At 37.9% G+C, this 236,837-nt stretch overlaps 4 protein-coding genes across 6 annotated transcripts; 2 read left to right on the forward strand and 2 right to left on the reverse strand.

Moving 5' to 3' along the window:
- The first annotated feature begins 8,382 nt into the window (after positions 1 to 8,382).
- On the forward strand, positions 8,383 to 64,723 carry NPHP3 (nephrocystin 3). 2 transcript variants are annotated; one of them, XM_019962370.2, is made up of 27 exons: positions 8,384 to 8,825; positions 10,681 to 10,806; positions 11,515 to 11,665; positions 13,413 to 13,565; positions 14,754 to 14,887; positions 16,498 to 16,658; positions 27,730 to 27,886; positions 30,365 to 30,439; positions 32,089 to 32,262; positions 36,138 to 36,241; positions 38,187 to 38,301; positions 38,555 to 38,698; positions 39,186 to 39,283; positions 41,949 to 42,051; positions 42,488 to 42,570; positions 43,966 to 44,104; positions 46,081 to 46,245; positions 52,523 to 52,617; positions 53,241 to 53,363; positions 54,945 to 55,134; positions 55,293 to 55,534; positions 56,775 to 56,850; positions 58,090 to 58,217; positions 59,756 to 59,996; positions 60,947 to 61,072; positions 61,669 to 61,784; positions 62,772 to 64,723. In XM_019962370.2, exons 1-27 carry the CDS (start codon positions 8,430 to 8,432, stop codon positions 62,950 to 62,952), a joined length of 3,996 nt encoding a protein of 1,331 aa, XP_019817929.2. In that variant the 5' UTR covers positions 8,384 to 8,429; the 3' UTR covers positions 62,953 to 64,723. The 2 variants fall into 2 exon arrangements, with proteins under 2 accessions (XP_019817939.2, XP_019817929.2); XM_019962380.2 differs by lacking the exons at positions 61,669 to 61,784; positions 62,772 to 64,723 and having other exon boundaries at positions 8,383 to 8,825; positions 60,927 to 61,072.
- A 1,478-nt stretch (positions 64,724 to 66,201) lies between these two features.
- UBA5 (ubiquitin like modifier activating enzyme 5) lies at positions 66,202 to 99,095 on the reverse strand. 2 transcript variants are annotated; one of them, XM_019962392.2, is made up of 12 exons: positions 98,757 to 99,095; positions 92,421 to 92,466; positions 92,216 to 92,305; positions 89,154 to 89,263; positions 87,195 to 87,281; positions 86,193 to 86,277; positions 84,219 to 84,323; positions 83,912 to 84,039; positions 70,450 to 70,585; positions 69,168 to 69,243; positions 68,910 to 69,016; positions 66,202 to 68,394 (listed from the first exon to the last, which is right to left on the reverse strand). In XM_019962392.2, exons 1-12 carry the CDS (start codon positions 98,915 to 98,917, stop codon positions 68,311 to 68,313), a joined length of 1,215 nt encoding a protein of 404 aa, XP_019817951.2. In that variant the 5' UTR covers positions 98,918 to 99,095; the 3' UTR covers positions 66,202 to 68,310. The 2 variants fall into 2 exon arrangements, with proteins under 2 accessions (XP_019817951.2, XP_070627628.1); XM_070771527.1 differs by lacking the exon at positions 98,757 to 99,095 and adding an exon at positions 96,413 to 97,273.
- Positions 99,096 to 99,394: 299 nt separating this feature from the next.
- On the forward strand, positions 99,395 to 218,617 carry ACAD11 (acyl-CoA dehydrogenase family member 11). Its single transcript, XM_070771095.1, has 20 exons — positions 99,395 to 99,875; positions 118,014 to 118,113; positions 120,141 to 120,266; positions 121,290 to 121,451; positions 127,134 to 127,298; positions 151,191 to 151,332; positions 151,682 to 151,803; positions 154,241 to 154,347; positions 155,923 to 156,049; positions 166,269 to 166,346; positions 167,032 to 167,170; positions 169,471 to 169,578; positions 173,647 to 173,745; positions 193,249 to 193,315; positions 193,945 to 194,030; positions 195,783 to 195,854; positions 196,727 to 196,881; positions 212,963 to 213,079; positions 215,306 to 215,415; positions 216,540 to 218,617. Exons 1-20 carry the CDS (start codon positions 99,727 to 99,729, stop codon positions 216,652 to 216,654), a joined length of 2,346 nt encoding a protein of 781 aa, XP_070627196.1. The 5' UTR covers positions 99,395 to 99,726; the 3' UTR covers positions 216,655 to 218,617.
- ACKR4 (atypical chemokine receptor 4) lies at positions 174,492 to 178,985 on the reverse strand. The gene is made up of 2 exons (XM_019962401.2): positions 178,855 to 178,985; positions 174,492 to 176,456 (listed from the first exon to the last, which is right to left on the reverse strand). The coding sequence occupies exon 2, from the start codon at positions 176,445 to 176,447 to the stop codon at positions 175,395 to 175,397; it is 1,053 nt and encodes a 350-aa protein (XP_019817960.2). The 5' UTR covers positions 176,448 to 176,456; positions 178,855 to 178,985; the 3' UTR covers positions 174,492 to 175,394.
- Positions 218,618 to 236,837: the final 18,220 nt, after the last annotated feature.

Here is a 236,837-nt window from a genome sequence, read left to right on the forward strand (position 1 = left end):
AATTCGGAGAAGGCACTGGCAGCCCACTCCAGTACTCTTGCCTGGAAAATCCCATGGATGGAGGAGCCTAGTAGGCTGCAGTCCATGGGGTCTCTAAGAGTCGGACACGACTGTGTGACTTCGCTTTCACTTTTCACTTTCATGCATTGGAGAAGGAAATGGCAACCCACTCCGGAGTTCTTGCCTGGAGAATCCCAGGGACAGGGGAGCCTGGTGGCTGCCGTCTATGGGGTCACACAGAGTCAGACACGACTGAAGTGACTTAGCATAGCATAGCAAGGTTAAGAATTACTGTCCTATAGCAGTTTCTCAAATTTTAAGGTATATTCAAATCACCTGGGGATATTTCAGATGTGCACATTGATTCAATGGGTCTGTGATGAAACCTGAGAATGATTCCTAATAAGCTTTAGAGCAGGGGGTTCCCAACCTCCAGGCTGCAGACTGGTACCGCCTGTCAGATCAGTGCCAGCATTAGATTAGAAATATAGTGCACAATAAATGTCATTCACTTGAATCAACCCCAAACCATCCTCCCCACCTCCGGTCCATGGAAAAATTGTCTTCCACGAAATTAGTCCCTGGTACCAAAAAGGTTGGGGGTGTTGCTTTAAGGTGATGTTGCTGCTGGACCACACTCTGTGTAGGAACGAATTAGATCATCTTTAGCCATTAGACACAATTTTTATGCAAACTCAGTGGTTATGAGATCTTAAAGTATGTGTCACTTGGGAGATAACTAAACATGCAGATTTGCAAGCTCCAGTCTCAGAAATTAAACCTCAGTGGATCTCAATTCTTAATAAACATCCCAAGTGATTTTGAGATTCATAGTCTGGGGACCAAACCTATACTAACCTACACAACTGATATTTACTCTACAAATCACATTGTTTAAAAGATGGCAGCATTATTTATTAATTTTACAAGCTACCTTCACCAAATGTGGGGAAATTTTTCTCTTGCTCTAGGTATAAGAAGAAATTATCCTCAAATTCATTGGCTTAAACCAACAATTATATATATTTCATGATTTTGTAGATCAGGACTTGGGCAGAGGTTGACTGGGTGATTTTTCTACTCTCCTTGTGGTGCCAACTCAAGTCACTTAGTAGTATCCAACTACCAAATAGGTTGACCTGAAGAGTCCCAGATGGCTTCACTTCACATGCCTTGGCTGGGAGTCTGGGCAACTGTTGCCTGGAATACCTACACACAAGCTCGCCAGTCTGGTAGTTTTGGCTGAGGTGATAGATCTCCTTACATGGCAGCTCAAAGTTTCAAGAATGTTTCAGGACACAGGAAGTGGAAGCTGCCATTCTCTCAAGGTCTGGACTCAGAAACTGGCACAGTCATTTCTGCCATAGTCTATTGGTCAAAGCAGTTACAGAGCCCAACCAGATTCAAGGACAGAAGTCAATAAACAGGGTAGAGTAATGGGCACACAGCCCTCTGGAAAAACTCAAGGGCAATTGCATAGGGACATGCACAAAAAAGGACTCCATTCTTCATTTATTGCTATCTTAAAATTCTTTATAATTTTTAAATGAGGTCACTAGATTTTCATTTTGCACTGCCACCCACAAATTATGTACCCTGTCTTCATCATAAACCTCACTTTACAATGGATAGAGTATTTAACATTTTTTGGCCGTCTTTAATTGGCCATAAGCTTCCTTAATCCTTACCATCATTCTGTATTCAAAATTATCCTTTCAAAATGCAGACTGAGGTTTGTGGTGTAAATTCAGTATAAAGAAGGGAAACAAATTATGAGGTTGAAAATTGGAACAGATGCTATGATAAGTTTAGGATTAGAAAATGTTGGAAACCAACCACACTGAGTATCTGCTAACACTTTTTAACTGATCACCTCTGGGCCCACTCACTCAGTTAGGTCACTTAGGCATTAACCAACAGGTATCCAAGGTCAGTATCTGTGCTGATGCGTATTGTCCTTGATGAGAAATGTATTGTCCTTGATGAGTATATTGTCCTTGATGAGAAGGTAGCCAGTAATCACTAAATAGAAAGAAGTCTCAGCAAACATGGATTTGTTTTGGAGGCAAAACTATGTAAAAGTTATTAGAGAAGGCAGTGACAACTCCTATGCTTTTGGAGAACCCCAGCCACATTTGACATTTCTTTGGGTCATTGTGCTACATTATATTCTCAGCAGGAGTCCAGTAAGGTTGCTGGTGATGAATCTAAGCAATAAATGGCCTCAAAACAGTAACAACTACCAAAAACCAAGATAGATAGAATGGAGACACAATTAATGGAGAACAAGATCAGAAAAAGTTAAGTACAGGTCTTTGCACAAAGATGAAGATTATTGAATTGAAATTATTGATAAGATAAACTCTTGAAAGGTAAGATTGTCCAGTGAAAGTTTCTTGGGCAAAGAAGTTAGACTTTGAAAGAAATGAGGGTTGGCAGAGTACTGAAAAGAAATAGAAACTATGTTGGTATAAGGACCAGAAGAAAATCAGCCCTGTCGGACACGACTGAGCGACTTCACTTTCACTTTTCACTTTCATGTATTGGAGAAGGAAATGGCAACCCACTCCAGTGTTCTTGCCTGGAGAACCCCAGGGACGGGGGAGCCTGGTGAGCTGCCTTCTATCGGGTCGCACAGAGTCGGACACAACTGAAGCGACTTAACAGCAGCAGTGTGGAGGAACAAGACAAATTAGAGGTGAGGAGAGGAGAGCCATTGCTCCAGGGCACTGTTCCAAGGCTGCAGAATCTGAATTTACTCCACAAGCTATGGGAAGTTTGCTATTGGTTTGGAGGAAATGAGTGACGGCCTTTTACTCTATTATTCAAGCATAATAGTGGAAGTCTCCAGCTGATGCCCATTCCTTATCTAAGGAGATTATTTGAAGAAGTTAATATATATCTCTCGGAGTTTGAAGAACATAAGGGTCTGGTGTCTGCACTCCCACCTTAAGAAAATCTAAAGGGTCAAAGGAAAGATGACTAGCTACTTTGATGAAAGGAGTGAGAATTGGCTTGCATTTCCAGAGTTCTTGGGGGTGAAGGTTGTGTCTTTTGTTGTGATAGATGTGATGCCTGAAAGACTTGTTTCTCCAACCACTGGGAGTGATGCCAGCAGACAGTCCTCCACCATCAGTCTCCTGGGGATTGTTTTGGCTGAAGAAAGATGATAACTAGCTGGTATAGGGGTATAAAGTCCCAGTTTAGAAAAATTAGAAAAATTCTGCAGGGCCAGCTTCAGAACTTCCTGTAGACTGGCTAAGGCCTCTGTTGAGATTGTTGCAAAGCTCAACTTCTCCTGCTAATCAATTTAGCCTCTTTTCCTTCCTTTATTTTTCTCCACTCTTCTCCAGGAGCATATTGGACACCTACCGACCTAGGGGTTCATCTAGCAGTGTTATATTTTTTTGCCTTTTCATACTGTTAATGGGGTTCTCAAGGTAAGAATGCTGAAGTGGTTTGCCATTCCCTTCTCCAGTGGATCACGTTTTATCAGAACTCTCCACCATGACCCGTCTGTCTTGTGTGAGTCTATACAGCATGGCTCATAGTTTCATTGAGTTACACAAAGCTGTGATCCACATGATCATTTTGGTTAGTTTTCTGTGATTATGGTTTTCATTCTTCCCTCTGATGGATGAGGATTACACTGAAAGATGAAGCCCCCAGGTCAATAGGTGTCCAATATGCTACTGGAGAAGAGCAGAAAAATAGCTCCAGGAGGAATGTAGAGGCTGAGCCAAAGCAGAAGCAATGCCCAGTTGTAGATGTGTCTGGTGGTGAAGTAAAGTCCCATGCCATAAAGAACAATATTGCATAGGAACATGGAATGTGAAGTCCATGAATCAAGGTAAATTGGAAGTGGTCAAACAGGAGCAAAAGCAAGAGTGAAATCAACATTTTATGATTCACTGAGCTAAATGGATGAGAAAGAGTGAATTTAACTCAGATGACCATGATATCTTATCCCTTAGAGAAACGGAGTAGCCCTCATAGTCAAAGAAAGAATCTGAAATGCAGAACTTGGGTGCAATCTCATAAATGGCAGATTGATCTCAGGCTCATTTCCAAGGAAAACCATTCAATATCACAGTAATCCAAGTCTATGTCCCAATCACTAATACCAAAGAAGATGAATTTGAACAATTCTGTTCTAAAAAAAGATGTCCTTTTCATCATAGGAGACTGGAATGCAAAAGTAGGAAGTCAAGAGATACCTGTAACAGGCAAGTTTTGCCTTGGAGTACAAAATGAAGCAGGGCAAAGGCTAACAGAGTTTTGCCAAGAGCACACACTGGTCATAGCAAACACCCTCTTCCAACAGCACAAGAGATGACTCCCCACATGGACATCACCAGAGGGTCAATACTGAAATCACAGGGGGAGGGTATGGGGAGGGAGGAGGGAGGAGGGTTCAGGATGCGGAACACAGGTATACTTGTGTCGGATTCATTTCGATGTTTGGCAAAACTAATACAATATTGTAAAGTTTAAAAATAAAATAAAATTTTTTTAAAAAAAAGAAAAAAAATAGTCTTCTCAGAAGAATACTACCATGTTAAAATTAAAAAAAAAATACTGAAATCAGATTGATTATACGCTTTGCAGCTGAAGAGAGAAAAGTTCTATATAGTTAGCAAAAACAAGACCTGGAGCTGATTGCAGGCTCCTTATTGCAAAATTCAGGCTCAAATTTAAGAAATCAGGGAAAGCCACTAGGCCAATCAGGTATGATCTAAATCAAATTCTTTATTATTATACAGTGGAGGTGATGGATAGATTCAAGGGACTAGGATCTAGTAGAGTGACTGAAGAACTATGAATGGATGTTCATACCATTGTACAGGACGTGGTGAAAAAAAACATCCCCAAGGGGGGAAGAAATGCAAGAAGGCAAAATGTTTGTCTGAGGAGGCCTTACAAATAGCTGAGAAAAGAAGAGATGTGAAAAGCAGAGGAGTAAAGGAAAGATATACCTATCTGAATGCAGAGTACCAAAGAGTAGCAAGGAGAGATAAGAAAGGCTTCTTAAGAAAACAATGCAAAGAAATAGAGGAAGACAATAGATTGAGAAAGTCTAGAGATCTCTTCAAGAAAATTAGAGATACCCAAGGGAACATTTCAAGCAAAAATGGGCACAATAAAGGACAGAAACAGTACTGACCTAACAGAAGCAGAAGAGGTGGCAAGACTACACAGAAGAACTGTCAAAAAAAATGTCTTAATGACCCAGATAACCATGATGTTGTGGTCATTCACCTAGAGCCAGACATCCTGGAGTGTGAAGTCAACTGGGTCTTAGCAAGCATTACTATGAACAAAGTTAGTAAAGAAGACGGAATTCCAGCTGAGCTATTTCAAATCCTAAAAGATGGTGCTGTTAAAGTGCTGCACTCAGTATGTCAGCAAATTTGGAAAACTCAGCAGTGACCACAAGACCAGTAAAGGTCAATTTTCATTCCAATCTCAAAGAGCAATGTCAAAGAATGTTCAAACTACCACACAATCTCATTCATTTCACATGCTACCAAGGTATATGGGGTCGCACAGAGTCAGACACGACTGAAGTGACTTAGCAGCAGCAGCAGCAGCAAGGTAAGGCTCAAAATCCTTCAAGCTAAGCTTCAACATCATGTGAACTGAGAACTTCCGGATGTACAAGCTGGATTTAGAAAAGGCAGAGGAACCAGAAAAAAAATTCACCAGCATCTGCTGAATTATAGAAAAAGCAAAATAATTCCAGAAAAAACATCTACTTCTGCTTCATTGACTACGCTAAAGCCTTTGACTACACAGATCACAATGAACTGTGGAAAATTCTTCAAGAGATGGGAATACCAGACTGCCTTACCTGCCTTCTGAGAAACCTGTATGCAGGTCAATAAACAGCAGTCAGAACCAAACATGGAACAATGGACTGGTTCCAAATCGGGAAAGGAGTATTTCAAGGCTATCTGTTGTCACCCTGCTTATTTAACTTATATACAGAGTACATCATGCGAAATGCCAGGCTGAATGATCCACAAGCTGGAATCAAGATTTCTGGGAGAAATATCAATAATCTCAGATACGCAGATGACACCACCCTAATGGAAGAAAGTGAAGAGAAACTAAAGAGCCTCTTGATGCAGGTGAAAAAACAGAGAAAAAGCTGGCTTAAGACTCAACATTCAAAAAGTTAAGATCATGGCATCTGGTCCCATCACTTCACACCAAAGACATGAGGAAAAAAATGGAAACAGTGACATATTTATTTACTTGGGCTCTAAAATCAATCCAGACCTCATTGGTGACTGCAGCCATGAAATTAAAAGACACTTGCTCCTTGGAATAAAAGCTATAACAAATGTAGACAGCATATTAAAAAGGAGAGACATCACTTTGCCAACAAAGGTCTTTATAGTCAAAGTTATGGTTTTTCCAGTGGTCATGTAAGATCTGAACCATAAAGAAGGCTGAGTGTCAAAGAATTGATGCTTTTGTACTGTGATGCTGGAGAAGACTCATGAGAATCCCCCTGACAGCAAGGAGATCAAACCAGTCAATTCTAAAGGAAATCAATCCTGAATATTCACTGGAAGGACTGATGCTGAAGTAAAACTTCACTACTTTGGCCACCTGATGGGAAGAGCCAATTTATTGGAAAACACTGTGATATGGGAATGATAAAGGTCAGGAGGAGAAGTGGACAACAGAGGACGAGATGGTTGTATGGCAGCACCGACTCAATGGACAAGAGTTTGAGCACGATCCAGGAGATGAAGGACAGGAAGCCTGGTGTGCTGCAGTCCATGGAATCGCAGAGAGTTGAACACTACTGAGGGACTAGGCCAGAGAAGGCAATGGCACCCAACTCGAGAACTCTTGCTTGGAAAATCCCATTGACGGAGGCGCCTAGTAGGCTGCAGTCCATGGGGTCACTAAGAGTCAGACACGATTGAGCGACTTCACTTTCACTTTTCACTTTCATGCATTGGAGAAGGAAACGGCAACCCACTCCAGTGTTCTTGCCTGGAGAATCCCAGGGATGGGGGAGCCTAGTGGGCTGCCGTCTATGGGGTCGCACAGAGTGGGACACGACTGAAGTGACTTACAGTACAGTACAGAGGGACTAGGCGATGGCACCCCACTCCAGTACTCTTGCCTGGAAAGTCCCATGGACGGAGGAGCCTGGTGGGCTGCAGTCCATGGGGTCGTGAAGAGTCGGACACGACTGAGCGACTCCCTTTCACTTTTCATTTTCATGCATTGGAGAAGGAAACGGCAACCCACTCCATTGTTCCCGCCTGGAGAACCCCAGGGAAGGTGGAGCCTGGTGGGCTGCCGTCTATGGGGTCGCACAGAGTCGGACACGACTGAAGTGACTTAGCAGCAGCAGCAGAGGGACTATTACCTGTCCTCCTACCCCGGGTTCCAAACCTGGAGAGGTTAGAAACTTGGCGGAGGGGCAAGAGCACAAGACAGCATAAGCAAGAAGATGACAACCCCACTCTTTTCCTGACTTAAAAGTTTCCCCATCTCTTCATGTTTTATGATATGGCTCATAGTGCATCCTTTCCTTTAATGGGTTAAATGTACCATATTCCTCTGAAGTCCAGGTCTCCAATGTCCCATGTTGCAAAAAAACCGAACTTTCACCTTGTCTAAGGTGAAACTGGTGGTCTCAGGCTGTAAAGTCTAGGAACATTTTCTTGGCTGATACTATGTCTCTCTGGTCATTCCAACTGCAGGCATTCTGAGAGATGCATAATGAGAGGCATATAGCAGTCGCTCAATAAATTTCTGATTTCCTAACTGCCTTCGGGTTCAATCCCTGGGTCGGGAAGATCCCCTAAAGGAGGAAAAGGCAAACCCACTCCAGTATTCTTGCAGGGATAATCCCGTGGGCAGAGAAGCCTGGCGGGCTACAGTCCATGGGATCCTAAAGAGTGGGACGCGACTGAGCACACACGCATGCAAACTGCCTTCGAGAGGAGAGCGGCGTCTGGAAAGGCCGCAGCACAGAAACTGCAGCAACAGAAGTGGAGCAACAGGGGACTCAGGCCAGAGTTCAGTGTGAGGCACGCGCCCGGGGGAAGTCTTGGCCAGGTAGAGGGAACTGTGAGAAGCCTACTTGCGCCCTCTCATAGGCACTGACAAAGTGCAGTGGCAGGCCAGAGCCACATCCCTGCTGCACTCTGCGCCACACCGATTCCTTGCGCAGCAACCCGCAGGCGGGCTCAGCTACCTAGCCCAACCCAGTCCTCCCGTCCCGCCCCGCCCCATCCGTTCTGCTCCTCTGGCCCCACCCTGTCCTTCTTGCCCGCCCACTGGCCCGCCCCTCCTTGATATGCTCGCCCCGCCCCTTCCTGCTGCCCCGCCTCGTCCCTCTGGTCGTGTCCCGCCCCCTCCTCTTACCCTGCTGGCGATTAGCAGCGCCAGCCGGCGCCATGGGTACCGCTTCGTCGCTCGTGAGCCCCGCGGGTGGGGAGGTGATCGAGGACACGTACGGGGCGGGCGGCGGCGAGGCCTGTGAGATCCCGGTGGAGGTGAAGCCCAAGGTCCGCCTGCTGCGCAGCTCGTTCCGCCGGGCCGCGGGTGTGGCGGCTGCGGGAGCCGGGCCGGGTTCGCTGCCCCGTGGAGCGGGCGGCGGCGGGCTGCTAGGGGCCAGCTTCAAGTCTACTGGCTCGTCAGTGCCCGAGCTGGAATACGCGGCTGCTGAGTACGAGCGGCTGAAGAAGGAGTACGAGATCTTCCGGGTCAGCAAGAACCAGGAGTTGTTATCCATGGGCCGCCGGGAGGCCAAGCTGGACACGGAGAACAAGCGGCTGCGGGCCGAGCTGCAGGTAATGCTGTGCCCGGGCACTCACCGGAGATGACCGCGACACCTGGGAACTGAGGCCCGGGGCCGTCTGCCTACCGCCACGCAGCCGCGTGGCGGCACTGCCAACTGGACCCTGAACTCCTGACTTCGTCCCTTGTCCGTCCTGTCTCATCTCCAAACCAAGAAGTTTTGAAAGTTAAGCAGAAACTGCTCTGCGTTTTACTTTGAAAGAACATACTGCCTTGCGATCTAAACTGATTCTTTAACAACCACCAGCTCCCCCACCTCCCTTTTTTTTTTTTTTTTTTTTCTGTCTTTGGGCCATTCATTCAGACACCTTGAAGCTATTAGCCCGGAGCAGCAAATGCTCGGAGCTTCCCTGGTAGCTCAGCTGGTAAAGAAAAGGTGAAAGTGAAAGTCTCTCAGTCGTGTCCGACTCTTAATAGTCCATGGAATTCTCAAGGCCAGAATACTGGAGTGGGTAGCTTTATCCCTTCTTCAGGGGATCTTCCCTACCCAGGGATTGAACCCAGGTCTTCCACATTGAACCCAGGTCTTCCACATTGAACCCAGGTCTTCCACATTGCGGGCGGATTTTTTACCAGCTGAGCCACAAGGGAAACCCAGGAATACTCGGGTGCTCGAGTGGGTAGCCTATCCCTTCTCCAGGGGCTCTTCCTGACCCAGGAATCGAACTGGGGTCTCCTGCACTGCAGGCAGATTCTTCACCAACTGAGCTCTCAGAGAAGCTCTGTTAAAGAATCCGCCTGCAATGCAGGAACCCCTGGTTGGATCCCTAGGTCGGGAAGATCCCCTGGAAGAGGGAATGGCAACCCACTCCAGGATTCTGGCCTGGGGAATCCCCATGTACAAAGGAGCCTGGCGGGCTATAGTTCATGGGGTCTCAAAGAGTTGGACACGACTCAGCAACTAAGCACAGAGCAGCACCAAATGCTAATCTCCAGGGAAGTAGGTCTGCCAGGACCACACAGATACACAAAAGACTTTGGTGACATCTGTTGAGGCAGCTCATCAAACCCTTCCTAGGCGTTTAAACCCCGCCCCCCAAATGCAATTACAACAGGACAGAGCGCACTAAGGGGTGACAAATGTTCCAGGCCCAGGTTATTTCTGTTACCAATCCTGATTCCTTATGTAACCTTGTTTTTCCTTTTTCATATACCTAGGCATTTAAAACACACACACACACACACCCCCTATATTTATTTAATCCATTCAGTCAGACATTTACTGAAGACCTGCAGTGTATCAGCCTTGGAGCTAGCAAGAGGAGTGACGTGGAGCCAAGGAGTGCACAGTCTCACAGAAATAATTATTCTTCAGGTTAAACCTTATAAATTGTGATTTTGTGTGGGAAAACTGAGTTGTAGTGAAGATTCAGAACTGGTGCAGTATTTCAAAGAAAAAGTATTAATTTCCATTGAAAGCTTAATGTTGAATATCTTCATTTATAATTCAAGCACATTTGCAGGGTTTTTTCCCCATTATATGTTTGAATAGAATGGCAGTATGCAGTTCTTGATAACTGGTGAAAAACTAAGTAGACTGTTCATATTCTGAGATATGTAATATGTATATGAGAGTGTTAGTTGCTCAGTCATGTCTGACTACCCCATGGACTATAGCCTGCTAGGCTCCTCTGTCCATGGAATTCTCCAAGCAGGAATACTGGAGTGGGTTGCCATTTCCTTCTCCAGGGAATCATCTGGACCCAGGGATCAAACCCAGGTTTTCCCACATTGAGGGAAGGTTTTTTACCTTCTGAGCCACCAGGGAAGCCCAATATGCATATAACATAATGTAAAATTTGGGAGGCATGCTATTTTTGTTAGAAATAACAAGGTAAATTTTTCCAGGCACTTCAAAAAACTTACCAGAAGATACTTCGGGAAAAGGAAAGTGCTTTAGAAGCAAAATACCAAGCAATGGAGAGAGCAGCTACATTTGAACATGACAGAGATAAAGTTAAGAGGCAATTTAAGGTAAATTTCATACATCTTTATCCCCACAGTGACAGGGAATAAAGCAATATATTTTAAAAGTTCATATAATACTGTGATGAGTAAATAGAAGTAAATGATGTAGGAGTCATGAAAGGTATAAGAGTTAAAGTCTTATAAAAAGTAAATACTTTTTACTTTTGAAGTATTTGAGTTGGACCAGGTAAACTTGAGATAGTTTCAAAGAAAAGGTATAAAAGTGAACATTTTAAAGGGGGTGGGGAGAGGCAAGGGTTATATTAGGGGAGAGCATTTAGAAATATTTGAGAATGTATCCTTTGGGAGAGCATTACTGGCAATAAGTGTACACGCTAAGTCACTCCAGTCATGTCCAACTCTGTGACCCTATGGACTGTAGCCCACCAGGCTCCTCGCTCCATGGGATTCTCCAGTCAAGAATATCGGAGTGGGTAGCCATGCCCTCCTCCAGGAGGGCAATAAGTGGGAGGGGGACAAATTTGCTAAACATCAGGTAGCACACGGCAGCCCCTCACCTTAGATATATCCTCCTGGAATTCCACTGGGTTCCAGTTACAAAACAGTGACAGAGAGGTATTCACCTTACAAAAGAGGAGATCAAGGACCAAATGAATATTGATTTTATGAATGAAAGAATTTTCCCTTAAAAGTTGATAATATCACTTTTTGCTTATGGAAAAGGATTTCAAAATTAAAATACATCTTTTAAAGATTTTTAGGGAGACCAAGGAAAATGAAATTCAGGATTTATTGAGGGCCAAGCGAGAGTTGGAGAGCAAACTTCAGAGGCTACAGGCTCAGGGGATCCATGTATTTGATCCTGGAGAGTCTGATTCAGATGACAACTGTACAGATGTTACTGGTAAGTTTATTTCCTATTTATAATGTTTTGAGATATCAATATATTAATAGGTATAATGATTGTAGAGTCAACTTTGAATCCTTGTACTGATAAGTAATTGCTGTTACAAATAGAGTTGCTCTTTCTCTTTCTCATGTTATAACAGGTCTTTTCTATAGAAGTCCATGGTGTAGAAGCTGAGGTTCCTTCTATCTTGTTGTCTGCCAGCCTTAACCCATAGCTTTTCTCTCTCTGGTCTAAGATAGCCCCTCCAAGTCCCATCATATATACAATTTAGCTAGAGGGAGTGGGGGAATACATTACTTTCCTTGAAAGCACAATCTGAAAGATATACGCATTACTCCTGCTTAAACCCCTTTGGCCTATATCTTCCTCTACCTAGGAAGATGGGAAAGTGTAATTATTAGTAGGAGAGCCATGTATGCACATAAAGTTTGGGGCTGTGTCATTAAAGAAAGAAAGGGAGAATGGATGTTGGAGAAAGTTAGTAGTTTTTGTTACATTTTTCCACATAATGGATGTATTCTTGCAGCTATCAGAGTATCTACATGATGTTTCAGCAAGTGGTTTCCAATACAGTTTTTTGAAATATTTTAAAGTTTTTGTTTTATAATTAAACATATTAAATGTCTTTCTAGAAATAAAGAAAAACTCAGAATCATAGAATGAAAATGTCCACTATGTTAATAGGAAATAATATTGAAATGTGATTGATATTGAACAATATTCTATTTTAAATGTAGTAGGAAAATGAAGCCACTCTCCCATTTATAAAAAAAAACTGTAGTTATATTCTTCCAAATTAATGTATTTTGGAGTGAAATATGGCAATTGATAATCCCCTCTTAATTTGCATTTTAGTACCATTAAAATCTACTAACTTTTGAGGAAAAAAAGGCGAATAACGGCTTATTATGACTAACACATTAGTCTTAGTGGTTATTTCAGTGTTGACATATGTTAAAATATACAGTGTTTCAAAACTATTATATTCTAATTCTCTTGGCAAGTTAATAAAAACAAGTTAATATTTCCTCCTAGGTCTTTCTTCCTATTTTGATATAAACATGAAGAAGGAATGCTTGAGGGAATATTGCTCATTATTTGTCACCTACAAATAAAAATCAGTTTTGCCAGAGATTTTCACCCAAATACCAGTTTACTTAAGTTTAGTCAAGGACTCCATGTTATAGCAAATATTACTTATTTTAAAAATGTGTGTTTAAGTACTCATTAATTCAGACATTAATTTTTTTCCTCTGGGAGGTTAAAGAGAATATACTCTTTATGTCTTTAGCTTATATCCTAATGAATTGCCAATATCAATTACTGGTGTGCCAGTAATAGTCTTTGAAATTCTTCCCTTCAAATTTTACACTGATACATAAATCATATGGTTATAAAAGTTTTTTAGAAATTTTTGTTGGGGAGTGTTTTTAATTCCTCTCTGTTATTATAATTTCTTTGGTTATTGTATTCCTAATTTCTTTTCATCTGTCTCTCTTTAATCCCCCTTTTAAGATTGAGATAACCAAAACTGTGTTAACTACCACCTTAGAACATGCCAGAAGTTGGTGGCAAAGTACTTTCAGAATTATTCTTTTGATTTCAAAATCAAAGTTTGAATATTTGTTGTATTTATAATCTTATAGTACTTTTTTGGATTAGAAATCCTGTTGAATATATTTGATAAGGTTTTGAAGTTTCAATATTATTTGGTTTTCATCCGATGAAATCTGCTTTACAGCTGCTGGAACCCAGTGCGAATATTGGACTGGTGGAGCCTTGGGAAGTGAGCCTTCCATAGGGAGTATGATCCAGCTTCAGCAGTCCTTCCGGGGCCCTGAGTTCGCCCATAGTTCTATAGACGTGGAAGGACCGTTTGCTAATGTCAACAGAGGTAAATGGCTAATTACCATGGCTAATTAGCTTAGTTAATGGCAATGACTGTTTGTGTACTACAGTCTTGTGCTGGGAGAACTGCCATCAGCAGAGCAGGAGACTTGTTTTCTGGGTGTCTTCCACTGTCAGGCCATTATGTTCTGGTACTTGTCACTGATCAGGAAGGATGAAGTTACATAATTCACATCAGGATCAGATGGTGTCCCCCAGCCTGACTGACCAATAAGTTCTAATAACTGAAATTTTGGTATGGATTCTCAGGTGTTTTAGTTGAGTAGTGAGAGTTTAATGTAGGTCAGCTGAAAAACAGTAGTTTTCGTCTTTTCTTTTGCATCTTTGATGGTATTGAAAAGTTATGTGTGCATGTGTGCTAAGTCGTTCAGTCACATGTGCACCCTATGGACTGCAGCTTGCCAGGCTCCTCTGTGCATGGGATTCTCCAGGCAAGAATACTGAAGTGGGTTGCCATGCCCTCCTCCAGGGGATCTTCCTGATCCAGGGATCGAGCCTGTGTTTCTTATGTCTCCTGCACTGGCAGGCGGGTTCTTTACCAATAACACCACCTGGGAAGCCCAGTTTTATTCATTATCTTTGTATAATTTGGTATTCAAAACAGCTCTTAAGATCTGTTCAGAATTTCAGTACCACAGCAGACCTGAGATATTATAAGTAGCTCCATTCTTTTCTTAAAACTATGAAATTATTTATCTATTAGCAAAATGAAAATTATTTTTTAAATAATGCATTTTCAATTAGTCAAATATGTCTTAAAATATTCATTCTCACTATCTTTAAGTTACTTTTCATTTTATACCATTCTTGAACTTTCTTTTTGACTCAGTATATTTCAAGAATAATAAACAAGTAAAACCAGTCTGGGAGCATAGGCCTTCCTCAAGTTACAAATTAACGGAACAGCCCATATGGCCTAGTTCCCTGACATTTGACTGGAGCCATGGGTACCCCAGCAGAGACCACTGGTGACTTTGATTGCTTTAAACCCCAGGATAGAATTTGAGATTAGAGAACTGATTGCCTTCTAATATGTTATTCTAGAAGTTATGTCAGTATTACAAGTGAGATAAGAAATTATTCTATGATGTCTGTTGTGGTTTTTCAGACTTTCAGACATCATATGGTCTTCTAATAATTCTTTTGGGGAACTTATGAGAAATTTTATTTTCAGATGACTGGGATATTGCTGTGGCTAGTTTATTACAAGTTACCCCTTTGTTTTCACATTCTCTATGGAGTAACACTGTCAGATGTTACCTCATTCATACAGATGAAACCCAGCCCGAAATGGATCTTTTCCTTAAGGTAAGGACATTTATAAATTTTGTATTCAGTGATTTAAAATACAAGTTAATATTGTATTCTGGTTATGATACTACTGCATCTGAACCAGATAGTTTACTACATATAAGATTACATCTTAAAGAATAGGAAGCATCTTGGGCTTTTCTTAAGAAAATGTCTTAGTATTTTCAGTATATTCAAATTAAGTCCTTGAAACTTTATGCTTTTGAATGCTTCATTACACATTCTCCACAGTGTTTAGCTGTGCCTGCTTTAGTTAATCCCTGCCAGCCCTATTCTTGAATCTGTTTCAGGTTATAACAAAATTTAGTCCTTGTCATGATTTTCAATTTTTCACAGCAGCTATTGGGGTTAATCTAAGGCAGGGGTCAGCAAACAAAAGCCTGTTGGCCAAATTTGGCCTGAAGTCTTTGGTTTCTGTGGTTTTAAATTATTGAAAAAGAAATCAGAAGAAGAATATTTTGATGTGAAAATCATATGAAATTCAAATTTTTTTGTCTATAAATTTTTATTAGAACACAGCCACACACAACATGTTGTCTCTGGTTGTTTCACATTAATGGCAGAATAATATTATAGTGGCACCTAAATGCACCACAAAAACCTCTGCCAAAACAGGCAGGTTCTTAAACTATTATTAATTTTCCATCTGGCTCTTCACAGAAAAGTTCACCAATTACCTTTCTAACTGAATTTTCAATAAATATATGTGGCACATGTAATACCTTCAATATTAGCATCCTCCAGATTGTTGATTAATAAGTCCATTTAGCTTTCCTTTTTGATAATTTTGGTAAACAGACAAAGTATTTTGAAAACCAAAGCTTCTACTCACTAACTGAGTATACATTATTCACAAATACATGTTGAGGGAATCACTAATTTATTGTATAGTAATAATCAACTACTAAGTTATTATTAATTACTAAGTAAGTTAATTTCTTATCAGTTCAGTTGCTCAGTTGTGTCCGACTCTCTGCGACCTCATGGACTGCAGCATGCCAGGCCTCCCTGTCTATCACCAATTCCCAGAGTTCACTCAAACTCATGTCCATTGAGTCGGTGATAACATCCAACCATCTCATACTCTGTCGTCCCCTTCTCTTGCCTTCAGTCTTTCCCATCATCAGGGTCTTTTCAAATGAGTCAGCTCTTTGATAATTTGTAATAGACCAGCATATTTTTATTTTATATCTGTTTGCTTTAGTGTTCATGACAGACACTTTTTACTATATAAATTTATGGATTTATGTTTGGCACCCTGTAACAATAAACAGAAGTTATTTGTAAGAATAATAATAAAAATATATACCACGGCAAAAGAACTTAATACTGTTCTCCTGTTGTTTTAAGTTTTATTATGAGATAAATCATTTTCTGAATTAGGAAACAGCCAAGCTGCTAAGCTATTGCTATTTTCAATTTATAAAGAAATTTGCCTTTCCTCTTAAAGATTTTTTTTAAATGTGATTATGATTTTTTTAGTTTTAAATCAGAGAATATCCAACATAACTTGTGATAAAGCATGTTTTTTGATTTTAAGTAGTATGAAGCTGACTAGATCTTCAGTTAAATAAGCTGTGCTATCTTGTGTTTCAATTTGTTTTTAGGATTACTCACCTAAACTTAAGAGAATGTGTGAGACAATGGGATATTTTTTCCATGCTGTGTATTTTCCAATAGATATTGAAAATCAATACCTCGCTGTAAGAAAATGGGAAATTGAGAAAAGTTCATTAGTTATTTTATTCATTCATTTAACCTTACCAAGGTAAGCAGAAAATTCTATAATTTATTATAAGGGTTAAACTTGTAAATAGAATTAAGTTTGCCAAATGAACTTGAAACATAAGTTCTAATTGCATTTTTTTTAAATTTATTTATTTTTTAATTGAAGAATAATTGCTTTACAGAATTTTGTAGTTTTCTGTCAAACCTCAACATGAATCAGCCACAGGTATACGTATATCCCCTCCATTTTGAACCTCCCTCCATTGCCCTCCCCATCCTACTCCTCTAGGTTGATACAGAGCCCCTGTTTGAGTTTCCTGAGACATACAGCAAATTCCTGTTTGCTATCTATTTTATATATGGTAATGTAAGTTTCCATGTTACTCTCCCCATACATCTCATCTTCTCCTCCCCTTCCCCCTTGTCCATAAGTCTATTCTCTATATCTGTTTCTCCACTGCTGCACTGCAAATAAATTCTTCAGTACCATTTTTCTAAATTCCATATATATGCATTTGTATACAATATTTATCTTTCTCTTTCTGACCTACTTCACTCTGTATAATAAGCTATAGGTTCAGTTCGTCCACCTCATTAGAACTGACTCAAATATGTTCCTTTTTATGGCTGAGTAATATTCCATTGCGTTATATGTATAAGAAGTAATGGATACTTCTTTATCCATTCATCTATCGATGGACATCTAGGTTGCTTCCATGTTCTAGCTATTATAAATAGCGCTGCAATCAACAATGGGGTACATGCGTCCTTTTCAGTTTTGGTTTCCTTAGGGTTTATGGGTAGGAGTGGGATTGCTGGGTCATAAGGTGGATTTATTCCTAGTCTTTTAAGGAATCTCCATACCGTTTTCCATAGTGGTTGTATCAATTTACATTACCACCAGCAGTTCAAGAGGGTTCCCTTTTCTCCACACCTTCTCCCACATTTATTGTTTGTAGACTTTCTGATGATGGCCATTTGACCAGTGTGAGGAGATATCTCATTGTAGTTTTGATTTGCTTTTCTCTAATAATGAGCAATGTTGAGCCTCTTTTCATGTGTTTGTTAGCCATCTGTATGTCTTCTTTGGAGAAATGTCTCTTTGGGTCTTTTTCCCACTTTTTGATTGGGTTGTTTGCTTTTCTGGTATTGAGTTATATGAGCTGCTTGTGTATTTTGGAAATTAATGCTTTGTCAGTTGTTTCCTTTGCTATTATTTTCTCCCATTCTGATGGTTGTCTTTTCACCTTGCTTATAGTTTCCTTTGCTGTGCAAAAGCTTCTAAGTTTAATCAGGGCCCACTTGTTTGTTTTTGTTTTTATTTCCATTACTCTAGGAGGTGGGTCATAGCTTTGATTTGTGTCATCGAGTGTTGTGGCTATGTTTTCCTCTAAGAGATTTATAGTTTCTGATCTTACATTTAGGTCTTTAAACCATTTTGAGTTTATCTTTGTGTATGGTGTTAGGAAGTGTTCTAATTTCAGTCATTTACATGTAGCTGTCCAGTTTCCCCAGCACCATTTATTGAAGAGGCTGTCTTTGCCCCATTGTATATTCTTGTCTCCTTTGTCAAAAATAAGGTACCCATACGTGTGTGGATTTATTTCTGGGCTCTCTATCTGGTTCCATTGGTCTATATTTCTGTTTTTGTGTCAGTACCATACTGTCTTGATGACTGTAGCTTTGTAGTATAACCTGAAGTCAGGAAGGTTGACTCCTCCAGCTCCATTCTTCTTTCTCAAGACTGCTTTGGCTATTTGGGGTCTTTTGGGTTTGCATATGAATTGTGAAATTTTTTGTTCTAGTTCTGTGAAAGATGCCATTGGCAATTTGATAGGGATCACATTGAATCTGTGGCTTGTGTTTGGTAGTATAGTCATTTTCACAATATTAATTTTTCCTACCCAGGAACATGGAATATCTCTTCATCTGTTTATGTCATCTTTGATTTCTTTCATCAGTGTGTCTTATAATTGTTGTGTACACTTCTTTTGTCTCTTTAGGTAAGTTTATTCCTAGATATTTTATTATTTTTTTGCAATGGTGAATAATGTTGATTGCTTAATTTCTCTTTCTGATTTTTCATTGTTAGTATATAGAAATGCAATTGATTTCTGTGTATTGATTTTGTATCCTGTGACATTGCTAAATTCACTGATTAGCTCTAGTAATTTTCTGATAGTATCTTTAGGGTTTTTTATGTACAGTATCATGTCATCTGCAAACAGTGAGAGCTTTACTTCTTCTTTTCCAATGTGGATTCTTTTTATTTCTTTTTCTTCTCTGATTGCTGTAGCTAGGACTTCTGAAACAATGTTGAATAATAGTGGTGAAAGTGGATACCCTTGTCTTGTTCCTGATTTTAGGGGGAATGCTTTTAGTTTTTTTACTATTTGCTGTAGGCTTATCATATATAGATTTTACTATGTTGAGGTAGGCTCCTTCTATGCCTATTGTTTGGAGAGTTTTAGTCATAAATGGGTGCTGGATTTTGTCAAAGGCATTTTCTGCATCTAAGATTATCATATGGTTTTTATCTTTCAATTGGTTAATATGGTGTATCACATTGATTGATTTGTGTATATTGAAGAATCCTTGCATCCCTGGAATAAACCCACCTTGATCATGGTGTATGAGCTTTTTAATGTGTTCCCGAATTCTGTTTCCTAAATTTTGTTGAGGATTTTTGCATCTATGTTCATCAGTGATATTGGCCTGTATTTTTCTTTTTTGGGGGGTTGTCTTTGTCTGGTTTTGGTATCAGGGTGATGTTGGCCTCGTAGAATGAGTTTGCAAATCTTCCTCTGCAATTTTTTGAAATGGTTTTAGAAGGATAGGCATTAGTGCTTCTCTGAATGTTTGATAGAATTCTTCTGTGAAACCATCTGGTCCTGGGCTTTGTTTTGGGAGATTTTTGATCACGGCTTCAACTTCAGTGCTTGTCATTGGCTTGTTCATAATTTGTTTCTATTCTAAGAATCTGTCTATTTCTTCCAGGTTATTCATATAGTTGTTCATAATAGTCTCTATAATTCTTTGTATTTCTGCATTGTCTGTTGTAACCTCTCCTTTTTCACTTCTAATTTTGTTGATTTGACTCTTCTCTCTTTTGTTCTTGATGAGTCTGGCTAAACGTTTGTCAATTATGTTTATCTTTTCAAAGAACCAGCTTTTAGTTTTATTAATCTTTACTGTTGTTTCTTTCATTCCTTTCTCATTTATTTCTGCTCTGATCTTTATGATTTCTTTCCTTCTGCTATGTTTGGGGTTTTTTGGTCTTTTTCCAATTGTTTTAGGTGTAAAGTTAGGTTGCCTATTCAATGTTTTTCTTGTTTTTCGAGGCAGGATTGTATTGCTATCAACTTTCCTCTTAGAATTGCTTTTGCTGGATCCCATAGGTTTTGAGTTGTCATATTTTCATTGTTCTTTGTATCTAAATTTTTTTTTATTTCCCTTTTCATTTCTTCAGTAAACCATTGGTTATTTGGAAACATATTGTTTAATCTTCATGTGTTTGTATGTTTTACATTTTTCTCCTTATAATTGATATCTAGTCTCATAGCATTGTGGTCAGGATGCTTGATATGACTTCAGTTTTCTTAAATTTACTGAGGTTTGATTTGTGACCCAAGATGTGGTCTATCGTGGAGAATGTTCCATGTGCAGTTGAGAAGAAGGTGTATTTTTCTGCATTTGGATGGCATGTCCTAAAGATATCAATGAAAACCATCTCATCTGATGTATCATTTAAGACGTGTTTCCTTATTAATTTTCTGTTTTGATGATCTGTCCATTCTTGTGAGTGGGGTGTTAAAGTCTCCTACAGTAGTAATCATATTATTGTGTTAGTGTCAGTTTCTCCTTTTATGTGTTAGTGTTTGCCTTACATATTGAGGTGCTCCTATGTTGGGTGCATAGATATTGACAGTTGTTATGTCTTCCTCTTGGATTGATCCCTTGATCATTCTGTAGTGTCCTTCCTTATCTCTTGTAATATTCTTTATTTTAAATTCTATTTTATCTGCTATGAGGATGTTACTCCAGCTTTCTTTTGTTTTCCATTTGCATGGAAAATATTTTTCCATCCTCTCAGTTTCAGTCTATATGTGTCTTTAGGTCTGAAATGGGTTTCTTGTAAACAGCATATAAATGGGTCTTGTTTTTGTATCCATTCAGCCAGCCTGAATGGATTGGAGCATATAATACATTTACAGTAAAGTAATTATTGATATATATGTTCCCATTGCCATTTTCTTAATTTTTTGTGGTTTTATTTTGTAGATCTTTTTCTTCTCTTGTATTTCTTGACTATATAAGTCCCTTTAACATTTGTTGTAAAGCTGGTTTGTTGGTACTGAATTCTCTTAACTTTTGCTTGTCTGAAAAGCTTTGGATTTGTCCATCAGTTTTGAATGAGATCCTTGCTGGGTAGAGTAATCTTTGTTGTAGATTTTTCCTTTTTCAGTACTTTTAATATATCCTCCCATTCCCTTCTGGTCTGCAGAGTTTCTGCTGAAAGATCAGCTGTTAAACGTATGGGGTTTCCTTGTACGTTACTTGTTGCTTTTCCCTTGCTGATTTTAATATTCTTTCTTTGTGTTTAATCTTTGTTATTTTGATTAGTGTGTGTCTTGGCATGTTTCTCCATGGATTTATCCTGTATGGGACTCTTTGCATCTCTTGGACTTGATTGACAGACCCTTTTCCATGTTGGGGAAATTTTCAACTCTAATCTCTTCAAAATTTTTCTCATACTCTTTCTTTTTCTCATCTTCTTCTGGAACCCCTATAATTTGAATATTAGTGTGTTTGATATTGTCCCAGAGGTCTCTGAGACTACCCTCAGTTCTTTTTATTCTTTTTACTTTATTCTGCTCTTCATAAGTTATTTCCACCATTTTATCTTCTAGCGCACTGATTCCTTCTTGTGCTTCAGATATTCTGCTACTGATTCCTTCTATTTTTAATTTCAGTAATTGTGTTGTTTGTCTCTGTATCTTTATTCCTTAATTCTTCTAGGTCTTTGTTAATTGATTATTGCATTTTCTCTGTTCTGTTTTCAAAGTTTTTGATCATCTTTACTATCATTATTCTGAATTGTTTTTCAGCTAATTTGCCTGTTTCCTCTTCACTTATTTGGACTTCTGTGTTTCTAGTTTGTTCCTTCATTTGTGCATTATTTCTCTTCCTTTTCATTCTTTTTATTTAAACTTACTGTGTTTGATGTCTCCTTTCCCCAGGCTTCAAGGTTGAATTCTTTCTTCCTTTTGGTTTCTGCCCCACTATGGTTGGTGCAGTGGTTTGTGTAAGCTTTGTATAGGGTGAGATTTGTGCCAAGTTTTTTTTTATTTGTTTGTTTTTCCTCTGATGGGCAAGGCTGAGTGAGGTGGTAATCCTGTCTGCTGATGACTGGGTTTGTATTTTTGTTTGTTGTTTGGATGAAGTGTCCTTCATAGGGTACTACTGGTGGTTGGGTGATGCTGGGTCTTGTATTCAAGTGGTTTCCTTTGCAGGAGTTCTCGCTATTTGATACTCCAGAGGGTTAGTTCTCTGGTAATCTAGGGTCTTGGAATCAGTACTCCCACTCCAAAGGCTCAGGGCTTGATCTCTGGTCAGGATCAAGTATTCCACAAGTGATTTGTTATGGCATTAAGTGAGATTAAAACCAATACCCCAAAACATGAAACCAAAGATGAAACCCAGATAAATGGCAGTTACAAAATCAGGCAAATAATAATTAAAATAATGGAATATACACATATACATATACACCCATAAGCAAAATCAAAACAGTCCAAGAAAAATAAAGTTCAATAGATTGACCAAACAAAGGAAAACAAAAATTATATCTAATGGTTAAGAACTAAGCTAACTAAAGCACAAACTAGAAAACAAAACTAAAGCAAGATGCCAAGTGGGGAATAAAGCAATGAAAATAAAACTAACAAATATGTTGAGAGGAAAGGAAAGAAAGAAAGAATAGATATGTAAAATTAAACAGAGGTAGATAAAGGAGACATTATACATTAAAGCTTAACTTCAAGGTGAAAAGAACAGTAGGAAAAGCAAACAAAGAATAAATGTAGGAAAATAATAATAGGTTTAAAAAAACTAAGATTAAAAAAGGAGAAAAGGGAAAAAAGGAAGAGGAAAGGGCAGAAAAAAGAAAAAAGAAGAGAGAGAAAAAAAAAAAAAAAAAACAAACTCCACAGAACTGCAAAAGCCCAATGTAGAAGAAGAGGTTTAAAACAAGGAAAATCATGATTTAAAAAAAAAAAAAAAAATCAAAAGCTTAATTAGATTTCATGATGCCAATAAAATCAACAACTACAACAGGATGGGTTGGGGGGAAAGGAAAGAAAAAGGGACAAAGGAAAAAGAAAAAAAAATCCAAAAGAAAGTACCGAACAAGTTAAAACATAAGAATAATAAATGTTTTTCTTGAGTCACTGCTGTCAAGATCCTTTCCCTCACTGGGAGTCACAGCCCACCTCACCTCCCTAGGATGCCCTCCAACACTGTGCTGGTCTCTGGACCTGCTGTGGGGGCAGCTCAGATTCTAATGTGGTTTGATTCCTGTGTGTTCTTGCCTCCAATATCCACAGCTGTCAGAACTAGTGTGTTTTCTTTTGTGGGAGCTCTCAATGTCCTTTTATACATTCCATAGACACACAGTCTGCCTAGTTGTTCATGTGAATTTAATCTGCAACTTGTACAGCTAGTGGGAAGGTTTTGGGTCTTCTTCCTTAGGCACCCTGCCCCTAAGTTTCAGTTGTGGTTTTATTTCCACCTCTTTGGTCATCCACTGGGGTTTGCTTCTGAGGCTGCCCTGGAGGACTTGGATCTGTCCCAGAGAGGGCCAGTTGCAGAGGTGGTACAGCTGCTTGGGTTGCAGGGGTTCTGGTAGCACCAGATACTCAGGGGAGTTGGCAGCTAGGGCAGCAGGAAATACAGTGCTCTAGAAGAGTGCAACCAGTAATGGCCCAAATGCTCCAGTATTCTTGCCTGGAGAGACCCCCTGATAGAGAAGCCTGGCAGGCCATAGTGCACAGGGTCGCGAAGAGTTGGACATAACCAAAGCGACCCCATGTGCATAGTGGCAAGACTTTTTTTTACTTGTGGCAGCTCTGCCCAAGTGAGGGTTTAGCATGAACGTGGTGCAGCTGCTTGGTTTGCAGGGACTTGGCGGCGCCAAGTGTGCAGGTTCACAGACTGCCTTCACTGCAGGAGTTATGGCCCTATCAGAGTCTTTTCTCAAGTCTCTGGTAGCTGGCGATCAGAAGGCCTCTTTGGCTAGTCTTTCTCTGTAGCTCCATCCATTCAGACACTTAGAGGGCTCCCTTGCCTGGGGTCCTTCTCTGTAGTTCAGTGCATCAGGTACATAGAGGCTGGGGTCCTTCTCTGTAGATCGGTGAGTCAGGCACTTAAACAGTCACCCTGGGTGGCATCCTACTCTAGTTCAGGTAGGTCAGGGGCTTGGTGGGCCATTCTCTCTATTGTTCATCTGCCAATGCTGGCTGTGGGGAGAGAGAGGCTATGATGATGGCTCTAACCCTTACATGTGACTCAGTATTGCCTTGCTTCCATGGCTGCTTGGCTTTCCTTCACAGGCATTTCCCACCACAATCTCCTCCCTCACATCCCCTCAGTCCATCTGTCCACAGTCAACAGCAGCCCTTGCCCTAGGATTGCTCCACAATCCCTAAGTTGCAGCTCTCAGCTGCTGCACCTTCTGGGGACCTGTGTCCTTGTCCAGGATGCATATGGCTGTGGCAAGGACTGTCTGATTCTCATTGCATTTAGGCTGCCACAGATCAGCTTGTTCACTCTCATAAATGTTTCTCCTCTAACTCAGACAGTTGCCCCAATGTGTGGATTGGACCCCTGCTTCAGGTCCCCGACCTGCTGTGGATGGGTCCAGTCCTACTAACATTCCTGTTTTTCCTCCTAGTTCCTTCATCCTACTGAGTTTTTGTGTGGTTCTGTATATTCTTTTCTGGTGTGTCTGGTACTCCTGTCTGCTCTCAGCTGGTGTTCTGCACACACTTCTGTGTCTGAAGGTGTATTCCTGATATATCTGTGGAGAGAGATGTACTCCACATCCACCTACTCCTCCACTATCTTGTTTTCTCTTTCTAATTGCATTCTTATAATCAAAGACAATCCTTGAAATTCAAAAAATTATATGACTTTTCATAGTTCAGTTCAGTTCAGTTCAGTCGCTCAGTCGTGTCCGACTCTTTGCGACCCCATGAATCGCAGCACACCAGGCCTCCCTGTCCATCACCAACTCCCGGAGTTCACTCAGACTCACGTCCATAGAGTCAGTGATGCCATCCAGCCATCTCATCCTCTGTCATCCCCTTCTCCTCCTGCCTCCAATCCCTCCCAGCATCAGAGTCTTTTCCAATGAGTCAACTCTTTGCATGAGGTGGCCAAAGTACTGGAGTTTCAGCTTTAGCATCATTCCTTCCAAAGAAATCCCAGGGCTGATCTCCTTCAGAATGGACTGGTTGGATCTGCTTGCAGTCCAAGGGACTCTCAAGAATCTTCTCCAACACCACAGTTCAAAAGCATAAATTCTTCGGCACTCAGCCTTCTTCACAGTCCAACTCTCACATCCATACATGACCACAGGAAAAACCATAGCCTTGACTAGATGAAACTTTGTTGGCAAAATAATGTCTCTGCTTCTGAATATGCTATCTAGGTTTGCTCAGTCATGTCCAACTCTTTGCAACCCCATGGATCGCAGCACACTGGGCCACTCTGTCCATCACCACTCCCGGGGTTTACCCAAACTCATGTCTATCAAGTCGGTGATGCATTCCAGCCATTTAATCCTCTATCGTCCCCTTCTCCTCCTGCCCTCTATCCCTCCCAGCATCAGGGTCTTTTTGAATGACTCAGCTCTTCGCATGAGGTGGCCAAAGTACTGGAGTTTCAGCTTCAGCATCATTCCTTCCAATGAACACCCAGGACTGATCTCCTTTAGGATGGACTGGTTGGATCTCCTTGCAGTCCAAGGGACTCTCAAGAGTCTTCTCCAACACCACAGTTCAAAAGCATCAATTCTTCAGCACTCAGCTTTCTTCACAGTCCAACTCTCATATCCATACATGACCACTGGAAAAACCATAGCCTTGACTAGATGGACCTTTGTTGGCAAAGTAATGTCTCTGCTTTTCAATATGCTATCTAGGTTGTTCATAACTTTTCTTCCAAGGAAATATTAATAAAAAGTTTCACACTGTTAGGCTTGTTTTCGATAGGTTATAAGATTAACATCATTAATGTAAGATCATTTTAATCAGGGTTTAGCAAACCATGGCCCTCAAGTCAAATCCAGCCAGTCACCTGTTTTTATAAATAAAATTTTACTGGAACACAGATACGTTCCTTTATTTGTGTATTGTCTACAGCCGCTTTCACAGTGTACCACCAGCGTTGATTATTTCGGCAGAGACAGTGTGTACTGCAAAGCCTAAAATGTTGGCTAGCTGACTCTTCACAAAAAAGGGTGGTGACCCCTGATTTCAGTAATTAGCGTTAACCTTCATTATTTTCTTTGTTCATATACAGATTGAGAGGCACTTGAACACTTGTATAAGTGTTAAATCATACTTTTAATTTGCTGAGGAGGTAACTACTTAAATCCTGTAAAGTGAGCAGTTTTCTTATAATGTAAATATAATCACACCAATGAATCTAATCTGCAAACAAAGTTTTTCTTTTTTTTTTTTTTCTACCAGTTAGATATATAGATAGAAGACAGAATAGGATAGATAGAAGGTTAAATAAGGGGTTAGTTTTTCTTTCTATACTTTCTATCTGATTGTATTTAATCCTTCCAAAGCATTTTTTCTCTTTTTATTGAGGACCAACTCTGACTTTAACTGTGTATGGAAGTGTTTGGAGCCCTAAGCTTTACAAGAGACTCTGCAGTATAACCCATCCTTGATCCTTAAGACTATAGAGTATAGTCTGGATAGCCAGAGGCCAGGTGGCCGGGGAACCACCTAGTCAAGGAACCTTTTCACAAAACAAGTTTGAGGATTCCTTCAACTTGATTTCCTCTAGTTGGAGTTCTTTACCTCCCCTCCCTGTTTTCCTTTCTTGTTTTGTTTTTATATTTATTAAGAATATATCCTGTTTTATATTTAACATCTGGGTAACGTTTTATCTCAGGTGGTAGTATATGTCATTTGTTGTTTTTCTCGTTAATTCTTTAATCTTTGCAACCATGTTGTTTTTTTTTGGGTTTCCTCTTTGTTTTTTCTTCTGTTTTGTATTAGGGCTGGTATTTTAGTTTTTTAATGAAGATTCTGAATCGTATAATTGCTTTCCCTTGTATATACAGTACTTATTTGCCTCCCTAGACAAATTTTGATTTAATGCCTTTTAGAAAGGGAAATTTATAGTTTTCCTTGTGATATAGAAAATGCTAATAGTCTATAAGATTTCTAGAACTTAAATAGGAATAGTACAAACTATAGTTATAGTTATAGTACATTGTAACAGAATTTCTTTTTAACCTTTACCTTGGTCAAGATTTTTACCTAGCCTTTCTAGCCTTTCTCATTTGCCTCTGGATCTTTCTTACAGTGTATCTGGGGTATAAGGATTCAGATCATTTACTGGATGAGTAAAGGCTAAAGGACTAGAGGAGAGAAAATCTTGAAACCTTGAGGCTGATAATATTTGTGTTTTAACTTGAGAATTATATAATTGTATATGGAATTAGGTTTTCCATTTATTTGCAAAGTGTCATGAGTCTGGTGCATTATTTTGAGCAATGTTTAACAGTATTTTTGAGAAGTTGTTTTAAAAAATTATATTTAAATAAATTTATGTATGATTTTAAATTTAATTTATTGCCCAATTTTTGTCTGCTATTGTCTACTCTGCTAGTGAATATACTGTACTTTAATATAAGCTAGAACAAAGCTATAAAAAACATCCATTTTTGGAAAGTTTCACTTGTTCTGCAGCAGGGCATTTCCTGGCCGCTTGTCATTGTAGGAAATCCCCTTCTTGGGACTTAGGTTAATAGACTATCTGTGTGCTGCCACAGTGCAGTGTAGCACAAGAAATACTGATTTCCAATCTAGTCTTTTATTGGAAGACTGTGAAGAAGCTTTTCTGAAAAACCCTGAAGGCAAACCACGATTAATTTATCATCGTTTGGAGGATGGGAAAGTCAGTTCTGACTCTGTCCAGCAACTGATTGATCAAGTTTCTAACCTGAACAAGACCAGCAAAGCCAAGGTAAATTTCATAGGTTGTTTTTAAGAACATGCTTGGGAGAGCAGTGTGCTGGGACAAAAGCCATGAGGTGGGAGTGAGCCTGGCATGTTTGAGGAAAGGAAGGATGCTAGTGTGGCTGGAGCAGAGTGAGTGAGGGGATGTGAGCCAATCCTGAAAAACCTTGGTTTTTCTCACTTAGAGTGAGGTGGGGAGCCATTGAAGGACTTTAACCAAAGAGGAAGAAATGCTGTTGTGACAAGGCTGTCTTGGGCTGCTGTGTTGAGAACTGACTGTGGTTTGAAGGGAGGGTAGTGGAGGGGGACAGAGCTGGAGAGCTCCTGCTGTTATCCAGACGAGAGTTGCTGATGGCTCAGACCAAAGGATGTGATGAGAAGTGACAGGATTCTGAATAAATTTTGACAGAGTCAATAGATTTCCTAAGAGATTAGTCGTGGACTATGAGAGAACGAGACACGAATAGTGATATATACCTAAAAAGTATATGATATGTAAGTGGGCAAATCAGAATCATTACTGTGCATTTTTCTCAAGCACAGAGTCGTTCTATCTATTATTGGCCAAGGATCAGTGTAAAGAAGAGCCTTTTCCTGGTAACCCTTTCTGAGGGCTTTGGGAAAAGCCAAAAACTGATGATGAGTGGGAGAAGGATTTGATCATCTTAGATGCAAAGCAGAATGTATTTTAGAATAGCGATTACAGGCTTTGCATTACTGCATGCTGAGATAACTTGGTAAATGTTTATAGTTAATGGTAAGAATACAATTAAACAACTCTAGGGTTTTCACAAAGTTTCTGTTTCTCTATGTCCAGCCAGAAAATAAGATCAAATGTGAATACAAACATTTTTCTTGAAGTCAGCATAACACAGTGAAGAGTCTAAGAAAAAAAGAGTACATTTTTATTATAGTTAATCTCCAGAGCCATTTCATCCTATTTTAATTTATTTTAGTACCAGCCTATGTTACTAGATGCTACAAGGGAAGTTACTTATTCTATAGATACTGCTTTTAAAAATTAGTATACCACAGGTTGAATTTTTTTATATAGGAGTCACAATCTCTCTACTATGATTATAAATTTAAATGTAGGCTAAACTTCTTTGCTTTGTTTTGTAGAATTGTAGTTTTACTGGCATAAAGATGGATTTTGAATGTTATGTATATTGAATGGTACAGAAATACATAAGATGAAATTAGCTGTTTAATTCATGTGTGTGTGACTATGTGTTTAAGAAAAAAAAAAATGCCATTCAGGACATCAAGAGAAGGGACATTCAGCAGAGTGATTAAAACAATAAAGGCTGGTATTTGGCGTTGCCTAGCTTTGGAATGTTCATAACCCAAAAGGTGAAGTGATTAGCAAGGAATCTACAAGTTTTTACCTGAAACAAAACTATGAGAATTCAGCCATTGGAGTTTTCCTGAAAAAAAAGACTATTCCTTTCACCTGGGGCCAAGCCCCCCAGCCAAACAGGGAAGGAGCTGAGAGGGGCAGTTGTGGGGGTACCTTGTCCTCTGCACCCCCACCTGCTCCCCAGGTGAAGGCCCCCTCAGCCTTGGCACATGGCCTCCTCCCCCCACCACTCCTCTGGATCATTCTATAAATAACCCACAGATTTGCTGAGCACCTAGGCCCCAGGTCCACAGAGAAAAGCAGAGGAAGCCCCATTAACTCCCACTAAAGAAAGGCTGGTTCCCCCTCACCACAACCAGGGACCCCAACCCTTCCACGTTTCCTCAGGTTATCCTGATTACCCTTCCAAAACAAATAGGCAGAAAGCAAGCAATATTCAGAGAGGGCTTTTATATGAGCCTACGTGTTGAGGTTGCAGGACAAGAAGAAAGAAACAAAAATTATTTCCCCCGAGGCTGTGAGATAAAAAGAATCAAGCCAAACTTAGGAATACTTTCCACAGTCTCTGCTCCACATGATAAAATCTGCTTCTGTTTGCAGGCAGAGATGGAGGTTCCATGGCCTCGCAGCACACCCAGGGGTGTAGACGCTGCTTCCAGGGCCCCAGCACATACCATCCCACCTATCCAGGTCCTTAGTAGGTTCCTGCTCTTTCGTGTCACAATGGTCAGCTGTGTGCATCAGTCCAGACAAAGTGGACTTTCAGTGGTGATACCAGGTCCTGGACAGAGTTTTGGCATCACCAATACCAGTCACTTTTCCAGATGAACACATGAACCAAAAAAAAAAAAAAGGCATATGTTTTGTTTTATTTGCAACATTGTTCACACAAAATCCCTGTGTGACCTTAGACAAGTTATTTAACTTGCCTCAGTTTCCTCTTCTAGAAAATGGAGAGAATAACAGTGTCTTCTTATAGGGTTGTGAGGCTAAGTGAGCTATACACACAGAGCACTTAGAACTGTTCCTGACACATAAACCTGTAAAAATGTTCAGTACCACCTCCTCCTCCTGTTAGTATTGCTTTTTCTTGTTGTTAAACTTCTTTTTTTCCCCCCCCACTAGATCATTGATCACTTGGGAGATCCTGCAGAAGGAGTCTATAAAACCTATATTTATGTAGAAAAGATTATTAAACAGGTAAATATGCATTCCCTGTAAGATTTCATCTCAAATATCTTGACTGATTTCAACAAAATTGAGTTTTCCAGAGAAAATCACTTGTTTGCTTTTTTGAAAACAATGCTTGAGTTGTGTGCCCTTGTTTCTGGCAAGAGTCCATCCTGTAGTATTGTTGTGACATTCCCAGTACTGTGTATCTGTATCTCTGAGCTCACAAACAATTTGATTCTTTAATACCCATCAGGTATAAAATGGATTACAAAAGCGGTAGGTAAAAAGCAAGTATTTGAGGGATAATGTTCATCCTGTTCAATAGAGGGTCTCCTCAGGTTCTGTGTGCACCTTGAGTTTTTGTAAATAGAAAAATTCAGGATGGATTTTACTATCCTCCTAACCATACAGACGAGTGAAAACATACCTCTGTGTGTCTGAGGTCACGGATCTCAGAGACATCTCAGACTAAAAGTTTCTATGATATCTCAGTATTATCTTGAAACTTTATGTGAGTTAAATATTTTGCTTGATATTTACCTCTTTATTTTTAATATTAAAAATCATTCAAAATTATGTATCAGCAAAAATGCTAATAATGATAATAAAAAGTATTCCCTATCTTCAAGTAAAATGGACACAAGAAGATGTTTAGTCTGTGTTTATTCTTACCTGCTGACCTCTCCCTCAGGGTACTGGGAACTCTATTTGAGAAATAAGGGTTTAGATTACTTTTTAAAAATTAACTCATGTTAAAGTATGGAGATATGTTATTAGAGAAAAAGAGTGAGCCCCGAAATAAATGAATTAAACAGAATAAATGGTAATAAATGAAAATGGACATACTCACCAACTTTATCACTTGTAGGACAATATATTTTCAGTGATTAATATAAAGAGTAGATATCACAGCAGAGATATTTAACATAAAAAAACCCTAATTAGTAATTAAATTCTTATAAAAATGTAAAGCAGCATATATCTTAGACATTAGCACAGTCTTTAAAATTGTTCACTAGCCAAATACAACCCTATTGTGTAATATTTTTCAGAAACCAGATCCCCTCTAACTTTAATGAAAGAGAGAGGTCTTTGTTTTTATTATTTTAATATTTCTTTGTGTTGTTCTGTTAGTCACTCAGTTGTGTCCAAGTCTTTGCGATCCCATGTACTCTAAGCCACCAGCTTCCTCTGTTGATGGATTTCTCCAGGCAAGGATACTGGGGTGGGTTGCCATTCCCTTCTTCAGGAGATCTTCCTGATCCAGGGACTGAACCTCAATCTCCTGCATTGCAGGCAGATTCTTTACTGTCTGAGCCACCAAGGAAGCCCTAATATTTCTTTACCTTTATTTTTAAACTATTGCTTAATTTTATAGTTATAAATTGATCCCTGGAGGTACCATTAAAGGCCATAGGTTTGAACTTGCCCTCCAAGGTAGATGAGGGCCACCTTAGGCCTGTGTGCTGACTATACTGTACAAGGTCTTCACTTCCTTCATTCACTTTTTTTTTTTTCTAATTTTATTTTATTTTTAAACTTTACATAATTGTATTAGTTTTGCCAAATATCAAAATGAATCCGCCACAGGTATACATGTGTTCCCCATCCTGAACCCTCCTCCCTCCTCCCTCCCCACCTTCATTCACTTTTGTGTGCTTGCTCTTGGTGTTCAGGACATCCTGGGCTTTGAAAACACAGACCTAGACACCAAGGATTTGGGCAGTGAAGATTCTATTCCAGAAGAAGATGATTTTGGTGATGTTCTGTGGGACATACATGATGAACAAGAGCAAATGGAAGCTTTTCAGCAAGCTTCAAATTCAGCCCATGAGTTGGGATTCGAGAAAGTAAGCATTTGGTTTACAGTTCCAACAAAAATCAGTTGCACTTAAAAGCTGTAATGTAATTGTGGTTTAATCTAATTATAGTCAAGGTTAAGGACTATGTTAATAACTTCCTGATGGCTCAATTATCCATGTTGAGACATGTGCTTAGGTTTGTATCATGTGAAAAAAAGTGAGATTCAAATATACTTATGAACATCAAACATGTTTACTTACAGATTGTGCTTGTGTGCAAAGTCACTTCAGTCATGTCTGACTGTTTGCGACCCTATTTGCCGTAGCCCACCAGGCTCCTCTGTCCATGGGATTCTTCAGGCAAGAATACTGACGTGGGTTGCCATGCCTTCCTCCAAGGGATCTTCCCAACCCAGGGATTGAACCCACGTCTCTTATGTCTCCTGCATTGGCAGCTGGGTTCTTTACCACTAGTGCCACCTGGGAAGCCCTAGTTACAGATTAGGATTTATCAACTACATGTTTATTATGCTACCGTCTGCAATTCTCTAAGATAATATGCCTAGGAAACCTGATAAAAATAGTCAGGCTATCTATTCTTCCAGTTCCTAGAGGAATCAAAATACCAAACATCCAGAAAACAAAGCAGAGTAGTTAACGCAATAGGCAGATCTGTCCTTCAGCATCTTTAAATATCTAAGCGAATAAACAAGACTAGAAGTGTACAAAGAATCTATCTTCAAGTTTAAAAAACACTTAATATTTAAAAATTAATAAAAGAATATCTTAATATTACAGTAACTGTCACTAACAGCTATTTTTTTTATAGAACTTTTAATGGCTTTTATAATTTAGACTCAGTTTTATGTCTTGGTTCCACTGTTTCCTCACTATGGCTTTTGACCAAGCAACTTAGCTCTAAGCTTTGACTTTCTTGTGTATAAAATGAGGATGACTATAGAACCTACCTCACATGGTTGTTGGGGGGACTAAACCAGATCTTGCACATAAAGCACTTGACACGGTACCCATCACATGGTAATGTTAAATTGTTATTTCATAAGGAAGGCAAGATATCACTATTTTATAATTGAAGAACCTAAGGTTCAGATTACAGTTTGCCTATGAGCCTACAGAGTATAGATTGCAGATGTAAGATTTTAACCTAGATCTTCTGGCTATAAATCCCGTGCTTTCTTCTGTGGCAAGGAGTCTTAATGTGGGAAACACAGGTCTATAAAAAGACTTCGTGTACGTGCTCAGTAGTATCTGACTCTTTGCTACCCTATCGATTGTAGCCTGCCAGGCTCCTCTGTCCATGGGATTCTCCAGGCAAGAATACTAGAGTGGGTTGCCATTTCCTCCTGCAGGGGATCTTCCTGATCCACAGATTGAACCCAGGTCTCCTGAGTCTCCTGCATTGGCAGGCAGATTCTTTACCACTTTAAGCCACCTAGACTTTAGGTGGGGCCATGAACTAAATTGTTAGGTCATATAACCTAACAATTTACGAGGTTTATGAGGTCATAAATCAAATAAGCCCTTTGTTTCTTGAGAAGCATCATTTCTATCAGAAATATTTGAATTCCTGGGAAATATGATATGACAAACAGAAAAACTGATTGAAAAACTATACTAAGTAATTATTTATTGTAATTGCTAGAAATCTCTGCTACCCTAAAGCTCACACAAACTGCTTATTACACATTCTTTTGATTCTTCATCAGTTATCATTTACACCACTGGTACACTTAACATCCTAACCCTCAAGATGACTTTGGAAATTCCTTTATAACAACTGAGATCTTGCAGTTTTCTGAGCAAGTTCCTTTTCAGCTCTGAACCAAGTTTTCCTATCTGGGATGGCCTCGGAAATAAGAGTTCTTGGGCTTTGCATAGAATTCACTCAATTTCAAAAAGATCTTAGGTGGCCTGTCCTAACTTGATTCTCTGTAGTGAGTTTGGTGACTCCAAGGCTTCAGATAAGACCTTCTCATTGTTTCTCAGGAATCCTTGGAAACTGAGATGGTCTTCAGAACAGGTGACATCTAGGTTGCTTCCATGTCCTGGCTATTATAAACAGTGCTGCGATGAACATTGGGGTACACGTGTCTCTTTCCCTTCTGGTTTCCTCAGTGTGTATGCCCAGCAGTGGGATTGCTGGATCATAAGGCAGTTCTATTTCCAGTTTTTTAAGGAATCTCCACACTGTTCTCCATAGTGGCTGTACTAGTTTGCATTCCCACCAACAGTGTAAGAGGGTTCCCTTTTCTCCACACCCTCTCCAGCATTTATTGCTTGTAGACTTTTGGATCGCAGCCATTCTGACTGGCGTGAAATGGCACCTCATAATGGTTTTGATTTGTATTTCTTTGATAATGAGTGATGTTGAGCATCTTTTCATGTGTTGTTAGCCATCTGTATGTCTTCTTTGGAGAAATGTCTATTTAGTTCTTGGGCCCATTTTTTGATTGGGTCATTTATTTTTCTGGAATTGAGCTGTAGGAGTTGCTTGTATATTTTTGAGATTAGTTGTTTGTCAGTTGCTTCATTTGCTATTATTTTCTCCCATTCCGAAGGCTGTCTTTTCACCTTGCTAATAGTTTCCTTTGTTGTGCAGAAGCTTTTAAGTTTAACTAGGTCCCATTTGTTTATTTTTGCTTTTATATCCAATATTCTGGGAGGTGGGTCATAGAGGATCCTGCTGTGATGTATGTCGGAGAGTGTTTTGCCTATGTTCTCCTCTAGGAGTTTTATAGTTTCTGGTCTTACGTTTAGATCTTTAATCCATTTTGAGTTTATTTTTGTGTATGGTGTTAGAAAGTGTTCTAGTTTCATTCTTTTACAAGTGGTTGACCAGTTTTCCCAGCACCACTTGTTAAAGAGATTGTCTTTAATCCATTGTATATTCTTTCCTCCTTTGTCAAAGATAAGGTGTCCATATGTGCGTGGATTTATCTCTGGGCTTTCTATTTTGTTCCATTGATCTATATTTCTGTCTTTGTGCCAGTACCATACTGTCTTGATGACTGTGGCTTTGTAGTAGAGCCTGAAGTCAGGTAGGTTGATTCCTCCAGTTCATTCTTCTTTCTCAAGATAGCTTTGGCTAATCGAGGTTTTTTGTGTTTCCATACAAATTGTGAAATTATTTGTTCTAGCTCTGTGAAGCTATATATATGACAAACCCACAGCAAACATTATCCTCAATGGTGAAAAATTGAAAGCATTTCCTCTAAAGTCAGGAACAAGACAAGGGTGCCCACTTTCACCATTACTATTCAACATAGTTTTGGAAGTTTTGGCCACAGCAATCAGAGCAGAAAAAGAAATAAAAGGAATCCAAACTGGAAAAGAAGAAGTAAAACTCTCACTATTTGCAGATGACATGATCCTCTACATAGAAAACCCTAAAGACTCCACCAGAAAATTACTAGAACTAATCAATGATTATAGTAAAGTTGCAGGATATAAAATCAACACACAGAAATCCCTTGCATTCCTATACAGTAATAATGAGAAAACAGAAAGAGAAATTAAGGAAAGAATTCCATTCACCATTGCAATGAAAAGAATAAAATACTTAGGAATATATCTACCTAAAGAAACTAAAGACCTGTATATAGAAAACTATAAAACACTGGTGAAAGAAATCAAAGAGGACATTAATAGATGGAGAAATATACCATGTTCATGGATTGGAAGAATCAATATAGTGAAAATGAGTATACTACCCAAAGCAATTTATAGATTCAATGCAATCCCTATCAAGCTATCAACAGTATTCTTCACAGAGCTAGATTTCATTTTTTCTTGCAGCTTTTCTCCACTGATTTCAGAGGATAATTGGAAATTGACTCTATTTAGTATTTGAAGAGGCATGTTCTTCTTCACAATTTACAATTTACATTCATTTTTATTTCTAGTACTACCAGCGCCTTAATGATCTTGTGGCAGCACCAGCACCAATTCCACCCCTTCTTGTATCTGGAGGACCAGGCTCTGGAAAGTCCCTTCTTTTATCAAAGTGGTATGATACAGTGCAATTAAACAGTTATTGTTGTCATCATTTGAACTACTGAACTCATTCAACAAAGTGAATTATTGCATGTCTACCTTCCTGCAGGGCCTGTATTGAATATTAAAAAAGCAAAAAGAGTAAAATAACAGACTCATGCCCTGAGAAATATACAACTTGAATGTTAGAGGGAAGATACAGAATGAGAAAGGAATAGCATTTGTGATTGTGTACATAAATTATGTTGTTGTTTAGTCGTTAAGTCTGACTCTTTTGTGACCTCATGGATTGTAGCCTGTCAGGCTCCTCGGTCCATGGGATTTCCCAGGCAAGAATAGTGGAGTGGGTTGCCATTCCCCTCTCCAGGGGATCTTCCCAACTCGGATCGAACTGGCATCTCTTGAGTCTCCTGCACTGGCTGGCTGGTTCTTTACCACTAAGCCACCAGGGAAGCCCACATAAATTATATAGGTCAGAGCTAAGGGAGTGGTTAATATCAATATCAATAACCTCCGATATGCAGATCACACCACCCTTATGGCAGAAAGCTAAGAGGAACTAAAGAGCCTCTTGATGAAAGTGAGAGGGAGTAAAAAATGTGGCTTAAAACTCAATATTCAGAAAACTAAGATCTTGGCATCTGGTCCCATCACTTCATGGAAAATAAATGGGGAAACAATGGAAACAGTGACAGACTTTATTTTCTTGGCCTCTAAAATCACTGCAGATGATGACTGCAGCCACAAAATTAAAAGATGTTTGTTCCTTGGAAGAAAAGCTATGACCAACCTAGACAGCATATTAAAAAGCAGAGACATTACTTTGTCGACAAAGGTCTGTCTAGTCAAAGCTATGGTTTTTCCAGTAGTCATGTATGGATGTGATATTTGGACCATAAAGAAAGCTGAGCACTGAAAAATTGATGCTTTTGAACTGTGGTGTTGGAGAAGACTCTTGAGAGTCCCTTGGACAGCAAGGAGATCAAACCGGTCAATCCCAAAGGAGATCAATCCCGAATATTCATTGTGAGGACTGATTCTAAAGCTGAAGCTCCAATACTTTGGCCACCTGATTCAAAGAACTGACTCATTGGAAAAGACCCTAATGCTGGGAAAGTTTGAAGGCAGGAGAAGCGGATGACAAAGGATAAGATGGATGGCATCAACAACTCAATGGACATGAGCTTGAGCAAGCTCTAAGAGTTGGTGATTGACAGGGAAGCCTGGCGTGCTGCAGTCCATGGGGTCACAGAGTTGGACTGAGCAGTTGAACTGAACTGAAGGGAGTGGTCAGTGTGACAGGGCATTAGGTGAATTACAGAGGCATGTACCTTTATTTTCAGTTACTGGGCTCATCTTTAAAGATTCATTGGGATTTTAAATATTTGAAATAAGACACACTATTTAGAGTGAAATAAATCATAAAGAATATCAAAATAAAGGATAATCTTTACTATGAATGTAAAACTGGTTCTTTAAATTATGGACTAAGGTTCATTTAAGCTAATAAACTCTTATTTTAGTTCATCATGTTATTTAAAAACAAGAGGTAAGACCATTTTCTTTCATTCATAGTTATTATTTACATTGAGGAATTATCATATGTTATTTCCTTTTTATTGCCCTTTTATTCAAAGTTATACTTCAAAATATTATTTTTGTACTTACCATAGAAACTTTCTTCCTAGGTAAATGTTCATTTTACTAATACTTTAACCTCAAATGTTTTAATTAACATTAGTCACATCAATTTGTAAATAAAATGAAGCTATAATTTTTAACGGTTTATTTAAAAGAATCTAAAAGTGGAGTAAAAATGGAAATTTCCCATATTAATTCAAAATTAACTGATCTTGTAATTACTAACAGGTAGCAATTGATGCTTAATGCATTGTGAATTCTTTTTTGTTGACAGTAAAGGAGGTTTATCAGTCTTACAAAAGGTCTTTTTCTTTCAGGATCCAATTACAACAGAAGAATTCCCCTAACACACTAATTCTTTCTCATTTTGTGGGGAGGCCCATGTCAACCAGCTCAGAGGCTTCCTTGATTATTAAACGACTGACTCTAAAGGTAGAATATACCATTTTTGGAGTTACTACAATTTTTATTTAGATTCAGAAGTTGTCTGGCCTGAGGACCTGATGATAAACTAATTTTCGGTATTACCCATTTGTTTTGGTTTTGCATAAGGTTAAAAGTATATTCAATGCTATTGGGTCCTTCTGGTGACAATTTTGGTTTAAAATGCAGAGACAGAAATATTTCTCACCAGCTGTGTGATAAAGTGTAGCTACTTTAATTTGTATATGTTCTCACCTTGTAGTTGATGCAGCATTCTTGGTCAGTATCTGCTCTGACATTGGATCCTGCTAAGCTTTTGGAAGAATTTCCACGTTGGCTGGAAAAACTCTCTGCCCGTCATCAAGGCAGCATCATCATCATTATTGATTCTATAGATCAAATTCAGGTATGTTTTCACTTTGCAACCTGTTGATACACTCAGAAAGAGACAAAAAGTATCAGTAATGACAGATGTTTAAATCATGTTTGTGAGAAAAAAATGTTGATTTTGTTTCTTTTATTTCTGCTTAATTTATAGAGAGGAAGCCTGTGGATAATACAGAAACACACACACACATACATATATATATATATGCCAGTAGACACTAGTATCTTGTTGGGAAGGACCAACTATATTTTTACAGTTAGCAAACATTGTTCATTTTGATATAGTTTTAGGGCTTTGACATTTCCTTGCATGCCCATAATTCGGATCAGTGATGGTAGTGTTTTGCCACTTCTAATATTCTACGATAAATAATCCCCAAGTAAGATTTTACCCTTAATGAGAACTATAATGAGAATTTCATTTTAATTGGAAAGCTTTTGAAATATTCTAAATTAATAGATGGAATTATTATTGTTTTTATATAAATTGTTTTTATATTTTTAAGCAAGTTGAAAAACACATGAAATGGCTGATAGATCCCCTGCCTGTGAATGTAAGAGTAATTGTTTCTGTGAATGTAGAAACATGCCCTCCAGCGTGGAGGTAAGCTGCTAACATTAGTTATTTCTGGTTACATGAAATATTTTAAGTAGAAAGAAAGTTTTTTGATACGTGATTATTTCTCATATTTTTCATGTAAGTGGGAGTGAGGATAGGGAGAAATGGACAAATTCAGGAAAAGGATGCAATCTATAGCATTTTGTGGGAAATTAGATCTGAGATGTGAGGGAGAAGACTAGGATGGCCCCTAGGTTTCTGGCTTGAGAAATAAAGTAAATTGTGGTTCCATGAACTAAGATGGGAAACACAGAGGACAGGCAGGTTTGTGGAGGAAAGGTCATGAGTTTTGTTTTCAGACATGGTTTGTTTGAGTTGTCAATTATAGCTCCAATTGGTGATTTCTGTCTGGTAGGCAGTTAAATTTATGGGTGAGGAAAACAAGGGAAGAGCTGGGCCCAGAAAAATAAGACTAGCCATCTGCGATCCTGAAATGCAAGTCCAAAACTTAAAAAGGGATGCAGTGGTTGAGTTCTGTGAAGTGGTGTTTCTCAATCTATTTTTGTCTCTCTACCCCGGGAGCATTTTTAGTAATGCTTTTCCTAATCACCTCCCTACCAAGAAATTTTAATATCACACATATACCATACATAAATTCATGAAGATAAACAGATATATGTGTATTTGTTGTTCAGCTGCTAAGTCATGTCTGACTCTTTGCAACCCCATGGACTGCAACATACCAGGCTTCCCCGTTCTTCACTATCTCCTAGAGTTTGCTCAAACTCACACCCATTGATTGAGTCAGTGATACCACTGAACCATCTCATCCTCTGTGTCTCCCTTCTCCTCTTGCCTTCAATCTTTTCTAGCATCAGGGTCTTTTCCAGTGAGTTGGCACTTTCCATCAGGTAGCCAAAGTATTGGAGCTTCAGCTTCAGTCCTTCCAATGAATATTCAGGGTTGATTTCCTTTGGGATTGACTGCTTTGATCTCCTTGCTGTCCAAGGACTCTCAAGAGTCTTCTCTGGCACCACAATTTGAAAGCATCAATTCTTCAACACTCAGCTTTCTTGCAAAGATTAAAAGTATACTCAGTGCAATTGGGTCCTTTTGCTGACAATTTTGGTTTAAAATGCAGAGATAGAAATATGTCTCACCAGCTGTGAGAAACATGACTCATACCCATACATGGCTATTGGAAAAAGCATAGCTTTGACTATATGGACCTTTGCTGGCAAAGTGATGTTTCTGCTTTTTAATATGTAGTCTAGGTTTGTCATAGTTTTTCTTCCAAGGAGCAAGTGTAATTTTGTGGCTGCAGTCACTGTCCACAGTGATTTTGGAGCCCAAGAAAATAAAACCTGTCACTGTTTCCACTTTTTCCCCAGGTGTTTGCCAGGAAGTGATGGGCCCAGATGCTATGATCTTGGTTTTTTGAAAGTTGAGTTTTAAGCCAGCTTTATCACTCTTTCACCTTCCTCAAGATGTTCTTTAGTTCCTCTTTGCTTTCTGCATTAGGGTGGTGTCATCTGTATATCTGAGGTTATTGATATTTCTCCCAGCAATCTGGATTCCAGCTTGTGAGTCATGCAGCCTGGCATTTTGCATGATGTACTCTGCATGTAAGTTAAATAAGCTGCGTGACAATATATAGACTTGATGGACTCCTTTCCTAATTTTTAACCAATCTGTTGTCCCATGTCCAGTTCTAACTGTTGCTTCTTGACCTGCATACAGGTTTCTCAGAAGGCAGATAAGGTGGTCTGGTATTTCCATCTCTTTAAACATTTTCCACAGTTTGTTGTGATCCACACAGTCAATGGCTTTAGCCTAGTCAATGAAACAGAAATAGATGTTATTCTGGAACTCTCTTGCTTTTTCTATGAGCCAATGGATGTTGGATATTTGATCTCTGATTCCTCTGCCCTTTCTAAATCCAGCTTGTACATCTGGAAGTTCTTGGTCATATACTGTTGAAGCCTAGCTTGAAGGATTTTGAGCATAATCTTGCTGGCATGTGAAATGAGCGTAATTGTACAGTAGTTTGAACATTCTTTGGCATTGCCTTTCTTTGGGATTGGAGTGAAAACTGACATTTTTCAGTCTGTGGCCACTGCTGAGTTTTCCAAATTTGCTGGCATATTGAGTGCAACACCTTAACAGAACCATCCTTTAGGATTTGAAATAGCTAAGTTGGAATTCCATCACCTTCACTAGCTTGCTGGGGAGGGGAAATCTTACACTTTTTATGTATAAAGCGCAGATTTGTGGTTTATAAAAAGCGTAAGATTTCCCTTCTCCAACAAAGAATTTCAGCACTTCATTGAGAATGGATGTTATAGGGTGATTAAATTTGACTGAATTACAAGTAATGTTTGGTCAAAGACTATGTCTGGCACTATTCCTCATAGGTACCAATACTGATGTTATTTTACTGATCATATAGAACATAGAACTAGAAATGTTTTACCAGTTTACAGTCAATATATAAGCTTTTATCTTATAACAGTGTTTGTTGTGATTAATTGCTAAAAGTAATGACATGCATATTATAACATGTATAAAGGAAATAATATTACTTACTATGATTAATTTTATGAAGGTAGTATAAAAAATTAATTCTTATAATGGACTTTGATTTGTATTATGGGAAGCTTTGTTGTTTCATTAGAAAAGAATTTCATTTTTCTTTTTCTTTAAATAAAAGGCTGTGGCCTACACTTCATCTTGACCCTTTAAATCCAAAAGATGCAAAATCTATTATAATTGCAGAATGCCACTCTGTAGACATTAAATTGAGTAAAGAGCAGGTAAGTATTTTTAATTATGCTGCTCTCTTTTACTCTCTATAGCTTTTTTATTTAAAAAAAATACCTTATATGAGACTTAAAATTCAATATAGGAACTCTATGTGGTTCCAAGGAAAATTGGAATTTAGTTATTACTTTGTTAAATGCATTTACCCTTAAACTAATAACAGATATAGAACAAGCAATAAAAAAATACTTTGGTCTTAAGGCTTACTTTACTATATTATATTAAGCAGTATTTTAAAAGTGAAAAAGCATTTGAATGTTGACAGCACTTGTAGCTTACCACAACACAGCAGTGATGCCACTGATGAGGTGGCAGGAACTGTGTTATTTCTTCAGGGACATTTGCTGATGGCTCAGTTGTAAAGGCCACTTAATTCCAGGGTGGTTTTGTATTTTTGTTTTGTTTTGTTTTTTTGGTTAACTGGTACAGGAAAAGAAGCTAGAACGACACTGTCGTTCTGCTACAACCTGCAATGCTCTTTACGTCACTCTTTTCGGCAAAATGATTGCATGGTAAGTGGTAGTTATTTTATGTCATCTTCAGCAATTTTGTGTTTGCTGCAGAATGCTTCCTCACTGTGTGAAACAGAACTGACCATTATGGCAATCTCTCAGGCCACTAAGATTCTGGTGTTCTAACTGTGATACTATGACTTGACTGTGATACTGTAGCTTGACATCCATGATAATGTGACGACTGAAAATTACTAGCCCGTGAATATCAGAACTTGTTGGATATATTTGTCTGGTTTTCATCACACTAACCTTTTCTCAACTTGGGGCTGCAAAAGAAGGCCATCTTTGTTCTAAATTGTCACCTTGAGGCCTGTAGTTTTGGGAAAGTGAGGAGGCAAATGAGGCATAAAAAGTGTTATTTCAGGTGTCTTTCAATATCAGTAGATAGGTATATTGGTGGGAATTTTTAATTGTCTCTGTTCCCACATCCTGATAAACGTTTCATCTTACAGCAGAGACGTCTATTTTAGACATTCATTTGTAATGTGCCTTTATATAAGCAGTAGAGAGTTTTACTACTTTTACTTCTTCAGGACAGCCTCACCTTACTTTGTCTGTTTGAAACCAGAGGTTAAAAAAAAAAAAGACTAATACTTGTTTTGGTATTCATCAGAGTAGGTTGTAATCCTAGAACAATTCATACTGGGGAAACTGAAACTAGTACCGTTGTCTCTCAATTCCACATTCTCACCTGAAGCACCAAATTTGAAATGAAAAAAATCTTTCAAAACTTTGAATTGGCTGTGATATTTTCACTGACCCCTCCCCCTGTCCCCAGAGTTATAGCAGTGAATCTGAGAACAACAGTGGCTTGCATGAGTACAAAAGTGTTAAGTCATGCATTTCGTATTTTTTCAAGTAATCTCTTTTAAGAGGGACTATGGACCATTTTTTATTTTTTCACCATTCTTTACATATTAAAAAAAGAAACTACTGGTAAATATTATGTAATGTTTTCAAACAAACCCTATCTACTGTTTTCTTTAAGCTGATGTTTTCTTAACTTCTGGTTCTGTTTGTTTAAATTTAGTTTGCATGGCTAACTAATAATACTTATTTGTAATTATTTTCTTGCTTCCTGTATGTAGGTGGCGTGCATCTAGATGTACCATGTCTTATTTTTATGTTTCATAGTGTGCAGTAATTACTTGATACATAGTTAATTCCCAGCATATGTTTATTGCATTGAATTAAATGGTATACTAAAATAACTCTGATGATTCTAGCAGTCCCATAAAACTAACATTTTCCTGGGCCATGTTTTATCGAATTCCTGTTGTTACCAGTTGAACAGTATAAAAAAAGATAAAGTAGAGCATTGTTTTTATTTACCCCCAATTATTCAGTTGTTGTCAGACTGTAAGAAATTAAATCTATTCTCAATTCCAACAGTGCTGGGAGAGCAGGCAATTTAGATAAAATCCTTCTTCAGTGTTTCCAGTGTCAAGATACTGTTTCATTATATAGACTTGTTCTGCGATCTATCCAGGAGTCCTTGGCAAACGATACAGATAAAGAACTAATGAAACAGGTAAAATGTTATAAACTTATAAAGGGAAGATTATTTTGCCATGTTTGCATTTGTGTGTGAATTAAAGTAAATGGTAAATCCCTGTAATGTTAAATATGTTTCAAGCATATACTATACCCACTGCCATAGTGTGCTTATGACCAGAAGTGATATCTCAGGGAATCTTCATTTTCCTGATTATCATGGAGATTTTTCATCTTTTCATGCTTCTTGGCTATTCTTGTTTCATCTTCTGTGAATTGCTGGGTCAGGTCCTTTACCCATTTTTTAACTGAGTTGACTTTTTCTTGTTGATCTGTTAGTTTTTAAAGGTTCTGCATATTGAATACAAATTCTTTGTTATAGAGTTTACAAATTAATGTCTTCCCTGTTCTTGTGTTTTAACCTTATGGCATCATTATACAAAGTTTTGTTTTAATAAAGTGAAATTTATCCATAGTTTCTTTTATGGTTTATGCCTGTTTATCTAATTTTTTAAAATCCTTTGCTGTCATAAAAATGATTTCATATTTTTCCCTTCAAAATATTTTATAATTTTGTTCTTCATGTGTAAGTCCTTAATGTACATTACATATTTTTATTTATTGTGTGAGGAAGGAATATACTTTTTTTTTTTTTTTTTTTTGCCACACTGCACAGCTTGCAGGATTTTAGTTCCCTGACCAGGAATTGAACCTGGGATACTTCAGGGAATTCCCAGGAGCCTAATTCTTAATCTTTTAAAATATAGCTAGTTAATTGTTCATTTTATTTTATATATCTTTCCTACTGATTTGGAATGCTACCTCTCAGGTATCAAGCTCATATATAAACATGAGTCTGTTTCTAGGCTCTTCTGTTCCAATTTACTATTCTTTATCAATACCATTGTCTTAATTATTAGAACTTGAAAGTAAGCTTTGATATTTCATTGGGCAAACCCCTTCTTAATATTTTTCATAGTTATCTTGGCTCATTTCCCATGTGTATCTTTAGAGTTGGCTCAGCAACTCCATGGAAATTCAATATGCAATTTTAATTGGAATTGCACTGAATTTAGAGGCTAATTTGGGGAAAATTATCTTATATCTTCTCCTTCATGAAAAGCTAGATAGTTCTCCATTTATTTAGTCATCTTCTTGAATGATTTTCAATCACATTTTATCTTCTTTCCCATAAAAGTTTTGAACATCTTTTGTTAAAATTTGTTTCTAATGACTCTGTAGTAGTTAAAATAACTTGTAAAACTTTTTTGTTGCTGGTTATTCAACTTAGTTTTTGGAAATTCACTAACAACCTTGCTGAGCCCTTATAGTTTTAACCTGGATCCATTTTTGTGTTTATTTCTCAGCTTGGGGGGGGGGGGGGTGGGTTCCTGTAGGTTGGACTTTTCTTTTTTTTTTAATTTAATTTAATTTAAAAATTTTACAATATTGTATTGGTTTTGCCGTATATCAACATGAATCCGCCACAGGTATACACATGTTCCCCATCCTGAACCCTCCTCCCTCCTGGACTTTTCATTCTACCTCTAAGCCCACAAGCTTCCTTCCTTGTCTTCTTGTTCTGCTATTTATCTATCTAAATTTTCAGTTTCCTATTTGGGATACTTGGGGGATTTCCCTTTCTTTTCTAAAGGTTCAGTTATGATTTTAGAAATGTTTTTTTACTTGTTGTTATCTGATATTGAGAGGCATTTGTACTAAGAGGGTTGTTTTCTTCCACCATCTTCCCAGAATTGGAACTCTTTAATTAGTTTACTTTTTCTATATGTATGCTATCTTTGGCATGCTACATTTTATATGTACACTGTCTTATTCTTGATTAGTGTCTTTTGGAAAGTGTGTTTTAAGAAATCTGTTTCTTGGTTTATTAAATCACTTGAATGATAAATTTGAATAAGTTAATAAGCTTAAAAGAATTATGGACATTTTAATGGCTATTAGTTAACAATAGAGGTACTGTATAATCACTGTTAATTTATTTTATCTACCTAGATTCTCTGCCTTGTAAATATTAGTCACAATGGTGTGAATGAGTCAGAATTGATGGAACTCTATCCTGAGATGTCCTGGACTGTCTTGACCTCCCTTATTCACAGTTTACACAAAATGTGTTTGTTGACTTATGGTTGTGGTTTGCTCAAGTTTCAACATCTACAGGTAAATGTTATCTTAGTAAGGTTTTTTCACTTATTGAAATGTCTACATATCATCGCATGTGTATTATGGTATATAATACCATATTATTTCAAATATTTTAATTAAAAGACAAAATTGAATCTCATTTGGCATTACAGATATTTTTCCAGTAATTTTAGGTTAGATACAAAATTTGGCTAATATTCTTATGAAGTAAATACCTTTATGAAATGGCTATTACTTTAAAAGGTAGTTTTTTCTGAAAGAGAAAAACGTTTTTTTTCAATTTTATGTTTCATTGTATTGTTGGTGTAGTATACATGTTTTAAGAGCTTGGGTTCTGTCACTCTGCCTCAGTTCACAGCCCAGCTCTTTACAGCTTAATGTAACCCTGGGCAAGCTCTCTGAGCCTTGGGCAGATGTTTTCAGCTTACCTCGGGGTTGTGAAGATAATTAACTGAAATGGTGAATAATTAATTGGTCCTGGTGAAGTCCTAAACATGATTTCTAGCACCTAGTAAATAATGACTAATATAACTCTTTTTTTGTACCGCATAATTTGCATCAGTTAATCCCAAATTCCCAATCCTTCCCTCCCCAACTACCCCTTCCCCTTGGAAAACACAAATTTGTTTTCTGTGTCTGTGATTCTGTTTCATAGATATGTTCATTTGTGCCATATTTTAGATTCCACATGTAAATGGTAATCATACAGTTTGTCTCTTTCTGACTTCGCTTAGTATGAAAATCACTAGGTCCATCCATGCTGTATTTTATTCTTTTATTTATGGCTGAATAAATATTCCATTGCATATATGTACATTGTATTTTTCATCTGTTCTCCTATTGATGGACATTTAGGTTTTTTCCATGTCTTGGCTATTGTAAAGAGAACTACCAAGAACACAGAAGTGCATGTATCTTTTTGAATTACAGTTTTTTTCTGGATAAATGCCAAGAGTGGAATTGCCAGCTCTTATGATTACTTTATTTTTAATTTTTAAAGAAACCTCCATGCTGTTTTCCATAGTGGCTATACCAGCTTACATCCCTACCAGCACTATGGGAGGGTTCCCTTTTCTCTACACCCTCTCCAACATTTGTTATTTGTAGACTTTAATGATGGCCATTCTGACTGGTGTGAGATGGTACCTCACTGTAGTTTCAATTTACATTTCTCTAAAAATTAGCAATAATGAGTATCTTGTTATATGCCTATTCACCATCTGTATGTCTTCTTTGGAGATATATCTACTTAGGTCTTCTGCTCATTTCTTGATTGGGTTGTTTGGTTTTTTGTTATTGAGTTGTATGATCTGTTGGTATATTTTGGAAACTAAACCTCTGTTGGTCACATCATTTGCAAATATATTCTCCCTTTGTTTGTCTGTTTGTTTATGATTTTATTAAGCCCTGTTGGTTTAGTTTTGCCTTTATTTCTATTGCCTTGGGAGACTGACCTAAGAAAACATTGGTACAATTTATGTCAGAGAACGTTTTGCCTATGTTCTCTTCTATGAGTTTTATAGTGTCATGTCTTATATTTAAGTCTTTAAGTCATTTTGAGTTTGTTTTTGTGTATGGTGGGAGGATGAGTTTTAACTTCACTGATTTACATGCAGCTGTACAGCTTTGCTAACACCACTTGCTGAAAAGACTGTCTTTTCTCCATTGTATTTTTTTGTTTCCTTTGTCAAAAATTAATTGACAGTAGGTGTGTGGGTTTTTCTTGGCTATTTTATTCCATTGTTCCATAGGTCTGTTTTTGTGCCAATACCATGCTGTTTTGATTGCTATAGCTTTGTAGTATTGTCTGAAGTCTTGGGGGGTTATGCCTCCTGCTTTGTTCTTTTTCCTAAGGATTGTTTGTCAATTCTGTGTCTTTTTATGTTTCCATATAAATTTTAGGATCATTCGTTCTAGTTTTGTGAAAAATGTCATGGGTAATTTGGTAGGGATCACATTAAATCTATAGTTTGCTTTGCGTAGTATGTCCATTTTAACAATATTAATTCTTCCAATCCAAGAGCATGGGATATCTTCTATTTTTTTGAATCATATTGTTTCCTTTATTAATGTTTTTTGCTCTCAGCATATAAGTCTTTCACCTCTTTGGTAAGATTTATTCCTAAGTATTTTATTTTTTGCTATGACTTTAAAAGGAATATTTTTTTACATTCTCTAATATTTCATTTTTAGTGTAAAGAAATACAACTGATTTCTTTATGTTAATCTTATATCCTACTATCTTCCTGAATTCATTTATCTGTTCTAGTAGTTTTTGTGTGGAGTTTAAAGTTTTATATATGCAGTATCATGTCATCTGCATATAATGACAATTTTAACTCTTCCCTACCAATTTGAATACCTTTTACTTTTTTTTTTTTTTTTGTCTGATTGCTGTGGCTAGGACTTCAAATACTATGTTTAAGAGAAGTGAGGAGAGTGGGCATCTTTGTCTTCTTCCAGATTTTAGTGAGAAGGCTTTCATCTTTTCACCATTGAGTATTATACTGGCTGTGGGCCTGTAATAAATAGCTTTTATTATGCTGAGATATGTTCCCTTTGGATCTACTTTGGTAAGAGTTTTTATCATAGATGGATGTTGAGTTTTCTCAAATACTTTTTCTGCCTTTATTGAGATGATCATGTGTTGTCTTTTTTTTTTGTTGATGTGGTATATTACATTAATTAATTTGCATATATTAAATCATCCTTATGACTCTGGGATGAATCCATCTTGGTTGTGGTGGTGTATGATCTTTATGTATCGTTGAATTCAGTTTATTAATATGTTGTTAAGAATTTTTGCAACTACATTCATCAAAGATAGCCTATAATTTTCTTTTTCAGAAGTGTCTGGTGTGGTATCAAGGTGATGGTGGCTTCATAGAGTTTCTTTGGGAATGTACCTTTCTCTTCAGTCTTTTAGAAGAGTTTAGGAAAGACTGGTATAAGTTCTTCCTTGTATGTTTGGTAGAATTCACTTGTGAAGCTATCTGGCCTTGGACTTTTGTTTGTAAGGAGTTTATAAATTACAGATTCTGTTTTACTTCTAGTTATTGGCCTGTTCAAGTTATTTATTTCTTCTTGATTCAGTTTTGCTGGATTGTATGTTTCTAGAAAGTTGTCCATTTCTTCTAAGTTGTTGAATTTGTTGACCTGTAATTGTTCCTAGTATTCTCTTATGGCCCTCATACCAAAAAATATTAAGTCCACACAGGCTACACAGGGATGCTCCCACATAAAAATGGTCCTCCAAGACCACAGTAGATAACTGTTTCTCCTAAATCCATAGAGTTAGAGAAATATAAGTAAAATGAAGCAGAGGAACCACTCCCAAATAAGATCAAGAGATTCCCCTGAAAGAACAAACAATGAGACAGACTTCTTCAATCTAATAGACACTGAAACAACAAGATAATGAAAATACTGAAGGAATTAAAAAGGACTATTCATAGTAATGTAGGTTACTGTAAAAAGAGACTAGAAACTAGAAGGAGGAGCCAAGAAAAATTAGAAAATTCACTTGCTGAAATGAAAGCTGAGCTAAAGGCAATGAATAGCAGAATAAATAATGCAGAAGAATGAATAAGTGATCTGGAAGATAGAATAATGGAAATCACTCTATCAGAACAGCAGACAGAAAACCAAATGAATAAAAAAAAAAAAGCAATATAAGAGACCTATGGGATACTATGAAAGCATGTCAGTCTATACATAATAGGGATCCCAGAAGGAGAAGAAAGAGAGAAGGGGAATTGAAAATATATTTGAAGAAATTATGCCTGAAAATTTCCCAAACCTAAAGAAAGAAACATATCTTCCTGTGTACAGGAGGCACAGAGGGTCCCAAACAAGATAAACCCAAACAGACCTATATTAAAACATACTATAATAAAAAAAATGGCAAAAGTTAAACATAAAGAGTGCAAGAGAATAAGGGGGTGACAGAGAATGAGATGGTTGGATGGCATCACTGACTCAATGGACATGGGTTTGAACCAACTCTGGCAAATAGTGAAGGATGGGGAAGCCTGGCATGCTGCAGTTCATGTGGTTGCAGAGTCAGACATGACTTATCAACTGAATAACAACAAAATATAAAGAGAAGATACTAAAGGAAGCAAGAGAAAAACAAAGAGTTAATTATAAGGGAATCCCTATAAGGCTATCAGCTGATTTCTCTACGGAAACATCACAGGCCAGAAAAGAATGACAAAATATATTCAAAGTCCTAAAACAGAAAAATCTGTAGCCTAGGATACTCTACCCTCCAAGATTATCATTTAGCACTTTTCAGATGAGCAAAAACTAAAAAAAAAAAAAAAAAACAGCAATACTAAACCCATCCTAAAGGAAATATTGAAAGGTCTTATTTAAATAGGAGAGAAGTAAGAATCAATAGGGAAAAGAAAGCCACAATTGGAAAGTAAATCATTTAAATAAGCTGGTTTGTTATTTAGTCACCAAGTCATGTCCGACTCTTCTGCGATCTCATTGACTATAGCCCGCCAGGCTCCTCTGTCCATGGATTTCCCAGGCAAGAATACTGGAGTGGGTTGCCATTACCTTCTCCAGGGGATCTCCCCAACTCAGGGAATGAACCTGTGTCTCATGCATTGGCAGGCAAATTTACCACTGAACCACTGGTACACAGATATTTAAAAATTTCTGTCAAAGTGGTGATAACCACAACAAACAGCAAAAGGACAAACATTAAGATATAAAAGAGGACATCAAGATCATAAAATGTGGGGGACGAGCATAAGAAAATATAGATTTTTTTTTTTTCCTAGAATGAATGTGTTTGAGCCGTACAACTACCAGTCTAAGGCAAGCAGATATAGGAAAGGGGTTAGCATACATGAAACATAGGGTAACCACAAATCACAAACATATAATAGATTGACAAAAACCAAAAAGAAGAGAAGATAAGCATAATGCAAAAGAAAATCATCAAACCCCAAAAGGAAAAAGAAAAAGAAAGGAACAAAGAAGAAATATAAAACCATGGAAAAACATGATTTAAAATAATAATAAATACATTTCTATTAATAATTACTTTAAATGCCAATGGACTGGATGCTCAAATCAAAAGACACATAGTCGCAGAAAGGATTAAAAAAAAGAGTCTAGAATATGCTGCCTACAAGAGACTCATTTTAGGGCAAATGATACACACAGATTGAAAGTGAGAGTATGGAAAAAACCATTTCAAACAAATGGAAATGACAAGAAAGCAGGGGTTACAACATTCATATCAGACAAAATAGACTTTAAGTCAAAGGTTATTAAGAGAGATAAAGAAGGATACTATATTATGATAAAAGGATCAATATAAGGAGATGACAGTACACTCATCAACATATATTCAGTCAATATAGGAACAACTAAATACATAAATACTAACAGACATAAAGGGATAAATTGATGGGAATACAATAATAGTAGGAGACTTTAATACTTGACTCACATCAATGGACAGATCTTTGAGACAGAAAATCAGTAAAGCAACAGACAGCCAAAATGATACAATATAATAGTTAGACTTAGTTGATATTTTCAAGACATTACATCAAAAATAGCAGAATACACATTCTGTTCAAGTGCACATGGAACATTTTCTAGGATTGAGTACATGTGTGTGTGTGTGTGTGTGTGTGTGTGTGTGTGTGTGTGTGTGTGTTCGGTCCTGTCCAATTCTTTACAACCCCCTGGACTGTAGCCCACCAGACCCCTCTGTCCATGGAATTTTCCAGGCAAGAATATAGGAATGAGTTGCCATCCCCTTCTCCAGGGTATCTTCCCTTGAACCCACATCTCTTAAGTCTCTTGCATTAGCAGGCAGGTTCTTTACCACTAATGCCACCTGGGAAGCCCTTCAATGCCATGGTTAATTTACATACGTAAACTAATGTAAATAAATTCTTTCATTTGAGTATGCTGTGTTATATGTAGGTGTGGAATATTTGTAATTTCACAGGCTTATCTTTCTCCTTTGTAGTATTAATATATCACTTAAATATAGCTTGCTGCTTTTAATACTTTTGCAGTTCACATTTCAGATTTTTAATATATTCACTAAAAGTTTGAATTGTATTATATTTTGAGTTCTAACAAGAATTCTCATGTCAGTTGTCACATAAATATATACTGAATTTTTAAATATTCTAATGCTATTTCTATTATACAACTATAAATTGAAATAATTATAAATTTCATTTAAAAAATTCACTGTTAGATGTACAGTGACTTACAGAAAATAGACTGTAATATTTTTTCTTTTCCTCCATAGGCTTGGGAAACAGTGAGACTAGAATACATGGAAAGCCCCACCATTATTGCTTCATATAGACAAAAGCTAACCAACTACTTTACCATGCAGCTAAGGTATTACAAACGTGCATTTTGTTGTTCTTAGCTTCTGCAACACACTGCACCTCTGTGTCCTTACTTTTTTCTTTCTTAGAATAACTTAATGTATAAAAATTTACTTATTATTTTAAAGGTTAAGTCCTCTCCTGTTAATGCCAAAAGAACAAAAATATAATTATGCAAGTCAGTCTTTTAATATTATGCTGAAGATTTAAGTGAAATCAATGCAGGATCATTTTATTATTTTTATTTTATTCTAGTTAAATAGTTTAAGTAGTTTAAAAATATGTGTGTGTCTGTAAATACCTGGGTGTGTACAGTTGTGTCCATTGATTTTTTTTTTTTTTTGATAATTCAATTTGTGTCCATTGATGGTTTTTTTAATAGTTCAGTGCCTACTCTATAGGTGTAGGAAAATACCTATAGAGTTTGATCAGTGGTCCTGAATATTACTTTATTTCCATAGTTAGGTTTATAAAGTTTCTGATTTTTACCTAATTTTCTCAGTATTATTCATAGAGTCAGGGATAGGATATATATCAAATATATATCTCCTCCTTTAACATTTGCCAGTAGTCTTTTGAAGCAATCTCACTGTGGGACAGTACTACTGAATGTTGTCCCTTCTTTTCTAATAGTCAGGACCGAGTGACTTGGAGGAGTGCAGATGAACTGCCTTGGCTTTTCCAGCAGCAGGGAAGTAAACAGAAGCTGCATGATTGTCTTCTTAACCTCTTTGTATCTCAAAACCTCTATAAAAGGTAAAAAACTTATTTGTAGGACATCTTTCCCCAGAAAAACAGATTCAAACAGTTGTTCGGTGTAATGGGACAATGGCATTCTTCATTTAAAAATTAGTCCACTTTCAGTGGTAACCGTAATATAAAACAATGTGGGAGAAATTTTAAACAGTTTGCAAATTGCCACGTCTACTTTTTCCAAGAGGTAAACAAAAAAGATGCTGTGCTGTGCTTAGTCACTCAGTCATATCTAACTCTTTGCAACCTCATGGACTGTAGCCCACCAGGCTCCTCTGTCCATGGGGATTCCCAGGCAAGAAAACTGAAGTGGGTTGCCATGCCTTCCTCCAGGGAATCTTCCCAACCCAGGGATCGAACCAAAGTCTCCCACATTACAGGCAGATTCTTTACCATCCGTGCCACCAAGGAAGCCCAAACAAAAAAAATAGAGTATTGTTTTTATAAAATCAGAGCTGGAATGCTCTTGAGATAGCTTTGTATCTTAATCTTTCACAGAAGCAGGTTTAAATCTAGACCACCCAGAGAGGAGGTTCATGATGTCTACCTCTTAGGGCATCCAAGTATTTTAAAGTGTAGCCTTCAAACCAGACTTTGGGCTCTTCATAGGATCGGACTGGTGTCAGAATTTAAAGAAAGGATTACCCTTTTTTTATAATAATCTTTTTTAAGTTTTTATTCTATCTTTTTGGCTGTACTATGTGGCATGTGGGATCTTATTTCTCTTACCAGAGGTCAAACCCACACACGGTGCAGTGGAAGCGCCAAGTCTTAACCACTGGCCCACCAGGGAAATCCTTTATGTCTCATTGTTATCTCCTGGTGTGTCTGAATTTGCCTCTTGCAGAATCACCTTTTTATGAGCCAACCTTCTGACCTCTAAGCCCCACCTCTGTCTCACCTAGAAATTTAGACACTTCTCATAACTTAGCTGCATAATTTGTTTTGTTCCTTAATGATCTCTCTCAAATTTCTTTGTTGCAGCTCATAAATTATTTCTGGTCTCCATCCAGTTTTTCATGATTTAAAATGAGATTCATCCTTTAGTTTAACAGCTCTCCATCCTACTTAATACCATCTAGAGATGAATAAGCTTACTTTTATCATTCCATCCCTTGATGAAAATACAAAGCAGGTATTCTGACAGCTTGCCTGTGCTTTGTTTCTTCTGTTCGTATTTCCATCATTTAAAATAATTTTGGGGTGAACTCAGCAGTTGACTGCATATCATAAAAAGTCTAAACAGGATTCTGATAGGGTTCCATTGGTGAATAATCATAATGGTATTAATGGTAACAGCCAACACTATGGAGTACTTGCTACATGCCATAATCTCCTTAAAGCAACACTTGAGGCAGGTGATATCAGTGTGCTCCTTCTGCAGTCGAGAATGATGAGGTAAGAGAGAACACAGCGAGAGTGCTGTGGACTCAGATGGCAGGCCCAGTTTACACCTTTACCGCACTACACTGGACTGGCCTCCTAATACACTGTCAGTAGCTTGATATGAATTTGTGGCATCTTCACTCAGTAGTGGGGTTTAACGTTTCTTTTTCATTATATTACTGTTATTTGTTGAAACAGAGGACATTTTGCTGAGTTGCTGAGTTACTGGCAGTTTGTTGGCAAAGACAAAAGTGCAATGGCAGCAGAATACTTTGATTCATTGAAGCAGTATGAGAAAAACTGTGAAGGCGAAGAGAGCATGGTTTGCTTAGCTGACCTTTATGAAACCCTGGGGCGATTTCTCAAGGATCTAGGCCTTCTCAGTCAGGTAACTTCAGCAGGGAGTTAGAGACTGTGTGGGTCTTCATGTTTACTCTTTTCTCCTCCCTAGGAATTGATGTAGCTTTCATTTGTTGTGCTAATGAGATGGCAAATCTTACAGGATTTCACTCACATTAATTGGTCTTTAACCTTTTTATTCCCCAGGCTGTTGTGCCTTTGCAGAGGTCTCTGGAAATTCGAGAAACAGCTTTAGATCCAGATCACCCACAAGTAGCTCAGTCTCTCCACCAACTCGCAAGTGTGTATGTGCAGTGGAAGAAGTTTGGCAATGCAGAACAGCTGTATAAACAAGCACTGGAGATCTCAGAAAACGCCTACGGTGCAGACCATCCACATACTGCTCGCGAACTTGAGGCACTTGCAACTTTGTACCAGAAACAAGACAAGTAAGATTTCAATGAGTAATTCTCTGGTTTTTTGACAGGGAATTACAGTTCTTAATGTACTTATGTGGGAGGCATTGTTTTGTGGCTGTGTACTTTTCTTTATCCTGTACTTTCCTTATCCTATATTCTTTTGAATCCACCATATTCAAATATTATTCTTGGTCTGGGTCTTCATGGGGTAAACAGAAAATTAGAACTGCAAGGTTTATCTCTGTTTCAAGATGTGTGGAGGACAGAACATGGACTTTGGAGTCATAGAGCTGGATGTGAAAATGAGCTCCTTTTCTGACTGGCTTTGTAATATTGAGTACTACTAATACAGGGGACAGCAAACCATCACCCACATGCCAAGTCCAGAAGGTCCCCTGTTTCACACCTAAGGTTGTAGTGGAACACAGCCATAGTTTTTTTTCATTTACATATTGTCTGTGGCTGCTTTCATGCTTTGACGGTAGCTTTTTAGTTTCAACAGCAATCACATAACCCACAAAGGCAAAACTGTTTACTCTCTAGCAGTTTACAGAAGTTTGATCCCTAGTATAATACGCCCTCTGATAGGTATCTCTTCTCTGTCTGAAATCATTTCTTTTGCTCAATCATAAGTGACACATATTGGAATTTTTCTTTAACTTCTAAAAATATTGTTTCACACAGATTTTGTGTGAATTTCACATTTCTATGTGACCAAAAATTAGTTGATATAGCAAACTAAAGTTTTGAATTTTCATTTAATTAGATTGCATTTTAGAGATTGCCTTTTAAACTCAAAATGAGTTTAATCAGCTGAAAAATAGTTAAATGTCAGCTAGTTGGAAGACTTGTTCTTTTAGTTGCTAAGTCATGTCTGAGTCTTTTGTGACCCCATGGACTGTATCTCTCCAGGCTCCTCTATGCATGGGATTTCCCAGACAAGAATACTGGAGTGGGTTGCCATTTCCTTCTTCAGGGATCCGTTTTCCTTCTCCTAAACTCAGGGATCAAACCTGCATCTCATGCATAGGCAGGCAGATTCTTTACCACTGAGTCCCATGGAAGCCCACTTGGAGGACTAGATTTATTAGATTTTGTTTTGTGAAAATTTTTGTTTAAGATTTTTCATTCCCTATGACTCTCACTTCTAGAAATAATGTTGTATTTAATTAGCAAAAAAAGACTTTACATTGGTGCTTTCATTTCACTGAAGTGTGACACTTTGGACATGTTGCTTTCCTTTGACTTACTTTTTTTTTTTTTTTTTAAGATATGAACAAGCTGAACATTTTAGGAAGAAATCATTTAAAATTCGTCAGAAAGCTGCAAGGAGAAAAGGCAACTTGGTAATGAGAGATTTCTTTTGTGTTGTGTTTTGAACAAAAAGGAAAAGAACATCTCCATATCATAATGTAGATACATAAACCTCACATATTTAAAAACTTTTGATTTTAAATTGATTTCTAGGGAAGTACTGATTAATATTTTCTGGTTTAAAATACATGTTTAAAAACTAGTATTACTGAGAAGTACAAATTAGTATATGTTTAAAAAGTGGAACTATATATTTTGGTAATCATTTTACACTATATACATATGTCATATAATCATGTTGTACACTTTAAATTTACACAGTGTTATATGTCAATTATATCTCAATAAAGCTAGGGAAATTTTTTTTTAATTTTTAAAAGGTAGAACTATACAATTCAAAGATTAGATTTTAGTGTGAAGCAATTATACTCTAATAAAAATTAACAAAAATGATAAAGGTTAGATTTTAGAAGATGGACTTAAAAGCTGTTTCAATTTTTTAAAGCGCTTGAAAGGAGAATAAAAGAAATTTAGTAAACATTTAATGTTACATTCAAATGCCAAGAAATTATTATCCTTAAATGCAAAAAATTTTTCATTTTTCTAAGCTGCTGATAAAATAAATATAGCATATTTATTTTAACTTAAAATGCTATATTCAGTTTTTTATTAAAATGTATTTGACATCTAACATTGTGTAAATATAAGATGTACAACATATTTATTTGATGCATTTATATATTGTAATATGATTGATTACACCATAACGTCACATCACAAAATTATTTCTTTTTTGTAGTTGGAATAATTAAGATCTGGTCTCTTAGCAAGTTTGATCATTATAATACAGTATTGTTGCCACTATTCCCTATGCTATCTATACATTTGATTTCCAGGACTTACTTGTCTACTAGATGCAAGTGCTATGTGCAGTTTTAAGTACCTGGTATTAAATGTTTAGTAATAGGGTTAATAAATATATGCACATTGTTTCCTAATCTTTCTGATGCATTTAGGGATTCTGTTCATTTTGCTAAATTATCATAGTCATTTTCACAAAATAGTTTTAAATGAATTTAAGAATGTGAAGTCACTGGGAAGTATGTATATTTTTTAATAATCATTAGAGTAATTCAGTATACTTAAAGTAATTGTAATCTACTTTAAAGGAAACAAAAGGAGAAAGGATTTTTTCAGAACCCTAGTATATAGCTTCAGAATCAGAGATTGCACTTACTTGATGATTGTTGTGAATTTCTATGTTTCTCCAGTATGGATTTTCCCTTTTACGTAGACGGGCCCTACAATTAGAAGAGCTCACATTAGGTAAGGATACACCTGACAATGCTCGGACCCTCAATGAACTGGGTGTGCTCTACTATCTTCAGAACAACCTAGAGTGAGTACCCTACTGTTAATAATGAAAACACGTATTCATTTCATCTCTTAGATGCAAAGCTGTTTTACATTTCTATCAAGCCAAGCTAGAAAAAATCAACAGAATTTTTCATGTATGATATGTTATGAACATGGCCACATTTAACAAAGACCATGACAATTTCTCCACTGTTTCCTTTCACATTGTTTCTTTAGTAACTAAAAAGATGTTCTGTAGTTTCCTTAGTATTTTATATGTTTATAACAAATGAGTTTGTGTAGATATTATACAAAAGATCTCACATAAGAACAAACTTGGGACTGAGGGAAGATAAAGAAAAGAATGTAGATGGCTGCTGATTTTATTCTTCAATTTATTTGGGCATAGACTCAAAGACTCTTTTATGAAAAATGAGTGTTTTTGGACTTCTTTGTATGTCAGCAAAATACAATAGATTTGACATTTTGGATATCAGAAAAATACAAATATTTAGCCCACTTCACACGGAGAAGGCAATGGCACCCCACTCCAGTACTCTTGCCTGGAAAATCCCATGGATGGAGGAGCCTGGTGTCCATGGGTTTGCTAAGAGTCGGACACGACTGAGCGACTTCACTTTCACTTTTCACCTTCATACATTGGAGAAAGAAATGGCAACCCACTCCATTGTTCTTGCCTGGAGAATCCCAGGGATGGGGGAGCCTGGTGGGCTGCAGTCTATGGGGTTGCACAGAGTTGGACACAACTGAAGCGACTTAGCAGCAGTAGCAGCAGCAGCCCACTTCACAAAGGAGCAAGGTCTACTGTTTCTTGTGGTGCTCAGGCTTCTCATAGTGGTGGCTTCTCTTGTTGCAGAGCATGGGCTCTAGGGCACATGGGCATCAATAGTTGTAGCACACAGGCTCAGTAGTTTTGGTCCATGGGCATATGTAATCTTCCCAAATCAGGAATTGAACACATGTCCCCTGTACTGGCTGGCAGATTCTTATCCACTGCACTATTAGGGAAGTCCCACAAAGGGTTCTTTAATTAAAACTTATTTAGTACTAGAGAGCTCCCTTGCAGCCTGGTGGTTAGGATTTGGCTGTTTCACTGTGGAGGCCCAGGTTCCACCCCTGGTCAGGGAACCATCTTGCATGCCACAATGCAGCCAAAATATCAAAAAAAAAAAACCAAACAAAAAAAACAACCAGATTTAGTACTAACTCCAAAGGGAGGGAGAAGGAAAGAATACCAAAATCTTTTGAGTTTGGCTTAGTAATTTTTAAGATATAAAAAGTTTGTTTTGGAAACTATTTATGAGTTTGTGTTTTAGGAGTGAAGTGGAGAATGGAGACAATCATCCAGACACCTTAGGGTCTCACACTACTAGGAAGGCATATTTAATTTTTGGAAAAGGGCAGAAAGAGATGAGGGGTAGGAAAGAGGATTTTGAGCTGAATCCTTCATTTTAACTATCTTGGATTTAAGAATAAAAGTACTTCAGTTCTCCTCCTAATTAGGACTAGGGTTCTGACTTCTAGAGAATAGTTTAAACCATCTGGGTCTTTTGTTCATAGAATAGCTGACCAGTTTCTGAAGCGTTCCTTGGAGATGAGGGAGAGAGTTCTAGGACCAGATCACCCTGACTGTGCCCAGTCGTTGAATAATCTGGCGGCTCTATGCAATGAAAAGAAACAGTATGACAAAGCAGAAGAACTTTATGAAAGAGCCTTAGACATTCGGAGACGAGCATTAGCTCCTGATCACCCTTCTTTGGCTTATACGGTAAAGCATCTTGCGATCTTATACAAGAAAATGGTAAGTAATCCATAGCATGCCTACATGTGTTTTATAATATACCAGTTAAGCCATAGTTGCTGTAAGCAAAATAATTTATCTTCCAATGGATATATTATTTTCTATGAGCTTTTAAATCACAATGATTTATTTCAGACTTAACTAAATTAAGGTCCTAGTTTAGTTTTTAAAAATACATTCTAAATACAAATGCATTTGTCAGTACTCTAACTAGAACTTATTCTTCTTTTACATTTCAGAAGTTTTAAAATTCAACTAGTATTACGTTTGCTGTGTTAGGCTACCATAGATGTATCAAATCACCCAATTGTAAGGAATGACCATTTCACTTTTTCTTTGCTTGCAATTAAATGTAACCATTCTTTACCATACAGTTCTAGTCTAAGTGATATTTGGATTTTTTTATGGCTGTCTTTAAGACAAACGAAAATCAGGAGAAAAAACTGCTTTCATTTAGTGTGGTTACAGAGTTGTATAGTCTTTGTGGGACTGTTGCTAACCCTCCTAGTACTGAAGTTGATGTTTCAGTATAAAGGATCCATTGCTGCTATTTCTACCTAAATTTCAAGTAAAAAAGAAATAATCAGAAAAATCTGGACAGGATTTGGTGGAAAATGAGTTTTAAGATAAAAACTTTGATGCTATCTCTAAATTACATATAGCAGCAAACATACTTTAACTGGCATGTGTTTACATCACCAGAAAGTTATAATGGGTGATCCTAAAGAACTTTCTGAGTTATCAGATAAAATGTTCTTATATTCGATATAGCTTTACTTACATATTAGATTTCAGATACCCATAAACTTATCCATTAAACTGGGAAGAAATATTTCTGAACTTTTTTCCTCAGAATTATTTTACCATGAAACTGTATTTATGGAACAAGCTCTGATCATAAAGTATTTATTGCTTTAATATTTTTGTTAGATTTCACTTTTGTGTTTTAGGGGAAACTTGACAAAGCTGTACCTTTGTATGAGCTGGCTGTTGAAATCCGGCAGAAATCCTTTGGCCCAAAGCACCCAAGTGTAGCCACTGCCTTGGTGAACTTAGCTGTTCTTTATAGCCAAATGGTAAGTTCCCATAATGTAATGCTTTATAAATCAATAGTTTTAACATATGAAATATAGGTAAACATGTATTAGATATAGGTAAACATGTATTAGATATGACACAGTAAAAATAATTAAAGGACAATTAAGGTTATCTACTAATGTTCCCTTTAATACTTGAGAAGTTATTAAAGTTACAACTGTAAGACAGTCCATTCTTCTTAATGTGAAATACTGTGTTTAGTTCATTGCATAGACTTATTTATTTCTGGAGACTCCCTACATCTCTTTATCTAATATTGTTCCTAAGATATATCATTTGCTTGTCATGAGTAAGAGATATGGTACCCTGGGGTACCACAAAGAAGTTTGTGCTTATATAATTGGATTAATGTCAATTGTTACCAAGCCAGGTCTAAAACTTAAGTTTCTGAATTTTATTATACTACTTCTCCAATTATGATTACTCCTAAATTAATCAGTTTATCTACATCTTGTAGGAGGATATTAACTCTTTTAAAGTGCTTAGCCAAGTAGGTCAGCTTAGTCTAGAGTACCTTAAAAGTAATTTCAGAAACCCAGTGTGTTCAAATGAGCATTGTTTCTTTTTTAATAAGAAAAAACACAGTGAGGCCTTGCCGTTGTATGAACGAGCATTAAAGATTTACGAGGACAGCCTGGGTCGGATGCATCCTCGAGTTGGAGAAACACTAAAAAATTTAGCTGTGCTTAGGTAAGAATTTTCCACTTTCCTCATATAGCCAAAATCCCTCTTAGGACATCTTTGATTCATCATAGAACCCCACAAAATATTTATTGCTGATATGCTTTTTAGTAGAACAGAGGGTTTATTTTTGGCTGATCTAGTTCAAGAGACATTGAAATAATATCCAGAAGTGAAATTGAAGGTGGCACAACATATTTTGTAGAGGAAGTATCATGACAAATAAGAGGATGGATTACATTTGCAGCTAACTGGCTCTGGGGGTAATCGGCAACTTGCTATCCTCAAAGTGGATTTACCATGTTGACTTTTGCATTATATTTACCTCAAGATGCTAACTTCCTTTAGCAGTTTCACTGTACCCATTACAATGTAGTCTTAATGGTGCCCCGTAAGACACTTGGCAGCAGACAAAAAGGAGAATTTGGGTATTCTGTTTTATTGGTCTGCCTGAAAATGGACTTTTCTTGCAGAGTAAAACTTACAAACTGAAGTTAAAATATAAAGGAAGATCATTTCTTAGGCAAAACACAAAACCTAGAAATGATCCACAGAGTCTTTCCAAGTAATGGGTCAAGCTGCCTCTTGCACATCACTGTGGGACCACTCAGCATTTCAGTGCACAGAAAACCTGGCTGCAGGGTTTTACACTAGGTGAGGTGGAGAGCACTTCTGGGTAGATTTCAGGTGGATTTTTTTTTTTTCCAATTATTTATATTTTGTCATATGGTTAAATGACTAGCAATTGGCTGAAATAATCTTGGAAATCCTGTGATAGTTGGCATTTTAGAAAATTTTGAAAGCATTCAACAAATATAATTTTCTATATAAAAAACTAATAATAAAAACCTCCAGTTTTTCAATCTTCAGCTTGGAAAAAAAGAGCACAACTTGTTTTTCTGTATCCTATAAGATCATTTAGAATTGTTAAAAAAATTGTTAAATATTTATCTCAAAATAAATATTTTCATTTTGAGACTTTTTTTTCTCCCAAAGCTATGAAGAAGGGGATTTTGAAAAAGCTGCTGAACTATACAAAAGGGCAATGGAAATAAAAGAAGCAGAAACGTCACTTTTGGGTGGAAAAGCTCCTTCCCAACACTCATCAAGTGGAGATACATTTAGCTTAAAAACAACCCATTCTCCTAATCTTTTCCTTCATCAAGGACAAAGGTGATAGCAGCAATTACCACTCACTGGAAATGCACCTTAGGATAAAATAATTAAGAAACATTTGGAACTTTAAAATTTATAAAAACTGTTAAGAAAATTTAATTTCACTGTGTGATTTAACTGGTTATTTGTATGATATTGGACTACATTGAAGTTTGAGTCATGACTATTTCAATTTTAGCTGTTTGAAAGAATTAGCTTTCCTATTGTGTGGGAACCAATATCAGATCAGATCAGATCAGTTGCTCAGTCGTGTCTGACTCTTTGCAACCCGGTGAATCACAGCACGTCAGGCCTCCCTGTCCATCACCAACCCCCGGAGTTCACTCAGACTCATGTCCATCGAGTCAGTGATGCCATCCAGCCATCTCATCCTCTGTCGTCCCCTTCTCCTCCTGCCCCCAATCCCTCCCAGCATCAGAGTCTTTTCCAATGAGTCAACTCTTTGCATGAGGTGGCCAAAGTACTGGAGTTTCAGCTTTAGCATCATTCCTTCCAAAGAAATCCCAGGGCTGATCTCCTTCAGAATGGACTGCTTGGATCTCCATGCAATCCAAGGGACTCTCAAGAGTCTTCTCCAACACCACAGTTCAAAAGCATCAATTCTTCGGCACTCAGCCTTCTTCACAGTCCAACTCTCACATCCATACATGACCACAGGAAAAACCATAGCCTTAACTAGACAAACCTTTGTTGGCAAAGTAATGTCTCTGCTTTTGAATATGCTATCTAGGTTGGTCATAACTTTTCTTCCAAGGAGTAAGCGTCTTTTAATTTCATGGCTGCAGTCACCATCTGTAGTGATTTTGGAGCCCAGAAAAATAAAACCTGACACTGATTCCACTGTTTCCCCATCTATTTCCCATGAAGTGATGGGACTGGATGCCATGATCTTCGTTTTCTGAATGTTGAGCTTTAAGCCAACTTTTTCACTCTCCACTTTCACTTTCATCAAGAGGCTTTTGAGTTCCTCTTCACTTTCTGCCATAAGGGTGGTGTCATCTGCATATCTGAGGTTATTGATATTTCTCCCAATATAGACACCTTGGAATCCTAAGATGACATGAAGAGTTGATCATGAAGAGTAGACTGGTCTCTGTTCTGTAAGAGCAGTTATAACTCTTTATTAGCAGTTAAGACAAGGAGTTCAAGAATTCCATGATTCTTATCTCTCAAAATCTACTTTTGCCTCACCATTCCTCATCTTGCTATTCAGTAGCAGTCTGGCCCAGTTGTCTACCTCAAAGAAAAGTTTCGGAATAAAGGGATAATGTTTATGGGACATATGAACTGTCTTCTGTAAAATGAACTAGTATTAGGAATCTCTGTCTGCTACATGTCTTTTATTCTACCTTTTCCTTGAGCAGATACGGCTAAGCCCACTGTTTTCTGTGCTTTCTACATTGTATATTGTTTTTACTGTGTAGAATGTCCTTGCACAATCTGAAGTCAGTATTGCAGTAAGAAATCAAGCCCTTTGGCATTCTTTTAACTTTTCCCAAAATATGGACACAACCTTCTTCCTTAAATGGCCTAAATCTACCTCTTCATTTATCTCGAACTCAAATTACTTTCCCGTTTTATATTGAAAATTAAATATTTTTATAGATTTTATAAATATTGCCAATCTGGGGTACTGTTTCATGCCATTTATGTATTTATATATAATAAAATTTTCATTTTTAATACTTGTAACATTCCAGCATGTATTAATTGTAAAGGTGAAAGATGTGATAACCATATTTCACTATTTTAAAATAAAGGTGAAATTTCAAGTTCTTTTTTCCACTCCAGTTTATACAAAAGGATTATATTTACATAATTAAGAAAAATGTTGAACACTACAAAAAAAAAAAAAAGAATTAGCATTGTAGTTTGCTAATTCACTGAGTAGTTTGCTCAACTTGAGCTTCAGTGACTCCTTAGGATTTTGGTTAATGTTCTCTAAGGCTTGGCTACTCAAGGTGGTCTGTAGACCAGAATCATCAGTATTACCCTGGGAGCTTAGTAAAAATTCACACAGGCTCTCCCCAGACCTATTGAATCAGCATCTGCAATGTAGCTAGATTCTCAGGTGATTCATATGCATATAAATTTGGGGAACAGTGGTCTAATTTTAAGGCACTACAGTGGTGACTTAAAGTAAATGAGGTAGAATCTTACAAAAGGAACATCATTCTTCTCCCTTCTGGCAGAAGTACAACAGGGAAAAAAGAAGATAAACTACAACCATAACACATATTTCTGGGTTTGCCAGCTATGAAAGGCACAAAGCAATTGAATTCACAAATATATCAGACACTGACTGATTTTACAATTAACTTTTTAGAGTTTAAAATTTGATTATTTAGTGGTATAAGTAATTTAACACATCATAAATAATAAATTTAAATTTAAAATTAAATAAATTTAAATGTAAACTTTAGAAAATAACCTGAGATTAATATCCTAGAAGAAGCCTGAAAAAAAGGAAAAACTAGCAAAAGGATAATATGCATTTTTCTTTGTTCCTACAAAGTTTGGACTTGAAAAATATACAAAAAGTGAAAACTTACATTATTCAAAGTGACTTTATGGTAAGTTATTAATTATACTTGAGGGGTGATTATTTCAAAAGGTTTAAGTATAGTTTTTAAGACTATATTTTGATCTTACTAATTATACTACCAACTCAAATGTTTTCATGTAGAATGCCTAAAAAAGAATAGGTACTTCCCTGAAGGTCTAGTGGTTGGGACTCCACGCTTCCATTACAGGCAGCACTATGATCCCACATGCCATGTTGCACGGCCAAAAAAGGTTCTCAAAAGGAATATTATGTACACTTTAATATACACCTTTAACATGAAAAGCATAGGTTTAAAATAATTATAAATCTGAATTGGAAGGCTCTAAACTATGGTAGTTATAATTAATTTTCATTAATACTTTACAAAAAGAGAAATACTAAAAAAACATGCGATGGGGGAACTTAAAGCTTCATTAATATTCTTAAATATTTATTACATTTTTGGGTTGGTCAGTGTGTTTATAGGTATTCAGGAAGTAATATTTTTACATAAAGGAACTCATAATACTTACTTTTTTTACTACATAAAACATTAAAATAGTACCATAAATTAACCTCCCATTAAATTAAAAAGGGATTAAAGTTAAACATATTGTTTGTTTTACTCTAATTTAGAGCATTTGTGCTAAGGCAATTTTGGGAGTGTGTTTCCATCTTTTATACTTGAAGCAATAGTGTTATAAATCTGGTCAAACACTATGGGTTTATTTAGTAACATAAAATCCAATGATGATTAATTTCTCATGGTCAGCTGTCTACATATACAAATTTTCATGACATACAGACTTGTCAAGAGAGCACTCTAGATTACAAAAGATATTTGTTACCAGATTTTTTCTGTTAAAATAATAACTTTAATGGAAGATATAAGAAAAAAATTAGATAAGATTTTATAAAATATAAGATAACAGCAGGGTACAAATTAAGAACAGAAAAAAAAATCTTTAGATGATAGTAGGTTCTAATATATATAACTGATTCACTTTGCTGCACACCTGAACATAAACACAACATTGTAAATCAACTTTTTAAAAAGATGGTAGGTTCTAACTATTTATCAAACTATATAAACTTAAACTTGTAAGTATAGCCTATACCAAATTAGTGTACCAAAGGAATGTTATTTAGAAAGACTGCATTTCTTTTCTGAAATTCAAAGCATCTCTATGAACTAGAAAAGTTATTTTACAGATGAATATACTGAACTTTTAAATAACTGCAATGACCTAGCAAGGCAACATAAATACGTCTCAAGACCAGAAAGCTATCCCCATATATCCTGACATTACTGTAAACGTAAGAATCACAGTACCCTAAAATCTCAAAACTAATATATTAAACATATTTGATATTTGGAGCTTTCTGAAATTAATTTGTAGAATCTTATTTCATAAGTAGGAAAGGTACTTGTAACTTTTTAATTACATTTTCCCCTAGAATTTAGACATTCTCTCTTCAAAGCAAAAAAATCATCAAAATAGGAGACAAGCACAGTAACAGCCTACGGATAATGGTTACCAGTGCATGTTTATTAGTCTCTAAACCATTAGGAATTTACTTTAACCAAGGCTCTCTAAGCCTTCATTATTTGTATGCAAACTCCAGAGAAAAGCAGTTTATCAAATGACAATGATCAGGGAAAATGATACTCTTCCCTGTGAAGAAATACATGTCAGTCATTGCAGAGGTAATTTAGGCTTCATTTATTATCTGCTACCCAGGACAAGCCTTTGCCAGTAACTAATTACCCGGGGAATCAAATTTGAATAAAATAAAGTATTAGAAGGTAGCCCATATGATGGGTATAATTTAGGTGATCTTAAGCCTAAATTTATCTTTTGCTCCTCAATAAAGCACACTGACTCAGACAGATGATATGCTGACTTCCCTGGTGGCTCAGACGGTCAAGTGTCTGTCTACAATGCGGGAGACCTGGGTTCGATCCCTGGGTCAGGAAGATTCTCTGGAGAAGGAAATGGCAACCCACTCCAGTACGCTTGCCTAGAAAATCCCATGGACAGAGCAGCCTGGTGTCCATGGGGTCGCAAAGAGTCGGACACGACTGAGCGACTTCACTTTCACTTTCAGGGCACAAATACAATTTGTACATCCTGAAAATATCTTTACCTGTCTATCCATGAAGGAAGCTTCTTTTTATTTGCCTCTGTCTTGCTTAGATTATATATATCACAAGTTTACACACTTTTCCAGTGCCTACATTTCAGCTTATATTTCATCAGGAAACATTCGAGAGGATGTTTTTATTTTATAGGTTTACAACTTGAAATTCACTGTTGCTCAAGTTAGTAGTAGTGGGCAGTTTTCTTGTAGAGAGCAATTCCAAACACAATGAGTATGTGCCCACTGGCTTAAATAATCAACATGCTGTACCTCTTGTTCTTTCCCTCTATGTGATCACACACTATTCTATTGTCCATGGCCGCAGGCAACAGACTACAAAGGATTACTGAAAAGAAAAGGAATATACCAGCAAATTGGTCCTTTCTTCTCACTGCCCCCGACAAAAGGTCAAAACAATTCAATGGCTAACCTACAATAATCCTTTAAGTTTTCTTACTATAATGAAATATGAGTTTTAAGAGAGTTTCTGATTTAGTTGAAGGAGGGGAGCAACAAGCAACAGTCACAGTATTTCCAAAAAGTTAATAACAATTCAGTGAAGATTACACATCAATTGATGTTCCCTTAAGTTTTCTCAGTTTTTAAATGATTTTTTTAATTGCAAGGGAATAGGTTTAAACACAGGAAATAAAATATAGGCCAGTCCATTATTTATATGTTCTTCATCTTGGCCATAAGGTCTTCCAAGCTTTCACCAGAATCTTCTACTGTTACTTCAGGTACAGAATCTTCTTGCTATCAATAAATGAGGAAAACATGGTGAAAAAATAATCAAAGTTCTTAATGCTTAGGATCAGTAAGCTATAACTATGTTCAAAAAATTTATGAAGTAAACCTTCTTTAATAAATATGCCTTCTAATTTTTAGGAGAGATAAAATCCTTTATTTTCTCCACCAGTCTTTCGACTTACAAGGCAGTAATTTCAATGTTCTTGAGATCTCTACTGAACTGGTATTTTTAAATGGTATTGTGGCTAAAAATATCAATATACAGAAAAGGTAGTCTTAATCAAAATCTATTTCACCGATCCATCAATGAATGAACAAAACTATGTCTATATTTTCAAACAGTTTAAAATGTGCTGTGCATATTTCCATATTAACACTGAATACCTCTCTCACAAATCTTAATGTAAAATATCTAAAATAAGAAATACTGCATTGGCATTATAAAATAGGTTGAAGATGGAAGAGTATAAATAGACATTTTCTCTTTTATCTTCTTATGGTAAACCAGATTTTAGATGTACCTTTTGGGGAACTGTATATGCCACTATAATTCCTTCAGGTAAGTCAGGGATTGGACCTGAAGATTTTTTCAGTTCCTCTTCTGAAATCTCAGATACCAGCTCAATACCTGTAAAGTTAAACTTAAATCTTAAAACCGCTTTCAAGGAGCTTAATGAGCAATAATCATTCAAAACTTGTATAATCTTAATTATAATTAGATTCCCTCCCATAAAAGAATGGTTTTTTGCTGCCATTTCAATTTATAAAACAATTCCTACCCCACTCATTGTCTTCATGTATTATGTCTCCTTCTTCTTGAATTACCTCCTGTTTGGGCAGTGCTGCTACCTTTTTCTGTAGAAATCAAACAGTTTCGGTATTTTTACTCATTCTCAGTTCTCTGAAGCATCATTCAGACTTGATCAGAATCAAGAATTCAGACACACTTTTTCTAAGGTCTACATACAGAGACCTTACGGAATACATAGAGAGATCCAGCAGACATGTATCACTAATCATCAGGGAAATGTGAATGAAAACCACAATGAGATAACACTTGTCAGAATGGCTACCATCAAGAAGACAACAAATAACAAGTGTTAGCAAGGACGTGGAAAAAAGGCAAACCTTGTGCACTGTTAGCAGGATTGTAAACTGGTGCAATCATTGGAAAACAGTATGGAGGTGTCTCAAAAAATTAAAAACACAACTATCATGTGATCTAGCAATTTCACTTCTGGGTTTTTTTTTTTTTTAAATGAAAACAAAAACACTCAAAAGATATATAATCCAATGTTCACTGCAGCATTATTTATAACAGCTAAAACATGGAAGTTACCTAAATGTCTATCAATAGATAACTGGATAAAGGTGTGGTACATATGTACAATGGAATATGACTCAGACATAAAAAAATTTACTATCTGCAACTACAAGGCATGGATAGAACTACAAGGCATTATGTTCAATGAAATAAGTCAGACAACCAAAGATAAATACCATATAATCTCACTTAAATAAAGGACCTAAAAACAAAACAAAAGGAAAACAGACTCACAGATACAGAGAACAAATAATGTTGCCATAGGAGACGTGGGGGTGCAAAATAAGTGACGTGAACAAAAAGGTCTAAACCTATAATTATATAATAAGTCACAGAAATACAATTTACAGCATAGGGAATATAGTCAATAATATTTTAATAACTTTTCATAGGAAGAGATGATAACTAGACTTCTCACAGTGATCATTTGATAATGTATGCAAATGTAAGATCATTACGTGGTATACCTGAAACTAGCATAATATGTGTGTCAACAATATTTTAGCTTAAAAAATTAAAATTTAAAAACAGAATTCAGACAAGCTTTTTATCTTACAAAAAACAAGAAAGGACTTTGAACAAAATTTTCATTTTTAAAGCATGGTGAATAAATTAGAACTTTAAAAATCCAGAATCCATTTATCTTGTATTCCAAGTCTAAATAATTACTTCTTCTTTTTCAAGTTTTTGTCCTATGCAATATGATCTCTCATGCATTGTGACACATTGACATATACCTTATATTCCTTCTGCTGCTTCCTACAGTTTCTGTCATCACACTGAGGATTTGGCTTCATGGACATAGTAGGGAAAAAATCCTGCATTGCATTGTATCCAAGGTAAAAACTAACAGTACCAAAATTTAACAGAAACCTATAAAAACAAAGCAGACTTAAATAAAGAAACAAAACCATAAAAATATTAGAAAAAACTGATCCTTTAAAAAAAATTATTTTCAAGGTAATGACTTTTGAAACAAGAACCCAGAAAACAATTTTTTTATCTTGTTTATAGGGCCTGGCTTATAGTAGATTATCTTGAATTAAACAACAGAATGCACTATTATTTTTTGAACCTGTAATCAAGATAAAATGCTGCCAATTAAACTATGACATGTCAACAACATTAAGAAGCATATTAATTTCAGAGAAGTTCAAATGTGAGATATCAAAGATATCTTAAAGACATCTTTGAGATATGGTTCTAAATCTCAGTTTTAAAAGTTTTTATATATGACACTGCAAAGTTTGCTATCTTAAATTTGTATTAAATCTCAATACAATTTTACACAAGTATTCACTCATGTAATAATCACTACCAGATCAAAATATAGTTGGCCCTCCATACCTATGGGGAATTGATTCCCTAACACCCCCACCCCAGGGTACCAAAATTAAGTCCTGCATATTTGCAGATAACCTGTGCACATCCTCCCATATACTTTAAATCATCCTGGTGGCTCAGACAGTAAAGAATCTGCTTGCAATGCAGGACACCAGAGTTTGACTCCTTGGTCAGGAAGATTTTCTGGAGAAGGGAATGGCTACCCACTTCAGTACTCTTGCCTGGAGAAATCCATGGACAGAAGCAGGCTACAGTCCACACAGTCACAAAGAGGCTGACATGACTGAGCAACTAAGCCCTGAGCACTTTCACTTAGATTACTTACAATACCTAATATAAATGCTATGTAAAAAGAAAGTGAAAGTGAAGTCGCACAGTCATGTCCGACTGTGACCCCATGGACTACAGCCTCCCAGGTTCCTCCATCCACGGGATTTTCCAGGCAAGAATACTGGAAGTGTGTTGCCATTTAAATAGTCCTAAATATAATGCAAATACTATATAAACAGTTAACAGCCTGTGGCAATTCACATTTTGCTGTTTGGAACTTTATGGATTTTTTTAGATCTACAACTGGTTGATTCTGCAGATGCAGAACCCAAGGAAATTAAGGACCAGCTATATAGTGCATTTCCAATATGCCACAAAGCACCCTTGCTCCCTTACATTTGAATCTGATTCCTTTTATTTATTTATTTTTTAAGTTTTTATGTATTTATTTATTTTTGGCTACCCTGGGTCTTCATTGCTGCACACCGGCTTTTCTCCAGTTCAGTGTGCAGGCTTCTTATTGCAGTGGCTTCTCTTGTTGCAGTACATGGGCCCTAGAGCACTCAGACTTGAGTAGTTGGGGCACGTAAGCCCAGTAGTTGAGGCATGTGGAGTATAGAGTGCAGGCTAAGTAGTTACAGCACATGGGCTCAGTTGCCTCTCGGCTTCCCAGAGCAGGAATTGAACCTGTGTCCCCTGCACTGGCAAGGGTATTCTTAACCACTGGACCACTGAGGGAGTCCCTAATTCCTTTTAGAAGCTTGTCAGTAGAGGAAAAATCATTTACAAACATAAACAACAAAAGGAAAAAAATCGAAAAATGCATAGTCTCAACATACAACAAAAAAAGACAAAACTGAACAGAGAGAACAAGGCGGCAGAGCAGAAGGTGGACATGGAGTACTTCTCCCTCCACGGATACATCAGGAATGTATCTTCAGACACACAAGTGCGTGCACAACACCAGCTGAGAGCGGACAGGAGTACCAGACCAGCGGAAAAGAACATATAGAACCATGCAAAACTTGGTAGGGTGAAGGAACTAGGGGGAAAAACAGGAGTGGTACTAGGCCTGGACCAGCCCTCGGTGGGTGGGGGAACTGAAGCAGGGGTATGATCTCCACATCAGGGCAATTGTCTGAGTCAGAGGAGAAATATTTAAGGCTGAGAGTGAAACAGCTGATATGTGGCAACCTAAATACAATGAGAATCAGAAGTCCTCGCCGCAGCCATATGTACCCCGGATAGGGAAGCAGGTGCCCTAGAAGGTGCAGCAGCTGGGAGCTGGAGCTTAGGGATTGTGGAGCAATCCCCGGGTGAGAGCTGTTGTTCACTGCAGACAGATGGACCGAGGGGATGTGAGGGATGAGACTGTGGTAGGAAATGACTGTGGAGGAAAGCCAGGCAGCCATGGAAGCAAGTTGACACTGCTAAGTCAAACTAGGGGGTGTAGCCATCACAATAGCCTCTCTCTCCACACATGCCAACAGCAGCTGACAACAGACTGGCCCATCAAGCACCTGACGCACCGAACTACAGACTAGGACCACACCCAGGGCACTCCTTTAAGTGACTGATGCATGGAACAGAGTAGGACTCCACCCAGGGTGCCTGTTTAAGTGCTGGACACACCAATCTACAGAGTAGGACCCCAGCCAGGGGGGGCCTTCTATGTCCTTGACATGCTGATCAACAAATAAATACCCCAAAAGGGAGCCCTCTAAGGGCCTGAACAGGTGGAGCTATGGAGAAAGACTAGCCAAAAAGGCTTCTGATCGCCAACTACCAGAGGCTCGAAAAAAGACTCTGATAGGGCCATAACTCCTGTGGCTGAGGTAGTCCGTGTCCCTGCAGACTTGGTGCCACCAGGGTCCCAGAGACCCAAGTAGCTGTGCCACCTTCACGCTCAACCTTCACTGAGGGAGAGCTGCCACAAGCAAAAAAAAAGTCTTCCCATCTATGCACGTGGGGTCATTTCCATCGTGTTCAACTCATTGTGACCTTGTGCACTGTGGCCTGCCAGGCTTCTGTCAGGGGGCATTCCCCAGGCAAGAACACTAGAGTGTACTGGCCATTACTGGTTTCCATACCCTTCTTTAGAAGCACTATATTTCCTGCTGCCCTAGTCGCCAACTCCTCTGAGTACCTGGTGCTGCCAGAAACCCTGCGACCCAAGCAGCTGCACCACCTCCACACCTGGCCCTCACAGGGGTAAACCCAAGTCCTCCAGGGCAGCCTAAGGAGCAAACCCCTGTGGACAAACCACATGCAGAGGTGGAAATAAATCACAAATGAAACCCAGGGGCAATATGGCTAAGGAAGAAGACCCAAAACCTTCCCACCAGCTGTACAAGCTGCAGATTAAATCCACATGATCAACTAGGCAGACTTTGTGTCTACGGAATATGTAAAAGGACATTGAGAGCTCCCACAAAAGAAAACACACTAGTTCTGATAGCTGTGGAAAATGGAGGCAAGAACACACAGAAGTAAGACCAGATTAGAATCTGAGCTGCCCCAACAGCAGGTCCAGAGACCAGCACAGTGTTGGAAGGTACCCTAGGTGGGTAAGGGGGACTGTGACTGGACCCTGACAGAAGTGATTCAAGAAAAACATTTATTATTCTTATGTTTTGACTTCTGTAGTTTCTTTTGGATTTTTCTTTTATTTTTTCCCACCTCTGTTGTAGTTATGATTTTAATGGCACTATGAAATCTAATTAAGCTTTTAAGTTGGTTTTTTTTTTTCAATCACACTTTTTATTGTTATAAACCTCTGCCTCTATGTTGGGCTTTTGCAGTTCTACAGAGTTTTCCTTTTTTTCTTCCTTTCCTCTACCTTTTTTTCTAATTTTAATTTTTAACTTTTAAAAACCTATTATTTTTTTCTACATTTACTCCTTTGTTTGCTTTTCCTACTGTTCCTTTACTCTTGCAGTTAATCTTCAATGTATGTAAATCTTTCTAAAGCTATATTTAACTTTTCATATCTATTCTTTTTTTCTTTTCTTTCTTTCCTTTCCTCACAACATATTTGTTAGTTTTGTTTTCATTGCTTTATTCCTCATTTGGCACCTTACTTTAGTTTTGTTTTCCAGTTTGTGCTATAGTTTGTTTTGTTCTTAACTGGTAGATATAACTTTTGGATTGCTCTGTTCACTGTGTCAATCTATTGTATTTTATTTTTGTTGGACTGTTTTGATTTTGCTAATGGATGTATATGCATATGTGTATATTCCATTATTTTAATTATTATTTGCCTGATTTTGTAACTGCCATTTGTCTGGGGTTCACCTTTGGTTTCTCATATTGGGGTATTTGTTTTAATCTAACACATAATGCCATAACAAACCACTTGTGGAATCTTCATTTCTGAACAGAGATCAAGCCCTGAGCCTTTGGAGTGGGAGCACTAACTCCAACCCTAGACTACCAGAGAACTAACCATAGGGAGTATCAAATAGTGAGAACACACACAAAGGAAACCACTTGAATACAAGACCAGGTATAACCCAACCACCAGTAGCACCCTGTGCAGGACACCTCATTCAAACAACCAAAACAAAAATACAAACCCAATCGTCAGCAGACAGGATTACCACCTACTCAACCTTGCTCATCAGAAGAAACACAAAAAAAAACTTAGCACAAATCTCACCATATACAAAGCTTACACAAACCACTGGACCAACCTGAAGAGGGCAGAAACCAAAAAGAAGGAAGAATTCAACCTTAAAGCCTGGGGAAAGGAGACCTCAAACACAATAAATTAAAAATAAATAATAATGTAAAGGTAGAGAAATACTGCACAAATGAGGGAATAAGCTAGAAACACAGAAGTCCAAATAAATGAAGAGGAAATAGGCAAACTACCTGAAAAATAATTCAGAATAATGATAGTAAAGATGATCAAAACCCTTGAAAACAGAATGGAGAAAATGCAAGAATCAATTAACAAAGACCTAGAAGAATTAAAGAGTAAACATACAAACAACACAATTAATGAGATTAAAAATATTCTAGAAGGAATCAACAGCAGAATATCTAAAGAAGAAGAATGAATCAGTGAGCTGGAAGATAAAATGGTGGAAATAACTTCTGAAGAGCAGAATAAAGTAAAAAGAATGCAAAGAACTGAGGAAATTCTCAGAGACCTCGGGGACAATATCAAACACACCAACACTGAATTATAGGGGTCCCAGAAGAAGAAGAGAAAAAGAGATGGTATGAGAAAATTTTTGAAGAGGTTATAGTTGAAAATTCCCCAACATGGAAAACGAAATAGTCAATTAAGCCCAAGAGTGGGAAAGAGTTCCATACAAGATAAACCCAAGGAGAAACATGCCAAGACACACACTAATCAAAGTAACAAAGATTAAATACAAAGAATATTAAAAGCAACAAAGGAAAAGCAATAAGTTACATACAAGGGATACCCCATATTTTTCACAGCTGATCTTTCATCAGAAACTCTGCAGGCCAGAAGGGAATGGCTGGATTATATTTAAAGTACCGAAAGGGAAAAATCTACAACCAAGTTTACACTACCCGACAAGGATCTCATTCAAAACTGATGGAGAAATCAAAAGCTATTCAGACAAGCAAAAGTTAAGAGAATTCGGTACCACCAAATCAGCTTTACAACAAGTGTTAAAGGGACTTATATAGTCAAGAAATACAAGAGGAAAAAAAGATCTACAAAATCAAACCCCAAAGAATTAAGAAAATGGCAACAGAAACATATATATCAATAATTACTTTAAGCATAAATGGATTAAATGCTCCAACTGAAAGACACAAATTGGCCAAATGGATACAAAGACCCATATATATGCTGTCTACAAGAAATCCACTTCTGACTTAAAGACACATATAGACTGAAACTGAGAGGAAGGAAAAATATATTCCATGCAAATAGAAAGCAAAAGAAAGCTGGAGTAGCAATCCTCGTATCAGACAAAATAGACCTTAAAGTAAAGAATACTACAAGAGATAAGGAAGGACACTACATAATGACCAAGGGATCAATCCAAGAGGGAGACATAACAACTGTACATATCTATGCACCCAACATAGGAGCACCTCAGTACATAAGACAGACACTAACAGACATAAAAGGAGAAATTGGCAGTAACACAATAATAGTAGGAGAGGTCAACACCCCACTCACATCAATGGACAGATCATCAAAACAGAAAATTAATAAGGAAACACAAGCCTTAAATGATACATTAGATAGATGAATCTCACTGATATCTTCAGAGCATTCCACCCAAATGCAGAAGAATACACCTTCTTCTCAACTACACATGGAACATTCTCCACAACAGACCACATCTTGGCTCACGAATCAAACCTCAGTAAATTGAAGAAAAATTGAAACCATATCAAGCATGTTTTCTGACCACAATGCTATCAGACTAGATATCAATTACAAGAAAAAACTGTAAAAAAACACAATCATATGGAGATTAAACAATACATTTCTAAATAATCAACAGGTTACTGAAGAAACCAAAAGGGAAATAAAAAAATTTCTAGAAACCAATGACAATGAAAACACAACTCAAAACCTATGGGAAGCAGCAAAAGCAGGGCTAAGAGGGAAGTTTATAGCAATACAATCCTACCTTAAGAAACAAGAAAAACATCAAGTAGACAACCTAACTTTATACCTGAAAGAACTGGAAAAAGAGCAAACCCCACCCCCCAAAATTAGCAGAAGGAAAGAAATCAAAAAGATCAGAGCAGAAATACATGTAAAAGAAATGAAAGAAACAACAGTAAAGATTAATAAAACTAAAAGATGGTTCTTTCAGAAGATAAACATAGTTGACAAACATTTAGCCAGACTCATCAAGAACAAAAGAGAGAGAAGAATCAAATCAACAAAATTAGAAATGAAAAAGGAGAGGTTACAACAGACAATGCAGAAGTACCAAGGATCATAAGAGACTATTATGAACAAAAACATGGCAATAAAATGGATAACCTGGAAGAAATGGACAGATTCTTAGAAAAGTTCAATCGTCTGAGACTGATCCAAAAAGAAAATAGAAATTATGAAAAATCAAATTACAAGCACTGAAATTGAAGCTGTGAACAAGTATCCCCCAAAAAACAAAAGCCCAGGAGCAGATGGTTTCACAGGAGAATGCTATCAAACATTCAGAGAAGAAATAATGAATATCTTTCTAAAACTCTTTCAGAAAATTGCAGAGGAAGGAACCCTTCCAAATCCATTCCACAGGCTACCATCACCCTGATACCAAAAGTAGACAAAACAACACAGAAAAAGAAAACTACAGGCCAATATCACTGATGAACATAGATGCAAAAATACTCAACAAAATTTTAGCAAACAGAATTCAGCAACACATTTAAAAGCTCATACACCATGATCAAGTTGGGTTTATTCCAGAGTTGCAAGGATTCTTCAATGTATGCAAATCAATCAATGTGATACACCATATAAACCAATTGAAAGATAAAAACCATATGATAATCTTAGATGCAGAAAATGCCTTTGACAAAATTCAGCACCCATTTATGATTAAAACTCTTCAAACAATGAGCATAGAAGGTACCTACCTCAACATAGTAAAAGCCATATATGATAAGCCTACAGCAAACATTATTCTTAATAGTGAAAAACTGAAAGCATTCCCTCTAAGATCAGGAACAAGACAAGGGTGTCCACTTTCGCCACTATTACTCAACATCGTTTTGGAATTCCTAGCTATAGCAATCAGAGAAGAAAAAGAAATAAAAGGAATCCAGATCAGAAAAGAAGAAGCAAAGCTCTCACTGTTTGCAGATGACATGCTACTATACATGGAAAACCCTAAAGATAGTTTCAGAAAATTACTAGAGCTAATCAGTGAATTTGGGGCTTCCCTGGTAGCTCAGACAGTAAAGCGTCTACCTAGTAAAGTTGCAGGATACAAAATCAATACACAGAAATCACTTGCATCTCTATATACTAACAATGAAAAATCAGGAAAACAAATTCAGGAATCAATCCCATTCATCACTGCAACAAAAAGAATAAAATATTTAGGAATAAACTTACCTAAGGAAACAAAAGAAATATACACCTAAAATTATAAGACACTGATGAAAGAAATCAAAGATGACATAAATAGACGGAGAGTTTTCCATGTTCCTGGGTAGGAAGAATCAATATTGTGAAAATGACTATACTACCAAATGCAGTCTACAATTTAATGTCGTCCATATGAATTTACCAATAAAATTTTTCACAGAACTAGAACAAAAAATTTCACAATTCATATGGAAACACAAAAGACCCTGAAAAGCCAAAAGATTCTAGAGAAAGAAGAATGGACCTGGAGGAATCAACCTTCCTGACCTCAGATTATACTACAAAGCTACAGTCATCAAAACAGTATGGTACTAGCACAAAAACAGAAATGTAGACCACTGGAACAAGATAGAAAGCCCAGAAATAAACCCATGTACCTATGGGTACCTTATTTTTGAGAAAGGAGGCAAGAACATACAATGGGGCAAAGACAGCCTCTTCAACAAATAGTGCTGGGAAAACTGGACAGCTACATGTAAAAAAAATGAAATTAGAACACTTCCTAACACCATATACAAAGATAAACTCAAAATTGATTAAAGACCTAAATATAAGACCAGAAAATAAAACTCTAGAGGAAAGCATAGCCACAACATTCAATGACATAAATCAAAGCAAGATCCTCTATAATCCACCTTCTAGAGTAATGGAAATAAAATCAAAAGTAAACAAGTGAGACCTGATTAAACTTAAAAGCTTTTGCACAGCAAAGGAAACTATAAGCAAGGTGAAAAGACAACCCTCAGAATGGGAGAAAATAGCAAATGAAACAACAAAGTATTAATTTCCAAAATATACAAGCAGCTCATACAACTCAGAACCAAAAACACAAACAGCCCAATCAAAAAGTGGGAAAAGGCCTAAACAGACATTTCTCCAAAGAAGACATACAGACAGCTAACAAACATGTGAAAAGATGCTCAACATCGCTTATTGTTAAAGAAATGCTAGGATGGGGAACACATGTATACCTGTGGTGGATTCATTTTGATATTTGGCAAAACTAATACAATTATGTAAAGTTTAAAAATTAAATAAAATTAAAAAAAAAAAAAAAAACTACAATGAGCTATCACCTCACACCAGTCAGAATGGTCATCATCAGAAAGTCTACAAACAATAAATGCTGGAGAGGGTATGGAGAAAAGGAATGTTCTTGCATTGTTGGTAAGAAGGTAAATTGATATAGCCACTACGGAACACGATATGGAGATTCCTTAAAAAACTAGGAATAAGACCACCATATGCCCAGCAATCCCACTGCTAGGCATATATCCTGAAGAAATCCAAACTGAAAAGACACATGTATCCCACTGTTCACTGCAGTGCTATTTACAATAGCTAGAACATGGAAGCAACCTAGATGTCCATCAACACATGAATGGATAAAGAAGCTGTGGTACATATATGCAATGGAATATTACTCAGCCATAAAAAGGAATGCATTTGAGTCAGTTCTAATGAGGTGGATGAACCTAGAGTCTATATACAGCATGAAGTAAATCACAAAGAGAAAAATTAATATTGTGTACTAATGCATATACATGGAATCTAGAAAAACAGTACTGAAGAATTTATTTGCAGGGCAGCAGTGGAGAAACAGACATAGATAATTGACTTATGGACATGAGGAGAGGGGAGGAGAGGGTGAGATGTATGGACAGAGTAACACGGAAACTTACATTACTATATGTAAAATAGATAGCCAACGGGAATTTGCTGTATGGCTCAGGAAATTCAAACAGGGGCTCTGTATCAACCTAGATGGGTGGGATGGGGAGGGAGATGGGAGGGAGGGTCAAAAGGGAGGCGATATATGTATACCTATGGCTGATTCATGTTGCGATTTGACAGAAAACAACAAAATTCTATAAAGCAATTATCCTTCAATTAAAAATACAAATAAATTTTTTCTAAAACTGAGCAGAGGACATAAGACAATTCACAGAAAAATATAAATGCTCAAGCCTTTGCACAATTGGAAATTAAAATGAGATACCCTTTTTTCACATGTCAAATTGACAAAGAGTTTGATGACTAACATCATATACAAAAATAAAATCAAAATGGAGTAATGATCTAAATCTAAAACCTAAATGTTTCCTAGAGGGAAACATAAGCAGAATACTCATTGACATAAATTGTAGCAATATTTTCTTGGATCTGTCTCCTACAGTAATGGAAATGAAAAGAAAAATAAACAAATGGGACCTAATTAAACTTCTGCACAGCGATGGAAACCATAAACAAAACAGAGACAAACTATGAACTGGGAGAAAATATCCACAAACTATGACCAATAAGAGGTTAATTTCCAAAATATACAAACAACTCATATAGCTTAATATCAAAAAACAATCCAATCAAAAAATGGGCAGAAGACCTAAACAGACTTTTTTCCAAAAAAGACATACAGATGGCCAAAAAGCACATAAAAAGATGCTCAATATAGTTAATCATTAGAAAAATGCAAATCCAAACTACAATGAGGTATCACCTCACACTGGTCAGAATGGGCTTCATCAAAAGGTCTACAAATAATAAATGCTGGAGAGGATTTGGAGAAAAAGGAACCCTCTTACACTGTTGGTTGGGATGTATATTGGTGTAGCCACTAGGAGAACAGTATGGAAGTTCTTTAAAAAATTAAGAATAGAGTTTTCATATGATACAAGAATCCCACTCCTTGGCATATGTCCACAGAAAACTCATTTGAAAAGATACATGCATCCCAATGTTCACAGCAGCACTATTCACAACAGCCAAGACATGGAAGCAACGTGAAAGTCCACTGACAGAAAAATGGATGAATGTGTGGTGTATATATATAAAATGAAATATTACTCAGTCATTAAAACAAGAATGAAATAATGCCATTTGCAGTAACATAGATGGACCTAGAGATTATCATACTAAGTGAAGTAAACCAAAGACCGATATCATCTGGTACCACTTATATGTGGAATCTAAAAAACTTGATACAAATAAACATTTACAAAACAGAAACAGATACACATAGAAAACAAATTTATGGTTACCAAAGGGGATGGGAGGTCGGCAGAAAGGGAGGAGGATAAATTAGGAGTATGGGATTAACATATACACACTAAATACATAAAATAGGAAAACAAGGACCCAATATACAGAACAGGGAACTACACTCAATATCTTGTAATAACTTATGAAGGAAAAAAAGCTGAAAAAGAATATATATGACTTTGCTGTAAACTTCAAAAATAAAAGTTTGATAACACCTAATGTTATGAAAGATCTGGACAAACCAAAACTGTCATGGAAACGTAAATCCTTTTGAAGGAGAAATTTAGTAGTATCTGTCAAAATAAGTATTGCATAAACTTAGAAATTATACTTCTAAAAATTCACACTATAAAAATCTAGTTTACAAAGATAGAAGGCAAATTGTTTTTTGCAGCATTGTTAGTAACAGCAAAAAAAAAAAAAAAAACTACAATCTGTAAGTAGCCTAAATGTCCATCAACAGATATGATACATCTAGACATACAGATGTACAGAGAGATACTTTATAGAAATGACTATTTTCCCCCTTCTTCATAACATACAATAAAATATGTGTTTAGATAGGACCTATTGAAGTCTGACAGACTATTTGTCTTATATGAAATAGTCACAGAGAGTTGCCTTGAGAGTTCTTATGTGTGCTGGTATTTCTTTGCTGGTAGGTGATACTAAGATTAGAGTGCCTCTCTGTATCATGTAACAATTTTTTCTTATTATATTGGATGCTGAAAAACATAATTAAGCTTATTAACAGTGTAAAGTGAGGTAAAAAAATGGCCTGAGTTAAGGAACAACTAAAGTAGTTCTGCTTTTCATAAAGTATGAGTTGGTTCAAAAACTGACATTAATTTTAGCCACAAAGAAACATTTGTCCTTAAAAAAAAAGAATAAAGAAAACCTTGTCCTTATTAGCTATAGTTTAGATGTGTGGTTGCTGGGGTATCTATTTATGTATAGCAGAGATATTACCCTAGTTAAAGTTTAATCACATATTATTTTTATTAATAAATAATAAGCATCAATGGCAGAAAGTGAAGAAGAATTAAAAAGCCTCTTGATGAAAGTGAAAGAGGAGAGTGAAGAAGTTGGCTTAAACCTCAACATTCAGAAAACTACAATTATGGCATCTGGTCCCATCACTTCATGGCAAACAGATGGGGAAACAAACAATGGAAACAGTGACAGACTTTATTTTAGGGGGCTCCAAAATCACTGCAGATGGTGACTACAGCCATGAAATTAAAAGACGCTTGCTCCTTGGAAGAAAAGCTAGGACCAACCTAGACAGCATATTAAAAAGCAGAGACGTTACTTTACCAACAAAGATCCATCTAGTCAAACCTATGGTTTTTCCAGTAGTCATTTATGGATGTGAGAGTTGGACTATAAAGAAAGCTGAGAGTCAAAGAATTGATGCTTTTGAACTGAGATGTTGGAGAAGACTCTTGAGAGTCCCTTGGACTGCAAGGAGATCAAACCAGTCAATCCCAAAGGAAATCAATCCTGAATATTCACTGGAAGGACTGATGTTGAAGCTGAAACTCCAATACTTTGGCCACCTGATGCACAGAACCAACTCAACAGGAAAAACCCTGATGCTGGGAAAGACTGAAGGTGGGAAGAGAAGGGGATGACAGAGAATAAGATGGTTGGATGGCATCACCGATGCGATGGACATGAGTTTGAGTAAACTCTGGGAGTTAGTGATGGACAGGGTAGCCTGGTGTGCTGTAGACCATGGGACTGCAAAGAGTTGGACACAACTGAGCGACTGAACTGAACTGAATAAGCATCAAATCAAGTGAGTGTGTCTGTGCCTAGGTCTTCACCCTTCGGCCAAACCTGCAGATGTAAATCATTTGGTTAAGGCTTCATAAATAAATATATCAGTACTACTGTAGCATTTAACAAGAGCTATTCCAAATGGAGAAAGTAACACAATTATGTGTGTGCTGATGTGTATAAATTAATATATATTTAAATTAAATATATTAGATTTATTTATTTATAAATGAAGGGCTACCCTGGTGGTTCACTCGGTAAAGAATCTACCTGCAATGCAGAAGACTGACTGCCTGCAATGCAGGGGACCCAGATTCAATCCTTAGGTTGGGAAGATCCCCTGGAGAAGGAAATGGCAACCTGCTTCAGTATTCTTGCCTGAGAAATCCCATGGACAGAGGAGCCCAGTGGGCTACAGTCCATGGGTAGCAAGAGCTGGACACGACTTAGTGACTAGACCACTACCACCATATATAAATTAAATTAAAAATATATAAATTAAACCACTACCATATATAAATTTAAAGTATACATATATTACACATGTATAACATTTTAAAATATCTGTAAAATTAAATTTAAAAAATTAGATACTTAGCTGGTAACTCCAATTTTGAAATGTTTGTCAAAAGTAAACAGAAAAATTATTCTTCACTCACTTTAACACATTTTGTACCAAGATCCCAGCAACCACTCCCATAGTAGTAGGAAGACTGGCTGCACAAACACCTTCTCGTTTCAGAGTCTTCTCATCAATATTTGCAGCAACTACAAGTGGCGGAGCACACTACATGGAAAAGAATTAAAAAATGTGTATTTCAAAAGAAAAGGAAAGAAGTATTCAATGTTCCAAATAGTATTCCACCATATTCAAAGTTTGGTTTTCCTTTGAACTATATATATTTTCCCCTAGGAACTCTAGTACTTAACAATGAAAAATAATAACTCAAAATGAATCATGCGTACCGCAAAACAAGCAGATTCTCCAGGGATTATGAGCTGTATATGCCCTGAAACTGCATTTTCACTGACCCCAGACTCCATCCATGTTTGTCCAAGCTCATTACAAGCCTTAAAAGAAATAAGCGAAAAATAAGAACATTAAAAAAAAAAGTAATTTACCGTAAGTTTTTTCGTGAAAAACTGGAGTTTAACAAAATGAATTACAAAGAGTTTGTAAAAATAAATTTTAAGAAACAAGAAAACTGTAAATAATGAAATTCCTTAGCAATTGAGACTGCTTAGAAAAGTAACCGATAGCATTCAGGTAAGCAGTCAATAAATACCTAATTAAACTGAACCAAAGCATACTGGATTTCTTATTAATTAATATAAAACTTCACTTTTCTAAAATAATTTCAGCAACAAGAAACTGCAAAATGTTATTTGCAAAGTTGAAAACACAATAATTCAAAAGAAGAAGAATTCAGTTTTATTTTTGAAAAATCATGTGTGTAAGCTATCTTTACATATTTATACATTTACTTATAAGTAACAAAACTTAAAACCAATGCTGACCAAGAATAAGGCCGTATTCTAAGATATTCATTTATTTTAAAAATTATACATCAGAATTATCTGCTGTTTAATAGTTTCCTCTACTGGCCTAAGACAGAGTAGGATACTGAAACATATGCCTTACCAGCAAGGCTAGACAGGTCCCCTTAGAATAAATTTCAAAAATAGGATGAGATCACATTAAGAATAAATAAAACACATTATCAAAGGGCTTAAATGCAGAACTACTTTCAGAATGTGGAATATATACTGACAGAATAAACAGGAAATTAGTGAGAGGTAACAGGCAGGAAGGCCAGGGGCCTCCAAACAGAGGAGGTAGGCTGCAAGTGTCAGACATTTTTTCTCTCTCTTATGAGGCAGGAGGAAACAAACTAGTGATGTATTTTTTTTTTCCCTTCTCTATACAAATTTAAAAAGAGGTTTCTCTTAAAATACTGTGTTGCCATAATGACACCTGGTTTCACCTGAACTTAACTGTTCTCAAACCTTGAGCTAACCAATGCATTTTTCTTATGGAAATGTTTGTCTTAAGCTATGTTAATGTACTATGCAATTACCCCAGACTCTGTCTTCAAGTCCGTTTGGCTAAAGGCTCAGAACTGACTTGACAAACAGTATGTTATACTCATACATTGTTCTCTTAATGAAACTATACTTTTGTATGGGAATATGCCTTCTTCATGTCAATAGTTTTATGGCCTGGGATGACTCACCTGGTGCCAAGATTACCTCAAAATTCATCTTGTGGGTGAGAGGCCTGGTGCCATTCTCTGAGTTTTGAGACATTTCCTTTTTTTAATTAGCAAACAGCTAGTAGCTATATAGCATCCAGCTAAAGGCTAGCAGGGGGGTATTCTTTCTGCCCCCTTCTGATGTGTATGTCAGAAGCTTTCTCTATCTCCTTTATACTTTAATAAAACTTTATTACACAAAAGCTCTGAGCGATCAAGCCTCATCTCTGGCCCCGGATTGAATTCTTCTCCTCCAGAGGCCAAGAATCCCAGCCAAGACAAAGAATCCCAGCCAAGACCAAGAATCCCGGCCAAGACCAAGAATCCTGGCGTCTTTTCCTGGTTCAGCAACAACATTTCAATAGGTAAACCCATGCTATGCTATGCTATGCTAAGTCGCTTCAGTCATGTCTGACTCTGTGCGACCCCACAGACGGCAGCCCAACAGGCTCCTCCGTCCCTGGGATTCTCCAGGCAAGAATACTGGAGTGGGTTGCCATTTCCTTCTCCAATGCATGAAAGTGAAAAGTGAAAGAAGTCGCTCAGTCATGTCCGACTCTTAGCGACCCCATGGACTGCAGCCCACCAGGCTCCTCCGTCCATGGGATTTTCTAGGCAAGAGTACTGGAGTGGGGTGCCATTGCCTTCTCCGAGGTAAACCCATGAGTATAACACAAAAGATACTCACTGTATTTATTGTCATTCGAGCTTCAAAATTATCCACACAGCTAAGAACTAGGTCAACAGGTTTTCCTTCTTCTAATCCACCATTACTATGCAAAGAAAACAAGTTTTATTGGAAAAAATCAGGACACAAAATACAATCTTATTTGTTCAATCAACACATTTAGTCCTTCAGTAAATTTTTGAGTATAATTGTAACACAGAATTTAATATTAAAGACCCAGTATATATTAAGTCGGAGAAGGCAATGGCACCCCACTCCAGTACTCTTGCTTGGAAAATCCCATGGACAGAGGAGCCTGTTAGGCTGCAATCCATGGGGTCGCTAAGAGTCGGACACGACTAAGTGACTTCACTTTCACTTTTCACTTTCATGCATTGGAGAAGGAAATGGCAGCCCACTCCAGTGTTCTTGCCTGGAGAATCCCAGGGACGGGGGAGCCTGGTGGGCTGCCGTCTATGGGGTCGCACAGAGTCGGACACGACTGAAGTGACTTAGTATAGCATATATTAAGTATTCACTGTTATAAATATAATATCAATAATATTACAGTATTACTTATACTGTAAAGATGTACAGGGATAGTAGAAATATAAACTGTGTTCACAAAAATTACCATTTCTCTGTCAGCTTTTACAGACTTTTATTCATGTTTCACTACAAATGTAAATGTAATAAAAGTTAATTGAATACAATTTCAATAGTTTAGGTCTGCAGAAAACCATATTCAGATAGAAATATAACCTATAACACAGAACTTATAATGGAGGACCCCTTGCTATATCATTATAATAACAGACATTCTAAGGCTTATTTTTATTTTGTTGTTACTATTGTTTAATGGACCATATATACTATTTACTAAGCTCCCACTATATAAAAATTACACAAAATATTAACTTTTAAAAATAAATATATCAACCTTCTCATTGAGTTAATTGATAGATTTTCTAATACTGAAAGTGAAATGGACATTGTGCAAAATACTCATAAATAAAATTTTACCTTATTCTATTCATGAAATGTTCAAAGTTTTCTACTGTGGTTATATTGTAGTTGTGTACTTCAAAAAGAACATCAGGATTAATGTTCCTAAAGGGAAAAAGAGAATGATTATAAAAACTACAAGTAGAACAGTAAAAGAAAGCAAGAAAAAGCACTAAAAAGAGCTAAAGATCATTTAACAGATATTAGAGAAATGGAATTCAAGCAATTCAAAGAAAATCCAAAGTCCTCTTCTACCTCTTTCATCCCACTCAGGGACCAAGTTCAAAACATGTAGAGTGTCAGAAGGATTACAAAAATATTCCCACAGTCTCAGTTCAGTCACTGAGTCATGTCCGACTCTTTGCAACTCCATGAACCGCAGCACGCCAGGCCTCTCTGTCCATCACCAATTCCTGAGTCCACCCAAACCCATGTCCATTGAGTTGGTGATGCCATCCAGCCATCTCATCCTCTGTCATCCCCTTCTCCTCCTGCTCCCAATCCCTCCCAGCATCAGGGTCTTTTCCAATGAGTCAGCTCTTCACATCAGGTGGCCAAAGTATTAGAGTTTCAGCTTCAACATCAGTCCTTCCAATGAACACCCAGGACTGATCTCCTTCACAATGGACTGGTTTGATCTCCTTGCAGTCCAAGGGACTCTCAAGAGTCTTCTCCAACACTACAGTTCAAAAGCATCAATTATTCTGTGCTCAGCTTTCTTTACAGTCCAACTCTCACATCCATACATGACCACTGGAAAAACCATAGCCTTGACTAGATGGACCTTTGTTGGCAAAGTAATGTCTCTGCTTTTCAATATGCTGTCTAGGTTGGTCATAAGTTTCCTTCCAAGGAGTAAGCGTCTTTTAATTTCATGGCTGCAGTCACCATCTGCAGTGATTTTGGAACCCAAAAAATTAAAGTCAGCCACTGTTTCCCCATCTATTTGCCATGAAGTGATGGGACCAGATGCCATGATCTTCGTTTTCTGAATGTTGAGCTTTAAGCCAACTTTTTCACTCTCTTCTTTTACTTTCATCAAGAGGATCTTTAGTTCTTCTTCACTTTCTGCCATAAGGGTAGTGTCATCTGTATATCTGAGGTTATTGATATTTCTCCCAGAAATCTTGATTTCAGCTTGTGCTTCCTCCAGCCCAGGATTTCTCATGATGTACTCTGCATATAAGTTAAATAAATAGGGTGACAATATACAGCCTACTCCTTTGACGTACTCCTTTTCCTATTTGGAACCAGTCTGTTGTTCCATGTCCAGTTCTAACTGTTCCTTCCTGACCTGCATACAGGTCTCTCAAGAGACAGGTCAGGTGGTCTGGTATTCCCATCTCTTTCAGAATTTTCCACAGTTTATTGTGATCCACACAGATGTGCTGGGAATTAAGCTTTTATCACCTCTGTTAACTACACAGTTCAGTCTAACAAAAGAGCTTCTTTGCTTCTTATTCAATTCAGTGCAAGAACGTTTAGGAACATAAGGAAACATCCCAGAGTAAGAGCTGCCAAACTAGGTCCCTTGAGCCAAATCTGACTACCACCTTGCTACGTTTTTTGTAAGGTCTGCAAACTAAGAGTAGTTTTTATATTTTAAAATGGCTGCAAGAAAAGAAAAAAATCAAAAGAACAACAATATTTCATGATGTGAAAATTATAAGAAATTTAAGTTTTAGATTCCATAAATAAAGTTTTATTGGAGCACAGTTTTGCTCATTTACTTTTATATTGCCTATAGGTACTACAACTGTATAGTTGAGCAGTTTTGACAAAGACCATATGGCTCTCCAAGCCTAAAATATTTACTATCTAGCTTATAGAGAAAAAGGCTGCCAACCCATATCTTTATGCATAAGTGAAACCTGCATTTTTATACAGGAAAATTCAGTTCCATTTATAAGTTAAGTGACTAAATACATACAGGAAGATTTCACCAATTTCAGTGCCTTCAACTGCTATTCCATTTACCTCAAAGTATGTTCTGCTGCTTGAACTTTACTTAATCCTGCTTGATGAGGTTGGAAGAAAAGTCTATTCATATTGGCCAGTTCCACCTTGTCATAGTCAAAGAGTAGCAACTAAAATGAAAATAGTGGTAATCTGATGAAAAGTGTACCAAAAAAGAAAAAAAAATAACGAACTAGTCGGCTAGTTAAAATCTGATGGGTTTAACTCTTTAACAGTAATAATATTAACTAACTTTGAAAAACTAGATGTCATATATTAACTCATTTAAGGATCACATGCAGTAAGAATATAGGTACTCTCCTCATTTTAGAAATAAGACAACTAGGGCACTTGCCCAAAAGCCACTCAGCTAATATGTAGTGAATATGGGATTCAAACTGAGGCATTCTCTGCTGTACTGCCCCTCTAAATGATTATCTCAAAAATTAATGTTCATTCCATTTCATGACAATTTTTACAAACTGTGCCAAAATCTTATTTCATTCCAATTATTGGCTCAAAGCCAACAACCCATTAGATAAATGAAAATTTTAAATAAGATAAAAAAATGCTGTAACTTAAAACCATGGTATAATACAATGCCTTTCATGAATATGGAACTAAATATACTCACGACATGGCTCAAACATTATTCCAAACAGAATGATTAAGCAGTTAATTTATATTTCCTGCTATATATTTAGGCATGATAGCATTTGTCAAACCTGTTCACCCAACTTTAAAATGGCCAAAAGGTCCATTTCCTATCAGTAAGAGCAGGTTGAACTCAAAGATATCCAAAGTCCTTTCTTTTTTTTGACTATATAAAATTAAACTTTTATTGGATGAGACTCAGAGTAGACTAGACATGGCAGGGGAAAAAGAGGATCAATGAACTTGAGCGCACAGCAATGCAATTTATCCAGAGTGAAGGAAAAAAGAACCAAAAAAAAAAAATTGAGCCTCTAGACCTATGGAATAATTCAAAGCAGTGTAAAAGTGATATACTTTGCTACAGTTGCCAAAGTCACTTCTTTATCTAAAATTCTGTGACTTTGTCATACAATTCTCAGTGTTCCAAATCTAACAACAAAAACAAAAATGGGATGTTCTTCTTCTCAATACAGAAACTAAAGAAAGTTAATCCAGCCCTTAATATCTTGCTAGAAAAGACATCACTTATATTCTCTATAAGTTTCTAACCCTACTTAGTCTCTCCAAAATTTGGTTTATTTAAGCTCATTCAGACAGTATTTATTAGGTCAGGCCAAGTATTAAGTTTGAGTTTCAGCCTCATAGCTATATGAGTAAATTGTAGGAAATCCTAAATTTGAGGACAGGAGGTGTGAGTTGTAACTGTCAATAATTAGCTCTGATTCTGGGTAAGTCACTTTAACTGTTTAGGTCTGTATCCTCATTTGTAAAATAAGGCAGTTGATCTAGATCTGGTTATCCAGGGTACCCCAGGAACTCAGGAAATTTTCAGGGATAAGAAGTGGGCTCTGGATCTCCAATCCTCCATTTCCCTACTTAACCACATGACATAGCTTCTTGTTTCTGTTTTATACATTGAAGAAAGAGTTCTGAAACTTATCTATGCAGATTCTTAGCTTACAAACTTGAGTGCACTTGGAATCACTGTATTTAAAAATACAGATGTAAAAAAAATAAAATAAAATAAAAATAAAAATACAGATGTGTGGGTCTTATTCCCAGAGGTTCTGATTACCTATTATGGGGTGCAGTCTGGACATAAGAAATTTTTTTGAACATCCCAGGTGATTCTAACTACAACAATATCATCAGGAGTTTGTGTTAAAATACAGATTCTGATTCAGCATGTCTTGAGTGGGACCTGGGAATCTTTGATTCTAACAAGCTCCCAGGTGATGCTGGGACCAGACTGAATAAGCAGTTCTTAAAGCACAGTCACTGGAATATCATCAGAGCCACCTGGGAACTTGTTAGAAATTCTTAGGTCCATCTGCAACCTACAGAATCAAAACCACTGGGTTAGAGTTCAGTAATCTATGTTTCAATAAGCCTTCCAAGTGACTCCAGTGCACACTCAAACCAAAGACCCACAAATCTTCATGATCTCTACCACCCTTGGTCAATCAACTAGGGAATGTCAGCTATAAGCAATTGTTGACAGGCATTTATAAACTTATTGAAAGATATTAAAATGTTAATAAACATTTTTAGTACTTTGGTGGTGTCTTTTCTGTATTGATAAATAAGTGCCAATTTTGAAACCACTTTAAGAATCTGGGGCATGGAATGGACCAATATATTAAAGAGCATTGATAAAGCAAGCATTTTCCCACAAAGTTTATCAAAATGATATACAATTGTGGAAAACTTTTATATTCACCCACTATCTATCTGACATCATGGACTTTAGATTTATAAATATAAGATTGGTACACTGATTTCTGGTATAAAGTCAACTTCTCCTTCCTTCTCACAATCACAATCTAAATCAATTTTATAAAAAAGTATGGAACTTCCTGGTGCTCCAGTGGTTAGGACTTGGGGCTTTCACTGCCATGGCCTCAGAGTTCAATCCATGGTAAGGGAACTAAGATCTCACGAGCCTCACAGGGCATGACCAAGAAAACTTACGGCAAAAAAGAAAAATGCCTGGGTTAAAAAAAATCTGGAGCATTCAGCAGTTCAATTTCAAGAGTAAGAAAGGCACATGCTTTCTAGTTTGTCTTGTAAAAAACAAGTTTTAAAAAAAATTTTGGGGGATGTTTCAGTGTTTCACAACACACTTTTTCAATTTAACAGCCTTCTTTCCTAAACTTCTTTAATCAAAACACTTAAGTCCAAATTGTTTATACATTATCCCGAACAAAAAAGTTCCTGAACACAATCAGATAGTCCTTATTTAATCAGCAGCAATATTAGTTTCCTCTTGGGTGGGTTTATGTCTTAACTGGGGTAGAAAAAACAATCTGAATGAATACACCACAAATCAATATGCCATTAATAAGGAGGAAAAAAATCCTTATTTGTACCTTATTTACTCCACAAGTGAATGGGTTCCAAATACGACAGAAAATGAGAAATGCTTTTACCTTACCAATGCCACATCGTGTCAGCATTTCAGCAGTCACACTGCCAACTCCACCAACACCTACTATTGCTACAGTAAAGGTACGGATTTTCTGTAAAATGCAAAATTATATATGTGTTGGTTAATAATTCTTCACTGAAAATGTCATTGAAAATTATTTTCATTTACTGAAACCATCTTCAAAAATTTGGAAGAGTTTATCATACCTCATAGTCGCTCACAATTCCCATTCGTTTCAAAGCCATCAGGCGGCTTAAAAAAAAGGAAAAACAATGTTTTAAAGTTTACAGTCTTTTAATTAATAGTGACATAGGTAAACATACATCATCACAGAAAATAAACTGCAAGAGAAGAAACAGTGAGGGGAGTAGGGGTAAAAAAAATGTTTTAAAGTTTACAGTCTTTTAATTAATAGTGACATACATCATCACAGAAAATAAACTTTAAGAGAACAAACAGTGAGGGGAGTGGGGTGGGAGGAGAAATCTTTCAGTTAATTTTTACCAGATAAAACTAAATCACCTCAGCAATTTTAAAAAGCATGCATGCCCGAATATCCTCCAAGACAGAACCTGTGCAATAAGATTTTTTTTAAAGTTCCTCATACATTCATTCTAACGTGCAGTGAAGATTGAGACCTATTGACTGAAATGTTAAGTTTCCAGACGAGAATGGGTCAAAGTGAAATTTCAGCATTTTCCCATGCTTATTAGTTTATGTAAATATTTAATGTTTGATTCAGATTTAATATTTAATATCAGAATAACCTCATGACTGGAATTATATTCACTTGTTGCCTCTGCCCACAATGGTAAGTCTTTTAGTAAACACCTTTATTCCAAGGACTCTAAGAGGTACTTTAGATATCTAGTTACTGCTAGTCTGTTACCTTCTTCAGTCACCAAGCCAATCAAACTTTGGATGGGAGGCCTAACAATCGTGTTTCAATAAGCTCCCCAAGTGATTGTGATGCACACTAAAGTTTGAGAACCTTTACTGTAGATTACTTAATTTATTCTCTTGTTATGGTTGGAAGAACATATTCCCAAAGCTTTGTAAAGGGTAAATTTTGGAAGGTAAATTTTGAGAGCTTGTATGTCTGAAATGTTCTTTACCAAATTTCTTAAAAACGTTTTATCAAAATTCTATTCTTAGAAATATATTATAAAATGACAAACTGAAGTGTATATAATTGTTGAAAGCTATACTTTGCCAACAAAGGTTCGTTTAGTCAAGGCTATGGTTTTTCCTGTGGTCATGTGTGGATGTGAGAGTTGGACTGTAAAGAAGGCTGAGCGCCGAAGAATTGATGCTTTTGAACTGTGGTGTTGGAGAAGACTCTTGAGAGTCCCTTGGACTGCAAGGAGTTCCAACCAGTCCATTCTGAAGGAGATCAGCCCTGGGATTTCTTTGGAAGGAATGATGCTAAAGCTGAAACTCCAGTACTTTGGCCATCTTATGCGAACAGTTGACTCATTGGAAGACTCTGATGCTGGGAGGGATTGGGGGCAGGAGGAGAAGGGGACAACAGAGGATGAGATGGCTGGATGGCATCACTGACTCGATGGACATGAGTCTGAGTGAACTCCAGGAGTTGGTGATGGACAGGGAAGCCTGGCGTGCTGCGATTCATGGGGTCGCAAGGAGTCGGACACGACTGAGTGACTGATCTGATCCGATCTGATACCTATACCCACACAGACACACACACACTCTTAGTTGATAGTTTAACTAGATATATAATTTTACATTAGAAACAATTTTCCTTCAAAATTTCTAACATGATTTCTAGTTTCTGAAACTTCAAAATGTGCCTTAGAGTGAAACTATTCTCATCAATTGTGCTGAGTACTTATTGGACTCTTTCCAATCAGAAACGTTTAAGTTCTGGAAAATTTCCTTGAAGAATGTGGTGACTTCTTTGGTTGGTTGGTTGGTTTTTCCTGAACTTTCTGGAGCTCCTATTATTGGGAAGTTGGACCACTTGGACTAGTCTTCTATTTGTAATGTCTTTCCTCTATTTTCCATTTAGTTTTCCACTGTTCTCTGGATTTCTTACAATGTTATTTTCTTTTATTGAGATTTTCACTTTTGTTATCATTCTCCATTTGCAAGAATGATTCTTTTTGTAGTACTCTGTCCTATTTCATTTATACATATATCTTTCTGAAGATATTAATGATAATGTTGGGGTTGCAGTCCCCTTATATAGTCTATTAATTTTGTTTTCTTCCTTTCACATTAGGAGCTTCTCTCATCCTTTCTGCTCATATTTAAAAGTCAGACACTAATAAAGGCAAGGATGTGGGCGCTGTTTATTTGACTTTGGGATTCACTACAGCGTAATCTCGGAGAAGGCAATGGCAACCCACTCCAGTACTCTTGCCTGGAGGAGCCTGGTAGGCTGCAGCCCATGGGGTCGTGAAGAGTCGGACACGACTGAGCAACTTCACTTTCGCTTTTCACTTTCATGCATTGGAGAAGGAAATGGCAAACCACTCCAGTGTTCTTGCCTGGAGAACCCCAGGGATGGCGGAGCCTGGTGGGCTGCTGTCTATGGGGTCGCACAGAGTCAGACACGACTGAAGCGACTTAGCAGCAGCAGCAGCAGCAGCATAGCGTGATCTGGCTGGGCTGTTTAGTAGTTGAGAAATCCACAATGTCAGTGTCTTTCAGTCTTTCTTCTTGGCACTCTCAGATTCCCTACAGAAGAATCTTTCAATTTCCACACTGAAAAGTCTTTAAGCTGATCAGTTTTGGGGTGTTAAATGGAGAAGCAAGGCTGGGAGTCCTAGCATTCAGTATGTAAACATTTAGTTAATTCCCTCCCTTCAGGCATGAAGACTTGCTTTAATTATTAATAGAAATACTCTATTTTACTCTCTAATGAGTAAATCTCTAGTAGTCTCTCCTGACAGAGAAGAGGCATTTGCCTCGCTACTCAAAGTGAAACAATGAACTTGGGTTGCTTCTTCAACAGATTTTCAGCCATCTTGTTTAGTCCTACCTTAAGCCCTTCTTGAAAGACTTATGCCTGTTCTTGAGCTTTGAGAGAATTCTATTGTATGAGTCGGGTTGCAGGCTTTAGAGTGAATTTATCGGATCCTTTAAATCAGGATCATCTATCAGTCATCTGTCCCTTTCTAGTTTCTAAAACTGTTTTACTATAATCATTTAAGTACAGAGACTCACCCATCCCCCAATTATTAACAGAAACTCTTTTTTTTCCCAGTGGTGATTTATTCCTTTTTAAAAATTATTCCTTTACTTTCATTTCAGTGAGATTGGGTAGACAGTGATATACGTCTGTGATCAATCTGCCTCTTTACCTTGATGCTGTCTTTAATCTTTATAAATAACCCTGAGAAGAATGCATTGCTGGAGAAGGAAATGGTAACCCACTCAAGCATTCTTGCCTGGGAAAGCCCATGGAACGTGGCAAGCTACAGTCCCTTGGGTCACAAAAGAGTTGGATGGGACTTAGCAACTAAACAACAACAACATCCAATTGGTCCAGCAACACTTGTTGCAAAAACAATCCTCTCCATAAATTGCTTTGGTAACTTAGTTAAAAATCAGTTGACCATATTGGTGTCACTAAGAGTCGGACACAACTGAAGCGACTTAGCAGCAGCAGCATATGAGTCTTTTACCAGACTTTCTATCCTAGTCCATAGAAATATTTGTCTAGCTTTATACTTATATTATAGTCTTATTCTCTGCAACTTTAAAATGAAATTTTAAAATAAAGTTTCCTTAAAAAAAAGAATGCATCACAACCTCCTTTTATAAATGGGGCCAGGTGGGGGAAGGGAGGGCAGATTCAGGTTAATCAACTTGCCCAAGATCAGTTAAATGGCAAATAATTATTCAGAGCTGGATTTTGGAGCTAGTATTTAAAACCAGGTTTTCTAATTTTAAAGACTCTGCTCACCTTTTCATTTAGTTAACATGCTTCTAATTATATCCCTTAACACACAATTTTACAGTTACTTGTGTTGATCATTATTCTACAACCATTGAATCTCCCAAATTAAAGCAAAAGGTCTTTTGAGGGTCAGGAACTTTGTATTTCAAAATGTCACTCAATGCAATTAAAATAATGTAGAATACCTACAAATCCCTCTATATTTTTCTGATAATCATGTGCTGTGCTTTATCATAATTCTTACCACTCATACTGTAATCCCAAGTTTACCTTTGTATCTCACACTTATCTGGTAACCACTGGAGGGAAATGACCATGTCTTTGTATTCCCAGTGTCTGTGCAAATAATAAATGGTAAATAACATTATTCAGGAAGGCTGGAAATGAAAAGGTGCACACTAAATATGTGCTGAATGTACAACAATTCAAAAAATAAGATTGACCTTATCAAGTTTCCATGTACTAGTACAGAGCTTTGGGTGTCAACTGCCATCTCCAAAGTAGCAGTTTTAATAAAGACAAAATGGTACAAATAAGATAGAAAATACTAAATGTTTAAATTTGAGTACTGAAAGATTTGTGGTTATTACAATGTCAAGTAATTGTCTCACGTTAAAATGATGTCTGAAAGATGATTCTAAATATATGATTCACATTCCTTTGCTTTTCTCAGAGGGAGCATTTCAAAATTTTCATTTTTAAAATACAAAAATGTTTAAGCATGCCAAATGGAATGAAAGTGACTAACACTCAGTCATGTCTGACTCTGTCACCTCGTGGACTGTACCCCACTAGGCTCTTCTGTCCATGGAATTCTGCAAGCAAGAATACTGGAGTGGGTAACCATTCCCTTCTCCAGGGGATCTTCCCCCCACCACAGGGATCAAAGCTGGGTCTCCTACATTGTAGGCAGATTCTTTACCATCTGAGCCAGGAGAGAAGCCAAATGGAATAGTTTCTACTTATTCTGATTAATGAGATGGTAAACCTTTCACATGTGCCAAGTAAAATACATGCACTATCGTCAATTATATCTCAAAACTGAAAGAAAACAAAACAAATTTTTTAATGTAGTAAGATAAATGAGAGAAAAGCAAGAATCCAGCATGATTTACTTTAATGTAGATTAAAATAAACTCTTCTGTAATTATAGAACAATTATAATTTTGGTCAGGTTTTCTATGACAAATAATATTGTAATTAACAGCTTTGTGCCTAAATACTGTGTCTGCATTTTATGTTGCAATATATATGAAGTGAAGTCGCTCAGTCGTGTCTGACTCTTTGCGACCCCATGGACTGTAACCTACAGGCTCCTCTGTCCATGGGATTTTCAAGGCATGAATACTGGAGTGGGGTGCCATTTCCTTCTCCAGGAGATCTTCCCAACCCAGAGATTGAACCCAGGGCTCCTGCACTGTAGGCCAATGCTTTACCATCTGAGCCACCAGGGAAATCATATATACATACATACATACATACATATATATATATATATATATATATATATATACACACACACACACACATATATATGCATCTTAAGACTTTTACTGAGGCTTTATGTCATAAATAAAACCTTTCTTTAAAATCCAAATTTCTGCTCTTCGAAGGGAAAGAGCACCAATAATACCTTTCCTGTTTCACCTACTCTAAAACTGTCCAGTTTTTAGAAACACTACTTAATGGCTTATTTATTTTTACTGGGAAGACAAAACAAATCTAATGGCAGTCCAAGCCTTTTTAGCTACTGTTAGCTCTTATGGCCTGAAGCAGGTCACAGCACCTCTCTAAGCCTAATTTATCTCGCCTATAAAATGGGGATAAAATGACAGTAGCTATCTCCTAGGGTTGCAGTAAAGAGGAAAAGTGACAACGCATGCTAAGTGTTTAGCGGGTGGTGAAAGTTCAGTTAATACCTAGCATCGAAAGCTCTAAGAACTTTACATATACTTGTATTTTCAATCTTCACAACTCCACAGAAAGAGATACTACAAGCAAGAAAGTAAAGGTACAGAACTCTCACCAGATTACTCAGTTGCTAAGATTTGACTCCATTCTGGGCCTAGGGTCCCTACCGTCATCACTACCCTACTTTCAACCACTACCCTATATTCAACCTGCTGAATTAACAAAATCTTGGGAAATGAAGAAAGGAGAGGTGCGGATAGGACTAGTGAAGTCCAAAGGTTTTAGAGTTAATCTAGCTGTTTCCACCACGCCAATTTAAGAAACAAAGAAGACTCTATGAAGCTCCCAAGTTTAGCTTAGCAGGTTTTACATCTGGCGTCTTAGTCTGAAAGTTTCTACTATCAGTTTCATGATGAGCGAGGAAGACTAAAAGAGGTAGGGGCGGCAGGAAACCGGATCCGTGTCCTCAGCAAGCACAGGAGCAGCACCATATGGCTGATTTAGTTGAGTTTTTTAAAAAAGAGAAAGAACAACTTTTGACTAGGACTAAGACTTGTCCTTGCTCGCTTAGAAATAAGACCCTAGAAGAAGAAAAGGGAGGTGTGAGCTGTCAGCTGGACAGCGGCGGGAAGCCCCTCACTTCTGACCATCTGGAGACCGTGACCTCGCCCCTCTTCCGGCCCCGACCCGTCACGCAGGTCACCTGTAGGGGTTGGAATCCACCACCTCGGAGCTCATCTTTTCAATGCGGGCCCGACCGCCTCCTCCGTCGCCGCTCCCCAGGGCGCGGCGACTTCTCTCCTGGGCCAGTTCCCGCTCCAGCTCTTCAACCCGCTGCTGCAGCCGTTCCACAGACTCGGCCATGGCTGGGACCCCGGCCGCCAGCGCTCCCAGCCCCGGCCGTCGCCGTCGTCGCCGCCCCACGCTGCTGGCCTGCTGGCCCCGAGAGGGATATGTGGCGAGTCACCTTGCTGCGGCTTTCCCAGCCCACAAACCTGGGGAAGCGCTCCCAGCGCGCCCCTGCCCGACACGTCTCCGCCGCTCCTGCGGGTCTCCCAGCGGGCCACTTCCGGTGCGTTGCTGTCAACGCTCCGCCTCAGGCAAAAAAAAAAAAAAAGCCCCCTACTTCACCTCTTCGCCAGGGCCTAAGAGTCCAGGGAGTCCCAGGGCCCGGGTCATAAGTGTCCAGAACCAGCGGCCTGCGATGTTGCCTTTCCAACCTGGCGGCCAGGAAAAACCCCAGAATCTTTTATTCCTAGGCTCGAGGTCTTGACGGGCCCTTTTCTGCACCGGACCCGGTAGGTCTTCCGCCTGCCAGTGCTTTCAATTTGGAGACGGATCAGGCCTCGGCGTTCTAATATGCTCTTGTGACTAACATGACTTTGCTTTCTTTAGAATTGAGGTCTCCAACTCTGAGGCTGACTGAAAACTTTAAATTCGAACACACAAGGCCCTTCTGGCGTTTCCTGAGTACAGCCCAAGTCCAGGAGACAGCTGGCCTGTGCTGCCGGCCAGCGGCCTGGCGATACGTAATTGGCTGGAGCCGCGGGCCCGCCTCCACCTGGGCGTCTCGGACTCGCCCCTGTCCGTGGAGTAGCGTTCTCCTAGACATACCGGATCCCAAGAGTCTAGTGAGTTCTGTGACTCTGTGGTCTGAAGCGGCAGCGTAGATCATGGAAACCGCTGCCTCCCGCGAGCCCAACACTATCGAAGTGCTGCCCCAGCACAAGTTCGACTGTAGGTCTCTGGACGCCTACCTAAACCAGCACTTGCCCGGCTTTGGGACCGAGCCCGAGGCCAAGCTGACGGTTGCCCAATACAGGTATCGGCCCCAGCCTTCTCCAGCAGAAACAAATCTGTACCTTGTGCTTTTCTTCCTCTGGCCCTGGGTGGTTTTCCGCTTTCCTCCACCCTATTTCTTTTTCCGCAGTGACCTACTCTGCCGGCGGGAGCTGCTGTCACTGGCTCCCGCGTTACATTCTGAGTATTTCCAATTCCAGCTCGGTAATGGAAGCACTATAGCGTTCACGATTCCAGCTATGAGAAGGAATCTTTGTTAACAGCTGTGTACTTTGAGAATTCACTGAGGCAGTTAAGGTTGGAAGCTCTGTGATATAAAGAGGCCGTTCGCTCAACCTTTGTTCTATAACCTTTTTTTCCCCAGAGAAGCTGATGGAATTCCATTCACATTGGCCATATTCTTAGAGGCTGAGTTAATGGTACCAGTTGGGGGATCCGAATTCTTATACTAGATATTCCATTTAGCAAAGCACAGCACCACTTTGGGCTTTAGTTCTTTTGAAATAGGGGAATGGAACTAGATGACGGTCCTGAGAATACTGTCTGTTCTCCACAGTGAATCTGCCTCTAGTCTGATGTTGTTGTATAATAGAAGGTAATTTACAAATAGACTTTGCTGTAAAAACAGCATCTTGATAAACACAGAACTATAAAAGCAATTCTGGCTTCCAGAAGAATTAGGTGTGTCACTTACTGACTGGAAATTTAAGTACTGTGGTACGTGAACTCTTTGATGACTAGTTTCATAACCTGTAATAAATACTTGCCTGCTCTGTATAATCCTGATAAATGAAGTAATATAGATGAAAGGGCTTAATGTTGTAACAGCACTGTTTACCAGTGGCCTTATCACAGGGTATTCCTTGACTACTGATTTCAGAGAAATTAAAAATAGTGGAAAGGTGATGGATCACAGAGGGTTTGACGGTGTAAAATTAAAAAGCACCATGTGGAATTCCCTAGCTGTCCAGTGGTTAAGACTCAGTGCTTTCACTGCTGGGGACATGCAGTGGCCAAATTAAACAACAACCAAAAAATAAAAGGTACTGTGTCACATAGATATTATAGGATGAAGCAGCAGGTGGAATAAAAAATGGCAGAGGTTTCTAGCCTGAGGCCTTGAGTTGTAAACAAATAGATCAAAGTTCAAATCGGCTATGGCAATCTGGACAAGTTATTTAACTCTTTTGAGCATTGAATCTTCCTTTGGCAAAGTGGAGATAATATTTATTTCCTAGGGTTTTTTGAGAATTATCTAACTAAGAGTTAATTCTGAATTAAGTTGAATGTTAAATCAGAATCGTCCTTGATAAATGGAATAACTAGTATAGAACTATTTAGATAGATAGATAGTATAGAAGTATAGATGGTATAGAACTATCCCCACAGAGAATACACATTTATTTCCAGGACACATTGGAAAGTTTATAAAAATTGAAGACATGTTAGGCCACAAAAGTTTCAAAAATTCAAAAACATCATTCTTAAAAAAAAAAAAATTAAAATTCGGAATATACATGCCAAAACTTTAGAAATCAAAAGAGAATAGCTAATGAACACATTTTAGAAAATAATTGATATACAAATTAAAGAGCCAATAGTCTACAGAAAATAATGGAGTTTATCAAATTTCAGTATGCAAAAATCAATTGAATTTCTCAACTTTAGCAACAAAAATGTAAAGATATAAATTTCAGAAAGATGAAATTAATAAGAATATCAGAAATATAATTTTCTCAAACATTAATAAAGTATTTGCAAGACCTTTGTAGAGGAAATTATAAAACTATTAGAACCTTAGAACTAAATACAATGAAAGATGCCGTGTTCATGAATAGGAGAATTCAGAATTGTATGATTCTCTTTTTTTTTTTTTCCAATTGATATATAGATTCAGTGCAACGACACTCACAGTCTTAATTTTTCCCCTAATTCAAAAAATTACTCCTAAATTGTATGTGCAAGAGCAAAGCGCCAAAAATAAAGGAAAACACTCCTGAGGGAAATGTAAATTAAGATGGCTTATTTTTTCACAGAGATAGACAAATCAATAAACCAGAAGAGAGAATCCACAAAAAGACCCACATATTTATAGGACTTTGATATATGACAGTGCTGACACTGAGAATCAGTCTTTGGAGAGTTGGAGGGAGAAGAGATTTTTCAGTAAATTATACAGGGATAATTATTATGTATATGAAAAAAATTGAAATTAGACCCTTTCCTTACTCAACCTCACTCAGTTCTAGGTGGATTACAGAGGAACAGTAAAGGCAAAACTATAAACATTTGGGGACTTCCCTGGTGGTCCAGTGGTTAAGAACCCATGTTGCAGTGCAAGGGACACTGATTCATCCCTGGTGCAGGAAGTTCGCACATGCCTCAGAGCAACAGAGTTGGAGCACCACAACTACTGAGCCTCTGCTCCAGCACCCAGGAGCTACGGAGCCTGCAACAAAGAGTAGTCCCCCGCTCGCCACAACTAGAGAAAGCCCATGTGTGGCAGCAAAGACACACACACATAAAAAAAAAAAAAAAATCTCTTAAACTGTAAACATTTGGAAGACATATAGAAGCTCTTTAGACTGTGGAGTAGAGAATAAAGTCTTTAAAAAGACAAAAGTGCAAACTGAAGGAAATGACTGGAAGAATCCTTCAAATGAAATTATAGATGAAAATATTTTCAGTGTATAGAATGGATAAAAGATTAACCTCCAGAACATATGAAGAACTGCAATAGCTCAACAGAAAAATGGGCAAAAGACTTGAAGACACTCAGCCTCATTACACTGTAATAATTGGGGAAAATGCAAGTTAAAATGACAAGATACCATCTCACAGCATAATTTTTGACTTTTTTTGAAAAAAAAATCTGATAATATCAAACAGAATATGAGATAAGAGGGACTCATCCACTATTGGTGAGGGTGGCACCCTGAAGCTGGGAAAGATTGAGGGCAGGGGGAGAAGGGGTCAATGGAGGATAAGATGATTGGATGGCATCACCAACTCAACAAACATGAGTTTGGGCAAACTCAGGGAAATAGCGAAGGACAGGGAAGCCTGGCAAGCTGTAGTACATAGGGTCACAAAGAGACATGATTTAGTGACTGAACAACAACACAACAACTTTGGAAAACAATTTGGCACAATCTTGTAAAGATGAAATGGGAAGATATACATGCTGAGTGACAAAGCATTTCTATTCCTAGTTGTATACACTGAGGAATTGTTGTACTAGGGTATCAGGAGATAATCTACAAAAATCTTTGCACTGTTTGTAACAGTAAAAATACAGTAATAAAACAACATTAATCAATTAAAGAATGGGTGAATAAATTATAGTATATTCACATGAAGAAACACATACAGCAGTGAAGATTATTCAACTGCAGCTATATACATCAACACAGAAATAAAAACTGGACAAATAGTATATTGTTTAAGGGGATAAACTTCAAGGGAATGATAAATGTAAAAATCAAGATGGTAGTTACTCTGAAGAGAGAGACAGTGGTGGTCCAGTGGTTAGGACTCAATGCTCTCACTGAGGTGGCTCAGGTTTGATCCCTGGTTGGGGAACTAAGATCTTGTAAGACAAAAAGCAAAAATAAAAAATGAAGGGAAGGATACACAGAGGGCTTTAGAGATGGTGATTTTTTCTTTCTCAAATTATGTAGTGAGAACACTGGTATTTGTTGTGTTACTGTTCTTTTAAATATTATTTTTTACCTATGCAAAGTTTATTTTTAGAATTAGAAAAATTTAAATCATATTAGAAATAAAAATATTTTGACTTAATAATGAAGATATTGTATAACTTGATAAAACAAACCCTATGATTTCCAGGTATGTGTATATTATGTGCCTGGAGCTGCTTCAATCACTGGGAATTTAACAAAAAGAAGATCCTGCCTTTTTGGAACCTGGATTCTATCTGGAGAAGACAGAGATAAAATCACATTCTAAATATTAAAGTATATGAGAAAGTAATGTGTATTATGGAGAGAAACAAAGGAGAATAGGAAATGTTTAGGAGGGGGAAGCAGAAAGGCCTCAGTGAGAAGGTGGCATTCAGCAAGGAGAGATATGGATGTAAGCCTTATAGCTATCTGGGGAAAGACTATTCCAGACAGAGGGAAGAGCAGGGGCTTTGAAGGGGGCATGTGCCCAGTGGGTGGAGAGAATACAAGCCAGGGTGCCTGGAGTTGCATAACAAGGGCAAGAGAAATTCTGTTGACTTTTATAAGGGTTTTGGCCTTTACTCTAGCTAACACTCTTCCCAGGTGGTGCTAGGGGTAAAGAACCTGCATGCCAATGCAGGAGATGTAAGAGACGCAGTTTCGATCCCTGGGTCAGGGAGATCCCCTGGAAAAGGAAATGGCAACGTACTCCAATATTCTTGCCTGGAATATCCCATGGACAGAGTAGCCTGGTGATCTACAGTCCAAAGGGTCACAAGGAGTCAGACATGAATGAGTGACTAAGCACACAAAGCACACAAAGTTAGCTGAGATGGTGAGAGATTAGGGATTTAGGGGCAGAGGAGAGAAGTGATTTGTTTTTTTAAGTAGAATCCCTTTGCCTATTTAAACAGAATCTGTTTGCCTATTATTTGACTGAAGGAGGCAAACAAAAGGAGACCAGTTTGGAGTGTATTTTGATGACCTAGTAACACCCAAAAAAGATGTCCTTTTCATTATAGGGGACTTTCATTATATGCGAAAGTAGGAAGTCAAGAAACACCTGGAGTAACAGGCAAATTTGGCCTTGGAATATGGAATGAAGCAGGGCAAAGACTAATAGAGTTTTGCCAAGAAAATGCACTGGTCATAGCAAACACCCTCTTCCAACAACACAAGAGAAGACTCTACACATGGACATCACCAGATGGTCAACACCAAAATCAGATTGATTATATTCTTTGCAGCCAAAGGTGGAGAAGCTCTATACAGTCAGCAAAAACAAGACCAGGAGCTGACTGTGGCTCAGACCATGAACTCCTTCTTGCCAAATTCAGACTTAAATTGAAGAAAGTAGGGAAAACCATTAGACCATTCAGGTAAGACCTAAATCAAATCCCTTATGATTATACAGTGACAGTGAGAAGTAGATTTAAGGGCCTAGATCTGATAGATAGAGTGCCTGATGCACTATGAAATGAGGTTCATGACATTGTACAGGAGACAGGGATCAAGACCATCCCCATGGAAAAGAGATGCAAAAAAGCAAAATGGCTGTCTGGGGAGGCCTTACAAATAGCTGTGAAAAGAAGAGAAGTGAAAAGCAAAGGAGAAAAGGAAAGATATAAGCATATGAATGCAGAGTTCCAAAGAATAGCAAGAAGAGATAAGAAAGCCTTCTTCAGCGATCAATGCAAAGAAATAGAGGAAAACAACAGAATGTGAAAGACTAGAGATCTCTTCAAGAAAATTAGAGATACCAAGGGAACATTTCATGCAAAGATGGGCTTGTTAAAGGACAGAAATGGTATGGACCTAACAGAAGCAGAAGATATTAAGAAGAGATGGCAAGAATACACAGAAGAACTGTACAAAAAAGATGTTCAATCCCCAGATAATCATGATGGTGTAATCACTGACCTAGAGCCAGACATCCTGGAATGTGAAGTCAAGTGGGCCTTAGAAAGCATCACTACGAACAAAGCTAGTGGAGGTGACAGAAATCCAGAAGAGCTATTTCAAATCCTGAAAGATGATGCTGTGTAACTGCTGCACTCAATATGCCAGCAAATTGGGAAAATTCAGCAGTGGACACAGGACTAGAAAAGGTCAGTTTTCATTTGAATCCCAAAGAAAGGCAATGCCAAAGAATGCTCGAAATACAGCACAATTACACTCATCTCACACGCTAGTAAAGTAATGCTCAAAATTCTCCAAGCCAGGCTTCAGCAATATGTGAACCGTGAACTTGCAGATGTTCAAGCTGGTTTTAGAAAAGGCAGAGAAACCAGAGATCAAATTGCCAACATCTGCTGGATCATGGAAAAAGCAAGGGAGTTCCAGAAAAACATCTATTTCTACTTTATTGACTATGCCAAAGCCTCTGACTGTGTGGATCACAATTGACTGTGGAAAATTCTGAAAGAGATGGGAATACCAGACCACCTGATCTGCCTCTTGAGAAATTTGTATGCATGTCAGGAAGCAAGAGTTAGAAGTGGACATGGAACAACAGACTGGTTCCAAATAGGAAAAGGAGTACGTCAAGGCTGTATATTGTCACCCTGCTTATTTAACTTCTATGCAGAGTACATCATGAGAAACGCTGGGCTGGAAGAAGCACAAGCTGGAATCAAGATTGCCGGGAGAAATATCAGTAACCTCAGATATGCAGATGACACCACCCTTATGGCAGAAAGTGAAAAGGAACTCAAAAGCCTCTTGATGAAAGTGAAAGTGGGGAGTGAAAAAGTTGGCTTAAAGCTCAACATTCAGAAAACGAAGATCATGGCATCCGGTCCCATCACTTCATGGGAAGTAGGTGGGGAAACAGTGTCAGACTTTATTTTTGGGGGCTCCAAAATCACTACAGATGGTGACTGCAGCCATGAAATTAAAGACACTTACTCCTTGGAAGGAAAGTTATGACCAACCTAGATAGCATTTTCAAAAGCAGAGACATTACTTTGCCAACAAAGGTCCGTCTAGTCAAGACTATGGTTTTTCCAGTGGTCATGTAAGGATGTGAGAGTTGGACTGTGAAGAAGGCTGAGCGCCGAAGAATTGATGCTTTTGAACTGTGGTGTTGGAGAAGACTCTTGAGAGTCCCTTGGACTGCAAGGAGATCCAACCAGTCCATTCTGAAGGAGATCAGCCCTGGGATTTCTTTGGAAGGAATGATGCTAAAGCTGAAACTCCAGTACTTTGGCCACCTCATGCGAAGAGTTGACTCATTGGAAAAGACTCACGCTGGGAGGGATTGGGGGCAGGAGGAGAAGGGGATGACAGAGGATGAGATGGCTGGATGGCATCACTGACTCAATGGACCTGAGTCTGGGTGAGGTCCGGGAGTTAGTGATGGACAGGGAGGCCTGGCGTGCTGCAATTCATGGGGTCGCAAAGAGTCGGACACGACTGAGCGAATGAACTGAACTGAGTAGACAGTAATTAGTGGTATGGACCAGGGTGGTAGTGTAGGATAGGTGCAAAGTGGTCATATTCTGAATTTATTTTGGACGATTTATAACTGATCACTTGTGGGATATGAAAGAAAAAAAAGAGGAAACCGACAGTATTTCATTTTTTCTTGGCAACTCAAAGGATGGATTTATCATGCAATAAAATAGAGATGACTGTAGACAATCAGATTGGAAAGGAAATATCAGGAACTTGGTTTTGGAATGTTGAGTTTCAAGATGCATTTTAGACATGGGAGTGGATATGTAATAGTAAGCAGGCAGGTATATGAATCAAGAAGTCAGAGCAGAGATCTAAACTAGCCACATACATTTGGAAGTCACTGAGATAGAGAAGGTATTTAAAGCCATGAGATCATAGAGCTTACCTAGAAGATGAGTCTACATAAAGAGGTCTGTGAACTTATTCCCAGGGATCCCAGTATTGAGAATTGAAGAATTAAGGAGGAACATACAACAGAGTCTCAAAAGGGGTGGCCCAAGAAGGGGAAACCATGACGTGATACCATAGCAATACTAGTGACCTTGAAGAAAGTCACTGCACTGGAAAGATAGGAATGAAAGCTTGATTGAAATGGGTTCATGAGAAAGTAGGAGAGGAGGAATTGTAGCAAACAGTGTAAACATTTTGAGTTTATACTCCTTGCTCTAAAGGGGGAAATGAATGTTTTATGTAGAGGGGGAAGTGGGGTCAAGTTCAGTTCAGTCACTCAGTCGTGTCTGACTCTTTGCAACCCCATGAACTGCAGCACGCCAGGCCTCCCTGTCTATCACCAACTCCTGGAGCCCACCCAAACCCATGTCCATTGAGTCAGTGATGCCATCCAACCATGTCATCCTCTGTCGTCCCCTTCTCCTCCTGCCCTCAATCTTTCCCAGCATCAGGGTCGTGGGGTCAAGATAAGTCTTAAAAGAAAAAGGCAGCATGTTTGTATGTTGATGGCAGTGATCCAAAACAGAACGAAAAATCTGTGGAAGAGAGAAGGCTAGAATGAAGTCCTTGAGTAGACAAGAGTAGAATGGGATCTAATTCACAAGAGAGGAATTGTCCTTAGAAAGAAATGTAGACATTCTACAGACTCTGCAGGGAAGAGAGAGTATATGGATATAGGTGCTTCTATGCCATAGAAATGGTAGTGTAACCTTGTGGAAGTTCTCACCTGATTGTTTGCATTTTCTCTGTGAAATATGAAGCTAGGTAATCAGCTGAGTGAAGATGGTAGAAGAAAGTGTTGGAGGTTTGAAGGAAGAGGAGGAATTGTTGAACAGTTATCCAAGAGCATGGGAAATGAATGAAAGGACTAAGGAAGTATATCATAATTGCAGCATGATTCACTTTGAGGTTCATAGTCATGAATTCGAAGTAAGAGTAGTTATTTTAGTAGGTATTATTGATCCTTTGCCCAGATTCTCTTGGGTTGCTTTTTAGTTTCCATGTATACACTGCTTTGGTGGCTTCTGCTTCCAGTAGCCAACACATATGGCTCTTTTACAGACTGTCCTTGCCTTCTGTAGCCTCTTTTGCCCTGAATGGTGTAGTGCCCAAGATGGCTCTTAACTGGTGACTCATGGGTTCAGGAGTATGAAATTCCCACTATTTTTGCTTTAGAGATAAGACAACTCTCAGGTGTACCTTACACTGTAGAGTCCCCTCCTTACCATGAAATCAAGCTGAAGTTACCTTCTAAGGAACTTTGTCTCAGATCATAATTTTGCTTAGCATTCTCCCCTTCCCTGACTTGCTTCTCTCAATTCCTTATTGGTTTCCTAAGCATTTCCATACTAAGTCGCTTGCACACAAATCTCTCAGGATCTGCGTCTAGTGGACCTAACCTAAACAATAATTATGACTGTGTTTCTTTCTCCAACTACATTCAATTATATGAATGCAGGCAAACAGTTGGATTTAACCAGGATGGGGGACTCCAAGCAAATAACATGAAGTAAAAGAGGGCAAGTATATTAAAGATGTATTCAAGGGAGTAGTTATGTAACTGATCATCTAATTTAAGCTAGTTAAGGACGGATATCATGGGGAAAGGGGGGAACTGAAGGCCATGAAAAGGTAGTATGATTAATGGTTGGTAGGTAGGTCCAGGAGAAGGCAATGGCACCCCACTCCGGTACTCTTGCTTGGAGAATCCCGTGGATGGAGGAGCCTGGTAGGCTTCAGTCCATGGGGTCACTAAGATTCAAGACACGACTGAGCGACTTCACTTTCACTTTTCACTTTCATGCGTTGGAGAAGGAGATGGCAACCCACTCCAGTGTTCTTGCCTGGAGAATCCCAGGGACGGGGGAGCCTGGTGGACTGCCGTCTATGGGGTCGCACAAAGTCGGACACGACTGAAGTGACTTAGCATTATTAGCAGGTAGGTCCAGGGATCAAAGAATTGTTGAAATTCAGGTACTAGGTGTATGAGTGAAAAGAGGTTATGTTCAGAGTTAGAAATGCTTAAAAAATAGGATAATGCCATGCTTGAGTTGTTGATATTGATAAGATATAAGGTATGTCCCAGGGCTTTCCAGGTGGTGTTAGTGGTAAAGAACCTGCCTGCCAATGCAGGAGACATAAGAGATGCTGGTTCCATCCCTGGCTCAAGAAGATCCCCTGGAGGAGGGCATGGCAACGCACTCCAGTATTTTTGCTTGGAGAATCCCATGGACCGAAGAGCCTGGGGGTCTACAGGGACTTACCACCACCACCACGGTGTGTCCCATAGAATGAGTGACAGGTAGTATAATCACTGGAGGTGAGAATTCAGGGAACTGATAGGCCTAAGAACGAATATCTTTATGGATTTGATGCCATTAATAATTAGGATGGGGGTAGAGTTTTGGCCACCTGATACAAAGAGCCAGCTTACTAGAAGACCCTGATGCTAGGAAAGATTGAAGGTAGGAGGAGAGGAGGATGACAGAACGAGATGGTTGGACAGCATCACCAACTCAGTGGACATGAGTTTGAGCAAGCTCTGGAAGATGTTGAAAGACAGGGAAGCCTGGCATGCTGCAGTTCATGGGTTCACAAAGAGTCAGACGTGACTGTGTGAATGAACAACAAAGTGTTAGTAAGAGTGAAAATCCTTAGGCATTGAGGGAGAATGATCTATGAATTAGTGGCTGACTGCAACAAGAATGAGTAGAGGGTGGCAGAGTCTCTATGACATGAAATTCAAAGCTGGGGGAGAGGTGTTTAGACAGGATGAAGGGCAGAGAGCCTGGAACCGGCAAGGAGTATCAAGAAGGACACAGACTCCATTTCCAGGTCACTGGATGAGTGATGTGGGGCAAAATCTACCACATAAGAGACAAGGGAAACAGGATGCTTGTAGAACATTCAGGTTTTAGAGCAAGAAGGTGAAGGGTCCTTTCAGAGAAGAGATTGGTGCTGCATGTGATTGTGGTGCTGAAAGACAGTGAGTTTCAGGGTGCACAATGTAAAGGCGTTGGGAGTTGGGGGCATGAGGGTCGGGGTGAGAGAAGAAGACTAAGACTGTATAGAGCCTCATGGGAATTAGAATGCAGTGGATAAGTGGTGACATGAGCATGTAGGTCTTTTTTTTTTTTTTGATAACATAAACAGAGATAAAGAGCATAATGAGACCAGTCCTGGTGGTTTTAAGACAGCAGTGCTATGAGTGATGGGAAGTAGGAAGAGATAGGTGTTTAGGAATGGGGACAGGCAGTCTTATTCTAAGTACTCTGAGTTAACTTTTTTTTCCCCCACAACTGATGCCAATATAAAAAAAAGCTTTGTGTTTTGACATGAATAGCACTTTCCACTTATTTATTATGTGGATAAAGTGAACCTGTATTATTCTCTTTCTCTGTGTGTATTTAAGTATACAGATGTCTATTTGTTGGTTTTGTTCAGTTACTAAGCCATGTCTGACTCTTTGCGACCCCATGAACTGCAGCACTCCAGGCTTTCCTGTCCTTCACTATAGCCCTGAGTTTACTCAAACTCCTGTCCACTGAGTCGATGATGCCATACAACCATCTCATCCTCTGTCACCCCTTCTCTTGCCCTCAATCTTTCCCAGCATCAGGGTCTTTTCCAATGAGTCAGCTCTTCATATCAGGTGGCCAAAGTACTGGAGCTTCAGCTTCACCACCAGTCCTTCCAATGAATATTCAGGGTTGATTTCCTTTAAGATTGACTGGTTTGATCTACTTGCTGTCCAAGGGACTGTCAAGTCTTCTCCCGCATCACAGTTTGAACACACAAAAAAGTTCTTCTGCACTCAGCCTTCTTTATAGTCAAGCTCTTACATCCATACATGTAAGAGCTGTATGGAAAAACCATAGCTTTGGCTATATGGACCTTTGTCGGCAAAGTGATGTCTCTGCTTTTTAATACACTGTCTAGGTTTGTCATAGCTATTCTTTGAAGGAGCAAGCGTCTTTTAATTTCGTGGCCGAAGTCACCATCTGCATTGCTTTTGGAGCCCAAGAAAATGAAATCTGACCCTGTTTCCATTGTTTCCATATCTATTTGCCAAGAAGTGATAGGATTGGATGCCATGATCTTCCTTTTTGAATATTTAATTTAAGCCAACTTTTTCACTCCTCTTTCACCTTCATCAAGAGGCTCTTTAGGCTCCTCTTCACTTTCTGCCATTAGAGTGGTATCATCTGCTTGTATGAGGTTGTTCGTATTTCTTCCAGCAAGTTTGATTCCAGTTTGAGCCTCATCCAGCCCGGCATTTCACATGATGTACCCTGCATATACAGCCTTGATATACTCCTTTCCCAATATCAAACCAGTTCATTGTTCCACATCCTATTCTAACTGTTGCTTCTTCTCCTGCATACAGGTTGCTCAGGAGACAGGTAATGTGGCTTGGTATTCCCACCTCTTTAAGAATATTCCACAGTTTGTTGTGATCCACACAGTCAAAGGCTTTAGTGTAGTCAATGAAGCAGAATTAGATGTTTTTTGGAATTTCTTTGCTTTTTCTATGATCCAGCGTATGTTGGCAACTTCATCCCTGGCTCCTCTGCCTTTTCTAAATCCAGTTTGTACATATGGAAGTTCTCGGTTCACCTACTGTTGAAACCTAGCTTGAAGGATTTTGAGCATATTCTTGCTAATGTGAAATGAGTGCAATTATATGATAATTTGAACATTCTTTGGCATTGCCTTTCTTTGGGATCGGAATGAAAACTGACCTTTTCCAGTCCTGTGGCCACTGCTGAGTTTTCCAAGTTTACTGGCATATTGAGTGCAGCACTTTTAGCAGCATCATCTTTTAGGATTAGAAATAGCTCAGCTGAAATTCCATCACCTCCACTAGCTTTGTTTGTAGTAATGCTTCCCACGGCCCACTTGACTTCACACTCCAGGGTGTCTAGCTCTAGGTGAATGACCATACCATCATGATTATCTGGGTCATTAAGAGCTTTTTTTATACAGTTCTGTGTATCCTTGCCACATTTTCTTAATCTCTTTGGTTTTTGTTAGGTCCTTGCCATTTTTGTCCTTTATTGTGCCCATCTTTACATGAAATGTTCCCTTGGTATCTCCAGTTTTCTTAAAGAGATCTCTAATCTTACCCATTTTATTGTTTTCCTCTATTTCTTTGCCTTGTTCACTTAAGAATACTTTCTTATGTCTCCTTGCTCTTCTCTGGAACTCTGCATTCAGTTGGGTATGTCTTTCCCTTTCTCCTTTGCCTTTCGCTTCTCTTTTCTCAGGTATTTGTAAGGCCTCCTCAGACACTTTGGCGTCTTGCATTTCTTTTTCTTGGGGATGATTTTGGTCACCACCTCCTGTACAATGTTATGTACCTCCATCTATATTTCTTTAGGCACTCTGTCTACCAGATCTAGGCCCTTGAATCTATTTATCACCTCCACTATATAATCATAAGGCATTTGATTTAGGTCATACCTGAATGGCCTAGTGGTTTTCCCTACTTTCTTCAATATAAGTCTGAATTTTACCACAAGGGGTTCAGAATCTGAGCCACAGTCAGCTCAAGGTCTTGTTTTTGCTGACTGTGTAGAACTCCATTTTGATTGCAAAGAATTTAGTCAATCTGATTTTGATATTGACCATCTGGTGATATCCATTTGTAGAGTCATCTCTTGTGTTGTTGGAAGAGGGTATTTGCTATGACCAGTGCATTCTCTTGGCAAAATTCTGTTAGCCTTTGCCCTTCTTCATGTTGTACTCCAAGGCCAAACTTGCCTGTTACTCCAGGTATCTCTTGACTTGCTACTTTTGCACTCTAGTCCCCTATGATGAAAAGGACAAATGTCTATAATTTTAATATGTTAAATAATTATAATTTAATTAATATACTAATTGTAAATAGTATATTAAGAAGCTCAAATAATGATTTTTTAAACTGTCAGTGAACCGACTTCCTACAAATCAGAGTCCTTCAGACTTCAAACTCTGTGGAATGTGCTGTGTTGTGTTTTGTTCAAGTTGGTTGATTTTTGCAGTCATGGATCCAGAAAATGCACCTCTGGAGAGATGAGCCACCACTTCCAGGGAATGCCCAGCAAAACACCTATCATGATGCCTGTTCTCTGGTACACTATGTTAGAGTTTTGGACCCTCTCCAGCTTTTTCTGCTGATGTTAAATTCTTCCTTTTCAGTTATCTGATTCTTGGCCAACCATTTGTTGCTTCCATTGTATTTGTCAAGAATCTTCTGACTTCCTTTGATTCTGCCTTGACATCTCTTCTTCTATCATGGCTCTGAATCCTAGTTTGGAGCAAGTTTTTTGGGGATATTTTGCCTCTTCTTATCTCCAGCTTTGTATTTTTAAGTCTTTTGAACTATATACTCAATATTTTCTATGCTTAAACACCATGATATTAGTCTTTTAGTCTTCTCTTTTCTCGATCTCTAATCCACAGCAAATACATTTGAAGAGCTATCAGCATTAGTATCAAAAGTTACTACTTCAATGAATGCCATAGCAGTGCCAGTGAGTTCAGTTGCCAAGCTGGTTGTTATCCTGCCTCATTGCTCACTCAATTCCATATACCTCTATGAGCATACCAAGCTGATTTTAAGAGTAGATATGAAGGTCTAAGTTCAGTTGGTATTAACTGCTTGCTATGGTGCACTTGGTCAGAATAGTCATGACTCCAAAAGTGGTTTCAACATTAAAGAAAAAGGAGTGATATCAAAGAACAGTAAATTCTGAATAACTTCAAATTTATCTCCAGACAAGGGACAAGATGGCTACCTTCAGTTCAGTTCAGTTCAGTAGCTCAGTCATGTCCGACTCTTTGCGACCCCATGGACCACAGCACACCAGGCCTCCCTGTCCATCACCAACTCCTGGAGTTTACTTAAACTCATCTCCATTGAGACAGTGATGCCATCCAACCATCTCATCCTCTGTCGTCCCCTTCTCCTGCCTTCAATTTTTCCCAGCATCAGGGTCTTTTCCAATGAGTCAGCTCTTCATATCAGGTGGCCAGAGTATTGGAGTTTCAGCTTCAACATCAGTCCTTCCAAAGAACACTCAGGACTGATTTCCTTTAGGCTGCCTACATAGCTGCAAACATATGTGACCTTTATCAGGATTGATGCTTTTTAAAAATTTCTTGCTATTGAAAAAAATCTTATAAGAATATCTACAAGCTTGGAAGCTTGGAGATGCAAACAGAGCCACCTACTAGGATTACATCATGTATCTGAGGCTAGCATGTTGTGAGAAAAGTGTTTAAAAAAAACAAACAAACACCTTTTCTCCTGTTCTATAGACAAATTAGCTTTCTAGCTCTGTTACTCTGGAAACTTGGTAAGGTGGAGTGTCAGCTGTGTTTCCAAGCAAGAGCACTTATGTTGAAAGTAACATCTATTTGATAAACTGCATCTGAACTGGAAGGCCTGTAAATGTATCTGGTCAGATATTTTATGCTTAACTAATGTATCTGGTCAGATATTTTAGGCTTAACTTGGGGCTTTTCTACGTTTAGTCAGTTCTTAAAATTGGTCATGTCTCTTGCTAGAGGACTGCTACTGGAGATGATGGAGCCATCATGGTGTGGAGCATGAGGCTTCTAAGGCAGGGTGGCACCCACACTCATCCATTGTGGTCTCATTCCTTCAAACCTGAGCTATCACCAGAGGGACACAGAAGTAATGAGGTAGATCCTAGACTGCTGCATGGACCTACTCTAAGGACCTTACTAAAGAAACTCATCTGATGCTACCCCGCTGGCATACTGTATCTCCTGTCTTCCTGTGCTTCTAAGTAAAACCAATGCTAAGAGTCTTTGAGGTTTCTTGTCTAGTCAAATGAGTCTACCAAATGAGTGTTCCTAACTGAACACTTAAATGCAAAGATTCCATCTTTGTAATTAAGGTTCGACAAATCAAAAATGTCACATGTTTGGTTATAAATCAACCCATTTCTTTTAGTATTAAATGTCTTATTCAAGTCCTGCAGGTCCTGCTGCTGCTGCTAAGTCGCTTCAGTCGTGTCCGACTCTGTGCGACCCCATAGACGGCAGCTCACCAGGCTCCCCTGTCCCTGGGATTCTCCAGGCAAGAACACTGGAGTGGGTTGCCGTTTCCTTCTTCAATGCATGAAAGCGAAAAGTGAAAGTGAAGTCGCTCAGTCGTGTCTGACTTTTAGTGACCCCATGGACTGCAGCCTACCAGGCTCCTCCACCCATGGGATTTTCCAGGCGAGAGTACTGGAGTGGGGTGCCATTGCCTGCTCCGATTCAAGTCCTAAAGAATAGTTACGACCTTTGGCTCACTGATGATTCTTATCATATTGATACCATCAGTGGATTCCATACTATAGAGAGGCCTGATGGTTAGAGTGGTAAAATGTAGTCAGTACTTTGTTCACAGTACACAGTGTTGGTCATGGTCTTCCCCTGCTGGGCTTCTGCTTTTTTTTTTTTTATCTTTTTGTCTTTGTTAGAACCATGGACGGTAGATACTTGCTCAAAGGAGATGCTTTTAGTTTGGTGGGGTTTTGTTTGTGTGTTTGTCTGTTTAGATAAAATTCATGCCATGTTAAACTTAAAATTTTAACTATTTTAAACGTATAATTTAGTGGTTTTTATTCACAATATTCTACAGTCATCACCAGTATCTAATTCCAGGAAATTTGCATCACCCTAAGAAACCCTTATCTCACAATTCCCCCTTCTGACCATCCCCTGGAAACCAATAATCTACTTTCTATCACTATGGATTTACATATTCTGAACATTTCATAGAAATGGAATCATATAATATGTGACCTTTGGTCACTGTTTTCTTTTTTTTTTCCTCTTAGCATAATGTTTTCAGAGCCAATCCATGTTTTAGCATGTATCCAAACTCCATTCCTTTTATGGCTGAGTAATATTCCATTATATGAATATATCATATTTTATTTATCCATTCATCTGTTGGTGAACATTTGGATTGTTTCTACTTTTTGGTTGTTGAAAATAGAGCTGCTATGAATATTCATGTACAGTTTTTTGTTTAAATGTGTTTTCAGTTCTCTTGGATATATATGTTAGAGTGAAATTGCTGGGGCATATTGTAACTATATATTTAATAAAAAGCTTTTAGTTTTCCTTTTATATTTCACCTTGGTCATTTACCATCACAAATGCCAGTGCTTCATAAATGACTGTGTTATCAGAAATACATCCAAGCAGACATTTGGCATTAAAAAATGTCTTTGTAAGGTTCATTGCAACTTAACTCTTTGGAGCATCACAGATAAATTGTCCCATGTCAAGATAGACAACACAGGGGCTTCCCTGGTGGCTCAGTGGTAAAGAATCCATCTGCCAATGCATGAGACATGCGTTTGATCCCTGATCTAGGAAGATCCCACATGTCACAGAGTAACTAAGCCCGTGAGCCACAACTACTGAGCCTGGTCTCTAGAGCCCGGGAACCGCAACTACCGATTGCACTGCAACTGCTGAAGACTGTGGGCCTAGAGCCTGTGCTCTGCGACGAGAAGCCACCTCAGCAAGCAGTGCATGTGCCACACCTGGAGGACAGCCCCACTCTCCACAGCTAGAGAAACGCTCCCGCAGTAATGAAAACCCAGCGCAGCCGAAAAGAAATAAAAGAATTTATATTTTAAAAAGATTAACAATGCAGCTTGATGTTGTCCCATTTGCTGACACTGTGGCAATGATCTTCACTTTCCTGTGCTTAAAGGCGCTCACCCAGGATTAGATGGTGCTTTTTAGTATGATTGCTGGAGAGGATGGGTCCTGCTTATCTGCGTAAGATATAGACACTGGAGGTGCTGCTGCGTTCAATCTGCTTTTGTTCTTTGCAGATGGAGGCTGAAAGCCTAGGGTTAAACTTCAGAGAAAAATGTTTTTTAACTTTCTCTTATTACCTATTACCTCAGGGATTAATTCTGCTTTTTTGGTTCAAGGCCTCTCTTTCATGCTATTGAATTCTTTAAAAGTTGGGTAAATGAAGGTATAGATTAAATAATTTTGGCAGCTGGAGTGTATTTTCTTAGCCCGTGTGAGAATTTCTGTCCACAGAGCAGGGAAAGTCAGTGCCCTGGTGTCTGTGAGTCACCTGGGGCACTATTGCACCTCCTGGCCCAAATATCCACTCTGAGACTTTGCTTATCAGAATTCCCATTTCAGAGAGCTGTACTCGGAGTTCTCTCTCCAATCGCAGATGAGGGAACAGCTGTTCCAGCATCCTTTAATTAATTTTCTGACAGATCCCCTACAATCTCTTCTCCCAGGCTTTCTTTTCTTAGATCTAGACGTTTTTCTAGGAATACTTCTGATAAAACTCATGATTTGCAGGCAGGAAGTAAGATCTTCTCTTCTACCTGTATAGATTATAGATTTTCCAGCTGCCACTGTGTTACTGTCTGCTATATATAATCCAAAAGTGAATGTTCTCAGCAGCTGGTAGCACCCCTCTTGGCTTTCTAGCATTGAAGTGGGTTTATTTTCATTTTGTGTTTTCTTCTGAAATTTCAGAAAAATATGTCTTTGTTGTTGACCTTTTCTCTATTCTTATCTAGATCAGGACAGTCCAATCCAACCTTTCATCTCCAGAAAGGCTCTCAAGCATATGTACTCAGAAAAAAACCACCTGGTTTACTTCTTCCTAAAGCACATAAGGTATGGTATACAAATGCAATGTTAAATTCCTTGTTGACTAATAAATGCATTTTATATTCACAAAACAATTTAAATTGCTTTTAAAAATACTCTCACAATTGTTAAGTATAGAGAATACATTTTATTTCTTAGATGAAAATTTCACTTGAACTGTATTCCCACCCCCTTTTTGTTTTTATCACGGATATGAGTTTGAAATCTAAGGCTGTGTTTAAGCTGGTAATCTTGACCACTATCCAGTCCTCTTGTGGATTTGATTCCTATGTATATAGTCAGCTAGAAATACAGTCACCTGGTGAATATTTTCAGAACTGCTCATTTAGAGATGTTTTGTACTTTGATAAATTATGTTTTAAAAGGCACATTATTATATCTTATAATAATATCTACTCACTGAATACTTTAATATATTTGGTGTAATAATCCTCTGATCTTTTGGTGATAAAAATAAAGATTTGAATAATCATAATATGCTGTAAATATTAGTGAGAATTATAAAAGTTTTTTGTTAAAAACTGATTCTTTTCAGAAAACATATTATCTATGGATTTTTAGAGAAAAGAACATTAAAATCATGATGCATATTTTGGATATTATTATAATCATGTATAACAGATTATACATGCTTCCCAACCAACCCCAACTGACTGGAGATGGGCCACTGAAAGGTGGGTTTAATATCACAGTAATGGAAAATGCAGATTCCGACTATGATATTCTCAGAAAATGAAGTAACCTGCATGCTTAAGATCAAAAAAGTTCAGTAACTTTTATTAAGCCTCAACAAGGCATGGGTGAAAGAGAATCCCCATCTGCAGGGAGAGATTTATGCCCCAGTAAACAGCTGGATTTGTCTCTCTCGTTGATAACACCCTCAATATCTAGAAGACATCAGAACATAACATAATGCTTTCAGCTCAGAGATCTAAAGTACTTTTGTTACAACTCCTTTCATTTTGGAAAAAAGCAGTGTTCCCACACTGACATCTACTTTATGACCAGCCTCCACCACCCCAAGCCTCCCCTATTTCACAGCACCAGAAAGCTTCTTTCTATAGCTACTGGCATCTCTGACTGCTCTCACCTTGGTTATGGGTTTAGTCATTTCCCTGCTCTAGTTATTGCAGCAGTGGCTGCTTTATCCCTCTGATCAAAGTGAACGGCATGGTTTCTTCTCCTTAGAAGTGATCAGCCACTACTGCCTGAGTCTGGGGAACAGGACTTTACAGGCAGATTAGTTGGCATCAGTGTTCTGCTATAAGCTGTGTCCCTGGGTTCTGAGTGATAAACATGTATATCTGTCCTGGTTGAAGAAGGCCTTTTCTTCTTCTATCTTAGCTGAGCTTCTGTGTCAGTACCAAGTTGCTTCTCATTGTCTTCTTACCCAGTAGTTATCTTGAGCTCCATGGCAGCCCTGGGTACCAGGAAGAATCCCCACACCACTGCCCTGAAAACAAGTACCTCCATTGATCTCCAGACGGAGTGGGTACATTTCCTTTCTACCAGCACCCACAGGCTTCCACCAGTACCCTGTAGTTGACTGCCCAGAGCGTTGAAATAGAGACCTGCCTGAACCCCATGGTAGACTGGAGAGGGATTGGTAGTGAGGAGCAAGAGCAAGAGTGAGTCAGCAAGCAGGGACTGATAAGAAAAAAAGGTTGTTTTTTTTTTTTTTAATGATACCTGCAAAATATTATGGTCAGAAACTGTCACCTTCATATTATCAGTCAGATTAAGCCCCATGCATAAGCCTGTCCTTTTAGCCTAATAGCAATTTTTGTTGTTTTTGTTTTAGTTGCTAAGTTCTGTCTGACTCTTTGGCAAGTGCCAGCCTAATTTATAATTGTAATGATTGCACTAAGACTACTTTTATGGACAATACTAAGGAAATTATTATCCTCTGGGTTATATTGTTTGTTATATTTGTTGATACTGTTTTAAAATTAATTTCTAGCCTTAATGTTAGCTCACAAGTAATTATTAAATTTCTGTATTTCTGATTTTTAATTATCTATCATCTTATTTAGATTGACAGAGAATTTAAAGTCCAGAAGGCCTTGTTTTCAATTGGATTCCCCGTTCCCAAACCTTTATTGTACTGCAGCGATTCGTCTGTCATTGGAACAGAATTTTATGTGATGGAACATGTACAGGTAAATTAAACTTAATTGTACTTTGTTGCTTTTATTTTTAGTTGTGAAGTTACATGTTAATAAATGGTAGTTTATCAGTCAGCATTTTAGGTAGTTTGCTTTGCAAGGGCTTAAACTTTTTTTCTTTTTATTAAAGAAACAGAAATGTATCCTCTCATTTCCAGAGGCTAGAAGTTTGAAACCAAGGTATCAGCAGGATTGGTTCTTTATGGAAGTTTTTATTTTTGTTTTCCTTTTAAAATTATTTTTTATTGAGATATAGTTAATGTACAATATTGTATGTTAAAGATGTATTATATAGTGATTCACAATTTTTAAAGGTTATATTCTACTTAGAGTTATTTTAAAATACTGGCTGTATTCCCTGTCTTGTATTAAACTTTCATTTTATTTTGAGAACACAATTTGAGTGAGATAAACTAGGAACATATTTACTAATTACAGCATATTGGCCTATTCTTCCTCTAGGTGTCAGTAAAGAGATATGTAATGGCAATAACTAAACTGTCCAGATAGTAGAGGGAAAGAAACTACTCCAAATAAAAAACCAGTCCATTAATAACAATAAATCCAAATTGTTTTAAGATTTTTTATTTGGTAAAATGTTACTTGAGAGTAGTTTTTGTCCTTTAAGTTAATCTTGGTGCATCCTTGCATTTCCCCTGTGGCATATATGTGTTAGTTGCTCAGTTGTGTCCGACTCTTTGCAACTTCATGTATTGTAGCCGACCAGCCTCCTCTGTGCATGGGATTCTCCAGACAAGAGTACTGGAGTGAATTGCCATTTCCTTCTCCAGGGGATCTTCCTGACTCAGGGATCATACATGGGTCTCCTGCACTGCAGGCAGATTCTTTACCATCTGAGCCACCAGGGAAGCCCTGGCACATTCTACAAAGAATTGGTTTTGGTTGTAAAACTGTACCTAATCTTTTTTTCAGGAAACAGAGTATGATGACACAGCAAATAATTGGTATGAAAAGATTTATTTTGTTTTAAATTATCTGTTGTAATTGCTTCCATAGGGTCGAATCTTTTGTGATTGGACAATTCCTGGAGTTAGCCCAGCAGAACGTTCAGCCATATATGTGTCCATGATACAAACCTTGGCTCAGTTACATTCCTTGAATATACAGTCATTGCAGCTGGAAGGATATGGTAGAGGTGTTGGGTATTGCAAAAGACAGGTAAGGCATCCACACAAAGAGTTTCTTTTCTCAAGTTCTTGGAAACAAAATATACATTTTTAATTAAAATAAAAATGTATTATTTTATACTTTTCTGAAATCTGGCTAGAACTTTGAACCTTCAGATTGACTTATTTTAAACATAAAATAATTTTATAATTTTTAGATCAGCAAAAGCTTCTATAATGGACAGCATATATAAATGCAAATTTAAAGCTATTTCTATCTCTTCATTTAATTTACCAATACATTTTCTATACAATTTTAGTTTTTAAAATTAGTTTAAAAAATATTTGTTAAGCATGTGTTTAATAAACAAGTATTTATTAAGCATATAAGTATGTTTAATATGTGCTAAGTACTGTGTTAAATTTCAAGAAAATAGAAATCAATTCTACCCCTAAAGGAACTTAACATTTTTGAGACACCTCTACATGAAACTCATTTACATGAAACTTGAAAATGGTATAAAAGAGTATGTAATCTGGTAGTAGGGGTGGCCGTGAGGAGATACCCCTCGTCCAAGGTAAGAGAAACCCAAGTAAGACTGTAGGTATTGCCAGAGGGCATCAGAGGGCAGACACACTGAAACCATGATCACAGAAAACTAGTAAATCTGATCACCCACACCACAGCCTTGTCTAACTCAGTGAAACTAAGGCATGCCGTGTGGGGCCACCCAAGACGGAAGGGTCATGTTGGAAAGGTCTGACAGAATGTGGTCCACTGGAGAAGAGAATGGCAAACCACTTCAGTATTCTTGCCTTGAGAACCCCATGAACAGTATGAAAAGGCAAAATGATAGGCTACTGAAAGGAGAACTCCCCGGGTCGGGAGGTATCCAATATGCCCCTGGAGATCAGTGGAGAAATAACTCCAGAAAGAATGAAGGGATGGAGCCAAAGCAAAAACAATACCCAGTGTGGATGTGACTGGTGATAGAAGCAAGGTCCGATGCTGTAAAGAGCAATATTGCATAGGAAACTTGAATGTCAGGTCCATGAATCAAGGCAAATTGGAAGTGGTGAAACAGGAGATAGCAAGAGTGAACGTCAACATTCTAGGAATCAGGGAACTAAAATGGACTGAAATGGGTGAATTTAACTCAGATGACCATTATATCTACTACTGTGGGCAGGAATCCCTTAGAAGAAATGGAGTAGCCATCATGGTCAACAAAAGAGTCCGAAATGCAGTACTTGAATGCGATCTCAAAAACAACAGAATGATCTCTGTTCTTTTTCAAGGCAAACCATTCAATATCATGGTAATCTAACCCTATGCCCCAACCAGTAATACTTAAGAAGCTGAAGTTGAATGGTTCAATGAACACCTACAAGACCTTTTAGAACTAACAGCCAAAAAAGATGTCCTTTACATTATAGGGGACTGGAATGCAAAAGTAGGAAGTCAAGAAACACCTGGAGTAACAGGCAAATTTGGCCATGGAGTATGGAATGAAGCAGGGCAAAGGCTAATAGAGTTATGCAAAGAGAATGCACTGGTCATAACAAATACCCTCTTCCGACAATACAAGAGAAAACTCTACACATGAACATCACCAGATGGTCAACACAGAAATCAGATTGATTATATTCTTTGTGGTCAAAGATGGAGAAGCTCTATACAGTCAGCAGAAACAAGACTGGGAGCTGACTGTGGCTCAGATCATGAACTCCTTATTGCCAAATTCAGACTTAAATTGAAGAAAGTGGGGAAAACCATTAGACCATTCAGGTATGACCAAAATCAAATCCCTTAAGATTATACAGTGGAAGTGAGAAATAGATTTAAGGGCCTAGATCTGGTAGACAGAGTGCCTGATGAACTATGGACTGAGGTTCGTGACATTGTACAGGAGACAGGGAGGAAGACCATCCCCATGGAAAAGAAATGCAAAAAAGCAAAATGGCTATCTGGGGAGGCCTTACAAACAGCTGTGAAAAGAAGAGACGTGAAAAGCAAAGGAGAAAAGGAAAGATATAAGCATCTGAATGCAGAATTCCAAAGGATAGCAAGAAGAGATAAGAAAGCCTTCCTCAGTGACCAATGCAAAGAAATAGAGGAAAACAACAGAATGTGAAAGACTAGAGATCTCTTCAAGAAAATTAGAGAAACCAAGGGAACATTTCATGCAAAGATGGGCTCGATAAAGGACAGAAATGGTATGGACCTAACAGAAGCAGAAGATATTAAGAAGAGATGGCAAGAATACACAGAAGAACTGTACAAAAAAGATCTTCATGACCCGGATAATCATGATGGTGTGATCACTCACCTAGAGCCAGACATCCTGGAATGTGAAGTCAAGTGGGCCTTAGAAAGCATCACTATGAACAAAGCTAGTGGACATGAATTCCAGTTGATCTATTTCAAATCCTGAAAGATGATGCTGTGAAAGTGCTGCACTCAATATGCCAGCAAATTGGGAAAACTCAGCAGTGGCTACAGGACTGGAAAAGGTCAGTTTTCATTCCAATCCCAAAGAATGGCAATGCCAAAGAATGCTCAAACTACCACACAGTTGCACTCATCTCACACACTAGTAAAGTAATACTCAAAATTCTCCAAGCCAGGCTTCAGCAGTACGTGAACAGTACATGAACTTCCTGATATTCAAGCTGGTTTTAGAAAAGGCAGAGGAACCAGAGATCAAATTGCCAACATCCGCTGGATCATCGAAAAAGCAAGAGAGTTCCAGAAAAACATCTATTTCTGCTTTATTGACTATGCCAAACCTTTGACTGTGTGGATCGCAATAAACTGTGGAGAATTCTGTAAGAGTGGGAATACCAGACCACCTGACCTGCCTCTTGAGAAACCTGTATGCAGGTCAGGAAGCAAGAGTTAGAACTGAACATGGAACAACAGACTGGTTCCAAATAGGAAAAGGAGTACGTCAAGGCTGTATATTGTCACCCTGCTTATTTAACTTATGTGCAGAGTATATCATGAGCAACGCTGGGCTGGAAGAAGCAGAAGCTGGAATCAAGATTGCCAGGAGAAATATCAATAACCTCAGATATGCAGATGACACCACCCTTATGGCAGAAAGTGAAGAGGAACTAAAAAGCCTCTTGATGACAGTGAAAGAGGAGAGAGAAAAAGTTGGCTTAAAGCTCAACATTCAGAAAACTAAGATCATGGCATCTGGTCCCATTACCTCATAGGTAATAGATAGGGAAAGAGTGGAAATAGTGTCAGACTTTATTTTGGGGGGCTCCAAAATCACTGGAGATGGTGATTGCAGCCATGAAATTAAAAGACAGTTACTCCTTGAGAGGAAAGTTGTGACCAACCTAGATAGTGTATTGAAAAGCAGAGACATTACTTTGCCATCAAAGGTCCATCTAGTCAAGGCTATGGTTTTTCCAGTGGTCATGTAAGGATGTGAGAGTTGGACTGTGAAGAAAGCTGAGTGCCAAAGAATTGATGCTTTTGAACTGTGGTGTTGGAGAAGACTCTTGAGAGTCCCTTGGACTGCAAGGAGATCCAACCAGTCCATCCTAAAGGAGATTAGTCCTGGGTGTTCTTTGGATGGACTGATGCTGAAGCTGAAACTCCAGTACTTTGGCCACCTCATGTGAAGAGTTGACTCATCAGAAAAGACTCTGATGCTCGGAGGAATTGGGGTCAGGAGTAGAAGGGGTCCACAGAGGATGAGATGGCTGGATGGCATCACTGACTCGATAGACATCAGTTTGAGTGAACTCCGGGAATTGGTGATGGACAGAGAGGCCTGGTGTGCTGTGATTCATGGGGTCACAAAGAGTCAGACATGACTGAGCGACTGAACTGAATCTGGTAGTAAATTGTTTGTTACTTATCATGATAGCTGTTGCATTCGTAGGGTAGATACAAGTATGCCCTTGCTCAAGTTAGGGAAATCTCCTATGAAAGATATGTCTTGTACTGTATATTTAAGGAAGATTAAAATCTAGAGTGATAGGGAAAAGATGAAGAGCATTTCACATCAAAGGAACAGCAAGACCAGATAAGTATGGGGCTGTTTCCCTTTGTACATATGTCTTTTTCAGGGGGCAGAAGGAAGAGAGACAGGAACTAAGGTTGAAGGAATACTCACTATATATCAGGTCCCATGCTAGATGAGTTATAGACCCAATGTTTTTTAATCTTTGTAACAACCTTATTACATAGATATTAATACCCTCATTTTGCAGATGAGGCAACTGAGGCTTGCAGGTATTAAGCAATGTACAAATAAGTGGCCTAAACGTAATTTAAACCCAGCTCTCTGTGATTCCAAAGATGAAGGTCTTTACTGTACTAAATTGAACAGAGATACCTTAGAAAGTAGAGAGAGATAAATAGGCAAATATTATTTCAATTGGTGGAGGACTTTGAGAATAGGTTGAGTTAGTTGCATTCAATTCTAAGAAAAATAGGAAAAAAATTTGTATTTTCATGTCTGTAATATATTTCAAAGATTCTTTAGAAGATTCTATGGGTAATTAAAAAAAAAGATTAAAATGAGAAATAAAAATCTCCTGTCTTTTTCTAATCCCCATATAACATTTTTCAGAGACTACTTGTTTCTTGTGAAATTTCCTATTTTTTTTCACATGTAGGTATATGAGTTCTTTTTTTTTTTTCCTTCTACAAAATAATTGCCATATAAAGGCTAGAACCTACATCTCTTGATTCCTATTGTTGTTCAGTCACGAGTCGTGTCTGACTCTTTGTGACTCCATGGACTGCAGCACACCAGGCTTACCTGTCCCTCACCATCACCTGAAGTTTGCCCAAGTTCACATCCATTGCATTGATGATGCCATCCAGACATCTCATTCTCTGACACCCTCTCCTCCTTCTGCCCTCAATGTTTCCCAGCATCAGGGATTTTTCCAATGAGTCGGCTGTTCGCACCAGATGACCAAAGTACTAGAGCTTCAGCTTCAGCATCAGTCCTTCCAACAAGTATTCAGGGTTGATTTCTCTTAAGATTGACTGGTTTCATCTCCCTGCTGTCCAAGGGACTTTCAGGAGTGTTCTCCAGCACCACAATTCAAAGGCATCAATTCTTTGGCATTCTGCCTTTTTTTACGGTACAGCTCTCAAAACCATACGTGACCACTGGGAAGAACCTAGCCTTGATTATACAGACCTTTGTTGGCCGAGTAATGTCTCTGCTTTTCAAAACACTGTTTAGGCTTGTCATAGTTTTCCTGCCAAGAAGCAATCGTCTTCTGGTTTCATGGCTGCAGTCACCATCCACAGTGATTTTAGAGCCCAAGAAGAACAAATCTGTCACTACTTCCACATTTTCCCCTTATTTAGTTTTAAGCTGTCTCTTTCACTCTCCTCCTTCACCCTTATCAAGAGGCTCTTTAGTTCCTCATTGATTTCTGCCATTAGAGTGGTATCATCTGCATATCTGAGGTTGTTGATGTTTCTTCCACCTCTTAATTCGTAGGCCAGTGTTTTTTTCCCCCTGATAAAAGTCTAGAAGTAGAATGGAACTAGATGGAAGAGAAACTTAAGTGTTGAAGTTTTTAGGCCTATGTGAGTGTTGTAGACTAAGATAAGTATCATAGGCATTATTCCTGAGTATTTAAGACTGAACCCAAATTTGATATAATTGAATTTTGTTTTAATTTAAAAATTGCTGAATCTTATGTTCTACTTTCAGCTCTGTCATTTTTAAAATTTATTTATCTTTAGGTATCAACCTGGACAAAGCAATATCAAGCTGCAGCTCATCAGGACATCCCTGCCATGAACCAGCTATCTGACTGGCTAATGAAAAACTTGCCAGATAATGACAATGAAGAAAACTTGATTCATGGAGATTTCAAACTAGATAACGTAGTTTTCCACCCTAAAGAGGTATTGGAACTCCTGTTTACAATAAATTGAGTATGTCTGACTTGGGATACAAGTACTAAGTAGATGTTCCCCTAGAGTGCTGAAAAAGCCCAAACCATCCCCATTCTTCCTCTACATTCAAGACTATCTTCACCACTCACAATTTTTGGAAATGAGTCTTGTAGATTTTCTGGCATAGGTATCTTCTTATCTTTAAGGCCAGGTCTCATACTGGCCTTTACTCAAAAGGTAGTAAACTACTTTAAAATAATTTGGGAATTTACATACATGTTGCTGTTTTCTTTAAAGATGTTTTTCAACTGCTAAATATATTTAGCTTATCCATATTCTTGCTCTTTCTTCTGGTTCATTTTCATTTTTTTCCCCTATCTGATGAAGAATTTTTAATTTTATTATTATTAGCTCAGAGGACAGAATTCCAAAAGATTCCTTTGAGGCTTCAGAAGAACATGTGTGAAGTTAATGGAATCTTGCTCTATATAAATGTACTGAGTGTAATTTTCATAAAGAGTACAAACAAATCAAAACTATAATCCTCCTCCACTGAGCATAGTGAGGCCTAGAATTGAAAGAGTGTGGTGGGACTAAAGAAAGTACTTCAGTTCTCTCTTTACCTACATGCCTTTGGGCAAGACATTTGGCCCTTAGTATTCTAACACTGCTGTGAAAGATTTACAGTTCCCTGAATCCTCCTCCTTAGGGCAGGATTTTCTGGGTTCATTAGTTTTATCAGAATGCTGAGATGTTACAGGGCCAGAAGAGCTATTCTAAATTCACGTGCTAAGCTTCTGGGTTTCATGTTCTTTTCCTGTAGGAAGAGGATGGGGGAAAATAGCATTATAAATTATATTATTGTCATAATTCAAAGTAGTACTGTATCTATTGAAAGTTCAAATATAAACACATATGAGCACATTTATCATTAAAACAGAAAATTTTTCATAGAAAAATCAGTTCGGATATTTAATTTATGTATATGTAATTATATGTATATGTGTGCATGTAACTTTGTTAATGGTATGGATGGATTCTGAATTCTAACTTTGTTAAATATAGAATAGGAAATTGAAAAATCACTGATTTATAACAGAAAAGTTATAAAAGCTTATGCTTTAAAACTGGATCTGGTCTATATTTTATCTATTATCAATTGATTCATTAATATTTTTGGAGCCTATCTTTGAATAGGTCACTGTTGTTTATGTTTTCTGTAATTGTAGTACTTTTCTTTCATTTCTTAATCAAGGAAGGGATATTTCAGACCTAAATCTCCTTATTATGTGTTTTCTACCAAGGTGTTTAAATATGCTGAAATTAGGTATTAAATATGCTGAAGTAATGACAGACTATAGTAAGTTCCAAATAGTTATTTCCTTTTTGTATTTAATCTCATGTTAGAAAACCGTTTCTTATAAAATTCAAGTTAGCAAACAAAGATCATCTTTCTTAAGTTCTGTGGAGGCAATGCCAATTTGTAACATATGTCTTTTCTGTTTTAAATTCATATGTCTTTTATGTTTTAGGGTTATATAATAGCTAGTAAAATGTCTTCTACTTTATACTTAGTAATGCCATAATTATTAGTGATGTAAAATTTAATCAATTTGTCTCATATAAATACAGGTAGCTAATTTTTTATGGAAGTAACACACAGTTGGCAAAGTGCCAATCAACTAGCATTTATTTATTACCAACTATGTGCCTTGAAACATGGAGGTAGAAGGAAAAACAGCTCTTAATGAGCTCAAAATACAGATGGAGAGAAAAGGTAACTGTGGTAAAACAGAGAACAATATATACTCAAGTGCTAAACTATATCATACAATAAAACTAAGACTAGTCAAAAAGGGAAAAGATATCCACTGTGGTCTGACATTAAAAGCTATGAAACATTACAAATTAATTCTAGTCAATAATTTACTATAATTATTCAATAAAATATTGACTAATAGTTTAAAATTTCATAAATAAGTAGGAAATTAGACTATTTTTCTTTTTCATGAAGGCACTTCACAAGTTGAAATATCAGTCCCTGGATTATAACAAGTTTAGTATGTGTATGTTTGTGCTCAGCTATACATGTTCCTAAGAATGTGATTGAAAGCTTTTTATTTTTCCTTTGAGGGTAAGGATTGTATCTTTAATTTTTTTCTTACTTTTGTTTCTAAAGCCTATATGGTAAATGCTGAGTAAATGGGGACCTTCTAGACTAAACCTCCTATAAAGCAGTAAATGCATCTTACTCATTTATGCAACAGCTACATGTTTCTGAATGAATCTATGCTAAAAGAACTGATTATAATTAATCACTAAGTAGCTGTTTCCATCTCATTTACTTATGCTTAGTTTCTATTCTCCAGTAGTATGGCTGTCCCCACCTCTGTGCCTCCATTTTTATTGTAGCTTTTAATTTTGAAAATCTTTAAAGACTCACAAGAAGTTATAAAAATAGTAATAGGGGAGCTGTGTATCCATCATCCACATTCCCCAAAGAGATCTCACACAACTACAGCAAATTATTATCAAAGCCAGGAAATTGATATTGTGGGCATTTTGAATTGGGGGGAAAAACAAAATCAGGGTTCCCAAGAAGCTAAAGTGAGGTAATTGATATGGAGCTGATGCTGACCTTATTTTAATTCTTTTCTTCTTTTCCCCTCTGTTTTTAAATTCTAGTTTTCTAAGATATCCTATCAAGTTCTATTATTTAGAAAAAAATTAGAACAAAGTAAAATCTTTACTCTTTAGTAAATATGTACTAAAACCTAAACAGTGGTATAGGGAATGGGATTATAGCAGGCTTATGAATTTACATTCCTGTGATGTTTAAGGTTTGATGTTTTATTTTTTTTCCCCAAGCAATAGCTTATTTTAGTTTTGTCATCAGAAAACTCAGTAATTAAGGAATAAAACAAAAACAATTTTGAATGATAAACCATCCAGGAATGCGTGTGGTAAGCCAGTAGAGAATTACTAAAGGGAATAAAAGAACTGAACCATGTTACTCAGTTTCACAATCCCTCGTCATTTTCTAATTACTGATATGTAAAGTATTTGAAGCATATTTGAACAAGTGTTTCAGTAACAACATGCTCAATGAAATGTTTAAAAGAACTCCAGTTTTCCTGGAAAAGATTGTTAACTTTCCAAATATAAATCAGCCATCTGGCAGAGAAATGTTTAAGATTTTGGAGTTTGGTATACCTATTGCCATTTCAGCTTGAAAGATAAATACGTTTAATTAGGAACAGATAAACCCATAGGTATTTCATCTGCCTTCAGTAATTAGTAGTCAGATGTATTTTAGATAAATATAAGTACACTGGTTCTTCTGAAGTCATCTGCCTTGCAGCATTTTATATGTTGTCTTATGAAAAAAAAAAGATTTGATATGCAAAGCACAATGTATTTTTAATGGGTTTTTTTCCTTCTTAATTCCCCCATTATTTCTAAGATGCCAGTGTAGTTGGGAAAAAGTTTAGTTATAAAATTTAATTTTATTGCTACAAAAGACATGGGGATGTGTTTTTCCCAATCTTTTTACTTTACAAATAGTTTTAGATACCCTTAATATGCTCTTTGGCCATAAAACCAGGTTTTGAACACAGGCCTACTGACTTCATTTCACGCTGTCCTGCTTCTCATCTCCTCTGGAACTGGTCAATTTTGGTAATCTAGAAACTTAAACCCTTGTCTTTGACCACATCCTCACTACCTTCTGGGCTTCCCCGATGGCTCAGATGGTAAAGAATCTACCTGCTATGTGGGAGACCTGGGTTCTATCCCCAGGTCAGGAAGGTCCTCTGGAGAAGGGAATGGCAACCCACTCCAATGTTTTTGCCTAGAGAATTCCATGGACAGAGGAGCCTGACAGGCTACAGTCTATGGGATCACAAAGAGTCAGATATGGCTGAGTGACTAACACTTTCACTTTTCTTTTCACTACCTTCCACTTCTCTTATTTATACCTCACCTGAGATGCTACAAATTTGATTGCTCTTACTTTAGAATTCATGAACCCCTTATGACTTCATCTGACTTCTCACCCTGCCTGGCCTATTTGCGCATGATCAGTCATTTAAAAAACTACCTTCTTTATTATCAATGAAAAAATAATTTTTTGACAATGAATGTGTGTGAAAATAACGTAAGAGTTACAAAGTTTCCTGACCTTAGCTTACTTGTTATTCCAGAATCTTCTCAACTCTTGTCTATATATATAATCTCCAACCCTGATCTTGATTCATCATATTTTTGCTGCAGAATAAAGTCATAGTCAGATTAATAGGGTTTGGGACATATTTTTGCTGCATAATTTCATCTAGGCTCTAACTTCTCTCTATAAAATCTGTGAAAAAATTTTAATCCCTTTTTCAAATCTTTTGTATTCTTCTTGAACTGTCAAGTTGTTTTTTACATCTAGACTCTTACTCTCAGCATTTAGACTTGATTCATTTTTGTCTTTTTAGTCACTTTTCAGCACAAGCTGCTTTTAGGGAAATTCCCTGGAAGTTCCCTTGATACTGATGAAGATATTTCAGTCCTCTCCTTCATGCAGACTGCTGGGTGACATTTTTCCTAAGCCATTACCAAGAAAAGTTGTTACTTTCTAAAAATTGACGTATAGTTGATGTACAGTATTATATATTACAAATGTACAGTATAGTGATTCATGATATTTAAAGGTTATATTCAATTTATAGTTATAAAATATTGGCTATATTCCCTGTATATTCCAATGTGTCCTTATAGCTTATTTTATACATAATAGTTTGTACCTCTTAATTCCCTACCACTGTATTGCCCCTCCCCTTTCCCTCTCCCCATGGGTAACCAGTAGTTTCTTCTCTGAATCTCTGAATCTGTTTCTTTTTTGTTATATTCATTAGTTTGTTTTATTTTTTAAATTCCACATATAAGTGATATCAAACAGCCTTTGTCTTTATCTGTCTGACTTCTTTTACTAAGCATAATACACTCCAAGTCCATGTATGTTGTTGCAAATGGCAAACTTTCCTTCTTCTTAATGACTGAGTAGCATTCCATTGTATATGTATATCACGTCCTCTATATGCATTCATCTGTTGGTGGACACTTAGGTTGCTTCTATATCTTGACCATTATAAATAGTGCTGGTGTGAACATTGGATGCACGTATCTTTTCAAATCTGTGTTTTTGTTTTGTTTCAGTTATGTACTTAGGAGTGGAATTGCTGAGTCATATGATAGTACTAGGGCTTCCCTGGTAGCTCAGTTGATAAGGAATCAGCCTGCCATTCAGGAGACCCTGGTTTCATCCCTGGATTGGGAAGATCCCCTGGAGGAGGGCATGGCAACCCACTCCAGTATTCTTGCCTGGAGAATCCCCATGGACAGAGGAGCCTGGCAGGCTACAGTCCATGGGGTCACAAAGAGTCGGACACGACTGAGCAACTAAGCACAGCACAGCACACGTGATAGTACTGTGTTTAGTTTTTTGAGAAACCTCCATACTGTTTTCAATAATATTAGGCTACAGGAATTTACATTGCCATCATTATATGAGGGGTTCATTTTCTCTACATTCTCACCAGCATTTGCCATTTGTGTTCTCTTTTCTGATAGCCATTGTGACAGATGTGAAGTGTTATCTCACTGTGGTTTTGATTTGCATTTTCCTGATGATTAGCGATGTTGAACACTGTGTGCCTCCTGGCCATCTGCATATCCTCTTTAGAAAAAGATATATTCAGGTTTTGTGCCCAACTTAAATCATATTTTTAAAAAAGATTTAAATATTTATCTTTGGCTGTTCTGGGTCTTAGTTGCAGCACGTGGAATCTTCAGTCCTTGCAGCATGCAAATTCTTAGTTGTGCCATGTGAGATCTAACTCCTTGACCAGGACTTGAACCTGGGCCCCCTACATTAGGAGTGTGGAGTCTTAGCCACTGGATCACCAGGGAAGTCCCTAATCAGCTTTTTTAAAAAAAAATATTGAGTTGTATGGGCTGTTTATATATTTTGGATATTAACCCCTTATTGGTCATATCATGTGCAAATATTTTCTCCCATTTAACAGGTTGTCTTCTTATTTTGTTGATGGCTTCCTTTGCTATGCAAAAGCTTTTAAGTTTAATTAGGTACCATTTGTTTGTTTTTGCTCTTCTTTATCTTAGGAGACAGATCTAAAAAAATATTGCTACAGTTTATATCACAGAGTGTTCTATGTATTTTCCTCTAGGAGTTTTGTTTCCAGGCTTATACTTAGGTCTTTAATACATTCTGAATTTATTTTTGTTTTTGTATGAGAAAATATTCTTATTTCATTATTTTACATGTAGCTGTTCAGTTTTCTCAGCACCAGTTGTTGAAGAGACTGTCTTTTCTCCATTGTATATTCTTGCCTCCTTTCTTATACATTAATTGAGCATGGATTTATGTCTGCATTATCAATTCTGTTCCATTGATCTATGTGTGTATTTTTTGTGTCGAGACCATACATTTTGATGATATGATACTATAGCTTTGTAGTATTGTCTGAAGACAGGGAGCATGAGTACTCTACCTCTGTTCTTCTTTCTCAAGATTGCTTTGGCTATTCCAGATCTTTCGTGTTTCCATAAAAATTTTATTTTATTTTGGCCACACTGCACAGCTTGTGGTATCTTAGTTCCCTGACCAGGGATTGATTCAGGCCTTCAGTGGTGAAAGCATGGAGTCCTAATCCCTGGACCACCAGGGAATTCCCTCCATACAAATTTTAAAATTATTTGTTCTATTGCTGTGAAAAATACCATTGGTATTTTGATAAGTATTGCATTGAATCTATACCTTGCCTAGAGTTAAAGTGATAGTCACTCAGTCGTGTTTGACTGTTTGTGACCCCATGGACTAGATAGTGCATGGAATTCTGCAGGCCAGAATACTGGAGTGGGTAGCCTTTCCCTTCTCCAGGGGATCTTCTCAACCCAGGCATCATACCCAGGTCTCCAGCATTGCAGCTGGTTTCTTTACCAGCTCAGCCACAAGGGAAGCCCAAGAATACTGGAGTGGGTAGCCTATCCCTTCTCCAGCAGATCTTCCCAACCCAGGAATCAAACCAGGGTCTCCTGCATTGCAGGCGGATTCTTTAACAACTGAGCTACGAGGGAAACCCTCATAGTTAAATGAGTTAAAATCGTCATTTTAACAATATTAATTCTTCCAGTCCAAGAACGTGGTACGTCTTTTCATCTGTTTGTGTTATCTTCATTTTTTTCATCAGTTGCTTATAGTTTTCCAACTGTGGGTCTTTTACCTTCTTCAGTTCAGTTCAGTCCAGTCACTCAGTCATGTCCGACTCTTTGCAACTCCATGAATTGCAGCACGCCAGGCCTCCCTGTCCATCACCAACTCCCAGAGTTCACTCAAACTCACATCCATCAAGTTGGTGATGCCATCCAGCCATCTCATCCTCTGTCGTTCCCTTCTCCTCCTGGATCCCCTCCTCCCAGCATCAGAGTGTTTTCCAATGAGTCAACTCTTTGCATGAGGTGGCCAAAGTAGTGGAGCTTCAGCTTTAGCATCATTCCTTCCAAAGAACACCCAGGTCTGATCTCCTTCAGAACGGACTGGTTGGATCTCCTTGCAGTCCAAGGGACTCTCAAGAGTCTTCTCCAAAATCACAGTTCAAAAGCATCAATTCTTCGGCTCTCAGCTTTCTTCACAGTCCAACTCTCACATCCATACATGACTACTGGAAAAACCATAGCCTTGACTAGACAGACCTTTGTTGGCAAAGTAATGTCTCTGCTTTTGAATATGCTATCTAGGTTGGTCATAACTTTCCTTCCAAGGAGTAAGCGTCTTTTAATTTCATGGCTGCAATCACCATCTGCAGTGATTTTGGAGCCCCAAAAAATAAAGTCTGGCACTGTTTCCACTGTTTCCCCATCTATTTCCCATGAAATGATGGGACCAGATGCCATGATCTTCGTTTTCTGAATGTTGAGCTTTAAGCCAACTTTTTCACTCTCCTCTTTCACTTTCATCAAGAGGCTCTTCAGTTCCTCTTCACTTTCTGCCATAAGGGTGGTGTCATCTGCATATCTCAGGTTATTGATATTACCTCCTTAGATAGGTTTATTCCCAGGTATTTTGTTCTTTTTGGTGCAATAATAAATGAGATTATTTCCTTCTTTTTTTATGTACATTGTTTTTAATTTTATTTATTTATTATTGGCTATGCTGGGTCTTCTTTACTGCAGTCACTCATTTCTAGTTGCAGGGAGCAGAGGCTGCTTTCTAGTTTCAGGGCATGGGCTTCTCATTGCAGTGGCTTCTCTTGTTGCAGAGCACAAGCTCTAGGGCATGCAAGTTTCAGTAGTTGTGGCATGTGGGCTCAGTATTTGCAGCTCTCAAGCTCTAGAGCATAGGCTCAATAGTTGTGGCACACAGGCTCAGCTGCTCTGTGGCATGTTGGATCCTCCTCGATCGGGGATTAAACTCACGTCTCCTGCATTGCCACTGAGCCACCAGGGACTTCTTTTTCTGATAGTTCATTGTTAGTGTATAGAAAAACAACAGATTTCTGTGTATTAATTTTATGTCTGCAGCTTTACCAAGCTCTACCAAATTCACTGGTAAGGTCTAGTAGTTTTCTGGTGGCATCGTTAGGATTTTATATGTATAGTGTTTGTCATCTGCAAAGAGTGACAGTCTTCTTCCTTTTAAATTTAAATTCCTTTTGTTTTTTTTTTTGTCTGAATTCTATGACTAGGACTTCCAATACTATATTAAATAAAAATAGTAAGAGTTTGCATCCCTGTGTTGTTCCTAATCATTGAGGAAATGCTTTCAGCTTTTCACTGTTTTAGTATGATGTTAACTGTCTGCTAAGTCTGCTAAGTCACTTCAGTTGTGTCCAACTCTGTGCGACCCCATAGACGGCAGCCCACCAGGCTCCCCTGTCCCTGGGATTCTCCAGGCAAGAACACTGGAGTGGCTTGCCATTTTCTTCTCCAATGCATGAAAGTGAAAAGTGAAAGTGAAGTCACTCAGTCGTGTCCGACCCTCAGTGACCCCATGGACTGCAGCCTTCCAGGCTCCTCCATCCATGGGATTTTCCAGGCAAGAGTACTGGAGTGGGGTGCCATTGCCTTCTCTGGATGTTAACTGCGGGTTGTCATTAATGACTGTCATTATATGAGCATATGTTCCCTCTGTTCCAACTTGAGAAAAATGTCATAAACAAATGTTGTTGTTGTTCAATCACTAAGTCATGTCCAATTCTTTGCAACCCTGTGGACTACAGTATGCCAGGCTTCCCTGTCCTTCACTATCTCCCAGAATTTTCTCAGACTCATGTCCTTTGATTAGGTGATGCTATCCAGCCATCTCATTGCCTGTCACCCCCTTTTCCTTCTGCCCTCAAACTTTCCCAGCATCAGAGTCTTTTGCAATGAGTTGGCTCTTTGCATAAGGTGGCCAAAGTTTTGGAGCTTCAGCTTCATCATCAGCCCTTCCAAATGAATATTTCAGGGTTAATTTTCCTTAGGATTGACTGGCTTGATGTCCTTGCTATCCAAAGGACTCTCAAGAGTATTCTCCAGTGCCACAGTTTGAAAGCATCAATTCTTTGGTACTCAGCCCTCTCTTCGGTCCAACTCTCACATTTGTACATAACTACTGGAAAAACCATCAGATCAGATCAGATCAGTCGCTCAGTCGTGTCCGACTCTTTGCGACCCCATGAATCACAGCACGCCAGGCCTCCCTGTCCATCACCAACTCCCGGAGTTCACTCAGACTCACGTCCATCGAGTCAGTGATGCCATCCAGCCATCTCATCCTCTGTCATCCCCTTCTCCTGCCCCCAATCCCTCCCAACATCAGTCTTTTCCAATGAGTCAACTCTTCGCATGAGGTGGGCCAAGTACTGGAGCTTCAGCTTTAGCATCATTCCTTCCAAAGAAATCCGAGGGCTGATCTCCTTCAGAATGGACTGGTTGGATCTCCTTGCAGTCCAAGGGACTCTCAAGAGTCTTCTCCAACATCACAGTTCAAAAGCATCAATTCTTTGGCGCTCAGCCTTCTTCAGAGTCCAACTCTCACATCCATACATGGACCATTGGAAAAACCATAGCCTTGACTAGACGGACCTTTGTCGGCAAAGTAATGTCTCTGCTTTTGAATATGCTATCTAGTTGGTCAGAACTTTCCTTCCAAGGAGTAAGCGTCTTTTAATTTCATGGCTGCAGTCTCCATCTGCAGTGATTTTGGAGCCCCAAAAAATAAAGTCTGACACTATTTCCACTGTTTCCCCATCTATTTCCCATGATGTGATGGGACTGGATGCCATGATCTTCGTTTTGTGAATGTTGAGCTTTAAGCCAACTTTTTCACTCTCCACTTTCACTTTCATCAAGAGGCTTTTTAGTTCCCCTTCACTTTCTGCCATAAGGGTGGTGTCATCTGCATATCTGAGGTTATTGATGTTTCTCCCAGCAAGCTTGATTCCAGCTTGTGTTTCTTCCAGTCCAGCGTTTCTCATGATGTACTCTGCATGTAAGTTCAATAAACAGGGTGACAATATACAGCCTTGACGTAGTCCTTTTCCTATTTGGAACCAGTCTGTTGTTCCATGTCCAGTTCTAACTGTTGCTTCCTGACCTGCATACAGATTTCTCAAGAGGCAGATTAGGTGGTCTGGTATTCCCATCTCTTTCAGAATTTTCCACAGTTTATTGTGATCCACACAGTCAAAGGCTTTGGCATAGTCAATAAAGCAGAAATAGATGTTTTTCTGGAACTCTCTTGCTTTTTCCATGATCCAGCAGATGTTGGCAATTTGATCTCTGGTTTCTCTGCCTTTTCTAAAACCAGCTTGAACGTCTGGAAGTTCACGGTTCACATATTGCTGAAGCCTGGCTTGGAGAATTTTGAGCATTACTTTACTAGCATGTGAGATGAGTGCAATTGTGCGGTAGTTTGAGCATTCTTTGGCATTGCCTTTCTTTGGGATTCGAATGAAAACTGACCTTTTCTAGTCCTGTGTCCACTGCTGAATTTTCCCAATTTGCTGGCATATTGAGTGCAGCAGTTACACAGCATCATCTTTCAGGATTTGAAATAGCTCTTCTGGAATTCTGTCACCTCCACTAGCTTTGTTCGTAGTGATGCTTTCTAAGGTGCACTTGACTTCACATTCCAGGGTGTCTGGCTCTAGGTCAGTGATCACACCATCATGATTATCTTGGTCGTGAAGATCTTTTTTCTACAGTTCTGTGTATTCTTGCCATCTCTTCTTAATATCTTCTGCTTCTGTTAGGTCCATACCATTTCTGTCCTTTATCGAGCCCATCTTTGCATGAAATGTTCCCTTGGTATCTCTAATTTTCTTGAAGAGATCTCTAGTCTTTCACATTCTGTTGTTTTCCTCTATTTCTTTGCATTGATCACCGAGGAAGGCTTTCTTATCTCTTCTTGCTATTCTTTGGAATTTTGCATTCAGATGCTTATATCTTTCCTTTTCTCCTTTGCTTTTCACTTCTCTTCTTTTCACAGCTATTTGTAAGGCCTCCCCAGATAGCCATTTTGCTTTTTTGCATTTCTTTTCCATGGGGATGGTCTTCCTCCCTGTCTCCTGTACAATGTCACGAACCTCAGTCCATAGTTCATCAGGCACTCTATCTATCAGATCTAGGCCCTTAAATCTTATTTCTCACTTCCACTGTATAATCATAAGGGATTTGATTTTGGTCATACCTGAATGGTCTAGTGGTTTTCCCTACTTTCTTCAATTTAAGTCTGAATTTGGCAATAAGGAGTTCATGGTCTGAGCCACAGACAGCTCCTGGTCTTGTTTTTGCTGACTGTATAGAGCTTCTCCATCTTTGGCTGCAAAGAATATAATCAATCTGATTTTGGTGTTGACCATCTGGTGATGTCCATGTGTAGAGTCTTCTCTTATGTTGTTGGAAGAGGGTGTTTGTTATGCCCAGTGTATTTTCTTGGCAAAACTCTATTAGTCTTTGCCCTGCTTCATTCCATATTCCAAGGCCAAATTTGCCTGTTACTCCAGGTGTTTCTTGACTTCCTACTTTTGCATTCCAGTCCCCTATAATGAAAAGGACATACTCCATAGCTTTGATTATATGGACCTTTGTCAGCAATGTGAAGTCTACTTTTTAATACACTGTCTAGATTTGTCATAGCTTTTCTTCTTTTAGTTTAATGGCTGCCGTCACTGTCAACACTGATTTTTGATCCCAAGAAAATAAAGTATGCCACCATTTCCACTTTTTCCCCATCTATTAGCCATGAAGTGCTGGGACCAGATGCCATGATCTTAGCTTTTTGAATGTTGAATTTTTAAGCCAGTTTTTTTACTCTCTTTCTTTACCTTCATCAAGAGGCTCTTTAATTCCTCTTCCCTTTCTGCCATTAGCATAGTATCATCTACATATCTGAAAATGTTAATACTTCTTCTGGCAATCTTGAATCTAGCCTGTGACTCTAGCCTAGCATTTTTCATGATGTATTCTGCAGAGAAGTTAAATAAGCAGGGTGACAATATACAGCCTTGACACACTTCTTTCCCAATTTGGAAACAGTCCATTGTTCCATTAAGGTTCTAACTGATGCTTCTTGACCTGCATACAGGTTCCTGGTGGTCTGGTATTCCCATCTCTTTAACAGTTTCCCACAGTTTGTTGTGATCCACACAGACAAAGGCTTTAGCGTAGTCAGTGAAACAGAAGTAGATGCTTTTCTGGAATCCCCTTGCTTTCTCTGTTTCCAGCGAATGTTGGCAATTTGATCTGTGGTTCCTCTGCCTTTTCTAAATCCAACTTGTACATCTGGAAGTTCTTGGTTCTCATACTGTTGAAGCCTAGCTTGAAGGATTTTGAGCTTTGCCTTGTTATCATGTGAAATGAGCGCAATTGTATGATAGTCTGAACATTGTTTGGCACTGCCCTTCTTTGAAATTGGAATGAAAACTGACCTTTTCCCATCTTGTGGCCACTGCTGAGTTTTCCAAATTTGCTGACAAATTGAGTGCAGCACTTTAACAGCATCATCTTTTAGGATTTGAAATAGCTCATCTGGAATTCCATCACCTCCACTAGCATGTAGTAATGCTTCCTAAGGCCCACTCGACTTCACATTCCAGTATGTCTGGCTCTAGGTAAGTAACTATACCATGATGTTTATCGAGGTCATTAAGACCTTTTTGTACAATTCTTCTGGGTATTCTCCCCCTCCCCCCTTTTTTTTATAATTTTAAATTTATTTATATTCTGCTTGAAGGATACTTGCTTTACAGAATTGTGCTGGTTTATGCTAAACATTAACATAAATCAGCCATAAGTATACATATGTCCCTTCCCTCTTGATCCTCCTCTCATCTTCCTGCCCATCCCACCACTCTAGTTGTTACAGAGTCCTGGTTTGAGTTCTCTGAGTCATACAGCAAATTCCCATTGGCTATGTGTTTTACATATGGTAATGTAACTTTCCATGTTACTATCTCCCACCCTCTCCTTCTTCCCGCTACCCCCATGTCCAAAAGTCTGTTTTTTGTGTCTGTGTCTTGATTGCTGTTGCTGCTGCTAAGTCGCTTCAGTCGTGTCCAACTGGGCAACCCCATGGACGGCAGCCCACCAGGCTCCCCTGTCCATGGGATTTTCCAGGCAAGAGTATTGGAGTGGGTTGCCTTTACCTTCTCCCTGTGTCTTGATTGCTGCCTTGCAAATAATTTCATCGGTACCATCTTTCTAGATTCCATATATATGCCTTAATGTATTTGTTTTTCTCTTTCTGACTTACTTCCCTCTGTATAATAGGCTCTGGATTCATCAACCTCATTAAAATTGACTCAAATGTGTTCCTTTTTATGGCTGAGTAATATTCCATTGTGTATATGTACCACAACTTCTTTATCCATTCATCTGTTGATGGACATCTAGGTTGCTTCCATATCCCAGCTGTTGTACATAGTGCTGCAGTGAGCTTTGGGGTACATGTGTCTTTTTCAATTTTGGTTTCCTCAGGATATATGCCTAGTAGTGATATTGCTGGGTAGTATGGTGGTTTTATCCTAAGGAATCTCCATACCATCTTCCATAATGGCTGTATCAATTTACATTTCCATCAACAGTGAAAGAGAGTTCCCTTTTCTCCACACCCTCTTCAGCATTTATTGTGTGTAGACTCTGGTGATGGCCATTCTGACTGGTCTGAGGTGATATCTCTTTTTATAGTTTTGATTTGCATTTCCTAATAATGAGTGATGTTGAGCATCTTTTCTTGTGTTTGTTAGTCATCTGTATGTCTTCTTTGGAGAAATGTCTTTTTCCCACTTTTTGATTGGGTTGTTTGTTTTTCTGGTATTGAATTGTATGAGCTGCTTATATATTTTGGATATTACTCCTTTTTCAGTTTTTTCATTTGCTATTATTTTCACCCATTCTGAGGGTTGTCTTTTCACTTTGTTTATAGTTTCCTTTGCTGTGCAAAAGCATTTAATTAGGTCCCATAATCATATAGGATTTTTGAGCATAAACATAAAAATATGGTTTTTTTAATTTCCATTATTTTATTCCATTTTATTTCCATATATTGATTTTTATTTCCATTCTTGTAGGAGGTGGGTCAGGGAGAATCTTGTGATTTTTGTCATAGATTGTTTTGCCTATATTTTCCTCTAAGGGTTTTTTAGTTTCTGGTCTTCATTTAGGTCTTTCATCCATTTTGAGTTTATATTTGTGTATGGTGTTAGGAAGTGTTTTAATTTTATTCTTTTACATGCAGCTGTCCAGTTTTCCCAGTACCACTTATTGAAGAGGCTATCTTTGCCCCATTGTATATTCTTGCCTCCTTTGTCAAAAATAAGGTACCCATATGTGCATGGATTTATCTCTGGGCTTTCTATCTTGTTCCATTGGCCTATATTTCTGTTTTTGTGCCAGTACCATACTGTCTTTTGACTGTACCTTTGTAATATAGTCTGAAGTCAGGAAGGTTGATTCCTCCAACTCCATTCTTCTTTCTCCAGATTGATTTGGCTATTCAGGGTCTTTTGGTAATTTGGTAGGGATCACATTGAATCTGTAGATTGTGTTTGGTAGTATAGTCATTTTCACAATATTGATTCTTCCTACCCAGGAACATGGAATATCTCTCTATCTGTTTATGTCCTCTTTGATTTCTTTCATCAGTGTCTTACAATTTTCTTTTTTTTTTTTATTTTATTTTTAAACTTTACAATATTGTATTAGTTTTGCCAAATATCAAAATGAATCCGCCACAGGTATACCTGTGTTCCCCATCCTGAACCCTCCACCCTCCTCCCTCCCCTACCCTCCCTCTGGGTCGTCCCAGTGCACCAGCCCCAAGCATCCAGTACCGTGCATCGAACCTGGACTGGCGACTTGTTTCATACATGATATTATACATGTTTCAATGCTATTCTCCCAAATCTCCCCACCCTCTCCCTCTCCCACAGAGTCCATAAGACTGATCTATACATCAGTGTCTCTTTTGTTGTCTCGTACACAGGGTTATTGTTACCATCTTTCTAAATTCCATATATATGCATTAGTATACTGTATTGATGTTTTTCTTTCTGGCTTACTTCACTCTGTATAATAGGTTCCAGTTTCATCCATCTCATTAGAACTGATTCAAATGTATTCTTTTTAATGGCTGAGTAATACTCCATTGTGTATATGTACCACAGCTTTCTTATCCATTCATCTGCTGATGGGCATCTAGGTTGCTTCCATGTCCTGGCTATTATAAACAGTGCTGCGATGAACATTGGGGTACACGTGTCTCTTTCCCTTCTGGTTTCCTAAGTGTGTATGCCCAGCAGTGGGATTGCTGGATCATAAGGCAGTTCTATTTACAGTTTTTTAAGGAATCTCCACACTGTTCTCCATAGTGGCTGTACTAGTTTGCATTCCCACCAACAGTGTAAGAGAGTTCCCTTTTCTCCACACCCTCTCCAGCATTTATTGCTTGTAGACTTATGGATTGCAGCCATTCTGACTGGCATGAAATGGTACCTCATTCTGTATACAGTTCTTTTGTCTCCTTAGGTAGGCTTATTCCTAGATATTTTATTCTTTTTGTTGCAGTGGTGAATGGAGTTGATTCCTTAATTTCTCTTTCAGATTTTTTCATTGTTAGTATATCAAAATGCAAGTGATTTCTGTGTATTGATTTTTGTATCCTATGACTTTGCTAAATTCACTGATTAACTCTAGTAATTTTCTGATAATATCTTTAGGGTTTTCCACGTATAGTAGCATGTCATCTGCAAACAGGGAAAGTTTTACTTCTTCTTTTCTGATCTGGATTCCTTTTATTTCTTTTTCTTCTTTGCTTGCCATAGCTAGGACTTCCAAAATATGTTGACTAATAGTGGTGAGAGTTGGTAACTTTATCTCATTCCTGATCTTGGAATGCTTTCAGTTTTTCACCACTGAAAAACCAGTGTTTGCTGTGGGCATATCATATACGGCCTTTACTATGTTGAGGTAGGTTCCTTCTATGCCCATTTTTTGAAGAGTTTTTAATCATAAATGTGTACTGAATTTTGTCAAAGGTTTATTCTGCATCTATTGAGGTTATCATATGGTTTTTATCTTTCAATTAGTTTATATGGTGTATCACATGGATTGATTTGCGAGTATTAAAGAATCCTTGCATCCCTGGGATAAACCCAACTTGATCATGGTGTATGATTGGCCACCTCTTCTTAATCTCTTCTCTTTCTGTTAGGTTCTTGCTGTTTCTGTCCTTTATTGTGCCCATCTTTGCATGAAATGTCCCCTTGGTATCTCCAATTTTTTTTTTTTTTTAAAGACCTCCTCTAGTCTTTCGCATTCTATTATTTTCCTCTATTTCTTTGTATTATTCACTTAAGAAGGCTTTCTTATCTCTCCTTGCTTTCTCTGGAACTCTGCATTCATTTGGGTATGTCTTTCTCTTTCTCCTTTGCCTTTTGCTTCTCTTCTCTTCTCAGCTGTCGTAAGCCCTCCTCAGACAACTATTTTGCATTTTTGCATTTCTTTTTCTTAGGGATGGTTTTGGTCACCGCCTCCTGTACAGTTTACTGTCTGTCAGATCTATATTTTGAATCTTTTCATCACTTCCACTGTAAAATCATAACGGATTTGATTTAGGTCATACCTGAATGGCCTAGTGGTTTTCCTTACTTTCTTGAATATAAGTTTGAATTTTGAAGCAATGAATTCATGATCTGAGCCACAGTTAGCTCCAGGTCTTATTTTTGCTGACTGTATAGAGCTTCTCCATCTTCAGCTGAAAAAATATAATCCATCTGATTTTGATATTGAGCATCTGGTGATGTCCATGTGTAGAGTCATCTCTTGTGTTGTTGGAAGAGGGTCTTAGCCATATTCTGTTTGCCTTTACCTTGCTTAATTTTGTACTTCTAGGTCAAACTTGCCTGTTACTCCAGGTATCTCTTGACTTCCTCTGTTTGCATTCCAGTCTCCTATGATGAAAAGGACATCTTGTTTTGATGTTAGTTCTAGAAGATCTTGGAGGTCTTCATGCAACCATTCAAGTTCAGCTCTTTGACATTATTCGTTGGGACATAAACTTTGATTATGGTGTTGTTGAATGGTTTCCCTTGGAACAAACCAAGATCATTTTGTCATTTTTGAGATTGCACCTATGTACTGCATTTTGGACTCTCTTGTTGACTGTAAGGACTGCTCCATTCTTTCTAAGGGATTCTTACCCACAGTAGTAGATATAATGGGTATCTGAATTAAATCGATTTTGAATTTTTCAAAAGCCTTTTCTACAAGTATTGGGTTTCAGAAATTACAAAATCTTTGCATACCTAGGGTAAATCCCACTTGATCATGGTGCATGATCCTTTTACCATATTGTTGTATTTAGTCTGCAGTTATTTGATTTACTAGTATTTGGTTGAGGATTTTTGCATCTATGTTCATCAGTGATAATGGTCTATAATTTTCTTTTTTGTAGTATCTTTGTCTGGTTTCGGTGTTAAGGTGATTCTGGCTGCAAAGGATAAGTTCAGAAATGTTCCTTCCTCTGCAGTTTTTTGGAATACTATAAAATGAATAAGCATTAACTCTTCTGTAAACTTTGATAGACTTCATTCATGAAGCCATCTGGTCCTAGATTTTGTTTCTTAGGAGTTTTAAAATTACTGATTTAGTTTGCTTACTGGTAATTGATCTGTTCATATTTTCTATTTCTTCCTGGTTCAGTCTTGGGAGATTGTACCTTTTTAAAAATGTGTCCATTTCTTTGAGGTGGTTCATTTTATTGGCATGTAGTTTAATAGTGGTCGCTCATGAATCTTTAGATGTCAGTTTTAAATTCTTCTGTTTCAATTCTGATTTTATGGATTTGGTTTCTCTCCTTTGTTTCTTAATATATCTGGCTAAAGATTTATCAATTTTGCTTATCTTTTCAGAGAGCCTTTAGTTTCATCATTCTTTTCTATTGATTTTTTAGTCTCTATTTTATTTCTTCTCTGATCTTTATGATTTCTTTTCTCCTGCTAACTCTGTGTTTGTTTATTCTTCTTTTTCTAGTTCCTTTAAGTGTAAAGGTAGGTTGTTTGAGATTTTCTTTTCTGATTTAGCTTTTATAAGTGTAAATTTCCCTCTTAGAACAGATTTTGCTAAATCTTATAAATTTCAAATCATCGTGTTTTCATTTGTCTTTAGATATGTTTCTATTTCCTGTTTGACTTCTCCAGCGATGCATTATTTAGTACTTTATTGTTTAGCCTCCATGTGTTTGTATTTTTTGTAGTTTTTCTTTTTTTGTAGTTGAGTTCTAGTCTCACAACATTGTGGTCAGAAAAGATGCTTCACATGATTTCAGTTTTCTTAAATTTACTGAGGATTGTTTTGTGGCCAGCATGTGATCTATCCTGGAGAATGTTCCATGTGCACTTGTAAAGAATGTATATTCTGCTGCACAATATTCAGATGAATATTCTATGTATATATCAATTAAGTCCATCATTTCTAATGTGTCATTTTAGGCTTATTGATTTTCTGTCTGGATGATCTGTTCATTAATGTAAGTAGGACGCTAAAGTCCCCCACTAGAATTGTGTTACTGTTGATATCTCCCTTTATGTCTGTTAATATTTGCTTTATGTATTTAAATGTTCCTATGTTGGGTGCATATGTTGTTACATATGTTTATGATTGTATCTTCTTCTTGGATTAATCCCTTGACCATTATGTACTATCCTTCTTTGTTTCTTGTAACAGTCTTTATTTAAAGTCTATTTTGTCTGATATAACTTTTGCTACCTCACCTTATTTTTTTTTTACTTCCACCCCCTCACTTTCAGTCTGTGTATATCTTTAGATCTGAAGTGAGTCTCTTGTAGGCAGCATCTTTTGGGTCTTAGTTTTATATCCATTCAGCTACTCTGTGTCTTTTGATTGGAGCATTCAGTACATTTACATTTAAAGGAATTATTGATACATATGTTATTATTGCCATTTTGTTAATTATTTTGGAGTTGTCTTGTGGGCCTTTATTTTTTCCTTTCTTCTTCTTTTATTCTCTTGTGATGTGATGACTGTCTTTAGAGTTATATTTGGATTCTTTTTTCTTTTTGTGTGTATATGTATTATAGATTTTTGGTTTGTGGTTACCATGAGGTAAATAGGTATATGAGTATGTGTATTGTTGCTGATACCACAATGTCAGATGCATCTTAACCACCCTGCATTTGTACTCTCCTTCTCTCATGATACTGTTATTTTATCATATTTTACATCCAAATGGTTTCTATATTCCTTACCTGCTTATTGTGGATATCAGTGGTTTTACTACTTTTGTCTTTTAATCTTCATGCTAGCTTTGTGCATGGATGGTCCTGGGGTTATTTCCAGACTACTGGAAGGCAGAGCAGGTCTTGGAGTCTAGTTGCAGGATCCAGGGATTCTAGAGCTGGTGTCAGATTACTGCCAGTGGTAGGTGGGTTTCTGACACAGAGCCTGGGGTGTCCAGAAGCTTGAACTGGCCTGCTAGTGGGCAGAATCAGGGCTAAGTTTGTCTCAGGGCAGGGTATGGCCTTTTGGTCAATGATCTGGGTCTGAAGGCTGCAGGATTGTGGTTTTTTTGCATGTGGTGCCTGCCCATGGTGGGAGGAGGAAGTTCCTGGGCCCTCTGTTGGTAAGGGCTGTGTCCAGAGGCAGCTACAGGCTCATGGGGTCTTCAGGCAGCCTGTCTGCTGATGGGTGGCCCAGTTAGTTGCATGGCCTAAGGCGTCCCAGGACTGGTGACTATAGTTTGTTGGGGCATGGCTGGGTCCTAGGGCTAACTAGAGGGAGGATTCCACAATGACATGTGCCAACACCAATGTCCACCTGGTAGAAGGAGCTCCCTAGAATGGTTGCCACTGGTGTCTTTGTGCCCAGGGTGAGCTGCAATTGCCTCCTACCTCTCTGAGAGAATCTCCGAAACCAGCAGTTAGATCTGACCCAGGTCCCTATGAATATGACTTTTATTTTGAGATCCTGGAAGGTGTGAGATTTTGTGGGCACGCTTTACAAGTGAAGTCTGTATTTTCCCCAGTCCTCTGGTAGCTTCCAAAAGTAAGCTCCACTGACATATTCAAAAGCAGAGGCATTACTTTGTCAACAAAGGTCCATCTAGTCAAGACTATGGTTTTTCCTGTGGTCATGTATGGATGTGAGAGTTGGACTGTAGAGAAAGCTGAGCACCGAAGAATTGATGCTTTTGAACCGTGGTGTTGGAGAAGACTCTTGAGAGTCCCTTGGACTGCAAGGAGATCCAACCAGTCCATTCTGAAGGAGATCAGCCCTGGGATTTCTTTGGAAGGAATGATGCTAAAGCTGAAACTCCAGTACTTTGGCCACCTCATGCAAAGAGTTGACTCATTGGAAAAGACTCTGATGCTGGGAGGGATTGGGGGCAGGAGGAAAAGGGGATGAGAGGGGATGAGATGGCTGGATGGCATCACTGACTTGATGGACGTCAGTCTGAGTGAACTCTGGGAGTTGGTGATGGACAGGGAGGCCTGGAGTGCTGCAATTCATGGAGTCGCAAAGAGTCGGACACGACTGAGCGACTGAATTGAACTGAACTGAACTGACCTTCAAAGCCAAATAAATGCTCTGAGGGTTCATCTTCCTGGTACAGGACCCCTAGAATGGGGAGCCTAACATGGGCTCAGATCTCATACTCTTGTGGGAGAACCTCTGTTGTAGAATTATTCTCCAGTTTGTGTATATCCACCTAGGGGTTCCGACCTTGACTATATTGCAAGTCCACCTGTCCTACTCATCCTGATGTGGTTCCTTCTTTTGTCTTTAATTGTAGAGGATCTTTTCTGGTAGGTTCTGGTCTTTTTCATCAGTGGTTGTTCTGCTTATCATTGTTATTTTGATGTGCTCATGAGAGGAGGTGAACTCATCCCTGATAGGTTATTATAAGATAATGGGTATAATTCTCTGTGCTATACAATATAGTCCTGTTGCTTATCTGTTTTGTACATAGTAATTTGTATCTGTTAATTGCATATCCCTAATTTGTCCCTCCCCCTACCCTTTCCCCTTTGGTAACCCCAAGTTTGTCTTCTGTGTCTGTTTATGTTTTATATATGCATTCATTTGTGTTACTGTTTAGATTCCACATGTAGATTATTTCATACAATATTTGTCTTTCTCTGTCTGACTTATTGTATTCAGCAAATATTGCTTAAGTCTCTCCCCGTTGCTACAGATGGCAATATTGCTTTCTTTTTATGGTTGAGTAATATTCCCTTATGTATATTCTGTGTCTTTTTAAACCAGTCATCTGTTGATGTATACTTGGAATCAACCCAGTTGTGGCTAGTTTGTTTTTAATCTACATGCACTATAAACATTGTGGCTGATTATCAACAAAATGAAGCTTCTGTTGTACTGGATTAGGTTTAGTCACTCAGTCATGTCTGACTCTTGTGATCCCATGGAGTATAGGCTCCTCTGTCCATGGCATTCTCCAAGGCAAGAATACTGGAGTGGTTTGTCGTTTCCTTCTCCAGGAGATCTTCCCAACCCAGGGATCAAACCTTGGTCTCCTGTATTGCAATCTCTTTACCAACTGAGCCACCAGCGAAGCCCATAGACCAGTTGTGCTGAGGAAGTGCTAATTTTCTTTGGATGTTAGGAGCACAGAAACAAACAGAATGGTATGGACAAAAATGCATCCAATCCTTTTTTTAAAGCAAATTTAACTGATAATTCAGTATAATCACAACCATAAAAAGTCTTATGAAGGCAAATCATGGAGGAAGTAATGATCAATTTTTCCACAGTCATAATAGAAAATTCTTTAATGCCTGTTATATGCCAGGCTGTGTACTTATTCATTGAATAAATACATTTTAGCCACCTACTGTGTGCTAGGTACTTAAATAGACTCTGATAAACAAAATGGACATACTACCTACCTTTATTTCATATTCACACTAACTCTACACCAGATATGTTATGGTTACTTAAATTGAAAATCAGAAGTGTTAACTAGTCCAGAATTGCAGAGTTAACCGTCTGGAATTACACAGCCAGTAAATGATAGAGGGCTTCCCTCATGGCTCAGCTGGTAAAGAATCCACCAGCAATGCAAGAGACCTGAGTTCAATCCCTGGGTTAGGAAGATCTCCTGGAGAAGGGAACAGCTACTCACTCCCATATTCTGGCCTGGAGAATTCCATGGAATGTATAGTCCATGGGTCACAAAGAGTCAGACATGACTGAACAAGTTTCACTTTCTTTCATTAAATTGTAGAGCTAGGATATGAATTCAGGTCTGTGTGGTTCCACAGACCACATTTTTCCTTAAAGCTACAATAATGTGTTCAAATATATGACTGAAGTAAGGGGGTGCAAACACATACAAAGATACAAAAAGGCATGAAACACAATAATATGCATTGCCTAAATGAACTCTGTTGTTTTATCTGGCTTAGATAATCTTGGCTAAATTGTTGCTGCAGTCTCGTCTTTGCCCTCCTACAGTCTATTCAAAACATAGCAGCTAGAGTGACCTTAAAATACAAATCCTATTCAGTTACTCTTCCTGTACAGACCCTCCAGTGGAGTGCCTCCTCCCATATCCCATCCCTCCTACCTAACTTGAAGTATCCATAGGCATTGTTATCAGTTTGGTATGTATTCTTTCAACTTTGAGTATTCGTTTGCAACCTTTTTATTTAAATAGGATCATACTGCACATATTATTCTGCAGATTGCTTGTATTTTCAGTTGAATGCCCTATGTTCCTAACATAAAAATCTATATTCCCTTGATATATATTGTTACAAAGTAGAATGAGGAAAGCTGTGTTATTGATTCCAAATTACACAACTCTTTTATCATGTTGCTATATGATGATTTGATTTTATATTCATAAAACTAGCAGCATCTTTTATAACAATTGCCTTCTTGTATCTGCAGCATGAAATAACTTACTTTAAAAAATTACTGTTGCCATAGGAGTAAAATATTTGTCATGTTGCTAGATTCATTATTAGAGCATAGATTCTTAAATTATAGCTAATTGTTAGAATTTCTTCTTTTATTATAGTTAACTTCCAGTTGAATACTTTCAACTGCTCTTGCCGGCGCTCTTTAGTAGACATGTTAAGGCTATGTAAAGTAAAATGAAAAACTGAGAGCCGATCATGGAAGCAAGGGACTTGGCTTTACTCATTCAAGGCTATTAAATAAGTGAATTGTGCCACTGTGGGTAAAGACTGCAAACTACAGCCTCATATTTGCTTTTGATGGAAAATATGATTTTCAATATATTCTATTTCATTTATTTCCTTATTTTAGTTGTTTTGGATTTAATATATTAAAATCTTTTAATTTTAATTACAGTCTCGAGTTATAGCTGTGCTTGATTGGGAGCTTTCAACCATTGGTCATCCTTTGTCAGACTTGGCTCATCTCTCGATGTTCTACTTTTGGCCAAGGACTGTTTCATTGGGAAATCAAAGCCATCATTTGCAAGAAAACATAGGTATGAAAACATAATGTTGCCTAAATTTCTATTAAGGTAAAATCGTCTTTATTTCTTTCCATAATTAACAAAAGATAATTTTATAATCTTAGATAAACAGCTTTTATTTGTTTTTCGAAATGTTTTTAAATCATCTTTATTAATTTTTTTAAAGTGTGCCATTCTACTTTTAGTAATTTGTGACAAAATATAATCATTTCTATATACTATTCTTTTGGAAATAAATACTTGGAACATGTTTTGCTTTGTAGAAAAGTGGTTTTATATTCAATTTTATATGTAATATGACATTTCAAATTATTCACCCTGACATTTTTATTAAAGTTTATAGTATGTACTGTTTTTATAGGGATACCATCAATGGAAGAACTGATTTCAATATATTGCCGCTGCAGGGGAATTAATTCTAATCTTCCTAACTGGAATTTCTTTCTTGCCCTTTCATTTTTTAAAATGGCTGGAATAGCACAGGTAATTAATTTTTTAATATGTGTTTCACTATTACTTACTGATGTACTCTTGAAAATATTTTTGGTTTTGTGGGGTGGTACATTCTTTCTGTTTTTTTGGCCATGTAGTCACTTGGCTTGTGGAATCTTAATTCCCTAACCAGAGATTGAACCCAGGCCCTGGCAGTGGAAGCAGAGAATCCTAACCACTGGACCAGAGAATTCCCTTATATTAATATCTTTAGATCAATTTATTTTCCACAATGGCAAATACCAAACATGGATAAAATATAAATCCAGAGTTTACAGAATAGGAATTTGGCAAGGGAAAAGGTTGAGTAGCAAATGTGGTATAACAGACTAAAAAGATGGAGGAATGGAGAGAAAAAGACATAATGACAAAAAGAAAAAAAGTATGTGAAAATTGGTTATTTCCTGAATATCAGTATAAGAAAGAGCTAAACTCCTAATGTGATATCTGATTCAGATTGTAAAGCCATTTATTAATCAGGGCTGATGGTGAGGAAAGAATTATCATTATATTTCCCAAAGCCTAGCACAGTACCTAGCATACAGCAGCCTCTTAATTATGTTTTTGAGTGAAGATAAGCAAAACTGTCTATTTTCCTAATAATATGACAAATTTTGAGAGAAAATTGAACATAAGTACAGTTTTTCTTTTAACTTACAGTTTAAACAAATGCATTCTTCATTATACTACCTCATTAAACTAATTCTTCATTAACCTAAGTTTGAATCTTTGTTTATTTAAGAAATTAAGATGCTTCATCACTGGCAAGGGGTTAGGATTTATAAGAAGAACAAGTAAATAAGAGATTTTAGAAACAAAAGGAATGGGAAAAAAAAGATTAAGGAAAATTATGGTTATTTTTCCCTGTCCTCAGAGTCCATGCTGTCCTCCAATACCTGAAATATCTTCAAAGAAATTGTTGTGTTCATCTCATCCTGTAGTTTAGAATCATATTAATCATATTAATTAATCTTGTTGCTTGGATGGATTTCTCACAATAAGGTTTATGGTATGTTTCTGTATTTGTCAGTTTCCACAAAAAAGATACCAAATAGGCTTTCAAATTAAAATGGATTTTCATTTCAAATGAAAACTTGACATAGTTTATGATTGAAATTAATATGTCATAAACTACTATATGTCATAAACTATATAGTAGTAACTTTAGAGATGATCATAACATTCCATACTAACTGCTACTGCTAAGTCACTTCAGTCGTGTCTGACTCTGTGCAGCCCCATAGACGGCAGCCCACCAAGCTCCCCCGTCCCTGGGATTCTCCAGACAAGAACACTGGAGTGGGTTGCCATTTCCTTCTCCAATGCTTGAAAGTGAAAAGTGAAAGTGAAGTCTCTTAGTCATGTCTGACCCTTAGTGACCCCATGGACTGCAGCCCACCAGGCTCCTCCGTCCATGGGATTCTCCAGGCAAGAGTACTGGAGTGGGGTGCCATTGCCTTCTCCGTCCATACTAACTAGAAATGTGGAATTGGAAATGATGGAAAGACTGTTACAGTGTTAATATTGTATAAAGAATTTTTAGATCTTTAGATCTAATTTCATTAGTGAAATTCAGTTGATATTGTTTGGGGTAAGGGAACCAGAGAATATATTATGTTGGAAGCACAGAACATGGTGAGGTAAGAAAAAAAAAAGTTGAGCATTCCACAAACACTGTTCAAAGGAGAATGCTGCTGCTGCTGCTAAGTCGCTTCATTTGTGTCCGACTCTGTGTGACCCCATAGACGGCAGCCCACCAGGCTCCCCCATCCCTGGGATTCTCCAGGCAAGAACACTGGAGTTGGTTGCCATTTCCCTTCTCCAATGCATGAAAGTGAAAAGTGAAAGTGAAGTCTTATCGGACTCTTTCCCACCCCATGGACTGCAACCTACCAGGCTCCTCCGTCCATGGGATTTTCCAGGCAAGAGTACTGGAGTGGGGTGCCATCACCTTCTCTGTCAAAGGAGAATAGTTTCACCTAAATTAAAGGTCCAAAAAAATGAGATAAAATATTCTTAGAAGTCATTTCATTGTCTTCTTTTTGGTTTTATAATTTTTAATTTTATTTTGATTTCTTTAGTTTTTTTTTTTTTCTCTACTATGAAGGTAGAACAGTGATCTTTAGAGATGATATAACTTGCCAATTTGGTATCTTTGGTAACTGCTGAAGTAATTTTGAAGTTTGGTTTGATTTCCAGCTATAATTCTGTTATGATGAGAGTATGTTAACCAGATGATAAGCGTGTAATACTTTCATTTGGAGTGGCATGATTTTTCCTGCATGTAAATTAATAGAATTGATAGTCTGATTTATATCTTAGTACTTTGTAAGTTTAGTGATTCACATAGCTGGAAAACTGGGAAGACTGGATAGCTGAAGAATAGTTTTCATTGAATTTTAATCACTTTATGTTAATTTACTTATAGGGAATTTATCATAGATATCTTCTGGGAAATAATGCATCTGAAAATAGCTTTCAGTATGCCAATGTTGTGCAACCTCTGGCAGAAACTGGATTGCGGCTCTCAAAAAGGTAAGCAAAATATAGATTCCGTGTTTAACTCAAATAGAGCCTTTATTAGGTATGTGAGGGTCATAAGCTTTAGAAGGATAGGGATTGTTTTTATTGCTTACAACACAAAGATTACCGCTGCCAACCATGGTTATTCTTTTTTTTTTTTAGTAAATCTCTTTTATGCATGAAAATAAGTTGACTTCACATATAAAGAAATATCAATTTAATATTAAAAGGTTTCTCTTTTGCCAAGTTGAATTATAAACTTTTAAGGATATTGATAAAATTCTGAAACGTTCCCTTCTAATGTTTGTTACTTACATATACCTATTTAAAATTATGTATTATATAAGATAATTTATATCTTATGATTTATTAAGTCTAAAACTGTTGCTCTCTTCCATCATCAAATTGCATTAAACTGTACTGAGACATTTAGGCATCTTTTAATTCATATGTCCATTAGTGGGGCACTTCTGATGCATCTAATACACTTTTTCAAACCATACCTCCATCTAACAGGTGTGATGCAAGGGGAGGGTAAATTAGGGGACTGAGATTAACATATACACACTACAATATATAAAATAGATGATCAACAAGAACCTACTGTATAATGGAAGGAACTCTATTCAATATTCCCATAAGCTTTATGGGGAAAAAAAATCTGAAAAAGAATAACTATATGTATATGTATAATTGAATCACTTTGGTATACCTGAAACTAACACATTGTAAACCAACTACTCTCCAATGTAAAATAAAAGTTAGAGAAAAAAAAAAAAGTGTGGTAAATAGTACTTACTGAATGCATGAATGATGTTGCCCCTGGAAATTTTGCCCAAGCCACAAGTTTCCATGACATCACCTTGGAAGTGCAAGTGTTAGTTGCTCTGTGTGTCTGACTCTTTACGACCCCATGGACTGTAGCCCTCCAGGCTTCTCTGTCCATGGAATTTTCCACACAAAAATACTGGAGTGGGTTGCCATTTCCTTCTCCAGGAGAACTTCCCTACCCAAGGACTGAACCCAAAGCTCCTGCATTATAGGCAGATTCTTTACCACCTGAGCCACCAGGGAAGCCTGACATCACCTTAGGACCATTGTATTTTACACTTCATCTTATACATGAATATTTGTGATCTCTATAACATAACAAATGACAGTGCTGCTCTTCATAATGATCTTTAAAGGTCTTACTTAAAATGACATCCTGCAGTTGTATTTGTGAGGCAGATACTAGGAGTGTCTAATTCTATTTGTGTCCAATTTCTTTGCCTTCTTGTTTAGATATTTTGATGAGTGAATTCAATAAAGATTTTAAACTCCCATTGATTGAGGTCATGCCAGGCTATGTTTTCTCCAAAAAGTGCTTTAAGCACTAAGGTTTAATGTTCAAAATAAAGTGATTCTGCATTCCTCCCATAACCATGAAAGGTTAAAAAAAAAAAGCTCCAAAATATGGAAGCTCTTTCTGAGAGATATTTATGGGGAATTGGGGGAAGACTTCACATTCTATTCAGAAATCTGTAATAATAATTTTGGACATCTTTGTAACTTTTTTCTTTCTTTGTAATCTTTTTTTAAATAAAGATCTTTCAGCACTGCATATTCACAGACTGATACTACACGTCAATTGTTTGTACAGACTAGGACAGGTCAAGAAGTTCTTACTAGGGTGAAGCAGTTCATGAAACAACATATCCTCCCAGTGGAAAAGGTAAGTATACTATAAGTAAACAGAATGTATTTGTGCTTCAAGACTACTGATGAATTACTTCTTTTCTCTCTTCTTCTAGGAGTACCCTGCTATCATTTCTTTGCAGTCAGTCCTTACCTAGATGCCCCTTCTCACCTTAGCACTGAACTGCTACAGAGCCTAATCCCGAAAAATTCCCAGCTTCTATAATATGCCAAGGGGATGCCACATAAATCTGTAGAAGTAAAACTAAGTCAAAGGGAATTAGCTGCCTGTAAAGTTAAGATCTTTGAATAGAGTAAAACATTACTTTGAGCATCTTTTCCTAAGGCAGTGACTTTCAGCCTTTTTTTGCTTTATGAGCCCTTTTGAAAATTAAAAGGACTTTATGTTAAACAAAAAGGGCATACCCAGGAAATTTTGTGTATCATTTAAAACTGTACATGGATACTACCACTGCTCCCCTCACAAGCTCCTGTTCTAAGGTGTTAAGTTTCAGTAAATTCACTGAGAGTAGACAAGTAATGTGACACACTCATTCATTCAGTTAACAAATAATAATTGGGTACCAAGTAATGGGTTAGGCACCTAGCAAGCCATTGAAAGTAAAAGGAAGAACAAGAAGACAGGACTTTGTACTCCTACAGAGCTTATACTTTAGCATGAAAGAAAGGCATTAAGAGATGATAAATGCTGTGAAAAAAAGATAAAAACTATTATGACTATATAAGGCATTCTTGACTCAAATTAGGTGGTCTTGGACAAATAAGTTTATCTCTCAGAGGCCCAATTTCTTTATCTACAGTATGAATAGGTATGTTCAGTTTCAGTTCAGATCAGTTCAGTCGCTCAGTCGTGTCCAACTCTTTGTGACCCCATGAATCGCAGCACGCCAGGCCTCCCTGTCCATCACCAATTCCCGGAGTTCACTGAGACTCACATCCATCGAGTCAGTGATGCCATCCAGCCATCTCATCCTCTGTCGTCCCCTTCTCCTCCTGTCCCCAATCCCTCCCAGCATCAGAGTCTTTTCCAATGAGTCAACTCTTTGCATGAGGTGGCCAAAGTACTGGAGCTTCAGCTTTAGCATCATTCCTTCCAAAGAAATCCCAGGGCTGATCTCCTTCAGAATGGACTGGTTGGATCTCCTTGCAGTCCAAGGGACTCTCAAGAGTCTTCTCCAACACCACAGTTCAAAAGCATCAATTCTTTGGTGCTCAGCCTTCTTCACAGTCCAACTCTCACATCCATACGTGACCACTGGAAAAACCATAGCCTTGACTAGATGGACCTTTGTTGTCAAAGTAATGTCTCTGCTTTTGAATATGCTATCTAGGTTGGTCATAACTTTCTTCCAAGGAGTAAGTGTCTTTTAATTTCACCATCTGCAGTGATTTTGGAGCCCAAAAATATAAAGTCTGACACTATTTCCACTGTTTCAGCATCTATTCCCCATGAAGTCATGGGACCAGATGCCATGATCTTCGTTTTCTGAATGTTGAGTTTTAAGCCAACTTTTTCACTCTCTTCTTTCACCTTCATCAAGAGGCTTTTTAGTTCCTCTTCACTCTCTGCCATAAGGGTGGTGTCATCTGCATATCTGAGATTATTGATATTTCTCCTGGCAATCTTGATTCCAGCTTGTGCTTCTTCCAGTCCAGCGTTTCTCATGATGTACTCTGCATAGAAGTTAAATAAGCAAGGTAACAATATAGAGCCTTGACATACTCCTTTTCCTATTTGGAACCAGTCTGTTGTTCCATGTCGAGTTCTAACTGTTGCTTCCTGACCTGCATACAAATTTCTCAAGAGGCAGGTCAGGTGGTCTGGTATTCCCATGTCTTTCAGAATTTTCCAGTTTATTGTGATCCACACAGTCAAAGGCTTTGGCATAGTCAATAAAGCAGAAATAGATGTTTTTCTGGAACTCTTGTTTTTTCAGTGATCCAGTGGATGTTGGCAATTTGGTCTCTGGTTCCTCTGCGTTTTCTAAAACCAGCTTGAACATCTGCAAGTTCACGGTTCACGTACTGCTGAAGCCTGGCTTGGAGAATTTTGAGCATTACTTTACTAGCGTGTGAGATGAGTGCAATTGTCTGGTAGTTTGAGCATTCTTTGGCATTGCCTTTCTTTGGGATTGGAATGAAAACTGATCTTTTCCAATCCTGTGGCCACTGCTGAGTTTTCCCAATTTGCTGGCATATTGAGCGTAGCACTTTCACAGCATCATCTTTCAGGATTTGAAATAGCTCCACTGGAATTCCATCTCCTCCACTAGCTTTGTTTGTAGTGATGCTTTCTAAGGCCCACTTGACTTCACATTCCAGGATATCTGGCTCTAGGTGAGTGGTCACACCACCGTGATTATCTGGGTCATGGATCTTTTTTGTATAGCTCTTCTGTGTATTCTTGCCACTTCTTAATATCTTCTACTTCTGTTAGGTCCACACTGTTTCTGTCCTTTATTGTGCCCATCTTTGCATGAAATGTTCCCTTGGTATCTCTAATTTTCTTGAAGAGATCTCTAGTCTTTCCCATTCTGTTGCTTTCCTCGATTTCTTTGCATTGATTGCTGAGAAAGGCTTTCTTATCTCTTCTTGCTATTCTTTGGAACTCTGCATTCAAATGCTTATATCTTTCCTGTTCTCCTTTGCTTTTCGCTTCTCTTCTTTTCACAGCTATTTGTAAGGCCTCCCCAGATAGCCATTTTGGTTTTTTGCATTTCTGTTCCATGGGGATGGTCTTCCTCCCTGTCTCCTGTACAATGTCACGAACCTCAGTCCATAGTTCATCAGGCACTCTATCTATCAGATCTAGTCTCTTAAATCTACTTCTCACTGTCACTGTATAATCATAAGGGATTTAAGTCATACCTGAATGGTCTAGTGGTTTTCCCTACTTTCTTCAATTTCAGTCTGAATTTGGCAATAAGGAGTTCATGATCTGAGCCACAGTCAGCTCCCGGTCTTGTTTTTGCTGACTATATAGAGCTTCTCCATCTTTGGCTGCAAAGAATATAATCAATCTGATTTCAGTGTTGACCATCTGGTGATGTCCATGTATAGAGTCTTCTCTTGTGTTGTTGGAAGAGGGTGTTTGCTATAACCAGTGTGTTCTCTTGGCAAAACTCTATTAGTCTTTGCCCTGCTTCATTCCGTATTCCAAGGCCAAATTTGCCTGTTACTCCAGGTGTTTCTTGAGTTCCTACTTTTGCATTCCAGTCCCCTATAATGAAAAGGACATCTTTTCGGGGTGTTAGTTCTAAAAGGTCTTGTAGGTCTTCATAGAACTGTTCAACTTCAGCTTCTTCAGCGTTACTGGTTGGGGCATAGACTTGGATTACTGTGATATTGAATGGTTTGCCTTGGAAACGAACAGAGATTATTCTGTCGTTTTTGAGATTGCATCCAAGTACTGCATTTCGGACTCTCTTGTTGACCATGATGGCTACTCCATTTCTTCTAAGGGATTCCTGCCCACAGTAGTAGATATAATGGTCATCTGAGTTAAATTCACCCATTCCAGTCCATTTTAGTTCGCTGATTCCTAGAATGTCAATGTTCACTCTTGCCATCTCCTGTTTGACCACTTCCAATTTGCCTTGATTCATGGACCTGACATTCCAGGTTCCTATGCAATATTGCTCTTTACAGCATCAGACCTTCTTCTGTCACCAGTCACATCCACAACTGGGTATTGTTTTTGCTTTGGCTCCATCCCTTTATTCTTTCTGGAGTTATTTCTCCACTGATCTCCAGTAGCATATTGGGCACCTAATGACCTGAGGAATTCCTCTTTCAGTATCCTATCATTTTCCCTTTCATACTGTTCATGGGGTTCTCGAGGCAAGAATACTGAAGTGGTTTGCCATTCCCTTCTCCAGTGGACCACATTCTGTCAGACTTCTCCACCATGACCTGCCCGTCTAAGGTGGCCCCACATGGCATGGCTTAGTTTCATTGAGTTAGGCAAGGCTATGTTTCTAGTGTGATTAGATTGACTATTTTTCTGTGACTATGGTTTCAGTGTGTCTGTCCTCTGATGCCCTCTTGCAACACCTACCATCTTACTTGGGTTTCTCTTACCTTGGACATGGGGTATCTTTTCACGCCTGCTCCAGCTAAGTGCAGCTGCTGCTCCTTACCTTGGACGAGGGTATCTCCTTACCACTGCCCCTCCTGATCTTGAATGTGGAATATTACTAAGTCATAAAAAAGAATGAAATAATGCCATTTGCAACAACCTGAATGGACCCAGAGATTATCATGCTAACTGAAAGAAGTCAGACAGAAAGACAAATGTCATATGGTATCATTAACATGTTGAATCTGAAAATATGATGCAAATGAACTTATGAACTTATTTATAAAACAGAAACAGATTCACAGACTTAGAAAACAAACATGTTTACCAAAGGGGAAAAGTGAAGAAGAGGGATAAATTAGAAGTTTGGAATTAACATATATATATTATTATCTATAAAATAGATAATCAACAAGGACCTACTGTATAGCATAGGGAACTCTACTCAATGTTCTTTAATAACCAATATGGGATCGAAAAAGAATATGTATATGTATAACTGAATCATTTTGCTTTAAACCTGAAACTAACACAACATTGTAAATCAACTCTACTCCCTGTAAAATTAAAATTTTTAAAAATAAAATAAAATTCTGAACTTTGAGGTTTTAAAAAGAAAATACAACACTTTGAGTTGAAGATGGCAGACTGAAATCTTGGACAAATAAAATCCCCTTGAATTAACAATAAATTTTTTAACTGTATTTTTAAAAGCACAAAAATAGGAGAAGTACACATCAGAGGACTAAAGGTTTTGAAAAGAGAATGGAAATTGGATTTGGAAAGCAGAATGATCATACCAAAGACTAAACCCTAACAGAAAGCCACATTTCAAGAGAATTTCAAAGTGAGCGGTCTTTAATACAGGTGGTAACCAATTTTTTCTTTTTACAATGGACCCCTTATGATTGCCTGTTATGAAGAGCAAGAATGAGAAGAGGAAGAGAAATCAAGATATTTGATTGATAAATAAACCTGTAATATGTGGGCTATTTGGGCTGGTTTCTAACACTACTGGGTAGCAGCAGTGATTGCTCCATACAGAAGGCTGCCAGAGTACTCTAAAAAAGCAGATGATCTGTTTTCAAAAAACCAGGGCTTCATATGATGGTTAGTGGTCCAGAGAAGAGTTCTCCACCTTTTTTTCCCCAGTGGGGGATTTGGTGTAGACCCCAGCTTGCCTATCAGCCTACCTGATTTATTCAAAGGAGAGTCAAGTGGCAGAGAAAACCAAGTAGCCTTGTTCTTTCATTCCTAAATGTAAATGAGCAATCCAGGGAAGCACAGAAGAGGTGTTACGAATTGGATCATGATACATCTGCTGAACCTCATCTAATGCAGCTACTAAAATATTTACAAAGAATTTTCAATAAAATGCTTTGTGATAAATTTAGAAAAAGCAGTCTATAGTTTTAAAGGAAAGATTTGTCAACATTGTGTGTGGCAAGGAAAGCCATAACCATTTTCTGTTTGCAGATTTTTCAAATTTAAAGTATATCTAATGAGAGCTTTTTCTTCCTTTAAAAACTTGTACTAACATCTGTAAATGTTTTATCCTGTAGAATGATTCTGAACAGTACTAATCCCTATTTCTGAACACACTCATTTGAAATGATGCTTGGGGAAAAGTAATTAGCTTTTTCAAAATAGGTGAGAAAACCTATACAATTCTGTCCACTATGATTATAACTATATTTATAAAAACTAGAACAGTCATATCTAGAAAATAAGATTGTATCATTTAATACACTAACATCTTAATATTACATATCTTTAGTAGTAAGATTCCTGATGATTTTTTCTTAATACTTTATGTATCTTCCCAACTTATAACAGGAAAAAAATAAGGTTCAATTTATGCTCTTCTAATGACCTTTTAAAATTCTTTGGATATCATAAAGTAAGAACATAAGAACCCATTATCCATTAAAATGTTAAAGGTAATTCTTCCTAGAGGGGAGGGAGAGGGAATTGGTGGTAATCAAAAGGTATAAACTTCCAGTTATAAGATAGATAACTAGGAATGTAATATACAGCATGATAAATACAACTTACAGTTATGTGTGAAAGAAAAAATTTTTTCCATTTCTTTAATTTTATATCTATATGACATGTGTATATTCACTAAACGTTGTGATAATCATTTCATGATGTATGTTAGTCAAGTTATTATGCTGTATACTTTAAATATATACAGTGCTATAAGTCAATTATATCTCAATAAAACCGGAAGAAAAAAGGAAATGAAATAAAGGCAATTCTTCTTATTTAAAATGAATAAGAAGTCTTAAAATAGCATGTAGAACAGAAACTAGCAACATGACATACTTGAGAACACACTTTTAATATAATGGTAACATTAGTCATATTTTTTACTGAATCTAATAATATATTAGGGAAGAATTCTTGCTTCTTTTTTTCTAACAGACTTAAGTTTAAAGTGAAAAATGTATTATATTGCAAAATTACTTATAGGCTCAGATTTAAGACTATGAACTAACATACTCCAAAGCAGTGTGTCTGTCAGTGAATGAGAAAGTTAAATATTAAAGGTGATATCTGGGGATAATTGATCAGGCACCAAGCATATTTTCTGTTTTCCTTTTCCATCAATAAACTATTTTTTCATACTTTAAGAATTAAAGAAAGATTATTTGGGATAAATTATTTTAATTCTGACTTCTACCATACCACATATTGTTGTGTTGTTTAGTCGCTAAATCTTGTCCGACTCTTTGCAACATATAGATTTTGCAAAATTCCAAATCAGTCGACTTTAAACAGAAGTATTAAATAATACTTCCCTCATAGCTCAGTTAGTAAAGAATCCATCTACAATGAAGGAGACCCCAGTTCAATTTCTGGGTCGGGAAGATCCCCTGGAGAAGGGATAGGCTACTCCAATATTCTTGGGCTTCCCTTGTGGCTCAGCTGGTAAAGAATCTGTCCACAATATGGGAGACCTGGGTTCAATCCCTGGGTTGGTGAGATCTCCTGGAGAAGGGAAGGCTCCAGTATTCTGGCCTGGAGAATTCCATGGATTATACAGTCCATGGGGTCGCAAAGAGTCAGATACAACTGAGCGACTTCCACTTTGACTTTTCACTATTAAATAATACAAATTTTTAAATAATTATATCAATGGCATAATGAAAACTGAGCACTAAAGAACTGATGCTTTTGAACTATGGTGTTGGAGAAGACAAGTGAAAGTCCTTTGGACTGCAAGGAGATCCAACCAGTCCATCCTAAAGGAAATCAATCCTGAATATTCATTGGAAGGACTGATGCTGAAGCTGAAGCTCCAGTACTTTGGCCGCCTGTTGCAAAGAACTGACTCATCAGAAAAGACCCTGATGGAGGGCTTCCCTGGTGGCTCAACTGGTAAAGAATCTGCCTGCAATGCAGGAGACCTGTGTTCGATCCCTGGGTTGGGAAGATCCCCTGCAAAAGTGAATGGCTACCCACTCCAGGATTCTGGCCTGGAGAATTCCATGGACCTCAGTCCATGATGTCACAAAGAGTGGACATGATGAGCAACTTTCACTTTCATTTGGTGCTGGGAAAGACTGAAGGCAGGAGAAGAAGGGGACAACAGAGGATGAGATGGTTGGATGGTATCATGGACTTTATGGACTTGAGATTGAGCAAACTCTAGGAGTTGGTGATGGACAGGGAAGCCTGATGTCCTGCAGTCCATGGGGTCACAAAGAGTCAGACATGACTGAGTGACTGAACTGAACTGACAAATGGCATAGTGTAATTTCTCACAACTATAGAGTCAAACAGAGGTAGTCACAGATGCGAATTTGTACACGTATTACATAACACATTTCTTATCAAACACAATTGCATTACTATTTCCATGGCAACATGAGGGATGGAAATTATAATAAGTAACAACCATAAACAGGAAGTCTTCCAACTTAACTTACTTCCTGACAGAAATGACAAGTACTGTTCATTGTGGTGCCTGTGAAAGAGCCATCCTTTGTCTTCTTGAAGTTTTAGATTAGCCATGCTTCAATAAAAGAAACATTTTAGCATATTTACTTATATGACTGTAATTTGGTGGAACAATTTTAGAAAACAATTTTTAATACAGAGTTTTGACCAATGTTCATAGCCTTATTTCAGTAATTCTATTAGCCTGTATGTAGGAAATAAGTACAGCGTTGTTTTAAGAGCAAAATATTGGAAAATGTCCTTATAGTCCAATATTTTAGTTCACAGATTAGAGATTACTGTTATTGTTTTTATGTAGCTAGTTGTTAAATTTCAACTTACCCTTGTATTTATCACTTCATTTATTTACTATTCCTTCTTACAACCCAGATGTTCCTTCTTGGATCAAAATCCTTTAATGAGAATTTGCTAGTAAATGCCTATTTTTCTTTCTTTTTTCCTCCCCCCCTCCAAATTTGAAAAGGGAAGTAATGATTCTCTCTGTATCCATCATATCTTTTAACCACTCATATTTTCCTTCCATTGAATTTCTGTGCTTCATTCAAGAAAGGAGTAATTTCTTCAGATCTTTCTTTCAATTTATTATTATTTGAATGTAACTAGTCCATCTTTCAACCTTGCATAGAGGGGTGTATCTCATTATTTGGATTGTGTGAGAATTGCCTAGAGAGCTAGTTAAGATTACAAAAATAGGAATACACAAGAGACTCATCGAGGAAGGATACAGCCTGAACCCTTGTATTTTATCAAGTGATTCTGATGCCCACCAAAGTTTGAGAATCACTGCCATTGTGTTTTTGAATTTAATTACTATGGTTTTTCTTTGCCTCAAGTTGTATTCAGTCTTTTTCAGGTTTGTCTACCCAAGTTTGATAGTCCTTTGTCGGCCTCTTAATTCCTTCTTTTATTCCTGGAATCTATTGGACACAAATACTTTTTATTCTGTATTTAATCATTATTCTATCTGTGGCCTTTGGGAGTATGATTCTATTTTGTTAAACTTTTGTTTTTGCTAATTCTTGCTAATGGTGGCTTATTACCTTGAGTGTTTAGTTTTTTTCATTCTGGAATCATGTTCTTTGGAATGGAATTTTATCTGCAAGGATTAGTCAAGACTTTTTTTAAAAAGAATTTTCCTCCAGAGTGAATTTGCTTTTGCTTCTGCAGTACTTTTAGGCACTGTCACCAGGAACACTGTAAACTTAATTTTTGACTTGAATCTTTAGGGCCACATAGGTCTGTGAATTCAGATCTCAAACTTGATTGAAGACAGGCTGCAGGTTAGAAATGTTTCTTTTTTCTGTTCCATCCTGTGAATGGTCTTATTCAGCTTTTTGTTTTTATTTTCTACTTTTTTCCACTTAGGTTTTGCAGATCAGGCATCCTGGCTTTGATGCAGGGAAGTGGTGGTCTCTGATCCCTCCTCTTTCCCTGTTTCTGACATTTGGTTTTGCCTGCTTATGTGGCCCATTGGAAATTAGGATCTAGGCTAATATGGATCAGCCTACACCCTCCAGACAAACTTGGTTCCAGTGCTCACTCATGCCTAAAGTCAGACATTTTTATTCTTGGCCTCTGAGGAGTTTCCTTATTTTCCTTTCAGCACAGCTATGTATTATTACATGTATTTTTAAAATTATTTTTAATATTTTACCCAGCATTTTTAGTTGTATTACCCTGGGAGAGGATTCTATGACCATCCAGTATGCCATCTTACTGAAAATGGTACACTCAAATCTTGGTGTAGGATTTTGAAAGTTAATTCTCTAATACCAAGGCAGCATAATTTTGTGAGGAATAAAATATTGTATTATTTACTATAACTATATATTACATATGATTATATATTACACATATAATTATATGTCTTAGCCTGGGCCCTCGTTTCCAATGGGCCACATAGGCAGGAGTCAGGAAGCAAAACCAAATGTCACAAATAGGGCAAGAGGAGGGATTGGAGATCACTGCTTCCCTCTACCAAAGCTAGGATGCCTGATATGCAAAAAAAAAAAAAAAAAAGTAAAATTTTTTATAATTCTGTGTCTGATTTTAGAAAGAAATTTTACTGATTCAATAGCAGCTAAAAGAGCTTTTCACTTAAATATGTTTATTTACTTTGGATATTAGCAGCTTATGGCATTACTTTTATTAACTCTAACTAATGAACTTTTTTATCCTTTTATACTTTTAGGAGGTAATTGAGTTCTGTGTTCAAAACGAAAATTCAGTGGACAAGTGGAAAAAACCTTTAGTAATTGATAAACTCAAGGTAAGAAAAATAAGAGAACCTTAAAACTGGACAATTTATATGCAGGTTTTATTTGAGAACTTAGTTTGTTGTCACTTCTCTTGTTATATATGTAGAGGATAATTATATCAATTATAACTTTTGTTATATATGTAGAGGATAGTTATTCAAGTATACTTTTTAAAAAGAAATTTAAAAATAGAATCTGTAATATACAAATTAATTTACATAGTGTGTTGTGTGTGATATGTAATGAAGACAGCCTCTTATAGCTATTCAAATTAAAAATACAATCAACACTCTCACTTGAGACTGAAGCTGAGGCAGAGTATTTGTCCCACATAGACTTAATCCAAATTCATGTTTTCAAATGTTAACACATGTTAGAAATTGAAGTGCACAAAATAGTGTATTTGGCATAATTATACTCAAATGGAAGAGATTTTATAATAGCTATGATTCAGTAGGAAGCACTCAAGTAAGTAAATTTAGTTTTTCAGCCAAATATAAGGAAGCTTTGTGGAAAAGTCATTTATTTAACCATTGAGAAAATGTTGATTTATAATGAGTTAATGACGGCACATTGTAGGATACGATGAAGTAATTTCATAAGTTTGAAAGGCATAAATACCAATATCTTTTAAAGGTAAACTATTTGAGGTTGTGATAAATTATGGTCACTCTGGTATATTCATCATCTTGACAGGAAATGGCCAAAGCAGAAGGCCTCTGGAACTTGTTTTTGCCAGCTGTAAGCGGTCTCACCCAGGTGGACTATGCCTTGATTGCTGAAGAAACAGGAAAATGCTTTTTTGCTCCAGATATCTTTAACTGCCAAGCACCAGGTTACAACATTATTTTAAATCATAACATAATTCTTAGATATTTTAAGCAGTGTTTACAATTTCTCTATTTTTTGACAAGGAAATTTTCCTACACAAAGTCATTGATTTATAAATTTGTAATTTTACTTTTTAGTTACTTTCATTTAAATGTTAAAAAATGGATCTAATGTTCTCATTGTATTATTCTTTTATTAAACATCATTACACTGAGTATTAGTGAATAGAAGTTACGATCAAAGGGATTGGCATTATAAAATTTCCAATTTTCTGACTCAGTATTAAATGTATCTGTGGTTAGTTGGAATGAATAGAGTTTTAAAATCTTTTGGTTAGCCTCACTGTCTCTCCACTTACTTGCTCATTCTTTATCAGTTGCCTACTATATGCTAAGTACCATTTTAGGAACTCGGGATAGATGATGAAATACACAAAGTTTTCTGCCATCATGGAGCTGACATTCTAATAGAAAGAAACAAAAATAAACACCAGATAGATTAAATAAGTAATTTTACAGTAAGTTTGAAGATGGAAAGTTCTTTGGAAGAAAAAACCCCAGCAAGGTAGGGAAGTGCTGGAATGCTGAGAGATGGGGAATATATATTACAATTTATTATTAAGATGAAAGGCACAGGATAGGCCTTATTGAAAACCTGACATTCAGTTAAGACTTAAAGAGGGTGAGAGAGTCAGCCATGCTGAGATCTGGGGTAAGAATTTTCATAACATAGAGAACATAAAGTACAAAGGCCTTAAAGCATGAATGTGATTGGTGTATTTTAGGAATAACCAAGGAGGTTATTGTGGCAGGGAAAGAAAAGTAAAAGATATCAGAGGGAAAGGGTCTTCTTTATATGTTGGGACTTAACAAGCAGATGACAGCTTATACTTTAATGAAATGGACATTTGAGCAGAGGAATGACAAGATTTCTCTTCAGTTTTTAAAGGATTCCTTTGGCTGCCATGTTGAGAATTAACAAAAGGAGAAGGATATAAGCAGGGAGTCTTGTTGTGATGGTCCTGAGTGATGAATGATAGGGATTTGTTCAGGGAAGTAGCAGTGGAAAGAGTGAGAAGTGAAAGATTCTAACTGTATTTTGAAGGCAGAGCTAAAAGGATTCCTGGTTGGTTTTGGGGTATTAATGGAAGAATCAAGGATGCCTTCAAGGACTTTCAGTTCAGTTCAGTTCAGTCGATCAGTCGTGTCTGACTCTTTGTGACCCCATGAACTGCAGCATGCCAGGCCTCCCTGTCCATCACCAACTCCCGGAGTTTACTCAGACTCATGTCCATCAAGTCAGTGATGCCATCCAGCCATCTCATCTTCTGTCGTCCCCTTCTCCTGCCCCCAATCCCTCCCAGCATCAGACTCTTTTCCAATGAGTCAACTCTTCGCATGAGGTGGCCCAAGTATTGGAGTTTGAGCTTCAGCATCAGTCCTTCCAAAGAACACCCAGGGCTGATCTCCTTTAGAATCGACTGATTGGATCTCCTTGCAGTCCAAGGGACTCTCAAGAGTCTTCTCCAACATCACAGTTCAAAAGCATCAATTCTTTGGCATTCAGCCCTCTTCACAGTCCAACTTTCACATCCATACATGACCACAGGAAAAACCATAGCCTTGACTAGACGACCCTTTGTTGCCAAAGTAATGTCTCTGCTTTTGAATATGCTATCTAGGTTGGTCATAACTTTCCTTTCAAGGAGTAAGCATCTTTTAATTTCATGGCTGCAGTCACCATCTGCAGTGATTTTGGAGCCCCCAAAAATAAAGTCTGACACTGTTTCCACTGTTTCCCCATCTATTTCCCATGAAGTGATGGGACCAGATGCCATGATCTTAGTTTTCTGAATGTTGAGCTTTAAGCCAACTTTTTCACTCTCTTCTTTCACTTTCATCAAGAGGCTTTTTAGTTCCTAGCAGAGTATATTTGCAAGATAACAGGCAAAAGTTAGCCAGTAAATTATTTTCCTCAGTCCTAATTGAGTCAAAACTCACTAGAACCATGCTTCATTGGGATGAAGTAGACAAGTGTCTGTGATTCAGAACAAGCTGAATAATAGGCACCAAATGCCATGTAGTTATGACTGCTTATGGCATACCTTCATTGTAAATTATATTTATTATTATGTTTAGTCTATGGCCATGCCACCCTGAACACACCTGATTTCATCTATTATGTTTCAAAATATTTTTGTTAGTAAATATTAGAAAGATTCATGTCTCTTATCTATATAAAGTTTGGATTTCATATTAGTACATTTTTAAATGCAAAATTAATGCTTTTCTTCATTACATGCAGACACAGGGAACATGGAGGTGCTCCACCTATATGGAAGTGAGAAACAGAAGCAGCAGTGGCTAGAGCCTCTTCTTCAAGGGAATATTGCCTCCTGCTTCTGTATGACAGGTAAGAGCAAATCAGTCACGTTCTCCCATTGTGCACTCTTGAGGTTATTATGGAGGAACTAAAGAAATGTGGGATGTGGCTTTGTGTTTAGGCAAATTTTTCTGTGACCAGAAATATGAAAGTGTTTGTTGTGAGCCCAGTTTTAATATTTTGGCATTTTAAAATGTGCAGAATAAAATCGTCCTCCACTTTGGGAGGATACCATATGTTTTCTGGTAGCCTGCTTTAGCAGCAGAGTAAACCTAATTTCTGGAGAAGGCAATGGCACCCCATTCCAGTAGTCTTGCCTGGAAAATCCCATGGGCGGAGGAGCCTGGTGGGCTGCAATCTGTGGGGTTGCAAAGAGTCGGACACGGCTGAGTGACTTCACTTTCACTTTTCACTTTCATGCATTGGAGAAGGAAATGGCAACCCACTCCAGCGTTCTTGCCTGGAGAATCCCAGGGACAGGGGAGCCTGGTGGGCTGCCGTCTATGGGGTCCCACAGAGTCAGACACGACTAAAGTGACTTAGCAGTAGCAGCAAACCTAATTTCATAATATTTTGACTTGCATTTAAAATTGCCTTCTAAGGTCGTTTAAGATCTTTTTTACCTTAGTGTATGAAACATTCATCTTTGTGATAATTTTATACTGACACTTAAAAAGTACTCCACTCTGCCATAAATCAAAAAAAATAGAACTTTTACCCGTGTTGGTCATATAGCTCAAATTATAAATTATAATCATGTGGGCTGATGAAAGTAGGAGCATGCTAATAAAAGTGGGTCTTGGTATATTTGTACATAGGAAACAGTTAAGAACTCTTACTCAAAAAACAAAGTCATTGTTTTATAATTGAGTTAGAATTAAACTAAGTTTCATCTGGCCATCAATTTATCAGAATCTATTATCCTTCTATAACACTGCATGCATTTATAATAGTAAAACTGGGACCTCCCAGGTGGTCCGGTGGATAAGAATCCACCTGCCAATGCAGGGGACATGGTGTGATCCCTGATCCGGGAAGATTCCACATGCTGCAGAGCAACTAACTCGAGCAACCCAGCTACTGAAGCCCATGCACCTGGAGCCTGTGCTCTACAACAGGAGAAGCCACCACAATGAGGAGCGTGTGCACTGCAACCAGAGAGCAGCCCGCGTTCTCCACAACCAGAGAGCCGGGGCGCAAAACAAAGACCCAGCACAACCATAAATATAAATTAAAAAAGAAAACTTTTAAGTAGAAAGCTCCTTTTCTAAAGAAAGAGTGTCTCTTGTTTTAGAAAGGGAACACATAAACTATTTGAAGGATACTGCTCAAAAGAGCAGCATATTAACAAATGCAGATTACTATGATTTAGAACTAGCCTGTTAAGTTCTAAAATGCAATGCTGTAAAGCAGTCTTCTAAAGGTGTCCTATGGAAAGCTTTCTGAGGACAATAAATGTTGAGCCGGTTTTATAGAATGCAAAATAGATCGATGACAGCATTACTGATAGAATTTGAAAGGCACAGTTAGAAGTTGTTTAAGATACTACAGAAATAGTGTCAGAGATGTAGAAAACAAGCTATGGTGACCAAGGGAGCAAGCGGCAGGGAGGGATAAATTGGGAGATTGGGACTGACATATACACATTATACACACACACACATGTATATAATAGATAACTTGTATATAGCCTACTGTATAGCACAGGGAGCTAATGACCTGTATAGGAAAAGAATCTAAAAAGAGTGGATATTATGATTCACTTTCTTGTACAGCAGAAACTGACACAACATTGTAAATCAAATATACTCCCAAAAAAATTAATTTAAAAAAAGTTGGTTAATATACTAAACCTATGGTGATCAAGACCACCGCCAAGAAAAAGAAATGCAAAAAGGCAAAATGGTTGTCTGAGGAGGCCTTACAAATAGCTGTGAAAAGAAGAGAAGCAAAAGGCAAAGGAGAATAGCAAAGATATACCCATTTGAATGCAGAGTTCCAAAGAATAGCAAGGAAAGTAAGAAAGCCTTCCTCAGTGATCAATGCAAAGAAATAGAGGAAAACAGTAGAACAGGAAAGACTAGAGATCTCTTCAAGAAAATTAGAGATACCAAGAGAACATTTCATGCAAAGATGGGCACAATAAAGGACAGAAACGGTATGGACCTAACAGAAGCAGAAGATATTAAGAAGAGGTGGCAAGAATACACAGAAGAACTATATAAAAAAGATCTTCACGACCAAGATAATCACGATGTCAGACATTCTGGAATGGAAAGTCAAGTGGGTCTTAGGAAGCATCACTATGAACAAAGCTAGTGGAGGTGATGGAATTCCAGTTGAGCTATTTCAAATCCTGAAAGATGATGCTGTGAAAGTGCTGTACTCAATATGCCAGCAAATTGGGAAAACTCAGCAGTGGCCACAGGACTGGAAAAGGTCAGTTTTCATTCCAATCCCAAAGAAAGGCAATGCCAAAGAAAGTTCAAACTACCGCACAGTTGCACTCATCTCACACGCTAGCAAAGTGATGCTCAAAATTCTCCAAGCCAGGCTTCAACAGTACATGACCCATGAAATTCCCGATGTTCAAGCTGGATTTAGAAAAGACAGAAGAACCAGAGATCAAATTGCCAACATCTGTTGGATCATCAAAAAAGCAAGAGTTCCAGAAAAACATCTACTTCTGCTTTATTGACTATGCCAAAGCCTTTGACTGTGTGATCACAACAAACTATGAAAAATTCTTTAAGAGATGAGAATACCTGACCACCTGACCTGCCTCCTGAGAAATCTGTATGCAGGTCAGGAAGCAACAGTTAGAACTGGACATGGAACAACAGACTGGTTCCAAATCGGGAAAGGAGTACATCAAGGCTGTATATTGTCACCCTGCTTATTAAACTTATATGCAGAGTACATAGAAAAAAAATATGTCGGGATGGATGAAGCACAAGCTGGAATCAAGACTGCCAGGAGAAATATCAATAACCTCAGATATGCAGATGATACCACCCTTATGGCAGAAAGGGAAGAAGAACTGAAGAGTCTCTCTATGAAAGTGAAAAAGGAAAGTGAAAAAGTTGGCTTAAAACTCAACTTTCAGAAAACTAAGATCATAGCATCTGGTCCCATCATTTCATGGCAAATAGATGGGGAAATAATGGAAACAGTGACAGACTTTATTGTCTTGGGCTTCAAAATCACTGCAGATGGTGACTGCAGCCATGAAATTAAAAGACGCCTGCTCATTAGAAGAAAAGTTATGACCAACCTAGACAGCATATTCAAAAGCAGAGACATTACTTTGCCAACAAAGGTCCATCTAGTCAGAGCTTGGTTTTTCCAGTGGTCATGTATGGATGTGAGAGTTGGACTATAAAGAAATCTGAGCGCCTAAGAATTGATGTTTTTGAACTGTGGGGTTGAAGAAGACTCTTTGAGAGTTCCTTGGACTGCAAGGAGATCCAACCAGTACATCCTAAAGGAAATCAGTCCTGAATATTCACTGGAAGGACTGATACTTTGGCCATCTGATGCAAACCCTGATGCTGGGAAAGACTGAAGGCACGAGGAGAAGGGGATGACAGAGGATGAGATGGTTGGATGGGATCACTGACTCAATGGACATGAGTTTGAGTAAGCTCCGGGAGTTGGTGATGGACAGGGAAGCCTGGCATGCTGCAGTCCATGGGGTTGCAAAGAGTTGGACATGACTGAGTGACTGAACTGAACTGAACTGATGGTGGGAAAATCTGGCTTGCAAATATGTAGTACAGATTTCCATTGTATGAAGTAAACAATGATATTTTTAATGTGTGTTTGATGATTAGAGAGAGGATTAAGTGAGTTGTAACCCAACTCATGTGTCACTGAGTAAGCCAAAAACACAGTTTGGATAGCTGATCTATCTGAGTTGTTCTAAATATTTCATTCATTCTCTCAGTGCACATTTATTGATTACCTACTATGTGTAATGTTAGGAAGATGAAAAAGACAAAGATGCCTCTGTCATCAGAGAGTTCACATTTCTTTAAGTGTCTTTTATAAACCAGTGGTATCTGCCTGCCTGTAAATTCAGCCTTTGCTTATTTGTAGAGCCCGATGTAGCTTCAAGTGATGCCACGAATATTGAATGTAGCATCCAGCGAGATGGAGACAGCTACATAATTAATGGCAAGAAATGGTGGAGCAGTGGTGAGTATTCATAATGATCCTTCATGCCAGATGCTGTGCTAGAATAATAAGATACATAGTTATTCATTTCATGACCACAGTTCTTTAAATTCTACCTTTGAAAGCATTTTCAAATTTAGAAATAGTTGATAAAAGGAAGAAAGCTGAGCGCTGAAGAATTGATGCTTTTGAACTGTGGTGTTGGGGAAGACTCTTGAGAGTCCCTTGGACTGCAAGGAGATCAACCAGTCCATTCTAAAGGAGACCAGTCCTGGGTGTTCTTTGGAAGGACTGATGCTAAAGCTGAAACTCCAATACTTTGGCCACCTGATGCGAAGAGTTGACTCAGTGGAAAAGACTCTGATGCTGGGAGGGATTGGGGGCAGGAAGAGAAGGGGACAACAGAGGATGTGATGGCTGGATGGCATCACTGACTCGATGGACGTGAGTCTGAGTGAACTCCGGGAGTTGGTGATGGACAGGGAGGCCTGGCGTGCTGCGATTCATGGGGTTGCAAAGAGTCGGACACGACTGAGCGACTGAAGTGAACTGAACTGAACTGATAAAAGGAAAGTAATCTTAAAATAATGTCTTGATTAGGCAATGTTTAATTTAAGAGCAGAAAACATCTATTTTTTTTTTTACAGTTTGTGAGGTAAAATGCACACCATGTTTAGCCATTGTCATTTCTACCAAAATTAAATTTTAGTAGGGGCATATTACCTGAATAATAATAATCTATATATAATTTTTGAAGAGGTAAGCAGTACATGTTATTAAAATTTATTTGTGGTACATATTTTCATTGCTGAAAAATACAAGTGTTTGAGTGATAAATAATAGTCTTTACATATAGGAAAATATTTAGTAAACCTTCAGTAATAGAATCACATAAGTGGATAAGTCCTTTAGGCAATTATAAAAATTAAAACCTGTGCTTGTCTGAGGATTGCTTCTAGAGTATACATGATAAGTCTAATAGGATAACCAGCTTATTACTAAAGAAAGTTGACATAAAAGTAAATTGTATGTTAAGAAACTTACTAGTAATACATTAAAATGGCCAGAAAAGCTTTTTTTTTTCCTTTGCTAGTTTTTATTCTTTCTGGAGTTTTATGAAATCACTTACACATTAGAAACAGGAGAAAGAAAAAGACAGCCAGAAAGATTATTTTTTTATTTTTGATTGCTAATTTTTACTCTTTCTGAAGTTTTATGAAATCACTTACAAATTAGGAACAGGAAAAAGAAAAAGTCATTAAATGTTGCTGCATGATTATTCAAGTATTAAAATTATGCAGGAAAATTGTTATGTTAAAATTTAGATAATTTAAAATAACTGTAAATGACCCTTAAATTAAACCTCTTTAATAATCTGTTTTAGATGACCTAACTTGTAGTGTTTTTCTTATGTATGACTGTTAATACTATTTTCTTATATTGTTAGCTTTAATTTCTGTGTTTTATGAATTTATTATTTTGTTTCTTCTTTTTCTTGGCTTCTACCCCACTCCCCTTTCCCACCCCAACCTCTTCTTTGCTACAAGTTGCCACCACAGTGTTTGAAATTTGAATTTCTGAAAAATGCAGATGTTTGATGCAGATGCAGATGTTCTCAGCAGGAAGCATCATTCATGTGTATTGAAGCAAGAGACAGATGGGTCTTATATTTAAATGCTGAAAGTACTGGTTGGCTCTGTAGCATCTTCAGATTCGAAAGGAATCTCCTCCACATTTTGTCTTTGTCTTCTCCAGGATCCGTATTTCTTGGCAACTTTCATGATGTAGTTTTTAAAAGAGGTTCCCATGAAAACATATAGGACGGGGTTGAGGCAGCTGTGAAAGAGTGCAATACTCTCTGTGATTTGGATGGCAACGTCCATGCGTTTGCTCATGTCACAGTCAGTGATCAGGGAGTAGATGATGTCTATGGCTTGGCAGAACTTGACAATATTATAAGGTAATTGAGTGACAATGAAAACTATGACCACTGTGAACAGAACTTTGAGGGGCTGAGATTTTTTAATGTTAGGCATCTTGATGAGTGTCTTTGCCGTGATGAAGTAGCACACTGCCATGATAAGAAAGGGTATTATAAATCCAATGCAGATTTCCAGGATTTGAATTGATGCTTTCATTGATGTTCCTAGGTGGTATGGAAAGATGGGAACACACCTAGCTTTATGATTTACTGTATAAAAAACCAACTGAGGGATACTCAGCAAGATGGCAGCCACCCAGACGCAGAAACAGATGACCCAGCATGGTTTTCCCACTCCCGATTGACTGGGAGCTTTAGTTACTGCCCAGTATCTGTCTGTGCTGATACAAGCCAGAAACTGCATTCCAGACACAAAATTGACTGTGTACAAGGCTGAAGTGACTTTGCACATGATTTTCCCTAAAACCCACCCATGAACTGCATTAACTGCCCAAAAAGGCAAAGTGAATAGAAGGAATAAATCCGCCACTGCCAAATTCAAGATGTACACATCTGTTTTGGTTCTCCGCTTTTTGTAATAGGCATAAATCGCCACTACAGTGGAATTGCCTGCAAGTCCAATGATGAAAGCTATTGTGAAGAAGGCAGGTAGGAAAACTTTTGCAAATTTTCTGACCTCTTCTTTTATACAGATCACTTCATACTGACTATAGTCATGAGTGTCATTCATTTCATTTTCCTCATAATAGTAATCTGTTGACTGGTTGTATTCCAAAGCCATGGTTCCAATCTAAATGGCAAAAAGAATACAGCATATTTATTTTAATATTGCTTAAATGGAAATACTTTTGCTCTAGCATATGTTTTATGCTTTTATTAGAGAATAGTTTGTTGTTATACCATATGTGAGCCTGAGTCTGCCACTCTTTGAAACTCTTTAATGGAAGTCACATTAGAGTATATCCTCAAGAGTAGTTTTTCATTGCTTGTTTTTACAAGTCTGTACAGGAAACGGGATTTACAGAGGGAAGATAAAAAAAATAATACCCTGAGAAATGTTCTTAATCATTAAGCCCTAAAACTTGTACATACACAACTTTGTGATTCTTATGCAGTATATCAACAATAAATTAAAATGAATTATTTAAAATAAATATTTTACTTATATTTATTCATGAATTTATTTTAGATTAAGTTAAATAAATTATCTCAGAATTGTACTTAATTTTAGTTGTTGGCTTTTATAAAACAAAGTCTCCTCGAGTTAGCTTCCCTCCAAAACTTGCCACTGCATGCTGATTGTAAACTACTATTTGATAGAACTGTTATTCCACTAGTCACCTAAGCCTTAAACCTGCACCATCCTTGATTCCTCTCTTCATCCCTTCATCCCAGATTTTCAGTCTGCCCCTAAATTCTGATTTTACCTTCCAAATAGGTCTCAAATCTGTCTCTTCCTTTTCACATAATTCATCCACATTATTACCTGGCCTATTACAATGTCTTCCCAACTGGTATCCTACTGTTCTCATTCCTTCTTACCACTTCCTTGTCAAAAACATTTTTCTTACTGCCATCAGTGTGCTTTATCTCTAAAATGTCAGTCTTATCACTCTCCTGCTTAGCTCCTCACCTAAAAGACACATCTCTCTGAAAGATACAATCTAAGTTCTTTACCATGATACCCAAGGCTCCATAATGTAGTCCTACCCATGGTTCCTGTACACCCTCTACTGTACACCTTACACTGTAGACGATGACAGTACTGATTTGCCAGTGGTTTTTGGGCACACACCATGCCATAGTATGCATTTACATCGTTACTCATTCTCTTCTTTTATCTGATATACTATTTCCTTCCCGTCCCTTGAAAGGCCATTTCCTATTCAGTTAACTCAAATTTCACCTTTCTGGAAGACTTTCCCAATCCAATAACTGTATCTGTGTATCAACTGTATCTACATATCAAAGAACTGACCTGGTCCTGTGCAGTTTCCCAGACTACCTTTTCCCTCTATGATCTAAGTTCCCTAAGACTGTGACCTATTGGATTTCTGTTTGTAATTAATAACTGAAGACAGTGACTGGTACACTCTAGGTGGCCAGCAAATATTTATCAACTATAACGTTTACTAATAAGTATAAAGCTGTTACTTTAGGAATAGAAAGATGATATTCCAGGAATCTTGTGTCTCATCATTAAGTTATTCTACTATGTTGTCAATTAATACCCTGTAGTATTAAGATAAGCTTGCACAAAATTCACATTTAAAAATATATATAATAATTACTTTTAGCATTTTTATTATAGTGCTAAGCTTTGTTATGCTTTTTCCTTAGCCCTTCTGTCTTCCTTGGGATATTTTTTGTCCTTGGAAGAATATCAAATGTTCTTATAGAATCATTAATGAAGAAATTATTTTCAAAACAGTACACCAGCTTATGCTACATTTTCAAAAGAATATTCTTATACTTGCTAACCTTTTGTAAATGAGTAAAGCAAAATGAAGAAGGCCACATAGAGGAAAAATACCACATAGAACTGCTTTCATTTTGTAAAAACCAGGTGCTCACAATTTTAAATGACTTTTATCCTTATAGTTATTTGAAAAGTTATGTGAAAAGTTCCAATCTAGAAGACCACTCTAGTGTTCATTCTCTTATATGTTAATTATTAACACAATATGAACTTTGTTCTTTCCTTCTCTTTTATCACAGAAATCTTGAACCTGGTGATAAGGTATAATATGGCCAAACAGTATAAGATATTAAGGAAAGATATTTTAAAAGAATTAATCATACTAAAAATATGAGTAAATAAAAATAGGACTGGAAATTATTTGCAGAAATGATCCTTCTGGCAGATAAATAGAAACACATTTAAATGCCTTTATAATTATTACAAGAATTTAAAAAATTGGTGTTTATAAAACAAAGCAAGAAAAAATGGTATAGCAAAACCTGTTATTAACAAAGCTTTATAGGCAAATAATGGTATTAAAATAATATTTTATTCTTGCTATATTCATATTTTTAAGGTTGAAGTGTAAAACTTTTCAAATAGCTCTTTTTTGCACCTGTAAACTTTTATGCCTCGACTCCCTCTGCATAGATAAATATACAAAATCTTTGGACTTTTAAAAAAAGTCATATCTAACTCTGAATGAAGAAGAAAGAAAAAAACCAACCTGTTTCAGTAGGCAGACAGGAGCAGTCTTGAATGCAGAGAGTAAAATCAAATGACACTCTCTAACTCAGACTACTTTTGTTTTCGTTTCTACACCCCGCCTTTGTCTTACATCCAGGAGGGCTTTCCGGAAATGTAATCTTGTGAGCACTTGATCTTTTATTTATGTTTAACCGTCCTATGAAGTCATATCCAAGTTCTTAAATATCTTTGGTTATAAACTTGAAGGAATTCAATCTTGTTTCAAAAGCTACAGACCTTTCCAAGTTTCCACTTAACTGAAGGGAATGGGAACATGCCTGCAGCTGAGGTACTGACTGCCAAACCAAGAGAATTCACCAGAGCACCTCAAGGCAGCTAATAAGTACTTGTAGGTAGTATCTAGACAAAAACTGTAAAACAAAAATGATTGTAACTCAGACAATTATCTTTTTGAAGATTAAATTATCAAAAATAAATTCTGAGTAATCATTAAGCATTTATAGTAGAATTTAAATTTTTATACCAGATCATTTTATATTTTAATATTTAAACTGTGAGACTCTCCTTGGCTTCACTGAACTCCTCCTCTGTCATTGACCCCAGAGTATGCCTTTCTCCATTACTTTAAATTCTTGTGCCTTCTTGTAATCTTCAATGACCAGACACAAACTTTTCACATCCTTCTGTCTGGGAAGCCTATCTCAACTGTCTCCCCCTCCACCCATTTCCAAACAAATGAAAGTTAGAGAAAGAAATGTATGCAGATTTAACACTAGTAGGCTGTTTGACCTGGACTCTCCTCACATTTGCATGACAGTTCCCTTATTTACTTTCTCAGAGGAAACTAGGCTTAGTCTCTACCTTCAGAAGTTATTTCAGACCCATACCTTTTTTTCTCTAAGCAGTTGATCTAACATTCCTGTTGGTTCACAGAAAAGAAGCTCTAGGTCACTGAGGTCTTCACCTTCCACTTGTGTGTCTGAGGGTACAGCCAGGTTCTCCTCCTTGTTATCTACCAGTCTTTGAGGAAGAGTTATTTGCATGCAGCTAAATCATCTCACCCAGAAAAAAACTACCTAGATTTGCAGTGTTTGCCATTCTTCATGGTGTAAATACTCAGTCCATGGCCAGTTTCAGCTACCAATGTGAATTCACTGAGGGCAACTTTGCTAAGAGATGAGTATTTTCAGCCTTTCGTAGGAGGCTCTAGCACAATTCTTCAAAGGAGGCATCTCTGCTGCTGACCATAGCTGATCATTATTCTGATCTCTTACGAAGGATACTGCTCTTAATATTATCCCTGTCCTCTCTAGGGGCTTCCCAGGTGGCTCGGTTGTAGCCATGCATTCCAGGAAACAAACTCACTCAGAAGGACAATGCAGATAGTGGAGTGCAGTTTATTAGACCAGCGGGCCCAAGGCAGAGTCTCCTCTTAGTCAAGGACCCCGACCAGCATTTGTGAAAATCTTTTATACCCCATGTGTACATGTCCGAACCCACCACCCCAAATTCCTTGAGACTTACATAAACCAAGGAAAATACAATCCAAATAACCCCATCATTCATGTGCTATGTGCTCATGTGCTCAAACAGTCAAACAATTAGCCAATAATCAATAAATCCAAGGTTACACTCCAATAGATACAGAAAAATTTATGGCCTGTCTGGAGGAAGGGGTGATAAGTGTATGTTTTCTCTTAGGTGATGAGTAACCTAGATACGATCTTCAAGGTTCCCCTGTCTGGAGGGGGTCTTATCCTTCTGTTGTTGTTTTCATAGGCACTAAACACAGAGTTCAGAGTCTATTGGAAAGGTGGCCGAGCATGATCAGCATGAACAGGCCTAAGATGGAATCCAGGCCCTTTGAATTCTTTCTTCAGCTCAGTGGTAAAGAATCAGCCTCCCAATGCAGGAGATGCAGGAAACGTAGGTTCGATCCCTGAGCAGGGAAGATTCCCTGGGGTAGGAAATGGCAACCCACTCCAGAATTGTTGTCTAGGGAATCCCATGAGCAGAGGAGCCTGGCAGGAGTCTAGGGAGTCAAAAAGAGTCAGACACAACTGAGCATACATGCACACCCTCTCTAGACTCTTTGGTCTTTCACTTTCTCTTACCTTTTATTCTTTTTTTTCCTTATGTATTTTGAGGCCAGGTGGAAGCAAACAAGCGACCTTCCACTAAATTCTTAGAATGATCTACAAGTTCCCACAAGGTCTGCCTCCATCCCTCATTACTTCTCTGACTTATTTCCTTTTACTCACCCCTTTCCTGGCTTATTCTGCCACACCAGCCTCCATGCTGTTTTGAAATGTACCAGGCACATTCCTTCTTAGGGCTTTTGTATTGACTCTTCAATCTGCCTGGAATGTGCTTTCTTTTAATATCCACACGGTTCACTCCCTCATGTCTTTCAAGTCTTTGTCCAATCACCACCTCCTCATTGAGGCAACCTCTGACTATTCTATTTAAAATATTGTCACAAAACAAATGAACAAGCATTAAACAAAACAGAAAGTTATAGATACAAACAAAAAACATATGTTTACCAGATGGGAGGAGGAAGACGGGGGGAAAGAAATAGGTGAGGGAGATTAAGAGATTACAAATTCTTAAGAAGGAATTACAAACTTCCAGTTGCAAAGTAAATGAATCATGGGGATGAAATGTACAGTGTGTATAGTCAATAAGTAATTTTTGTATGGTGGCATATCGTAACTAGATTTATCATAGTGGTCACTTGAAAATGTATAAAAATATCCAATCACTATGTCATATAATGGGAACTAATATAAAGTCATAGGTCAATTGTACTTTGAAAACAAGCAACCATTAAAAAAAAAGAGATCAGATATGTGGTTACCACAGGCAGGTGAGTGTGTATGTGCATGCTCAGTCACATCCAACTCTTTAATATCCATACTACATATTGAATTAATATTTTAGGGGAGGAGCTAAGATGGTGGAGGAGTAGGACAGGGAGAACACTTTCTCCCCCACAAATTCATCAAAAGAACATTTAAACGCCGAGTAAATTCCACAAAACAACTTCTGAATGCCGACAGAGGACATCAGGCACCCAGAAAAGCAACCCAAGTCTTCGAAACGAGATGTTTTATCAATGGTGCTATATAGGAGAAGTTTTGAAAAGACTGTAAAAATAGGACCGATAACTGGAAGCAGGAGGCTTAAGTCCAAATCCTGACTCCAGGGAACTCCTGACTCCAGGGAACATTAATTGACAGGAGCTTATCAAACACCTTCATACCTACACTGAAACCAAGCACCACACAAGGGCCAACAAGTTCCAGGGCAAGACATACCAAGACATCTCATAACTTATTACTGGACACTTCATTGCACTCCAGAGAGAAGAAATACAGCTCCACCCACCAGAACACCGACATGAGCTTCCCTAACCAAGAAACCTTGACAGGCCACTTGTACAAACCCACACACAGCGAGGAAACACCACAATAAAGAGAACTCCACAAACTGCCAGAATACAGAAAGGACACCCCAAACTCAGCAATTTAAACAAGATGAAGAGACAGAGGAATACCCAGCAGATAAAGGAACAGGATAAATGCCCACCAAACCAAACAAAAGAGGAAGAGATAGAGAATCTACCTGATAAAGAATTCCAAATAATAATAGTGAAATTGATCCAAAATCTTGAAACCAAAATGGAATCACAGATAAATAGCCTGGAGACAAGGATTGAGAAGATGCAAGAAACGTTTAACAAGGACCTAGAAGAAATAATATAGAGTCAATATATAATGAATAATGCAATAAATGAAATTAAAAACACTCTAGAGGCAACAAATAGTAGAATAACAGAGGCAGAAGATAGGAGTAGTGAATTAGAATGGTAGAAATAAATGAATTAGAGAGAAAAAAAGAAAAATGAATTAAAAGAAATGAGGACAATCTCAGAGACCTCCAGGACAATATTAAATGCTACAACATTCAAATCATAGGGGTCCCAGAAGAAGAAGACAAAAAGAAAGACCATGAGAAAATACTTGAGGAGATAATAGTTGAAAACTTCCCTAAAATGGGGAAGGAAATAATCACCCAAGTCCAAGAAACCCAGAGAGTCCCAAACAGGATAAACCCAAGGCGAAACACCCCAAGACATATATTAATCAAATTAACAAAGATCAAACACAAAGAACAAATATTAAAAGCAGCAAGGAAAAAAAAATAAAAGCAGCAAGGGAAAAACAACAAATAACACACAAGGTAATTCCCATAAGGATAACAGCTGATCTTTCAGTAGAAACTCTTCAAGCCAGGAGGGAATGGCAAGACATACTTAAAATGATGAAAGAAAATAACCTACAGCCCAGATTATTGTACCCAGCAAGGATCTCATTCAAATATGAAGGAGAAATCAAAAGCTTCTCAGACAAGCAAAAGCTGAGAGAATTCAGCACCACCAAACCAGCTCTCCAACAAATACTAAAGGATATTCTCTAGACAGGAAACACAAAAACGGTGTATAAATTCAAACCCAAAACAATAAAGTAAATGGCAACGGGATCATACTTATCAGTAATTACCTTAAACGTAAATGGGTTGAATGCCCCAACCAAAAGACAAAGACTGGTTGAATGGATACAAAAACAAGACCCCTACATATGCTGTCTACAAGAGACCCACCTCAAAACAGGGGACATATACAGACTGAAAGTGAAGGGCTGGAAAAAGATTTTCCATGCAAATAGGGACCAAAAGAAAGCAGGAGTACCAATACTCATATCAGATAAAATAGACTTTAAAACAAAGGCTGTGAAAAGAGACAAAGATGGTCACTACATAATGATCAAAGGATCAATCCAAGAAGAAGATATAACAATTATAAATATATATGCACCCAACACGGGAGCACTGCAATATGTAAGACAAATGCTAACAAGTATGAAAGGAGAAATTAACAATAACACAATAATAGTGGGAGACTTTAATACCCCACTCACACCTATGGATAGATCAACTAAACAGAAAATTAACAAGGAAACACAAACTTTAAATGATACAATAGACCAGTTAGACCTAATTGATATCTATAGGGCATTTCATCCCAAAACAATGAATTTCACCTTTTTCTCAAGCGCACATGGAACCTTCTCCAGGACAGATCACATCCTGGGCCATAAATCTAGCCTTGGTAAATTCAAAAAAATAGAAATCATTCCAAACATCTTCTCTGACCACAATGCAGTAAGAGTAGATCTCAATTACACAAGAAAAACTATTAAAAATTCCAACATATGGAGGCTGAACAACACGCTGCTGAATAACCAACAAATCACAGAAGAAATCAAAAAAGAAATAAAAATTTGCATAGAAACGAATGAAAATGAAAACACAACAACCCAAAACCTGTGGGACACTGTAAAAGCAGTCCTAAGGGGAAAGTTCATAGCAATACAAGCACACCTCAAGAAACAAGAAAAAAATCAAATAAATAACCTAACTCTACACCTAAAGCAACTAGAAAAGGAAGAAATGAAGAACCCCAGGGTTAGTAGAAGGAAAGAAATCTTAAAAATTAGGGCAGAAATAAATGCAAAAGAAACAAAAGAGACCATAGCAAAAATCAACAAAGCCAAAAGCTGGTTCTTTGAAAGGATAAATAAAATTGACAAACCATTAGCCAGACTCATCAAGAAACAAAGGGAGAAAAATCAAATCAATAAAATCAGAAATGAAAATGGAGAGATCACAACAGACAACACAGAAATGCAAAGGATCATAAGAGACTACTCTCAACAATTATATGCCAATAAAATGGACAACGGGGAAGAAATGGACAAATTCTTAGAAAAGTACAACTTTCCAACACTGGACCAGGAAGAAATAGAAAATCTTAACAGACCCATCACAAGCACGGAAATTGAAACTGTAATCAAAAATCTTCCAGCAAACAAAAGCCCAGGTCCAGATGGCTTTACAGCTGAATTCTACCAAAAATTTAGAGAAGAGCTAACACCTATCCTACTCAAACTCTTCCAGAAAATTGCAGAAAAAGGTAAACTTCCAAACTCATTCTATGAGGCCACCATTACCCTAATACCAAAACCGGACAAAGATCCCACAAAAAAAGAAAACTACAGGCCAATATCACCGATGAACATAGATGCAAAAATCCTTAACAAAATTCTAGCAATCAGAATCCAACAACACATTAAAAAGATCATACACCATAACCAAGTGGGCTTTATCCCAGGGATGCAAGGATTCTTCAATATCCGCAAATCAATCAATGTAATACCCCACATTAACAAATTGAAAAATAAAAACCATATGATTATCTCAATAGATGCAGAGAAAGCCTTTGACAAAATTCAACATCCATTTATGATAAAAACTCTCCAGAAAGCAGGAATAGAAGGAACATACCTCAACATAATAAAAGCTATATATGACAAACCCACAGCAAACATTATCCTCAATGGTGAAAAACTGAAAGCATTTTCTCTAAAGTCAGGAACAAGACAAGGGTGCCCACTTTCACCATTACTATTCAACATAGTTTTGGAAGTTTTGGCCACAGCAATCAGAGCAGAAAAAGAAATAAAAGGAATCCAAATTGGAAAAGAAGAAGTAAAACTCTCACTATTTGCAGATGACTCTACATAGAAAACCCTAAAGACTCCACCAGAAAATTACTAGAACTAATCAATGATTATAGTAAAGTTGCAGGATATAAAATCAACACACAGAAATCCCTTGCATTCCTATACAGTAATAATGAGAAAACAGAAAGAGAAATTAAGGAAACAATTCCATTCACCACTGCAACGGAAAGAATAAAATACTTAGGAATATATCTACCTAAAGAAACTAAAGACCTATATATAGAAAACTATAAAACACTGGTGAAAGAAATCAAAGAGGACACTAATAGATGGAGAAATATACCATGTTCATGGATTGGAAGAATCAATATAGTGAAAATGAGTATACTACCCAAAGCAATTTATAGATTCAATGCAATCCCTATCAAGCTACCAACAGTATTCTTCACAGAGCTAGAACAAATAATTTCACAATTTGTATGGAAATACAAAAAACCTCCAATAGCCAAAGCTATCTTGAGAAAGAAGAATGGAACTGGAGGAATCAACCTACCTGACTTCAGGCTCTACTACAAAGCCACAGTCATCAAGACAGTATGGTACTGGCACAAAGACAGAAATATAGATCAATGGAACAAAATAGAAAGCCCAGAGATAAATCCATGCACATATGGACACCTTATCTTTGACAAAGGAGGCAAGAATATACAATGGAGAAAAGACAATCTCTTTAACAAGTGGTGCTGGGAAAACTGGTCAACCACTTGTAAAAGAATGAAACTAGACCACTTTCTAACACCATACACAAAAATAAAATCAAAATGGATTAAAGATCTAAACATAAGACCAGAAACTATAAAACTCCTAGAGGAGAACATAGGCAAAACACTCTCCGACATACATCACAGCAGGATCTCTATGACCCATCTCCCAGAATATTGGAAATAAAAGCAAAAATAAACAAATGGGACCTAGTTAAACTTAAAAGCTTCTGCACAACAAAGGAAACTATTAGCAAGGTGAAAAGACAGCCTTCGGAATGGGAGAAAATAATAGCAAATGAAGCAACCGACAAACAACTAATCTCAAAAATATACAAGCAACTCCTACAGCTCAATTCCAGAAAAATAAATGACCCAATCAAAAAATGGGCCAAAGAACTAAATAGACATTTCTCCAAAGAAGACATACAGATGGCTAACAAACACATGAAAAGATGCTCAACATCACTCATTATCAGAGAAATGAAAATCAGAACCACTATGAGGTACCATTTCATGCCAGTCAGAATGGCTGCGATCCAAAAGTCTACAAGCAATAAATGCTGGAGAGGGTGTGGAGAAAAGGGAACCCTCTTACACTGTTGGTGGGAATGCAAACTAGTACAGCCACTATGGAGAACAGTGTGGAGATTCCTTAAAAATCTGGAAATAGAACTGCCTTATGATCCAGCAATCCCACTGCTGGGCATACACACTTAGGAAACCAGAAGGGAAAGAGACATGTGTACTCCAGTGTTCATCGCAGCACTGTTTATAATAGCCAGGGCATGGAAGCAACCTAGATGTCCCTCAGCAGATGAATGGATAAGAAAGCCATGGTACATATACACAATGGAGTATTACTCAGCCATTAAAAAGAATACATTTGAATCAGTTCTAATGAGGTGGATGAAACTGGAGCCTATTATACAGAGTGAAGTAAGCCAGAAAGAAAAACACCAATACAGTATACTAATGCATATATATGGAATTTAGAAAGATGGTAACAATAACCCTGTATACGAGACAGCAAAAGAGACACTGATGTATAGAACAGTCTTATGGACTCTGTGGGAGAGGGAGAGGGTGGGAAGATTTGGGAGAATGGCATTGAAACATGTATAATATCATGTATGAAATGAGTTGCCAGTCCAGGTTCGATGCACAATACTGGATGCTTGGGGCTGGTGCACTTGGACGACCCAGAGGGATGGTATGGGGAGGGAGGAGGGAGGAGGGTTCAGGATGGGGAACACATGTGTACCTGGGCAGATTCATTTCAATATTTGGCAAAACCAATATAATATTGTAAAGTTTAAAAATAAAATAAAATTTTAAAAAATGAATTACTGTTTTATATGATTTGGGGGGGTGGGGTTTTTTTGGGCAGGGGGGCATTGACCATGCTGCATGGCTTGTGGGATCTTGGTTCCCTCACCATGTATCAAACCCATGACTGCTACACTGGAAGTGTGGAGTCTTAACCACTGGATCACCAGAGAAGTCCTGTATATGAGTTTTTTACTTAGCATTTTTGCTTAACCATTTTCATGTTATGTCAAACTCCCTATAAATGACATTTTTAGTAGCTAAATAATATTTTGTTGTGTGGATTATCATAATTTGCCTTACTATTCAACTGTTATAAGATTTTTCTAGTGTTTTGCTTTTACAAATAATGTTATAGAGAGAATCTTTGGAGATGTAGTAGAAGATTGTACTTAATCTTATCTTACTGAGGGATTTTGAAGAATGGGACTAACCATGTCTAACTATCACTTTTCTTGTTACAACTAAAGATAGCATTCCATAGAATAATCTTAGAGTTCTTTCAAATCATTGCTTAGAATGTTTTCTTATTCTTTAAGAAGGGTTCCATTATATGCACACATCCATATAATTGTCTTCTGTTGGTGGATACTGATTTATGCCCAATTCTTTCCTCTCTCAGTTCATTCATGTGTGCTAAGTCACTTTAGTCATGTTTGAGTCTTTGTGACCCTATGAACGGTAGCCCACCAGGCTTCTCTGTCCATGGGACTCTCCAGGCAAGAATACTGGAGTGGGCTGCCATGCCCTTCTCCAGGGGATCTTCCCGACCCAGGGACTGAACCTGCATCTCTTATATCTCCTGCATTGGCAGGCGGGTTCTTTACCACTAGCAACACCTAGGAAGTTCAGAAGCAGCTACATCTGTAGGATAAATCTCAGAAGTTGAATAGGTGGATTAAGGACTAAGTGAATCTGTAATTTTGATGGATGTTGCCAAATTGTACTTCATAGGGATGGTATTACTTTGTACTCTCACCAGTAATGTATGAAAGTATCTGTTTCCCTAGAGCGTTGCCAGTTGGATGTCTTGTTCCACTACCATTTTGCTGTCTTAAAAAACTTGTAATTCAGTACCAGTTCAGTACCATTCCCCTTCTCTTGCCAACTGTATGTGAGATATTTTTCCTAAATTGTTGGGGTTTTTTGTTGTTGTTTGCTCTAGTTTTGTTTCTTTGTTGTTATCGTTTAGTTGCTAAATCGTGTCCGACTATTTGTGGCCCCATGAACAGTAGTCCACCAGACTCCTCTGTCCATGGTTGCCATTTCCTCCTCCAGATGATCTTCCTGACCCAGAGATTGAACTTGTGTCTTCTGCATTGGCAGGAAGATTCTTTACTGCTGAGCCACCAGGGAAGCCCAGTTTTGTTTCTTACTGTACAATAGTTTAATACAGATCAGCCAATCAGTCTTTCTCTTTTAATTTATTTTTTCTTTTTGGCCACACACAAGGATTGAACCTAGGCCGTTGGCAGTGAGAGCATGGATTCCTAGCCACTGAAGCACAAAAGAATTCCCACATTTATTATTTTTAAGGTTTAAAATTTCTTTTCCATTAAGAAATTTCATAGATACTAAATTGTTTTTTCTTTTAGTTTTTTTTATGTCTTGATTATTTAATTTTTTAAAAATTTCAATTCTGATCTATTTGGACCTGATTTTGATTCAAGTATATTTTGCAGCAGTGATAGCATGTAACGTTTATAGAATACTTTTTAGATGTAAACCTTCCTAGAGGAAGAATAAGTGAATTTCAAAGGTTGTTTCCCCTATTAACAATAGCACATATAATCCAAGGGAACACATGAGATTTTCTTTTTTTTCCTTAGTGAAGTGAAGTAAAAGTTGCTCATTCATGTCCGACTCTTTGCAACCCCATGGACTATACAGTCCATGGAATTCTCCAGGCTAGAATACTGGAGTGGGTAGTATTTCCCTTCTCCAGGAGATCTCCCCAACCCAGGGATCTAACCCAGGGATCTAACCCAGGCCTCCCACATTGCAGGTGGAGTCTTTACCAGCTAAGCCACAAGGGAAGCCCACTTTTTTTTTCCTTAACTGTACGATAAACATTTTTTTTTAACAAGTGGAAATTTCATTGTAAAATGTTCGTTAACACATAATTGTTTTTAAAATCTGCCTGCAATGTGGGAGACCCTGAAGAAGGGAATGGCTACCCACTCCAGTATTCTTCCCTGGAGAATGCCATGGACAGAGGAGCCTGGTGGGCTACGATCCACAGTGCACAAAGAGTCAGACACGACTGAGTGACTCACTCTTTCACTTTTCATTAGTATTAATGGTAAGACCAAATGAAGTTTATATATTTCACATCAGAAGTTCGATATTGGTAGAAATAACCTTGATGCTTTGTAAATGACTAATTGTACTTCATATTATATTATTGTTTATATCACTTTCCCTATGGTTGCAGACCATATCCATACTCAACAGTTATGTTTTTCTCCACCTGTCATATTTTCTTGTGTTATAGAATAATTTTGTTTGATAGTCATGTGGTTGTAAGAACGTGTGAAACTCATCAGCAAATATCAGGAAAATGTCCCTTTCAGCCTAACTTAATCCTGGCTCTTGAACAGTTTGAAATACCACACAGTCTGGATTAAAACCAAAATTATTTTATCTGTGCCATCTGTTTTCACTCTTGAAGGCCTGTGACACAGCAGATAAATATTTAAATGCTTTCTGATCTATTCAGATTTCCTTTAATATATTTAATTTTTGACATTTGGTATCCTGTCCATTAAGTAAAATAACATGAGAACAAAAACTCTTTAGAAGAAGGACATTTCAGCAGCTGCACCTGCCAAATTTTGCTTGTAGCTAAGATGAGATGATATATTTGTGTGAGGGTTTTCCCATTTTCTGAAACATCAAGGTTAAATCAAAATATTTCAAAATTTACAGCTTATGTATTCATCCTTACTTCCTCTATTTAATGACCCCCAAAAGGAGAGCCAATTTAGAAGTTTCACTTTTTTAGAATCTGAATTGTTTTCCATGTTAGATTGGGCAAAGCAGAATTGAAGAATTCTTTTCCTAGTTTCTTGAGTTTCATCAAAATTTACCTAATATCTGAAATCTGTTTAGGTACTTAAAGTTGTGGCAACAATTTTTCATAATAAAAAGAGCAGGACAAGAAATCCTATTGGGAAATATTAGAGAAAAAATATGGAATTAGAAAAGGAGTGCTTTCAGTTAGAGTTTAAGGGAATTATAGAGAAGAGTTTACTTTTGAAGGATTGAGATCCATGAATCCTTAAAAGATGTACCCAAAGTGGTTTTGATTATCAGGATAAAGTGGACAAAGAAAAGATCTCTAATGAAATGAACCCCAAGTCATACCATTATGTCCTAATCTGATTTTTAGACGTACACCCACCAAGGAGACAATGTGTTATATAGGGCAAGTGGCCTGACTCTTCATTCTTAGAGCCTCAAATCTTCCCACAAGTAAAACCTAAGAAACTGCAAGTGGGAAAATATCCAGTTGAAAAATTAAAAATAAGCCTTTCTGGAAAAGATTCTTTTGTCTATAATTTCTAGAAAAAAATCAAAGCATGATTGCATAACATTGCAGAACCGGAGTCAATCAAGGATAAAAAAATTCCCTCTGCTCAGTGCTTTCAGATAAGAAATTTCCATTAATATCCACATTGAAATTTAACTTTTATCATCTACTGTTTGAATCATCCTAATGTTTTTTGGGTTGATCCTCAGAATTGTGGAATTCATTTTCTCTGTATTAGCACCTGTAAAAATCAGAAAGACACACTTATGTAAAAATAACTAAACAATTTGTAAAGTCAAACATGGTTCAATAAATGAGGATAGTCAAATGGACTCAACATCAAGAGTATAACATCTGAGATTTTTAAAACTTAATTTTGAGATATGTGAGTGGGGAAATCTTTTTTCACTAAAATCTGGAAGATGTAGCAGCTGATACATCCTTCTTATAAAGAGTCCTTTCAGAACTGATTGAAAAAAAATAGTATCCATTAAATTTGAAAAAACCCAAATTAGAGCTTTGGTTTTAAAACAATTGTATTTTAACTTTAACCGTATTTTACTTTACATGTATAATTCACAATATAGAATAATTGAGGGGAATAGAATGGTAAGCTTTTGGTTTTATTGATTTACAATTTTTTAAACTTCTAAGATTCCTAATTCTGCCTCTTATGTGATCATATTTTGAGGTGATCATTGCATTTCTAAAACTTTAACTGACACTAATGATAGGTACCTGATTTAAGAAACCATCACATGAGAGAAGTGAAAACCTGGTTTTGGCAAAGTTTTAAAAACTCTAGGGGAGTGCCATTTCTGGTGTGGTGGATTAAGCACCTAAGATTGACCTTCTCACAGATAACAACTAAAAAACTACAAAAAATAACTACCTGAAGAGTCTGTAGAGTGACCAAAGACAGGCTGATTTTGTAGCAGAGTCAGAATTTAGAAGATGAGATGGACTCAAGGTCTCATTTTAAGAATTTGGCCGAAGGACTCAATGCGGTGTGAGAATGCTGAAACTTCTCTAGATAATGCAGGTCTTTGTGTCCTAAGGAACTAGAGGATAGTGAGGCAGCCATTGCTCCCAGAAAAATGATAGAGTAGGGTGAGACTGCAAGAAAGGAGGAAACAGGAGCAAGAGAGCTCTGTTTCCTGTGTAAGCTTTGCCCAAGTCTCTGGCTTACTCATGAATCAAAGTGATTCACAAGGCAGACTCAAAGCACCTTGCAGCTAAATGAAAGAGCTCAAGTATTGAAATGTGGCCTCTCATTCACCTTAACTGAGACAGACTCTGCAGTTTGACTCTACCTAGGTTAATTGCCTCTTAAAACAATAACATTAACCGTCTTCAGAGAGAGAGAACAGAATCCAGAGTCTTCAAAACAAAGCAATCATTATGTCCAGAATAAAATGGAAAATTATTCATTAAATGAAGAAGCAAGAAAACATGATTCACTTTCAGGGCACCAACCTTGCTTCATCCCTATTCCCATTTCCTCCTCTGCACATATTGTTTTGAAATAAATCCCAGATATCACATTATGTCTCTCATGAACATTTCAGTGTGCATCTCAATAAGAGCTCTTTTAAAAATGTAACCATAATGTCGTTAGCACACCTAAAATTACTTAATATCATTACATATCCAGTAAGTATTCAAATTTCTAATTGTTTGTAGATGGATTAATGCTTTTCAGTTTGTTTAATTGAAACAGACTCACCCTCATCCAACTCCATGGCTGGGGAAACTAAGTCTTTCTCAGTCACTGGTTGTGGAGTAAATATTGTGAGTTTGGTACTGTTGTCCATAGGTCAGAGAATATGAGATCTAAACAGGAGGAAATACGTTAGAAGTTCATAGTCTTTCTAGCATGCTGATGTTTGAAATGGTATGAATGGGAGAGCCATCACTTTGTCTTAAGGGCTGCAGTTCTTTCATGGCTTCTTTGACTTCTGGTTATTTTCATGCAGCAGTTATCACTGAAAAAGTCCATTCTAGGCCTAAGTTAGTCAATTTTCTTGAGTGCTATACAGTTTTGTACATAAGGATATCTTTTTTTAATGATCAAGGGCTTTCTTCCTATATGTTTGTTTGTTTTTCCAGAGGTAAACTTAGAAAGATTAGAACCTTTAGTGTGAAATGTCAGACTAAAAATTTCTTTTTATGATGTATTCTTTTCTTTGTCTCTCTGGTTTTAGGAGCTGGGAATCCAAAGTGCAAAATTGCAATTGTTATGGGAAGAATTAACAATAACTCTGAAACCAGGTAATAAAACAATAGTGATTGAGAAATCTATGAGGAATAAGAGTCAGTCTTTTTTTGTACTCAATTTACTTAAAATTCACTATTTAATCTCATAAATTATAATAATATAAAGTATATTATGATATTAAATGTCATATGTCTGTTGTTTCACAATTACTTTGCTAAAGATATATTTAGAAAACATTTTAGGAAGTGTTGGTATACATTCTTCACTGTGAAATTTCCTGTTTTAAAAAGTGTTGCTGAATTCTCAAAGCTGTTTGGATCCAATTATAAGATATATAAACTTTTTCAAAACTGTCTGTAAGTAATTAACTGATTAGATATTTAGATCCAAGGCAATAATCTTGAAATGTTTAATATATTAAATATCAGTTCCCAGTTACCATTCTGAGCAAGGAGAAGCCTCAATTAAATAACTTTCACATATTTTCAAATCATTGTTATTCCAGATCACAGGCTGCATCTGAATGTATTTAATGATTTTTATACAATTCCTATTCCAGACATCATTACTTACATGATTACATGAAAGCAACAATGAAAAGATGACAGTTGAGTCTCCACCTAACATCTGTTTTATTTTTCCACTTAGCAAACTTCCTAACCTCTACTTTTCTTTTGACCAGACACAAACAACACAGCATGATTCTTGTTCCTATCAACACACCTGGAGTAGAAATAATAAGGCCCTTGACAGTTTTTGGCTACCTGGGTAAGTATTCAATCAACTTGTCTGTGTATTTGCAAGTAGAAAACCTAGAATATGCAATAACTCTGAAGGAAATAGATAACATTTTAGTGCATGAGATGGATTCTTAGAAATCCTTTGATCCTTAGTATAAATTACCAGTGGAGTTCAGAATAGAACAAATGAAAAGAGAGGTGGTGCAGCATTCTACCACATTTTTTCTGGTTTGGGGAAAGGGCAAACTGGCATTTAAGGCATAGCAACTGAGGAAGGGTTAATGAAATAGATGTGAAAAATTAAGTATCTCATAGTAATACTCATTTTTAACTTTCTTAATCAACCTACAAGAGTTAATAAGCAAAGGGTTTTGAATGATTTGAATGCAGAACTTTTCCTTCCTCTGTCCTTGGGTGGAATGTCTAAGAAGCAAGGATACTTTTACTCAGTCTCATGTTCACTGTTTCCTTGCTGCTCAGGTTTCTCACTCTGCAAGTATTTGTTGAGCACTCAACCCACTCCAGTATTCTTGCCTGGATAATCCCACGGACAAAGGAGCCTGGCAGGCTACAGTCCATATGGTTGCAAAGAGTCGGACATGACTGAAACGACTTAACACGCACGCACACGCACAAGCAGTGTTACAGGTGCTTAGAATACAATAGTGAACACAGGAAACAAAGATCTCTGCCCTTGTGGAGCTTACTTGCTGGGGGACAGAGACAGAGGATAAATACAGACATGTAAATAAGCTAGGTAGCTGTCAGCAAATGATAAATGTTATAAAAAAGTTTACTGAACTTTAGGTTTTGTGGTGACCCTGGCTTTCTCTTTATTGTTAAATGTGGCTAATGCAAATATTCAAGAGGTGGATTACTTTTTGTAGGTTGCAGCTAGAAAATGTACCCACAGGTTAAGTGGTTGGGTTGTAGAACAACAGCCTAAAAGACTGTTGGTTGGCTAATAATGTTGGTTGGCTATTAATTCCCACCATTGTAGAGCCTATGTTTCAAATTTCAGTAGGACAGTTTCACCAACATCTCTCCAACTCCCTGTGCCAAGGCCAAAAGAAATAATGTGGACAGAGTTGATTATTAATGTCTGTTCTGACAGGAAAAGGGTGTGGAGTTAACTAGAGATTATCTCCAGAACTTGGCAAGGAGGAAGGATGATATAAAGACAAAGTGTGGATGTGTTCCCAGTCTCTGTCACATGCCCGCGTTTTCAAGAGGCAAACAAGCCTAGACTGGAAGCAAATATACTTGCACGTCCAGCCTTGGCTTTGTCTCTAATGCTAAACCTGCTCTGTTCCTTCGAGCAGGTTCTTCACATCTTTAGGCATTGGTTTCCACAGTAATAAAATAAGAATTACATAATTCACTTGCAAATTTTGAACCATTGGAACCTTTTTTATTTTCCCAAGCAAAATTTTCTTTGGAAGCCTGTATATTAAAAATTTTAAAGAAGAAGCAATAATAAAACAATAATAAGATGATCTAATTTGAGCTATGGAGCCATCTTCTTTTTCACAGCTCTACAATTTCAGAAAATCCATTCAGAAACCTCTGGATGAAATGATATCTAAAATCTCTTAAAATTTCTTAAACAGTTGATAAGTTTTTTGGGCTGCACAGCACTGGGGGTTCAGGGCTCAGATCTACCTAGAAATGTCTGACATATGAGGCCTTTAAATTCCAGTGTCTTCAGTAGATTAATTATCTCTGACTACCTTTTTGTCACCTCGTTTTGTTCTCTAAAATCTTATTCTCTATTTCATAGATAATTTCCATGGAGGACATTTTGAGATCCACTTTAATCAAGTGCGAGTTCCTGCCACCAATTTAATACTAGGTGAGATAAATTGAACAAATGATTCTCTAGTAATTAAAAAATATATATTTTCAGGTCAAAATCTGAAAAAGATGTGAAGTCTACCATAATTTAGATACTTTCCTTCTTGTTTACTCCATTTATAAGGGAAAATTATTTCCTTTGGTAATAATAACAATAACAATAATAAGGTTTTATTTAAGTATTTGATGTGGTGTCACATCAATTGAAAACATAGCTAAATACAAAAATTATACAATTTGGAGCAACATACTTTTTCCTAAAACATGATCCTCAAGCCTCTACTTGTTTTAATAAAACCTCAGTAGTTTCTGAACATTGTATTCCTTGAATGACTTCATCCTCTTGCTTGTTGGAATCCTACCCAACCTTCAAGGAACATCTCTGATGCCACCTCTTTCAAGAAGTTTCTTGTACTCCTCATCTCATCCATTCAATAAGCCCCTGATCCTGCCAGGCCCTCAGGTTACCATTGATGAACAAACACCTTTCCCTCCTATGCCTTTCTTGTCCTTCTCCATATCCCTTATCCCTAGCATCCTTGCCCCTCTTCTAGTTTCTGAACTCAGGACTGTGTCTTATCTACCTTGGTAACCATTGCAACACTAACAAAATAACTTATGCAGAGTAGGTACTGAAGAGACCTACTTCAGATCAGTTCTTGAATCTGATCCAAGTTTTTAATGATGGTGGTTTACATTTCTATGTATTAGAAATCAAAGTTCCATAAATGTATAGTGGACCTGATTACAGAACTTACTTTTTTCCTACCGGAATGCCATTTTTATTGAGGATAGTTCATTATTTTCTCAGGATTTGTGTAAATAACAAAAGAAATAGGCTGTGGTCATGTTCTCCTTTCTTTCTCACAGGTGAAGGTAGGGGATTTGAAATTGCCCAAGGCCGGCTTGGACCTGGCAGAATCCACCACTGTATGAGAACGATAGGTCTGGCTGAACGTGCTTTACAGATCATGTGTGAACGAGCAAACCAAAGGGTGGCCTTTAAGAAGAAGCTTTGTTCACATGTAAGAGTAATTACTTATTTGAATTTATTGTAGCCCAATGCACTATACTAACCTTTAACCAAAATAACATTATTTGGTCAGAAAGAGATTTCCTCTGCATAAACAAGGTGATTCTTTTCCACAAAATATATTTATTTGTAATCTGTATTTAAATGTAGTCTGATGATGTGGATGGACCTAGAGACTGTCATACAGAGTTAAGTCAGAAAGAGACAAACAAATATCATATAATATTCCACATATGATTCCACTTATATGTAAAATTAGAAAATGATACAGGTGAACTTATTTGCAAAGCAGAAATAGAGACACAGAGGTAGAGAACAAACATGGATACCAAGGGGGGACAGGGCAGGATGAATAGGAGGGTTGGGATTGACATATATACACTACTATGTATAAAATAGGGTGTGATCACTGACCTAGAGCCAGACATCCTGGAGTGTGAAGTCAAGTGGGCCTTAGAAAGCATCACTACAAACAAAGCTAGTGGAGGTGATAAAATTCTAGTTGAGCTATTCCAAATCCTGAAAGATGATGCTGTGAAAGTGCTGCACTCAACATGCCAGCAAATTTGGAAAACTCAGCAGTGGCCACAGGACTGGAAAAGGTCAGTTTTCATTCCAATCCCAAAGAAAGGCAATGCCAAAGAATGCTCAAACTACTGCACAATTGCACTCATCTCACACGCTAGTAAAGTAATGCTCAAAATTCTCCAAGTCAGGCTTCAGCAATATGTGAACCGTGAACTTGCAGATGTTCAAGCTGGTTTTAGAAAAGGCAGAGGAACCAGAGATCAAATTACCAACATCCGCTGGATCATGGAAGAAGCAAGAGAGTTCCAGAAAAACATTTATTTCTGCTTTGTTGATTATGCCAAAGCCTTTGACTGTGTGGATCACAATCAACTGTGGAAAATTCTGAAAGAGATGGGAATACCAGACCACCTGATCTGCCTCTTGAGAAACCTGTATGCAGGTCAGGAAGCAACAGTTAGAACTGGACATGGAACAACAGACTGGTTCCAAATAGGAAAAGGAGTACATCAAGGCTGTATATTGTCACCCTGTTTATTTAACTTATATGCAGAGTACATCATGAGAAACACTGGACTGGAAGAAGCACAAGCTGGAATCAAGATTGCTGGAAGAAATATCAATAACCTCAGATATGCAGATGACACCACCCTTATGGCATAAAGTGAAGAGGAACTAAAAAGCCTCTTAATGAAAGTGAAAGAGGAGAGTGAAAAAGTTGGCTTAAAACTCAACATTCAGAAAACGAAGATCATGGCATCCGGTCCCATCACTTCATGGGAAATAGATGGGGAAACAGTGGAAACAGTGCCAGAGTTTATTTTTGGGGGCTCCAAAATCACTGCAGATGGTGACTGCAGCCAGGAAATTAAAAGACGCTTAGTCCTTGGAAGGAAAGTTATGACCAACCTAGATAGCATATTGAAAAGCAGAGACATTACTTTGCCAACAAAGGTCCGTCTAGTGAAGGCTATGGTTTTTCTTGTGGTCATGTATGGATGTGAGAGTTGGACTGTGAAGAAGGCTGAGCACTGAAGAATTGATGCTTTTGAACTGTGGTGTTGGAGAAGACTCTTGAGAGTCCCTTGGACTGCAAGGAGATCCAACCAGTCCATTCTGAAGGAGATCAGCCCTGGGATTTCTTTGGAAGGAATGATGCTAAAGCTGAAACTCCAGTACTTTGGCCACCTCATGCAAAGAGTTGACTCATTAGAAAAGACTCTGATGCTGGGAGGGATTGGGGGCAAGAGGAGAAGGGGATGACAGAGGATGAGATGGCTGGATGGCATCACTGACTCGATGGATGTGAGTCTGAGTGAACTCCGGGAGTTGGTGATGGACAGGGAGGCCTGGCGTGCTGCGATTCACGGGGTCGCAAAGAGTCGGACACGACTGAGCAACTGATCTGATCTGATCTGAATGAGAACCTTCTGTATAGCACAAGGGACTCAGTGCTCTGTGGTGACCTAAATAGGAAGGAAATCCAAAAAAGAGGGGATATATGTATACATATAGCTGATTCACTTTGGTACAACAGAAACTAACACAACATTGTAAAGCAACTATATTCCAATAAAAATTAATGAAAAATCCTAAGATTCAAGCTATATGTGAATATATATAGGTTGATGAGAGATAGTTATCTTTGTGCAAGATTCAAGCTATATGTGAATATATATATATAGGCTGATGAGAGATAGTTATCTTTGTGCAAGATTTAATCATTCCTTAAGTGCTTCAACACCTCAGCACACAAAGTGTCGATAATTTGTTCGACTTTCCGGTTCTCATTCTCTAGAGAACTTCATACAGTAGCCCTCTCTGTGGACATGAGAGGGCTGTTTTAAGGAAGAAGGAAGCCTTATTCTTTGGCTCTGTGGAGGAATTAAGACAGATAAGTGGAGAAATACAGGAAAATAGTGCAAAACTCAGTGAAAGAAGAGATCTAAAAATGGAAAGGACTGCTTTATAAAGAAGTGAGCTCCCTGTTGCTGGAGAAATGCAAGTAGAAATGGGACCAGCATTAGCTGGGGTGTTCATGATATTTTGAATTTTCATCTCTAAGTTATGTACTACTGAGCCTATTGTTTACGAAGAACAATACTTACATCCAGGCACTATAATCCAAATTAGAAAATATTTATCAAGAGGAAAAGATGCTACCATATCAGACTTCCTTGCTTATAATAAATATTCAAAGGAGCTTTAAGCTGAAATGGAAAACTTCTTAAGAGCAATGAGATAGCCAAATCATCCCCTTAACAGCCCTTCTAAGAAGGTGAGAAAAATTATTATTGAATATTTAATACTTAAGATTACTAACATGTACTGTTAGGTCAAACTTGTAGTGGTAAATTGTATCCATGTTTGCTGGACATGTATATTTTAGTACATTTTATAAGATTGTCTCAACTGTACTTTACAAGGAGTTATAAAGTTCATTTGTGACAAACTTATAAAAATTTTACAGTATATTTTTTATCATGAATTGTTATAGGCCATGCTTTCTTTTTTGTGAAATATTATTTAGCAAATCTATGACTAAGTTATAACATTGTTCTTATGAAAAAATATAGCCTGCTTTATGGCACATACCTGGGAATAATTTGTAGAAGAACCCTTTTAGTAAACAGTAAGGGCAAGTGTTCAACTGTTGGATGGGCACTGTAGAAGGTAAAATGATACGAAAGTTTGAGGCTATAAATACAACTCCACGATGCTGCTGGAGTAAGAGCTAAAGAGTTGTTCATGGCATCAAATGTCATTTCATGAACATTTCTCTTCTCAAAATTGCCACCCAAACCCCAAGCAGGGTGCAAGGAGGAACAGAAAGGTTAACCTACAGGCATCTTGAACACACAAAAGCACTCTCCTTAAGTGCTGCTTTCATGACAGATGTTTTAATACTGTGCTAAAGAGAAATTTCTTTTCCACTTTGTAAACTTAATGTAGCAAGCATAACAAGCCTGGGCTTTTCAAAAATATTCCTCCCTTCTCTGAAAGCCTCTTGCATTTGGCATAATGGAAATTATCTGGCAAGAGCTAAGAGATGTGTGAACAGGTCAAATAAAAATCTGGGCTAGCTTTTTTTTTTCTTTTTTAATTTGTCAAAGTAACATTCTACTTCCCTGAATTTGGAGATCCTTTCCAGCTGCCTTCTAATTTATTCCAGGCACTAAAGAAAAAAGTTCTTTATCAAAGTTCTCTCCTAGTAAATAAATCTGGCGCCTTCTTAGAGCACCCATTTAATTCTTTTTAGAAATTCTAGGGCCTGTAGAGACCCACCTAAGACCACTTTCCTTTATTCTAATGCTAAGAAGTAATTGCTTATGGTGGTTTGTTCATGAAATTATAATCACCTAGTTTGATCAATTCAGTTCAGTTCAGTCACTCAGTCGTGTCTGATTCTTTGTAACCCTATGGACTGCAACACACCAGGCTTCCCTGTCAGTCGCCAACTCCTGAAGCTTACTCAAACTCATGCCTATCCAGTCGGTGATGCCACCCAGCCATCTCAACTTATGTCATCCCCCTCTCCTGCCTTCAGTCTTTCCCATCATCAGGGTCTTTTCCAGTGAGTCAATTTTTCGCATCAGGTAGCCAAAGTATTGGAGTTTCAGCTTCTGCATCAGTCTTTCCAATGAATATTCAGGATTGATTTCCTTGAGGATTGACTGGTTGGATCTCCATGCAGTCCAAGGGACTCTCAGGAGTCTTCTCTAACACCACAATTCAAAAGCATCAATTCTTCGGTGCTCAGCTTTCTTTATGGTCCAGCTCTCACATCCATGCATGACTACTAGCAAAACCATAGCCTTGACTAGATGGACCTTTGTTGGCAAAGTCAAGTCTCTGCTTTTTAATGTGCTGTCTATGTTGGTCATATCATTTCTTCCAAGGAGTGTCTTAATTTCATGGCTGCAGTCTCCATCTGCAGTGATTTTGGAGCCCAAGAAAATAAAGTCACTGTTTCCATTGATTCCCCATCTATTTGCCATGAAGTGATGGGACTGGATGCCACAATCTTCGTTTTCTGAATATTGAGCTTTAAGCCAACTTTTTCACTCTCCTCTTTCACTTTCATCAAGAGGCTCTTTAATTCTTCTTCACTTTCTGCCATAAGAGTGGTGTCGTCCACGTATCTGAGGTTATTGATATTTCTCCCAGCAATCTTGATTCCATCTTGTGCTTCATCCAGACCAGCATTTCATATGATATACTCTGCATATAAGTTAAATAAGCAGGGTGACAATATACAGCCTTGATGGACTCCTTTCTCATTTTGGAACCAGTCTGTTGTTACCTAGTTTGATAGCCATTAAAAAAGACACTGACTGCTGGAGTTTTGTTTGACATTGTTAATTCAGAGCTTGGTTTCAACCTCTAGGACAGTGCTATCCAACAGAAATATATAGTGTAAGCCAGAAATGTAATTTAAAATATTCTGCTGCTGCTGTTGCTAAGTTGGTTCAGTCGTATCCGACTCTGTGCGACCCCATAGATGGCAGCCCACTGGGCTCCTCTGTCCCTGGTATTTTCTAGGCAAGAAAACTGGAGTGGGTTGTCATTTCCTTATCCAAAAATATTCTAGTAGCTACATTCTTTAAAAGTAAAAAGAAACAGATGAAATTGATTTTAATAATACATTTTATTTAATCCAATATATCTGAAATATTATTTCAACATGAAATCAATATAAAAATATTACTAGTGGGTATTTTACATTCTTTTAAAAACTGATTCTTCTAAATTAGATGTACATTTCACACATGTATAATACATCTTGTTTCAGACAACGTATTTCACATTGCGTATGATTATTGGCTACCATGTTGAACATCACTGTGATAGGGAAACTGATCAAAATACCCACCACTGAAGCAATGTACTGTAGCAAACATGTTGTTGTTGTTCAGCTGCTAAGTCATGTCCAATTCTCTGCGACACCATGCACTCATCATGCCAGGCTTCCCTTTCCTTCACTATCTCCCGGCGTTTCCTCAAACCCATGTCCATTGACTCAGTGATGCCATCCAACTGTTACATCCTGTGTCGCCCCCATCTCCTCCTGCCCCGAGTATTTCTCAGCATCGAGGTCTTTTCCAATACGTCAACTCTTCCCATCAGGTGGCCAAAGTATTGGAGCTTCTGCATCAGTCCTTCCAATGAATATTCAGGATTGATTACCTTTAGGACTGACTGGTTTGATCTCCTTGCTGTCTAAGGGACTCTCAGGAGTCTTCTCCAGTACAATTTGAAGGCATGAATTCTTTGGCGTTCGGCCTTCTTTATGGTCCAACTCTCACATCTATACATGACTTCTGGAAAAACCATAGTTTTGACTCTGGATATTTGTCAGCTAAGTGATGTCTCTGCTTTTTAATATGATGTCTAGATTTGTCATAGCTTTTCTTCCAGAGAGCTATCATCTTTTAATTTCATGGCTGCAGTCACCATCCACAGTTATTTTGAAGCCCAGGAAAATAAAATCTGTCACTGTTTCCACTTTTTCCCCTTCTATTTGCTATGAAAAGATGAGACCAGATGCTATGATCTTAGTTTTTTTGAATGTTGAGTTTTAAGCTGGCTTTTTCTGTCTCTTCTTTCACCCTTATCAAGAGGCTCTTTACTTCCTTTTCACTTTCTGCCATTAGGATGGTAGCATCTGCATAGCTGAGGTTGTTAATATTTCACCCAGCAATCTTGAATCCAGTTTGTGCTTCATCCAGCCCAGCATTTCACATGATGTACTTTGCATAGAAGCAGAGTGACAATATACAGTCTTGACGTACTCCTTTCCTAATTTTGAACCATTCTGTTGTTCCATGTCCAGTTCTAACTGCTGCTTATTGACCTGCATACAGGTTTCTCGGGAGGCAAGTAAGGTGGTCCGGTATTCCCATCTCTTTAAGAATTTTTCACAATTTGTTGTGATCCACACAGTCAAAGGCTTTTGCATAGTCAATGAAGCAGATCTTTTTCTTGAATTATCTTAATTATTCTGTGATCCAATGGATGTTGGCAATTTAATCTCTAGTTTCTCTGCCTTTTTTAAATCCAACATGTACATCTAGAAGTTCTTGGTTCACATACATTGAAGCCTAGCTTGAAGGATTTTGAGTATAACCTTTTTAGCGTATGAATTGAGCGCAACTGTGTGGTAGTTTGAACATTCTTTAGCATTGCCCTTCTTTGAGATTGGAATGAAAACTGACCTTTTCCAGTCCTGTGACCATTGCTGAGTTTTCCAAATTTGCTGGGATATTGACTGCAGCACTTTAACAGCATCATCTTTCAGGATTAGAGATAGCTCAGCTGGAATTCCATCACCTCCACTGCTTTGTTTGTAGTAATGCTGTTCTACAAAAAGAGTTGTTCATAATATTCTCCTATTATCCTATTGATGTCTGCAAAGTCTTCTGTGATATCCCCTAAAGGATACAAAATTGTTTATTTGTACCTTCCTTCCTTCGTCTGTCTAGTTAAAGGTCTGTCAAATTTATTGCTCTTTTCAAAGACTATGTATTAACATATAGAATTATACAATATAATGATTGATATGAGTTAATATTAACAAGATCTTTGTTTCATTTTCTCTTTTGTTTCAGTGTTATTGATTTCTGCTGTTTATCATATCTTTTCTTTTGCTTTCTTCGGACTTATTTTGCTCTGTTTTTCTAGGTTCTTGGTATGGTAGCTTGGATTATAGATTTTAGACTTTTCCACTTTTCTAGTCTATGTATTTAGCACTGTAAATTTTCCACGCAGTACTGCTTTATTTGTATCCCACAATTTGTATGTATTGTATTTTCATGTTCATTCCATTTTCAATTTCCCTTGAAATTTCTCTTTGATACATGGAAGTGGGTCACGAGAATGTGTTACTGAATTTCCAAGTGTTTAGAGGTTATCTTGCTATTTTTGATCCCACGTGGTTACAAAACAAATTCTGTATTATTTCAGTTCTTTAAAATTTGTTGAGGTTGGCTTTATAGACTAAGATATTGTTTATCTTATTATGTGTTTTATGGATACTTGAAAAGAATGTGGATTCTGCTTTTGTTGGGTGGAGTGTTCTATGAATATCTACTAGATCCTATTGGTTGATGTTATTGTTGAGTTCTTCTGTATCCTTGCTGATTTTCTGATTGTCCTATCAATAGTTGAGAGAAGGGTGTTGAAGTCTTCAACTAGAACTATGGATTTGTTTACTGTCCTTTTCAGTTCTTTCTGTTTTTTATTTACATATTCAGCAGTTCAGTTATTTGATGCATACACATTTAAGATTGCTAAGACTTCATAAGGATTTATCCTTTTATCATTATATAATGACCTTCTCTGTCTCTGTGCTTTGACCTCCAAGTAATTCTCAGTACTTTGAAGTCTACTTTTATCTGGTATTAATATAGCTGCTCCTGCTTTCCTTTGATTAATGTTTGCATGATATATTTTTTTATTTTTGGTAGGTTGTTTTCAACCTGCCTAAATCATTATATTTGAAGTGAATTTCTCGATGACATATAGTTAGTTGGGTCACATTTTTTAGTTCATTGTCTTTGTAATAAGATTGAGGTTAGTGCTTAAATCTGCCATTTTATGTTTGTTTTTAGTTTCTGTTTTTTCCTGCATTCCAATCAGTTAATTTAACATTTTTAGAATTCCACTTTGCTTTATCTAGAATGTTTCTGATTGTATCTCTTTGTAAACTCTTTTAGAGGTTGCTCTGGATGTTATAATATAAATACATATAACATATAATAATAATACATATATTAATATATGTATGTATATATCCCACTACTCTATTGGTATCATCATTTGACCAGTTTGAATGAAGAAACTTTACTTCCCTTTAAGTCCATTTAACCTCCACCATTTATAATTGTTTTAAATATTTCCTCTATGTACATGTAGAATGACATCACATAGTATTAAAATGTTTACTTTAAACATCAAACATAGTGTAGAAAATTCAAGAGGAAAAGAAAAACTAATTTCTGTAGCCATATTTTTCTTTTCATGGTTTATTCCTTCTTGATTTTCCTAGGTTCCCCCTTAACCCCTCTGTTTAGAAGACTTTTTTAAGCTGTTCTTTTAGGGTCTGTAGGCAAGTGTTCTCTGTTTTCCTTTATCTAAGACTGTCTTGATTTCTCCTCCTTAAGGAGGGTCACAAAAAGTCGGACACAACTGAGCGACTAAACAACAAGGATATCTTCACTGAGTATAAGGTTCTATGTTGACAATTCTTTTCTTCCAGCACTTGAAAAAATATCCTGCCATTTCCTCCTGGCATATGCATATATATTTTCCCTGTAGATAAGATGTCATTCTTCACTGGCTGCTTTTAAGATTTTGTCTTTAGTTTTTAGAAGTTTAATTGTGATGTGTCTTGGCATGGATTTCTTGGATTTATTATGCTTTAGGTTTACTCAGCCTCTTAAATCTATAGGTTATGTCTCTTGCCAAATTTGGGAAGTTTTCAGCCATTAGTTCTTAGAGTATTTTTTCAGTCTTGCCCTCTTTCTCTCCTTCCTGGACTCCAGTGTCATAAATGTTAGATATTTTATTATAATTCACATGTCCCTAATGCTAGTCTTTGAAAAATTTTCTTATTCTGTTTTCTCTTAGTGGTCCGGATTGGTCAATTTCTATTGACCTGTCTTACAGTTCATTGATTTGTTCCTTTGTCTCTTCCATTTTGCTAGCCATCCACTGCCCATCCACTGAGGTTTTTATTTAAATTGTTACATTTTTCAGTTATAAAATATCCATTTGGTTCTTTATTTCTTCTGTTTCATTACTAATATTTAAGTTTCTTTGCTGAGACTTTCTGTTTTCTCATTTGTTTCTACTGTGTTTACATTTACTAATTGAAGCATTTTTATTATAGTTGCTTTAAAGTCTTTGGTCAGAAATTATAACATCTCTGTCACCTCAGTGTTCACATAATCATTCATTTTCAGACTTCCTGGGTTTTGATATGACAAAAGATTTTTTATTAAAACCTAAACATTTTCATATTATATTATGAGTCCTTATTTAAACCTTCTATTTTAGCTGGGTTTATCTGGCAGTACTCAGTTAGAGTAAGGGGATGCACTACCTCTGCCGGTAGGTAGAAGTTCAGGTTTCCGCTCAGCCTACATTGATACCTGTGGATAGAGATGTTTTCTTATCACTGAGTGGTCCCCATTGACATCATAGAAGGGAGAGAACTTGCTCCTGGTGTCACTCCTTACTTGTCTAATACCACCCTGGACAGGGTGTTGAGGTACCTCATTACAGCACTCAGAACGGTGGAAGCCTATGTTGGCATGAGTTGGGGTGGGGTCAATCATACTTTTCTGCAGTATTTGGCATAGGTAGAGTGGTTATTCTCTAAGTTTTCTGTCTTTTTAGCTGCCCTTTCCCAGTCCTTCAGCTATAGACAGTAGACTTTTGTTGAGGCTCTTTTTCATTTGATTTTTGTCTGTGCTCATTGGCATTTTCAAGTTGCTGGCTTCTTCAGCTCCAAGTCTGGGATATATGAGACAAAGAGAAAATCCAAGGAACTTAATTTCATGTTCTTTTTCTGGTCCAAAAGTCCCTTGCAGTCTGCCTTCTTCTCTCTACCTTTCAGAGTCTTCTTATGCTTGTTTTATAGACAATGCCCATGTTTGGTTTGTACTTTGTCAAAGGAATAGGGGAAAGTACATCTATTCCATCTTCCTGGAAACAGAAGTCTTTGGAAGCACAAGTTTCTTAATTTGTGCAGGTATTCTCTAAACTACTGTCTAAAGTTCTCTGGGAAAGGCTAAACTAGAGAATGGGGACTGGTACTGAAGCTTATTGAGTCTCCTTCACTCTAGGTCTGGAGCTTGGGAAACACACCCTCAGGCATGTATGACGATCATATAGATTTAACAACTTAGATGAAATGGATCAACTCCCCAAAAACCTACAAACTACCAAAATTCACTGAATATGAAATTGCTGTTGTTGTTCAGTCACTCAGTCGTGTCGGACTCTTTGCGACCCCGTGGACTGCAGCACACCAAGCTTCCCTGTCCTTCACCATCTCCCAGAGCTTGCTCAAACTCATGACTGTTGAGTCGGTGATGCCATCCAACATCTCATCCTTTGTCGTCCCCTTCTCTTCCTGCCTTCAATCTTTCCCAGCATCAGGGTCTTTTCTAATGAGTTGGCTCTTTGCATCAGGTAGCCAAAGTATTGGAGTTTCAGCTTGAGCATCAGTCCTTCTGAATATTCAGGATGGATTTCCTTGAGGATTGACTGGTTGGATCTCCTTGCAGTCCAAGGGACTCTCTAGAGTCTTCTCCAAAACCATGGTTCAAAAGCACCAATTCTTTAGTGCTGAGCACTCTTTATGGTCCAGCTCTCACATCCATACATGACTACTAGAAAAATCATAGCTTTGATTATATGGCCCTTTGTCGACAAAGTAATGTCTCTACTTTTTAATACACTGTTTAGGTTTGTTGTAACTTTTCTTCCAAGGAGCAAATGTCTTTTAATTTCATGACTGCAGTCACCATCTGCAGTGATTTTGGAGCCCCGCAAAATAAAGTTTCTCACTGTTTCCATTGTTTCCCCAACTATTTGCAATGAAGTGATGGGACTGGATGCCACAATATTAGTTTTTGAATGTTGAATTTTAAACTAATTTTTTCACTCTCCTCTTTCACCTTCATTAAAAGATTCTTTAGTTCCTCTTCACTTTCTACCTTAAGGGTGGTGCCATCTGCATATCTGAGGTTATTGATATTTCTCCTTGCAGTCTTGATTCCAGCTTGTGCTTCATCCAGGCAGCATTTCATATGATGTACTCTGCATATAAGTTAAATAAGCAGGGTGACAATATACAGCCTTGACATACTCCTTTCCTAATTTTGAACCAATCTGTTATTCCATGTCTGATTCTGACTGTTGCTTCTTGACCTGCGTACAGGTTTCTCAGGAGGTATGTAAAGTGGTCTGATATTCTCAACTGTTTAAGAATTTTCCACAGTTTGTTGTGATCCACACAGTCAAAGGCTTTAACATAGTCAATGAAGCAGAAGTAGATGTTTTTTGGAATTCTCTTGCTTTTTCTATGATCCAGCATATGTTGGCAATTTGATCTCTGGTTCCTTTGCCTTTTCTAAATCTAGCTTGAACATCTAGAAGTTCTTGGTTCATGTACTGTTGAAGAATAGCTTGGATAATTTTGAGCATCACTTTGCTAGCATGTGAGATGAGTGCAATTGTGCAGCAGTTTGGACATTCTTTGGCATTGTCTTTCTTTGAGATTGGAATGAAAACTGACCTTTTTCAGTCCTGTGACCACTGCTTAGTTTTCCAATTTGCTGGCATATTGAGTGCAGCACTTTCACAGCATCATCTTTTGGGATTTGAAATAGCTCAATGGAATTCCATCACCTCCATTAGCTTTGTTCATAGTGATTCTTCCTAAGGCCCACTCAACTTCACATTCTAAGATGTCTAGCTCTAGGTGATAGATCACACCATCATGATTATCTGGGTCATGAAGATCGTTTTTGTACAGTTCTGTGTATTCTTGCCACCTCTTCTTAATATCTTCTGCTTCTGTTAGGTCCATACTGTTTCTGTCCTTTATTGTGCCCATCTTGGCATGAAATGTTCCCTTGGTATCTCTAATTTTCATGAAGAGATCGCTAATCTTTCCTATTCTATTGTTTTCCTCTATTTCTTTGCATTGTTCACTTAGGAAGGCTTTCTTATCTTTTGGAACTCTGCATTCAGAGAGATATATCTTTCCTTTTTTCCTTTGCCTTTCATATCTCTTCTTTTCTCAGCTATTTGTAAGGCCTCCTCAGACAACCATTTTGCCTTTTTGCATTTCTTTTTCTTGGGGGTGGTTTTGAACACTGCCTCCTATACAGTGTTACAGACTTCTGTCCATAGTTTTTCAGGCACTCTGTCTATCAGATCTAATCCCTTGAATCTATTTGTCACTTCCACTGTATAATCATAAGGGATTTGATTTAGGTCATAGCTGAATGGCCTAGTGGTTTTCCCTACTTTGTTTAATTTAAGTCTGAATTGTACAATAAAGAGTTCATGATCTGAGCTACAGCCAGCTCCTGGTCTTGTTTTTACTGACTGTATAGAGCTTCTTCTTCTTCAGCTGTAAAGAATATAATCAATATGACTTCGGTATTGACCATCTGGTGATGTCCATGTGTAGAGTAGTCTCTTGTGTTGTTGGAAGAATATGAAATAGATAACCCTAAATGCTTCTATTAAAGAAGTTGAAGTCACAATTTAATATATCTTGAAAAAAAAATCTTCAGGCCCAAATGGTATCAGTGGTGAATTCTGATGAATTACTAAAGAAGAAATAACACCAATTCTACACAATCTCTTCCAGGAAAATGAAGAAGAAGAAGCACATTCCAGCTCATTTATGAGACCAAAATTACCAAACAACAAGCTACAGACCACTATAGATACAAAAATCTAGAGCAACCCAGCAGTATATAAAAAGAACAACCAAGTAATGTTTATCCCAGGAATACAAGGCTGATTCATATTCATATGTCAATCATTAAGAAAATTATTCATTGTAATCTACCATATTAACTGCCTAAAAAAAAAAACCCACATGATCAATTGATGCAAAACGGCAACTAAATATCAGCATCTATTCATGATATACTAGAGATAAAAAAGAATTTATTTAACCTGATTCAGACCATCTAAAAATTCTATAGCTAACATCATACTTAGTAATGAAAGACTGAGTGTTTTAATTCCCGAAATTGAGAACAAAAGATGTTTACTCTCACGATTGTTCTTTATTGTCATAGAGGAGGTCTTAGCCATTGCAGTGAGACAAGAAAAAGAAAGTTCTTAGTTGGGGGAAAAAAATAAATAAAACTGTGCCTCTTTGCAGACAACATGATTGTATATAATATCCTTAGGAATCTACCAAGCAAAACAAACAATCCCTCCTAGAACTAAAAATAAGTGAGTTTGGCAAAGTCTCAGAATTATATCAACATATAAAATTAATTTTATTTCTATATACTGCATGCTAAGTCACTTCAGTCATGTCCAACTCTTTATGACGCTATGGACTGTAACCCACCAGACTCCTCTGTCCATAGTTAAGAATACTGGAGTGGACTGCCATCGCCCTCCTCCAGGAGATCTTCCCGACCCAGGGATTGAACCCACGTCTCCTGTAGCTCCTGCATTGGCAGGTGGGTTCTTTACCACTAGCTAGCAGTGAACATTTGGAAGCTGAACTTTTTTAAATACCATTTTACAATAGACTAAGAAAGGAAATAGGTACACATATAACAAACTATGTATGCTATCTATATGCTAAAAATTATAAAAGTAATGAAAGAAGCCTAAATAAATACAGAGAAATACAGAATGTATAGATGGCAAACAAACACATCAGCACCTGCTGCTGCTGCTGCTAAGTCGCCTCAGTCGTGTCCGACTCTGTGCGACCCCATAGACGGCAGCCCACCAGGCTCCCCCGTCCCTGGGATTCCCCAGGCAAGAACACTGGAGTGGGTTGCCATTTCCTCCTCCAATGCATGATAGTGAAAAGTGAAAGTGAAGTCACTCAGTCGTGTCCGACTCTTAGCGACCCCATAGACTGCAGCCTACCAGGCTCCTCTGCCCATGGGATTTTACAGGCAAGAGTACTGAAGTGGGTTGCCATTGCCTTCTCTGACATCAGCAACTACGGAAATACAAATTAAAACCACCATGAGATATCTCTGCACATTGTGAAAATGGCTAAAACTTAAAAGTACTCACTATACCTAGTGCTGATAACTGGAACTCTCATACACTGCTGGTGGGAAGGTAAAATGGCATAGTCACTCTGGAAAATGTTGACAGCTGATAAGTATTTACCACATGACCTAATAACTCCACTCCTGGAATTTGCTTTTAAAAATGAAAAGGTATATTCACACAAAAAGTCACATACAGATATTTACAGAAGCTCTTTAATAATCACCAAAAATTGAAAACAGCCCAAATGTCCTTCAGCAGGTAAATGGATAAACAAATTGTGGTACATCCCTACAGTGGAATACTACTCACTGAAAAAAAGGAAGGGGCAGTTGATAAACAGAACAATTTGGATGACATTCAAATGAATTATGCTGAGTGAAGGAAGCTGGCCTCTAAATAACACACGCTAAAGAATCCCATTTATATGACTTTTGGAAAAAGGTAGTAGTATAATAACTGACAAACCTAGACAGCATATTAAAAAGCAGAGATATCACTTTTCCGACAAAGATCTATATAATCAAAGCTATGTTTTTTCCTGGACTCATGTATGTATGTGAGAGTTGGACCATAAAGAAGGCTGAGAGCTGAAGAATTGATGCTTTTGAACTGTGGTGTAGGAGAAGACTCTTGAGTCCCTTGGACAGCAAGATCAAACCAGTCAATCCTAAAGGAAGTCAACCCTGAAAATTCATTGGAAGGACTGATGCTGAAGCTGAAGTTCCAATACTTTGGCCACCTGATGTAAAGAGCTGACTCATTAGAAAAGACCCTGATACTGGGAAAGACTGAGAGCAGGAAGAGAAGGGGTGACAGAAGATGAGATGATTGGATGGCGTCATTAGTACAATGGACGTGAGTACTCAATGGACATCAGCTCAGTGGACATGAGTGCTCAAAGGACTGCATGCTGCATTCCATGGGATCGCAAAGAGTTGGACACAATTCTTCTCAGGTAGCTCAGATGGTAAAGTGTCTGCCTGCAATGCAGAAGATCTGGGTTCAATCCCTGGGTTGGGAAGATCCCCTGGAGAAGGAAGTGACAACCCGCTCCAGTACTCTTGCCTGGAAAATTCCATGGATGGAGGAGCCTGGTAGTCTACAGTCCATGTGGTCACAAAGAGTCGGACATGACTGAGCAACTTCACTTCACTTCAACAACAACATAATAACTGAGAACCATTCAGTGGTTTCTACAGGTTAGAGGTAGGGCTATTAAGGGGCAGCATGAGGGAGTTTTGGGGGGAAAATGAAACTGTTTTGTATCTTTATTGTGGTTATGCCAGTCTATGAATGTGTTAGAAAAAGTTATGTTTACTAAATAAATAATAGTAACAATACAAGGAAGGACTGATGGACCATTCTCACACTGCAATTGTCTTGGGAATTATGTAGACTGTCTGTAAGCAGATCCACCACCTACACTTTACAAGTTTCAATGGGACTATGCAGTTAGCATTTAAAATAGCCAGTATGGAGAGTCTTGGCAACAAGACAGCTGCTCAGTTTGGCTGTCTTGACTTTAGACACCAGAATATCCAAAATAAATTATTTTTATGAACAAATACATTTTTTTTTCTAAAATCTTCCAATGTTACCTGCAGCCACACCAAATACTGTGTATATGGCTGGGTGGTTATATCAAACTAAGTCTTCCATTTAAAAATATTAATATATAGAATAGGTTGTTTTCATGTGTTATATGAGGACCTCAGACACCAGCTTATTTCCTCCTTCTTCTGCTGCCCTTTGTTCCCCTCCAGGAGGTGGTAGCTCACTGGATAGCTGAAAGCCGCATTGCCATTGAGGAGATCCGCTTGTTGACCCTGAAAACTGCCCGCAGCATTGATACTCTGGGCAGTGCTGCTGCTAAGAAAGAGGTGAGGACCTTTGGACCACAATCTGCCAAGTAACACGTTTCTCCCACACTTTGGGCATTCCGGGTTTCATGGTGACTGGAGGGCACTCAGAATATTGGAAGTTTCCAATTTGATTTTGGTTTAAAGATTATAAATGTATATCATTTGCCAGTTTTCCTTTCACTGGGCTGCTTTAGGGAATGATTTTCAGGATGAAGAATATCTTCAGCTTTCTCAAGATGCAGCAACAGAAGGTAGGAAAATACTAGACTTTATATAGACTTGGAATTGTACCCGGTATGTCACCTTCTGCCAACCTCTTGACCTTGAGCAAAGTAACTAATCTGCCTATGACCTAGAGTTCCAATGAAGAATAACCAAGTTGATGTAGAATGTGGGGCACTATGCTGCCACATAGTAATGTTTCATAGAAAGTCCTTCTTGTCTTCTGCCTTATGTTTCTGGCTTATTTGGAATAAGAACATAATTATTTAACTATAAAATCAATGATACTTCCATGTTCTAGCTATTGTAAATAGTGCTGCAATTAACAATGGGATACATATATCTCTTTCAGTTTTGGTTTCCTCAGGGTATATGCCTAGGAGTGGGATTACTGGGTCATATGGTGGTTTTATTCCTAGTCTTTTAAGGAATCTCCGTACCATCTTCCATAGTGGCTGTATCAATTTACATTCTCACCAACAGTGCAAGTGTTCCCTTTTCTCCACACTCTCTCCAGCATTTATTGTTTGTAGACTTTTTGATGATGACCATTCTGACCAGTGTGAAGTGATATCTCATTGTAGTTTTGATTTGCATTTTTCTAATAATGAGCGATGTTGAGCATCTTTTCATGTGTTTGTTAGCCATCTGTATGTCTTCTTTGGAGAAATGTCTGTTTAGGTCTTTTCCCCATTTTTGGATTGGGTTGTTTGTTTTTCTGGTGTTGCATTGTATGATCTACTTATATATTTTGGAAATTTATCCCTTGTCCATTGTTTCATTTGCTATTGTTTTGTCCCATTCTGAGGGTTGTCTTTTCACCTTGCTTATAGTTTGCTTTGCTGTGCAAAAGCTTTTAAGTTTAATTAGGTCCCACTTGTTTACTTTTGTTTTTATTTCCGTTATTCTAGGAGGTGGGTCACAGAGGATCTTGCTTTGATTTATGTCATCAAGTGTTGTGGCTATGTTTTCCTCTAAGAGTTTTATAGTTTCTGGTCTTACATTTAGGTCTTTAATCCATTTTGAATTTATCTTTGTGTATGGCACTATTTACAATAAAAACAGCACTATTTACAATATCAAGAACATGGAAGCAACCTAGATGTACATCAACAGATGAATGGATAAAGGAGTTGTGGTACATACACACAATGGAGTATTACTCAGCCATAGAAAGCAACACATTTGAGTCAGTTCTGATGAGATAGATGAACCTAGAACCTATTAAACAGAGTGAAGTGTATCAGAAAGATAAAGATAAATACCATATTCTAATATATATATACAGAATCTAGAAAAATAGTACTGAAGAATTTATTTACAGGGCAACAATAGAGAAACAGACAGAGAATAGACTTATGGACATGGGAACAGGGGAGGAGAGGGTGAGATGTATGGAGAGAGTAACATGGAAACTTACAGTATCATATGTAAAATAGATATCCAATGGGAATTTGCTGTATGGCTCAGGAAACTCACACAGGGGCTCTGTATCAACCTAGAGAGGTGGGATGGGGAGGGAGAAGGGAGGGAAGTTCAAAAGGGAGGGGATATATGTATACCTAAGGCTGATTCATGTTGAGGTTTGCATAAAACAGCAAAATTCTGTAAAGCAATTATCCTTCAATAAAAATAAATCAATTTTTTAAAAAAATCAATGACACTGCTAAGGGAAAATGATTAGTGAAGACTCTTTACCTCTTTATGATCCCTAACATGATGAGTATCATTTATCAGCTGCCTGAAATCCTTTGGCAAACAAGGCGAGGCAAGTTATAAATAAATTAATAGAATGTAATTTGGATGAGATAGTTCTTTCCAGAAGGTCTATGTTGACTGAAATATGGCCTAATGGCTGCATTAGCAGATCTTTTTGGCTTTCATCAAAGATCCTGTTTCAGTGGTGAGTGAGTGTGGAAAAGTTCTCTTGTTTCTTTTCACAAAGAACATACAGATTAGATAAAATTCTGTCACACATATTGTCTAAGAAAATAACATTCTTCTTACATCTTGTTTATGTAGATTGCAATGATTAAAGTGGCTGCCCCCCGTGCCGTCTGCAAAATTATTGACCGGGCCATCCAAGTGTGTGGAGGTGCGGGTATTTCCCAGGATTACCCTCTGGCTCACATGTGAGTGCTGTGTGCTAAGTAGTTTCAGTCATGTCTGACTCTTTGCAACCCTATGGGTGGTAGCCCGCCAGGCTCCTCTGTCCATGAGATTCTCCAGGCAAGAATACCAGGGTGGGTTGCCATGCCCTCCTCCAGGGGATCTTCCCAACCCAGGGATCCAACCCACTTGTCTTATGTCTGCTGTATTGGCAGGCAGTTTCTTTACCATTAGCCCCACCTGGGACCCTCTGACTAACATGTCATCTAATCACCATCTACATTTAATGGTGTTAGGGTTAAATATCTGCAGATGCTTTGATACTGTTTACAAAGAAAATAAAAATAACTAACTTACTTTAAAGCATAATTGAAAGCTAACTGAGGTAATATAGGTACTTTACAATAGATATCTGTATCCATAAATAGTTTTATAATTACAATTGTCATTTCCCTCAGTTGTGTTCACTTTTACCCCGAGAGGATGCACTGAGGGTTCCTGGATGTAAATAACTCATGAGGGTTCACCCTGGAACAGGAAGGAGGACAGGGGCAGAGCTGGTCAAAACGGGGCCCAGAGCCAGGCTTAGGTAGGCACTTAGGACGCTTTACCACCCACACCCATAGCTGTGGCCAGACTGCAGCCATTCCTGCCAGCCAACACATCATGTCCACATGGTGAGTGCTGAGATCAAGAAGATACATTCAGCACCGGACGTGATATCACCTTCTCTGTCACACTGGATAAGAATCTGGTGCCCCGCCAGTTTTCCCCCATCAATTTTTAATACGAAAGAACTGAATATATAGTACTATATATCTATATTATATAAAAGTTATATATTCTTCATGGCCTGTGTTACCCAAGATGTCTCCTAGCAACTTCTAGTACCTTACAGCCATCCAAGAATGAGATTAAGCCCACTGCACCATGCCATTTAAGACTCCACTCCCAAAGTGAGGACTTTACAATGACATTTCACAAGCCCTTGGGCTTACTTTTCTTGATTTTCCCTGTGCAATTTTTCTTATCACTGCCTTGGTGAGATTTCAAACACTAATAATCTTGGCTTAGAGTCGGAGTGACTGTTGAGGCATCAGGTTTCTCTATGATAAGTCCTGCCACTCTGTTCTTTATGTTTTTGCAGGTATGCCCTAACGCGGACTTTGCGCATAGCAGATGGGCCTGACGAAGTCCACCTTTCAGCAGTTGCAAAAATGGAGCTGAGGGACCAAGCCCAAAGCCTGAGGGCCAAGATATAGGAGGTGACACCACCTCACCTTGATACATAATATTTTTCCACTTTTGTAACAGCTTGAGCACAGGATTAATTACTCACTTTGGTAAAAATTTGAGCATCTGTTTTAATCAATGACTTTTATCATTTCAAGGATCACACTTGAAATTTTATAATCTCAAGGGTTTAAGTAAAAAAGGAAATTTTATAGCTGTTGTCATTCAAACACCTAAACGTATATAGCATTTAGTTTTTAAACACACTACTTGTAAAGAAATCATGAAGTAGATTGGAGAACTAAATCATAAGCATAAAAATATTTTTACTTTTTTACTTTCAGGAATTGTTCCATTTAAATAAATATTAAATAAATATTTAATCACTACTTTGTAAAAATATAGTGGGATCTCCTTTTGGTCATTGGTTTTAGGGGTTGGTTTAACACTGTATGGTATTGTTTGCATTGAATGAGGCATGACTGGGTCATTTTAGAGTTTATATTGTTATAAGGCTCTTCATAATTCAGCAGGAGCATTTATCCATAAAATCTGATTATGGTTTAAAGTTTACTAGAAGACATGCATCTTATAAGAAAATAAAATTAAGAAAAATTTTAATTATGTATAAAATGTTGATGTGAACAATGGATGTTTTAACCTACAAGAAAGTTATAAGTTTTGAGAGGAGATTAAAAACAATCTGCTCTGAACAATGTTTTGTTAAAAGCAATACCCTAAGCCAACATTCTTGTGGCATGTTAAATCCGTGCTGCCAGAACTACAGCCCTGGACCACTTGTAAATCTTGAGCACCTGAATTATGTGGTCAGCATAACTTAGGAACTGAATTTCTGATTTTTAAAAATTTTAATTAATTTAGATTCTCAACTCAGTTACTGGAAAACTTTTAAGTATGCTTAGAATAACTTGGACATGTGAATTGTCTTTGGCAAATGTAAATTTTTTTAAGTCTAAATCCAAGTATTTTGAATGAAAATTTAGCACCCAAATTAAGAAAGTACAAAATATACACCAGATTTTGAAAACTTAGTACAAAAAAATAAATGTTTCATTAATACATTTTAAATATTGATTACTTGTTGAAATTTTAATATTTTTGATATATTGAATTAAGTAAAATATATTTAAATTAATTTTACCTGTTTCTTGTTACATTTTTAGTTTCTATGGATGCCATTAGAATAGTTACTGACAAATTTTTAAAATTTTCAAATGAAAGTATTTTGAATTCAAAAAGCTTTAAAACTGTACATGAATTTATTGATGTGCATGCTGCTGCTACTGCTAAGTCGCTTCAGTCATGTCCGACTCTGTGTGACCCCATAGACGGAAGCCCACCAGGCTCCCCTGTCCCTGGGATTCTCCAGGCAAGAACACTGGAGTGGGTTGCCATTTCCTTCTCCAGTGCATGAAAGTGAAGAGTGAAAGGGAAGTCGCTCAGTCGTGTCCGACTCTTAGCGACCCCATGGACTACAGCGTACCAGGCTCCTCTGTCCATAGGATTTTCCAGGCAAGAGTACTGGAGTGGGGTGCCATTGCCTTCTCCGATTGATGTGCATAAATTATTGTAATCATTATTTAAATGTTTTCCTGGAGTGGGGGTGGGTACCCAGCATTTGACAAAGACCTGGGTTCTGAGTCTTGTGTATCATGTGGGCTTTGTAAACATTTGCCTTCGAGCCTTAACCTTGTGGTATCTTGTATTTCCTTCTGTATGCTGGGATTAACTTTTAAACTTAGAGGACCCTTATCTATTGAGGGCTTGTGTGATAATCACTGAAGCTGTATAAAAATACTCTGATACTTGTGAACAACAATAAAGCCTTCTATAAGGCATCCTTTTTTAGGTGGATAAAATCTTATAACCCAAGCTATTCAATCTTATTACCAGTTTTAAAAATTGCAACTTAGAAGAAATCAAGATTGTTTCTGACCAATTAGAATTAAAAGTTGTATCTGGTAATTGTAATTTTGTGATACTTTTTTCCTCCTTGAGAAAAACTGGCTGAATTGGTGGTGGACTTATTTCAAATGATCTGTTTCTATCTGTCTGTCATATACGCAGCTGTCCTCTCCCCATGCGATCCATATCACCTCTCTCACCTACCTTTAATTTATTCAGATAAAATCATATTAAAAACCATAGTAAAGATTGTTGAAAGAAAAAATTCCAGTCAACAAAGACTAAAGTAAGATCAAGGGCCCCTTCCCTTAATCACAGTGAGTGAATGACCGACTAAACATGGGAGTGACGGGTCCACTTCCAGGGTCTCCTCAGGCTGTCACTGCAAGTCACTCTGAGCAGTCCACCCCGGACAGTCAGCCACGTTTGCCAGTCATTTGAGCCCTCACAGGTTTAAAATGAGAAGTCGCCCTTCAGGTAACCTCACATAGGAAGAAAGGGAGAGCTCACCAGTTAGTGGGCAGCAGCAGGGAAGGAGGGGCAGTGTCTGCCCAACTGGAAGTCACCATAAGGCTTTACACAAAAGCGGCCACAGAAGGCGTGGCTTGTCCAGGGAGTAGCCAGGTAAGGATCTCCAGGAGTTGATGGTTTAACCTTTAAGAACACACAAGAGAAAGTTCAGGTAATCATGGAGGAGCTTTTCTCATAAGCCTGTTTATAAGGCTTCCCCCAGGTCCATGTCTCCCCAGCTCTTCCCACAACTCTGGTCTACTTGCATCTCATAGGCCTGTTTTGTTCAGTTGCTCAGTCTTGTACGACTCTATGCAACCTCATGGACTGCAGCACACTAGGCTTCCCTGTCCTTCACTGTCTCTGGAGTTTGCTTAACTCATGTCCATTGAGTCAGTGACGTCAACCAACCATTTCATCCTCTGCCGTCCCCTTCTCCGGCCTTCAATCTTTCCCAGCATCAGGGTCCTTTCCAGTGAGACGGCCTTCCCATCAAGTGGCCAAAATATTGGAATTTCAGCTTCAGTATCAGTCCTTCCAATGAATATTCAGGGTTGATTTCATTTAGGATGGACTGGTTCGATCTTGCCGTGCAAGGGGCTCTCAAGAGTCTTCTCAGGCACCACAGTTCAGAAGCATCAGTTCTTCAATGCTCAGACTTCTTTGTGGTCCAACTCACATCCATACCTGAAAAACCATAGATTTGACTATACAGACCTTTGATGGCAAAGTAACATCTCTGCTTTTTAGCACACTGTCTAGGTTCATGATAGCTTTTCTTCCAAGGAGCAAGCGTCTTTTAATTTCATGGCTGCAGTCACCATCCCCAGTGATTTTGGAGCACAAAAAATAAAGTCTGTCACAAAGATCCTTTCTTGACCACTTGTTCTGAACCAGCATCACCTGCTCTCCAGCCCCTTTATACCATTCTTCTCACAGCACTGATCACTTGACATATCTACTTACTTATGGTCTGTCTGCTCAGTAGAGTCCACTTTTTTTGTGTATTGGAACCATGCATGGCTAGTACACACTCAAAAATAGTATGAATGAATGAATTCATGTGCATGATTGCTTTCCTGATCCCTGATTTGCAGTTGTTGAGAGGGCAAAGCATTTATTTGTAAGTCTATAAACAAAAACAGAACGGAAGCCTGAGCACTAGCCCAAGAACACAGAGGCTGGACAACAGACCCAGACCGAAAGTGAATATGAAAGTCTTCACTGGGACTGAGAAAGGATATTAGAGCCCCAGCAGTGGGGGGCACACAGCAGTTTGGGCTGATCAACTGATGAAATACTTGTTTTTAATAAGTAACAATTCAGAGAATGCACAATGACTTTTTTCTTTACTTTCTTAAAAAATTCAGTTATTTTTTAACAATATTGGTTTGATTTTTGCCATATATCAACATGAATTAGCCATAGGTGTATATATGTCCCTTCTTTCTTGATCTCCCTTCCACCTCCCACCTTTTCCCGTCCCTGTAGATTGTTACCTAGAGTCCCAGTTTGAGTTCCCTGAGTAATAAAACAAATTTCCACTGGCTATCTGTTTTATGTATGGTAGTGTGTATGCATCTAAGCTACTCTCTCCGTTTATCTCACCCTCTCCTTCCTGCCTTGTTCCCTTGTCCATAAGTCTCTTCTCTGTGTCTGTGTCTCCATTGCTGCTATGCACATAGGTTCATCAGTACCGTCTTTCTAGATTCCATGTATATGTGTTAATATACAATATTTGTTTTTCTCTTTCTGACTTACTTCACTCTGTATAATAGGCTCTGGGTTCATCCACCTCATTAGAACTGACTCAAATGTGTTCCTTTTTATGGCCAAGTAGTAGTCCATTGTATATATGTACCAACATTTTTTTATCCATTCATCTGTCAATGGACATCTATGTTGCTTCCATGTCCTAGCTATTGTAAATAGTGCTGCAAGGAACATTGGGGTACATATGTCTTTTTCGTTTCCTTACTGGTTTTGGTTTCCTTACTGTATATGCCTAGAAGTGGTATTGCTAGGTTGTATGCTGGTTTTATTCCTAGTTTTTAAAAAAATCTCCATACTGTCTTCCATCGTGGCTGTATCAATTTACATTCCCACCAACAGTGCAAGAAGGTTCCCTTTTCTCTGCACCCAGTCCAGCATTTATTGTTTGTAGACTTTTTGATGATGGTCATTCTGACCGGTGTGAGGTGATATCTCATTGTAGTTTTGATTTTGTTTTTTTTCCCACTATTTGATTGGGTTTTTCTTTTTTTTCTGGGATTGAATTGTATCATCTGCTTGTATATTTTGGAAATTAATCCTTTGTCCATTGTTTCATTTGCTATTATTTTCTCCCATTCTGAGGATTGTCTTTTCACCTTGTTTATAGTTTCCTTTTCTGTGCAAAATCTTTTAAGCTAGTTAGGTCCCACTTGTTTATTTTTGTTTTTATTTCCATTATTCTAAGAGGTGGGGCATATTTATTTTTTAAAAATTTCCTTGATGTGGAGTCCAACCTAATCATCCAGAGTGCTGTGATCAGCTCAAGGTACAGAGGGAAGACAGGATAACTAAGAAAAACAAAACCACATTCAGTGATTGTTAGAATTTTCTAATTTTCCAAATTAGGATTCAGGGAAGAGTCCTCATTTAATTCAGGGCAAAAAGCATTCAGGGTTTATGATCCTGCCATAATATTTTTATTTTTATTTCTTCGGGTATCTCTTTCTCATAATTTTGTGATTATCATGAAGAAAATCCACAAACATTCTAGTGTAAGACTGTGGTTGCAATAAGTTTTGTGAAACAAGAGTTTCTTTAAAACTTTTATTTTTAATTGGAGGGTAGTTCCTTTACAATGTTGTGTTGGTTTCTGCCATATGTGACTCAGCCTTAAGTATACATATATCCCCTCCTTCTTGAATCTCTCTCCTACTCCATCCCCATCTCACCCCCCTAGGTCATCACAGAGCACCAGGTTGAGTTCTCTGTATTATACAGGAGTTTCCCTGTAGCTATATATATATATTTTTTTACTCTTATTATACACTTTATTCAAGGAATCTTTGTTGAAAATACAGTCCTACAATATAAGATTCTTATAGAAAGTAAGTTAAAGCAGATGCACGACAGTATATGTGTGAAATCTTGGATTTCACACTATAGAAACAGACCTTTATACTGGTGAGGGATCTGTACATGAAACATGGACAAGGCTTTGCTTTATTCCGACAAAGCACAGTCCACATTTAATGATACATATGATCTGAGAGAACAATTCTGCAAGTTAAAGACACTGATGATGTTCCAAAGATTCTAGTTGATAATGAGTGTGACTTAGAAGATGACAGAGTTGTAAGAAAGGAACAAGTCAAAATCCAGCAAGAAAATAGAACAACTATGTGTTCTTTGACTCCTCTGGGAGTGTCTGAGGGTCTCCTGCAGAGGCATGGGTCAGCATTGGCGTGCCGCTGGGACAGGGCACTGGCCAGCAGCCTCTACCACTAGCTATCTACTTAACATATGGGAATGTGTATGTTTCAATGCTACTCTCTCAATTCATCCCACCCTCCCTTCCCCCACTGTGTCCACAAATCTGTTCTCTATGTCTGTGTCTCTATTCTTGCCCTGCAAAGAGATTCATCCATACCATTTTTCTAGATTTTGTATATATGTATTAAATGATTACACTTCCCTGGTAGCTCAGATGGTAAAAAATCTGCCTGCAGTACAGGCTCTGCACTGGTTCAATCCCTGGGTTGGGAGGATCCCCTGGAGAAGGGAATGGCAGCCCACTCAAGTGTTCTTGTCTAGAGAACTCCAAGGACAGAAGGATTCTCTCACTTAGAAAACTTCCCCAGTCCTGTATTCTCAAGGCTTGCTCCCTTCCTGTAAATGTAACATTTAGGTGTTTTCTCTGTGATTACCCCATCCAAATGTCTCTACCCTTCTAATATATACATACACGCATACATTCCTTACCGCTTCCTCTGGTTTGGCTTTCTCATGAGAATGGCCAGCTTGTAACATACTATGTATCTTTCTTTTTTATTTGGCTTATTATCCCCCATTTCCCATTAAGAAGTATGCTTTAGCAGAGAGGGGATTTGTGTATTTGCCTCAATGCTACACACTTAGTGTCTAGAACAATGCCCAGCCAGTGCGTGTTAGATCCTCACTAAACATTTGTTGAATGTGTCAATGGAATTCTTCCAGCTACTGGAGCGCACGGATCCCAGGAAGTTTGCTTTCCTCTCCATCAGGAGTGTGCAGCAGTGACTCATGTTTACCCATTGGCCATGTGTGTGCTTAGTCACTCAGTTGTGTCTGACTCTTTGTGATCCCCTGGACTGTAGCCCACCAGGCTCCTCTGTCCATGGAATTCTCCAGGCAAGAATACTGGAGTGGGTTGCCATGCCCTTCTCCACTCACTGGCCATGCAGAAGCCTAAAAAACCTAAAGCCCTGTTTCTTAATCCTGGTTGAACATCAGAATCCCAGTTTAACTCAAATGCCCCAGCCCAACCTGAATCCAGTGCTGGTGATGGTGACTTCAGGAGTGACTTGAAGGGATTCTGGAGAAACGAGGGCCACTCCCTGCAAATCCTGATCAGGTCTGTTTTAGAGTGTCTGGCTGAAAACCCCAGGAAGAGACTGGCTAATGTGTGCTAAAGGAAATCTGCTAGGTGAGTGTGGAAGCAGATGACCAAGAAAGCCTGGAGGCTCTTGCCAGGAAAGGCCACAGGGAGGGAGAGCAACTGACCTGGAGGTCAACTGGCAGAGCTGACCTCCCTGGCCCCCATGCTCCTCAGCTGTACCTCTGCCCCACCCCGCCACTCAGGTTCCCAGGAGCCCCTGGCTGGGCAAACTCATTGCAGAGATCACCAGGGCCTGTTCTGCAACAGAGAGAGAAAAGAGAAATAGCATCTGCCACATGTATGGTTGTAAATTGTCTAGTACCACATTTCAGTTCAGTTGCTCAGTCGTGTCCGACTCTTTGTGACCCCATAAACAGCAGCATGCCAGGCCTCCCTGTCCATCACCAACTCCCAGAGTTCACCCAAACTCATGTCCATTGAGTCGGTGATGCCATCCAACCATCTCATCCTCTGTCATCCCCTTCTCCTCCCGCCCTCAATCTTTCCCAGCATCAGGGTCTTTTTAGATGAATCAGCTCTCTGCATCAGGTGGCCAAAGTATTGGAGTTTCAACTTCAACATCAGTCCTTCCAGTGAACAACCAGGCCTGATCTCCTTTAGGACGGATTGGTTGGATCTTCTTGCAGTACAAGGGACTCTCAAGAGTCTTCTCCAACACCACAGTTCAAAAGCATCAATTCTGCGCTCAGCTTTCTTTATAGTCCAACTCTCACATCCATACATGACTACATTTAAAGAAACATAAAAAATTAATTTTAACTATATATTTTATTTAACCTAATATATCCAAATATTGGGGCTTCCCTGGTGCCTCAGCAGTAAAGAATCTGCCTGCAAGGCAGGAGATGCCAGAGACACGGGTTCAGTCCCTGGGTCAGGAAGATCCCCTGGAGGAGGGCATGGCAACCCACTCCAGTATTCTTGCCTGGAGAATCCCATGGACAGAAGAGCCTAGTGGGCTCTAGTTCATGGGGTCTCAGGGTCAGACATGACTGAAGTGACTGAGTATACACACACACACACACACATCCATATATTATCATTCCAACATGTAATCAATAACAACAAGTACCAGTAAGATATTTTTCACTTTTTCCCCCAAAATCCAAAGTATATTTTACATTTACAATACATCTCAATTTGGAAGCTAATTTTTCAATGCAAATACTTGAACTGTAAAAAGTTAATTGTAGTTTTCATAAAACTTACAGTTGAAAAAATAGATTCATATACTTGAATTGTTTTATGCACATTAAGTTTTTAAAAGCATCAGCTTTTAAAATTAAAAAAAGTTAATTAAAGTGAAATTTAAAAACTAGTTCATCAGATACATTTCAAGTGCCCAGTAGCTACAAATGGCCAGTGGCTATTGTGCTGGCCAGTATGACCATGAGACACTGACCGGCCACACTACATGCAGGAAAGGCCTCGGGGCATTAAATATGGAGAACAGATGCTGAGCAGCCAAAAGCAACTGTTTACCACTGTGACTAAGGGAAGACAGTATTTTTATATCTTCTATATTTTGGTCTGATGAAGGAAGGTTAACTCCAGGGCATTTCCTTTATTTAGAAAAGAAAACAAAACAAACTCATAATGAAAAGGAACTGCTAAGTATTTCTAGTTATCAAAGGTCCTGTGGTAAGCCATTCCTAAAGATCATGCGAGGGGAAAATTGGTATCTGTTCAGGGCGGTTAAGGTTTCCAAGTAGGAAAAAAGCTTGGCTCTAATACATAGTAACAGAAGGGTGTAAACTCAGTCTCTAGAGATCACATATTTGATTCGTGAGCCAGAGTCCTCCCTGCTTCATGGGAATTAATAATAATCTTGTCACAGAAATGGAGGCAACACTTTTAATAAAATTCAAAACTGTTATCATCAGTTATTCTCTCCCAACCGATCCTCTACAAATTGTTTATGATGAGGTTTGAGGTTTTTGGCTTCAGGAGAGATGACCCCCAAATGGTCTACTTGTTGCATTTCATTCCGTTTAGTCCATTATAACTTGTATATCTGTCTCCAAGACACTAAAGGAACTTTCTATTACTAAGGGACTAAGCCATGAATGAGGCTGAAGGGATGACCCTCACATCTGGTGTAGATGTTCAGTGCTTCCTTCTCAAACCGCTGACTGCACATGAGTTAGATTTAAATTCTAAATCTATTTGAAACCTTTCTGCAAGAAGTCTCCTGCCAACCCATCAAGACAGCTAGACTAAATCCCAAAGGAGTAAATAATTTAACAGGCAAACCACAACATGTTGTGATCCTCACATATTAAGTTAATGGGGATTTTTTTTGTTCTTTTTAACCTTTCTTTTAGGGTTAGAAATCTCTCAGCTGGAATTCCATCACCTCCACTAGGTGTGTTTGTAGTAATGCTTCCTCAGGTCCACTTGTCTTCACATTCCAGAATGTCTGGTTCTAGGTGAGTGACCCCACCGCTGTGGTTATATGGGACATTAAGAGTTTTTTTGTACAGTTCTTTTGTGTATTCTTGCCACCTCTTCTTAATCTGCTTCTGGTAGGTTCTTGCCATTTCTGTCCTTTACTGTGCCCCTCTTTGCATGAACTGTTCCCTTGGTATCTCTAATTTTCTTGAAGAGATCTCTAGTCTTTCCCATTCTGTTGCTTTCCTCTATTTCTTTGCATTGATCGCTGAGGAAGGCTTTCTTATCTCTCCTTGCTATTCTTTGGAACTCGGCATTCAGTTGGGTGTATCTTTCTCTTTCTCTTTGCCTTTTGTTTCTCTTCTCAGCTATTTGTAAACCCTCCTCAGACAACCACTTTGCCTTCCTGCATTTCTTTTTCTGGGAATGGCTTTTGTCACCGCCTCCTTTAGTCACTGCCTCCTGTACAAGTTACAAACCTCCATCTATAGTTCTTCAGGCACTCTGTCTACCAGATCTAGCCCCTTGAATCTATTCATCACCTCTGTATAATCATATACATCACCTCACTGTATAATCATAAGGGATTTGATTTAGGTCATACCTGAGTGGCCTAGTGGTTTTCCCTACTTTCTTCAATTTGAGCTTGAATTTTGCAATAAGGAGCTGATGATCTGAGCCACAGTCAGCTCCTGGTCTTATTTTTGCTGACTGTATAGAGCTTCTCCATCTTCAGCTGCAAAGAATACAATCAATCTGATTTTGGAATTGACCATCTGGTGATGTCCATGTGTAAAGTCGTCTCTTGTTTTGTTGGAAGAGGGTGTTTGCTGTGAATAGTGCGTTCTCTTGGCAAAACTCTGTTAGTCTTTGCCCTGCTTCATTTTCTACTCCAAAGCCAAACTTGGCTGTTACTCCAGGTATCTCTTAACTTCCTACTTTTGCATTCCAGTCCCCTATGAGGAAAAGGACATCTTTTTCTGGTCTTAGTTCTAGGAGGTCTTGTAGGTCTTCATAGCATCGTTCAACTTCAGCTTCTTCAGCATTATGGTTGGGGCATAGACTCAGATTACTGTGATATTGAAAGGTTTGCTTTGGAAATGAATGGACATCATTCTGTTGTTTTTGATACTGCACCCAAGTGCTGCATGTCAGACTCTTCTACTGACTATGAGGGCTACTCCTTTCCTTCTAAAGGATTCTTTCCCACAGTATAATGGCCATCTGAATTAAACTCACCCATTGCCATCCATTTTAGTTCACTGATTCCCAAAATGTCAATCGATACTCACTCTTGCCATCTCCTGTTTGACCGCATCCAATTTACCTTGACTCATGGACCTAAAATTCCTGGTTCCTATGTAGTATTGTTCTTTACAGCATGGGACTTTACTTTCACCACCAGACACGTCCACAACTGGGCATAATTTCCACTTTGGTTCTGCCTATTCATTCTTTCTGGAGCTATTTCTCTGCTCTTCCCCAGTAGCATATTGGACACGTACCAACCTGGGGGCTCATCTTTCATTGTCATATCTTTTTGCCTTTTCATATTGTCCATGGGGTTCTCAAGGCAAGAATACTAAAGTAGTTTGCCATTCCCTTCTCCAATGGACCACATTGGTCAGGCCCTGACTAGCAGGGACCTGCCCTTGAGTAGCTCCACATAGCTGGAAGACATGCTCAGCACCCTGGTTATCCCACTGCTGATCCTTGTTGAGTGTGTAAACCTTCACTGGCCAATGGATATTGGCTGTTGGATGCAGTACTGGAGAAGACTCCTGAGAGTCCCTTGGGCAGAAAGGAAATCAAACCAATCAATCCTAAAGGAAATCAACCCTGAATATACTTTGGAAGGACTGATGCTGAAGCTCCAATACTTTGACAACCTGATGGGAAGAGCCAACTCATTGGAAAAGACCCTGATGCTGGGAAAGATTGAGGGCAAGAGAAGAAGGGGGTGACAGAGGATGAGAAGGTTGGATGGTATCACTGACACAGTGCACATGAGTTTGAGCAAACTCCAGGAGATTGTGAAGGATGGGGTAGCCTGACGTGCTGCAGTTCATGGGGTCATAAAGAGTCAGACATGACTGAGTGACTGAACAACAGCAACAAACTTTCTTTTGCAGACAAAGTTTGAAAAGCCATCCAGAAGAACAGAGGCAGAAGCCACCAGTTACAGAAGCTTTACCATTTTTCTCCAAGTACAGCACAAATGCTGAGGGACTTAAAATAGTTTCTTCCTATTCAGTGTTATTGCCTCATGATTCCTCAAAGTATTAAATCATAAAGACTTTGTATTTATAAAGAGATGAAGCAAGATGACCCTAGACCAACTGGAATTGACAGAACACCAGATTAACTTTAGAGCTGAGGAGGAAAAGACCTCAGTCCCAAGCAATTCACCCAGTCCATCTGAGTGCCCACGGGGACACACTTGCCCACAGACCTGGGTTTTCCTGGCCTTCAGGAGGTCTTTCAGCCAGTTGACAACTCCCTTAACCTGAAACCCCCACCCATTTTTACTAGAAAGTACCAGGTTTTCATCAATCACATGACCTTGAGAAAATAAACTGGTACTTACATGGAAAATATTTTTCAAATTTCTAAGATCCCATTTCCACTGCAGAAATTTGAGCATTGTGAACAAGATGAGTCTGAAGCAACTTCAGCTGAAGGATCTAGAAGCAGGAAGCAAAAGAGGATCAGAGATGGGATTTCTCCTCACTTTGGGCCTCCAGCCCCAACTCCAAACCTCAGGGGGTCTGAGCAGCTGGCATTGTTGAAAATACCTAGAAGTCAGAGGAGACTGTCCTGGAACAGCAATCTGTAATTTTGTGAACAGCCCATGCTGTTTACAGCACTGAGCAGCACTGGCTCAGGCACAGCCCAGGCTTCTATTAATGCCAGTTGGTAAAACTTTGCCATTAACTATCAATTGCATAATGTTTTGGGGGTTTTTTGCGATTTTTATTGAGAAAAACTGATTTATACAAGCACGGTTCAATTCATTCACCAAATACTTAGTGAATTCCTACTATGTTCTAAGTATAATACTAAATTCTGGGGGATCTAAAGTGGATAAGACAGACATGATCCCTGAACCCACAAAACTTAACTTCCTGTGGGGAGATGGTCAGGTAAATACAAGGCTTTCATTAACAAAGTCCACGATATCAGGGGGGTCGTGGGAGGCTCCCAGACCTGAAGAGCAGTGCTATGAAAAGAACAGTGCTATAAGAAGGCTTGGAGGAAAAGGTTGGCGAATTCTAGAAACTGAGCAGTTCACTATTTGGGGGATGATACAGAGATAGCAGGAGAGATGATGCCAGAGAAAGAAGGGGCTGGAACATGAAGGGCCCTGTGGCCAAAGACAAGCCACTGGACTTGGTCCTGAGAGCAGCAAGGAGTCAAGGAAGTGAAAGTAGGATTAAAAAGGTCGTATCTGGTTTTAGAACTATTGCTCCATGAAATATGGATTAGACTCAGACCATGTTAGAAGTCAGACACCAAGTAGGATCCTATGTGCTGAACTAAGGCAACATGTTGGAAGGCTCTGCAGTGGGAGACAGACTGGAGATGGATGCTGGACATATTTAAGGTATAGAAGAAATAAAATGTAGTTAATTAAAAGTGATGTTGTAAGAGAGGCTGAAATCAAGGATGATGCTCATGGTGTGGCATGGCAATTGGCCAGGAATAGAAGGTTAACTCTTTTATTTAATGGATTTTGTTTTAGTTTTCACTTTACACCTTTGACGTGGCTGAGATATACATGCATGTAAGTAAATGAGGTGGGGCCACTCTGTGGATCTTTTCTTATGCAGGGTGGGACTATATGAAGGTAGCCAGTTGCCTCAATAATCCATTTCTCCTCTCTCACCCACATGCACACACATGCCTAGGGGAAAGGGCATCTTTATCACATGCTATTTATCATGGACTTGGACTGATAGTTTGCTTCTGTTGACCTTTTATGTTTACAGTGCCTATGCCAAGTTTCAATTTTCTGTAGCTTTTTAATGTATTTTAAAAACTGGTTGAACACAAAGATAAACTCAAAATAGGTTAAAGACCTAAATGCAAGACCAGAAACTATAAAACTCTTAGAGGAAAACATAGGCAGAACATGTGTTGACATAAAGCAAGATCGTCTGTGACCCACCTCCTAGAGTAATGGAAATAAAAACAAAAGTAAACAAGTGGGACCTGATTAAACTTAAAAGCTTTTGCACAGCAAAGGAAACTATAAGCAAGGTGAAAAGACAACCCTCAGAATGGGAGAAAATAATAGCAAATGAAACAACGGACAAAGGATTAATTTCCAAAATATACAAGCTACTCATACAATTCAATACCAGAAAAACAAACAACCCAATCAAAAAGTGGGGAAAAGACCTAAACAGACATTTCGCCAAAGAAGACATACAGATGGCTAACAAACATATGAAAAGATGCTCAACATCGCTCATTATTAGAGAAATGCAAATCAAAACTACAATGAGATATTACCACATACCAGTCAGAATGGCCATCATCAAAAAGTCCACAAACAGTAAATGCTGGAGAGGGTGTGGAGAAAAGGGAACACTCTTGCACCGTTGGTGGGAATGTAAATTGATACAGCCACTATGGAAGACAGTATGGAGATTCCTGAAAACACTAGGAATAAAACCAGCATATGACCCAGCAATCCCACTCCTAGGCATATACCCTGAAGAAACCAAAATTGAAAGAGACACCTGCATCCCATTGTTCACTGCAGCACTATTTACAATAGCTAGAACATGGAAGCAACCTAGATGTCCATTGACAGATGAATGCATAAAGAAGTTGTGGTACATATACACAATGGAATATTACTCAGCCATAAAAGGGAACACATTTGAGGCAGTTCTAATGAGGTAGATGAACCTAGAATTTATTACATAAAGTGAAGTGAATCAGAAAGAGAAAGATAAATATCATATTCTAACGCATATATACAGAATCTAGAAAAATGGTACTGAAGAATTTATTTACAGGGCAGCAATGGAGAAACAGACATAGAGAATAGACTTATGGACATGGGGAGAGGGGAGGAGAGGGTGAGATGAATGGAAAGAGTAACATGGAAACTTACATTACCATATGTAAAATAGATAGCCAACGGGAATTTACTGTACGGTTCAGGAAACTCACACAGGGGCTCTGTATCAACCTAGAAGACTGGGATGGGGAGGGAGATGGGAGGGAGGTTCAAAAGGGAGGGGATATATGTATACCTATGGCTGATTCATGGTGAGGTTTGACAGAAAACAGCAAAATTCTGTAACGCAGTTTTTCTTCAATAAAAATAAATAAAAAATTGGTTGAGTAATTCATTATCCATTTTCTTTCTAATATTTCTGTTATATTCTTATACAAATGAGCCATAAAATCATTTTGTTGGGGTTTTGATTGAGATTGTGTACTTTAGGGACAACTTATATCTCTATATTATTTAATCATCCTACCCAGGAATAAGACATGGCTGTCCATTCAAGAATTCATCCATGTTGCTCAGTAGAGGGCTAGTCATCATAGAAAACTTGCACATTCCATATTAAAGTTATTCCTAAATGTTTTCTTCCTTTTGTTGTGGATAATATTTTGTCTATTGTATTTCCCATATAGTTTGTATGCACAAAAGCTGTTTTACCTTTTTAAAAAAAAAAAAAAATTGAAGTCTGGTTGATTTACAATGTTGCATTAGTTTCTGCTGCCCAGCAAATTTATTGTTATACATATATATATATTCTTTTTCATATTCTTTCCCAATACAGTTCATTATAAGACACTGAATATAGTTCCTTGTGTTATACAGTAGATCCTCGTGGATTATCTATTTTACAGATAGCAGTATGTATATGTTAACCCAAAATTCCTAATTTATTCCTCCCAGGCCCTTTCCCCTTCAGTAACCATATGTTTGTTTCTTGTGTCTGTGAATCTGTTTCTGTTTTGTAAATAAGTTTATTTATACCATATTTTAGATTCCATGTATAAGTGATAGCATATGATACTTGTCTTTCTCTGACTTCACTTAGTGTGATAACCTCTAGGTCCAACCATGTTGCTGCAAATGTTATCATTTCATTCTTTTATATGGCTGAGTAGTATTCCATTTGATACATGTGCCACCTCTTCTTTATCTATTCATCTGTTGATGGACCTTTGTACACTTTTTAAAGATTCCACATGTAAGTGATATCATATTTGTCTTTCTCTGACTTTCTTCACTCAGTATGACAATCTCTGTATCCATCTATGTTGCTGCAAATGGCATGATTTCATTTTTAACAGCTGTGTAATATGCCAAAGCCTTTGACTGTGTGGATCACAATCAACTGTGGAAAATTCTGAAAGAGATGGGAATACCAGACCACCTGACTTGCCTCTTGAGAAACCTATATGCAGGTCAGGAAGCAACAGTTAGAACTGGACATGGAACAACAGACTGGTTCCAAATAGGAAAAGGAGTACATCAAGGCTGTATATTGTCACCCTGCTTATTTAACTTATATGCAGAGTACATCATGAGAAATACTGGGCTGGAAGAAGCACAAGCTGGAATCAAGATTGCCGGGAGAAATATCAATAATCTCAGATATGCAGATGACACCACCCTTATGGCAGAAAGCAAAGAGGAACTAAAGAACCTCTTGACAAAAGTGAAAAAGGAGAGGGAAAAAGCTGGCTTAAAACTAAACAATCAAAAAACTGAGATGATGGCATCCGGTCCCATCACTTCATGGGAACTAGATGGGGAAACAGTGGAAACAGTGTCCGACTTTATTTTGGGGGGCTCCAAAATCACTGCAGATGGTGACTGCAGCCATGAAATTAAAAGACACTTACTCCTTGGAAGGAAAGTTATGACCAACCTAGATAGCATATTGAAAAGCAGAGACATTACTTTGCCAACAGAGGTCCGTCTAGTCAAGGCTATGGTTTTCCCAGTGGTCATATATGGATGTGACAGTTGGACTGTGAAGAGAGCTGAGTGCTGAAGAATTGATGCTTTTGAACTGTGGTGTTGGAGAAGACTCTTGAGAGTCCCTTGGACTGTAAGGAGATCCAACCAATCCATCCTAAAGATCAGTCCTGGGTGTTCTTTGGAAGGAATGATGCTAAAGCTGAAACTCCAGTACTTTGGCCACCTCATGGGAAGAGTTGACTCATTGGAAAAGACTCTGATCCTGGGAGGGATTGGGGGCAGGAGGAAAAGGGGATGACAGAGGATGAGATGGCTGGATGGCATCACCGATTCGATGGATGTGAGTTTGAGTGAAGTCTTGGGAGATGGTGATGGACAGGGAGGCCTGGCATGCTGCGATTCATGGGGTTGCAAAAGTCAGACATGACTGAGCAACTGAACTGAACTGAATATTCCACTGTATATACATACCACATCTTCTTTATCCATTTCTCTGTTGATGAATATTTAGGATATTTATGTCTTGACTATTTTAAACAGTGCTGCTATGAACATTGGGGTGCATGTATCTTTCCAAACTAGTTTTCTCTGGATATATGCATGCCCAGGAGTGGGATTGCTGGATCATATAGTAGTTCCATTTTTTTTTTTAAAGAATCTTCATACTGTTCTCCATAGTGGCTGCACCAATTTACATTCCCACCAACAGTGTAGGAGGGTTCCCTTTTCTCTACACATTCTCCAGCATTTATTGTTTATAGACTTTTTGATGAACAGTGTGAGGTGGTACCTCACTGTGGTTTTGATTTGCATTTCTCTAGTAATTAGAAATGTGGAGCATCTTTTCAAGTGTCTATTTGTCATCAGGATTCCTTCTTTGGAGAAGTATCTATTTAGGCTTTCTGCTAATTTTTTGATTCTGTTGTTTCTTTGATATTGAGTTGTATGAACTGTTTGTATATTTTGCAGATTAATTCCTTGTCAGTTGCATCATTTGCAAATATTTTCTCCCAGTCTATAAGTTTTGTTTGTTTGTTTGTTTTGCTTATGGTTTCCTTTGTTGTGTAACAGCTTATAATTTTGTTTTGTTTATTTTTGCTTTTATTTCTATTGCCTTATGAGACTGACCTAGTTATGTCAGAGAATGTTTTGCCTATGTTCTCTTCTAGGAGTTTTATGGTGTCATGTCTTATATTTAATTCTTTAAGATATTTTGAATTCATTTTTTGGTATGATGTAAAACTTCATTCAAACTTCACTAATTTACATGATGCCGTCCTACTTTCTCAATACCACTTGCCAAAGAGGTTGTCATTTTTGTCCATTGTATATTCTTGCCTCCTGTATCAAAGATTAATTGACTGGACTCTCTAGCCTGCTCCATTGATCCATATGTCTGTTTTGGTGCCAATACCACATTGTTTTGATTACTGCAGCTTTGCTATATTATCTGAAGTCTGGGAGTGTTTTGCCTTCAGCTTTGCTCTTTTTCTTTAGGATTCTTTTGTCAATTCTGGGTCATTTGTGGTTCCATATAAATGTGGGGCTTCTTTGCTGTAGTTCTTTGAAAAACCTCCTAGGTAATTTGATAGGGATCACATTAAATCTGTAGATTGCTTTGGTAACAATTAATTTTAACAATATTAATTTTTCCAATCTAAGAGCATGAGATACATTTCTATGCTTTCCATAAAAAAGTTTCTTTTTAGAAGTTTTTGTTTTACTGATTTTTAGTTTCTCCTTAATATGTATTGACTTTTTAAATTTAACGTTGTTTTTTTTTTTTATAAAAAATGTACGTGTCTGAATTCAACAGATCAAAGCTAGTTATAAAAAACATCAGGGTTCATCCTCCCACCCTTTCAACATGCTAACTTCCCATTCCCACAGGCAAACTTGTAAAACTTATAAGCTAATTGTTAAGTGTGACTACCTACTTCTAAATATCCAAGTATGCTGCTACTCATCTCCCAGGTTTTACTTTGAAAAAATTTCAAACCTTCAGAAAAATTTCAGAGAGTAAAATGAACACCCGTATATTCTCATCTAGATTCACATTTCTTTCTCTCTCTGTCCTCTTCTCTCTTTCTTTCTCTCTGTGGTATTTCACAATTAGTTGCAGACATCATGTCATCCCTAATACAATGACCACACCTGGGGAATTTGACTTGGAAAATATTACTATTCAAATGCATGCTCAGCTGCTTAGTCGTGTCCAACTCTTTGTAAGCCTATGGACTATAGCCCACCAGGCTCTTGTCTATGGGACTTTCCATGCAAGAATACCTGAGTAGGTCATTTCCTCCTCCAGGGCATCTTCCCAACCCAGGGATCAAACCTAAGTCTCCTGCATTGGCAAGTAGATTCTTCACCACTGAGCCACCTGAGAATCCACTTATATTGCTACTCCTTGATTTTCTTTTTCTAGTTTTAGCTACTAACTGGACATGGAACAACAGACTGGTTCCAAATAGGAAAAGGAGTTTGTCAAGGCTGTATATTGTCACCCTGTTTATTTAACTTATATGCAGAGTACATCATGAGAAACGCTGGACTGGAAGAAACACAAGCTGGAATCAAGATTGCCGAGAGAAATATCAATAACCTCAGATATGCAGATGACACCACCCTTATGGCAGAAAGTGATGAAGAACTAAAAAGCCTCTTGATGAAAGTGAAAGTGGAGAGTGAAAAAGTTGGCTTAAAGCTCAACATTCAGAAAACGAAGATCATGGCATCCGGTCCCATCACTTCATGGGAAATAGATGGGGAAATAGTGGAAACAGTGTCTGACTTTATTTTTCTGGGCTCCAGAATCACTACAGATGGTGACTGCAGCCATGAAATTAAAAGACGCTTACTCCTTGGAAGGAAAGTTATGACCAACCTAGATAGCATACTGAAAAGCAGAGACATTTACTTTGCCAACAAAGGTCCGTCTAGTCAAGGCTATGGTTTTCCCAGTGGTCATGTATGGATGTGAGAGTTGGACTGTGAAGAAGGCTAAGCGCCAAAGAATTGATGCTTTTGAACTGTGGTGTTGGAGAAGACTCTTGAGAGTCCCTTGGACTGTAAGGAGATCCAACCAGTCCATTCTGAAGGAGATCAGCCCTGGGATCTCTTTGGAAGGAATGATGCTAAAGCTGAAACTCCAGTACTTTGGCCACCTCATGCGAAGAGTTGACTCATTGGAAAAGACTCTGATGCTGGGAGGGATTGGGGGCAAGAGGAGAAGGGGACGACAGAGGATGAGATGGCTGGATGGCATCACCGACTTGATGGACCTGAGTCTGGGTGAACTCCAGGAGTTGGTGATGGACAGGGAGGCCTGGTGTGCTGTGATTCATGGGGTCACAAAGAGTCGGACACGACTGAGTGACTAATCTGATCTGAAAGTGGTCATTCACCTTCTCCCCCCACCAAACTTACATTCCCTCACATGTATCCTTCCTGTTTTTCCATTCTCCCAATATAATCATATTGGCATTATAATTAAGTACCACTCAGAATCTAATGGGTCATATGTACAATGGTTATTTTTCTGTCTGACTCTCCTATATTCCTCAGATACATCAACCTCCTTCCTCTATGTTCAAACACACAGGTTGTCTATCAGTTTCGTCTTCCTGAAGAATCTGTTCCCCAAGCCTCTGACCTGCTTTGGCCTGGTCCGGTCTGGTCATGCTCTAAGTCTGCTACGAACTGTTACCTTACTTTGGGATCTCTTTTCACCACCATTTGGAGAACTCCTGCTTCCTTTCTTGGTTATTCTACTT

The sequence above is a fragment of the Bos indicus genome, chromosome 1, assembly GCF_029378745.1.
Source record: "Bos indicus isolate NIAB-ARS_2022 breed Sahiwal x Tharparkar chromosome 1, NIAB-ARS_B.indTharparkar_mat_pri_1.0, whole genome shotgun sequence".
Classification (NCBI taxonomy): Eukaryota; Metazoa; Chordata; class Mammalia; order Artiodactyla; family Bovidae; genus Bos; species Bos indicus.

Coding starts and splice junctions, on each gene's coding strand:
- NPHP3 (XM_019962370.2), top strand. CDS start 8,430: ATGGGTACCGCTTCGTCGCTCGTGAGCCCCGCGGGTGGGGAGGTGATC. Junction 42,052..42,487: donor TTAAATTGAGTAAAGAGCAG/GTAAGTATTTTT, acceptor TAACTGGTACAG/GAAAAGAAGCTAGAACGACA. Junction 46,246..52,522: donor TCAAGTTTCAACATCTACAG/GTAAATGTTATC, acceptor TTTCCTCCATAG/GCTTGGGAAACAGTGAGACT.
- UBA5 (XM_019962392.2), bottom strand. CDS start 98,917: ATGGCCGAGTCTGTGGAACGGCTGCAGCAGCGGGTTGAAGAGCTGGAG. Junction 84,040..84,218: donor GAGAATCTGCTTGTTTTGCG/GTACGCATGATT, acceptor TTTTCCATGTAG/TGTGCTCCGCCACTTGTAGT. Junction 69,017..69,167: donor ACATGAAGACAATGAGTGGG/GTAGGAATTGTT, acceptor TTAACTTTACAG/GTATTGAGCTGGTATCTGAG.
- ACAD11 (XM_070771095.1), top strand. CDS start 99,727: ATGGAAACCGCTGCCTCCCGCGAGCCCAACACTATCGAAGTGCTGCCC. Junction 166,347..167,031: donor TAGTAATTGATAAACTCAAG/GTAAGAAAAATA, acceptor TCATCTTGACAG/GAAATGGCCAAAGCAGAAGG. Junction 213,080..215,305: donor GTGCTGCTGCTAAGAAAGAG/GTGAGGACCTTT, acceptor TTGTTTATGTAG/ATTGCAATGATTAAAGTGGC.
- ACKR4 (XM_019962401.2), bottom strand. CDS start 176,447: ATGGCTTTGGAATACAACCAGTCAACAGATTACTATTATGAGGAAAAT.